The sequence below is a fragment of the Balaenoptera borealis genome, assembly GCF_965194805.1.
Source record: "Balaenoptera borealis genome assembly, chromosome: 5".
Taxonomy (NCBI): Eukaryota; Metazoa; Chordata; class Mammalia; order Artiodactyla; family Balaenopteridae; genus Balaenoptera; species Balaenoptera borealis.
Genome location: NC_138862.1, coordinates 136,696,416 through 136,960,243, shown reverse-complemented (window position 1 = coordinate 136,960,243; position 263,828 = coordinate 136,696,416). Strand labels below are relative to the sequence as shown.

Sequence of the window (263,828 nt, the reverse complement as noted above, 5' to 3'; positions counted from 1 at the left end):
AGTTCATTTTTATATATGGTGTAAAGTATGAATTATTATTTTTTAATTTGAATATCCAATTGTTCTAGCACCATTTGTTGAAAAGACCATCCTTTCTCCATTGCTTGCTTTTGTACCTTTGGGGGAAAAATCAGTGTCCACATATGTGTGAGTCTCTTTCTAGGCTCTCTGTTCCTTTTCATTGATCTCTTTTGTCAATACCTGATGTAAATGTTCAACAATCAGCCCTCAGGAAGGACCCTGCTTGTAGTTTATCAGTGGTGTAAATACTCTCATGGTGGCTGATTTCAAGCTTCTTTCTTTCCTCCTTCCTTCTCTCCTTCCTTCCTTCCTCTCTTTCCCCATCCCTCTTTCATTCCTTTTTCCCTCTCCCTTCTTTTAGTTTTTCGTCCCTCCCTTTTCTTATTCTCTGCCCCCTTCCTTCTCCAGAATTTGCATTCCATGACAGGAAGACCCAAATGTTTGTCTTAGTCATTGCTTAGAAGTGTCAGACACACAATAGATGCTCAGTAAATATTTGTTGAATGAATGAATGAATGACCCATTTTTAATGCTGTACTTCCAGCATTTAATAACTGTTCAAAGTAGATGGCATATTTTTTTAACTTTTAAAAGAATTGTTATACAATTTTTAAATGTTACTTTACATTTACAGTTATTACCAAATATTGGTTATATTTCCCGTGTTGTACAATACATCCTTAAGCTTATCTTACACCCAGTAGTTTGTACCTCCCACTCCCTGACCCCTATATTGCCCCTCCTCCCTCTCCTCATTGGTAACCACTAGTTTGTTCTCTATGAGTCTGCTTCTTTTTTGTTATATTCACTAGTCTGTTGTATTTTTTAGATTCCACATATAAGTGATGTTATACAGTATTTGTCTTTCTCTGTCTGATTTGTTTCACTTAGCATAATGCCCTCCAAGTCCATTCGTGTTGCTGCAAATGGCAAAATTTCATTCTCTTTTATGACTAATATTCCATTGCATATATATACCACATCTTCTTTATCCGTTTATCTGTCAATGGATATTTAGGTTGTTTCTATATCTTGGCTATTGTAAATAATGCTGCTATGAACATCAGTGTGCGAAAATGACATAGTTTTAAAATAACCAAATACTGTTTAGCACTTTCAAGTTTGCAAAGCACTACCTCACATGTCATCTCATACAACCTGGGCACCATCCTGAGAAGCAGCCAGACAAGGTGTTCCCCTCCCCACTTCACAGGTAAGGAAACAAAGACCCAGAAAGGTGGAGGTGCCCACCCCAGGTCACACCACAAATGACATAATCTGCAGGGTCTGACTCCAGGTTTGGGACTCTTCCCCAAGGCTGCCAGTGACCACCTGGCTCTGGGGGGATCTCAGCAGGGAAGGCTGGCGGCTTCAGGGAGAGTTGTCCCAAGGAATAGGAAGGCAACAGAGGGAGAGTGGGAAGGGGCAGCTGATACCAGGGGAAGGCCTACCTGGGCCACTACCAGGCTGTGACTCTCACCTCAGGGCCAACACAGTGGTGACATCAGACCCCCCACCCCATTCCTGTCGCTGGACGTTCACGGCCCCCTCCCCCAGACCCAGCTTCCCCCAGAGAGCAGGCTTACTCCTAGCATCCGCGTCTTCTTACATGTCTATAAAAATGAACAGCAGAGACTGAAAGCTGGAGACCCACAAGCTGAATTCAGTCCCCATGTATGACTTATTTAGTACCTGCAGGGTTTTAAAATGTGGGCCAATTTACAGAGCGGGAGACTCCACGTGGGTAGTTGATTTCTTTTGGCAAAGAGGGAAATCTGGCCACCCAGGCCCACAGTCCCTTCTGGATGCCCCCTGAGACCAGATAAGTGTTGTCCAGGTCACTACAGTCCCCACCATTTCCTAGCACTTCTCCAACCTCGAGGACAGCCATCACCTGCTGTTTACTTTCACCCTCACATTGTTTATTCTTATTGTTGAGAAACATACCTCGGAACCCATATTGCTAACAAAAGGAGGAACACAAAACATGTAGGACCTCATGATTTTATTACATCATGACAGGTAGTCATCTGAGTCTGAGCGCCTTGATTTACATCTGCTTTCAAATACACCCTCTCAACAATCCCACAAAGAAGGCTTGGAGAACCACCATTTAGGAGAGGATCCTGGGGTTCAGAGGTTGAGGGGCTTACCCAAGGCTTTATAACTAATTGGAAGCAGACATAAAACTTGAAGACAACATCTCACCCGGCACGGAAATCTGCATAAATTGCCTTTGCAGCCATACGCTGCCTTTGTGTCCACTGTAGGACAGTGGGTTCAACCTGATGGAACAGCCCTGTGTAATCTTCCGCGTGCCCATTAGGTGGCGCCCTAAGCCAACAAAGCTTTCCGGGACAATGCCTTTGTGTAAATTGGTTTTCTTCCATTATTACTGAATTTTAAGCCAGAATGGTTTTTCCACTTTCTCTAAGGAAAAAAAAAAAAAAGGTCTTTCAGCACAAAATAGAGCATGGCTTTCGTGCCAGGCGTAAAATGAAATTTGCTTTAATCCATCCCCTAGGGAGAAAGTGTTTATATGTCACAATTGACATCTGTTAAATTTTAAAATGAAGTAAGCAAGCAATAAGAAGGTCTGAAACACATTCTTTGTTCAAGAAGTTGTGCAGACACTGCTCAGCTGTTCTGTACAATTAGAAATAAAACAAGCACCTTTTCTTCTCCAGCATGCCCGGCTGAAAGCCCCAGTGAGGAAAAAGGCGGAGGGCGGATGGACCTGGGCTCTGAGAGAGGTTAGCACCTGCGTTCAGGCAAATCTGCCCGCACAGCAGGGATGACCTGCTTCTGCCCAGAAGGCCTCGCCTTCCTCACCTGCTCCTTTTTTTGCAAAGTGTAAGAAAGTGTGAGGAATTTCAGAGCAGCCAGGTCAGTTTTAACCATCAGCATATTTTATGGTGAAATCTATTCTTAAACCGATAGACATTTGTTCTTTTGTATTTCACACTAGCAAGGAATCTGGAACCAATCCCTCCAAAGTTAGCCCTTCCTATTATTCAAGCTTCATTATTAAAAGGAGAATGAGAGCAGACATAATTCCAATATGCAGCTTAAGTATCAGTCAACAATCTGGCCTTTTGAAGATGTCCTAAGACCATCAAATGAGAAAGTGAGGCCTTGCCTATAAAACCAAATATTACAGTTGTGGAATGGGATATTTGGGTATTGAAATTTTTTTGATAAATGTGGGAATAGGAAGCAAAGCCCCCTTCACTGACTGTATTGGACATGTAATAACTTTTTTGGTGTGTTAAGCCATTGAGATTTGGGCTTAATTTGTTTTTTCAGCATAACCTGTCCCATCCAAGAAGGTAGGACTGTGCCTTTGATCACTGGAGCCTTGAGCCCTCAGTAAGGAGTCGAGGGAAAGAAATGCTTGTTGAACACAACTCATTTGGACAGTCTTCCCTTAGATTATTTGAAATACTTCAGTATCCATGAATAAACTCTCCTTTCTGATCAGTTAGTTTGAATTGGGGCTTGCCATTTTCAACTAAGACGTCTGCTTAACATAAGCCATTTCTCTCTCCTGGAATCATTCTTCTTTTTTCTGATAAATAACTCTTCTTTTCGAATTTTTCTTCTCTTGTCTTATACGAATTGGTAAAAATGTACAAATGAAATACATGTAAGTATTTAATTTTTGTTTCTTTTATTCAGGAAAATGTCTTCAAGTTTAATAATGGCTTTCTTATTTCAAAAGCATGATGTACTTATTAAAGAATAATCAGAAACTACATCTGGGCCAAAGAGGGAAAAAAGTGCCTACAATCCCCATGCCCAGAGAAAAACGTGGTTCATATCTTACTGTGTGGCTATAAAGATAGTATGATTTTTACAAAATTGTATCACATTATATATATTTTTAAATCAGATTTTTTTCATTGAAGTACATCTTTTCATTTTGGTAAACATATTTCTATAACACTATTTCAATGGCTACACAGTAGTTCATTCTGTGACTATTTGATCATTTAAACATTTTTTTCTATACATGTTAAATATCATAAACATCTACCAGATCTTTGTCTGAATTGTATCCTTTGTTAATTTCTTTTAAAATATTTATTTGGCTGCTCCGGGTCTTCGTTGCGGCACACGGGATCTTCGTTGCCGCACGTGAGACCTTTCGTTGCGGCATGTGAGATCTAGTTCCCTGACCAGGGATCGAACCCGGGCCCCCTGCATTTGGAGCACGGAGTCTTAACTGCTGGACCACCAGGGAAGTCCCTCCTTTGTTATTTTCTTAAGATAAATCCCCAAACATGGAATTTCTGGGTCAATGAAAAGGCACATCTTAAAGACTTTTGATACATAGTGTCAAATTGCCTTCCAGAAAGTTTCTGCCAGATTAGAGAACATAAGTGCCCATTTCCCTGCCGAGTATTGTATCTTAAAATATTTCCAACTTGGTAAAACTCATTGTTTTACCAAATTACCATAATAATTTGTATTTTTAAATTACTAGTAAAGCTATTAGTAAAGCTTTTTCTCATATGTTTATTCTAATAATTTTTTGTTCATATGTTTGTTCTATTTTTCTGTTAAGGTATTACTGTTTTGTTTTTACTTGTAACAGCTTTTACATATTTTGGAGGTTAATTCCTTCTTATCATGTATATTGCAAATATTTCCCCAATTTTTCATTTGCTTTTTAATTTTTTATATACAGACATCTCTTAAATTTTATAACATCAAATGTACTTAGCAATCTTTTTTTTTTTTTTTTTTTTGTAATTTCTGCCCTGGAATCATGCTTAGCCAGGCCTTCCCCGTCCTAATATGACATAAATATATGCTCATATTTTCTCCTAGTTCTTTTGTGGTCTCATCTTTCCATTTGAACATTTAATCCCCTTGGAATTTATTTTGGTATATTAGTTTTTAACCAGTTGTTCACAGACTATGTAATTAGTCTATCTTTTCCCCACCTATTGCAATTGCCAATCTAATATATGATAAATTCTGATTTCTGGATTTCTGGTCCAGGAATCTATCTTTTCATTCCTACATTGGTAAGAAACTTCTTAAATTAGAGTATTTGGAAATATGTCTTACCATCTGGTAGAGCCTGTCCCCTTTAATTTTAAAATATTAGTTACTCACAAATATATTCTTCCAGTGGAATTTAAAAATCAATTTGTCAAGTTAGAAAAAGTAAAGTCGGCAGCCCTAGCCTTCTCATTCAGATGCATGGTGTTTCTCTGCACTATTCAACCTTCTTTCTGTCCAAGTTGTATATTTCTGCTGTATTTGGTCCTAAGTATAGGATCATTTTTGTTGCTTCTGTGAATGCGATATTTTTCTCATTCTATTTTCCAATTTTTATGACTGAACATTATTCCATTGTATGTGTGTACCACCATTTATTTATCCATTCGTTGTTGGTGGACATTTGGGCTGTTTCCACCTTTTGTGAATCGTGCTACTGTGAACATGTGCGTGCCTGTGCTCGTGTGACTCCCTGCCTTCAGTTCTTTTGGGTGTGTACCTGGGGAGTGGAATTGCAGGGTCATATGGTAATTCTGTGTTTACTTTTTGAGGAACTCCAAACTGTTTTCCACAGCAACTGAACCATTTTGCATTCCCACCAGCAATGTACAAGATCCAATTTGTCTACATCCTCACCAATGCTGGTTATTTTTTTTAAATTGCCATCTTAGTGGGTATTGAAGTGGTATCTCATTGTGGTTTTAACTTGCATTTCTTTAATGACTAATGATGCTGAGCATCTTTTCATGTGTTTATGGGCTATTCTATATCTCCTTTGGAGAAATGTCTGTTGAATTCCTTTGTCCATTTTTTAAGGAATTGTGTATCTTTTTGTTGTTGATTTCCTAACTTTTTGACAGGAAGAAACAGCTAATTGAAAGTTGCCATTTCATATAGAATACTTTCAAAAGCAAAAACTAGAGGCAATACAAAATGACTTAAATGATAAAACTTTTTTTAAATGTTTGAGTGGTTACTATATGCCAGGTATTGTTCTAGCATTTTCCACGTATTAATTTATTTAAATTTAACAACGCTACAGGGTAGGTACTCCAATCAGTATCTCCACTTCACAAATCAGAAACAAGAGGCACAGAGAAGTTCAAATTCACATAACTGGTAAAATTAGAATTTGAACCTGGGAACTATATTCAATATCCTGTGATAAACCATAGTGGAAAAGAATATGAAAAAGAATGTGTGTATATATATATATATATATATATATATATATATGTATAACTGAATCACTTTGCTATACAGAAGAAATTAACACAACATTGTAAATCAACTATACTTCAGTAAAATTTTAAAAAAAGAATTTGAACCTGGGATATCTGACTCTCTCATCACTGTGTGACTCAGTAAATAAGAAAGATTTATTTTCTTACCTAATAATAAGTACTTAGGGAGGCATTACCAGCATTGATTGGGTTAGGAGTGAAATATAATTCATGAATCAGGATTTTTCTATCTTCCTAACATGAAAAAGTTCATCCTAAGCATGCTGCCTTTGCCTCGAGATTGTTCCCTCATGGTCACAAAACGGCTACAACAGCTCTAAGCATCACATTCTTTCCCAGCAACATCCAAATGCCAGAAGCAGAAGGTCTCTTTGGTTTCTTCTTCTTAAAGAATGAGGAAAACTTTCCTAGAAGTCTTTCTGGCCTACTTCTCATTGGCCAGAATTGTGTCACATGCCCCACATTCAACCAGTCACTGACAAGGGGAGCAGAACTACAGTTTGGGACAGAGATGAATCAAGATTTGCACCCTGACACTCCAGCGGGGTCCACCTTCCCAGAACCACCTGCTGCTCGATTCCTGAACAGAATCGCTTTTCTGTTAACCAAGGACTAGGGCGTGGCTACTGGGTTGGTGAGGAACAGCTTCTGCCACATTGCCATTTGCCTCTGCAAAGCTCAAGGTCAGTGATGTTTCCTCCATGGGCTGGTGATTCCTCACCCTTGATTTCTCCTAAGTCCTCTCTCTGATTCCTTGTAGGCCACGGATGCAATGCATGCAGGAGAATTTGAAATTCTTTCGCACAACTATTTGCAAAACCCCGTTTGCCGACTTCTCTCCTGCCTCTGTTTCCCTCTGTGGACCACAGGGGCTCCCTTAGGCTGACCTTTGTGAGCTCACGCTGATTACAGATTTAAACTGTAAATACCAACACTCATAAAATCCTAGCTTCCCTATGTAAAAATTCCCCAAAGTAGTGCTTAATTTCACATGCTTGCCAAATCCTAAATCCAGAAGCAGAAGCTGATTTACCTTTGTGCTGAAACTAAAGCTAAACAAAGCTCTTGGCTTTGGGGACACACACAGGTGTCTTGGGCAACACCTCGTAGCAGGGATTTAAGTTAGGGGTCTCCCTGATATTTTAAGTGTCATTGAACTGCCCTGGCTAAAGAGAAATGGACAAAGCTTTCTTCCACATGTACAAGGGTCACAGGCTACCTCTCCAAACGACCAAAATGAAGTAATCCTGGGACAAATCATTTTACTCCATGTTCATACGGTGGATACACTGCCTGGAACATCTGTGAATTTACCTTTTCCTTTTATTTTTCTGCACCCTGCCCCAAGCCAAATTTAATGTATTTCTGATAATGAAAACAAAAACAAACACACTTAACCTTCAAAAAGGCAAATGAATGCCAGTCACTTCAGAATCTGAGACAAATATCTGTAAGCATCTGGTCGCTGAATCTACACGATGATCCTTCTGCAATTACTCTGGAGCTTCTGCAAGGTGGCTGTGATTTCACAAAAAGCCAACTCAAGTGGGAAAGCTTGTGGGAGTTCATTTCTTCTTAGAGAAAGGTAGGGAGTTTCCTATCACAGGAAGGATTCAAGCAGAGGGTAGTTGACCTTTTGTCCAGGATTCTTGAATTTGGAGAGGTTGAACATAAAGAATTTATTTAAGATCTCTTCCAAAGGATTCTAAGATGAGTCAGAAAAAACTCTATATTCATATGGTGCTTTACAAATCATAAAGCCCTTAGACACATGTTTTATCTCATTTAAGCTTCAAAACAACTCTGTCACGTGGGTGGGTTTATTACTTTCATTTTAGAGATGGAGAAATCAAGGTTCAAATAGAGGTTAAGCAATTTTTCCAGCCTCACACTTTTGGGAAGTGGATGGTCTTAGGACATCGGGGTCAGAGATATGGCCACTCTCAGGACAAGGGGTTGGCCTGAGGCCGGCCCGTCACTGAGGCATCGACTTTGGGCAGCCACACTGAGGCCCAGAGACATATCTGGTCTGGACCATCCCTTTCTCCTACGCCCTCAGGCTGGTCCTCGGCGAAGGACCTGTGTGTCCTCAGGGCCTCTTATAGACTCTGTCGGTTACTATAGTGTGGAACTTCCTGTCTCCTCAGAAGTGGAGTTTGTGAAGCCCATGGTTTAAACTTGCTCGGTGTTTCAGCCCATTCCTGGGGTATTTCCTCTTTAAAAACACCACGGGCAGAGTCACCCTAAGAAGGGGGCTGTCAGGGCGGCCCTCGGCATGGGAGGAGGGGGTATTTCTGCCCCATGGGGTCTTTCCAGCCGTGCCACCCTGGCCACTCCACCTAGCCCGGATTGTGAGAGCACAAAGGACAATGCCACTGCTTGGTGGGGAAAGAATGCCGGGGGAGGGGACAGGATATCCGCATCAGCCCCCCGCAGCCCCCAGGCCCCGGCTGATGGGAGGGCAAATCCCCTTGTGTGAGGGCCTGGGAACCGAGCTTTCTGCCACGCTGTTCTTCCTATCAGATTTTGCCCTATTCTGGTAATTCAATGGGAAATGAATCCACCCAGGAGTCTGGGCTGGCCCCCGAAAGGAAGGTAAACGTAACAAAGAGAAAGTCATTGCCAATTTTAGAGATCATGTGTTCACAGGAATAAACAGGAATACAGCAGACTGGGAAAGTGGGCGTTTCACCACACCTTGTATCTAAACAGGCAAGAGTCAAGCCACGCTTTGTATCTCTTTTCATTTGGGTTGGCCAGTGGGGATAAATGAGGGGGAATAAAGTATATACAGATTGCTTCAAATATAATAGCTCTGGGTTAAAAAATATATATATATCCAGTCTTGATACTCCTAATGCACCAGGAAGTAGTTCCATTTTCAATGAATCTGGAAAGAATTTTTTCCCTCTGACTAAATATCTTTGACCACGTGGTATGACGTTTGGGTCTGTTGGCAGTAGGTTTTCTGACTCTGAGGGCCTGGGGAAATTGATGTTCAGAGAGAGGTTAAGTGACTTGCCCAGGGCTGCACAGCTTGGAAATGTGAAGCCGCGACTCTCGCCCAGTCTCCTGACCCCTCAACAGGTGTCTTTCTGCGCACCTGGATAAGGCAGGGCATGAAGGGGGCCAGGCACCCCACTACAGAGCAGGATAAATACATCGATACTAACTTTTATGATTATTTCACCACAAGGGCATTCTCTCACTCAAAGTACAATGGAGGCACCTGCTGGCTCAGAGGAGGGATGCTCAGAAATAAAAGCAGAAGCAAATGTTTTCTGTCTTCCACACCAGGGCTTTAGAGACGCAAGAGCTTAAAACTCGGAGCTCTAAAGGGATTAAAGCCCTAAGTTTATGCCAGAAACTATAGAGAGCGGAGAAGAGAGAGGCTTAGGGACCAGGAGTGTCGGTGTTCACACACCTCACTGAGAAAGGGGGCGTGGCACATACATTTCACAGGCACCCAAGGGGGATGTGAGGATTGCATGCCTCACAGCAGGCTTGGAGATGGAGCAAGGGGACAGAAGGAGCGCTTTGTGGACCAGGGACGAAAGCCTAGAACAGCGAGGACACCTCAGGGGCACGGCAGACCGTTCAGTGACCAGGGACCAGGTGGCTCCCGCACATGACTGCCCTTCCCCGCACGCCCCGTCGCCACGTCAGCCCCTGAAGTGTAGGCACAGCCCTGGGAGCAATGGAGCGGAAATATTCTGGAACCATACACAGCTGCCAATTTTTACTTAGAAATGATCAAACCGCAGCCATTTCATACTGTTCAGCGTAATGTCATAGGAACCCCAGAACTGGCTGCAATTTAGTTTCTATCACCCAGCAGAACGGGAGTTTGAAATGGAAATCAAATTCAGTGGCAGTCAAACAGACACTTGGACTTCCTGCCCCCTGCTTGGGGGCCACACTGCTCACACACTGACACCAAGCAGTTCTTGGAATGCCCAGTGGTTCAGATCTCCTTCTCCAGGGGGCGCCTGGGACGTTTCCAAGACATTCGGCTCTAATTAGAATGGATTCTGCTCCACAACCTGCCATTTCAGACCTACACACCATTTCCTGTATTTTGATAGACGATGCACGAAGCAGGGAGAACTCGTTCTCTCCTTACAATTCAATCCAGTTTAAAGTCTTGCCTGTGTCGCATGTGAGTACAGGGTTAGAGAGATGTAGGTCATTTCAGAGTACAAGGGGGCGCCTACAAATCCTCACCGTGACTTTGTAAACGGGGTGAGTTTTGCTGTAGGCTTCTTACTGGGGTAAGGCAGGCCGGGTGGGGAAGCTTAGTCCCCGCTGGCTGAGGACTGGTAGCAAGGACATTTCTGGAAAACTCATCAGCACTCACGCCTCCTGGTGTGACACTTGTGTGAACACTTAGTGTGATACGTAATGTGGGGAGTCTTGGAAGAGCTGAGGAAGTGATTGCCAGAGAGGTCGGAAGGCGTTGCCCCTCCAGAAGAAGCCATATGTTGGTGTAGTGCAGTGACTCATGCAGCCGGGGGGACAAGGACAACTCTCTAGGGCAGTGGTTCTCAAACTGTGTGTCGAGGCACCCTGAGGGGCCTCACTGAACACATAGGAGCACTGCAGGATAGTTTAGATTTCTGAGGGAAATGCGTTAACTTCTCAGATACTGAATAAAACTACTAGCTCAAGATAGCTTATGTTTGAACATTAGGTCATGACGTCATGTCTTTGTGAAGCTGGGTTTCAGATGGTTGCTTTGATAAAAAGCATGCACTCTGCAAATATCAATGTGGAATAGGAAATAATGATGTTGGTATCCAATCTGAGTCCAAGTCATGCAGTGCCCAACACTATTATTAAGAAATTGTGGTATTAAAAATGAAATTAAAATATTATTGCTTATTTTGATCTATTTATATTTTTTTCACATAGGTACTAAGCCATTAAGACAGACATAATTATTAAATTATTTGAAACTAATTAATAAACAAATCTTTGGGGTATTTCTTTTGACCTATAGGTGCCATGAAAAATTCCTGAGATGCTAAGGGAGCCGTGAACCAAGAAAACTGGGGCATCTCTGCCCTAGGAGGTGGGCAAGCTAAAATGAACCTGGGCCCCTGGATGAACCACCCTGCATTGCCCACTACCCTAGATGGTCTTATGAGAGAGAAACAAACTCTATTTTGTTTGAGCCATTGTACTTGGGGGCTCTTTGTTACAGCAGCTTAGCTTGTTTCCTCACTGATACAGTAGTGCTCAGTAAATGTCTGTTGGTGAATAGACTTGGCATTGATTTCCTCTATAGTTTCTTATTTTGGATTTGCTTATGGAACAGTAATAAGAAGTGAGTTATGAAAAAATATATATATATGTATATATATAAAACAACATGGGAAGTATAAAGGAAAGAAGATTGGATACTCACTGGTCACTTGACCTGCGGTAAGTTCCTGGAATGTCAGGCTCCTCATCTGCAAAATGGGAATAATTTATCTACCTTGTATAACTTGTGGTAGTCGAAACTGGATAAGATAATAATCATGAAAATATTTTGAGGAGTATTATACAAATTCTATTTTAACTTCTATTTAACTTCAAATTCTAACTTCTATTATACAAATAGAAGTAGTCTTAATTATTGTAACATTTATGAAAATACTAATGACTCAAGGATTATCTTCAAAGGGGCGTGTCCATAAGAAGGAAAGCCTGAATTAGTGGAGAGTCTAAATAATCAAGTTTCTTCTTCTTTTTTTAAATCAAATTTTATTTGCTCAAAAGCAGTTAAGCGCTGCCATTTAGAGGCTAAGTTTTAACAGGTAAAGAATCATTTATCCCTTGAAAGTAAAATTCCAGCCCCAGTAGCTTACCTATTTATGTGGTATGACTACCGATAAATTCATCAGGGTCCCAAAACATTTAATTCTCTTAAGTAGTTAAGCAATCTTCTGTTTTATTGATACCTTCCATTTATTAAAAATCTTTCTTGTCTTTGTCAATGCCATTGTTAAACCCCACTCCACCCCCTGTATGAGTTCTTATAATATCAAATTAGTAGGACCTGATTTTATAACAGTTTGGGATAAATCAATCAGATCCAAGGAACCCAGGAAAGAACGATTTGAGAGGTGGCCCTGGAGGGGGGAGGGGTGCCATGTTGTCTGGCATCCACTCCCCTCTGTGACTGTCCCCTCTTGTCCCCTCTTGAGGGGTTTTCCATCGTGTGTGGCCTTAGAGGTAGGAATATAGTCAGGGGATAAGGCTTTGCCATTTGGGCTCAGCCTCCCTTCCAGGCTCTGAAAATCTGAAAACCATGGGGCAGTGGTGGTCCCGGTTCTTCGCAGGCTAAGGAGGGATGTGCAGGTCATTCCTGGGACGTGGTCCTTTTCACAACCCCCTTGGTTCTGGGATCCTAACCTACCGTCAAGTCAGTGAACCCCAAATGTCCTTCCAATTACACCCCGCTCTGTCCAAGAGAGCCAGAATCAGTTTTTTTCTTTGTAAATAAATACGGATAAATACAGATAGCCTAACCACTACAATGTCTTTTTCTGAACAGTTTTTCATCCGCAAACACTTTTTGAGCTGATTTAGGGTGTTATTGTTGCTAAGTGTTTAACAAGAAGGAAATCAGAGTGATTTTAGAAACAAGAGCACTCAATCCTGTTTTGATGGAGAATTCCTGAGTTGAAGATTTAATCTGGAAGAAGTCTATGTGCTCTTAAAACGTAGCCATGTTTCCATAATTGATATACCTTTTTCATATTCTTCATCTCTGTGTGGCTGCAAAAATTATAAAGAAAAGTTTATCTTCCCAAAGGAGAACTCCTCTATGGAAAACTGGTGTTTTTTTTTTAAAAGCCACAACCATACTTCTGAGAATGTTTATCTCACTTTACTAAAACCGCATGGGCACTCTTTATTCTGACACTTATGACTCTGAGTAAGAACACCATCCACCTTGGGAGAAAAAAACATAAAAAGAATGTTTCTTTCCAAATATGCTTACTGTTCAATTTAAAGTGTGTATATAGTGGAGAAGGGGGAGGATGGATTTTTCCTGAAACTTTTGAGAGGCTAGTTATTCAACATTGTCTATTTTAAATAACATTTATTATCTAAAATTATTAAGAATTTAGGTGTTTGGAGGTTGACTTTCTTGATGTTGGTGTTATATTCAAAGGAAATGGATATAACACCAATAGCTATGTTTTGACTGAGATATTTCCTCCGAAGAAGAGACTCTAATTAGGAATGCAAGTCTGCCTTTTTGTGTATGGAATTATTTACCTTACCTTCTTCATTTTTGATTCAGCTCTGTCTGTCCTGATCACCCAATTCAATCACTTCCCTCTTTATCTACTTCTCTCCAATACCACGGCCACCATCTTGGTCCAGGTTGCTGCCACCTTCCACCTACATTAACGCCTTTTATCTGCCTTCATTGCCTCTATTCTCACCTTCCACTTCCAATCCCCATTCCATTTTCAAGAGCTAGAGAAATCTGCTAAACACACAAATCTGGTCATTTTATCCTCTGTCAAATATCATTCAATGTCTCCTCATTGTTCTTAGGATGAAAAACAAAATCCTTAACAGACTGAGAAGGCCAACAGTATCACTGTATTTTTAGCATTAAAAAAAAAAAAAACCCTGAGGGCTTCCCTGGTGGTGCAGTGGTTAAGAATCCACCTGCCAATGCAGGGGACACAGGTTCAAGCCCTGGTCCGGGAAAATCCCACGTGCTGTGGAACAACTAAGCCTGTGCGCCACAAATACAGAGCCTGCGCTCGAGAGCCCGCGAGCCACAACTACTGAGCCCACGTGCCACAACTACTGAAGCCTGCACAACTAGAGCCCGTGCTCCAAAACAAGAGAAGCCACCTCAATGAGAAGCCCGTGCACTGCAACAAAAAGTAGCCCCTGCTCGCTGCAACTAGAGAAAACCTGCACGCCGCGACAAAGACCCAGTGCAGCCAAAAATAAATAAGTTAAAAAATAAATTAGGTCAAATGGCTGTGATTGGTCTGGGCAAGATGGCAGAAGAGTAAGACGCGGAGATCACCTTCCTTCCCACAGATACATTAGAAATACATCTACACGTGGAACTGCTCCTACAGAACACCCACTGAATGCTGGCAGAAGACGTCAGACCTCCCAAAAGGCAAGAAACTCCTCACATACTTGGGTAGGGCAAAAGAAAAAAGAAATAACAGAGACAAAAGAATAGGGATGGGACCTGCACCAGTGGGAGGGAGCTGTGAAGGAGGAAAGGTTTCCACGCACTAGGAAGCCCCTTCGCGGGCGGAGACTGCGGGTGGCGGAGGGGGGAAGCTTCGGAGCCACGGAGGAGAGCGCAGCCTCAGGGGTGCGGAGGGCAAAGCGGAGAGACTCCCGCACAGAGGCTCAGCGCCGAGCAGCACTCACCAGCCCGAGAGGCTTGTCTGCTCACCCGCGGGGGCGGGCGGGGGCTGGGAGCTGAGGCTCGGGCTTCGGAGGTCGGATCCCAAGGAGAGGACTGGGGTTGGCGGCGTGAACACAGCCTGAAGGGGCTAGTGCGCCTAGCCGGGAGGGAGTCTGGGAAAAAGTCTGCAGCTGCCGAAGAGGCAAGAGACTTTTTCTTCCCTCCTTGTTTCCTGGTGCGCGAGGAGAGGGGATTCAGAGCGCTGCTTAAAGGAGCTGCAGAGACGGGCACGAGCCGTGGCTATCAGCGCGGACCCCAGAGACGGGCATGAGACGCTAAGGCTGCTGCTGCCACCACCAAGAAGCCTGTGTGCGAGCACAGGTCACTCTCCACACCGCCCCTCCCGGGAGCCGGTGCAGCCCGCCACTGCCAGGGTCCTGTGATCCAGGGACAACTTCCCCGGGAGAACGCATGGCGCGCCTCACGCTGCTGCAACGTCACGCCGGCCTCTGACGCCGCAGGCTCGCCCCACATCCGTACCCCTCCCTCCCCCCGGCCTCAGTGAGCCAGAGCCCCCGAAGCAGCTGCTCCTTTAACCCTGTCCTGTGTGAGTGAAGAACAGACACCCTCAGGCGACCTACACACAGAGGCGGGTCCAAATCCAAAGCTGAACCCCGGGAGCTGTACAAACAAAGAAGAGAAAGGGAAATATCTCCCAGCAGCCTCAGAAGCAGCGGATTAAAGTTCCACAATTCACTTGATGTACTTGCATCTGTTGAATACCTGAATACACAACGAATCATCCCAAATTCAGGAGGTGGACTTTCAGATCAGGATATATTAATTTTTCCCCTTTTCCTTTTTTGTGTGAGTGTATATGTGTATGCTTCGGGGTGAGATTTTGTCTGTATAGCTTTGCTTTCACCATTTGTCCTAGGGTTCGGTCCATCCGTTTTATTTTGTTTGCTTTATTTTTAAACTTAAAAAATTTTTTCTTAATAAATGTTTTCTTAATAATTTTTTCCTTATTTTCTATTTTTAAAAATTAAAAAAAATTTTTTCTTAATAAGTTTTCCCATATTTTTTATTTTAAAAAATTGAAAAAATTTTTCTTATTTTTTATTATAAACATTAATAAATTTATTTTAAAAAAATAAAAAAAAATTTTTTTCTTAATAATTTTTTTCTTATTTTTTATTATAATAGCTTTATTTTATTTTATTTTATCCTCTTTCTTTCTTTCTATTTTTTCTCCCTTTTATTCTGAGCCGTGTGGATGAAAGGCTTTTGGTGCTCTGGCCAGGCATCAGGTCTGTGCCTCTCAGGTGGGAGAGCCAACTTCAGGACACTGGTCCACAAGAGACCTCCCAGCTCCACGTAATACCAAACGGTGAAAACCTCTCAGAGATCTCTATCTCAACATCAAGACCCAACTCCACTTAACGACCAGCAAGCTACAGTGCTGGACACCCTATGCCAAACAACTAGCAAGACAGGAACACATCCCCATCCATTAGCAGAGAGGCTGCCTAAAATCATAATAAGGCCACAGACACCCCAGAACACACCACCAGACGTGGACGTGCCCACCAGAAAGACAAGATCCAGCCTCATCCACCAGAACACAGGCACTAGTCCCCTCCACCAGGAAGCCTACACAACCCACTGAACCAACCTTAGCCACTGGGGACAGATACCAAAAACAATGGGAATTACGAACCTGCAGCCTGTGAAAAGGAGACCACAAACACAGTAAGATAAGCAAAATGAGAAGACAGAAAAACACACAGCAGACGAAGGAGCAGGGTCAAAACACACCAGACCTAACAAATGAAGAGGAAATAGGCAGTCTACCTGAAAAATAATTCAGAATAATGATAGTAAACATGATCCAAAATCTTGGAAATAGAATAGACAAAATGCAAGAAACATTTAACAAGGATGTAGAAGAACTAAAGAGGAACCAAGCAACGATGAAAAACACATTAAATGAAGTTAAAAATACTCTAGATGGGATCAATAGCAGAATAACTGAGGCAGAAGAACGGATAAGTGACCTGGAAGATAAAATAGTGGAAATAACTATTGCAGAGCAGGATAAAGAAAAAAGAATGAAAAGAACTGAGGACAGTCTCAGAGACCTCTGGGACAGCATTAAACACAACAACATTCGAATTATAGGGGTTCCAGAAGAAGAAGAGAAAAAGAAAGGGACTGAGAAAATATTTGAAGAGATTATAGTTGAAAACTTCCCTAATATGGGAAAGGAAATAGTTAATCAAGTCCTGGAAGCACAGAGAGTCCCATACAGGATAAATCCAAGGAGAAACACACCAAGACACATATTAATTAAACTATCAAAAATTAAATATAAAGAAAACATATTAAAAGCAGCAAGGGAAAAACAACAAATAACACACAAGGAAATCCCCATGAGGTTAACAGCTGATCTTTCAGCAAAAACTCTGCAAGCCAGAAGGGAGTGGCAGGATATACTTAAAGTGATGAAGGAGAAAAACCTACAACCAAGATTACTCTACCCAGCAAGGATCTCATTCAAATTTGATGGAGAAATTAAAACCTTTACAGACAAGCAAAAGCTGAGAGAGTTCAGCACCACCAAACCAGCTTTACAACAAATGCTAAAGGAACTTCTCTAGGCAGAAAACGCAAGAGAAGGAAAACACCTGCAATAACAAACCCAAAACATTGAAGAAAATGGGAATAGGAACATACATATTGATAATTACCTTAAATGTAAATGGATTAAATGCTCCCACCAAAAGACACAGACTGGCTGAATGGATACAAAAACAAGACCCGTATATACACTGTCTACAAGAGACCCACTTCAGACCTAGGGACACATACAGACTGAAAGTGAGGGGATGGAAAAAGATATTCCATGCAAATGGAAATCAAAAGAAAGCTGGAGTAGTAACTCTCATATCAGACAAAATAGACTTTAAAATAAAGACCATTACAGGAGACAAAGAAGGACACAACATAATGATCAAGGGATCGATCCAAGAAGAAGGTATAACAATTGTAAATATTTATGCACCCAACATAGGAGCACCTCAATACATAAGGCAAATACTAACAGCCATAAAAGGGGAAATCGACAGTAACACAATCAAAGTAGGGGACTTTAACACCCCACTTTCACCAATGGACAGATCATCCAAAATGAAAATAAATAAGGAAACACAAGCTTTAAATGATACATTAAACAAGATGGACTTAATTGATATTTATAGGACATTCCACCCAAAAACAACAGAATACACATTTTTCTCAAGTGCTCATGGAACATTCTCCAGGATATATCATATCTTGGGTCACAAATCAAGCCTTGGTCAATTTAAGAAAATTGAAATCGTATGAAGTATCTTTTCTGACCACAACGCTATGAGACTAGATATCAATTACAGGAAAAGATCTGTAAAAAATACAAACACATGGAGGCTACACAATACACTACTTAATAACGAAGTGATCACTGAAGAAATCAAAGGGGAAATCAAAAAATACCTAGAAACAAATGACAATGGAAACACGACGACCCAAAACCTATGGGATGCAGCAAAAGCAGTTCTAAGAGGGAAGTTTATAGCAATACAAGCCTACCTCAAGAAACAGGAAATATCTCGAATAAACAACCTAACCTTGCACCTAAAGCAATTAGAGGAAGAAGAACAAAAAAACCCCAAAGCCAGCAGAAGGAAAGAAATTATAAAGATCAGGTCAGAAATAAATGAAAAAGAAATGAAGGGAACAATAGCAAAAATGAATGAAACTAAAAGCTGGTTCTTTGAGAAGATAAACAAAATTGATAAACGATTAGCCAGACTCATCAAGAGAAAAAGGGAGAAGACTCGAATCAATAGAATTAGAAATGAAAAAGGAGAAGTAACCACTGACACTGCAGAAATACAAACAATCATGAGAGATTACTACAAGCAACTCTATGCCAATAAAATGGACAACCTGGAAGAAATGGACAGATTCTTAGAAATGCACAGCCTGCTGAGACTGAACCAGGAAGAAATAGAAAATATGAACAGACAAACCACAAGCACTGAAATTGAAACTGTGATTAAAAATCTTCCAACAAACAAAAGCCCAGGACCAGATGGCTTCACAGGTGAATTCTATCAAACATTTAGAGAAGAGCTAACACCTAGCCTTCTCAAACTCTTCCAAAATATTGCAGAGGGAGGAACACTCCCCAACTCATTCTACAAGGCCACCATCATCCTGATACCAAAACCAGACAAAGATGTCACAAAGAAAGAAAACTACAGGCCAATATCACTGATGAACATAGATGCAAAAATCCTCAACAAAATACTAGCAAACAGAATCCAACAGCACATTAAAAGGATCATACACCATGATCAAGTGGGGTTTATCCCAGGAATGCAAGGATTCTTCAATATACGCAAATCAATCAATGTGATACACCATATTAACAAATTGAAGGAGAAAAACCATATGATCATCTCAATAGATGCAGAGAAAGCTTTCGACAAAATTCAACACCCATTTATGATAAAAGCCCTGCAGAAAGTAGGCATAGAGGGAATTTTCCTCAACATAATAAAGGCCATATATGACAAACCCACAGCCAACATTGTCCTCAATGGTGAAAAACTGAAACCATTTCCACTAAGATCAGGAACAAGACAAGGTTGCCCACTCTCACCACTATTATTCAACATAGTTTTGGAAGTGTTAGCCACAGCAATCAGAGAAGACAAAGAAATAAAAGGAATCCAAATCGGAAAAGAAGAAGTAAAGCTGTCACTATTTGCAGATGACATGATACTATACATAGAGAATCCTAAAGATGCTACCAGAAAACTCCTAGAGCTAATCAATGAATTTGGTAAAGTAGCAGGATACAAAATTAATGCACAGAAATCTCTTGCATTCCTATACACTAATGATGAAAAATCTGAAAGTGAAATTAAGAAAACACTCCCGTTTACCATTGCAACAAAAAGAATAAAATATCTAGGAATAAACCTACCTAAGGAGACAAAAGACCTGTATGCAGAAAATTATAAGACACTGTGAAAGAAATTAAAGATGATACAAATAGATGGAGAGATATACCATGTTCTTGGATTGGAAGAATCAACATTGTGAAAATGACTCTACTACCCAAAGCCATCTACAGATTCAATGCAATCCCTATCAAACTACCACTGGCATTTTTCACAGAACTAGAACAAAAAGTCTCACAATTTGTATGGAAACTCAAAAGACCCCGAATAGCCAAAGCAATCTTGAGAACGAAACATGGAGCTGGAGGAATCAGGCTCCCTGACTTCAGACTATATTACAAAGCTACAGTAATCAAGACAGTTTGGTACTGGCACAAAAACAGAAACATAGATCAATGGAACAGGATAGAAAGCCCAGAGATAAACCCACGCACATATGGTCACCTTATCTTTCATAAAGGAGGCAAGCATATGCAGTAGAGAAAAGTCAGCCTCTTCAATAAGTGGTGCTGGGAAAACTGGACAGGTACATGTAAAAGTATGAAATTAGAACACTCCCTGACACCATACACAAAAATAAACTCAAAATGGATTAAAGACCTAAGTGTAAGGCCAGACACTATCAAACTCTTAGAGGAAAACATAGGCAGAACACTCTATGACATAAATCACAGCAAGATCCTTTTTGACCCAGCTCCTAGAGAAATGGAAATAAAAACACAAATAAACAAATGGGACCTAATGAAACTTAAAAGCTTTTGCACAGCAAAGGAAACCATAAACAAGATGAAAAGACAACCCTCAGAATGGGAGAAAATATTTGCAAATGAAGCAACTGACAAAGGATTAATCTCCAAGATTTACAAGCAGCTCATGCAGCTCAATATCAAAAAAACAAACAACCCAATCCAAAAATGGGCAGAAGACCTAAATAGACATTTCTCCAAAGAAGATATACAGATTGCCAACAGACGCATGAAAGAATGCTCAACATCATTAATCATTAGAGAAATGCAAATCAAAACTACAATGGGATATCATCTCACACCGGTCAGAATGGGCATCATCAAAAAATCTACAAACAATAAATGCTGGAGAGGGTGTGGAGAAAAGGGAACACTCTTGCACTGTTGGTGGGAATGTAAATTGATACAGCCACTATGTAGAACAGTATGGAGTTTCCTTAAAAAACTAAAAATAGAACGACCATACGACCCAGCAATCCCACTACTGGGCATATACCCTGAGAAAACCATAATTCAAAAAGAGTCATGTACCAAATTGTTCATTGCAGCTCTATTTACAATAGCCAGGACATGGAAGCAACCTAAGTGTCCATCATTGGATGAATGGATAAAGAAGATGTGGCACATATATACAATGGAATATTACTCAGCCATAAAAAGAAATGAAATGGAGGTATTTGTAGTGAGGTGGATGGAGTTAGAGTCTGTCATACAGAGTGAAGTAAGTCAGAAAGAGAAAAACAAATACAGTATGCTAACACATATATATGGAATCTAAGGGAAAAAAAAAAAAGGTCATGAAGAACCTAGTGGCAAGATGGGAATAAAGACACAGACCTACTAGAGAATCGACTTGAGGATATGGGGAGGGGGAGGGGTAAGATGTGACAGGGTGAGAGAGTGGCATGGACATATATACACGATCAAATGTAAAATAGATAGCTAGTGGGAAGCTGCCGCATAGCACAGGGAGATCAGCTCGGTGCTTTGTGATCACCTAGAGAGGTGGGATAGGGAGGGTGGGAGGGAGGGAGACGCAAGAGGGGAGAGATATGGGAACATATGTATATGTATAACTGATTCACTTTGTTATAAAGCAGAAACTAACACACCATTGTAAAGCAATTATACTCCAATAAAGATGTTTAAATAAATAAATAAATAAATAAATAAATAAATAAATAAATAAATAAATAAAACCCGGAAGATGAAAGGGTCTTATAGTTCATAATTTGCAAACAAATTCACCAGAGCTGGATTTTTAAAAATTCATAACTTGCAATGGTCTCATCTTTCAATAACCCTTTATCAGTAAACTAAATCTGTCAAATTTCATACTTTTGACAAGGAAAAAAAACCCTGAAATAGTGAAGCAACAGAAATGCCTGGTTCAATGAAAAGAAGATGTTGAAACTGAGCAAAAATGTTTAAGTTGGCAAAAATTAGAGCCAAGAAAAAGTGGAGAAAACAGGCGAGCCCATCCATCAGGCAGTGCCTGGGAAGTGCCCACATCCAGACTGGAACAGGCAATCCCAAAAGTTGAAAAATATGTGGACAAAACGCACCTTTGACCTAGTGTTACTTTTTTTTAAGGGAAATGTGTGTGTGTGTGTGTGTGTGTGTGTGTGTGTGTGTGTGTGTATCAGTGGAAAATAAAACAATATGATAAGATTTTACAATGAAATTGTTCAGGTTGCGACAACTTCCTCAGTGCGCATATATCATAAGAATGCGGGGAGCCAGAGGGAGCTATTTAATGCCAGAAAGGAACAGCTCTCATAGCCCCTGACTTCAGGTGAGTCGGTCATTGGGTGGCTTCCTCAATGGCAGCCCCAGCCTGCCTACGAGAAAGGACTCATGCAAAACTCTGGTTTTTATTCCCCTGGTGAGAAGTGATGGATCAACCTGCAGAGATCCACTGCTTGCTGTAGGTTGAGGTTTAGGAGATCTATAAAATGGCAGGGTTGGCCATGAAAAATCTTCCATCTGTGCTGGGGATACATTCTTTAGAAAGCCAATGACAACACCTTTATTTTCTGGAGGAAACGTTTGGAGACTATTACTTAATTAGGCACTTCCCATGAACCACACGATGGTCTGAATTTCATAATGTAGTTAAGGTTATTCCCACTTTAAAGATGGAGAGATAGAATCTTAGAAAGAGAATAGACACCTGCTGTTTCCTCCATGCTCAGTATCCTTCCCCTTTGTTTCTGGTTTTCTTTGAGGGACATGCCTCGCCCAGTCTTGGTGAGAGTTGAGGGGAGGCTACCACCCATGGTATCCTGCTCTCTTCTAGCCAATCTTATGCTCTTGCCAAAGAATCCCAGTCTTGGTAAAGTACCATGGATGGAAAATGGTTGGAGTTCTCCTAAAGTATCTGCTCCCATGGTCTCCCTTCTAGCCTTTCTAAAGCCTGGTTCTTCAACTTTTCCTCTATTACTTCCTTTCTGGCCTAAGTTGTCCAGAGTCGGTTTCTGTTGCTTGCAATCAGATAGTCTTGGCTGAAACAAGAGTCAGTAGCTTGCCTGCACACGTTCCCACTTCTTGTTGCCTCAGTCTTTCTGCTTCCTCTCCTTACTGCCTGTGGTTATGATTTCCGTGCACTGGGTGTGTGATGCATGTGGGCCTGACCCTCTCTTCCACACTAGGAGAGTGAAGGAGGCGGTGCGTACTCTGCTCCCTGGGCACAGCTGCCCCAGTTCAAGGCCGTGGGTTTGTGTTTCTCAGTACAGCTGCACTGTATACAAGCTGAGCTGCCATCTCAGTGTGATTTGAAGGTGACCAAATAGTCTGGTGGCCTCCATGTATCCATCCCCAAACTGCATCTGTGTCTGAAACTCCACCATGAGAACCACTGGCTGTGGGACTGTTTCTGAAAGTTCTCGTTGAATAGCATTAAGCTAGGGGTTTAACTCTTACATGATAGTAGGTGTGTATTCAGCATCTACTGATTACCTAATGCTTATATAATGCTTTTGAATGAAATATTATTCATCACAATATTGCATGTATACATCTGAATCATAGTGGTATAACCCTATGCAAGACACATAAGAGATTGAGTTCATAGACAGTAAAGCACGCAGGTGGATTTGGGGGTCTCCTTGCACAAACTGTGTGCCCCCATCCCCAAAAGCCTCATGTCCTGTAGGTGGGGAACCAGCCCAATAATCCCTGCAGTATTTGTTATCACATCAGAAGGATTCATTCATCAGAGAGCAGGGGTCACGGGGAACAGCACCCAGACAAAGTTGTGCTGGCATCGCCTTGCCAGACAGACCTGTAGAGGATATGGGTTCTGCAGGCACCTTTGAGAGGATGTTGGACTTGGCAGGGGGCAGAGGTGGCTTTAAAGACAATTTTTGCTGCTTTATGGTTTGTTTGGGTTTCTTTGAGCCAACTCTCTTTGAGAATGACTGGTGGAAATGTAGTAAGTACAAGTCCTGATTTTAGGAACACCAAATTTCTTGCTAAAATTGCCTTGTGCTTGAAAACCTGGGCCCACAGCTGGGGTTTGGCAACCATCCCCTGCGTGTTTTCCGGCTGAGTCTAAGGTGCTGTTGGTTGTATGAGGGATTTGTGTGGGCAGGGGTTATGGGAGGGTGGGGAGCCCAGTCTGCAAGGAGAAAAGGGATGTTTGTTTAATCTTGTTTGAGGATAGACCCTGTGGAATCGATTAAAGAAACCTCAGCTAAAGTTGGAGCCAGGCCCAGAGGGGGAGCTTTCACGCCCCACCATGCATCATCAATTACTCTGAACAGGAAGAGACTTAGGTCTAGGACTCCATCAGAAGGTACCTCTACTTACTATCCAGCAGGAAGAAAACTGCCCTCTGCCCAGGGCAGCCCAGCCAATCAGAGACTGTAGCAGCCCAACCAATGAGAAGCCTCCATGCTTTGGAACACTAGCTCCTTCAATGGACGTTTTTGGTTATCACAGCCCTGCCAACTCCCCCTTTTTTCTTTTTTAAATTAATTAATCAATTTTATTTTTGGCTGCACTGGGTCTTCATTGCTGCACGCGGGTTTTCTCTAGTTGCGGCGAGCAGGGGCTGCTCTTCGTTGCAGAGCACGGGCTCTAGGTGCATGGACTTCAGCAGTTGTGGCACGCGGGCTCAGTAGTTGCGGCACACAGACTTAGTTGCTCCCCGGCATGTGGGATCTTCCCGGACCAGGGCTTGAACCCGTGTCCGCTGCATTGGCAGGCGGATTCTTAAACCACTGCGCCACCAGGAAAGACCCCTCTTTTCTTCTATAAAGGCAAGTTCCGGGGCTTCCCTGGTGGTGCAGTGGTTATGATTCCGCCTGACAATGCAGGGGACATGGGTTCAAGCCCTGGTCTGGGAAGATCCCACATGCCGGGGAGCAACTAAGCCAGTGTGCCACAGCTACTGAAGCCCGCGCACCTAGAGCCCGTGCTCCGCAACAAGAGAAGCCACCACAATAAGAAGCCAGCACACCGCAACAAAGAGTAGCCCCCGCTCGCTGCAACTAGAGAAAGCCTGCGTGCAGCAACAAAGACCCAATGCAGCCAAAAATAAAAAAAAAATAAAAATAAAAAAAAGGCAAGTTCCCCTTCCTGGTTCTCTGGATTTGATGGTCCACCATTTTTCTCCATCCTGAATTGCAATTACTCTGGCTATTCCCAAATAAACTCGCTTTAGATGGTAACATAACCGGCTATTATAGTACTTAGGTTGACAACCACAAAATGGAAGAGAGGGAGACACGGAAAAAGAAATAATTAGGGTGTGACTCCAGCCCAGTCCCAGGGATTAATAATAAAAGCCAGCATTTATTGATTGCTTAGTCAGTGGCAGGCACAGTGTATCCCTCATTTAATCCTCACAAGGACTCTGTCGTGGAAACAATTACTATCATCTCATCTTAAAGAGAAGAAACTGAGATTTGGGATGTTAAGTAACTTTCTCAGAGTCCCATACCCAGGTCTGTTGCTCTTGGAGCCCTGGCTTCACTCCCACAGTGATTGGAAGCCTCTCCAGGGCTAACCTTTAAGGAAGGTGTGGCCTGTTCCCCGAATTTGTGGGCACACAGCCTGGCTCCAGTGAGTGAAACCCAAAGAGGACACTTTGCACCTCAATGTTATCAGCTCTGGGAGTCAGGGTATCAACCAACCTCAAGGGTGAGGCATTATTCTCAAGGAACCAGAGTGTACCCCAGCTATGTAAACTTGAGGCTCAGTCTCTTCATCTGTAAAATGGGGATGGCAATACCTCCTATTTCAGAATTAGCTTCAGTTAGAATGACAGAAAATACAGACTAGCAGTAGCTTAAACAAGAGAAGTGTATTTTTCTCTCACATAAACAAATTCTGGAGATGTACAGTCCAGAACTCATATGGTGGCTTCATGGTAATCAAATACCCAGGCTTTCTATATATTTGTTCTGCCATTCTCACTCCATTTCTTCCACTTCATAGTCCTAAATGGCTGCTCTAGCTCCAACCATCACATCTGTTTCCATTCATTGGGAAGGAGGAAGGGGCAAAGGAGAGCACTTCTCTTTAAGGTCATTCTCTTCCTGGAAGTTGCACATGCCCCTTCTGCTTACATCCCATTGGTCAGAACTCAGCAAATGCTAAATCTAGCTGCAAAGGAAGCTGTGAGGACACTTGTCTAGCTACAAATCAGGAGTTCCATTACTAAAAAAGAAGGAGGGGAATGGATATTGAGGTTGCTGGGAGGATGAAATTAGTTAAATGTAGGTAACTTATCCAGCAGAGGACCTTCCTGGCACTTAGGGTATACTAGAGAAACACTAGTTGTGAATCTTTCTTTCCTTCCTTTACAGGTTCCCTATAAAACATTCCTGCAAACCATTCCAGTTTGGTCATATCTGCTTTTAGATATAAACCAAACACCGATCAAACACTTGTCTTTTGGAGCTTTTATTCTTTTCCAATTTTGTTACAGGAAAGTTTTTTTTTTTTAATGCACCATTAATTTTTTAAGTTCCTTGCTGTTCTTGAAGATTTCTTAGTAAAGGAATGCTCTTTTTTTTTTTTTCTAATGCTGTAATCCTTGGCTCTCTACTTTCCCTTATTGTAATTAAGGCCCATCACAGAAGGCAAATAAAAATGATGTCAGTGTCATAATAAAGTGTGATAACTGAAAAAGTAAAGCACCATACTCATCTTTTCTTGGCCTTGAGATCATTATTGATATTCATGCCACTTTCCAAAAGACGAATAAGGTCTGCCACATATAAGCTCTTAGAACTTGGGCAAGTCAGTTCCTGCTCTAAGCCTCAGTTTGCTGATCTGGAAGACAAGACTGTGAGGATGAAATGGAAGGATTGATGGGAGAAAAACTCTCCACAGACACCTGGCACACTGTACACCCACCACAAAGGATAACTGTTACTTGCTTATTTTTCTATTTGAAAGACTATCAGGCTTAGTTGGAGATTTTTACTGAGGCTTCAAGTTCATGACATTTTAGCTTTTGTTATAATAAAAAGCAAGTACTTAACAAGATTGTTCATAGCAGATTTATTCACAATAGCCCCAAACTGGAAACAGCCCAGTGCATCAACATAAGAGCGGATAAACAAAGTTTGCCTGTTCTTACAAAGGCACACTGCTCAGCAAACAAAAGGAAAGAGCAACTCTCCAAAGCCACTGGATGAGTCTCAAACCATTGTGCTGCGTGAAAAGAAGCCAGCTCCAAAAAGTACCTAATATATGATTCCACATCTTTGTGGCAAAATTAATCTGCGGTGGAAATAAAAACAGAATAGTGGTTGCCTCTGGAGGGTGGCGGCTGGGAGTGACTGAGAAGGGATTTGAGGGAACATTCTGGAATGTTCCAGGGTCCTCCACTTGGGAGCGCTTCTTACAGTGGTTATTCTGCACATCTGGTGGAATTCTGTCCTCCTATCTGTGGGTCCCAGGAGGCAGGGACGAGGTTTGGCTCACCACCGTCTCCCCAGCCCCTAGCACAGTAGCTGGCTTAGGGCAGAGACACTTAGTGTTCATTGGAAGAAGGAGGAGAAGGAGGGGGTGGCGGCCATGAGGACCCACCCAGCTGACCTCCAGGCATGGGGAGCACAGGTCATCAGGGCCCTGTGACTGTGCTCAGAGGTGGAGGCCACACCACAACCAGGGACCAAACACAGCAGAACCCTGAGGCAGTCCTGTTCCTGGGAGACATGGGACCCCTGGATGGCCAGCTTTGGCTCGAGGCCTCTCTAACAGAACCGGCCAAACCTCACAACAGTCTAGAACGCTCCCACCCAATCCTCCTTCCCTCACTCCTCCACCCGGGCCAGACCTGCCTCCCCATGCGAAGAGTCTCCCAGTCCTTCCTCGCCCGTCTCCAGCAGGAATTTCCTCTGATGGAAGCCTTGCAAGGTGCATCCCGTCTTGGCATCTGCTTCTCAGAAGATCCAGACTCACAGAGAGGGAGGGAATGAAGGAGTGAGGAAGGGATCCAGCCCTGGCTCAGCCCCCAGTCACACCCTGAATGCTTCATGAAGACGGCACCTCCTAGCTGCTGACTTTTACGTCGCTCTGTGTTGCAGCTCGGAGTTTCCTCAGTGCCTTGCCTCCACCATTAGCTTCCTGAAGGGGAAAGGAATGGCCGGTGTGCTTCATGCAATTTCTGCCTTTTCCAGAACAGGAAAGCAGGCCCCAAGGCACCTTGTACACAGAGGAAGCAAAGTCCTAGGCACTCAACAAATAGCCATTCAAAGGATGAGAAGCACCATTTTCCAAATTGTAGCCTGTGACCCATTACTGGGTCAATTGAGTGAGTCTCAACCACCTTTAAAAAAAAAAAAAGGAAACTGAAACAGAGTAGAACAGAGCCAAGTGTAAGTATCAGGATCTGTCACAGAAAGAAGGGGCCAGTTTTGTGTCCTGAATGCTTTCAGTTTTTACAGATAGGTGGGTTTGTAACAGGTCGTGGGCTGAAATGTATTTCTTAATGGTGGTGAGTCATGGTCAAAAATGTTTAGAAAACGCTGATCTACTGGCATCGTCTAGTTCAGCATTGCTCCAGGACACATTTATCAACCCAAGTGATCCTTTCGAAAGGGATTTCCTAGGCAAATTGGTAGGACAACTGGGAGCAAACCGCTGACTCACAGAGAGAAAATCTGCTCAGGCGATCTCTGCCTGCTGGGAGGTTCACAGGAGTTAAGGATGTTAAAGACTGCGTCTGCATCATCTCTCCCTAGATGCGACCGTGGAGAGACACTGACCCAGCTCATGCCCTGCTCCATGGATTCCTCACCACGCTGTCCTTGTTAGTAGCACGGGGGACTGACCCTCACCCTTTGGCATCTGACCTCCCACTTGGATGATAATTTTGTATGCAGCTTCTTCATACACTCAGAGACCCACTCAGGGGTGGTGGACATCAAATGGCTTTTCCCATTATTCCCCATAGGCCCCCAGGATACATTTGCACTCTTCTGTGCCAAGTGCATGCATTTGCACGACAGTGGCCTGTCACTGGGGTAACCCCTGGGGCATGAAGAGAGGGAAGTTAGGCGGTCCACATGGGGACTGAGCTGTGACCTGAGCCTCATTCCCCATGCTTGGTGATACGGAGTTAAATAGTCAGGTGCTCTCCAACAAATGAAAGTAGGTTCTATCAGCCCACCGGCCCCCGCTGCTCTCCTATAATTGGCAAGGAGGTTAGTCTGACTTTGAGGACAGTCTGGGAGTCGGGAGGTCTCAGTTCTGGACTATGTCTTTGTTGTGGAGCCTAGGTAAGCCCCTGGGCCTTATGGGTAAAATCAGGTGTCGGTCTCAGTGATCGCATTGACACAGAACAGTAGAGGCAAAGTGGGCCTCAGAAGGCCTCAGTTCATGTTTTTGGGTGAACAGACGAAGAAACTGAAGCCCAGAGAGGCCAAGTAACGTTTACGAGGCCACACAGCACAGGTGGGAACTCAGATGTCTGACTCCTATTTCAGTCCATTCCCATCTGACCAGCCTGTCATCCTAAGGCCCCTTCCAAGTATTTTCCAATATATAAAGTAATCATAGTAGAGGGGCAGATGGCACACAGCTCATCTGAGAGATTTTTAAATGGCCTCTAAAAAAACCCCCAAGAAACAATTATAGAAACCGTCATTGTTTAACCGCAGTATTTGCATACTATGATATGTCTAAGTGCTTTTAAAAGTCTTCTAAGCTCAATATAAGTTCATGAAGCATTTCTCCCATTTCCCCTTGGCAAACTTCTTCCTTAATTACAAATAAATGACATTTACCTTATTGGGTGTGTTTGTCTAAGTTCTTGATTAATCAAGAATCTCAGGTACAGTGGACAGAAATTCAACTAAATCAGTTTGATAAAAAGACAGATTTATGGCTCACATAAGTGGAAGTCCACTCACAATGAAATTCAGAGACTTAAACAAGATTGTAGTTAGCTCTTTTTCCCTTGCTCTCACATGCATTCTAAATTCTGCACGTCCCTGTGTGGTTGTGGCCTCCTTTTCTCCTTCTAAAGACATGCTTTCTCCACGTGGGGAAGATGTTTGCCAGCAGCCCATTTCCAGTTCTACCACCAAAAATGATGATTTTTTTTTCTGTACCTCTAAATAAACAATCCTGGGGGATAAGTCTGACTGGTCCTGCTAGGGTCACATGACCACTTGTAGACCAATCACTGGGACCAAGTGGTTGGGTTATGATGAATGGCTGGGCTCAGGTCACGTGCCTACACACCTGTGGCCAGGACATCCTTATCCTTGGAACAACAGTCCCACTAGAATCTGATGATTAAGTCTAGGAGGTGCATTCCCCACACCAAGATACAGAGCCAAATACGAATGGTTAGTTGACTTAGAAAGCTGAGATCGTATACGAAAGACATATGGTCTGCCTAAATTCCAGGAATGAAGTCCTTGCCTGGGGCAAATATTTACTTGTCCACACCATGTTCACAGGTATGTATTTGTAAAAATTATGCAACACCATGGATCTGGCTGATCTAACTCCCATTCTCAACCCTTCAACTATAGCTACTTTTTAGCTGGAGGTGGCCAAATTATGTACTTCTGACCAATAAGACACAAGTTTGTGTTTTCTTTGTGGTTTTTGGAAAAGCAAACACTTCCCCCAAGTAGGTGCTCTTTCTTCCTTCTTCCTTTTTCTCATGGAAGGTGGGTGTGATACCTGGAGTTGCAGCAACCATCTTGCAAACATGAGGGAAAGGCCAAAAGAATCATAAGCTGCAAACCAGGGCCAGCAAGCTGTTGCCTTGAGACTTTTTGTTGTATAAGAAAAACAATCCCCTATTTGTTTAAATCACTCAAGTCAGTTTGTCAGATACTTGCAGCCAAAATATTCCTAACTGATAAAACGGATAAATGAGATTCCTTTGCAGCCATACATAAAATCTTAGAAGTTATAGAATCTTGTACAGGTCTATGTCTCTCTTTGTTTTACTCTGAGTTTTCAGTTTCAAACTTTGGGGAAGATGAAGAAGACACAGTCCTTTTACCCAGAGGAAGCTTACAATTAAATAGAGCTTAAAATTTAGGCCAGTGTTGAACAAAGAATTCCTTCTCATGTTTAATTCCCCAATGCTGCAATTAAGCCCATTTGATTTTTATTTCATCCTCAGTAGAGCTCAAGAATGGCTAGTTACCATATTTTTAAATAAGGAAGATGACTTAATTAAAAATACACTTCCATCTCTGTGATGTGCGTGTGTGCGCACGCATGCGCATGTGTGTGTTTCAGTTTGTTTTCCCTGGTTAATTAACAAGAATTTTTTTGACTTTCTTCATAGGTCTTATTTTTCAAACCTCTAATCTTTATATGAAATTTGATCAAACAAAATGTACAGTTAGAGTTTTTAAATATTTGTGTGGTCACTTAGGATCTCTGGATTATCTGGAGAATAAAATTGTAAAGACTTTTTGGCCCTGAACCCTACCTGTCTTCTGAGTGGGTCCCCAAATCCCATTTGGATTAGACACCTTGATGTGCCATGAATGCACCTCCCACTCAGCACGTTAGCATCTCCCATCCTAAGGATGGACCTCCTGGACTTACCTGAGACTCAGGTCCTTACCTGCTGGCCCCTATAGAAATTAGCCCCTGAATATGCCCTCAGAGGCCCTTGCACCTCACCCAGATTCCCAGTGGTTCTTCTACTGGCTGCTGCTAATGGCTCCCATGGCAATCCTTACCTGAGAAGTGCCCTTGGGAAACAGGAGTTGACTCTCTCTGACGTACCTGGGAGTTACAAACCCTCACCTGGGGCTTCTTTGAGCTAGTGGTTGACTAATGTCAGTGTACAAGAGCCCTACTTCTTTGCCTCAATGCAGGACAGATGCTACATAACAATATATGCTCCAGAGCTCCCCCCGAGATGGGGCTGAGGCTAGAGCTCAGTTGAAACCACATTTCACTTAGCGTCTCCTCCTTCCCTGTTCCTTCATAAGTGACTACACAAGAATCCCTATTTCAAGTTCTGCTTCTAGAGAACCTGACCTGTGGCAACTTGTAATTTCCAAAGATGGCGGCCACAATGTCTCTCACCCTACGTGCTCTTCTTACAACTCAACTTCTTTCATTGGAGGAGGGTGTCTATGTCCCTCCCCTCGAATCTGGGCGGATGTGACTGTTTTGAATAACAGAGTATGGTGAAAATGTTACTCTGTGATTCCCAGTTTAGGTCATAACAGGCGGTGGAGCATTGGTGTTTTGGTGTGATTTGTTGTTCAGTGACAGAGTCTGGAGCCCTAAGACATCATGAATCCTTAGCCTTTATGCAAGTGTGCATGATGGCCTCATCTTTCCTGGTCCTGTTTGGCAGCCCAGACAAGCCAAGTTCTGGAAACATCTGTTGGTAGTCCTCCTGGCAAACACGCCTGGAAAAGCTGTGGCTTTCCAGGATTCCACCATCTTGGAGACAATGCTGTCATTTGCCGGTTATCGTTGTCATTCCAACACCCAGGAGGGTTTATGTATCAGGAATAGATGATGCACTACTTGTTGTGTGGTCAGGCAGATGAGTCAGGGGCTGTACTTTCCCTCCTGAACACATTTTACTTGTAATATTAATAATGCTTTCTGGGAAATTCCCAGACGTCAAGGTTTGAAAATCTTAAAGCAGCAGTTCATTGTGTCTTGGTTTTGCTTAAGTAAAAATGCTAATGAAAGTTTCTTCTGAGTGTTAAAAGGAGAACCAAAAATAGGAACTCAAAGGTGAGGTAAACTTGGCATTCTCTGAAAGTAACAGGAATGCTTATTGTCATTGTGAGTCCTTGTGAGCCAAAGGGCTCTCTATCCAAATGATCTGAAGATTGGATGAGTCCACACAAGGTGTGCACGTATGTGTGTGTTTTGAAAAGCTTAGCAGAATTTTTCTTGCATATTCTAACCAGTGTTTTTAAATAGGAAAATGAGCATCTAAAAAATATAACCCCAAAGAAGATAGAGTCACAAAAACAAGTGCCTCCACAGATAAAACACCACCTGATATCTTTGGCTTAGGTTTGTTTTGTAGTAGGGATGAGGAGGAAAGGCATGGGGGCGATGAGGAGACTGTTGGGGGGTTTGCTTCAGGTTATTAGCTTTACACTTAAGAAAACAATCTGTATGCCACTGAAATTTCAAGGTTTCCATTCATTCATTGCTCATTTTCTCATATGTCTCTCTAACACCAGGAACTCAGCAATATAAAGTCTGGGGCAGGTGGAGGAAATCAATCTGGTGAGAGGGTCCTGCTTGAACAAACTGTTTCTGATCTTTTTCTTACACTCCTCTGTTCCTGACTGTTCTGGTTAGCTATTGCTGCATAACAAATAACCCCCAAACCTAGTGACTAAAACAACAGCCATTTAGTTTTTATCATGATTTTTGTCAGGATTTGTGGAAGTCAAGGCTAGGTGGTTCTGGCGGTGTGTCAGTGAGGGGCCGGAGTGGCCTGGGACTGACTGGGCATCTCTTCCTCATGTCACGTGCTCTCAGGTCCTCTCCATGTGGTCTCTGTGCAGGCTAGTTTGGGCTTCCCCACAACATGGCGACCTCAAAGCTGTTGGACTGCTTGCACAGTAGCTATCAATATGTTTCGTGAGTGAATTCCAGCTATCTAAGTGGAAGCTGCATTACCTTCTAGCTACAGAAGTCACACAGCTTCACTTATGCCACATTCTACTGGTTACAAGTGCATCACAAACTGCTCAGATTAGGGAGAGGGAAATTAGACACCCCCTCTTTTGATGGAGGAATGGCAAGGTTCTGGAAGAGAACACGGAGCAGTTGATATTGTTGCAGGCCATTTTTGGAAGATACAACTAGCTACACTGCCCAAGCCTGGTTCCTCAGTGTTCCCATTGATTTTGTGAGCTACCCAAAAGCTTTTTCTGATTTTCTTTACACTTTAAGGTAATCAGAGCCCAGGTCTCTGGTGTGCAACAAGAACCCTTCCTGGCACCCTGTCGATTATTTAAAATGAAGTTTACTTATAGATTCTTGGTTAGAACCTCTAACTGGCATTAGAGCAAAGACAGAGAGAGGTGGCTTTTGGAGCCAGAGTTTCCCTCCTTAAGATAATCAGATCAGTATAATGACCTTAAAAGGACAGGAGAGGTGAGAATAAGACCTTGCCTTGTGGTGTCTTGACCACCAAGGTCTTGTCCTGCATGACTTTACCAGCTGTCTTTTCAGGAACTGGTAACACTTGAAAAATATTGGTAATTCCTTAATAATAGCATTAGCAAAGAAGCTTATACTAATGCTTGGAGAAGAAGGCAGATGTTTGAAGCTGGCCTACTGTGGTCCAGCTGTTCCTTAGCAGAGGCTGCATGCCAAAACCAGGCCTTAGGCCTGTTAAAAAGTCTCTCATGCTCTTTCCCCAAGCTGCCAGGGCTGTCAGCCTGACTCTTGATACTTGGGCCTGGGAACACTAGAGCTGAGAGAAAAGGCCTCAGTGGTGACTAACGGAGAGCTCTATTCCAAAACTCCCATTTCAACTGAGTAGAGAGACAACAGACATTGGGAGGGAGGAAAGTGGGCCTGGAGCCACTGGCATTTAAACCCTCTAAATGTGTTTCACAAAGGGACAGGTAGAACAGAATTAGTTAGGAGGAGGGAAAGCGTGGGCTTTTCAAGAGACATTATTAATCCAACATATAAGCTCTGTATTAGCTCCTGGTATGAATGGTGCTATGGTCTTAATGTGTGCATCCCCTCAAAATTCATATTTGAAACACTAATCCCCAAGGTGATGGTAGTAGAAGGTAGGGCCTTAGGGAGGTGATTAGGTCATGATGGTGGAGCCTTCATGAATGGGATTAGTGCCCTTATAAAAGAGGCCCCAGGGACTTCTCTGGCAGTCCAGTGGTTAAGACATCACGCTTCCACTACAGGGGGCACGGGTTCGATCTCTGGTTGGGGAACTAAGATCTCACATGCGGTGCAGCCAAAAGGTAGAAAAGAAAAAGAGGACCCAGAGGCCCCTGGTCCTTTCCACCATGTGACGATATATCAAAAGATGGTTGGTTATCTAGGAAGTGGGCCCTCATCAGACAATGAATCTGGTGGGGGACAGGGAATGATTATGGACTTCTCAAGCTTCCTGAACTATAAGAAATCAATGTTTGTTGTTTGTAAGCTACCTGGTCTATGGTGTTTAATTATAGGAGCCTAGACTGTCTAAGACAAATGGTATTCACCTGTTTATCCTGTTTATTCACTTATTCATTCCTTTGTTTATTCATTCATTCATCATATGAGTTTATAAGCCAGAGCATCCCAGGAAATGGAGAAATGACTAGATCAGAACCATGAGATCCCTCCTGCAGCTGGGGAAATAGGAGAGGAGTAAATGGTTACATAGCAGGCAAGGCAGTTAAATCTCAGTTAACAAAACCTCTTGAAGGAAACCCCTTTTATAGGAAATCATTTTTGGAAAGGTTTTTTTAAAAAGCAGGTACCTTGAGAAGCTGTGCTCACAGTGTAGAGCCTGAGCCATATGCTAACTGTTAAGAGTTTCCTTCTATACGGCACGGGGAGGGGTGGGAGGAGGACCTTATGTTTGTTTGCTAATCGTCAATGTCATCCTTCAAGTGTCTAATCTCCCCTCTCATATCAGACAGACACTTATCTATTAGCATAGTAGGTCCTAAGATATACTAAGAATAAAACTTATGTTCCTATAACAACATTTCAGGGGAGCAGAGGTGGTGGAAACTAACTCCCTGTCAGTTTCAGGATTGGCCCCAGCTCCCCTAGACTTGCGCATAAGTTCTGGGGGGCTTGTATTGTACCAAACCCTTAGCAGGATTAGCAAAACCGATCGGTGTCATCTACATTCAGGATGGCTTCTGTTGGGACATCTTCGCATCCTCTGGTTGCCTATTGTTTTGTACTGCTCTCTGCTGTATTATCCCTAAGATTTGTCATAAGGCTCCTGTTGGTTCAGATCTCTCAGCTTCTTTCAGTACATGAGAGCATTTTTGCTGCTTTTGTGCCTTCACTCACTACAGGAATCTTTGTGGGACTATTTTATGACTTCCGTGCTTCCCTCAGGTCCTCAGGAGTCATTTTATTTCTTCCACAGTATGGTAGGGTCATGGTCTTCTTCAGATCCACCTGTCCAGACACACCATGCTGGGTACCACCCTGAGCTCTACTCGGGGAAGGAGCCATGAGTCCCTTCTGTACTTGGGTTCTTCCAAACACACCTCAGGTTTCTATTATACCACCCACCACTATTATTCACTTTTATTTCAAGTATTCAGTTTTAGAATTTCCATTTGGTTCCTTTTTTTGTAGTTTCTAGCTCTCTGCTGCAATTTCCTATCTGTTCCTTCATTACAAACATATTTTCCTTTATATCCCGAGTATAGTTACAACAGCTGCTTTAACATCCTAATCTTATTTCAACACCTGGCTCATCTTGAGGTTGGCTTCCATTAATTACTTTTTCTCTTGGATATGGGTTACATTTTCCTTTTTTAAAATGCCCAGTAATTTTGGATTGTATTGTGGACGTCTGTGAATGATATATTGTCAAGACTCTGGATTCTGCTATGTTACTCTCAAGAATATTATTTTTTAAAAATGTTAGCAGGCAGTTAACTTTGCTGAACTAAAATTCCAAACTTGGTCACCTTTGCAATGGGCACTGTTTGGAGTCTACTTCAGGGGTCAGCCAGTGGTTATACAGTCTGGTGCTTCCCATCTGTGGCTCTCTCATTTTGGGGATTCTGCCTCTCCTTCTCCAGCTGCTGTGATCACTCTGAACTCTGTCCTCTGATTCCTTAGCTGCTATGACTGTGGGTTTCTGTCAAAGTTTTGGCTGCCCTCTCAGGGACTAAAGGGGCCTGGCCTCAGGTGAAAAGCCATAAAAGAATGGAAAACCCACCCACGGATGTTTCCATTTTTCAAATGTGGACTCCCTTCCAGCTTATGCCTATTTTTAGTTGCTTTCCACTGCCTTCAGAGAGTTATTTTTTAGAGTTTGTCTAGAGTTTATCTGTAGGAGAGTTGGTTCAATACAAGCTACTGTACCATGTGGAGTGGAATTTGCTGCCCTTCCTTCTGGTTAAACTGTAGGGGCAGGATATTGTGTCTCCCCTTCTCAGGAACCTATAATGTCCATTCACTCCCACTCCTCCTGACATTTTTCTCCCTGCCTGCAGCCTAGGGTTATGTTATGCACTCTGAGAAGTTGGGGAGATTTTTTTTCTGCCTCTTTTTTTTTCTTTCTAAATTTTGAGTCCCCTTGGATATTTGAAACTCAAAAGTCCAAGCTTTCAAGACCTCAAAAGCTTTTCTTTGCCCTTTTGCTGAAACTACCATTCCTTGGGCTATAGATGCTATATGTATGTTTGGTTCCCAAATCAAAGAAAAGGGATAAGATAACAGGAAGTATTGGGATTGGAAAGCACATCAGTATTTAAAAAAAAATTATTCCTCCATATCAGGAATGACACCTATGTGGAGTGATTATTTGGCTGTGGTTTAGTACAAGTGAGACTGAGTGTATCTGATATTTAGATCAATAGTTGTAAGTATTTAAGCCTTCTTATTTCATTCATTTATTCATTCAAACATGCTTCACTCATTAAAAAGACATTTAGAGAGTGCCTGTTATTTGTTAGGCCTTGTGCTAGGTACTAATTATGGAATAAAAAGTTGTATTTGTGAAAGACATTTCAGGTATCAGCAAACATTAAGGGGAAAGGCATAAGGCAGCCTAGAATTAAGTCTCGCCGGCTCTATCGAGCAGACTTGAAGGAATACAGATGCTATTACTTTAAAGTCATTTGGGATAGTGAAGATAGCACAAAATTTGGATTCAAAAAACTGAAGTTTAAGTCCCAGTTTACCATTTAGTAATTGTATTACTTTGGGCCAATCTCTCAATTTCTCTGGGCCCTACATTCATTTTCAATCATTATTAACTGCTGAATGTTGCTAGACTGAAAGCTTTCTCCCAACAGTACCTGTTCCTCCCCCGCTGTATCTTAGCATAGTGTCGGCACATATTAGGTTCTCAATAAATACTTAAACATTAAATGAGCAAGTAAATAATAACTCTTATTGCTTTTTCGATATGGACATTTCTAGCTGGACATCTTGAGAACTACCAGGATTCCAGGTTAACATGGGAAATGCTCCTCTAATTGGGTCCCTCCTTTGTTCTTCCAGCTCCCAGATATGCTTGTGATGCCTTCCAGAACATGTGATGGATTGTAATAGGTAATAATCAATTAGGATACTGTGCTGCAGAAACAAACGACTTGTAGTCTCAGTGGCTTACAACAGGTCATTTCTTGTTCGTGTTCCGTGATCATTACGGGTTCGATGGAGGGCTCAGCTTCTCACAACCAATCATGGACCTAGACTGGGGATCAGCCACCATATGGAATGTTGCCAGTGGCCTTGCTAGAGGAAAGAGAGAGCTCTGGAAGGTCTTGTCCTAACAATTAATCAATTGCTGTGGAGTGACATACGTCACTTCTGCTCACAATTCATGGGCCAGAACTAGCCATAGAGCCTCTCCCAACCACAAGGAGCCAGGAAGAGCAATTCTACCATGGGACCAGAAGGAAAGGACCAGAAATATTGGAGGAACAGCATTGATGATCACCACAGTCCTGCCTTGCAAGGAAGATCCAGAGCTGGTCCACTCAGGCTCTTCTAAGGACAGGTCTGATGGGAAATAAGTGGGAGTATCTCTCATACTCCTGGGTCTTCTCACTTCCCTCAGGGTGGCAGGGCCCTACTCTCTGTCTCAGGTGCTTCACAGCACCCTAGGCTATCAAATGAGGATTGAACTCAAGGAATAAGAGTTAGTCTTTCTGCATGACCCACAGGTTGTGCTCTGGCTGCTACTGATGGGAGTTCATTTCCAAATGTCAAGCTCCAAGAGTTATTGTCTGGTTGTATACAAGGTTCCCAAGTTGTTATGGATGGATGGTTCTCATTTGAGTAGAGGGAGCTGGGATTCTGAATTCTGACTCTGATCAGTCCCTGAGTCCTGTGAATTGCACCCTATTGACACAGCCCCTCTGTCTCTCCCTCCTCCCCTTGCTCCAGTCTGGCAACTTCGACCTATTCCTGAAAGGTGTGTGTGCATGTGTGTGTATGGGATGGTGGTGGGTAGGAGAAGGAAAGGAGATATGACAGGGGACAATGCTTTTACTTGATTTCATATTTTTCCATATCTTTTTCATTTCATATTTGGACCTTGACTTTGGAAACCTCAAAACCAAGAATTTGGCTTTTTTTTTCCTGGTATTGTCATGGTAACTCTCCCTGGTGGCAAATGATGCCTTCTCTAGCTGTCTAAATTGGTGGGAAGAGGGTTGGTACAGTGTAACAAGAAATACAATGGGGCCCAATAGAATATTACTCAGCCATAAAAAAGAATGAAATAATACCATTTGCAGCAACATGGATGGACCTAGAGATTATCATACTAAGTGAAGTAAGTCAGACAGAGAAAGACAAATATCATATGTTATTGCTTATATGTGGAATCTAAAAAAATGATACAAATGAATTTATTTACAAACAGAAACAGATTCACAGACATAGAAAACAAACTTATGGTTACCAAAGGGGAAAGGGGGTGGGGGAGGGATAAATTAGGAGGTTGGAATTAACATATACACACTACTATATATAAAATAGATAAACAACAAGGACCTACTGAATAGCACAGGGAACTATACTCAACATCTTGTAATAATCTATAAGGGAAAAGAATCTGAAAAAGAATATGTATATAACTGAATCACTGTGCTGTACACCTGAAACTAACGTGACATTGTAAATCAACTATACGGCAATTAAAAAAAAAAGGTTAAGAAAAAAGAAATACAGAGGGGGAAGGGAAATCAGATCAGTTAATATATCAAAATATTATCCCATCATTTATTTAGTGAGTTATTTCCACAATCTCCTTTATTTTTTTACATCTGTGGAATACATAGGCTTCCTACATATTCTTTTATATATATATATATATATACATATTTTTTTTCTATCTCTGGTTATAAAGTTTGTTCACAAATGCGAGTTGATAGGTGTGTCCCATGAATGGAATAACCAGTGAAGGGGTATGGATGTGGACGGCTTTTGGTAAAGCCAGAGGCTTCCTCAAGCTGCCAGCAGCAGTGTGCTTCATACTATATTCCTGCAATTTAGTCTCTCGCGGCTCTTTGCTCCAGAGAGCAAATTCTATCTCAGCCACAGGAGGGCCCCTGCTCCCCTGAACTGCCTGTCAGACAGATTGGGAATTCAGAGGTAAAATGAAGAGTGGATTCAGGAGCAGAATAACAATCTTTTTTTTTTTTTTGTATTGGGGTGAATGGAACATTTGGCAATCATCCGAACATTTCCTCAAATTGGTGATGCCTGTGGGTGGCATATGCAAAGTATTAGTTTGACTACACTTTGGACAAAAGTCCCTGGCCTTGGCCCATCAATGCTAACATACAAAATATCCTGACAAGCTCCCTGCTCCACCCCAATTCACACTCCCACACGGCTGAGGGGGTCACAGGGCATGTTTGGACACTGGCATGAAGGTGCCCTGCTCCATTCTGGACTTGCCAGTGGCGTGTCTGTGAGGCTGTGACCGTCACAGTGCACGCAGGGCAGAGGGCTCCTCTGAAACCACTGGCTCTGGGGCACCTTATAGGAACTCTTACGGGAATGAATGTTACCCTACACGGGGCCAGCTTTCTGCAGCCGTTTATTACAGAGCAGCTGGCCAAACTGTGATCTCACTGTGGCTGCAAACCCACTTAAAATATTAACAGTGATGATAAAGATGAATAATTCCTGTACCTCCAGGGCATATATGTGTTTGCTTATCTCTCCTGTCAGCCCTGAAATGTTGCTGTTCAGCTGCCCGGGAGATGATCTGGTTTTCGTGGTCCTGCAAATGAACAATTAGGTCAGTAGCTCCTCAGGTTCTGTAGCTTTTGATGGGTTTGTTTTCTGCAGAAGTTGTTACTGCTCTCTGCAGAATAACAGGCACTGAGCGTTTCTGAGCTAAGTTGGGAGAGAGGGGTTGAGTGGGGTGGGGTGGTGGTGAGAGGGTGGGAAGGAGGTGGGCAGAACAGAAGGTTAGCTGGGGTTCTCCTTCTCTCCAAGCCTCAGCGAAGCTGGGATGCAGCACAACTGCCACGGCTGCTGGTACCCACGGCCTTAATCATCTCCAGGGTGGGGTGATGCTACAGAGGCCAAGGGAGAGAATTGCTCCAGCAGGGGGGCTCCTTTAACCCAGCTCCTATAAGAATTGTACAGTCTGGCCACGGCTGCTTCTTACACTTGCCTGGGCCGGCTTAACTGCTCTCCTTTCTACAGGGGCTGTGAGGAGAACCAGCTTCCCCATTAACTTGGGGCTTGCGTTTTGTTGATTGCGAACACTTGGGATCCCAGTTCTGGAGCCATCTGTGACCTGTTGTGCTGTAATAGCTTGGTTTTCCCCGTGTTCAGCTCCCTCCCCGAGTACTTAGTGTTAAATCATAGGGGGAGGAAGTGTGAGCAGAGGAAAAACAGCACTATTACATGACCCCCGATGAGACCGCTGTGATAGAATTAAAAGCTGCTGCCCTAGGACATTCTAACAGATGACATTGTGAGGTTGCCAAGGTAACCCACCAGGATACAGTTCCAGCATCTTTGGGGTTGATGCTGGGTAGGCGAGGTCAGTCAGAGGTGAGGCCCAGCTGCTCAGGGTGTGTCCCTTGGCTGGCCGGTCCATGGCAGTCAAGTGGAAAATCAAGGCTGACCTTTACACAACACGAATGAACCCAACCTTATCTCCTCATTGGCTATTCCAGGTGAAAGAGAATCAGAATACTCCAGGCAATTGTTCAATGTAGGTTACACAGAGCCGAAAAAGGTCCGGATATGAATGACTCACCCATTCATTCCATATATGTTGATTAAACACCTACTATGTACCAGATAGGAAGCGTCAGAATATCTAGGCAGAAAGGTTGGGAGTTCTAGAAAACCTAAGAAAATGCACGTCCAAGCAGGGAAAAAAGACATTTAAGACATTTACACACCATTACTACTCAGGAAAAGGTTGAGTGGACGAAAATAAAAACAATCAGAATAACTTATTAACCCCAAGGACCTGGTGTTAAAAAAAAATGTGCAAAAATTGTATAGAGCGGAAATTATTTGCTTAAAAGAAGTCAACCTCCTCCTCCAAACACACCAAGTTATGCTGCATTCCCCGCTTTTCCCTTTATCTTCTTTTAAATACTTCGTGTTTACTTTTGAACTACTGGTTAATACCTATAAATGTTATTTTCTTTCTCCCAGGTTAGGATCAGAAAGATTTCAGATGGGCCCTAGCTTTCGATAACTCAAGGCCTTGGGCATATAAATAACAAAGATCCTTCCTTTTGGCCTCATTAGGTGGGTGTTCAAAACCATCACTGGGGCCTTTCGACACTTGTCTCCACATAATACTGTTTGCATCTGGACTTGGGCTGTCACCTGATCTTGTTATTTTCTCCCAGATGGCAAGCCAAGCAGGGGAGAGAGTGGGGGAGATTGGAGGCGGTGGTGGTGAGTGATACCAGCAAGTGGCAGGGTGGAAAGGGAAAGGGGCAAAAAACAAAAACAAAAACAAAATGGTAGTGGGGGGAGGGGGGAGGAACACAGAACTGGGATGGCTACGGAACAAGCAAACAAGGAAGAAAATCTCTGAGAAACTGTGGTTACAGGAATTCCTGCAAACAAAACAGTGCCTCCTTACCCCCTGGGGGCAGTTATTAGTACCGGAAGGACATCATTAAAACACTGCTGGGGCCTACACCAGCCCTCCATTCTGTGGGCTCCAATGCTTAAGGTCCCCTCTTTGGCCAAGCAGAAAATGTAGATAATTAGATTATGTCAGTTGTCTTATTGCAGTCCCCTAATAATAATAGTAATGATAATAATAATATCAACAACAACAGGATAATAGCTAAGTTATAGAGTGCTTTCCTAAACACTTCACTTATAAAACCCACCAGAAAAAGTGCTACTTAACAGAGAAGGAAATAGGAACAGAACCGTTAAGTCACTTAACCAAATCACACAGAAGGTGGATATGGATGAGAGCCCAAGGCCCACCCTGATGATTTGGCTCTAGGGTTCCCGCTATTAACCCCTACACTGTGATTGTGCTTTGTTTAAAAAGCTCCAGGAAGAAAGACTTACAATGGGCTCACTGCCTCCCATTTTCCCGTCACTAACACAGCCCTGGCCTGGCTTTTCATTTATAGAATTGTCTCCTTGGCCGGCCTAAAGCTGCAGGCCAAGATGGTTCCCCAGATCTTCTCAAACCTTCTGGGCGCCTGAAGTAGGTGGGCTAGGGTGTGGCATGAGAACAGTGGCGTTATCACCCCTCCTTAAGCACTAACTCCCAAGCAATAACGTAGAGCCTGGGGATGGCCCCACCTGTGGAATGGGGAGGAGGAATGGTCCACTGTTAATGGTCCTCCCTGGAGGGAGGCGCCCCCTCCCTCCAGCACCCAAGCCCAAATTTTGAGGGTTCCGAGTCCCCCACGCGCGCTCCTGACGCACGCAACCTTGGTTACAAGGGGTCGAGAGGGTGGGCGGAGGAGCCACGGGCCTCTGCGCCGTGGAGCGGCGAGGGTCACTGGCTGGGGGGAAGCCGTGTGCAGCGGGCAGGTTGCTGGCCGCCTGGAGGCGGCGGCGCGGGGCGCGGGGCGCGGAGGGGGCGCGGGGCGGGCCAGCTGCTCCCGCTGCGGCTCCCGCGAAGACGCAGCGCAGCATATTTTGCACATGAGTTCAGAGGAAGAGGAAGTGTAGCCGGCGGACGCGCGGCGGCGACGGGGGCGCGTCGGGGCTGGAGCCGGAGCGCGCCGGGCTCAGGGCGCACGCAGCGAGCGGGAGCGCGGCGGCCGCGGGCTCCGCTGAGGGACAGACGCACGGATCGCAGGAGGGACGGACACACGAGCACGCCGCGCCGCCTGCCCCGTCCCCACCCCCTGGCGCCCACGCCTTCCCCGCGCCGCCTCCTGTATATGGCACAAACTTTCCTCCCGGGACGGAACACGCTGTCTCCGGGAGCCCGCGCCCGCGCCTTCTCCTCGGCTTAGTCCAGAACGGTAGGTGGGCGCCTGCAGGATTCGGGATGGAGGCGGGCGCAGGCGGGGCGGGAACCCGGCGGGCAGGGGGAGCCTGGCGGGGCGCCTCCCTGCAGGTTGCCGAGGCTGGGCGTGCTTCCCAGGCGCCGGGGCTGCCAGAGGGCCATCCCCGTCCCCTGCACCCCGGCCCGGATTGGATGGGGCCGGGGACAGGATCCATGGGACGCAGCGGTCTTGGGCCAACTTTTTTTGGGGGAAAAAAAAAAATCATCCCTGGCGAGCCATGGGGAGAGGCAGCCCAGAGCAGTCTGTTGAGGGTCGTGGGCTCCGCATGCTCGGGGCGCCTAGGAAGGAAGCAGAGGGGAAGCTTCGAGGCTACAGGTGGGTGTAGGACAGTGCTGCAAGGCGTCCTCGGCAAAGATCAGGCGGGAGCTGGCCCCGGAATCCAGGTTCAGGAGAGCGCGAGGCCGGGGTGGGCTGGGGTGGGGTGGGGTGGAGGCGGCTCCCGCTGCCCTTCTGCGTGCGCCCCGGGAGGTGCGTTTGTTCCCGGGGCAGCGGTGTGGACGGGCGGGAGCAGACGTGCCGCGCGTTCAGAGGAAGCGCCGCGGCCAAGGGAGACTCAGAGCCTCGGGGCGCGGGGAGTCCCCGGCACTGAAAACGGGCATCTCCCCTTCTGTAAAGGGGGCTTCTTCCCTCGTCCTCACCACTTTCCTAGGCCCAAGGGACACCAGGGTGGACCTGGGTGAGGGCGGGGTGGTGGCGGCGTTTATTTCAGGAAGCCCCGTTGTCAGGCATGCACACCCCCTCCTGCGCCAGGGCTCATGCCCTTCACCTAGACTGCCGCTGTCTTTGGCAGCGAGAACCTCGTGGAGGCCAAGGTGCAGTAACCCAGGCGTCCTGCCTCCCTGGTGCTTGCGCCTGGCTGCCCTGTGTCGTTGTGGGTGGTCCCCAGGGACGCTGGGTGGTGTCAGTGAGTTTGTTAGGGGGTTTAAGAACAAAAAAGTATTTAAAAAAAAAAAAAAAGTCTGGCACCAGTTCCTATGTTTGAGTGACTGCCCCGGTTTCCAGCAACCTGGTTTCCTTCTTGTAATTGGTACAGCTGTTTTCAGATGGTGGGCGCAGTCAGGCGAGGCGTCTTCCAGCCCCTGCCATCGTGTGTCATCTCAGGATAAGTGAGGCCCTGCCAGGAAGGAAGGCAGGCGTAATGTGAGCCACCTCTGGGCCCGTGCGTAGGGCGTGCTCTGCACCCCACGTGTCCCTGGCCACAGGGATTCCTAATTTGTACCTCTGAGCAGCTGAATTCCCTGCCAGGTTCAAGTGACCCCAGATGTCACCAAACCCCACAGAGGGGTTAAGCAACAAGCTGTTTGGGGCTCTTTGGTGCGTGTGTGTGCTAACCTCAGTGAAATCACTTTAACCTCAGAGGGAGCTCTGCATCCTCTTTTGCCTTAAGTGGGGTTTCTGGCCTGACAGCTGGGAGGACACCCCTCTGGCTGCATTTGTATAACAAGTCGCTGGGTCGGTTTTTCTTTGTTTGTCTTTTGGCTGCATGGACATGGGGCAAATGGAAGAGAGGTGTTGTGCCGTTAGCTAATAGATTTGGTGCAGGAACTGAAAGAGAATTAATTGGGAATACGAGTCAGTGAGTTCTTTTTCTCCCTCTTGAGCAGGAATTTTTGGCTTCCATTCAAATAATTGCTTTGTCTGTAGGGAAACAGGCAGAAAATCTTTGGCATGAGTGATGTGAGTTCCTGTAAAGCTACTTGTGTTCTTCCAGTCTTAACTTTTCAGCAGAATCGAAATTATGTGGGCCCATGGCTTGGTGGGCATGGGTGTCTTGCTAAATTTCTAAGTTGGTGGACTAGGGAGAGGGCCCTGTGACTCTTTCCCCCACCCACCTCCTTTTAAAAAATATAGAAAAGTTGCAAGAACGGTGACCACCCAAATACCCGTATCTAGAGTCTATAATTTTACGATATTGGCTTTATTACACATCCGTCCATCTAGTCATCCCTCTATCCATCCATCAGTTCAACTTATTGTTTTATGCATTTTAAATTAAATGGCAGACATTGGTACAGGTCACCTCTAAACGTTTCAGCACACATTTCATTATTTAGAGTTCAATATATGTTCATGATTTTCTTAAGGTAAAACTTATACATATGGTGAATTTATACATACATACATATCTCCATATAGTGAAATGCACAGACCTTGAGGGTAACATTTGCATAATGTTTCGACAGATGCCTACACCTGTGTAACCCTCATCTCTATCAAGTATGTTGCCGTCACCCCCAGAAAGTTCCTTCATCCCCATTCCCAGTCAGTCCCTGTCCTCACCCTTTGTTTCTCACTCAAAGTTAGTTTAGCCTGGTCTTGAACTTCATATAAGTGGAATTCCACAGTATTGTGTAAAGTTTCTTTCACTCAGCATGTTTTTTAGGTTCACCCATGTTTTATGTACCAGTAATTTGGTCTTTTTTATTGCTGAGTTAAAGTCCAGTATTTATTTATAACGCAGTTTTTTTATGTATTCCCCTGTTGATGGACACATGAGTTATTTCCAGGTTTGGGGGGGGGGTATTGTGAATGAAGCTGCTGTGAATATTTGTATACAAGTCTTCCTAGGGACATATGTTGTCATGTCTTGTGGGTAAATGGAGTGGAATTGCTGGGTCATAAAAGAGATGTATGTGAACCTTATAAGAGACTGCCAGACCTTCTCCCAACATGGTTATACCATTTTACACTCCCGCCAGCAAAGAATACAAATGTGAGAGTCCAGATACAACAACTCATTTTCCTAGCCCAAAGTCAAGAGCATGGTAGACCAGTGTTCTTCTGGGGCCTGAGTGAGCCAGAAATTGGAACATCTGAGACAGTCTGGACCATGTTGTTTTCATAGATGGAGGAGCTGAGAGAAATCTCTGACTCTGCCAGTAAATGGGTTTACTCTTAAATTATTGCAGACAGTCAGACAAATATTTTATTTTTAGAGATCTTCGGAGAAGGGAATTCCATAGGGGAACGTCCCCTTGGTTGTGAAAGAAGATCGACTGCTTTCTATATAAAGAAAAATAAACCCCAAACCCCAAAGAGTTCCACTAAACTTCTGCTTCGAAACTCCTGGGGGATTTCTGGCATATTGGTCTGGTTGCTCTGAATCTGGTGGAGATTCCCGTTGGATTTCACCGGCTGAGGCAGCTGGCTGTTGAAAGCGGTTGTGTTTGCTTTGTGAGTCAGGTCAGATTTGGCTTTTTGAAGGCTGCGCGAACAGCTTTCCTGTTAAAGTGATGTGGCCTGTCAGTGAGAAACATGGCCTGTCAACACCCCTCTTATTGTCCTGGCTGAGAAAATGGGCCGTTCACTCTCAGGTCCCCTTGCACCTTCGTCCCCGTCTGTGGGCCTGCAGCCAAACCTGGTCTTGGCTGATCCAGGAAGTAGGAGTGGAGCCTCCTGCTTATGTGAGACCCAGGATGAAGCTTGGTGTCTTCTCGCCGAGGTGTCTCATTGAGGTCAGCTGACAAGTGGTACAGAGTCTTAAGACATTGGACTATGTTTGGGGACTGTTCCCTTCATCCGCCTGCCACAGGGTAGAGGCTCAGAATAATTCTCATGGTACCCATCTGGGTGACTGCCTGTCTGGAGGTTGACAGGGATGGCCAAGATGTCAGGACCCCAAGACGTATTTTACTAGAGGCCACTTTACTATAGCCCGTGAAACAGGTTCAAAGTGTTAGGAAAACTTTGCCAACTGTAAACTTCCATTCTAGTAGCACCGTTTTTATTTTATTGCAGATTTTACTATTGCTGTTAACAAAATTATCATTATAGCTACCCCTTGCCAGGCGCCCATTCTTTGCCAGGCACGGTTAGGCTCTTTACATGCGTGCTCTGAATCTAATCCTCGTGAGAGGCAAATACTATTATTATCTGCACTTTGGCCTTGAGGAAACTGAAGCTTAGAGAGGTTAGGGAGCTTGCCCCAAGTTCACATTTTCATGTTTCCTGGACATTAAGGGAAGAGGCTGTGACCTTCTGGTTTCGCAAGTGCAGATTCCAGCTGCAAGCATAGATTTCCAAATACACAAAGCCGTCGTAGAAGAGAAATGTAAGCTGGATGGGGGATGGAAGTTGGAACAAATGACACACTGGAATCACTTTCTTAAGTCTTTTGCCTTTTTGTTTCAGGCTTTCTGATATTTGGGGCACCTGGAGCCTGGGTAGAGGTACTAATTTGGTGACAATTTAAGATATTATTGGTTGTGATGATTGTAATTTTATCGTAGGGAAAGAAAGACGTTGCCAGCTGTTTGGTTTGAGTGTCTGTTGCTGAGTCGTCCACTACAGTAGCCACTGGCTACATGTGGCTATTTACATTTAAATGTCAATGAATTAAAAGAAAATAAAATTTAAAATGCAGTTCCAGTCTCACCGGCCACCTTTCAAGAAGAGCCCTAGAGCCACACGTGGTTATTGGCGAGCGAATTGGACAGAGCAGATGTATTTTCATCCTCGTTGAAAGTTCTGTTTGATGGGGCTACTCTATACTAAGCATTTCTCTTTTGTCCTTCAGTTTAAGAACTGGCCACACTCTTGGCTAAAGCTTAGGCTGTTTTTCACTGACAAAGAGATAAATTTAGCCAGACATTTCTTTTATGTTTATAAAAAGGTTTGTGTGTGTGTGTGATCTTTCCTCCCACTCACATTCAGTTTTTGACGTAAATTTGAGTTTCCCTTTTCTCCTGGGCCCCCAAAGGGGCTCTCGTTATTATCGTTGTGTATTTTACCAAGATGCTTTCTCTGAAAAGATCGGTACAGCGGGCAAGCGATGGCCACTGCTTGAGGCCCTGTTAATTTCCTTGCTCTCCAAAGAATTCAGTTCAGCTTTTAAATATGCATTTGTGCGACTTACTCCCTACCTGGGCTGAATTCAGGAAGAAAAAGCGCTCTCAGCGGGGCCAGAACCAAAGAGCTAGAAAATCAGGTCACGTTCTATGTGTGGTGGCTACCTGCCAAGACTGAGGTGGAACAGACATCCTTTGGGGTAGCTGGGGGCTTCGTTAGGGGGTTTTTCTGGGTCGGGCCTGCCCCTGTGGTGTAGGGAGCAGTGGAGGGGCCACGGCATCGTGTCTGATGGTGCAGGATGGTGGCGGAGGGACGTCCCCTTTAGGGGGTGTCCGCTACTCAGGCTCGGTTCAAAGGAGAGGGACGCCAGCCCACAGGGGTCAGTGGGGAACCCAGAGCCCCCAGAGCTGGGAAGTCAACATCAGCTATGTTTGCTCAGCTTGTTTGATGCTCACCAACTCTCGTGCTACTTTATGAAGCTGTATTGGATGTTTCCACACTTTTTCAACCAGGAAGCCAGCTGCACTTCACTGACAACGTTCTTTGGCTTTTAAAACTAAACTGTCCCATTGTGCTGTTCCATAGGCAGACCCCCTGCATGGGCAGCATTTATTCTTTGCAAAGGATTATCAGCTTCCATTTGTGCGTGTGTGTTTGTGTTGTTTGTGTGTGTGTGTTTGTGTGTTGGAAGTCCCTAATGAGTATTTCACCCCGAGGAAACACTTCTGAGGATCCTTCAAGTTTTATGGAATAACTCCCAAATTACTCAGATTTGGAGAAATTTTTGTAATAGACCTTATCCATTAAAGTCGGATGAGAAGAGATTAGGTTAATCACAGACTCTGGTTGATGGAACGTGACCATATCGTGTATTATAAGATTTTGGAAATGCAGAGTACAAGAAATCAGACTGTTCATTTAAACACTTCTTTAATTTAGAGAGGTCTTTGGGGATTTTCCCAGTGTCTTGGGACACTTTATAAGCACCCTTTCAGTGTGGTGTAATTATAGCAGGTTAACAGGGATCTTTATCATCGATAACAAGTAGTACTAGTAATAGTACTAATAATGGTTAACATTTAGACAGCCATTTCTAGGTGCCTGAGCTCTTCCAAGCCCTGTTAAATTAACTTATTTAGTCCTCACCCTGCAAGTGGATTCTGCGGTCATCCCGATTTTATAGTTGAGAACCCTGAGTGAGGTTAAGTGGCTTCCTTGACGTCACTCGGCTAGGAAGTAGGGGCCCTGGAACTTTAACCAGGCGCTCTGGCTCCAGAACCTCACCAGCCCCTGTGCTGTGCTTTTAAAAAGGCGAACTTGAGAGCAACAGGCAAATATTCCAAAGGCCCTTTCCATCCTTTTCCAGATAATAGGCACCTTTCCTTCTCCGGAAGTCTGTTGACGGAGTAGGTGTTACTCTGCATCTCTTGGGGCAGGGCATTGGGGTAGTTGTTGTTGAGGATGAAGAGGTAACTGCCTTCGAGAAGTTTGCTGTCCCGTGGGAAGATGGGGTGGTACCCAAAGCTCCAGAGCTCTCTCCCTTGAGCTGTGGACTGGCCCATCGGGCTGTCCACCCCACCTCCCCTTGGATGGAGTTAACGCATCCAGAACAAACTCCGGTCTCCTCTGGCCCAACTGCTCCTTCCACGGCGTCCCTGTCTTGGGAGGTGGCCACTGCAGCTTTACAGGTGCTCAGGCCACAAACCTGAGAGGGGTCTTGCATGCCCTCTTTTTCTCATGCCCTGTCTCCAAACCACTAAGAAATCTCACTTCCTACCTTCAAAACGTATCCAGAATTTGACCTCTGCTCACACCTCATCACCACCTGGTCTCCCTGTTCCCAGGGTCAGAGTGATCGTGTCTCCCTCGGGGCTCGAAACCCTCCGAGGGCTCCCATCTCACTGGGGACAAAGCCAGCGTCCTGACCATGGCCGCCCAGGCTGCCCCACCTCCCCGGGCAGGTCCAGGACATCCCGGCCTGTTTGCACTTGTGGCCACCTGCTCCCTCATCCCAGTGCTCGCCCTGTCACCTTCCTCAGGACTCTGCTCGCCGTCACCTTCTGGGGGAGGTCTTCCCTGATCACGCTGTTTTTTTTTAAAATTGTGCCCTCCCCTGTACTTGCTAATGCTCCTCTCTGCCTTACTTGTCTTTATGGGACATACTTTTAAACTTGAACTTCATTCATTATTTTTATGTGTCTAGTGTCTGTCTCTCTGCTCCTGAAAGTAAGGTCCACGAGGGCGGGGTTGTTCTTGTCTTGTTTTGTTTTGGTCTTTGTCTCTGTTTCACTTCGGTATCCCTGGCACTTGGAACAGTGCCTTGCACCTACTAAGTGCTCAGTGAAGGAGGGCGTGATGGTTAATTTTATGTATCAAATTGGCTACTGCGGGGGTACCCAGTTTTTTGTCAAACAGCAGTCTAGGTGTTGCCATGGGGTATTTTTAAAGATGTGATTAACATTTGAATCACCCTCCATAATATGGGCGGGCCTCATCCAACTAGTCCGAGGCCTTAGAAGACTGAGGTCTCCCGAGGAGGAAGGAGTTCTGCCTCCAGATGGGCCTGGGGCTCAGCTCTGCACCATCACCTCTTCCCTGGGCCTTTGGCCTTCTGGCCTGTGCTATAGATTTTGGACTTGCCAACCTCCAAGTCCAAAGACAAGTCCTTTAAAACAAATCGGCCCCAACTTCTCTCTCTGTAGATATCTACATAAGGACACACATACACACAAGAAACCCAGGAGGAAGAACAGGCTTTTGGGGCAGGGTGTTGTGTTCTCTTTGGGGCATATTCATCTAGAAGTGCCAGGAAAGTTCCAGGTGAAGATGTCGGAACGGGTCTGTGGGCATGTCTGCTGGAGCTGGAGAGCAGTCAGGCTGGGAGGGGAATCTGACAGCTAAGGGGGAGATGATGCAGTTATGGAACTTTTTTGAGCCTACATGCCTCCCTGTATTGGAGGTTCCCAAACTCTGTACTAAGGCACCCCAAGGCACCGCAGCAAGTGGTACTTGCATGTTGGATGCCACCCTCACTACTAGCCCGAGGTAGTTCACAGGATCAACATCAAAGGCCACCACTTCCTTTTGATGATGTCATATCTTTGCAAAGCTGCATTTGGGGTGGTTGCTAAGAAGATCATTGTTGAACAGGAGATGAGGGTGGTGGTGTCCAGTGTGATTCTGAGGTTCGAGAAGTTTCCCAGTGCCAAATGGATGCACACATCCCAGTAGTAAGTAATTATGGTAATTTAAGGATGCAGGAAAAATTTTTTTTTCAGTTTGTGTATTCTGTTCTTTCAAAAGGCTGCTAAGTTGTTTATACATAATTATCAATTTGTTTGGACCTGACTACTTAATAAATCGAGCTGTGGGTATTGCTTTTAGCCTGGGGGTGCTGTGAAAAAACGTATAGGGACACTGGGGGTGCCATGACCTGGAAAGTGTCAGAACCTTTGCCCTGTATTGTTCTGGGTATTATATGTAGTGTGTACAGGATAAGGAGCAGGGACAGAAAGACGGGACAAAGGGACAGGAATGAGGGCTGCACCCCAAAAGTTGTATTTCTACAAAAACAAAAGATGTGAGCAAATAAAATATCAGCATTTGTTAAATCAGGGTAGTGGGTACAGAGATGTCTCATTTTTTTTATCCTTATCCATATGTTTGCGGTGGTTGGTAGTGAAAGTAATTTGAAGAGAGAGACAGAAGGAGGCTGGAGATAGAAATTTGGGGGTGCACTTGTGTTTGGGATGACAGCAGAGAGCCTGGGAAGGGAGGGTATGAGGTCCAGAGAGATTCAGGTGATGCAGGGGTGGAACCAAGGGGGTCAGCAAGACCATGTTCTTCTAGACTGTGGTCCTCAGCCCTGGCTAAACGGCCTAAGAGAGACCCTGGGCCCCTGCGTCCTGGGTGTTAGGAGATTGGAGAGGATCAGGAGTGGGAAAAGACAGGGTTTGCTCTGAGGGTGTTGATTCTCAATCCTGGATATCAGTTAGAATCACTTGGAGGGTGTCTTAAAAATGATGCTTGGGCCCCACCCCAAATGCCTGGGCATCTGGACATCAAAACAGCTGTCCAGGTGATTCCAGCTTGCAGCCAAGATTGAGAACCACCGCCATGGTCCAGGCTTTCTCAAGCTTTACTGTGATTCAGACTTTGATGAATCGTGTGTGTAAAAGTGGATTCTGGTTAAGCAGGCCTGGGTGGGCTGATCCCAGGAGTGCCATTGCTCCTGGTCTGAGGACCACACTTTGAGTAGTAAGTTCTTCTGAGGGGAGGCTGTTTTATTTAAGGGTGGTTGTGATGGAGGCTAGTGGGAGAGAAGAAAGGTGGTCTGGATCAGTCTCCACCGAGTGTTTTCCTTTGATAATGTAAATACCTCTCGTATGCCTTATCTCCTGCTGTGTAACATATCACCCACAAACTTGGCAAACGAAAATAGTAATGAATGTTTATTATCTCGCAGGGCTTCTGTGAGTTAGAAATCCAGAAGCAGCTGAGCTGGGTGGTTCTGACTCAGGGCCTCTCACGAGATTGTGGTCAAGATGCTGGCTGGGCTGAAGGCTGTTCTGGAGCTGAGGGATGCTCCCACTTGAGTGTTGAGTTCGTCGTGGCTGTTGGTTGGAGGCCTCAGTTCCCTGCCCTGGGGGCTTCTCCACGGGGTTAATAGAGTGTTCTTACAATGTGGCAGCAGGCTTCCCCCAGGGACATATCCTACTGACTACACAGGTCAGCCCTGTTCAGTAGAGGAGGGGACCACTGGTGAACGGGAGGATTATTGAGGGATATCTTGCAGGCTGGCCGTGATACATCTTGTTGTCTTCAACTAGGAAACGTAATGCACATGCAACACAGAAAACTTGAAAATATAGAAAACCATAAAGAGAATGCCTCCCATCACCTCGTGACCCAGAGGAAAGTTCTGTGAATATCTTTATTTAACCTGCCAGTTAAAAAAAATACGTGGATTTTCATATACAGATACACACATAGACACTTAAAAAAAGTAGCACCATAAAATAACCCCATTTCATACAGATTGTTCTTTTTCTTGGCATTGAATCAGGAATACTTTCAATGGCTCAGTTTTAGTTATCCTTGGGTTTCTGTCTTAGTTTGTAGGATATCAAGATTTGACACCATCCGTACAGCTGATTGGATTTTCAAGTTTTCATTTACATTTCTGGGTGGAGAGAGATGTTCTTATCATGTAAAAACTTCTTAATTTGGATCACCAGTTCCTACTTTGGGTGCCTGAATGATGTAATAAACACACTCGAGTCTTTAAATATAGGATTTGAGTGGAGAAATAAAGAATGAGTTTGCCAGCTGATCCAGCATCATTGCGTATAATTGCCCCATCTCTGGTTGCTTGTCATGAGCTGTTGGCAGTTGTGAAAATTAGCTTTACAGTCTGCCTCAGATTAGCAGCAAGTGTGGTAAATGAGGGCTCACTCTTAATGAAACTAATTTGTATTTGAAAATATAACTACATTTATTGCCCCCATTATTTAAATGTGTGCATGCTAGTTGATAGTAAAAATCAACCTTTAAACTGAGGGATTTTTTTAAACCCCAGCTGAAAAATAATTGTTTAAGGAGGTGATCCTTTTTGAAGTGGTTTTCCAGTGTTTTACCTGCATCTGGAGAAGTATTTCAAAACCCAATTAGAACTACTTTAAAATAAAAAATTCAAACATTTCAACATTTAAAATGACACAGAACATCGTGCCCCATGGCTGATGAGCTTTTTCTGGAACCAAGTCTATGGGGATGTGCCCTCTGTTTTATATCACAGCAGTTTTCTCCGAATGCCCTGCACCCCGCCCAGACTTCTAGAACAACCAGCCTCACTGTACCTCGTGTATTTCTTCATTGTCTTCCTTCTCCTTCACCTGTGATCGCCTTGAGGATAGGACCTGGTCTTTCCATTTTTGTATTTCCTAATTGAGGGCGTGACTCAAAAGAGGCCATAATAAATGTGCATTGGATGAATGAATGCATGAACTTGGAACATGAATTCTCTCCCTCATGGAGCTGACAGTTCCTGCATGAAACTGGGCCCACATATACCAAAGACGCACCTCCTTCTAGGCTTGATTCAGAAAGAATCGATTTTTCCAGAGTGTCACCAGTTGAGGGATCTTTGCTTCCAGGTCATTTGCAAATGGCCTCTCCTTGTAGTGGGTCTCAGAAACCCCCGGTGGTTTACCTTATTTTCTTCCACAGTTTGTCTCCAGTCCTAATAACGTTTAGCCAGTTTCTGCTGAAGAACTATAAGGATATTTTGGCTCTTTTCCCACTGTCTCACCATAGGAGCGGGGAAAGACCTCCTCTCTTTCTTCTACCTGTGAAGACCTCTTGGATGGTTTTTCTTGGTGCCTTGATGCTAGAGAGACCCATGCACGTGGGTGCAGGGATGTCTTTTGGGAAGATAAAGACGTAAAAAGAAGAAAAAACCCTCCTGTGTGACTGTCAAATAATCAAAGCTGATCCAACCATCAACTCACACATAAAACAAGTAACCTGGTTTCCATAGGTGTCAATGTGAAGTGACTATAGGAATTTGGAAGGGCAGAGCTATGGGGGTTGGATGGGCCATAGGAAAGTACTGGAAAAATGTCATCACAAACAGGTGATTTTTAGCAAGTGTCCTTTACAAAAGCAGACAATAGCGAAAGGAGAAATAGGCATGAATAGCACTGCTGGTCATGATTCCCTCCCAGTGAGCTGATGCCCCAGGGTGAGCAGGGGGTGGAGGGGCTAAATCCGTGGAATCTCAGAGGGTCTCACCTTCCACCGTGCCTCTCGTGGGTCAGCATCTGGCCACCCTGAGTGTGTTATTCATTAACAGGATCCTGTACTTACCGTGTAACCCAGCAATCCCACCCCTAGGTATTGCCCTAGAGAAATGAAAACTTATGTCCACATCAGAACTTCTACGTGAATGTTTACAGCCACTTTTTTTAGAATCGACCCAAACTGGAAACACCCCAGATGTCCTCCCAGCGTGAGTGGCTGAAGCAGGCCCCTGACTGCAGGCTTGGCCAAGGAGGCAGCTGGCTGTGGTTGTTTGGAGCAAACTTGGTGTAGAGGTTACCTATTGTATGATGAATCACGCCAAAACTTAGAGGCCTAAAACAGCAACAATGGTGTAGTTTGCTCAGGAATCTGCCGATGTGGCAGGTCTTGGTGGAAACAGCTCATTTCTGCTCCACGTGGTATCAGTGCCTTGACTGAGGCAGAGGCTTGTCTTCCAAGGCAGCTCCGTGGCACGATGGCTGGCAAGTTGGTGCTGGCTGTGGATTCCTCCGTACATGGGACTCTCTTCGGGGCTGCTTGAGCTTCCTCATGGCATGGTGGCTGGGTCCCAAGAGTCAGGCAGTGGATGCTCCCAGTTTCTTAAGGCTCAGGTCCAGAAGCTGGCACCGCATCATCTGGCACTTTCTATAGCAAGCAGTCACAGAGCCCAGATTCAGGGGAGGTGACATAGGCCCCACCTCTCGATGGCAGGAGTGTCAAAGGATTTGGGGGTCACATTAAAAAACCATCACACTCAGAGGGGGGAAGCTTCGGAGCCACGGAAGAGAGCGCAGCCACAGGGGTGCGGAGGGCAAAGCGGAGAGATTCCTGCACAGAGGCTCGGCAACGAGCAGCGCTCACCAGCCCGAAAAGCTTGTCTGCTCCCCCGCCGGGGCGGGCGGGGCTGGGAGCTGAGGCTTGGGCTTTGGTCGGATCGCAGGGAGAGGACTGGGGTTGTCGGCGTGAACACAGCCTGAAGGGGTTAGTGCACCACAGCTAGCCGGGAGGGAGTCCGGGAAAAAGTCTGCAGCTGCCGAAGAGGCAAGAGACTTTTTCTTCCCTCTTTGTTTCCTGGTGCGCGAGGATAGGGGATTCAGAGCGCCGCCTAAACGAACTCCAGAGACGGGCGCGAGCCGCGGCTAACAGCGCGGATCCCACAGCAACAGGGGCGCAGAGGGAAAAACGGAGAGACTCCCGCACAGAGGCTCGGCGCCGAGCAGCGCTCACCAGCCCGAGAGGCTTGTCTGCTCCCCCGCCGGGGCGGGCGGGGCTGGGAGCTGAGGCTCGGCTTCGGTCGGATCGCAGGGAGAGGACTGGGGCTGGCGGCGTGAACACAGCCTGAAGGGGTTAGCGCACCACAGCTGGCTGGTAGGGAGTCCGGGAAAAAGTCAGCAGCTGCCGAAGAGGCAAGAGACTTTTTCTTGCCTCTTTGTTTCACGGCGCGCAAGGAGAGGGGATTCAGAGCGCCGCCTAAACAAGCTCCACAGACGGGCGCGAGCCGCAGCGATCAGCGCGGACCCCAGAGACGGGCGTGAGACGCTGTGGCTGCTGCTGCCGCCTCCAAAAAGCCTGTGTGCAAGCACAGGTCACTCTCCACACCGCCCCTCCCGGGAGCCCGTGCAGCCCGCCACTGCCAGGGTCCCGTGATCCAGGGACAACTTCCCCGGGAGAACGCACCGCGCACCTCAGGCTGCTGCAACGTCACGCCGGCCTCTGACGCCGCAGGCTCGCCCCGCCTCCTCCGTACCCCTCCCTCCCCGCGGCCTGGGTGAGCCAGAGCCCCCGAAGCAGCTGCTCCTTTAACCCCGTCCTGTCTGGGCGGGGAACAGACGCCCTCAGGTGACCTACACGCAGAGGCGGGTCCAAATCCAAAGCTGATCCCCAGGAGCTGTGCGAACAGAGACGAGGAGGGGAAATCTCTCCCAGCAGCCTCAGAAGCAGCGGATTAAAACTCCACAAACAACTTGATGTGCCTGCATCTGTTGAATACCTGAATAGACAATGAATCATCCCAAATTCAGGAGGTGGACTTTCGGAGCAGGATATATTAATTTTTCCCCTTTTCCTTTTTTTTGTGAGTGTATATGTATACGCTTCTGGGTGAGATTTTGTCTGTATAGCTCTGCTTTATAATAGCTTTATTTTACTTCACTATATTATAGCCTCTTTCTTTCTTTCTTTCTATTTTTTCTCCCTTTTACTCTGAGCCGTGTGGACGAAAGGCTCTTGGTGCTCCAGCCAGGCATCAGGGCCGTGCCTCTGAGGTGGGAGAGCCAACTTCAGGACACTGGTCCACAAGAGACCTCCCAGCTCCACATAATACCAAACGGCGAAAATCTCTCAGAGATCTCCATCTCAACATCAAGACCCAGCTTCACTCAACGACCAGCAAGCTACAGTGCTGGACACCCTATGCCAAACAACTAGCAAGACAGGAACACAGCCCCATCCATTAGCAGAGAGGCTGCCTAAAATCATAATAAGGCCACAGACACCCCAAAATACACCACCAGACGTGGACGTGCCCACCAGAAAGACAAGATCCAGCCTCATCCACCAGAACTCAGGCACTAGTTCCCTCCACCAGGAAGCCTACACAACCCACTGAACCAACCTTAGCCACTGGGGACAGATACCAAAAACAACGGGAACTACGAACCTGCAGCCTGTGAAAAGGAGACCCCAAACACAGTAAGATAAGCAAAATGAGATGACAGAAAAACACACAGCAGATGAAGGAGCAGGGTCAAAAAACGCCAGATTTAACAAATGAAGAGGAAATAGGTAGTCTACCTGAAAAAGAATTCAGAATAATGATAGTAAGGATGATCCAAAATCTTGGAAATAGAATAGACAAAATGCAAGAAACATTTAACAAGGACGTAGAAGAACTAAAGAGGAACCAAGCAATGATGAAAAACATAATAAATGAAATTAAAAATACTCTAGATGGGATCAATAGCAGAATAACTGAGGCAGAAGAAAGGATAAGTGACCTGGAAGATAAAATGGTGGAAATAACTACTGCAGAGCAGGATAAAGAAAAAAGAATGAAAAGAACTGAGGACAGTCTCAGAGACCTCTGGGACAACATTAAACGCACCAACATTCGAATTATAGGGGTCCCAGAAGAAGAAGAGAAAAAGAAAGGGACTGAGAAAATATTTGAAGAGATTATAGTTGAAAACTTCCCTAATATGGGAAAGGAAATAGTTAATCAAGTCCTGGAAGCACAGAGAGTCCCATACAGGATAAACCCAAGGAGAAACACGCCAAGACACATATTAATCAAACTGTCAAAAATTAAATATAAGGAAAACATATTAAAGGCAGCAAGGGAAAGACAGCAAATAACACACAAGGGAATCCCCATAAGGTTAACATCTGATCTTTCAGCAGAAACTCTGCAAGCCAGAAGGGAGTGGCAGGATATACTTAAAGTGATGAAGGAGAAAAACCTACAACCAAGATTACTCTACCCAGCAAGGATCTCATTCAGATGTGATGGAGAAATTAAAACCTTTACAGACAAGCAAAAGCTGAGAGAGTTCAGCACCACCAAACCAGCTTTACAACAAATGCTAAGGGAACTTCTCTAGGCAAGAAACACAAGAGAAGGAAAACACCTACAATAACAAACCCAAAACATTTAAGAAAATGGGAATAGGAACATACATATCGATAATTACCTTGAATGTAAATGGATTAAATGCTCCCACCAAAAGACACAGGCTGGCTGAATGGATACTAAAACAAGACCTATATATATGCTGTCTACAAGAGACCCACTTCAGACCTAGAGACACATATAGACTGAAAGTGAGTGGATGGAAAAAGATATTCCATGCAAATGGAAATCAAAAGAAAGCTGGAGTAGCAATTCTCATATCAGACAAAATAGACTTTAAAATAAAGACTATTACAAGAGACAAAGAAGGACACTATATAATGATCAAGGGATCGATCCAAGAGGAAGGTATAACAATTGTAAATATCTATGCACCCAACATAGGAGCACCTCAATACATAAGGCAAATACTAACAGCCATAAAAGGGGAAATCGACAGCAACACAATCATAGTAGGGGACTTTAACACCCCACTTTCACCAATGGACAGATCATCCAAAGTGAAAATAAATAAGGAAACACAAGCTTTAAATGATACATTAAACAAGATGGACTTAATTGATATTTATAGGACATTCCACCCAAAAACAACAGAATACACATTTTTCTCAAGTGCTCATGGAACATTCTCCAGGATAGATCATATCTTGGGTCACAAATCAAGCCTTGGTAAATTTAAGAAAATTGAAATCGTATCAAGTATCTTTTCCGACCACAACGCTATGAGACTAGATATCAATTACAGGAAAAGATCTGTAAAAAATACAGACACATGGAGGCTACACAATACACTGCTTAATAACGAAGTGATCACTGAAGAAATCAAAGGGGAAATCAAAAAATACCTAGAAACAAATGACAATGGAGATACGACGACCCAAAACCTATGGGACGCAGCAAAAGCAGTGCTAAGAGGGAAGTTTATAGCAATACAAGCCTACCTCAAGAAACAGGAAATATCTCGAATAAACAACCTAACCTTGCACCTAAAGCAATTAGAGGAAGAAGAACAAAAAAACCCCAAAGCCAGCAGAAGGAAAGAAATTATAAAGATCAGGTCAGAAATAAATGAAAAAGAAATGAAGGGAACAATAGCAAAAATCAATGAAACTAAAAGCTGGTTCTTTGAGAAGATAAACAAAATTGATAAACCATTAGCCAGACTCATCAAGAGAAAAAGGGAGAAGACTCAAATCAATAGAATTAGAAATGAAAAAGGAGAAGTAACCACTGACACTGCAGAAATACAAAAGATCATGAGAGATTACTACAAGCAACTCTATGCCAATAAAATGGACAACCTGGAAGAAATGGACAGATTCTTAGAAAAGCACAACCTTCTGAGACTGAACCAAGAATAAATAGAAAATATGAACAGACCAATCACAAGCACTGAAATTGAAACAGTGATTAAAAACCTTCCAACAAACAAAAGCCCAGGACCAGATGGCTTCACAGGTGAATTCTATCAAACATTTAGAGAAGAGCTAACACCTAGCCTTCTCAAACTCTTCCAAAATATTGCAGAGGGAGGAACACTCCCCAACTCATTCTACAAGGCCACCATCATCCTGATACCAAAACCAGACAAAGATGTCACAAAGAAAGAAAACTACAGGCCAATATCACTGATGAACATAGATGCAAAAATCCTCAACAAAATACTAGCAAACAGAATCCAACAGCACATTAAAAGGATCATACACCATGATCAAGTGGGGTTTATCCCAGGAATGCAAGGATTCTTCAATATACGCAAATCAATCAATGTGATACACCATATTAACAAATTGAAGGAGAAAAAGCATATGATCATCTCAATAGATGCAGAGAAATCTTTCAACAAAATTCAACACCCATTTATGATAAAAGCCCTGCAGAAAGTAGGCATAGAGGGAACTTTCCTCAACATAATAAAGGCCATATATGACAAACCCACAGCCAACATTGTCCTCAATGGTGAAAAACTGAAACCATTTCCACTAAGATCAGGAACAAGACAAGGTTGCCCACTGTCACCACTATTATTCAACATAGTTTTGGAAGTGTTAGCCACAGCAATCAGAGAAGACAAAGAAATAAAAGGAATCCAAATCGGAAAAGAAGAAGTAAAGCTGTCACTATTTGCAGATGACATGATACTATACATAGAGAATCCTAAAGATGCTACCAGAAAACTCCTAGAGCTAATCAATGAATTTGGTAAAGTAGCAGGATACAAAATTAATGCACAGAAATCTCTTGCATTTCTATACACTAATGACGAAAAATCTGAAAGTGAAATTAAGAAAACACTCCCGTTTACCATTGCAACAAAAAGAATAAAATATCTAGGAATAAACCTACCTAAGGAGACAAAAGACCTGTATGCAGAAAATTATAAGACACTGATGAAAGAAATTAAAGATGATACAAATAGATGGAGAGATATACCATGTTCCTGGATTGGAAGAATCAACATTGTGAAAATGACTCTACTACCCAAAGCCATCTACAGATTCAATGCAATCCCTATCAAACTACCAATGGCATTTTTCACAGAACTAGAACAAAAAGTCTCAAAATTTGTATGGAAACACAAAAGACCCCGAATAGCCAAAGCAATCTTGAGAACGAAAAATGGAGCTGGGGGAATCAGGCTCCCTGACTTCAGACTATATTACAAAGCTACAGTAATCAAGACAGTTTGGTACTGGCACAAAAACAGAAATATAGATCAATGGAACAGGATAGAAAGCCCAGAGATAAACCCACACACATATGGTCACCTTATCTTTGATAAAGGAGGCAAGAATATACAGCGGAGAAAAGACAGCCTCTTCAATAAGTGGTGCTGGGAAAATTGGACAGATACATGTAAAAGTATGAAATTAGAACACTCCCTGACACCATGCACAAAAATAAACTCAAAATGGGTGAAAGACCTGAATGTAAGGCCAGACACTATCAAACTCTTAGAGGAAAACATAGGCAGAACACTCTATGACATACATCACAGCAAGATTCTTTTTGACCTAGCTCCCAGAGAAATGGAAATAAGAACACAAATAAACAAATGGGACCTAATGAAACTTAAAAGCTTTTGCACAGCAAAGGAAACCATAAACAAGACCAAAAGACAACCCTCAGAATGGGAGAAAATATTTGCAAATGAAGCAACTGACAAAGGATTAATCTCCAAGATTTACAAGCAGCTCATGCAGCTCAATAACAAAAAAACGAACAACCCAATCCAAAAATGGGCAGAAGACCTAAATAGACATTTCTCCAAAGAAGATATACAGATTGCCAACAGACACATGAAAGAATGCTCAACATCATTAATCATTAGAGAAATGCAAATCAAAACTACAATGAGATATCATCTCACACCAGTCAGAATGGCCATCATCAAAAAATCTAGAAACAATAAATGCTGGAGAGGGTGTGGAGGAAAGGGAACCCTCTTGCAGTGTTGGTGGGAATGTAAATTGATACAGCCACTATGGAGAACAGTATGGAGGTTCCTTAAAAAACTACAAATAGAACTACCATACGACCCAGCAATCCCACTACTGGGCATATACCCTGAGAAAACCATAGTTCAAAAAGAGTCATGTACCAAAATGTTCATTGCAGCTCTATTTACAATAGCCAGGACATGGAAGCAACCTAAATGTCCATCGACAGATGAATGGATAAAGAAGATGTGGCACATATATACAATGGAATATTACTCAGCCATAAAAAGAAATGAAATGGAGGTATTTGTAATGAGGTGGATGGAGTTAGAGTCTGTCATACAGAGTGAAGTAAGTCAGAAAGATAAAAACAAATACAGTATGCTAACACATATATATGGAATCTAAGGAAAAAAAAGAAAAAAAGCCATGAAGAACCTAGTGGCAAGACGGGAATAAAGACACAGACCTACTAGAGAATGGACTTGAGGATATGGGGAGGGGGTGGGGTGAGATGTGACAGGGTAAGAGAGTGTCATGGACATATATACACTACCAAATGTAAAATAGATAGCTAGTGGGAAGCAGCCACATAGCACAGGGAGATCAGCTCGGTGCTTTGTGACCACCTAGAGGGGTGGGGTGGGGAGGGTGGGAGGGAGGGAGATGCAAGAGGGAAGAGATATGGGAACGTATTGTATGTGTATAACTGATTCACTTTGTTATAAAGCAGAAGCTAACACACCATTGTAAGGCAATTATACTTCAATAAAGATGTTTAAAAAAAAAAAAAAAACCATCACACTTACCGTTTACCTTCTGCCCTACCTTGACCCCTGAGACCCTCCCTGATTGTCTGTGAGGGGGATGTGCAGCTACGCCAGCCCCATCTGCCGGCATCCGGTGAGGCTGTGCCCTTCACTCCTTCCTCCTCCTCCACCTCTCACTGCCCTCCAAGGCCCATAATCCAGCCTCTGCCCCAGCTTCTTGTGGGATTCTAATACAACCAGGGTTTGGGAACCTCGCATTGGAAACAGTGAAGTTTACAAAATGTAGATAATCATGTAAGGCACTCTTATATCTTAGTTTTCCTTCTTTTTGTAAGCTAGATTTTGTGACTTGTTTGAGCACAGTAGGGACGGGAAGAGACATTTTTGGAGTGATGTAAAAGTCTTTCCTATTTTGACAGGGGTGGGGTTGGTGGAAGAATGCAGGAAGGAACTAGGAGGAAAGCAAATGTGCCAGTAGCAAGCAAGGTAGGGCCCTAACACGAACGAGTAAGAGGAACAAATTCACACGAAGCTTTTGGTGGCTGGCAACGGCTTCACCATGATTCCCTTCCCAGAGAGAACTGTGCTTTAGAAGCAGTGGCTTAACCAGGGTTGCATGCCCTAAAATTTGAGACCTCAAGGATTCACTGATAGTACAGTTTTGCACCTGGCTGGTACAGTGTCTGATCACATAGATGATTTCCCAGGGTCTCGCTGTGTCCTGTGAGACAAGCACAGTGCCCTTTGGAGTGACCTTGGACCTCTGGTTTGGGATAGTCTGATTAAAACCTTAAATTCAAAGTTATGAATTGGGAGTTTTTCTGATACTTGCTGGCATGCCTCCCTGCAGCCCCAAATTTGTCTGGGACTATCTTACTCATCCTGATAATCCTCTCCTCCTTTTTTTATGCTGTGCGGGAACCTGTCCTTGAGAGAAGAAATTAAATCATACTAAAGTGTTAGTGGCTACCAGGAGCTTGGTTTGTTGCCCGTCCCAGGGAGATATTTGCGGTTTCAAAGGCGATGCTGAGGTAGGGTGTTCTCAAAGGAATGACTCTCTAATGCTAGAATTTAACTAATAGGATAGCAAGAATGGGAAGATTTTTGAGGAAGGGTTTTTTTTTCTTGGAGGTCCGCAAATGCTCAGTCCTTTGTAGGGAGGAAGACGAGTGAGTGACTGGTAAGCCTTTGGGTCATTTCCAGTTCTGTTCTGGCAGTGATAGTACTTATCTCACCAGGTTACCTGTTCCCCAGTACCTAGGGGCCTCCCTGTCTGCTTCTGCTTTGCCCCAGCGGATGCCAGGCGGCTTGCTTTTTAGCAGTTAAATATGCAGCCTCTGTGCCTATCAGCTATTATATCTGCAGAACTGCAGAGTATTTTACAAGTAATCAGTTCATGCAGATTGCACATAAATCATGTCTGCTCTGGCCCTTTGGACACTAATGTTCCCTTATTAAGGCATAAGTAAGCCTTCCTGTTCTCATCCATCCTTCCAGACTTCTTTTAATTACTGCAAATATAGCCTGGTTGTCACTTCATCAGCCTGTTCCCTCCCTCCCCGGCCTCGTTGCTTTTGTGCGGTTCATCTTGTTTTTTTGGAGCTGGCCAAGTTGCCGGAGGAAGCTGGGTACCTTGTGAATGGATTGAGCCAACGGAAATTCTTATCTCAAAAAGGAAGTGGCCACCACGTTTCTGTTTGTGATATTCTTGACCAGTTAATATATTTGTGAAATACGTTCTGATGGCAGCACCGGTGCCCCAGAGAGGAGGGAACTTAGCCAGGCTCAGTCACAAAAGGGAAAATATCTCCCGCTGAAGTCTGGGGAGTGGATAAAAAGTCGTTTCATGAATGTCATTCTGCCTAAATAAACAGAGAACATTCATTGTTTTTAATCCCCTGGAAGCTCAGCCGACCCTCCCTCGTATGCACATCGTATTAACATTTCTCCGTTTTCTTTCCAAACCGCAGCCACGGATCTTTGCTCCGATACACGTGGATTCTGCTTCCAATTTCTGCGGCCCTCTCTTAGTGTTCAGCCAGTTTTCATTTTGGTCTCAAATGACTCTGAGTCTGGAAGAATTGCTCTGTTCCTGTGGTTTGGTCTAAAAAAGGAATAAACAGGGACTTTTTAGACGAGGCCTGTAAAAGTACCAGCATCTACTTTGAGAGGTGTTTTTTTGAATGTAAAATCCTGTCTAAACAATTACTGTTGAGGGTAGAAAGGACTTTGGAAATCGTAACAACTTATTATCCCCTCTTAGAAACCACAGCGGAGCGACACCTCTCTTGTCTTTTTTTCAGATGGGCTGATACCATGATGCACTTGTATTGCTTTTTAGATCCCATTTTAAATCATGTATACAGAGTATAGTGGAACTGAGGCACTCTGAGGTGTTATTTTCCTCAGATGGGGAGAAAAATGATATAAAACAGTATTTTTTTTTAACATCTTTATTGGAGTATAATTGCTTTACAATGGTGTGTTAGTTTCTGCTTTATAACAGAGTGAATCAGCTAGACGTATACATATATCCCCATATACCCTTGCGTCTCCCTCCCTCCCACCCTCCCTATCCCACCCCTCTAGGTGGTCACAAAGCACCGAGCTGATCTCCCTGTGCTATGCGGCTGCTTCCCCCTAGCTATCATTTCACATTTGGTAGTGTATATATGTCCATGCCACTCTCTCACTTCGTCCCAGCTTACCCTTCCCCCTCCCCGTGTCCTCAAGTCCATTCTCTACATTCTCTACATCTGCGTCTTTATTCCTGTCCTACCCCTAGTTTCTTCAGAACCTTTTTTTTTTAGATTCCATATATATGTGTTAGCATACGGTATTTATTTTTCTCTTTCTGACTTACTTCACTCTGTATGACAGTCTCTAAGTCCATCCACCTCACTACAAATAACTCAATTTCGTTTCTTTTTATGGCTGAGTAGTATTCCATTGTATATATGTGCCACATCTTCTTTATCCGTTCATCTGTCGATGGACACTTAGGTTGCTCCCATGTCCTGGTTATTGTAAATAGTGCTGCAATGAACATTGTGGTGCATGACTCTTTTTGAATTATGGTTTTCTCAGGGTATATGCCCAGTAGCGGGATTGCTGGGTCATATAGTAATTCTATTTTTAGTTTTTTAAGGAACCTCCATACTGTTCTCCATAGTGGCTGTATCAATTTACATTCCCACCAACAGTGCAAGAGGGTTCCCTTTTCTCCACACCCTCTCCAGCATTTACTGTTTGTAGATATTTTGATGATGGCCATTCTGACTGATGTGAGGTGATACCTCATTGTAGTTTTGATGTGCGTTTCTCTAATGATTAGTGATACTGAGCATCCTTTCATGTGTTTGTTGGCAATCTGTATATCTTCTTTGGAGAAATGTCTGTTTAGGTCTTCTGCCCATTTTTGGATTAGGTTGTTTGTTTTTTTGATATTGAGCTGCATGAGCTGCTTGTATATTTTGGAGATTAATCCTTTGTCAGTTGCTTCATTTGCAAATATTTTCTCCCATTCGGAGGATTGTCTTTTCGTTCTGTAAAACAGTATGTTTTGGATGTCATTTCAGAATCACAGGCTGGCTGGTAATGGTATCTTATCAGCGAGAGAAGGCAGCCTGAGTGTAGAGCCTCCGGTGTTCATGGGTTGAACTGTGCTCTAGATTTCAGCCAGGCTGAGGTCCTGTATGTGTTCTTCAGGGAAATGATGGGGTCGTTTATACTACGGTGTGTAAAAACATCTCAGGAAGAAGAAAATCATCCCCCCGTTTTTCTCCTTTTGCTGGCAGCTGCTGAAATGGGTTGCGGATTGAACAAGTTAGAGAAACGCGATGACAAACGGCCTGGAAATATCTATTCGACGTTGAAGAGACCCCAGGTGGAAACCAAGATAGACGTGTCCTATGAGTACCGCTTTCTGGAGTTCACCACCCTGAGCGCCGGTGAGGACGGGGCTCAGCCCAACCCAGGGGTGGGGGGCTTGACAGGGCTTCGGCCCAATCAGCGCTGGAGGGGCTGCTCAGGACACGCTGGTGGGGGGGAACGGGGGCCGGGGGCCGGGGTGGGGGGCGTTGGGAGGCGAACTGCAAAGGGTGGGCCTGTTGAGAAGGGCCTGTGCTCAGAAATCCAGATTTTTAGGTGAAATCTTTCATTGTTTTGAAAGCTAGCAACTAATTTAAATTGTAACAAATTAAAACCGGGTGTGAGCCAAAGAGTACACGTGGGTGGGTTGCATTTGGCCCTGGGCCCGCTCCTTTGCAAACTGTTTTATGACAAGAAGCGCGGAAGAGGACAGTCGCCGTCTGTCCGCGTGGTCGTCTGCCCACCCACCCAGGTCTCCCCGCCCCTTGTCCGCTGGCGTCTTTCCAGACTGCTCGTCCAGCGGGCTTGGCCCTGCCTCACCCCGGTGTCCCAGTGGCCCCCGGGTGACTGACGAGTGAGGGTCAGTGTTTTCATCCCGAGCATTTGCTGAGCACCAACTGTATACAGAGAGTTGGGGTGGTGCTGTGGGAAAAGCACGCGGCCCGTCCTGGTTTCCAAGACTCATACACACTGAAAAACTCAGCAGGCTCTAACTGTAAGTCGGAAACATGTAAACTATGTTTTCGGAAGAGGAAGAGAACGTTCTTCCTTGTGGGGGACCCCTGGAAGCCATGAGCCCAAACCAGGAGCTTCCTAATAGAGACATGTTAAGACTAACTTTCTCCCCGGGCTTCTGTGAATATGTTAATCTTCTAGTAAGAGAAGAGAATTCATGGGAAAAGCCCTCCGAGTCGTGGATTTGAGCCCTGGCTCTGCTGTGGGGCAGCTGGGCCTGCAGTGTCCTCGTCTGTGAAGTGGGCACACACAGACCAGCTCACAGGGCAGCGCCGAGGATCAGGAGAGGTGACAGGTGTTCTGAAGCTCTTAGCACGTCCAGCTCCAGTTGGGTTGCTGGCATCACTACCCCAGCTCCCTCCTCCTCCACTGCTTCTGCCCGACCACCTTCGTGCTGAAGTTCCAGATGCTTCCTGAGCCCCGAGAGGGATGGGCAGCTGGGCGTCTCTGCAGGGGTGGGCCTGGGCACCCCTCACGTCCCCCAAACTGAACCTGGCCTCTTCCTCAGCAGACTGCTTCCTGCTGGCGCCATTGATGAATATAATGTCACCATTGTCCTAAACGGCCAGACTTGACACCTTAGTCATTGTGACCATCCCTCCCCCTCCCCCACAATTTCCATTCTGTCACCCAAGCCTCTTAAAACTACTTCCAGAAATGCTAATGATGTAGCTGATGTAACATGGACAAATCTGAACCTAGAAGCATTTGCAGTATTTCGTCATCCAGTATTTGCTCAATGAGTATTTGAGCGCTTTCAGTGTGCTGGGCCTTGTAGGATGGTCAAGGAGAAAACCAGAGCATGCGTAGGAAAAAAGATCCAAAGGAAGTATAACAAGATGGTCAATATTGATTGTTAGGGTGCTGAGATGGTGGGGGAATTCTTTTTCTCTTTTTCATATCTTTGTGCATCATGGTTACATTTCTTTTATTACTAAGAGGAGTGATTTGTGCCTTTTGCTTTTCTTAGTAATAATTTCCAGGAATATGTCCTGCCCCCTGCCCCCCACTGATTCATCGCTCATTCCCTGAGCTATTTCCCTGACCTCCTAGTGTGTTTCTCTGCTGCCTTGTGCTCTAGTCACAGCACCTACATGGCTTGTTTTCATTGAATTACCTTTTGTTTTCCGATTATAAAGTGGATATATGTTCATCATAAAAAGTTAGGAGGGACTTCCCTGGTGGTCCAGGGGTTAGGACTTCGCCCTCCAATGCCGGGGGTGCGGGTTCCATCCCTGGTCAGGGAGCTAAGATCCCACATGCCTCGCAGCCAAAAAACCAAAACATAAAAAAAAAAGCAATATTGTAACAAATTCAATAAAGACTTAAAAAAAAAAGTTAGGAAAACACTGGAAAAATTCTAGCTGGTCTCCCTGCTTCTCTCCCCTTGTTCCCACCACCCTCAGATCACGTCACTCCTCTGCTCAAAGCCCTGCCATGGCTCCCCGACCCTGAGATACCAGCTTCCCTCTGCCTCAATCTCCCACTGTCCTGCGTGTTCTGCCACTGCGGCCTTGCTGTTTCTCAAATCCCCCAGGCCTCCTCAGGGCCTTTGCACTGCCTGTTCCCTCTGCCTGGAAGTTTTCTCATATATACCCTGGGTTCAAACCCTTAACCCCCTTCTCTGGGAAACCTCTCTGACTGCCTATTTAAAATTTCACCTCCCCTGACACCCCATCCCTTTCCCCTCTTGATTTTCCTCATAGCATATCCTGCCGTCAACATGCTTTATATTTTGCTTGTTGTTATTCATTTCCTTGTTTGTTGTTTGCCTTCCTTCAGAAGGTGGAATTCCTTCTAATGGGAGCAGGATTGTGTCTATTTTATCCTTTGCTGTATTGTCGGTGCTTTAAAAAAAAGAAAAAAAAAGAACAGTGTCTGGCACATAATAGATAATCAATAATGTTTATTGAATGAATCCTCAATGTATATTTTTGTATCCTGCTTTCTTGCATCTTAACATTGTACCGTGAGGCACACACCTCGTGGTTCCATATGTTCTGAAAATATGATTTAATGGCCCCTATATGCTTGAATCACTCAGGGTGCCGTAATTTATTTAGGGTCCCCTTTTATTGGACATTTAAGTTATTTGGGGCTTCGGGCTATTATAAATAATGCTGTGATAAGCAACGTTGTACCTAAGTCTTTGCGTGTATTTCTGATTATTTCCTCAGGAATGACTGAGATGAAAGATATGGATGTCGGGACACTTGATAAATTGCCACACTGCCCCCTGGATGGGACCTGCTGGTGTAAAGCCCAAATCTGATCATGCTGAACCCTTTGGCTGGTTCCCCGGATAAATGATGGGAGGGTTGCAGCTAGCGCTCAGGAGGTCGTCTTCTCTGGAGGACCGTGGGCCTGGGCCCTTGGCCTTGCCAGCTGCCCCCAGCAGGACCCTCCCTTCCAGCCTCCCCGCTCTGGCGCAGTCAGACCACCTTCTGCACAGGGCCTGCCCCACCCTCCCTATTGCCAGAATCTCCCCTCCCTGAAATTGTTCCTTCTGGACATCCATCCCATCAGAATACTCTTTTCTGCACAGCTGTAGTTTGTCACTATCATCTTTCTGCACTTTTTTTTTTTTTAATTTATTTATTTATTTATTTTTGGCTGTGTTGGGTCTTCGTTTCTGTGCGAGGGCTTTCTCCAGTTGCGGCAAGTGGGGGCCACTCTTCATCGCGGTGCGCGGGCCTCTCACTATCGCGGCCTCTCTTGTTGCGGAGCACAGGCTCCAGACGCGTGGGTTCAGTAGTTGTGGCTCACGGGCCCAGTTGCTCCACGGCATGTGGGATCTTCCCAGACCAGGGCTCGAACCCGTGTCCCCTGCATTGGCAGGCAGATTCTCAACCACTGCGCCACCAGGGAAGCCCCTTTCTGCACTTTTATTCCATCATATGTTAAACTCATTTGTGTTTCCTTGAGGGCAGAGACCAAGCCTTTCCCATCTTTCTGTTCATCTTTCTTGTTTATGCTTTCTGGCCGAGAACAGCGTGTCCTAAATAGTTGGGTTCTAGTACATCTTCAAAGTCACTGTTACACCTGCTGATGCGGTTCCCTGGCAGCCTGTCAAGTTTCTTTTCCAGAAGTTCTAATGGGATCACTCATTATTGCTCTAGAGTGGAGCCAACATTTGTTAAGAGCCTACTGTGTGCCAGGTCCTGTGATGGGGCATTAGATCCCTGATCTCATTTTTTTTAAACTTTTCAACTTTGCCAAAGTATTATTTAAGCGTACCACACCGCACATCTTTAAAATGTTCAAACCCATGAAGCCGTCACCTCATCAAGATGTAGAACGTTTCCATTGCCCCCAAAGTGTCCTCATGCTCCTTTGGAGTCCCTCCTTTTTTCCAACCCTCTGTCCCCAGACAGCCAGTGATCTGCTTTCTATCACTGATTTTATTTTCTAGAATTTTCTATAAATGGAATCATGGTGTGTAGTCATTTGGTCTGGCTTCTTCCACTCAGCTTACTTATTTTGAGATTCATTTATGTTGTTTGGTGTGTCAGTGGCTCATTCCTATTTCGTCACTGAGTAATATTCTATAGTATGGATTTACCACAGTGTGTTTTTCCATTCACCTGCTGATGGACATTTGGGTCATTTCCAGTTTTGGGCTATTACAAATTAAGTTGCTATGACCATTCGTCTTTGTGTGGTTTCTTATGTCATCTTATTGCCACAGTAACCCAGTGAGGTGTATGGGGACACTCATTCCTTTTTTGCAGAAGAGGAAATGGACCCTCAGAGGGGTTAAGTAACTTTTCTAAAGATGCAGTGCTAGGAAGTGATTAGGGTGGAATTTGCATCTGGATCTCTTGGGCATCCGAGCTCTTGTGCCTTGTAAACTGCAAGGTGCCAGAGAAATAGGCATTGACACCAGTCAGAACATTCTTGCTAGAAAGCTTGTGTTATAGTGTAGAGACGCAAAGGAGTACTCCTCTTCTATAGGGTTTTGGCCATAGGAGATTTTTGAGGAGCACTTGACATGCTTATTTTTCATAGAGAAGGTGGTCATCTGACACTTTAATGAATTTCAAGTTGGGGAAAGGGTGTTGTCCACTTCCACCTGCTGGCTTAGGCAGGAAGGGGACCATGTGCACTTTAAAACAATCAAGGTCAGAGCCAACATTGTTCTATCTGTCCCTTGCTTAGAGCTCGGTGCTTTTGTGGATGATACGGGAACATGCAGCCTCGCTTGTAGGGCTGGCGGAGGCGAAAAGCAGCGGTAAACTCACAGTGAAGCATGTAAGCTGCCAAAAATCTCAATTCTGGGTGATTCGATTGGCTCTTAAATTTTCAATTAACTCTGGTCACCGAGGGATGAACCTGCCCTTTGATGGGTTTCATCGCAGACGGAGGCCCATAAAGCATCATAATTTCTGCAAAACGGTGCCTCATTATCCCTTTTATGTGTGTGTTTTGCCAGCTTCTCTGTGCCAGGCCACTCTGACACCACTCAGAAGCTACCTGTGTCAGCTCTGTGAGAATCCACTGTGTTTATAACATGCTTGGTGCGGGGACAGTTGGCAGTCAGCGACCTGTAGGATGAAGTTAGTGCCCGGGGCGTGATCCTTGCTTGAACTGTCTAGTCCTGCACTGTCTAGTACAGAAGCCACCAGCCACATGGTTACTGAAATATAATAATTGATTACCACTGAATAAAATTAAAAGTTCAGTTCCTCTGTCACCCTGGCCACACTTCAAGTGCTCAGCATCCACGTGTGGCTGGTGGCTACCATACTGGACATCGCAGATGGAGGGCACGCCTGCCATCGCAGAAGGGTCTGTTGGGCACTGCTGTTCTAGTTGGTTTTCAAGGGAGGACAACTCGCTTGCAGGTCTGACTCTGTATCCCTAATGCACATGAACGTACCATGTTATTATGAAAGTTTGCCCTTGGGTTCACCAGGGACTGTAGGATGACAACTCATTGATTTCACAGACATTTATTGAATGTTGACCGGAGGCAGATGTTGTGTCCTGAGCACCTAAGAGTGAACCAGACGGGAGGTGCTCCCTTGTCTTAGTCAGCTGGGCTGCTGTAACAAAATGCTCCAGACTGGGTGGCTTAAACCACAGATTTTTATTTTCTCATGGATCTGGAGGCTGAAAATCCAAGATCAGGGGGCCAGCAGGGTTGGATTCTGGTGAGAGCTCTCTTCTTGGCTTGCAGACGGCCGCCTTCTTGCTGCGTCTTCACGTCTGAGAGAGACAGAGAGTGTCCCTTCTCATGCCTCTTCTTATAAGGACATTAGTCTTATTGGAGTAGAGCTGCACCCTTATGACCTCATTTAACCTTAGTTGCTTCCTTACTCCAAATACAGTCACATTGGGGGTTGGGGCATCAACAGTTGAATACTGAAGGGACAATTCAGTCCATAGCACTGGTCTAGCCCACTGGTCTACGTGGCTTCAGCATCTTACAGATGAAGAACCAAGTGACTGTAGTACTTGAGGCTAGAGTGCTGGTGATAGAGGGGATGTGGTGGAAGGTTCCCTTGTTGGAAGATGTGTGTGTCAAGGAAGGTTTGAGATCCGCAGGTGGATTTGGAGTTAGCCAGGCAGGAGAATGAGGCTGGGAGCAGGCGATCTTTTCAGGCAAAGGGGACAACCTATGGGAGGGGCCAGAACATGGAGATAACATTGCATGTATGGGAAGCTGTAGGTGGTTCAAGTCGGTTGGAGTGTGGCCTTTCAGGGGCCAGATGACTAAAGGTCTTAGGTCTTGGACTGAGGAGTCTAGGCTCTCTCAAGAGCCCTGAAGGCTTTTAAGGTGGGGCGAGGGTAGGTGACGTGATCAAATTTATGTTCTGGAAAGCCCGCTCTGGGTTTAGAATGAAAAAGGATGGAAGGGATAAAACTGGGGGAGAGGAGAGCATTTGGAAACCATTGCAATCATCAGGCAAGGGGTGAAGGTGGCCTCAGCTGAAGGGGTGGCAGTAAGGACGAGGGAAGTGAGCAGGGGATGGTCAAGAGAGATCAGGAGGTGATCCCAGGGACTGACTGGCAGGTGACGGAGTGGGGAGTAGAGGAGGAGGTAGTTCACTGGGCACCTGGATGGCTGGCATGGGGGCCACACGGCTGGATGCTCTGATTCTGCTTTAAAGCAGTTTCTTTTTTTTTTTTTTTTTAATAAATTTATTTATTTATTTATTTTGGCTGTGTTGGGTCTTCATTGCTGCGCGTGGGCTTTCTCTAGTTGTGGCGAGCTGGGGCTACTCTTTGTTGCAGTGCACGGGCTTCTCACTGTGGTGGCTTCTCTTGCTGCGGAGCACGGGCTCTAGGTGCGTGGGCTTCAGTAGTTGTGGCGCGTGGGCTCAGTAGTTGTGGCTCGCAGGCTCTAGAGCGCAGGCTCAGTAGTTGTGGTGCATGGGCTTAGTCGCTCCACGGCATGTGGGATCTTCCCAGACCAGGGCTCAAACCTGTGTCCCCTGCATTGGCAGGCGGATTCTTAACCACTGCGCCACCAGGGAAGTCCAAAAAGCATTTTCAAATAATGATCTCACTCGATCATCCAAGTGGCCCTGAGAGCCAAAGCAAAGGCAATTTTTCTCTCTTTCTTTTTTCAGATGAGGAAATTGCCTTGATATGTAGTAAGTAGTAAGTGGGACCAGTATCTAGTGCTTGTACTCTCTTCATACAGCATTTTTCTACTGCACGTGAAGGAGAGCTCAGGCCTCCCGAATGGCATAGCAGTATAAAAAATAACTTTATTGGGGTATAACTTATGTACCATAAAATAGACCCATATGAAGTGTATGGCTTGATGAGTTTTGGTGAATGTAAACACCCGTGTAATTACCACCACACTCAAGATGTGGAACTTTTCCATCACCCTAGAAGATTCCCTGCCCCCAACGCCCGCCCCAGACAACTGCTGATTTGCCTTCTGTTCACTGTAGGTTCATCCTGCTTCTTCTCGAGTAACATAGCAATGTAATACTTTTGTGTCTGACTTCTTTAACCCAGCATAATGCTTTTGGGATTCATCCACGCCATTGTATATATCAAGAGCTCATTCCTTTGTGTTTCTGAGTAATATTCCACTGTTTGGATGTGCCACAATTTTTAAATCATTTTCCTGTTGAACGCTTGGTCTGTTTCCAGTTTGGGGCTATTATCGGAAAAGCTGCTGTGAACATTTGTAAACAAGTCTTGTGTGGACATATGTTTTCATTTCTGTTGGGTAAATACGTAAGAGTGGAATTTCTGGGTTGTTGGGTAAATGTATGTTTACCTTTATAAGAAACTGCCCAGCTGTTTTCCAAAGTGGTTGTACCATTTTACATTTCCAACAGCAGTATATGAGGGTTGGGAGCTTCATTTTTTTACATGTGATAATTACAGCTGCTATTTATTAAGCACCTAGTGTTGTGTTAATCAATTTTAAACAAACTAATGATAGTCTTATGAGGTGGGTGGTATAGAAGGATAGTTGAGATCTTGAGTTTGGAGAGGTCATACAAGTGACTTGCCCTAGGCCACCAAGCTGCTGGATGTTTGTAGCAAACTCCATCATTCTTACTGAACGGTAGAGCGTTCACTTTAGGCTGTCTTGATTCCTGAATCGCCTGCATGCTGTGGTGGGTTTCAACTAAACTGAAGGGCTTCAACATGAAAAAATTGAAAAGTACCTCATGGTCCATCGCATGTCTTCTTCAAGCTCGTCTTCTGCGTCTCCTCTTAAATTCTTGCTTGTAAAACATTCCCATGACACACATTAAAATATCTAGCATCAGTTCACACTGCCACATTTTTAAAATTCCCGTCTATGTGGTTTTCCTGTCTAAGAGGTCTTTGAGAGCCGACCTTTGGGATTTTTTTCTTCGCCATTATGCTGACCAGGCTCATACTTGGATTTTGGCTGCCAGCATTTTAGCCTTAAGCCCTGTATATAAATTTTGGGTGGTTATGAGAATAACACAGGGTGACATTCATTATTCAAAACATGTGTATTGTGCAATGAATCATTTAAAGGTCCAGTTTTTACTTCACTTCCAGTCTGGGTAACCTTATCCCTAAACACGACTGCAGAAGCAGCTGATAATCTTTGTCTCTTTAAATTGTCCTTTTAATCTCTCTTCCCAACTGGGAAAAAGACTCCTCTAAAAAGATGGATCACAATTTAAGGTCTAAAAACTAACAGGTTAAAGTGTTTTGGGGCTAAGAGCTTGGGTGCCTAATGGCTCATTATAAATCCTGGTACTGTTAGCCTGTCTGATTTCATGGATCGTCAAGGGAGGTGATAAGCAAATTCTGAAATACCATCCAAAATAATGTTAACCTCCAGAGAAAGACTGTAGGCCTTTAGAACTAATCCTTTCCTTAAAGTAGTGGTTCTCCAACTTGATGGTGGGTCAGAATCACCTGAAGAGCTCTTTGAAACCCAGAATCCTAAGCTCCAGAATTTCTGATTCATTAGGTCTGGGGCAAGGCCTGGGAATGCATTGGTAGCAAGTTCCCAGGTGACGCTAATACTGCTGGTCTGGGGACCACACTGAGAACCTTCCAGAACCAGATGGACTGCAGATTTCTTTGATCTGAGTGGAGATGGCAGAGAGAAATGGTACTGGTGTGATCTTTAAGTATAAAATAAATTCAATAAATACACACGTACATAATGACCACTCGGACTTTATTTCCTTGAAGTAGCTTGCAGTATGTTTAGAAGGACAGGCCATACTCCTAAAACAAAAATGCTAACAGTTGGACACAATGATTCTCAAACTTTTTGCTTAAAAGATTCCCATGGCCAGGCTGCACCCCAGACCAGTGAAGTCCATCTTGGGAAAGCGAGCCAGACCTCTGGGTTTTTTGAAACTTATAGTTGATGCCGTGTGCAGCTGTGGTGCACCCGTGGGCATTTGTGAAGGGCCAGGTGGTCAGTACAAGCCTGGGTACCCCAGCTGGTTACCCTCAGGTGGGTCACATGTACTGAGACTTTGTTTCCCTTCAGCCCTTGGAGCTGTTTGAATCTCCTGCAGGTCACTTCCAGTTCCCTGAAGCCTGGTTTCTTTCTCCAGAGCACTGAGCAAGCGTGTGACATGGTGTAGTTGGGAAGCCCAGGTACAAACAGTTGTTCTCAAACTGTAGCAACACCAGAATCACCTGGTGGGCTCGTTAGACCGGATTGCTGAGCCCCTACCTGTGGAATTTGTCGTCTGCATGTCTAGGGTGGGGCTCAAGATTTTGCACTTCTAGCAGGTTCCCAGGTGGTGCTGCTGTTTGCTGTTGCTCCTACAGGGGACCACATTGAAAACCAGTGGGCTAGACCGTGGGCAGGAGATTCCCACCAGCAGCCACAGTCATCCTCCTGACCTGAGTCCTCCACATCTCCGCTACAACTGAATCCCAGCTGTCCCCGGCGGATACCCTGCCTCCCCAGGGTACCCTAAAACCTTAAATGCTTGTCCGTCAGAAAAGCCAGCCCTTCTAAACTGGCTCCCTCTTCCCCGAGCAGTCACCCTGGGAACCTCCCCGCTGGTCCTGATGTGGGACCATACGGCCCTCCCATCTGCCCCTGTGTGAACCGCGTCCCATGTGGAGCGCCGCCTTCCCCCGCTACAGCCCCGAGGCTAACTGGGGTCCTCTCTCTTCTTCAAGGTCCTAGAAAAGCTTCACCTCCTCCAGGCTCTCTTCCCCGAGAGCCCAGGCCTTGGGGGTTACCAGCCGCTGTGGAGGGGGCCAGGAGCAGGATGGGTTTGGGGATGAGAGGCTGTGTAGTTGGAAATGAGTGTTTGCAGGGAGGGTGCTGGGCTCGGCTGAAGGAAGAGGAGTGAGAGGTGGGTTTAGGGAGCAGTTTCGTGCTGGCTAACAGGTGTGTTCCCAGTGGTCTGGGGTCTGCGGACAGCCCCTTCTTGGCCCAGGGGCCTTGACCACTGGGTGTCTGTATCCTTCCCTCTCGTCCAAGGTGGAGAAAGAGGTGTAGTCCACCTGGGGGACAGTCAGTGTACTGTGGTTTGACCAGCCCACGCTGGGCATATTAGGGGCCTTTTACACCTCCAACATCTGGATAGGCCTTTCTTTTCATTTACACGGCTCATCACGTCTAGCTCGAAACGCTGCACCTTAGAAGCAGGTCTGTAGGCTGCTCTTGGGCCCCAGTGGCCGCATGGTACAGCCTTCTCCTTGGCGCTTTTCTGGAAGGCTTTGCCTTGATTAGGTCTCTACCCCTTCTATTCCCTGCACCCCTTTTCTACTCCTTTGCTGCCCTTGCCTGTCTGACCAGGTCCCATAGAAATGACCTAGATCCTGGGCATATATCCAGAGACAACTATAATTCGAAAAGATACTTGCACCCCTGTGTTCATTGCAGCACTATTTACAATAGCCAAGACATGGAAACAACCTAAATGTCCATCGACAGAGGAATGGACAAAGAAGATGTGGTACATATATACAATGGAATACTACTCAACCATAAAAAAAGAACAAAATAATGCCATTTGCAGCAACATGGATGGACCTAGAGATTATCATACTAAGGTGAAGTAAGTCAGAGAAAGACAAATATCATATGATATCCCTCGTATGTGGAATCTTAAAAAAAGACACAAATGAACTTATTTACAAAACAGAAAGGGACTCCCAGATGTAGAAAACAAACTTACGGTTACCAAAGGGGAAAGAGCATGGGGGAGGGATAAATTGGTAATTTGGGATTAACATCTACACACTATTATATATAAAATGAATAACCAGTAAGGACCTACTTGTATAGCAGAGGGAACTATACTCAATATTTTGTAATAACCAATAAGGGAAAAGAATCTGAAAAAGGATATATGTACATATATATAACTGAATCACTGTGCTGTATACCTGAAACTAACATGACATTGTAAATCAACTATACCTCAATAAAAAAAAAAAAAAGAAATGACTTAGAGTTGACAACCTAGAACGAGTGTTGATGGACTGAGCTTGAGACTGCGAGGGATCAGGGCGTTGGCGAGGGAGGAGTGACACCTGGCTGCAGGTGCCTGCAGGTGTGAATCTCCCTTTTCGGGGAAGTCCTTGGTAGGAAGCTCTGGAAAGGAAGGAAGAGGATTGGGGGATGGGTGGTTATTTGCATTACAGGAAGAGTCTTGGTTTAAAGTGGGTTTCACCATGGGGTTCCTTTAGTGGAGCCTCGAGTGCCCTGAAGTGTTTGTTTTGCCATCCAGAATGAGGTATTTATTACCGCGCTAAATATGGTACCTGCAGCTTTAGAACATAACAAGTTCATCTGTAACATTTGCAGCTCTTCAGCAGAATCGAACATAAAGTCACTGATGTTGATGGCACATTTTTGCAGGGAAAACAAACAAACAAACCTTGAAGCAAAATGTCAGAAGCCAGGACGGAGGGGAGGTGGATGGATAGAAGGAAGGCCCAAGGCAGCCCTTGATGGTACAGCATAAAGCAGGGAGGGGTCCCCCGTCTGAGTTGGAGGGATGATTTTTTACACCCCCAAACATTAAGCTCATCCCTGAGGGAGGGTCCTCCCGCTGCAGCCCTTAATCTTAATGGCGGAAAGGCTTTCTGCTTCTGTGCCCTCTCTAGGTTTGCTGAGGATGCCTGCAGATGATGAGGTGTGCCAGGAGCCTCATAGGATGATGATGATGATGATATTATTATTATTGGTAACAGTAACAACGGTAATGACAGCTAATGAGCCGCGCACCATGCTTGGTGTAAGTTAATCCTCAGGGGATCCTGATTTTAGAGATGAGGAAATGAGGCCCAGAGAGGTTACCCAGCATGCCCACGGTCACACAGCAAATATGTGATGGGGCTAGAATCAGAACTCAGACTTGCCTTCTTCAAATCCTTTTCTTTTAAGCGGTGTTGGCTGTACCACAGGCCTCTCAGGTACAGCTTTGAGGCTCGGTAGGCTCCGATCCGTCATTCAAAGACCCCAGCTGCGATGGCCCTTCCTTTGACTGAGCCCTGCTCCAGGGAGAACTTACGCATATGGTTTGGTGACTCATAGCTGGTGGGGATGAAAATAGCAAGTGAGGGTGATGCTGTATTCGTTGCAGTACAGACAGGTTCGTCGACTTCGGCTCAAGTAACGCAGCCCTGGAGGTGACTTTCAGTCCTGTGTATAGACGGGGAGGCTCAGTCACAGGGCGGTCCTGTGCCAGAATGTTGGTCTCCCTGCTGCCCGGGACCCTCAGGATCTGGGGGTCAGAAACCACGTTAAGATCACGCTGCCCGTAACCTATTAGAATCACCACTGTTCTTATTTGCCACGATCGCGAATGCGGGGTAATAACCCACTGGAGTGGAGTGTTGCCGTCCATTTGTTGCTGGTTTTAAAATCGGGCTGTTTGACCTCTGGCTCAGATTTGGAGGCCAAGTAGCTGTGGATGGCTGCCACGCCGTCCTGGTTTTGTCAGCGTGCCGGGCTCGGAGCTTCTCCCGTGCTGAATATAGGCGCCTCCTTTGCTGAAAATAGTATGGGCAGTAGGTAGGGGAACATTTTTCTTTCCTAGAAAATCGCTGCCTGTGCCTCTAGGCTGCACTGACTTCTGTGAAACCGTCTGTTCCTTCCGATGTAATTTCCAGACTATTAGATCAAACAGTTTCTCCTGCCCCACATTCAGCTTCTGTTTCCTTTGGCTGTTCATTAATAAATTGTGTGGCAGAGTTTTCATGGACAGGGTGCCTGTATGTTTATTTAATTTCAGTTTGGGCAGTGGCAGTTGTTGGGCCCTGTGAATTTATTTAATTTCCTACCCGTGTTTCAGTTTTGTTTTTAGTTTCTGTAATTGCTAAGAGTTGGTTGCTTTTTTTCGTTTGTTTCTGAGACTCATGAAAGGAAGTCAGCTGCATGAGTTGGGAGTTGAGGTTCTGGTTGGGAGGTGCGCTAAAAACAGACCCTTATGTTTTTAAACAGAAGATACAAGGAGTGGTAAGGAAATCGGTTCCCATTAAACATGCCTTATCGCAGATAAGTACACTTTTACAGAGTCTGCGGGGTTTTTTAAAGATAAATGAGATAATATGTGTGACATGGCTTTAAGCTTTCCTGAGCAAAACTACCAAATTCGTCTTCCGTATTGTTGCTTTTGAGAACGCAGCCAAGTCTGCTATTAGTATTAATGTTATTGTTAAATATTCACTAATGGAGGTAATAAGATTAGATTTAAGAGGAAGGAAGGCATTCTTTGCATTCCTTCCTTAATGTAAAAACTCTTCGTGCTCTTTTCCCAGCGACTCCAAATCCAGACCAAGAAACAACACTCAGTCTTGGGTGAAAATGGGCTCAGAGGTGTGTGTGTGTGTGTGTGTGTGTGTGTGTGTGTGTGTGTGTGTGCAAGCAGTAAATTTCAGCAACTCAAGCCTTCCTTCAGTAAAATGAAGTTCCTTGGTGATGACTGTTATCTGTCAAAGCAAAACCAAATTCTTTTTCTGTAAGGATTCATAAAAGCAGCACTGTGGTTGTGGTAATAATTTTTATCTAATTTGGTTAAAACAGAACAGAAAACAAGTTAATGTTCTATGCACCCTACTAATTATGTTTATTAGTGATATTGCCTCAAAGAATTTTTATAAAGAGGCTTTAGCCAGTGTTTGGACTAGCTTTCACTGATGCTTCAGAAGAAAGGAGGCCTGTCGAATTTTTTCAATGAAATATTTTCAAATAGTGTAAAAAGGTAGGTGATTCTGCCTTCAGGTTGCTTGTCACTGTCATTAATTGTAGAGAGTCTTTTCCTCAGTTCTGCGTTTCAGACATGCCTTAAGCTTTTCTTTGTTTACGGGTCGGGTCGGATATCCTGGTAAATAAAAGTGAGCTAAACAGTCGGTACTTGCTGGAGTCATCAGCAGCTGAGATTTTTCCGCATTTTGTTGCATAAACATGCTTGTCAGGTGCATATATATATGATTCATTAGGAGGAGGATACATTCATTTGAACAGCCTTATTGGGCCCTCTTAAAAGAGGAAGGGGATTATTTCCGTTGGGCATCTTGGGTGTAAATTCAGAGTTGCTTGGTAAGCATGAACACAGTATGGCGCCATATGGAATGTGTGTTACTGTTGATGCGGGATTGGTAATATATTCCTAAGGGATCTGGCATGCTTGGTGGGTGGACTTTCTTTAATGCAGAAAGCAGTCCCTTCTGACAGGGTTATTCAACAACACCAATTCATTGGATATTTATTGATTACCTACCTGCTCTTTCTCCGGCTCCAGGCTGGGCATGCAAAGGTGAACAAGATGGCGAGACCTCTCAACATAGGAAGCAGTGTCTAAATCATCCCCATCCAATTCTGTGTTATTAATGTCCTAGCCCAGTGTCTGTTTTCCCAGATCTGGAAACCAGTCCAGCGTGGCCGTAGCCTTAACAGAGTCTGTGTGTTATCTTGGAAAAGCATTTTCCTTGACTTACCACGATTTATCTTTGACCTGGCAGGCCCTGCGTGGCTGGAGCTTTGTCTGCTGTTTGGTGGGCACAGGAAAGCCCTGGACATCTTAGACCAGGTCTGATCCCTGGACCCACCAACCTGAAGCTTGGAAAACCCCTGGGTCAGTGCCTCAATCAAACCAGCTTCCCAGGGCTGAGGGACTCGTCTGGGCTGCTCGTGCCTGCAGGCTGAGCTTTGGGAGACTTAACAGGTGCATCCAGGATGCCCTGGGTGCACGCTCCAGGCTTTCAGTCCGTCATGCTTTCTTGGTAAGAAATGGTATGTTGGTCTAGAGTGAGAGGAACCTTGGGAAAGAAAAATTACTGCTGCTTCTTCCAATAGCCTGGGCTGAGATAATGCCGGAAACATGACTAGACTCAGGGAGGGTTTTCTGGATGGCCTTGCTTTATCCCCCAGACGGGTGACCCAACTCTCCTTGTCTAACCACTGTTTCTTGCCCATCTGGAGACTGTAAATTCGAACAAAAACTTATTCTTCTTTCTACTGGCTGGTTTCTCACTGTGGACTTCATATAAATGGATTAGACCAAAATAGCTAAAATCTAAGACAACTTTTCTCCTAATACCCTTTACTTTCTTTGCTGTACATGAGAAGCCAGAGGTGGCTTAAAAGGCAGATGATGGGGGCTAGTGCCCCAGAGAGGTGAGCCAAACATGACTGTGTTCTCGAGCAGGGCAGAATCTTAGAGTCCTGGACAGAGTTTGGAGCTGGGAGGCAAGTTAACGGAGGTAAAAACAGCTTTAAACTCAACCTTTCTGATTACTGGTTGTGTGGTGTTGGGCAGCATGGTAGGTGCCCTCCAAGGTGGCCCCCAGTGACCCCTGCCTCCCGGCGTTCATGCCCTTGTATAACCCCCTTCCCTTGGGTGTGGGAGGACCGAGCGACTTGCTTCTAGTGAAAATGATGGGCTGGCACTTCCGAGATTGGGTTATAAAAAGATGGTGGCTTGCACCTTGGTCTCTCCTGCTCCCTTGCTCACTCCTTCTGAGGGAAGCCAGCTGCCATGTTGTACGTTGCCCAGTGCAGAGGCTTATGTGGTGGGGAACATAGGGAGGCCTCCTGCTAACAGCCAGCGAGAAACCTTGTCCAGCAGCCCTGGAGGACCTGAGTCCCACCAACAACCGTGCACATGACCTTGGGGGTTGGTCCCCCAACAGACCTCGAGGTCCCTTCCGCCTGAGCTGATGCCCTCATGCCACCTCATGAGAGTCCTTGAGCCAGAGGCACCCAGCTAAGCTGCACCTGGATTCCTGACTCATAGAAACTGAGGTAATAAATGTTTGTTGTTTTAGGCTGCTATGTTTTGGGGTAATTTGCTGCACGTCATTAAATACAGTTAAGTCCCCTACATACGAACGAGTTCCATTCTGAGAGTGTGTTCGTAAGTACAACAAAGTTAGCCTAGGTACCCAGCTAACACAATTGGCTATGTAGTACTGTACTGTAATAGGTTTATAATACTTTTCACACAAGTAATACATTAAAAAATGAAACATTTTTAATCTTACAGTATGGTACCTTGTAAAGTACAATAGTACAGTACGACAGCTGGCATACAGGGGCTGGCATCGAGCGAACAGGCAAGAAGAGTTGCTGGTTGGAGGAGGTGGGAGATGGTAGAGCTGAAGGATTGTCAGCAATAGGAGATGGAGGGCAAGCTGCAATGTCACTCATGCCTGACGTTGATGGCACAGGTTCTGGTTCCTTGCTGGATTCAATTCTATCCACCCTCTTGAAAAAACGATCCAGCGATGTCTGGGTAGTAGCTCTTTTTTTCTCGTCATAGATGACACGGTAGCACTGGATTGCATTCTGAGCAGCTGCTGCAACCTTCGTGTACCGTTCTACGTTCAGGTCCTGTGCCTCAAGAACTAACAGTTCCTCCTCAGATAAAGAAAATCCCCTGCCATTTCCTGCGTCGTGAATCTCTTCAGTTCTTCAGTTACTTCTTCTTCCTCTTGCCTCTCTTCGTCCTTTCTCTGGGCCCCCAGTTCCATCAGGTCTTCATTAGTAAGCTCCTCGTGTGGTACAGCAAGGAGTTCAGTGAAGTCGTCCTCTTGCAGATCTAGCTCCAGCTTCTTGCTTAGGGTCACTAAGTTGCTGGAGACCTCTTCGGAGTCCTCATCCACCTTCTCAAATCCACAAAAATCGTGAACAAACTGTGGGCCATGGTTCTTCCAAACCGCATTCACGGTGACGGCTGTAACCTCACGCCAAGCAAAGTCAGTGTTTTTTATGATCTTGTTCATGTTATATTCCTGCCAAAATTGTCGCAAGGCTGTTCCTGATTCGTCACTCGCCTTTACTGCCTGACGAAAAGTGTGATGTAAATAATATTTCTTGAAAGTCGCTCTAACTCCCTGGTCCATAGGTTGGATGAGCAACGTAGTATTCGGTGGCAGATGTACTACTTTGACGTTGGGATGAAAGTCGTCCATGAATGGGGGGTGGCCCGGAGCACTGTCGAGCAGCAAAAGAATGTTGAATGGGACGTCCTTCTACAAGCAATATTTCTTCACCTCCGGGGTAAAGCGGTGGAAAAACCAGTACTGGAAATGGCCTGTGTAACCCAGGCTTTGCGGTTACTCTTCCACACAACAGGAAGAAAGCCCTTGGCTGTGTTTTTAAGGGCTCTTGGGCTCTCTGAATGATAAACTAAGAGAGGCTTCACCTTCATATCGCCGGAAGCATTGCCACCAAACAACAGAGTTAGCCTATCCTTTGCTGCTTTATAGCCTGGTGAGCTTATGTTCGCATCTTTGAAAGCGTGCAACTTGGAGGTTCGTATGTAGGTGACTTACTGTTAACTAACACAGGAAGTTTATAAGTCTTGCTCCTGTATGAGAGGCAGCCTTGTGAGTGGTTGAGAGCACAGACTCTTGAGCCAGGCTTCAAATTCTGGTTCTGCCACTGATTAGCTGTGTGACTTTGGGAAAGTCACTTAACCCCTCTGTTATGGTTTCCTCATCGGAAAAGGGAAATGTAGTTTTTGTCTTCTAGCCTCTGTGTTCTAGGAAGACTAGCTTGAAGCGGGTGGATGAGTTTTAACTGACACAGTCCACACTTTCTGCCACAATGAGTAGAAAGAAGGGACCACTTTCATAGCTCCTGTGACTCTCTCAAGCCTCTTGGGTGGCTCCCATTGGGCTGAGGGCAGTTTTCCAGAGGAGGGGGCGGCCAACACACAGCACCGGGGGATGGGTGCACGGGTCCCTTAAATAATGGCCATCGGGAATTCCCTGGTGGTCCATCGGTTAAGACTCCGCACTCCCAGGGCAGGGGGCTCGGGTTCAATCCCTGGCCAGAGAACTAGATCCCACCTGCCACAACTAACAGCCCAGTGAAGCCAAGTAAATAAATAAATAAGTAAGTAAATAAATAAATATTAAAAGAATATAATGGCCATCAGCAGGAGTGATCCCCTACAGTGAGTGACCTGCTAGTCCGGAAGCAAAGGACCACTGTTCATTTTTCCGTCCTTGTCTTTTCTTTGATGCCATGAGCTGTGTCCGCAGCATCTCTAATTTCATGCTGTGGGACTTGTTGAGCAGAGTGCATCTCTTCTCAAGACTAAATTCTATGTTTAAGAAAAGCGTTCTGCTTTGCCCACAGTTATTCATCAGTCTAGATGTAAATCAGTCGTTAAGCCTGGCTTGCAGCTGTGAAAGTCAAGATTTGTGACAGTTGAGCCTATTGATGAAATGCAAATGCCCTGTGGTTACCCTTCAGGGCCCTAGCACTTAGAGAAATTAATGACTGAGAAGGAGTTGGAAGACACGGGTATCCAAAGCCATGAACTTGAGAATTGTTCCTCACTGCTGCTGGCATCTGGTCACCCTAGTGACCATGCCTACTGGTCAGTAGTAATGAGGTTCAGTCTTCCCAAAGGGCCCCAGTTCACTGTAGGCTGTTTACTTGTAGATACAACTGGATTTTTTCTCCCTTTTTTCTTTGTTTCTCTTTTCCTTCCTTCCTTCCTTCCTCTCTCCCTTCCTTCCTTCCCTCCTTCCTTCATCCCTACTCTAAAAATAAGCATCAATTTTTTGTCTAGGGAAAGACAAATATATATATAAATGAGACTAGCTCTCCTCAGGTTTTGAGTTTCTCGTGTCTTCCTTTTTTAAAATTTATTTATTTATTTTATTTTTGGCTGCGTTGGGTCTTCATTGCTGAGCACGGGCTTTCTTTAGTTGTGGCGAGCGGGGGCTACTCTTCGTTGCAGTGCGTGGGCTTCCCACTGTGGTGGTCTCTCCTGCTGTGGAGCACGGGCTCTAGGCGTGCAGGCTTCAGTAGTTGTGGCACGTGGGCTCAGTAGTTGTGGCTCATGGGCTCCAGAGCGCAGGCTCAGCAGTTGTGGCTCACGGGCTTAGTTGCTCCGCGGCATGTGGGTTCATCCCAGACCAGGGCTCGAACCCGTGTCCCCTGCATTGGCAGGCGGACTCTTAACCACTGCGCCACCAGGGAAGCCCCTCTCATGTTTTCTTGCTGTTTTCACTTTCTCTGCTCTCTAGCAGGAAAATAAAATTGCATTCGATTGACATGCTGTCCTGCTGGGAACCCAAGATCTATTACCCCATTTTTGTGTGCTCCTGGTTGTGATGAAACGGTGGAAAATCTCTGGCAACCTTAGACGAGATAGGCGCTGGCAGTTTATCCAATATCAGGAAGGAATATAATTTACTCATTATTTTCCCCATTAAAGAAACACTGCTTCAAAGAGTTGAAGCAGCTCGTGCCCTGGGAAGATGAGTGTGCTTTAATGGAGATGCCATTAATAATTTTCTTTTATAATGTAATAGTTGCCATTTTTGTGACCAGAAATTTATTTCAACCCCTGCTTTATGGATGAAAAGTAGGATCAATTAATATTGAGTGATGACAGCCTTCCTGCAGAGAGAAAATGGCAAATCTTGGTGTCGTCATCCACCTTGTGACTAAGAAATAGCTTTTCTTAATTGTACGGAACAGAGAAACCCAGGGGGATGTAATTCATTTCTCTGTAGCTTGCGATGTAAATTGAAAGTAAGGAAAAATAACCACACGCCGGAGTGGGGATGTAAACTCGGCCACTGAATAAGGTCCAACTTGTAGGGTTCGCTGGAGAAAAGAGGACAGCTTTCCCCGTGATGGACCATCTCCATCCACAGCTCCCATACCGCTGATGGCGTTCTGGAGCTTTCTGCCTCGGGGGCTGGCTCCCACATCTTCTTAGGGCTCATTCCTTCCCTCATCCAACTCTCTGCTAAATGCCACCTTCTCCGAGGGACCTTCTCTTACCGTCTTGCCTAAAACGGCCCTTCCCCTTGCCCCATTCACTTTCACCTGCTCCATCACCTGCTTTATCTCCTTTGAGGAACTTGTCACCATCTGAAGTCATACTCTTGTATTGTTTGTTGTTATTTATGGGGTCCCCCAACCCTAATGTAGGCTCCCCCAGCGGCATGGCATTGCCTTGTTCATTGCTAAGCCTCAGAGCTTTCCTGCTGAGGGCACTTGTTGAATGACTGAATGACTGAATGAATGATTAATGTAAAAATTCCAGGAATGCAGAATAATTTAAAAACTCTTGACTGTGCACAGCAGCCTTCCTTAAAGGTGTATTGACCCCAGGAAGATAACACAGTCTGAGGTGATCCTCTGAATGTGGTTTGGTGCCATTATTCTTGTATATCTCTGCCAATAGCCAGAAGTCCCAGAATGTAACCATGCCATCGACATCATTCCCAAGACCTTCTGGGACGTGCTCTCAGAGGAACCTGTACATCTTCATGGCAGTGATCACACTTCCTTATTTGTTCAGTGGCTTCTCCTTGCTGGGTTTTAAGCGCCTTGAGGATCGGGGCCATTTCCACCTCATTAACTGCTCTGTCTTCAGCACCTAACCACTGAGCTCCCTGAGGCTGCCGTGGGAAGTAGTGAGAGATGACACGGGACGGGGTGGGTGGGGAGGGGTTGGAACCAGCTGCCGCCTCCAGGTGAAGTGCTGCAAACAGAAGAGGGAGGTCCCTTCTCCCCTCGCCTGCCGTCCAGTCTCCATCTAGAGCCTGCACTGACGGACCCTGATAGGAAGTCGGCCGGCACAGGAGAAATGCTGTTTGCAGACTTGTAGTTCACAGCAAAGATCGGGGTCTAGAAGGGGGATGTGGACCGAGAGACAGCAACGAAATGACCAGCACCGTCCACCCGTTCGCCTTCTCGGCATCCGTGCATCCTTCTGCACATTTTTAACTCCACATAATGACACAACAACTCTATTTCTGTGTAACGAGATGCCACGGCTCTTCATACAAGTGATCTCCCTGTTTCATCATAAAGAGGAGACACAAAGCCCCAGGGGCACGGGGGGTGTCCTTCTCTGGGTGATGGGAATTATTTTTCTCGTTCAGTCTGCAGGGTACGGAATGTTCAGGTGGGACTAGTGGAACCTGAAAAGGAGTCAGCATTGCTCAGATATGGATACCGTGACTGTGGGGTCTTGGCTTTTGCCCTCAGCGAACACCTCACCTGGCTGGGGTTCATGGCCTGGTGGAATGATCTAGGAATCGACATCCTTACTGGTTATCCCCTCCCCACCCCCTCTCCCCCCCAGTTGCTTTAGTTTTCCATTAATATTTACTCTTGGACATGAAAGTACCAAGAGAAACTCCAGAGACTTCCCTGGGTTCCATTTTATGGCAACGTCCAATTTCCCCTTGGAAATCGGGATCACTCATCCCAGTCGGTGGAATAACTATCTCCTTAGCCTCTGGGTTCTGTGGCATTGGTCATCCAGAATGGCCTAGGGACGGTCTTTACTTCCAGCTCAGTGAAACCATTGCTGTGTTGTCTGGTGGCAGCTTTCCCTTGGGAACCAAGACCTCCAAACCAGCAGATCCAAAGCTGTGGGACCAGGAAGCAAAAGTTCTACATCCATTAGGTTTTCTTTTTTTTTTTTAAGATTTTTTTTTTTTTTTTTTGATGTGGACCATTTTTTTTAAAGTCTTTGTTGACTTTGTTACAATATTGCTTCTGTTTTATGTTTTGGTTTTTTTGGCCGCGATGCATGTGGGATCTCCCTGACCAGGGATCGAACCCGAACCCCCTGCATTGGAAGGCGAAGTCTCAACCACTGGGCCGCCAGGGAAGTCCCCATCTATTAGGTTTAAGAGGAGAGGAGCCATCCCTACTCCCAGCCTTGATTGCTGGAAGTCGAACTGATTCAATTTAGATTCCTCATCCTGCAGGAGTGAATTCCAACTTGTCTGGATGTCTCCCACCTGGCTCCACGGGGAATGTTGGACCAATACACGGTGGTTGTTTTTTAACGATGTACAGCATTTTGCAAACACAGTGGTGGCTGCGGCTCTTTGGATAGCACTGCATCGCATGGTGAATCAGTGGTTTAAAAATTGCACTGGATGGAAGCCTGTTTTTTTCCCTCCCCTCTCCTCGAGTGCTTTAAAGTGACCATCAGACGCTTATAGATGTGCAGTCCAGCATCACTCGTCACTGCAGGGCTGGCCGCCTTCCTGGGGGTGTGCTGGCATCTTTCTCATGGCCCCAGGATCAGCCTGTGTTTATCTTGGAGGAAGGGGGACAAGTAGCAGCAGCATTAACTAATTAATCAGACACTGTTTATCAGTCCGTCACCCTGCACGTTGGGGAATAGCGCTGGCGGAGTGATTAAAAGCGTGGGCTTTGGTGGAGCACAGATCTGAGCCTGACACTGCAGACCTAGTGGGAGAGCTGTCTCTCTCATTCGCTCTGTGCCCCGAGTGGGTTCCTTAAGCCCCTCAGGGTCTTACTTTCTTATCTGTAAAATGGTGATATATTCCCCGGGGCTGTTAGAATTGATTAGAGTCATCAGATAAAGCACTGGGTAGCCCCATAGATAAGGCTCAGGAAATGGCAGCCATTTTTTATCACATCAATGCAAAGAAGAGTCCATTAAGAATAGTGTCCGGGAGAACCTGACAGGATTTACTGCCCAAGACGGAAAGGATAAAATGATTTTGGGGGGCCTTCCTTCCCTTATCTGCAAAACGAGGTGGTCCTTGTTGATCCACCTTTAGGATGATGGCAGGTGGTGCTTCACCACCTCGGGTGGGAAACTGCAAGACAGAACAGGTTGGTTGTGGTGTAGCCTAGGCCACGAGGACCACGGGCTTCCGAGGAGAAGCTCCCCCTCTGAGGTAGAAGCCTCTGGGTGGGAGAAACTAGTGATGTTTGATATTAGTAGAGTGCTTGCAGGAATACAGAGTGCCTTTGTGGACCTTATCTTATTTAGTTGTTTGATAATTAGCAGCTGGAGTCTTACTGGGTTTATCAATAGGTGTGATAAGCAGATGATCAATTTTTAGAAATCTGGTGCCTTGCAACACCCCCACGTCGACCCAGTATCATGGCATCTTGCCCAGTTTGGGGAGCTGAGGTCTTTTACTCTGACCAGTGGTGTTGAACTAGCTTTGCTGAAGGAACAGACCGGGGGATTGCATCTGAAGTTATAACGTGTGTGCGCGTGTGTGTGCGTGTGTGCACACAGGTGATGGGAAATGGGTGTGATCGACGAGGACATTCATGGCCGACAGTGATTTCCCGGGAACGTTTAGGAGGGAGAGGAGCCTCCGAGGTCACCCCGCCCCAGGGTGACCCCTGTGCGGATAAGGAAACCGAGGCCATTGGTGGAGAGAGCTCGCCCACGGCCAGTCAAGCTGGTGGCGCCAGGCTTCTTGGCAGCTCCTAGTCTCACCACGGCCCACGCTGGCCACATTCCTCAGCTTTTGGTCACTGAACATTGTGTTCATTACTTTGGCTTCAGATGGCCCCTCCCGTGTAATTAGGAGAGCAGACCGTGGGCCTGCGAAGGTCATCATGTGTTGGGACAAAGCCCACCTCTGATTCAGACAGGAAGTCACATTCACCTGGAGTTGGACACGACACAATTTGCCTCTGCCTTGCCGAGCTTCCTCACCGAGTCGGGCCGGGTGTCGTTGCAAATCCAGAACGTTCCAGCCGAGTCTCATCCATGCCTCCCGCCATACCCTTGTCAGAAATTCCTGGAACCCTCTGGGCTTCTCCAAGTTCTCCCTCTCCTTTCTGGCCTCAGTGGTTTTGGGTCTTGTTCTGAGAGCTCTTTAAGGAGCTAATTTCTTCTCCTCACAAAATGAGGACGGCATGGAGGCTCTGGCTCTGGGTTGTTACCGCCCGCGTAGATGCTCCCCGCCACTTCCACATAATCAGTGTGTAATGAATTCTTGGGTTTCATCTCACAGGGAGGCGGAGGGCTATGTGGGGAAGGGTGTCGCCTCTCTCCTTGGCTCCCTGTCCCAACACCTGTTTGTTTTTTTTTTTTAAAGGCAAAATCCCAAGTTTCATGAAGAATTATAACACTTCTCATGTCAGGCAAAAAAAAAAAAAAAAAAAAAAGTGACTTTCCTTCCTCAACTCCTAGACAGTTGTTTTTTTACAGCTTAAACTTCTTCATGCTGTGCCAGCTGTTGGGAAAATGGGAAGGAAAAGAAAAACAGTGAGTGCAAGAACCATAAGCAAGGGGTGCTTGTTCTCCCCACACCAGAGTCTGCAATGAGATGCTTGAGAAAGATGCTGTCGGTGATCATGTGTGAGGCGAATTCTGAGGCTCCGTGTGGGCGCTGATGGAAATAATTGAAAAAAAAGGGCACTTATGAGCTACTATATATAAAATAGATAAGCAATAAGGTCCTACTGTATGGCACAGGGAACTCTACACAATATCCTGTAGTAAGCCATAATGGAAAAGAATATGAAAAAGAATATATATATGTATAACTGAGTCACTTTGCTGTACAGCAGAAACTAACACAACATTGTAAATCAACTATACTTCAATAAAAAATTTTTAAAAATTTAAAGAGGTCTTCCCTGGTGGCGCAGTGGTTAAGAGTCTGCCTGCCAATGCAGGGGACGCGGGTTCAAGCCCTGGTCCGGGGGATCCCACATGCCACGGAGCAGCTAAGCCCTTGGGCCACAACTGCTGAGTTTGCGCTCTAGAGCCCGCGAGCCACAACTACTGAAGCCCGCACTCCTAGAGCCCATGTGCTGCAATAAGAGAAGCCACCACAATGAGAAGCCCGTGCACCACAACAAAGAATAGCCCCTGCTCGCCTCAACTAGAGAAAGCCCGCACGCAACAACAAAGACCCAATGCAGCCAAAAATAAATAAATTAAATAAATAAATTTTAAAAAAATTTAAAGAAACAAATTTTTAAAGGCATTCATGTAAGTTTCCTAGGCTCATATCTTAAGACCTTTCAAATTCAAAGGAAGAAAAGAAAATGTTTAAAAGTCAAATATTCTACTTTTTAGATATAATTTTTGGATTGAACTTGTGACATGGCAGAGTCGTGCTTTTTATGTGTTTTGCACATTTTAGAATTCTGAAGGAACTTGGGATAACCAGTTTACTGTGCATTTGTGCCTGTCTGAAGAACTTTTATGAAGAAGTGATTTAAAATGGAAGCATGGATCCAGGTGCTACTCCCAGGTCTGTAATCTGCTCCTGGGCGATGCTGGTCAAGTCACCTCCCCTGTTTCACCTCCTGTTTATTGAGCACTTGACCCTGTGCCACGTAAGTCCCTGAATGTGAATGATCACACTAATTCTGTGAGGCAGGTACTCTTACGATCAACAGTTTCCACTAAAAAGAAATGATACAAATGAATTTATTTACAAAACAGAAACAGACTCACAGACTTACAGAACTAAGTTATGGTTACCAGGGGGGAAGGGTGGGGGGAAGGGATAGTTAGGGAGTTTGGGATCGACATGTACCCACTGCTGTATTTAAAATGGATAACCGAGAAGGACCTACTGTAGAGCACAGGGAACTCTGCTCAATATTATGTAACAACCTAAATGGGAAAATGCACAGCTGAATCACTTTGCTGTACACCTGCAACTATCACAACACTGTTAATCAACTATACTCCAACGTAAAATAAAAAGTTAAAACAAAACAAAAAAAACATTTTCCAGTTGGAAAGTGAGGTGCAAAGAGGCTACATAAGTCGTGGAGGGAGACACAGCTTTTATGTCATGAGGCTGACATTTGAGCCCAGGCTGTCTGACTTCTAAGCCGACAAAGGTAAACCACTATGCACACTGTCCCCGCCTTCTGCACAAAATAGGCTATGTATGACATGTGGCTCAGTTTTGCTTTTTAAAAGGATTTGTGGTGGTATATGGGCATTACAGGCTTTGATTTATAACACATTATTATTTGTCCTTGTGATTTATTTAAAAACAGAGTTTTGATCATAAATTCAGTCCTTGAGTATAACTTGTTCCTTGAAGAAAGGCTGTGCCTATTAAAATGGTTTGCTTTAATGTATGGTTTCTGGGAACAGATGTGAAAATTGGGGGCCACCTGAACTCGTAATGTTAGGTGTAGCATATGCGAAACTTTTCAAAGCTCTTTTTCTTGCCTGACTTTACTCTCAGCTGTGACGTAGGTTCAGCAAATATTGAGTGTATTTATAAAGCTGCTTTAAAATTCTTGTCCAACTTCCAGATCAGTATGGGATCAGTTTTCATTGATTGTCTTCTTTCTTGAGCATAAGCCACATACTCAATTGATTTTGAAGTAACTTTGGATTGTATCCTGGACACTGTAACTGTTATGTCATGGAGACACTAGATTCTGTTATATTCGTCTGATGAGTATTGATTTTTCTGTTTGTTTGTTTTAGCAGGCAGTTTACCTGATTGGACTTCAACTGTGAACTCTGTTTCTTGGGTGGTGGCTTCAAGTCTCAGTTTGTTCTTTCAGCCTTAATTGGGCTGGTTGGAGAGTACTTGATGTGTGCGTGGTCCAGGGGTCAGCCAGAGACATGGACACAGTTTATACTCAGAATTTGAGACTTCCTCTGTTTGGCTCTCTCTTTTCTGGAATTCCCCCTTCATATTCCAGCAGCAGAGGTACCCCTGGATTCTGTCTTCTGTTTCTCCAAGCCAGTAAGACTGTGGGTTCCTGAGTTTTAGTTGCCCCTGTGGTATAGACCAGAACTTGACCTTGGGCTAAGAACCGTAAATAACAAAAACTTGGTGCACTACCTTTCTTCCAAATACCGACTCCCCTTCAGTACCTACCTGCCTTGGCTCACTCTCCAGTGCCCTCAGATAGGGTTTTTTGGTTTTTGGGTTTTGTCCATTGCTTTTGGTTGTCATCTGCAGGAGAGTCGATCTGATAGGAGCTTCCTCAGTCAAACAGAAGAGGAGCTGAAAGGGCAAATGTCAACATCCCCATTTTAAGATGGACAGATGAAGGCACTGAGGGGTTCCATCTCCGAGCTTGTTAATAATGACTGAATACAAGTTCTTGGGTCTGTAGCCTGGTCCTCTTTCTTCTTTTCTGTCACTTCCCATCTACTTGTCTCCTCCTGAGGATTGGCTTAGCAGTTGTCCACTGAAGTTTTCTACTTCAGTGCCATTGGAAAGATACCGGCGGCCCTCCTGCTGATTCTGATAAACTGATCGTTCGTGGAGGGCAGGCACTGTGGTGTGTGGTGGACAAGGCGTGTTTTAGGGTCTCTGAGGGATCCAGGTTCCAATTTCGCTCTGCTGCTTGCTAGCCCCATGACCTTGAGCAGGTTAGCTCACCTCTCTGAGTGCACAGCAACATGGGTTCGCTGTCAGGGGGAAATGAGATGCCACATCTGGAGGGCCTGGTACAGAGTAGACCTTCAGGAAATGTCTCTGTGTCGGCAGAAAGAGTCCTTGGGGTGTATTTTCTGTGATTCATCGTCCCTTCTCCCCATGGGGCTGCCCTTGGCTCTGCAGTCCACGCATTGGTGATGTGAGAGGGGGGAAGAAGGAAAAGCTTCATGTTCAAGGTGAGCAAGCACCTGGCAGGCCCAAGGCCATCCTCCCTGGAAGTGTTGGCAGGGGTGGGGTTCCCAGACTCAGGGGTCTGCCCTGAGCTCCCCTCCATGGACCCTGATCCCCCACTCTCCCTGGAGGCAGGCTTCCATCCCTCAGTCCCTGGGCTGGGCTTGTGTTGAAGGCTGTAGATGTGCCTTTGCAGGGCCTCTCAGCGTTGGCTTGTTTCGCTATTCCTATGACCTGTGCCTGGTGTTTGTCCTGCTTGGATAAGTGTAACAGCCTTGCAACTGGCTGCTGCTGGCAACCCCTGCTATTGTGAAATGCTTAGTAATAATGATACTGTCGTGGAATACTTAACAACAACATCACAACAGTGACCGCCGGCTTCGATGGCATTTACTGCTTGCCAGGCACTGATTGAAACCCTTCACGTATATTAGCTCATTTAAGCCTCATAACACTCCATCAGCCTTGTACTATGGTTATACCCATTTTACAGATGAGAAAACTGCTAGGGAGTAGCACAGCTGGGATTTGAACTCAGGTACCCAGCTCCAGAAGCTGTGCCCTTGGCCGCTTTGCTAAACAGAGTTTTTTTTTTTTACATGTAGCCGGCGGGTACCTCGGGGGTAGGGACCCTACTAATCTTTTACTTACTTGGACCTGGAGTAGGCAAGGAACGCAAGGATTCTGAGCGGGCCTGTTGCCAAAGGAAACCCCCCCGCAGCGGCCTGCCGTCGGATGTGGTTCAGGCAGGCTGCGGGGTGGGAGGATGGGCCGGCCTCGCAGGTCAGCCACAGGAAAGGGAAGCTCGTGTACCCTTTTCTGGCTGCGTCTGATTATGTGGCATTTTCTGTCTCCGTTATAAAGATATAATTGCTCCATTGTACTGGGGCTTCGGGGCCTCTTCTAAGTCATCTTTTACGATTGGTGAAAATTGGCTCAGCTGGAATTGGCTTCAGCTAGTCGCAATTTCCTTACCATTTTGAATCTGAGATCTTATTTTAGCCTTATCTTTTTTGTGAGTCAAGTTTTGTTTTGTTTTTAAACCTCAAATGCTGGGTTGTACGTGAAGCAATGCTTCAGCCTTTTTCTCTGACCCATCACTCTACTTGGGCTGACTCTGGCATTGAGCATCTAATCGAAAGATAGTAAAGATACAAAAAACATCTGAAAAGGTTTCTGTGGATTGGAAAAGAAAACACTGTGACGGGGCGTGGGGAATACATTCAACAGCCATGGGGTGTAGACAGACAGCATCTAAAGGAGCCCTGCTTGTCTATGAGAACTCCATACATCAGAAATTAACACCAGCGAGGATTTGGAAAATCCTGAAGATAAGTTTCCAAATGAAAAAGATAAAAAGCTTGTCGCCTGAAAGGCAATGAGGTATGAGCCACATACATTCGGCTGACAGAATGTCTAGAAAGCGAAAAGTGTGCTGAGGCATCACCCAATGTGGCATAAAGTACATCTCACACCATTACCATTCTGGGGGCTGGAGTCTCCATATTGATGTTTCTGTGTTTCAAGTAAGCATTTCCTGAACGTTCCAGTCTCTAAGTCTGGCGGGTTTGATTTATGAAGAAATGATGACGATCATGAATGGAAAAGGTTTGCTGAGGAATTAATTGGGGGTTGGTAAGAGTGAGCCTGCTTCCCCCAGCCTCTTGCCCCGAAGTGCTGCTGACCTGCGGGCAGGGAGAGGACTGAGGGGCGAGATGCTTTACAGCCCTTTCCTGTGGGTCAGTCCCTGCTCTGATGGCTGTGAACAGCTCTCATCCTCCTGGGTTCTGAAGGTGGTTGGTGTTTTATTTGAAAATCGGGAACAGGCTTGAGGTCCAGCTCAGAAGGAGAGGAGGGGACGGCTGGTCCCCTAGAAACTGGCTTCTTGATGGTGATGATCAGTGAGCAGAAAGGAAGAATCCACTACATTCTTTCGTGGGCTTCCTGAACCACCAGTGGGGAAAATGAGAGTCGATGCTGTCAGAGGTCTCTACAGGCTTTGTGATTCAGTCATTTTGGCAGTACTTTTACTATCATAAGTAAATGACTATAGAGATTTTTATAGATAGTACATCTTGAAAATAGAGTGAAATACTCTAACTTTTTTCATGACAAATTCTGAAGTAAGAATGTGGTCCTCGAGTAGAGCTTTATTCCTTTGCTGGTTCGGATGGCGGGATGATGTGCTTTGAAGGGGTTCCTCACTGCAAGAGCAGAACAGACAAGGCAGAGAGGCTGGAAAGTAAGTTCGGGGAGAGACACAGGAGTGTGGAGCCCCGTGTATGCTCTGCCCAGGGGCTGGGGCTCCAGAACTGGGCGCAGGGGAGCCATTGAAGAATTCAGAGCATGAGCGTCACGGAATGCTGGGCTCACCCGTGGAAATGCGAGCTAAGTTCTGCCTTTGCCTTTCTATCTCCAGAACATTCTAAGCACTGGGAGAACCAACTTTGGGATCCTGTCAGGGTGGCCTTGAGGGCCCTTCCTTTCTCCCGACTCTGCTTTCCTCACCTCTTAGAGGAGTTCGTGTTTCTTTATAAGGACGTGATTCCATTACTTTTATATATTAATCTTTTTCCTCTCTTACACCTTACTTTACACTCTCCAGCCATAAGTGCATTTTTCCTGGGAAAATGGGGCTCTGTAGTTGGCAAGAGGCAGACATGCTCAGATCAGCCGCCTGCATAACATGCAGTGAAACAAAAAAGGCTAGCTGCCCCCAACAGGTATGTGCGTGTGTGCATATGTGTGTAGATGTGTGTATGTGTAGGTGTGTATGTGTGTGCATGTGTATGTATGCAGGTGTGTGTACGTGTAGGTGTGTATGTGTGTTGGGTAGGTGTGTGTGCGTGTAGGTGTGTGTGTGTATGTGTGTAGATGTGTGTATGTGTAGGTGTTTATGTGTATGTGTGTAGGTGTATGTATGTGTAGGTGTGTGTGTGTATGTATAGGGGTGTGTGTGTATGTGTACGTGTGTGTATGTGTACGTGTGTATATGTGTGTGAGATAATTTTGGCGATCCTATGATTCTGAAATTTTTAGCATCCATAATTGACATGGGGTGCTAAGTTGCACCACTCATTAGATTGTACAATTTTATTAAAAAGAAGCAAATTACCTTGTACTTGTATTAAGCAGAGCAGGGGAAAAGGAAGATGGCCTTTCTTTTAAGTCATTATTAAGTTTGGAACTGTATCAGATTTTTTTCTGTTTTGTTTAATCACGCACTGTGTGTGTGTGTGTGTATGTGTGTGTGTGTGTGTGTGTGTGTGTGTGTGTGTCCTTGTTCTTCTTAGTTGCCATCTTCTCTTGGGGACATTTTTCCCCCCGGCTCAGGGACTGTCTTGATGAAAGCTTTCAGCAATCAAATGGATAAAAATTGAACACATTCGTAAAGGATTCTTTTCATTGTTCTTCCTTATATGTTTATTTTGTGAACAACACAATAAAAAAGTCCTGTGAAATATTGACTTTCTTACCTCAGAGTGGCATCCTTGACTACTTGCCTTCTTTTATTTGTTTCAGCAGATTTCCAAGGTGACTGCTGAAATTCCCTGAATCTTCCAAAGATAAAAGCGCCCTTCATTGTGTTTGCTGGGACTCCTTCTTTTTCCATATTGGGTCTGTCTGGTTTAAAATCATCCCTCTCTCCTTCTTGTGTTAATCTTTAAAAATGATTATAATAAATCATTGTGATAGGAAGCAACTTAGAAAAATGGGGAGGCAGCTGGACTAAAAACCAGGGGATGGATGTATGCAATCTTCTCTTAAAGTTGACTGTTAAGTCACTAAACTGAGCCCCAGTTTCCTGGATCCATATAAAACAGGCTGGCAAACATTTTCTGGAAAGGAAAAGATACTAAATATTTTGTTTTTTGGGGGCAATATGGTCTCTCTCACAGCTGTTCAACTCTGCCCTTGTAGAGTTACAAATTGCAAAAGCAGCCCTACACAATATGTAGACGAATAGGTGTGGCAGTGTTCCAATAAAAATGCACAAAACCTGGCAATGGGCTGGACTTGGCCTGTGGGCCATAGTTTGCCAACCTCTGGTTTCAAAGATTAGAGGAATGAACGTTGCTCTATTTTTTCTTATAGGTTTACAAGGGGAAAATTAAATGTTGTAATGAAAACACTTTGAAAAATTTAAAGGAGAGATTTCTGTTTCTGGGTAAGATTGAGTAGTCTGAGGCAAACTAATGATCCCAAGAACAACAAGAAAAGCCATATAAAATGTATTTTAAAAAATCATTGTGTTTAAAGGGATCTGAGAGGTGTTGAAACAGTGAGGACCTGGTGGAGGTGGGGGAAGGGTGCTGCGTCTTGGTGCTGAGAAGATAAAGATTAGAGTTCAGGACCCGTTTGGGGAGGTTGGGAGGAGTGAGGGCACAGTGAACACACAAGACCCTCAGCTGAGAGCCATAGGGAGAGAGGTAAACCAGTCCCTCACTGGTTCAGGGGATCAGCCCCACCCCACCCCAGCTCCGTCTGCCTAGCAGAAGAAAGGGAGAGCCATCTCCTGAGGAAGATTCATCAGAAGGCTCTTTAATTTTTTTATATGTGATGTCTGATATTAATCAGAAGTTATTAGTCATGCCATTGTCACTGAAAAAGCCAAGAGAGAAACAGATAATAGAAACAGACTCATAGGTGATCCAGAATTAAAAAAAAAAAAATTTAAATAACTATGATTGATATGTTCAAGAAAAAAAATTTTGGGGACTTCCCTGGTGACGCAGTGGTTAAGAATCCACCTGCCAATACAGGGGACACGGGTTCGAGCTCTAGTGTGGGAAGATCCCACGTGCTGTGGAGCAACTAAGCCTGTGCGCCACAACTACTGAGCCTGTGCACCACAACTACTGAGGCTGCATGCCACAACTACTGAGCCCATGCACTGCAACTACTGAAGCCCACGCGCCTAGAGCCCGTGCTCTGCAACAAGAGAAGCCACCACAATGAGAAGCCCATGCACCGCAACGAAGAGTAGCCTGCGCTCACAGCAACTAGAGAAAGTCCGCACGCAGCAATGAAGACCCAATGCAGCCAGAAATCAATCAATCAATAAATAAATTTTTAAAAATAAAAAAATAAATAAAATTATATAAAAACCTTTTTAATGGAGAAAGCAGATGAAAAGATGGAAAATTTCATCAGAGAATTGGAATCAATAAAGAATCAAATGGAATCAAAGAATCAGTCAAATCTATAAAGAATCCATTCCTGGCAAAAATATCTGAACTTAAGAACAGAAGATCACATATGGTCGAAGACAAAGAGTAAATTGGAAGTTATTCAGACTGAAGTACAGAGAGTTAAAAGTGGAGCATACAGAAAAGAACTTGAGAGACAAGTGGGCCACAATGAAAAAAATCTAAGATATGTGTAATTGGAGTCTCAGAAGGAGAAGGCAAGTACAGAATGGGACAGAAGCAGTATTTGAAGAGCTCATGGCTAAGAATTTCCCTAAGCTTGTGAGAAATATCAACCCACAGATTCAAGAACCTGTGCAAACTCCAAGCATAATAAATATAAAGAAAAAATATAGAGTGCTGAATGGATAAAGATGTTATTAAAAACACACAACACCCTGGCATTTTAGGTTTCTGTTACTGGTGGGTGAGACCCATCACAGGATGAGACGCCAGCCTCAGGCTTATGTCTTTACCTCCCTGACCCCCTCCTCCTCCAACCGAACCCGTCTACTCACAGTCTCTTGCATTTTCCCGCTCTCTGCTTTTGTCCAGCTCAACCCGTGACACCAGCCCTTGGCACCTCCCACTTCCAGGCACCCTTACCTTTGGCCTTATCATTGTCACAGTTAATGTCCTCAAGGCACGTATGAGGTCAAGTGAGAGCTGTACCCATTAAGGTGGTGTATTAGGTTCCTAAGGCTGCTGTAACAAACTACCCCAAACATGGAGGCTGAAATCAACAGAAATTTATTCTCTCACAGTTCCAGAAGCCGGAAGTCTGAAATCAAGGTCGAGCAGGGCCATACTCCCTCTGGAGTCTCTGGGGGGGCATCTGTTTCATACTACTTTCAGCTTCTGGGGGCTGACGGCAACCCTTGGCTTGTAGCTGTACCTCTCTGGGCTCTGTCTTCACGTTGCCGTCTGCTCTGTGTGTCTGTGTCCTTTTCTGTGTGTCTGTCTTAAAACTCCCTCTGCCTCTTTTTCTAAGGTTGCACGTGATGGCATTTAGGGTCCACCTGGACCATCCAGGAAAAATAAACTCCTCCTCTCAGAATCCTTAACTTAATCACCTCTTTTTCCACCTAAGGTAATATTTACAGGTTCTGGGGACTAGGTGGTGGACATCTCTTTTTGGGGGCTACCACTGAGCCCATTAAAGGTGATGATGTTGTAATAATAATAGTAATTGCTTAAAAAGGTAGTATGTGTCTAGAACTGTACTAAGGGCATTACATGCATCATCTCATTTAGTTCTTGAACCATCTAAGATAGGGGCCATCATTACCACCTTTGTACAAGTGAAAACTCTCAAGCTCAGAGAGGTAAGTACTTGCTAAGGTCACCTTGCAGCTAGTAAGTGGTAGAGCCAGGATTTGAACCCACGCATTCAGGCTTTGGAACTCCTTCCCTAGCCTTCCCGGTAAGCTGGATTTCTGGTTAGACTGCTGGTGGCAGCTGGCTTTTAGAGCTTGGGCCCCGGGTGGTACTTTTTAGCTCTAAATTTCTATGATCCTATGAGTTTTTATCAGGAAAAACAAAAAACAAAAACAAAAAACTCCAAGCCTGGATTATTAAGAATATAACAAATTTTAATCTGCCAGGTACTGGAGAAGAATTTGCTTACACTGCTTACAAACGAAGCTGATGTGAATTTACTGTTTCACGTTTTGATATTTGCTGATGGTGGGGCCGTTCTGGAGTCACCGGCCAAATCTATACCATCTGAGTAAATTGAGGTAATTACTCAGATTATTTAGACCCTGCCTGCCAGATAATGGAGGGAAATGGGCTTATTAATTTGAAGTAGCTAGGCAATTGGGCCTGCCTCCTTTGATAATGTAAACATGGTCCTAGTGTGTAATTGCATAATTGGCTGAAAGGGCTCTATTCTTTCTCTTGAAGCGTCTGCTATTGTCTGTGGCCTGGCCCCTGGGTTACAGCGTGTTAGATTATTACAGACAAACCCCAGTATTTAGCTTGGCTTTCCTAATGAGAAATACATACATATATGTGTATGTGTTTATACACGTGTGTGCATGTATATGTATATTTTTAAATTAAAAATGAGAATATAGGGGGTATTTTGAAGTTTGACTATTGCTGATAATTCATGTAAGAATTTTAAAGAAATATTTGCTTCCAAGGCAAACCGCCTGAGTCTATGTGAGGAGATTGGCTCCTCTTTGTAAGAGGCTTTTTCTTTGACTCCCTACCAGAATGTCTGTATTTGAATGTAGCAGAGATTAGGCCTTGTCAAAGATGGTCAAAGGAAAATTAGGTTCGGTCCGTTAGCTGCTACCTAACCTTCGCCCAATGGGGTCTGTGTTGTGGTTTTGCTATTGGGTCACGACCTTTTTTCTCCATCCTTCCTATGCCTGGTGCTGGCCCCTGCTGTCACAGCAGCTGGGCTGCCGCGGGAGCCTCCGTGGGCCTTTATATATCTCCCTTTCCAAAATGACTGGTGTCTTCTGAGATGGTTCCATTTTATATTGGGGCTGAGCCTGCTTTGCCTATCATTTTGTTGAGGAAGTCTGGTCATTCAAGGGTAGGGGCTGCCTTAGGAAGGGTGAAATTCTTTGGCGGGATGGGGGGGGCTTGGAGGTGGGAGGGAGCGGGCCATGTCCCAGCCGCGGAGGCCACCTGTCTCAGATGTTCTGAAGTCATCTGGTTCTAGAAGATTCTTCCTGGTTTCAGACCTTCCATCCTGAATTTTGGCTTGGAAAATGAGGCTCACGTGATGTCTGTTCACGTCTCTCATTTGCATAACAGGCCTCTGATAGGATACTTCTACCTTAGTCAAAAAAAGGAGACAACTGGGAGGAAAATGTCAGTTAAAACGAAATATTCACCACCCAGCCTTTGACTGAAAGGTGCAGCTTGGGTCTTGGCCGATGGTGTGGGCGATTGACTCCATTGATCCGAGTGTTCCATTCCCTGCTTCACTTTGCTTGCCCAGATGTGGTCCAAAGAGTTAAGAGGGCTGTTCAGACAAAACTGGGCTCAGTACCTTCAGATGAAATGTCCACCTGGGCTTCCTGAGGTCTTCCCTGTGGGCTGTGAGTTTATTTATAACTTGATGGGCCTCGGGGGAAGGAGAAGGGGGGAGAGGAGGCGTCTCCTAAAATGAAAACCAAATATAGTTCCTATAAACCTCCCCACGTGCAACTCGCCACCAGCCTCCAATAAACGTACAAATATCAAAATAACACACAATAGAAAAAAATCACAATGCAAAAGAGAAATTGAGACAATTTCGGTGTTTTACAGGGCCAGAAAATTCCATGTAATTTACTTCTTCTGCAGTGTCTATTTTACATACTGTACTACATTATCTGATTGTATGTAATATTCATGTGGGTCTGGATCACCGCTAAAACTCAGAAATATTCAAACCAAACCTATGTCCACATACAATGTTGAAATCAGCCAATCATGTGGAAAATTCATGCTTTTAAAAACCTCTTGGTTTTAGTTATCTGAGAAGAAAACGTCACATTTAATTTTCTTAGTTTTCTGTTTTAGTCTGCAAATGTCAAATAGCTCAAAGTTATAGAAAGAAAAAGAGATGAACTGAATGTATATAAGTATTAGAGTTTACTTTTTTCTAGCATTTAAACAAATAATAGTGGTCAACATTTCTGTAATAATATGTTCTTTTTCATCTTTTTTCTATGTCAGGATACTGACTAGGTCATTATAGATAGAAGTGATAGCTAGTCAGGCAAGTGAATTCTAGAAAAACTAGAATTTTTAAGAAAATTTTGAGTGTAGATTTGAGTTTGAGTTTTCAGTCTTTTGACATATGGGAAATGAAAAATGGTCTTTCACTAGGGCAAAAGACTCTTCATGTAAGAGTTTAGATGTCTGAAATACTTTTTGGACATTACTTAGTCCTTTTTGGTTCTGTTAAGACTAATTTCATTCAGTAAAAATCGAGGTGTACTGGTTTGTACCTTTATAGAATCCATGAAGCCGAGCATCATATTTTCAATTTACTCTGCAGATTTTTGTACTTGCAATCCTCCAGAAAAAAAAAAGATGAACAAACTCTCTTTGTGTGTAAAATAAAAGTAACTATAGCCTGAGACACTCTTCAAAAGGGACTAAAGTTTATGGAAAGTTGCCATGGTTTTGAGAATTCTTTTGGCTTCTTTGTGCTTTGGGTTTGTTTTATATGCCTCTGAGTTTTTAGTTGCTGGAATTTGACATCTAAATAAAAGGCTGTTACTATGATATGTAAATAGAATGTATGGGTTGAGATACTTGTCATTATGAATGTTGAAAGGACAATTTACGATTTACAAAGATGGAAAAGCTCAATAAAGATCCGTATGGAAGAGCTGGTGCAATAGGAAAGCTGTAGATAGATGGGCTTCTTGCGAATGAACAGAATTAATGACAATTGAGAGGAAAAGTTGACTTCTCTGGTAGAAAGACGTTTTCCAAATGTCAGCAAGAACGGTACTCTCCGCTTTCCTCTGCCCTCGCCTGGGCTAAAGGCTCTACTACCTGAGGCCCCAGGACCCACCCTGAGCATAACTGGACCCTAATAGTACAGCAGACAGGTGCTCTGTGGATCTGTTTCCATCCCTGCCCACTAGACTGTGTAAGTCCCCATTGACCAGACACCTCGTCTGATTTCTTTTTATCTCCCTGGCACCTAGTACAAGCCTGGCACATAGCAGGTGCTCAGTAAATGTCTATTGAATTAATACGTCTTGATGGCAAAAAATCTTCTTCTTTTTGTAGGAATAATTTATGTATTCATCTTATTCCCTATCCTACGATGAGAGTCGTAGTTTAATTTTTGCTTCAGGTAGCATTTACCATTTTCAGTCAAAGGAACTGAAACAAAAAATGAGAATTTTATTAGTTCAAATTCATAGAATTCAGTAACTTCTTTGGTAAGTTTGTAATGCTTATACTTCTGAAGTTTGAGCTTAAAACTGCCTTGAGACTTTTGGGGTACCTTGTATATTGTCAAAGAAGGTTTACTAATAACTGGTATTTGGTGTGTACTTACTATGTCTCAGGTAGCTAACCCTTTTGATTTCTATAAAGATCTTGACACGTAAATACTGTTGCTGTCCCTTTTTATGCTTGGGGAAGCAAAGGCACCAAGAGATTAAATAACTCACCCAATGCCACCCAGCAAGTGGCCAAGCCAGGATTTGAACCCAGGACATCTCACTGTAGAGGCTACACTCCTAACCGCTAAGGGAACCTGCCTCTGGGGAGTGACTGGCCTGAATGTGGTATTTGTTGAAGGGACTTCATTTACCCAGGCAGGCCTGTCCCTTAGTGGAGACATTGCACAGCCTGTGTAGAAGTAGTAAGTCATCTGTACCAGCAGAGACCATAAAACAAATGTGCTGAGCTATAAAAGATTAAAGAGCCAGTTTTCTTGTCACAGAAAGTTGCACATTTACTTGTTGAAGTTCTCCTAGAGCTGGCATCTGTCATTCTGTAAACTTTTTATGGACGTGTTGGACACAAGGAGTCTTTAGATTTTACGACAGAAATGATTCTTGAAACAGTTGGCATCTCTGTGTCAGCCAGAGGCCAGCAGTTCTCAGAGTGTGGGCTGGAAACCCCTGGGAGTTCCTCAGGACAAAACTATTTTCAAAATAATAGTGAGATCTTTATTTGCCTTTTTTCACTCTTATTCTGTCACGTCACTTTTATTCTGTCACGAGTCCACGGTAGAATTTTCTAGAGGCTACATGAAATAATTAGCATCATCGCTAATTAACATGTGCTTGGATATTATTGTTTTAAAAATATCTGGGGGCTTCCCTGGTGGCGCAGTGGTTGAGAATCTGCCTGGCAATGCAGGAGACACGGGTTCGAGCCCTGGTCTGGGAGGATCCCACATGCCGCGGAGCAGCTGGGCCCGTGAGCCACAATTACTGAGCCTGCGCGTCTGGAGCCTGTGCTCCGCAACAAGAGACGCCGTGATGGTGAGAGGCCCGCGCACCGCGATGAAGGGTGGCCTCCGCTTGCCACAACTGGGGAGAGCCCTCGCACAGAAACGAAGACCCAACACAGCCATAAAAAAAAAAAAAAAAAAATCTTGGTTTAAAATTTTCTAATATAATAAATTTCACTAGATATAATCCACATAAACAAAAGCTCTTAGGGAGTTTCCCAGAATTTTTAAGACTGAAAGAAAGATTCTTTTTTTCTTAGAATTTGGTCAATAAATATAATTTATTTATTAATAAATTTATTCCAAATATACCTGAGTTTGCAATCCCTTTGCAATGTGTAAGCAGTTGGGCAAAATGAAATTTGCCTGAGAAAGACAAGCTATTCTTCTCTTTGAGCTACCTCACATCTTTTAGAATATCCTCAAAGCCCTGAGTAACTTATTTCCTGAAAGGAAGGGTATTCTTTCTATCTTCGTTCTCCAAAGATTGGGTCCTCGTTCTAACCTACAGAGCACACAGCCCTCGTTACTGTAATTGTTAATAAGGCAGCCTGCTGAGTGGCAGAACCCATTTTTCTGTGTGATGAAAACTAAGATGCATCCCTTCTTCCTGACCTTTGCTCCACTCCACTTTGAGGTTTTGAGAATTAGCTGTTCGTAGATTAAGTGCCCTTAATCAGTTCATCTTACATTACAATGTGAAGTTTCTCTCCTGTTCAGCAGAGAACTTGATTTTCCTTTGATATGTGCGATCACAGAATAGTAAGTGGATTCCCGGGAAATTTCATGAAGAGGAATGATAATGCAGAGACGGGGTGGAGATCGTGGGGATGTCGAGCTAATTGATTAGTTTAGAACCTTCTAATTTCCATGAGCAGTGGAGGAGCCCAATCTGTCTTTCTCCTTCTTGGCATGGTATTCTCACAGATTGTCTGATGTTTCATTATCATCTTGACAGAACAGCTGATGTCTAATTCTGTTGAGTAGGATATCCGTTGTGTTTTTGCCATGTGCATTTATTACTTCGTGATTAGATTATTTGGACTCTATTAGTTGATTATCTGAGAGCTGGGGGAGAGTGGACCTCTCTGGGTCCTGAATTTTCAGTGTCACTGGTCCTTTGAACATAGTGGACACCTTCTCCCCCAGTGCTAATAGATTGGGCTTTGGGGACCATAAATGCCTGGTGTGAATGTCCTCTCCTAATAAAACTTTTGGGCAGAATGTCCCTTCTTCAGAATTTTCCTCATCTTTACATACGGCCAGCTTCAGTTTCCTGCCTGTCATCACTGGCCCCTCGCCTGGTTCCAGGGTTAATTTGCGCGCTTGTCATCCTGAGGTTTTTATTTTCCCGCCCCTGACCTGTTTATGGAGCATCTTCTCTGTGGGTTTGAAAACGCCCAGTTTCTAGCGTGAGGATTTTCACACCCATACGCAAAGCTCAGGCAAACAAATTGTGTTCATTGGCCAAATAAGCCTCCTTGGTGTCCCCTGCCCCTTAAAAATAACATCATTCCTCCAAGTGACAGTTACAGAAAATCATCACAGAGCAAGTTTTTCTCACAACCACACACCACCTGAACAAACCGGGGTGGCTCTGCAAACGCTTCTGCAGCTGCTCCCTAACCCCATTGGTACCCGACCACCCGCCTGGAGTCTCCATCACTCGCCCAGACAAGGCCGGGTACCGGAGCGGGGACTTCGCTGGCTGCCAGCCCTCATTTGTCAGCCTGTCTTGCCACCTCTTTGTAGGACCAGGGATCTTGGGGGAGGTGACATGGTACAGAGGAAGAGGCAGTTTTACCCATTTGTCCTTCCCAGTAACTGACTCTGTATTCGTTCTCTCCTAGTTAGTTGTTTATTTGTTTGCTGAGTATTTATTAAATTCTGGCTATCAGCTAGGCAAAGAGGAGGCCAGTTGTGAGGAGACAAAATGGGCAAGACAAAGTCCCAGCCTCTCTGGGGGAGGCGCTTAGAAACTGTGAGAGCTCCGGGGATGTCTGGAGGAAGGCTGAGGGGTAGGCTGAGGAAGCTTCTTCTAGAAAGAGCCGTGAAAGATGATAGGGGTTCTCTAGGCAGACAGGGACAGACGGGGAGAGGAGAGAAGGTAGGCTGGGATCTCGTCTGTCTGCGTGGATTCCCACTTCTGCCACCACGCAGGCGTCACTGATCCACTGGGAACTATCTCCTGGCGAGCTCACCCTTTGCCCACAGTCTTTTCCAGAACATGGCTCCTGAAGCCTCTCGCACATTCCTTCTCAAACGTGAGGGAGCAAAGGAAGTAAATGGCCCTGGTTGTCCAGATGCACATCCGACTCAGTAGATCGGGAAAAGGCCCGGGAGTCTGCATTCGTAAGCAAGCCTCCTCCGCCCCGCCCCCAGGTGATCCTGATGCAGGTGTGCTCAGCAGCTGTGTTGAGAAGTAGGCCCTTGATCTCCCTGGGTTTACACAGGAGTACATGCCTAAAAGATTCAGTGTATAGTAAACCGTGCAAACTTATTTTTGTTGATAGGTAAAGCAAAGTGAAATTCCAGGCTTTGGTAATTAGAGCCAGGCTTTTCATCTACAAAGAATATCCAGTGGGATTTTCAAAAAATGTGTGGGAATCAGGACAGTTCTTAGTGGGGCTGCCCCGTGCACCGTAGCTGTCCAGCTTGCTTGGCCTTCAGCCAAAGCGGTGATGAGCTCCCCCCATTTCTAAAATATTCCTTAGGAGACAGCCATCCCCTGTGAGGACCACTGGACCAAATGTTGGGGCCATGGGGTTTTTGTGGGGGGAAGGCGTGCCCGCCTGTGTTTTTTTACCCAGATAGTTGGTGTAGACAGTGTATGGAGGGCAGCCTGGAGGCATCGTGGAGATCAGGAAGGCTGAGGCGGTGGCAATGCAGAGGAGGGGGCCTCATAAAGGAGAGTTCAAGAGAGGCTTGATAGGATGCAGCGGCCGATTGGATGTAGAGAAGAGCGAGAGGTAGATGGAGGCATCTGTGTTGCTTCAGATTTCGGTCTCTGTCACCCTCGGCTGTGATGCTGTAAACCAAATGAGAAAATGCAGGAGGCAGGGCAAGTGCTGGGAACATGGATGGGTTTTGTTTTGAACATGTTGAATTTTGATGCCTTGTGGGATTTGCCGATAGAGATTTTTCTGGACCAACTGCAGATGTGGGTCTGGAGCTCAGGAGACGGAGACTTAGGAGTGTGGACCACACGGAATCGTCAGGAAGGAAATAGTGGTTGGAGCCAAGGAGTGGATGAGGTGTGGTTCAGGTGTGTAATTGCTCCTGGCCAGTTAGGAAAGGGGGTCACGGGGACATGGGCAGCGATGGTCCTGCTGGTATTGGAGACCACGACTCTGTGTTATGACTCTCTCCAGCAGTCCCCAAATAGTGTGGGTCCATGGGTGAGAGTGGGGGAGAAGCCTCAGTTTCCCCTTTTGCAAAATGAGAGTCTTTTCCGACAGTGTGTGTGTTTTTTGAATTGTCGAGAAGAATATGTTACTAGGCATGAACACAAGGAATCTGCAATCTGAATTTGAATAGTATTGAGTGGGCGGAGAAGAAAGGTATCTCAGTAGCTTCAGAAGAAAGAGGGTCCTGGATATTTAACTCATTCTCTTGCGGGGCTGTTGGCCCTGCTCAAACTCTCTATTCCTGGACCTCAGTACGTGTGTACAGGACTGTTCTGGAGGCCAAGCACTGCCTAGCACCGTAGCAGAAACCCAGTTCCAGGCACTCATTTATCTTAGGGGTTAGTGGCATCACCTTTAACTATAAATGGGGTTTTAAGATGTTAACCCAATCCTTTCATTTAGAAAGGATGCTATGTAACCCAGAAGCCTTAAAGTTTTAAAAGTTTTGATCATGTACACTTTTAAAACTTTTATGTCAGGAAAAGACAAACAAAATTGCAATACAGGCACATCTCAGAGGTACTGCGGGCTCAGTTCCAGACGCTACAATAAAGTGAATATCACAATAAAGCAAGTCACAGAAATATTTTGTTTTCCCAGTGTATATAAAAGTTATGTTTATACTGTAGTCTGTTAAGTGTGCAAAAGCATTATATCTAGACACTGTGTACATCCCTTAATTAAAAAATACTTTATTGCTGGGAATTCCCTGGTGGTCCAGTGGTCCAAGTGGTTTTCACTGCCGTGGGCCTGGGTTCAATCCCTGGTTGGGGAACTAAGATCCCATAAGCTGCACGGTGTGGCAAAACAAAACAAAACAAAGCTTTATTGCCAAAAAAGTGTTAACCATCATCTAACCATGCGGGGTTGCCACAAACCTTCAATTTGTCAAAAATGTAGTATCTGTGAAGGACAATAAAATGAGGTATGCCCGTATGCATAACAGATAAAGGACTAGTACCCATCTTAGAGAAAAATCTTACTGCAAATCAGTAAGAAAAAGATAAGCCGGGTTATGGAAAAATGGGCAGCAGGAATCTTAACTGAAGAGTATGACATATATAATTATATATAAAAAGAGTCTCACCTCGTTACCAGTCATAGAAATTCAGAATAAAACAACAAAATCGTTTTTCACCTATTGGATTAGTAATGTGGGGAAATAGGCATCGATTGGACTGTTGAATTGGTCAGACCGTTTCATAGGGCATTTCGGGAATTCCTATCAAATCTTGAGCCTGTAAAGATATATGAACATGGGTTTTTAGAAAAGCATTAACAGTAATGACACGAGGAGAGCAGAGGTGAATGGGGAAACCTCGTTACAGTGCCCCCCCCCCCCGCCCCATACCAGGGGATGCTCAAACCAGGTATTGCTCAAACTCTTTGTAGAGGTCCGCCAAGGCACCTGGTGACCTCCTGGCCTTGACCTTTGTCCTCTGCCTGCCCCTCTGCACTGTGGGCAGGAGCCCAGGGACGTGGAGAAGATCAGCAACATGTTATTTGCATTTGCTCACCTGAATTACGTCAGTGCCCACTTTATAAATGTCTTTGAATGTCACTGTGAAAATTTAAATTTTAATATTGGATTTGCTTTTAAACAGTTGCTTTATTTTCGTGTGCCATACCCTGAAATGAAGCAAGTCTGGTTTCTGATGGTTACTTATCATCACTAGGTAGCCATTCTTATTCTTCTGGTTCCCGAATTGTAGATTTCCTGGCTGTGAACATGGTGCACATATCCATGCTGTACTTTTTTTTTTCCATCGTGATTACACTGCCAAATTCATTGAAGAAATAAACGCTGCATTTCAAAGAAAGGCTTTGTTGTGATCAGCCTTTCAAGGAAAACACGGATCCAAAGAGTTGACTCTTGATGGAACGGAAACAAAATGCAGAACCTTGGAAGGAGCACCATGGAGGCCACAGTTGTGCAGAAGGAAGGAGACGGTGCCCGTTGGTTTCTAGGAGTCCTTTTGTTCTGATCGTGCCGCACCCGTTACCGTTCTGCGGTACAGTGAAAAGAGCATGATGTGTAGTCCAGGGGTCTTTCAGAGTCCTGATTCTGCTGTTAGCTGTGTGTCTATGGCCAGTTGTTTAATCCCAGGGGACATCAAGTTATGATCTGTAAAATGAGGGGACTGACTGGCTTGGGCAATTAGGGAGACTTCATAGTGTCAAGGTTAAAGGCATAGGCTCTGAATGCCTGGGTTTGAATCTTAGGTCCACCACTTACCAGCTGTGCAACGTTGGGAAAGTTACTCAACCTCTCTGATCCAGAGTTTCCTCATTTTTAAAATGGAGATAATAATAATACATAGCTCCGGGGTGCTTTGATAATTAAATGAGGATGCATGTAAAGCAAATAAAACGATGTCTGGCATAAGATATATGTTCAGTGGAAGTTAGCTATCATTGTTATCACGGTTGTTAGTATTATTTCTGAAATACTTCTATCGTTGCCACAACCATCATCATCGTCATCATCGTCTTTAAGGGCTCTTTTAGCTATAAATTCCTTGGAAACCATGGTTCTCAGGAAAGCAGGTTAGAAAGCACTAAAGCACTAAGTGGAAAAGAATATGATGGCTGGGGAAGAACAGGCTGCAGGGTCGTCAGATGACAGTTGACTTGTCCCCAGCCTGACTTTAGCTACGTTTCTCCACTCACAGCTGTCTCTAAACCCCGGGATGGATGTTTCCTATTCCTTGTCTTACTGAAGGGCTTGGCAATGCTGGCCGCTCCCTCATTGTTACAGCTGAGACCAATATTGGTTAGTAAATCAAAAAAGTCGGTTTGTACAGAGAATCATTCATACATATATATATATATATATATATATATATATATATATATATATATATATTATATATATATAATATGCCTTAAACATTTAATTTAGCATCAAACACAAAAATGTACATTCATGTGCCTGTCTCTTAGTTGTGGGGATGTGGTCTTTGATCATGTTTCTGATTAAAGATCTACATTATCTTTTTGTGTAAACCCTCAATATACCATCTAAACTTTTCAATTAAATATTTTTTTTGACATAGGGGGAGACCTTCGATGCACACAAAGCAATCGGAGCATAACATTGTACACTTAAAAGTTACTTCTTCCTTCCTCTCTTATTATTTCCTCTCTCTCATCCACTTTGACAGCCATTTCTCTTAGCAGCTTTCTCTTATGGAATCCTAAGAAACAACTCCCGTTCACTCTATTTTGGTTTGTGTAATGATTGATTAAACTTCCCCTTTATAACCAGTATAAGTGGCATCGGCAGGCTTGGGACTGGGCCCAGCTGATGCAGCGGAAGGTCACAGGTGTATGGTACAGTCTGCCAGGCCGGGCGTCCTAGAAGGCAGGAGGGCTTTGGCTGACCCGGGGCCCTGGGTCAGAGGGGGGGTCGCTTATGATGCTTTCTCCTGCTTCTTCTTCTTCCCTCCTTCTTGGCTTCTCTCCCACGCTCTCCTGGTTTTCTCCCTACCTCTCTGGCTGCTCCTCTGCCTCCTTTGCAGATCTGGCCATCTTCGCTTGGCCACTGAATGTGGAGAGTTTGGCCATCTCGGCTGTAGGCCTGCTGTTCCCTCTGTGTGGTCTCTCGTCACAGGAGCTTATCTGAGCCCAGGCCCTCAGTGAGCATTTATGCTTAGTAGATGATTCTTGGACTTGTATCCCCAACTCAGAGTTCTCCTTCTTCTGAGCTGCAGACCTCATAGCCAGTGGCCTGCTTACCGTTTCCTTTCAGATGCCACAGAGCTCCTTGCAGCCACCGTGACCAACACCCAGCAGTGCCTATCACCGCCATCCATTCAGTCCCTGCAGACTGGAGCTCCAGGAGCTGTGTTAGCCATTTCGCTCTCCCTCATCTCCCAGCCATTTCTTTGGTTTTGTTTTCTTACGGGGAAAAAAAAAGAAGAAAGAAAGAGACTTGAAAATAGGGTCTCCTAAGAAGGGGAACAGATACTAGGTTAGTTTTTTTAGTGTTTGTTAATCCTGGTTTCAGAGTACCTGTCCGGTCTCAGGAGCAGTCAGAGACAGGTTGATGTCTACCTGGTGTTGTTTGATGAAACTAATTGCCTACGGAAGTCCCTGGATGCAGTACAGGTATGAGAGACATTCATACCTGACCAGGCTGCTGGCAGACTTCAGGTCATTCAGCTAGTGAGGGGTGGCACTGAGATTTCAACTCAGGTAACCCCTGAGCTATGTATTATTATTATCTCCATTTTAAAAATGAGGAACCTCTGGATCAGAGAGGTTCAGTAACTTTCCCAAGGTTGCACAGCTGGTAAGTGGTGGACCCAAGATTCAAACCCAGGCATTCAGAGCCTATGCCTTTAACCTCAACACTGTGAAGTCTCTCTCATTACCTAAGCCAGTACCCTCATTTTACAGATCATAACATGATGTCCCTAGGGATTAAACGACTGGCTATGGACACAGAGCTAGCAGCAGAATCAGGACTCTAAAAGACTCCTGGACCCCAACCCAGCGCTCTTTCCACTACACCACAGAAGTGCAACCTTGGTCGCTACACCACCCATCTCTGCCTTAGCCAGCTTTGAGACATCACCAACTTTCTACCCTATAATTCAATTCCAGGTTTCTGTTCTCTATTTGCATACATTGTTTAGAATTAAGACAGACTGAACTGCAATGGTAACAAAGTAATAATAATACTCACTTCTTACTAATATGTGGGAATTCAGAATATCATGAAGCCTTCATCCTACCCTCAAAGGAACCAGGCAGGGAAATCCAAGAAGGGAGACGGCTCTGTTAAGTAGAAACGTGACCACAGGGATGTTTATTAAGTGCGTGAGGGAGAATTTGCATTTCTGGAGTGTAACATAAATCATCCAAAAAATCCAGTCCAAAGCACTTCCAAGGACTTAAAATAGACTGGAAGGTCTATTGATATTTCTGATATGAATAACCTCAGCCATGATGCTGGCTGGCTGGTGGCCTCTGCAGCTGTTTGCGGTTTTGCCAGAGCAGTGATTTGCAGGTGAGATGCTCAGTTTGAGATTCCCCACGTGGGGGGGAGAGGTGAGATTCGGGAGGGTGTTTGGAGCTGCCGATGGAGTAGGGACAGAAAAAGGCTGCAAACCCACTTGCTCCAGAGAAGTGAACACTTTAGGAGCTGGTGTGATTGTGATACTAGGAAGTCTCCAAGAGCAGATATTCAAGGGCTCAGGGACCAAAACATCGAATGCGAAGATTGTAGGAAGTTTTGCTTTTTCCCTCCAGTTTGGAGTAGTGACAATGAGTAAGAAGAAAAGATTTAATGTGCTTGAAGGCAGGTGACTCACTGATCCCACACTGTCAATATTCTGGCAGCTTTGCCCCATTCCTTGGTGTTACAGGTTTATTTTGGGAAGAGAAGTGACCTTACTGATGGCTGTGGCTAACGGATGCTTAGTAAGGAGTTAAATTGGCAGTTTAATAAAAGTAGAGCAGGGATCATGTTTTTCGGACTGAAATAAGTTTAAAATAAATAAATAAATAAAATAATTAATTAATTTAAAACAAAGGGTTCTAGATGAAGCCTATCCAATTGAAATATAATGTGAGCCATAGATCTAATTTAAAATAAAATTAGAGAAGGGATCATGTTTTTTGGACTGAAATTAGTTTAAAATAAAAAATTTAAGTAAGTAACTAACTAAATAAATAAATTTAAAACAAGAGGTTCTAGAACAGATCTTGTCCAATAGAAATATAGCGTGAGGCATGAATCTAATTTAAAATGTTCTAGTAGCCACATTAAAAAAATTAAAATATGTAGATTAATTTTAACGATATATTTTATGTAACCCAGTACATTCAGAATACTATCATTTCAACATGTGATCAGTAAAACACTCTGAGATATTTCACATTCTTTTTTTTCCACGAAGTCTTTGAAATCTTGTGTGTTTTTCACACTTCCAGCATATCTCAGTTCACACTAACTGCATTTCAAGTGGAAGAGAGGAACTGTTTGAGAAAACTTAAGACGCCTTATGAGCACATAGATGCCTATCAGATCCTCACTGGCAATCTCCACGGCCAAGCTTCCGGGTGGTCCATTTCAGTATGTATCACTGGCCGAATCAGGGAAGTCCTTTTTCCTGCCTGGGTAATATCCATCTTTCCCTTCTTGTGCAAACTGTCATTGATAGATGGCATTTTTCTGGGTGTCAATACAAATTATTTTTTTTTACCACGTTTCTTCTCTGTTTTATTATTCTGAAGAATATCCGTTGCCCATTATTCTACTTAATCTCATTCTCAAGCTTTTCCGCTCTTTCACTGAACTACATGAGAAGGCAGCTGGGAGGGACTTATATGCATGCACAGACCCCGGATACCATCAGGGGCCCCCCTTTTAATAGCGGGAACCAAAATGCCTCTTAAAATCAGTCTCCCGAGGCATCACAGACCCCCCCATATCTTATATGGCAAAAAATAAACTGGAGAGTGCTGATGACAATTTTGCATGCAAATTGGTTAGCGGAGCCCGTGTGTACGATTTTCTATTTCCATGCACCAATTTGGGAGTTTGTGCGTGAACGTGGTAATTGTTCATGCAAAGCTGAAAATGCAGGTGCTCGAAACCTTTTTTAGAGCATGAGACCTGTCTGGTCCTGTCCTCATTTGAGTTCTGTTGAATCTTTTGTGATGTCATACACATAAGAATTTTATTTATTAAAACGCATTTGCAATATATGGAACTTCTGGTAAGTTTGTGAATGGTTTATTGACTGTGCCACAGAATACGTGGTGTGTCTCCACTACAGCAAGGAAAGGAGAATCCACTGATGTGCATTTGTTGATGTGTCTGAGGATCGTGCCTTTGAACCTACGGGTGGGCTTCCTTTGTGGGTAGAAGTTGTACTAAGCCTGGAGAGAGTGGGATTTATTCTGTCATAAGCACTTAAAACTAGTCTTGTGCATGGTGAATTTTTTTGCTTTCCAACAGTTTCCATAGTGTATTATTTTATCTTATTATACTCTGAAATAAAAAATACTCTCCTAAGTAAAGACTTTATTGACATACCAATGTAAAACTCTGTTATAGCATGGAGACCCTTATGATAATGACTCAGGATAAAAAGAAATAGTAATATTCTCTTGTGTCCTGTGTAAATGCCAAACTGAAGTGCACTTATGCCATTGGGGCACCAGACTTTTGGGGAAATTCCTTTTTTTTTTTCCATTTTATGCTGTTTGGGGTTAAGATGCATAATCTTTGTGCTGTCATTTGGGCGCCTCTGCAAAGTGAAATTTTTTACATTCTTCCTTCGCTTCTGTTGTCATATCAAATTTGAGTTTTTTCCAGTGGCAGATTTTCACATTTGGGAATTATTATGCCTCATAGCAGCTTCTTTTTTCTCCTTGCTGCTCTTGTATCTCCTGCTCATACCAGAGGGGAGAGAGGAAGGAAGGGTGGCACGGTGGAGGTGAGGTGTCCTTTCTCCTTGGGTGGCTGAGGTGAAGGGTTGGGTGGGAGGTGCAGGTGACACTGTTGGTTTAAAAGAAGGTTTCCTGGAGGTGCCTGGTGGTGATGGTTGCACAACAGTTTAAATGTACTTTAGGCCATTGAATTGTACACTTAAATATGGTTAAAATGGTACATTTTTATGTATATTTTACTATGATTAAGAAAAAAAGTTCATCACTGGGTGATGGTTTTCTAGGACTATTTATGGTTTCTTTCATCTTGGTATCGTGGCTAATTTACTTTGGAGCCCGGAGGGGGGACCTCAGAGTTAACTACCCCCCCGAGTAGCTGCAGGTGGCAGTTTTGCATTGGCCTTTCTTTGATGGAAAAAGTACTGGCGCGGTCATGACGTGTGGCCGTACCAATCAATGGAGAATTTCTTCATTTAACGATGATTGTTAATGAGCTTTCTCCAGGCACTCTGGGTTGGCCAGCTTGTTGGCGAATAAACCTGGCCTGGGCTCTGGCCTGGCAGAACTTATTTATTGGGAAGGACAGAAAAAAAATTAAATGAATAATTTGTATAATTAAAAATAGTGATAAATGTTACAACAAATGATTGGTAAGTAATCGTAAGAGCAGTGCTGTCTAGTGGAAATATATGTGAGCCCCATATGTAAGTTTAAATTTTCCTGTAGCCACATTTAAAACAGGTAGAAATTCATTTTAATATATTTTATTTAATCCTCAAATATCCCAAATATTGTCATTTCAGTGTGTTACCAATATAAAAAAAACTTCTTTACTTAGGTATTTTACATTCTTGTTTTCATGCTAAGTCTTTGAAATCTCATGGACATTTTACACGTATGGCACACTCAGTTTGGACTAGCCACATTTCCAGCGCTGAAGATTTTCAGTGCTGATTACTTTTATGCAAAGTCTTGAGACTTTATCATGGAAATCCATATAGGGTCACATTTACATTCTAAATAGTTTCATTTCCATATTGTTTGTACATAGTCATTAGTGGCTGGTCTTTGATGCAATCAGTTTATTGTATTCTCAAAATCAAAAGGGAACTTCAGGAGTGTCAGCTATACTGCTACCATGCTCAGTTAGGAAAATGGCATAAAATACGGATAACTAGCTTCCCTTCTGACTCAGGCCAAGCTCTTCTTGGATCTGGTGTGGATGAGTTTGGTTAGAAATTCTGAAGACTTGGTAATCCTTCATGTCCTCTCTTCTCTATAAAAAGTACTTTTAAGTGTGTGAAATATTTTATTAATACTCTGGGTTCAGTTGCTAGCTGGTTGCTTTTAATATTTGAATACTCCCACTGTGAGATCTAAGCAGCGCGGTGCCTGGTGTTTCTTGAAAAGCTTTCCTGATGAATCTTAGCCTGTGTCTTCTCTGACAAAATGGACTGGTGAGGTGAGATGAGCAATCATGCCATCTTCGGAGTTTGATCAATGGGTATCGTCAACAGGAATTATTCAGGCCCTCTCCTTACGAACACCTAGACATTGAATTTTTTATAGTACAATATTGTGTGTGTGTGTAATTCAATGACTGTGTGAGACTCTTTGGAATGACAAGCAAACCAATAACAACTTGACTCCCTGCTCCCCTTTATAGCCCCCCTTTTTGTCACAGAGTCTGATAGTCTGATGTTTAACAAGCATCTGTGGACCAGTGGCCTGCATCTTAGGAACTCATTTGATGAGCATCTGTTGCTTTGTCAATTACTGCCTGATTGGCCTGTAGAATCCTAGGTTTATGGAAGCTTAAAGAAGTGCTTTAGATTTCCCTCTTGAGTTTATCCATGATTTAGTTAAGGTGTTAAGAATTGTGTTTTATGAAAGCAGATTGGTGGTTGCCAGGGGCTGGGGGAGAGAGGAGTGGGGAATAACTGCTTAATGAATATGCAGTTTCCTCATTTTAGAACTAGACAAAGGTGATGGTTATATAGCGTTGCAAATGTATTAAATGCCACTGAATCGTTCACTTTTAAATGACTGATTTTTATGTTAAGTGAATTTCACTCCAATTAACAAAATATGAAAGAATAAATAGTGTTTTAATGGTGTGGTCTCCTGAGCCTGGATGTGTGTTTTTTTTTAAGTTTCAGAAACATGAGTTTATTTGATAAAAAGATGACGGAAGTCTGAATTTGAAAATCCTAAAATGAAAGGTTTATGCCACAGATTTAAAAATAACACAGAAGACACGGGCTGCAAACATTATTTAAAAAATCGAATTCCTGAGACTTCCCTGGCGGCCCAGTGGTTAAGACTCCGCGTTTCCACTGCAGGGGCCGCAGTTTCGATCCCTGATTGGGGAACTAAGATCCCGTATGCTGCGCGGTGTGGCCAAAAAAAAAAAAAAATTGAATTCCTATTTTTTACTTATACAGTGAAAAACCCCACATCGAAAAGTGATTGACTTTAGTTTTTTGCTAAATTGGATCTCCTGCAAAGTCCAGCCAGATTGACATTATAGAAATGGTGGCCTTCAAGGAAATTAGAGAAAAAAGGATTTGTTTGAACAGTGTCATTATCAGCTTCACCTGAGAAGGAAATGACCCGGGGGAGATGGTGTCTTTCTCTCCTGTTGGGCGCCCTGGTATTGACAGATCCATTAGTGGATGTAATTAGAAAAGCAAAGTTGGACTTTGAAAAATTAGGTTAAAGTCACAAATGATTGCTGGGCAAAATCATAGGAGCTGTTGCGGGTCAGCGTGTGTTGCCTGCTGTAGAGACTTGAGTGAGATGTGAGGTCATTGTGCACAGCGCTTTCTTTCTTGTGTTGGAAGCTGGTACCTTCCCTGTAATGAAGTTTGAAGTAGCAGAAACATCGCTTTGGCTCTTCTGCAGATGTCTGAAGGGCTTCGTTTCCAGGGAGTAAACAGGGCTGCAGAATGTTTCTGCTAAACAAACATAGTCATAGCAAAAACACAATCTCCTTTATCCCAGGAGTGTTAAGAAATATGTGGTTTTGTGGATTATGCTTTTTCCTCTGTTTTCCTTCCTTTCTTTTTCAACTCCTGGAATAATGGTTTATTTATTTATACGGAGTTATTTTCTGAAAGAAAAAAACCCCACTTATTTCAAAACAAAACCTTTGGACTCTCATGTTACCCACAATACCTTTCTAACAGTACTTTCTGTGTTTTGATTTTAAAAAAAGCCTCTTATTGGTAATTGAATGAGGGAAAAAAAGATTTTCAAGGGATTTGAAATATAGTTATGTGGTTCTAACCTCTTTGTTCATGTCTACATCAGTATAGAAAAGGGAGGGATTTGGGATTAACATATACACACTACTATCTATAAAATCGGTAACCAACAAGGACCTACTGTATGGCACAAGGAACTATACTTAATACTTTGTAATAACCTAAAAGGGAAAAGAATCTGAAAAAGAATATACATATATGTATGTATGTATAACTACATCACTTTGCTGTACACCTGAAACTAACACAACATTGTAAATCAACTGACTTCAGTTTTTAAAAAATGTGATATATACATACAATGGACTATTATTCAGCCTTAAAAAAGAAAGAAATCCTGACGCATGCTGCAACATAGACGAACTTTGAAGAAATTATGCTAAGTGAAATAAGCCAGTCACAAAAGGACAAATATATGATTTCCCTGGGATGAGGTACCTCCAGTAGTCAAATTCATGGAGACAGAAAGTAGAAAGGAAATAGAGGCATGTGTCAAATACCTGCGGACATGTCCTTGAAGACTTGGATAAGTCGTGATGATGTGGGAATGAGCACACTGGTAAGCTGGTCATTGCCTGACTGGCAGTCACACCATCCCTTGGCAGTGCCACCATCAGGGATGGCAAGGGCGTGGGGCATCCATCCTCCCACGTTTATCAAATGCCCCAGCCAGATACTGCGACCTACCAGGTCTTGGCTTTGGGCCATACGGGGTTGAAAATAAAATAGGACTTACTTGCCAAATCTAAAGATTAGGAGAGTTTCTATGAGGATCAAGATTTCTGACTTCTTGAAGGTAAGAATTAGACGTTCTGGCACCAATGGGCCCACGTGCCCATTGGCAGTAACCAGGCTAGAAGGACAAGATGCCACCCCCTTGGGGAGGTGGGCCCTCCGTGTTCACTGCTCATCCCCTGGCTCTGTCTCTTGCTTACTTTATCAGTCTGGGCCCTGGGGCCCCAGTTCCTGGCCTTGGGATCCATCCCAGACCTGCTACAGGTCATAGGATGAGACCCAGCCCCTGCCAGGCTGGAGAACCGGGCTTTGCACAGCAGCAGCATGAGTCCCCGTATGGGAAGAAGACAGCTCCCTGAGCGGGAGCACGGGGATGTCCAGCCTGGACCCCGGCTTGCAGGCTGATTGCTGTGAACCAAGTGTGTGGAACAAGACAGTTTAGAAAGTGGAGAGAAAAGTGTGACCTTCAAATGGGTGTTGGGCCCTAATGGTGACACTTCCTCAGACTGGAGGGTAACACTGGCCCATCAGTGCCCTCATCTTCAGTGCTGACTTTTATCCTGCTGCACCAGCAGCAGATTCTTTTCCTGCCTCTCTCTCCGTCTCTCTACCCACCCGAACATGTGGTTGTTCCTTATTCTCATTTTGGCTCTGGTTTGGGAGGACTCTTTCAGTTCACGTTGGAAACATTTATTGTATTCTCCAATGTCACTTTTTAGTTAGAAACTTGTACCTTAGTCTCCAAATTGAAATGATAACATCATTGCGTTTTAAAGTTGGAAGCTCCTTTTGGAATTGCCTGTCCGGGGTCTTCATTTTAAAAATGAGGGACCCAAGAGATGGGGTGGGAATTACGTGACTTGCCCAAGGTTATGTAATTTGTAAACGAAATCAGGCAAATATTGCAAAACAAAAATAGTGGAGAGGTCATTCTGATGGGTGGGGTGAGAAATAGACCAAGAGCCCACAATTGGTATGTTCATCCAAACAGATAAGTCATTCCCTTGTTTGTTTTCCTAGTAGTAATACTGGGGGATTGGTCGCTTTACAAGAACCTGGGTTTCTTTTTAAAGTTAAGGTTCAAAAAGAAACATGAAATTAGGCCTTTAATCACGTTTACAGTTGGCGCTGTTTTTTTTTTTTTTATTATAGGATAGTTGAGATTCATTTTTATTTGTTTTTTTAACCATGAAGCTCAACTTTTACAGCATGCATACCAAATATGAAAGCTATAAAGTTGCTGAGTTTTGACAGGAGATAACATTTTTAGATTTGAAGATAAAAATTTTAAAGGTATTATGTTTCATTCAGGAAGCATTTAGCTATAAAGTGGTTGATTGACTAATATTTTTAGGGCACTGATTTGGCGCGTGGAGGTGAAGGGCTGTGGATGGGGATGGGGAGGGTTTAATGTCCCAGCACCGAATTGTCATCAGCCGCTGCAGCGGGCCAGTCCATCGCCACTCCCAGCACCACTGAACTCCGTTGTTCGGAGCTCCATCGATTACGCATGCATCCTTACACATGTAAGGATCCCATGTGATCCTTACAACCACTCTCTGATGGAAGACAGGCCCACGTTGTCATCTCCGTTTTATACACGGAAACTGACTGTTCACAGGCCCGGGATGGACGCCAGTGTGGAGCATAGCTGGTCCTAGAATCCCAAGTCTTCTAAACATGTCAACTGCCTTTATTCATTTTTTAAATTATAGGATCATGCATAAGAGGAAAGAAACATACAAATTATAAAAATCTTGGCACAGGTTTATTTTACTGTAGCAGAAAGAGTCTGAAATACTCGAAACATTTACAAAATACCGACCTGTAGAGGCTGATTTTGAGGTCTCATGTTTGATGACTCACAGATGCTCTTTATGTACAGTTTTATGAAAGAAGAGGGGATCTTTGTGCCGTGTGGTATTTTTAGGTCTGATGGATATTATAAAATTACCCTCCAGAAGGGCTTACAATCCTACCAAAAGTCCATTCAGTTTTTTAAATAAAACAACCAGTGTCTGTGCCACACACGCTTCTGTTGCTTCGTCATCTCCTGACAGCGCAGGAGACCTGCCCCTGGTTCCCCTGGAACAACCTACATACAGGCCCACTCCTGTCATTCGCAGGGCCCCGGACAAGAGGGCAAGAGATGTTGGGCTGGGCCGGCACTAGGGTGAGGCAAGTGAGGCAACGTCTTTTTAAAAGAGGAGATCAGTAACGGGGCTGTGCCGAGCTTGAGGCGAAAGAAAAATCAATAATACGGATGCTGTCTTTAGTAAAATTTTTGATAGTTTGTTCATTATGGACTTTGGGCATTCATGTTCACTTTTTAACATATTGCATTTAATGTTGATTCGTCCTGGTTACTGAGTTTTTGGTGCTCCTTAAATGTTGCCCCCGCAGCAGTGTCTGCCCACTCGCCTCGCCCTAGTCTCTGTGCCGCCTGGGGCCTGGGGGTGCACACAGACTGGGGGAGAAGCCTGTGCAGACCCCCGCAGTGGGCCTGGGGCTGCCACAGTGGGGACAGCCAGGGTCCTGGCTGTGTGGAGTTGGGGTGCAGGTCACAAGTGGGTGTGTGCCCTTAGATCCAAAGGTTCCCTGCCCTTTGGAGGAGTGCCAAAGGGAAACCCTCTAGAAGGTAGTTCTCAGCCTCTTAATCTCCTCGAGGGCTTGTGAAGACATAGGTGGCTCCGATTCCGATTCAGTAGGTCTGGGGTGGCGCCCAAGGGTCTCCATTTCCAAGGATTTTGGGTGTTGCCTCTGCTGCTGGACGGTGGGGCAGGCTTGGAGAGGCCGCCCCTCTGGCCCGCCGGGTTGCTGTGCCTAGGAGTGTGGACGGGCTCAGCGTTCTTTCCAGACTTACCTTCAAGATTTTTTTCTACCTGGCGGCATATGTAGAATGTACTCTTCAAGGGAAAGACTGCATGCTTTCCAGCTTTCCCGGCCAGCCTTATCTTTGTCACTGTTATTCATGGCGATTTCTCCAGGATGCTGGACACTTGCTTTAGAATGAATCATTGCTGTAGATTTTTCTTCCTGTAAATTTCTTGCCTGATGTCTGGAAGTGAGGACTACAGTGGCTGATGTTAAGAGTGTTCTTAAGTACCCCTAGATTTTGTTTTTAAGTTTGTTTTAAAGTAACACAATATTTTTAAAAGTACATTAAAATTTTAAATATTTTTCACATGTAAAGAAGAAGATTAAAATGTCTCATAAACCCTCCACCCAGATGATTGCTGTATTGACGGTAATAGTATTGAAAGTACAAAATAAAGTAAAAACTACTTTCTCATCCTCACCTCCCTACTCCAGTCCCTCCAATATTGATGTTTTTGTTATTTCTTCCAGAAAAAAATTTTATTCATGTCTATCTATCCTTCTAATTTTTTTATACTAAAGTATCCTACGATAAACACTGTTAGACACCTTGTCTCTTAACTTAGTCATGGATCTTGGGCACATTTTCATCCACATGTAACACATATTAATGGTTCAGAGGATTCATAATTGGGGTGTCCCAGTGTTGAGCTAGCCCTTCAATGAAGAACTCCTTCGTTCTAGGTTTCTGCTGTTGTGATGACCCTGTAGTGAATATCTTTGTCCATATAGCTTGAGAAACATTTAGGAGTCCAGCCATAGGCATGATACTCAGTGGCGGGGTTGCTGGACAAAGTGCAAATGCACTTTTAGGATTGAGGGAAAATACCACACGGCCCTCCAGAAAGGTTCACCACTATCAACCGCCATGAGCATGACTGTTTCTCCAACATTCTTGCCCACGATGGAGATCACAGAAGTAAAAGGAGAAAAAAAATCAATTCAAATAGCAATAAAATATAAAATAACTAGGAATAAACTTCACAAGTGTGCAGTGTCTATGTGAAGAAAATTTTAATATGCACTCGAGGGACCCCAAAAGAGTCTTGAATAAGCGAAAATCATGCAATGTTCTTGGATGGAAACTTGTAGCGTGATGAAAATATCCATTCTCGGGAGGTTGATGTTGTTAACTTTCGGTAAAATATTGTTTGGCTTCAATTTCCAATTCCTGTGGATTAAAAATATAATCAAATAGTGTGAGGGGGAGCAATAAATTAAGAGTTTGGGATTAACATATCCACACTACTATATATAAAATAGATAACCAACAAGGACCTACTGTACAGCACAGGGAACTATATTCAATATCTTGTAATAACCTATAATGGAAAAGAATCTGAATAAAAATAGACATATATAGATATGTATAACTGAATCACTTTGCTGTACACTTGAAACTAACACAACATAGTAAATTAACTATACTTCAATTTAAAAAAAGGTTAAAAAGAAAAAAAATCCATTCTCTCTCAGTTCAGCTATAATTTGAACATGATTTGATAAAAGTATCAACAAGATTTTTTTTTTGAGGGACAGTTTGATGAGCTGATTTTAAAGACCATTTGGAAAAACAAATAATTGAGAAGAAACAGGAAGATTCAGAAAATAAACAGGAAGATAGGAAGATTCAGGAAATAGCCTGACCAGATTTTAAAGCATAATATGAAACTAAAATTGTTAGAATAGATTAATAGATCACAGTCATAGACTTAAATATACTTAAGAATATAACATACGATAAAGGTGACATCTCAAATCAATGCGGAAAAATGGATAAACTGGGGGTGGGTGGGAAAGGTTGAATTCATATTGCATAAATTCCAAATGGAGCAAAGATTTACATGCAAAAACTGAAATATTACTACAGGAAATCACAAGAGAATTGTTTTCTATTCCAGGTCTGTCTGCTATGACATAAAACTCAGAAGCCATTGAAGGCAAGATTGATAAATTCAACTTTATTAAAAAAAATTCTTCATGGCAAAACCCATGTCATGCAAAGTCAAAAGACAATAATTTGGGAAAGATATTTACAACTGTTATTACAAATAAGAACTGAATTTTCTAATATATAAAGAGTTCCTACAAATCAATAGAAAAAAGACCGATAACCCAGTAGAAAACTAGGCAAAGATTTTGAACAGTTAACAGAAAAGGCAACATAAATAGCATTTAAACATGAGATGTTTAATAAGAAAAAGTAGAAATTACATAATGAGAAATATAAATTACCACCTCACAGGGATCATTTTTTTCGCTGTGAGATTAGCCAGGGTGTGGGAAAAGAAATATCTTTGTACCTCACTGATAAACGTAAACCCTTACTGCACTGTGGAGGAGATTTGGCAGTCTCTAAAAAAATTACAATGCATTTATCTTGAGCCCAGCAATTCCACACCTAGGAATTAACTTTTTTAGGTATACTGTACATGAATGCATGTGAAATCATGTAGGAGTGATGTTTTTCATTGCAGTATAACTTATGAAAGCAAAAGTTTGAATAATCTGTGGTACCTCACACAATGGAGCACTTGTGCAGCTGTAAAAAGAATGAGGAAGAGCTCTGTGTGCTGCCATGGAATGATCTCCAAGAAAAGGATACTGTTAATTGATAAAAATGGATAAAAAGCTGGGTTGTAACATTTTCCTACCATTTGTGTAAAAAAAGTGAGATAGATATATAGACTTATTTGTGTACAGATTCAGTGGTTATCAACATATATACAAAAGAAAATGGATAATACTGATTGCCTCTAGGCAAAGAGCCTGAGGGGCGGGGGATTGGGCTGGAAGACTTGTCACTTGAATCTGTTGACTTCTGAAATCTTGTCTGCCCTTCTCAAAAAGGTTTTTTTAAACCCCAATTTTAAAATAATTCAATAGGGGGAAAACATTTATTTGTTTGGTTGTGCATAGTTCTAATGTTGAGTTAATTTGAGTGTCCTTTCAAGTATTGATTACCCTTTTATGCTTTTCAGGCAATTGCCTGTTTGTATATTTGGCCCATATTTCTTTTTTTTTTGTTTTTGTTCTTGTTTCTGTTTTTTGCCTGTTAAAGAAATTACCCTTTTGTCTTAAGTGGCACAGAAATGTTGTTCCGGTCTGTCTTTGGACTGTGTTTTGCTGCTGCTTTTTGCCACCCGGCAATTTTACGTTTGTGTGCAGCTGTCATCGTCTTGGGATCCTCCTCCTTCTTCATTTCTTTCTTTTTTATTTTCTGAGGGGGTGGAAGTGACTTTTCCAGTGTGATCTCTGAGAAACTGGCTCTAATTTTAAGCCATCCAATCATCAGTACTTAGGGATGAGTTGGAAATTAACCAGCTGTTTTGTCGGTTTCCTTGAAGACAGTGGTTAAGATGGGAACAAGACTCATGTAACTGAGAGGCGACCTGGAGATTTTCTGCTGAGCTGAGGGGAGAGGGATGTGGATGGGGTGGGGTGGCCGGTCTGGGTGGGTCTCTGATGAGCCTCCCCTCTCTCCACTCCCAGCCGAGCTCCCACGGGCCTCGGCCGTGAGGCTGGCCTCCCTTCGTGACCTGCCCGCCCAGCTGCTGGAGCTGTACCAGCAGGGCTTCTCGCTGGTGGCCCTGCACCCCTTCGTGCAGCCAACCCATGAGCGGGAGAAGACGCCCCTCGAGCACATCTTCAGGGCCATCCTGATCAAGAAAGCCGACAGGTAAGGCCTCTGAGGGTGGGCGGTTAGCTTAGCATCATGAGGTGCCTAATATGTGTTGAATGAAGAAGGGAGGGGAAAGGATTAGGGTTTGTGGGAGTGTGTGTGTGGAGTTTGCATCTGTTCCCAGGGCCTCTGCCCTCTGACAGGTAAGGCCAAACATTAGACAACCAAAGAGTTTCATAGCGTCTTGCAACTGTCCACACCAGACGGCATAAGTAGAGAATCCACGTTACATCCTTTCCTCCTTTAATTTGCTGGATTACACTCAGCTAGAAAACTGTCTCCTTGAGCTGTACTCCCAGAAGAGAGCAGCTAGTGAAAGTATACTACTATTAATCTGCAAAGCATGGCTGGAAGACACACTTTGGTTAGAGGCTGTCTACAAACTTCATATCTTCCCCCAAACTCCAGAAATACTTGAATATTTTGAACCCATCATACTTTCTGTCAATCACTTGGGAGGAAAAACAAAATTCACTTGAATCAAGTCCTGTAATTGATTTGGTCTTGATTTTGATTTTCAGGGCTTGGATGATGTTTTTCAATATGGCTTTCCCAAGAATGCTTACTCTTATATTTTTATTGGGTCTAATTAGGAAAAGAGAGGTAGAGATTGGTTTTTCAAAAAGAGCAATATTAATTTTAAATGCTTTTTAAAAAAACGATGAAGGGGCGCAGAGGGATAAACTAGGACCTTGGGATTAACATATACATACTACTATATATCAGTATAAAATGGATAACCAACAAGGACCTACTTACTGTGTAGCACAGGGAACTAAATATTTTGTAATAACCTATAAGGGAAAAGAATCTGTAAGAGAATATACATATATATGTATATAAGTCTGAATCACTTTGCTGTACACCTGAAACTAATACAACATTTTAAATCAACTATACTCCAATAAAAATAAATGAATGAATAAATAAATAAAAACAATGAAGGTGGGATAGAAAGCACATTATGTTTCTGCTGCTCTTGTAAAAATAAAAATGGAAAGCCTGGCAAAGGAAATCAGATCTGTCTTTTGGCCAGTTATCGTGGGAGAAATGACAACATGTGCTGTATTTCAAAAAGAGAGAGAGTAGAACAACTGCCCGTCTTCCTCGCTTGCTTTGCCCGCTGAACAGACGTTTGGCTGGTGATCTCAGGAGGGACAGCTGTGGGACGTGAGGCTGTGTGACGAAGACGGACCCCTCTCTCCTGGCCAGCAGAGTTCTTCACTTCTTCACGGCTGATCGAGCTCTGGGGCGCTCAGTCCATGTTAATTTACGTTAGAATTTGAAGTGAAAGGTGGCGTCCGCCTTTGGTAACGTCCAGAATTACCATAGTTTTTTGCAGAGTGAAACTTTTCTCAATGTCTGCCTTTTTTGCACATTGGTTTCTTTATGTTGAGTGGCAGTGGGTCAATGTCTGGTCAATCACAAGAGGAAATTGTTCTGGGAGCCCTAGTGGTTTTAGGTCCCACTGACACATGGGACGTATGACAATAGGTCTCATTTATTGAGCGCTCACTGTGTGCCAGGCTTTGTAAGTATCACAGCATCCTTATAATCAGCCTATGAGGTAGGTACTGCTTTTATTTCCATCTTAAAGACGAGGAAGCTGAGGCCCAGACACGGAGTTAGTTATCAAGGTGGCAGACATGGCAGCAAGCATCCTCCCCGGCAGGCTGAACTCCTGTACCTGCATCTGAGCCCTGATGTGAAGCACCTGATGTGTTCCTGCACCCATGATTCTGTGGATGACCACTTTATGAAAAGAAGTGGGAGAGTGCATATTTGATTTTTAGATAAGGTGGTAATTTCTGTACTCTACCTTTCCTCCATTTTACCACTTACCAGTCTTCAAATAAATCAGAATTTCAGAAAAGAGACAAAATAAGACCAACTTGCCATGTGCCTTCCTAGTTACCTAAGACATTCATTGGGCTCCAGTCTTTCTGTTCCGTAGGCCATTCCATTGGCCTTGGTATGTGGAGGGGACAAAAGTCCGCTCTGGTCAGGACACAGGAGTATCCCTCTGTATAATGCCACTGTAGGTGATGCTAACACAGGACTTGCCATGAAGTCAGCAGATCATAAATGAACTTGATTCTAAATGTGAAGGTGTCTTTTTTCCCCCTGCTCTGGAGCAGCACTTCTCAAACTTTGATGTGCCTTCTTTGAATCTCCTGGGGATATTGTTCAAATGCAGAGTCTGATTCAGAAGGTCTGGGGTGGGGCCTGGTACTCTACATTTCTAACACGTTCCCAGGTGATGCCGTTGCTGGTGGTCCGCGGACCACACTTAGAGTCGCAAGGGCATAAGGACCTGTCTGCTTCTGTCTGGCTCAGTGCCTGACACTCACCAACACCACTTGACTCCCAGGGAGAGTTTTGAGCACCAGGAGAGGGGAGAAAGCACATAGGGCGCCTGATTGGAGGGCCTGTGTTCTGTGCTGCACTTGACTCCTAGCAGGTGATGTCGTGTAAGGGGCACATCAGTAGATTTTTCTGGGCCTCCATTTTCTAGTTGGTACGATGTGGGATTTGTACTAAATGATTTGCAGGACCTGAGCCAACTCTATATTGTAGTCTGATTGGATGAAGTGGGCAAGAAAGCTTCTCTGCAGGAATAAGAAATAAACGATCCCATTTTAGGAATAGTTCATTACAAGCCAGCGGTGGAGCTGGGGCGTTCAGTAGGGGTTCTTTCCTCCCACTGAGGACAGGCCCTGAGCTAATGAACTTACTTTCCAGAAGAGAAAATGGGTCAAGCTATTAAGAAGAAGGAGGCATGGAGGGTTTTCAAGAAAGGGAAGATGACATTGTCCTTGAGTTTGAGTTCACTCTATCCAGAGTGTCTGGACCACCTGCCTGGATGATTTTAATGAACATTCCAGCTCCTTAATAAGCAGATACAGAGGAAGAATTGCTTGGATAACTTGGTGCCAGATCTTTGAAACTGGCCCCCACCCTTTTAAAGGAAGTTGCAAAAGCTTGGTAATTTGCCAAGTATGGTAATGAGAATGGTAATTTGCCATTCTCGTGACAAAAATGACCAAGAGAATTTCCCCCACTTCTGTTTAGTATTGCATTATACAATTTTAAAGTTCAGGCATTTTCTCCCCTAGCAAATGCAATAACTGTATGTTTTTGCATCATGAGGAAAAGACCCCATGCTATGAAAAATAAACAAACAAAACCCAGCAGAACATTTTCTGTATCAGTAGGGAGTTGTTTGGTTTTTTTTTTTAAGTATTGATTTTAATCTAATGTTCATAAGGCAGCCTTTAGAAGCTCACTACCTGGTCTTTTTTAAAAAAAATTATTTATTTAATTAATTTATTTTTGGCTGCGTTGGGTCTTCGTTGCTGTCCACAGGCTTGCTCTAGTTGCAGCGAGCGGGGACTACTCTCCGTTGTGGTGCGCGGGCTTCTCATTGCGGTGGCTTCTCTTTGTTGCGGAGCATGGGCTCTACGCGCCCGGGCTTCAGGAGTTGTGGCTCTAGAGCGCAGGCTCAGTAGTTGTGGCACGCAGCCTTAGTTGCTCCGCGGCATTTGGGATCTTCCCGGACCAGGGCTTGAACCCGTGTCCCCTGCATTGGCAGGTGAATTCTTAACCACTGCACCACCAGGGAAGTCCAGTAGGGAGTTTAAGTGGTAAAAAATGAAACAAAGGAAATCTTGTGTGATTAATTTTTAATATGGGCAGTTAATGGTATTTTTCACCAAGTCTGCCAAAGTTCTGACAGCTATAGATACTGGTAAATGAAATGATTAGCTCTCAAAGAGGAGGTAAATGCCTTGGTTAATATTGTCTAAGTAGACAGTATTGAAAGAGCTGTACATAAACTTTTTAGATTACTATCAGTTTAAATCAAGTTCATTAGCAAGAATCATCATGGAATGACTACTTGAAACTTGGATATCAACCTTAATGTGTTTGAAAGGTGAACATAAAGTTTGTAGCAAATAATTAGCCTTTGGGGTCTGCAGTAAGAGCAGGAAAAAAAAACCCCAGAACCATACAAGCTTGCATTCACTCACTCACTCATTGAGTCATTTGCAGACATTTAGCTTGTGCTCTTTGTAAGGTATCGTGCTAGGGACTCTACCTGGTGGAAAGGGAGAGGATGCAGGTGCAAGATTCAGCTGCCCGCGGAACCTGCCTTCCAGGTACCTGCAGTTTACCTGAGAAAATAAGACATCCCTCACGCCATGGGAGTTTGGAAAAAGAAGAAGTCACCTCCTGCTGGAAAGAAAAACTAGGGAAATGTTTCAGGAGGAAACATTTCTTTCGGGTAGGCGTAGGAGTAATATGTCTGAAGTGGGAAGAGTTTATTCAAGTCTCATAATGAAATGTTTTCTAGTGAATTTTGAGTAATTTGAGAGCATCATGGACAGTCTAACTGTATCATCAGTTATTCCCAAAGCACAGAGCAGCAATGTTCCTCTGAGGCCTCTGCCATTTTGATAAATGTCGCTTCAATCCATGAAAAATTGCCTGATCCTTTCTTCTGAAAATTTTGATAACTGCCATTCCATTTTAAGATGGCAGGCCAAACCACACATCTGACTCAGTTGTTCTTGATCCTAAGTGTGTTCAATTGAGTCAGTCAGTGGCTTTGAAAACTGACTCAAGAATGAATAGCCGAATATGAGATATTTGGTGAGTAAGTAAAAGGGCGATTGTACTTCCTTCTCTCAGGTCTTTCTTGGGAACACAGAGTGATTTGCAACAGACAATGTAGTTGCATTCACTCTGATTTCTAAGTACATTTAAGTTGTCCTTCATTTTCTTCGGGCAGTTTTCCTTAGAACGAGTTGCCAAAGATCTTAAAACATGATGGCTAAGAGAAGTCAGTTATTAAGATGTCACTCTGATGTTTCATGAGTGTGGGTTTAATTCTAGGTCGCTTTATGGCTGTAGACATAAGTACAGAAATGCATCGTGCCGCTCCATTTTTCAGCTGTTACAAACTGTCGTCGTTCACACACAGAGCTAGTTCAGGGTGTCATTGATGTGTTTTTTCATCACTAATGGGTTGAAGCCATTTGGGTCCAGGTCCCCTGGAATAATGCCTTATATGGTACAGGGAACCAGGACATTTGTGCCCTCTGTCGACATTCATCAGGTGCCTTTTGGCTTAGGGTCAGGGAGTGGGGCACACAGAGGAACTGCAGCTAATGCAGGGGGTGGGATTCCGAAACCCTGGTGGAGGGTGAAAAACGCATATAATCAAAGCTGCCCTTGAAAATCTCTTTAATTGCCCGTGAAATGTAATCCTGTAGCATCTCTCTACCCGATGATGCAGGCTTTCCTTCAGGACTAGATCAGATTGGTGTTTCCAACAATGAGCCCCGTGGGGAGTAAGTCGGTTTGGGTTTAGAGTGAGTGTTCATTAGAATCACACCTAGGGTGGTGAGATGCTTGCACCCAGAGAGGCGTCTGTGGGAACTAAGATAGAGAGAAGAGGATCTCCCCCCTCGCCCTGCCCCGCCCGCCGCTGTCTCACATCCATTCTGGAACACATCTGCCTGAGACTAGAATAACTAACACCCCTTTAAGTGGTAAACGTTTCCGCCCTTTCAGTTAGATTTTTCTAAGATAAATGAGCAAAGATCGCTCTAAAGAGCTCCCAGCTCTCAAGAAACTTATCTGCTAGGAAGATGTAAAGTCTATATGCAATTATGTGAATTATGCATATGTGAATTATGTGAATGCCCAGCTTAATCTATGGGTCTTGGTTTTTGTCTCTCACCTGGAATGTGTTAATGGGGGGGGGGGGCTTCAGAAAGAGAGGCTCCGTGACTCCCATGGGCTCTGGGTCTGGACTGATGGGTAGATTTGAACAGGGGCACCAGGGGTGGGAAGGGCCTCGCAGGCAGGGGGACTGGCCCAGGGGAGCATGGAGCCTGGAAAAGCAGACCACGGATGATGTGGGGTGACTGGAGCGTGAGGTCCAGAGGGAGACGGGGAGAAAAGGCGTGAGAAGGGTGAGGGCCTGGATCAGGAGGCCTCTGATGGCCGGGCTAAGGAGTTTGAACTTTATCCTGAAGTCAGTGGGGAACCACTGCAATATTTTTGTTTTGTTTTAGAGGAACAACCCTTGGAAGTGCTGAGTTTCCAAAAGCCTAAGAGGGGAGGAAAACGGAAGCTAAGAAAACATGGCACCTGTCATGGTGGGAGGTGATGGGTAGCTAAAGTCGGTTGTAGTGAGAAGGTGAGGGTATGTGTCCCATAGGAGGAAATATTGGATTTAATATTTAGCTAGAAAGGGACAGCATGGAGCAAGAGGGAGAATCGAAGTCTAAGTGAGCTTTTGACTCCGAGGGGCTGGGAGGGGTAACTGGAGGGGGCAGGGGTGGGGAGGGGAGGGGATGTGTCTGGGTGGGGTTTTCCCAGGAGCAGACCCCAGAAGAGGCTTCACATGCAAGTGATTATTAAGAAAGTGCTCCCAGGAGGAATCAGGAGCAGGGTCGTGGGGCAGGGAAGGGGAGGTAGCCAGCAAGGGTGGCTGGTCCTCTGGGGAGCCGTGAGTCCACCCTGAGGCTGGGGAGCTGGTTCTCACACTCCTGCATCCAGGAGCTGTTGGCCGTGACATTACCCGGACACTTCCAGGTCTGGGGCATATCCAGGTGAAGCAGCTCCAATAGCCAAAGATGACTGCAAATCGCGCAGAAGCTGGGGGGACACACAGAACCGGGAGGGGGGATGGGAGGGACCTGGGTGGAAAATGGAAAGCATCCACCGTAGGAGGAGATGAATGGCATCAGTTTGGTCGCATTGTGTTTTGGCTGTTGCTGATGGCACATGCCCCTGGGAGGTGTCCCCCGGGGAGCCGGGAGCCAGGAGAGAAGGCCGAGCTGGGGGAGGCTGTGGAAAGCCACGTGAGGCCGGGATGAGCCCACTTCTATGCTGCTGACCGAGCCCCAGCTGCTGTGGTCCTCATTTTCCGTACCAGATGTTTCCAGTGATTCTTAGAAGGGATGCAGTGGCTTGCTGAGAGCTGTGCTGACTTGCTCTCTTCCAAACTGACCATATGCTTGGAGCCTGAGAAGTGTTTCCTCTCCGACTGCACCAGCAAGCTGTTCTCACAAGTACTTACGAGCAGCACAGAGGCTTAACTGAGTCAACTCTGGCTGCTCAGTGTCAAGTGATGCAGAGAGAGACAATTCTGTTGACTTTTTGCTGTTTTATTTCTAGGAAAGCAAATCTCAGAGTGTTCAGCTTTCCCCCTTGTTTCCCTTCTTAGGGTAGGATTCTGAAATCTTGACGACTCTGCCTTTGTCCTAAGACGGGGGCTTACAACGCAGATGCCTACAGGGGCCAGGCTCCTTGAGTGAGGACTCTCGGGTATTGGAGAGCCCATTCCTATCTCTGCTCCGTTGTTGCCAAGTGTTGCCAGATCTTGTACTTTTTTAAAGAAAAGCCAGAAATCTGGATTTTTATGTGAAAACTTCTCTTTTTTAACCGTTGCCTCGCTTTTTCAAAATAACATTGTGTATCCCTGACCCACCCCACTGGCTGCCATCTTGTAACCTTTAAGATTTCTGTGTGGTGCTTGCTTTGGGGGAGTTCATCACCCACGCTTTGAGCTGCCTGTTCTCCTTTCACACACAGCAATCATCAGACTTCTGACTCTCTTGTTACTGTTTTTCGTACGTCTGTCCACCTCCCCTCCCCCTTGCTAAATCTTCTTTCGTCTTTGGATTCCCATTACTTACTTAGAGTGCCAGGTGCTGAGTAAGTGTGGGTCAATAGAATTTTCCTGAATTGAGTGGAATAAAACCGTGCCGTGGAATTTTGCTACCAGCTTTCACTAAACGACCATAAATCCATTGAAAGATGGATCTGTCTTTGGTTTACATATCTAACCAGTACCCAAAGTGCATCTTGTTAATGTAGCCACACAACAGCATGGACCCCAAGTAATGGAACACACACACACACACACAGACACACACAGAAGATCCTTTCATTGCCAAACAGCAGTGATTTGCCACAAGAGTCATGTACGTTATTTTTCACTCTTTTTTTTTTTTTTTTTTTCTTTTTAAAAACCATCCAAAGGATGGCCTTCAAAGGAAGGGAAATCTTTGTGGACCTTAAGTGGAGTACAAATGCATTACCTTGCTGTATGGTCAGGCCAGTAAAGATGGCTATTCTCTCGCTCTTTGTACATCCCCTGCTTGACCAGTACCTGCTTCACCTATACCTTACTCACAGGAGTGACCTTCTTAAGTACTTGCCCCAGACCCCAGCTCGTGGTGGTTCTTATCAAGGGACAGTAAGGGGGTGCCCCTCTGCTGGTTACCCTGGTAACTGATGAGGCAGCCTGATGTAATCCCCCCTATAACTGGTAACCTCCCCTCTCGCTGGGCATGAAGCCTGCCTTCAGGTTCTGCCTGCCTTTGGCCACACAAGGTGTGGTGTCCCTCCAAGACCTTGCTTCAGACGTGTAAGCTCCCCCATCCATGAAACCACTGATGTCTCTGTTGGTGACTCAGGGCTCTTTCTTCGGTCTTAAGGTCTTAAAGCCGGGCAAGTGCAGGCCTTGTAGGCCTGCGGGATGCAGCCCAACGATTGCCTTTTTTTTTTATAGCCCACAAGATAACATGAACCTTTTCTTTGGCATTTGAAAAGGGCAGAATTGGGAAAGTACAAAATTATATTGGAACTGAACAGAAAATTCTTTTAAAAATTATAGTCGAGAGTGTCCTCTTTAAGAGGCCTCGTGTCTCTTCATGTCTAATTTCTACCAATTACTTTGACTCTTGGGAGAATTATGGGGCTTCTAGAAAGAGGTTTCATAATTAAATGAAATACACAGGGGCTGGGGGCGCCTTCTGGGATGTGCCCTAGAAAACGCTCACACGTGAGGCTGGGCTTCAGCCTGGGGCATCTGATTGGTGGAATCACACGTGGGGAGGAAAAGTAACGCTGGGCCTAGTGGTGATGGACACGTGTTACTGTGGTGGAAAAACCGCAGCAGCTGGTTTATTCCCAGAGAGCAGAAACTGAGGAAGGGGGACTCAAAGTTCTTTTCTTAAATCAGGAGGGGAATAAAGGTGTTTGTTTAGCGTGGAGGTTGTTGTTTGGGGTTCGGATTTGGGAAGGGCCCCGCTCTTTGCCCACGGCTGCCCCTCGCTGCTGGCGTGGGAGCATCCTTCATCAGCTTTCTCAAGCTTCCCGAGGTGTCGGGAGAACTTGATTAGCTCTCCAGGGCTGCCGTCCGCCCCCTGAGGAGCTGTCCAGCCTCACTGAAGATTACCTTAATGTATCCCTCCTATTTTCCCGTCTCACTCCTGAGTGACACCCTTTTCTGGCGTGTTGAAGTTTCAGGATTCACTGTTAATTATTGTGTTTGCACTTTCCAATCTAATATGCCGGTGCAAAGCCACATTCTCTTGGGGAAAGAGAGTTTTTTTCCCATCCACACCCCTAAATGGCTTGCCTACCTATTCTTCTTCTGTCTCTCCAAGTGTCGGTCTTTATCCCAGCGGAGAGAACAGGAAAGCCGTGCGTGGTTCGTGTGCGACCTCATTTCCCTCCCCGGTTTGATCGCTGTCGTTGATTGCCTGTGTCTTTCCCCACGTTTTATATTTTATTTATTTTTTTGCCTCCTCTGAGAGAGAGAATTAGCATACTAGTGATTTCCAGTCTTTCTCAGAAGTCGTTTGGAATGGCAGAGAACAGCGAGCAGATATCCAAAACGCAGCAGCACAAACACTACATTTCTTTGAAATTTCCCGTTGATCTTAAAACCTGCGCGAATACTACGGTACCATGACATTCTGTATTTGTTTTAAAATAAGGTAAATAATAGCCCTCTCCTCCCACACTGTACACACAATCTTTAAATTAAAATGGACTCTAGGAAGGTTTATTATGTGACATTGCAGGTGGGTTATAGGGACACTTACTGTTATGAGGGCCATGTGCACACAATATAGGTCATTTGGTTGCATACAATTTTACTTGTGTTAGATTTTTGTATTTGCACACCTATTCCATATTAGTTTTAAGAACTCAGATTGTCTTCCTGGCAAAGTCTTTTTTGTCTTTACTCTTTGTCAATCAGAGGTAACTTAGATTGTGTCTGTTTCTCAAGCTAAGAAAGATGCAGTGGGCATTACCAGTGTTGGGGCCTGGAAAAGACTAGTACTCATTCAATTTTGCATTTTTAGCTATGAATGCAGCGGCAGGTGAGAAATAACTTCCAGATCCATATAAGTACATTGTTAGTGATTGCAGCATTCTTGAGATCTTGATGTAATGATTATCTCTATGATCTATCTAGCTGTTTTCTATAATTTTTTAAATGGTTGAAAGATGGAACCATTTTACAAAGAGGTAAATGCTGTAATGTGATTTAGTGGAATACATCATTTCATTTGCTTCCTATTCGGCGACCACAGGATGGAACTTAAAATGGCTACAAAGACTTTAAAAACCAAATTAGTAACTCGTATTCATACAACACCTGTTTCTGAGGGCCTGAGAGCACTTTTGCTTCATTCCTGTGTGTGTTAAGTGTTATAATTTTGTCTCACTATGTCCTCATGATGGTTGTTTTTTGTCGTTAATATTTGTTGAAAACATTATTACGCGTTCAGCCAAGGTTTTAGACTTCCTCTACTTTATAGCTAAAAGGTACTATTATCTTCTGTTATTCCTTGCTTCCATTTTATATCCTAAGAAAATTAGACTGAAGAAGTTACTAATGACTTCTCAGTACTGAAGTGTGGGGCAGGTGAGTGGGAGGGTGTGGTGGGGATGGAACTTATGTTCCATCTTGAGGCTCAGGCTCCAGAAATACACCATCTTTCAGCTCAGGGGCCCAGAGCTTATGGAAGGGTCCTCAGAGAATTCCCAGAATCCTCTGGGCTTCGCAGTATCAAGGGTCCCCATACCAAGGCTATGGGACCACAGGCCTGGTTACCCCCAAGCTGGTTTCAGGACATAGGGCTGCCACTGCAAACCAGCTGGAGCCCCCCAAATGGCTCCATTCAGCAGGCTAGCTGGGCCTTGTCAGTTTCTGCACTGAACTGTTGTATGCCAATGACGGTTCTAAGGCCATTAGTGCACTATTTCCCTCTGTTCCCTAAAAGCAAAAGCAAAATGTACTAGGTGTCTGTGTCTTCTAAGGTAGTGACCCTTGTAAGAAAGAATGAGGTGAGAACAATCTGTGCTCAGGGGGGATTTATAACAACTTGAAATTTTCATCCTCGACTTCTATAGTTTAGGTCCCCGAAATTGCTCTGTCAGGCAACCTGGATCTTAACAAAAAGGCAACAAAGAGCCCATTTTTCTTGTGAAGAACATTTATATGTTTGCAGGCACTTCTTTTTTTAAAAAAAATTATTTTGTTGAAGTATAGTTGATTTACAATATTTTATTAATTTCTGCTGTACAGCAAAGTGATTCAGTTATACATAGATATACATTCTTTTTTTCATGTTCTTTTCCATTATGGTTTATCACAGGATATTGAATATAGTTCCCTGTGCTATACCATGGGACCTTGTTGTCTATCCATTCTGTATATAATAGTTTGCATCTGCTAATCCCAAACTCCCACTCCATCCTTCCCCCACCCCCCTCCCCCTTGGCAACCACAAGTCTGTTCTCTATGTCTGTGAGTCTGCTCTGTTTTGTAGATAAGTTCATTAGTGTCATATTGACATTTTAGACTCACAGGCACTTCTTAATATGATTTACCATTTATGTTATCGGCCATCATAGCTACCATTTATTTGTTGCTGTGGCCAGAGTCCCTGCTCTTTGCTTCATGGTGTACCTTGTCTTTCCTCTTGAAAGCCAAGATGAAGAAAATGGTACTTTCTTAAGAGTCACCCTTCTGATGGCATGGAGGAGCCAGCTTTCTCATCAGGATCTTTCTTCTTCTAACACTGTTCCTCTTTAACTTTGTAATCATTAGGGTTAGGGTTTGGGTAGGATTTCTCAGCCTACGTAGTTTCTCAACTGTTGACACTTTGGGCCAGGGACCGTCCTGTGAGTTGTAGGATATTTGGCAGCATTCCTGGCCTCTGCCCACTTGATGCCAATAGCAAACACCCCCCACTTCCCGCCCTTGCAGTTATCACAATCAGAAATGTTTCCGGATGTTATGAAATGCCCCTGAACAGGTAAAACTGCTGCCCCTAGCTGAGAACCACTGGATTAGCGTTAGGGTGTGAGGTAAGGGGTCTAACTGTATTTTCTTCTACCTTTGTCAACAGCATTTATTGTATGAACCTAACTTGGTGAATGAAATGCCACCTTTATCATAGGTTGGATTTCTGCATACACCCTAATTTATTCCCGATTCTTTATTGTTCCTTTGATCTATTGATTGGTTTTTGTGCTAATCCCATGCTATTTTGATTACAATAAATTATAATAAATTTGTAGTGTATATTAATATCTAGCCAAGCACTATTTTTTTCAGGATCTTGGCAACTTTGTCATATTGATTTTTCCATATATAGTCTATAGTCTAAAGTTATTTTCTTCATTTCCCAGTAAACCCTGTTGAAATTGTAATTTCATTTACATACTAATCTGAGAAGAATTTCTACCAAGTGTTTTTAAGATCATAGAGTTCAATATTATTGTTGGAAGTACATTTTTTATTCTAGAGCTTTGTGATTATTCTGAAAATTCTATGCACTGTCTAGACCAGTGGTTACCAAAGGTGGTAGACATATCACATACCTATGTTGAAAGAGGATTGAAGCTTCTGTGTATGTTTATTTATACTGAAAAATTAGGAGAGAAATTATGCATTACCAATATTTAGCATTCAGGTTGAAGGTGATGCTCTGGCTGGATGTAGATGTCAGAGGGCCCCTGTCTGTACCAAGCAGGGTGTGACGGGGTGGATCCTGGAGAAGACTGGGGTCAGAGGAACATTTGCAGCTGAGAACCCAGGGAAGTGGATTTGTGGATTATTTTTTGTAGTTTTAACTAAGTTAGCCCTGATGAAATATACACATGGCTTAAAAAATTCCTGTAAATTCATTGTAGATTGAAGAGAACACAGAATACCAGTAATGTAAATGTGAAATTCTCCTCCCTTGCCCCTCCCTTATCTTGTTCTTTCTCCTTGGAGCACCACTCCTCTCTCCCTCTCTCTCTCTCTTTCTCTCTCTCTCTCTCTCACACACACACACACACAAACACACACAAATGGCCACATCGATCCTTCTTTCACTGTGTGTAAGAGCTTTCTTGGTGACATAAAAAAATCGATGCCTACCTATTCCAATCTGACAAAAGATGGCCAAAGAATTTTAGACTCATCAAGAAGACATTTTGCAATGTGGATTTACTTCCACTCTTGTTAACAGTGAATCTAATTTCAAGTGTATTATTATGCCTTGGAATATTAATTACTAATAATAGGAACCTATTGCGACTACACTTTTTAAATATTGCTTATTTCATCTGTTTCTCATCTTCTAAATGTTTTGTGTGTATTGTTTGCTAACATATGTAAGATGTTGGTACAGTAGTACTCAGGAGACTCTTACTTGAGGGTTTTACGATCAAAAGCTTTGGGACCACCCATTCACGAGGCTTCCAGGTCACACTCGTGGTTCCCGAAGCAGTTCCAGTCTTTACCTTGGTCTGTGCACCGGCAGCCTCAGCATCACCTGGCAGCCTCTTCGAAATGCAGATCCCAGGCCCCACCCACATCTGCGGACTCCGAATTTGCATTTTAACAGGATCCCAGGGGATCAATGTGCACATCAAAGTTTCAGAACGGAGCTAAGCTGGGCTTTTCTATTAGGGAGCCACTAGGCACATATTATCATTGAAAATTAATTAAAATTAAATAAAATTAAGCATTCATTCCCTCAGTGGCACTCGCCACATTTTTAGGTGCTCAGGAGAAACATCTGGGTAGTGGCTACTGTATTGGGCAGTGCAGAGATGGAACACGTCCATCGTCTAACTCAGCAGGTTGGAGGGTGCGGGTAGGAAGACCCAGAAAAGAAGGAAACGATGAGCAAACTTGAATTGGGATGTGTGCATTAACCATAAATAAAGAAGAGACTTCCTGTCACTCAGCTGGACGTGGCTGATGAGAGTCTTAGGAAGGGCATTCACGTGTGTAGCTACTGCTGTTATTTTTGTTTGCAGATAATGTGACTTTTCTGAACCAGTAAGTACCAGGCAGACCTGCCTTTATTCAGTGTTATCTTTGTGAAAAAATAATATTTATGCATCAGTACTACCAGTCGTCATTTCCACATGTTTCAGAGTCAGCGAGGAGCCTTGCAGGGTTCATGAGAAAGCAGGACCCTGCCCCAAGTCCGATCCCGTGTGGCGGTGGTCCTCTTTGCTGTAGTCTGGTGTGGTGGGGATTGAATTTCTCCCACAGCTACATTATACAGGGACCACTGGGGGTAAAACTTGTTTTTCTTGCCTTTTAAGGTTAAAGGTGAACTCCTTGTGTTGTGCAGTCACTGATGGCTTATCTACCAGAGAGCCGGCTCGAGCAGTAAAGAGTGAGGCAGGATGTGGCAAGATTTCTCTAGAATAAATAGCAGCCGTGGCTCGTTAGGGGCCCATGATGCCTTGCACCCGCTTGGCAGTGCACAGCTGCCTGGGAGAGTGTGTGGTTAGGGTATCATGTGCACATCTCCCCCGTCATCTCTGGAATGTTCCAGGGGATACCAAACCCTTTTCCACAGATGGGGTGCATGTCTGTTGGTGAAAAAAAACAAGGGAGAAGAAAGACCAGTGATCCATCTACGAGTTGTTTCCTTCTCTCTGCTTCCTACTTCAGCACTCCCCTGATAAACTCTGTAATTAGGTGCTTTATTGAAAGATTCACTAGGATTTGTTTACTTGGCTTTTTTCTTCTTCCAGCATTTCTCAAGCTTCACTGTTAGGGGAAACTTTTGACTCCAGCAGCCTCATTTTGTTTTTGTAGATTTGGTTCACTTTGCGAAGAGGAGGTCACAGAGATTATTGGAACCTTTTCCCCGTTGATCTGAGAGCATCTTTGGGGAGCAGAAGTTTATTCCCCTCCCCCAACCCAATCACCAGCACCTGCAGGGACAAGACACACCTGAACTCTCTCTCCCATCCATCCACTTCCTCTACAGAAATTTTAGCTCTCATTTCTGCTCTCCTAAAATGTTCTTCCAACTCTTCCTCCATCATACGCAATGCTGCTTGCTTAATCTTCCTAAAATCTGTACTTCTCTATCTTCTTTTATCTAAGACCATCCATGACTCCCCTTTACCTCAGAATGAAGGCCAGTCCCGTCCTGTAGCGACACACCCCTGTCCTTTCTTTCCAATCCCGTTTCTCACTTTCTGCTCCAGCCAGCACTGCAGGGCCCACATCACCGATCTATTTCAACAGCAAATTCACCCATACGTTCGCGAGGCTCGTGTTTACTGATCCAGCCGAATTAGCATAAACAAACCTCGCCTTCACGTATCTTTTACCAAACTGACCTATTTATTATTTCCAGCATGTAACTCATGCTTTTTTTTCCATCTATATCCTTCCTAATTTCTGTTCTCATTGCCTGGAATGTCATTTTATCCATTGTCCCATGACTAATTTTCACACAGCTTCGAAGACTCTGCTTACGTGCTCTTTGCTTTTTAAAACTCCCTGATCCCTGACTGTGGAAGCAACTGAACTTTCATAGCTCTTCTCTATGGTTAGAATAAATAGCAGTATTGGGTAGTTAGATGCCCATAGACTCTAAGTTTCTTTTTTTTTTTATTATTGAAGTGTAGTTGATTTACAAAATTATATGTTTCAGGTGTACAGCGTAGTGATTCACAATTTTTATTTAAAGGTTATGCTCCATTTATAGTTATTATAAAATATTGGCTATATTCCCTGTGTTGTACCATATTTCCTTGTAGCTTATTTTGTACCCAATAGTTTGTACCTCTGAAGCCCCTCTGCCTATGTCGCCCCTCCCCCTTTCCCTCTCCCCACTGGTAATCACTAGTTTGTTCTCCATATCTGGGAGTCTGTTTCTTTTTTGTTACATTCACCAATTTGTTTTATTTTTTAGAGTCCACGTTTAAGCGATAACATGCAGTATTTTTCTTTGACATTTCACTAAGCAAAATATGAGACTGTAAGTTTCTTGAGAGGATGTAACTCCAGCCCTTCCTGTGGTCAGTGGTCAAGCAAGTGATAAGCTCATGAAACTAGAAAAAGCCTTCTTTTCCTTTCGCGGATAGATCTTTCTCAGATGTGTAGTTCATTTTCCTGCCTACTACGCCTTTAAAACAACAAAAACAACAACACGGGCTTCCCTGGTGGCGCAGTGGTTGAGAGTCTGCCTGCCAATGCAGGGGACACGGGTTCGAGCCCTGGTCTGGGAAGATCCCACATGCCGTGGAGCAGCTGGGCCCGTGAGCCACAACTACTGAGCCTGCACGTCTGGAGCCTGTGCTCCGCAACAAGAGAGGCCGCGATAGTGAGAGGCCCGCGCACCGCGATGAAGAGCGGCCCCCGCTTGCCACAACTGGAGAAAGCCCTCGCGCAGAAACGAAGACCCAACACAGCTAAAGATAAATGAATAAATAAATAAATTAATTTAAAAAAAAAACAACAACACACCATTCTGATCATTCTACTTGAACCTGGCAATGCCTTGAGGGAAAAATCTGAAAATTCTGTCCTGTTTCCCAGAGATAGAGAATTTGCTTCTGTCAACTGACATTTAGTGATTTTTTTTTTTCTCTCGTTGGAGAAGTGCCTAGTAATCTAAGTTTGTGTTTGTCACCATTTCTTTCTGATTGTTCCTCAATGAAGCAAAAATAGCCCTACTGATGAACTGCACATTCTCTCTCGTTTCTTTTCATAACTCAATTTCAAACTGTGCTTTGTGTCCTGGGAAAAAGAAGATGTTGCTTCAACTCATGATCTTTGAAGCTATCTAAGGGATTAATTAGTTGAAGTGAGATCTGTTACATGTTTATTATTTAAAAGAAGTGTGTATGATAGTTTTTATTAACATGTTTATTGTTTAAAAGGATAGTTTATAGTAGACTATAAACAGGCATCTGCTTTTTAGTGGCCTGATTTCAGCTCTGTCCATGAGACCAAAATAGGTATTCAGCTTACTGCTTGACATTTCATCCGAATAATTTGAGGATTAACCCTTTATGACTGTAACTCATAAAGCGTTACAGTCTTTGCTTGCAAATATGTTTTTTTAATGGCTTAGAAAAGGGTTCTGTCCCAGCCCTTGGGAGATGAGGCAGGGTCAGTGTTGATGTCCTGACCACGGTCATGGGAGTGGGGAGGGGAAGAATCTGCCAGGTCATTACAATGGGTGAAATATCGGACTTGGGTTTAGGGTTAGTTATTCTGACAATGATACAGTTGGATAATCTGTTTGCTCTTATCTCTTGCCTGGCATCGAGCCTCCGTGACTCACATTGGAGCATTGTGTATGGAACCCAGAGGCCAGGGACTGATGGCCCAGAGGTCAGATTCAGTCCCAAAGATGTTGGATTACATAATAGTGATAAACATCGTTTGGAGCCAAAATTTGACATTTGTGGCCAGCAAAAAACATGATGTAATGACTCCTTTAAAAAAGTTAGAAGATTTGGCAACCCCCGCCTGGAGTTCCTAGTAATGGTTGGGATAGAAACTGCCCAGCTCACCATGATTTCCACTGCTCCCATCGGCTCCCCAGTACGGCGGTGACTCGGTCGTGCCACTTGACATCACCCGTGCACTGGGACTTTTCCCCTGGTGGGTCAAGTTTCTCTGTAGCCACGTCGCTCTCAGAAATGGGAATGTGGAAGGGAGTCAGACAGGACTCTGTGTTTGGAGAAAAATAGGAGAGAGCGTATTTCTTGGTGGACATGAAGACCATTTCTGTATCTTTTATATGAGAACAAAGTGATTGGGTTATGTCTTTTGGTCAAAAAATATCCTCTTTCACTCAGTGTTTGTGGACCTTTGAGTTTGCTTCCCTTGGTTTGACCTTCTGACTCTCCAGCTGCCTGGGGAATGACCACACAACCCTTGGCAGATGTGGCAGTGGTGACATGAGGAGTTTGTGCACAGTTTTTATGACAGCTGATGTTTGTGTCTGAGTAATGAGGGCGACGTGACACGGAATAGGTGGTGTTTTATTATGGTCTTAAACAGCTCTGATGTCTGGGGCCAATCGTGTTGACCTCTGAGGTGCTTCGGCATGTGGGCTCTTTGCTGCCCTGCCCTACGGTTAGGAAAGGTTTGTGCACAAATGCGCAGCGTCTGGATCTGCTCTCGTGTGTTTGTTTGAGAAGCGTTTATCTAAATTTTCCTACATGTTCATGTTCAGTTTTGGCCCAAGTCCCATTTATATGGTGTCAAAGGAGCAAGGACTGTTTGGGATGATGAAGAAGTTCCGGAAATGGTTGGTGGTGACGGTTGCACAACATTGTGAATGTACTTAATGACACTGAATGTATGCTTAGAAATGGCTAAAATGGTCAATGGTATGTTATGTGTATTTTAGCACAATAAAACATAAGAAGAGTGAGGAAAGCAAGAAGTGGGAAGTATTTTTGAGTTTCTCTAACTGAAAGAGGCACAGATAGAGTTGTCCATTCTTATATTTCCTTAAGGTCTGGTCCTTTTTCTGGGAGGTTTGTCTTCTTCTGAGGGGCTAGGAGTCTACATTGTTGGTCTCTACAAGTCCTTCTTTCTGTGTTTCCTCTTTTCCATGGACTTGCTCAGTTACGGCCAAGGAAAATCTCCAGGAGAGCAGCCACTGTAACACAGCCCACCTAGATCATCATTCTCCACTCTGGTTGCCCATTAGAATCACTGGGGAGTTTCTAGAGCCCCTTGGCCCAGGCCGTACCACAGACCAATTAAATCAAAATTTGTGGGAGCTCACCGAGTGATTCCAAGGTTGAATGCAGCCAGGGTGGAGAATGCCTGCCCGACGGGACACTCGGTCTGATGCACAGAGCCCAGGGTTTGCTTGCTGGCTTGGTCCAGTGCCTAAAGTTAGGGCACATCAACGGAGATTATTCTTTTGTCCCCCAAACCCAATTATTTCAGCCTTCATGTGACTTGAGGGGTCTCTTACATAAACAGTATAGTCAGGCTGGGGTGTTGGTGTAGTTTAGGACTAGAAACACTGACTGTGAGAATAAATATTACAGAATCAAAACAAACAAACATACACATCCCCCAGAGTGTCTGATGGCTTTCTTTCGTTTTTTTTTTTTCAATAACTTTTATTTGGGGATATTTTAGATTTAACAGAAAAGTCACAACCCTTAGGCCCTTCACCGAGTTTCCTCCATCATTAATATCTTACATTACTGTGGTACATTTGTCAAAACTAAGAAATTGACTTTGGTATATTACTAATAACTAAGTTGTGGATTTTATTTGGATTTCATCAATTTTTCTATTAATGTCCTTTTCCAGTTCTGGGACCCAGTCTAGGGTACCACAGCATTTTGTTGTCATGTTACGATGGTTTTTGAAGACTTCCCTGGACTGTGAGGTCTTAGCTGCTTCTCCAGTGTCTTAACTGGTCAGGAGTGCTCTGCTTATGTGCCTTGTTGATGTTGCTGTGCTCTGAGAATCTGAATTCATTTTGTCTTACTCATTCTTGGCTTTCAGGACCTTGCATATCTGCGCCAGGATATGCTTTCATTCCCTCTTCCTTTCAGAAACTCCCTTTGGAATGGCTGGAAATAAACCCCTCTCAACTCTCCAGTGTGTACAGGTGGGGACCCCAAGACATGAGATGGGTCAGAGCTCTTCTTAGTTAATGCTCCCTCCAGGCCATTTCTGAGAAATGACCCAGCAGCACGGAGATGGTTTTTTTTTCAAGGAGCCAAGCTACTCGGAACCCAAATCGGCAGACTGATTTGACAGTCAGCCCATGTAACAGGATAGTCATATATAATATTAAATGTGAACTGATTTCTTCGCACCTTTTTCTGTAGGGTGGATTAAATCCAGTTTCTCTCTTGGGATTTCAAGAGGATAAGTAAATTGAAGGGAAGATTGTAAATATGTTAATTGAAGCAATGGACAGAGTGGCTCCTACCCTCCCCTAGACGTGCTTCCTTGATTTGATCCAGGACTGCATGTTCCCTTGGTTTTCTCTCTTCCCCCATGGTTGCTCTTTCTTTGTCTCCTTGGCTGCTTTCTCCTCTTTTCTCCCCACCCTCTTCATGGTGGAGGGTCCCCAAGCTCAGTCCTTGACTCTTCTCTCTGTATATTAATTGAGATCTCATTCAGTCTCATGCTTTGAATACCATGTAGAAGCTGATGACTCCCAGATTCACATCTCCAGCCCTCTCTCCTGAAGTCCAGACTCGAATATGTATTCAGCTCTCTACCAGATATCTCTCCTTGGCCGTCTGCTGGATAATGTCAAATTCAGTACCTAGGAAGCCGAATTATTGATCTTCTCCCCAAGCCTGTGACCTCTCCCGCCCCAGCCTTCCCCATCATAGCTGTGGCAGCATCATCCACTCTCTCGGTGGCTGGAGCAAAAATCCTTGGAGCCATCCTCATCTGCTTTCTTCCTTTCACACCTCACAACCTATTCTGTTCATGAGGAAGTCTTGAAGGTTCTACCTTGAAAGTATATCCAGAATCCACCACTTCCCAGCACTGCCACCAGCCCCCTTGGGGTCACCATCACCTCCCGCCTGGACCACTGGGTTAGTCTCTTAGCTGCCCCCTACAGCCAGAAGGATCCTTTTCAAATAAACATGTACCCACTTCTATATATAAAACGGATAACCAACAAGGACCTACTGTAGAGCACAGGGAACTCTACACAATATTTTGTAGTAACCTATAAGGGAAAAGAATCTGAAAAAGTTATTTATATATATATATATAATATATAACTGAATCACTGTGCTGTACACCTGAAACTAACACGATATTGTAAATCAACTATACTATAAAAATAAAATAAATCAGATGGTGTCACTTCTCTGTTCAACAAGGACTTCCCCTGTCGTTCTGAGTAAAAGCCACTGTCTTCACCGTGGCCTGTAAGTTCTACACTCTCTGACTCCCCTTTGGCTCTCCGACCTCATCTCCTCTTCCTCTTCTGCCCCTGGTTCACTGAGCTCCAGCCACAGGGCTTTTTTGTACGAGCTCACCTTAGGGCCTTTGCACTGGCTGTTCCTCTGCCTGGAAGCTTCTTTCCTGGCTGTCAGCACGGTCACCTCCCATAGATCTTTATTCCAAGTGTCACCTTCTCATTGAGGCTGCCCTGACAACCCTCATAAAAACTGCAGCTTCCCACCGCTCGTGATTCTCTACACCTTGCTGTTTCTTTTTTCTTTAACGCTTACCACTGTTGAACATACTCTCTGTGCTCATGAGTATTTCTTGTTTGTTGCATGTCTCCCTCCATCAGGTTGTGAGCTCCGTGAGGGCAGAGATTTTGTCTCTTTTGTCTGTTGATGCTAAAGAAGAGTGTCTGGCACAAAGTAGTAGTGTGATCAATATTCGTTGAATGAATGAGTAATTAGGAACTATGAAAAGGGCTAGGAATGCACTTACAGATGACAGAAGTAGATCAGCAGCTGCTAATATTTGTTGAACCCGGACTTCTTGCCATACCCAATGCTAAGGGCTTTACATGCTTTTGTCTTATTTAATCCTTACAAGGATGCCAAGAGATAGCTACTCATAATATTCCCATTTGACAGTGAAAGAAACTGAGGCATAGAATGTTTAAATAAATTGTCCAAAGGCACACAGCTGGGAAATGATCCACCTCTAGTTAGCTTTAGGACCTGCAGCCTCTAACTAATAAATCTAGAGGAAATTATGGTGGGGAGGTATGCAGGGAGACAGGGAAGCATATTTCATTGTTAGCAATGCTCTTCTCAGAGTGTCTGCATTTAATCTCAGTGTATTTACTGCTAATTTTTAGATAAGGGAGGCTTTGGCAGGTAGTTAATCCTACACCTCCAGAAGTGCATTCTGTGTCCTTCTTTTTTTTTATTGTTTAGACCCAGATCTTTCTGTCCCTTCTGGAAGTGGAAGCCAGTGGGCTTCAGTCCAGGCGGACGTTTGGTGGTTTCCAGTATCCTTTTCCAGGACAACACAAGGACACGTCCTTTGGGGAAACATAAGTGGTGATTCCCCTCCCCCACAGGGGGGTGCAGATCCCTGCTCAGCCAGTGATGCATCTTAAGGATTCTTAGGAACTTGACTGACTGCAGGACATCTACTCCCCTGTGCTGTGGTCCCTCGGGGGCCAGGCCATGGTTCCTGGACTCACTTCTAGGGCATGTCTGCTTCTTGATGCCAGGGTGGTCCTTGCCCTCTGGGACATGAAACACTCATCACCTGTCAGAGGCTCTTCTCAGGTGTCTGGCTGGATCTTGGGGCCTGAGCCTAGACCCAGCCACCAGTAGGAAGCCTGGTCTGAGCATGAAGCTGCCGTGTCTTCCTGCTTGGCAACTGCATGAGTTTTCTACACTCTGTAATAAATTACCACAAGTTTAGTGGTTCCAACAACATACATTTATGATCTCAGTTTCTGTAGCTTTTCTGGGCTCTCTGCTTCAGGTCTCATCAGGCTGCAGTGGAAGTATTGGCTGGGGCTGCAGTCTCATCAGGGGCTTGACTGGGGAAAGGTCTGCTCCCAAGCTCCATTCGGTTGTGGGCAGAATTCATCTCCTAGGGCTGAGATCTCTTGATGGCTGTCATCCAGGGACTGCCCACACAGTGCCCTGGCAGCCAGCAAGGGCAGGGTCTAGCTCTCATCTGCTAAGGTGGAATCTTATGGCGTCATGTCATCATGAGAGGGATCTCCTATCCCTTTGCCTGGTTCTTTTGATTAGAAGCACATCACAGGCCCTGCCCCCACTCAGGGGGAGGGACTCTACAAAGGCATGAACACCAGAAAAGGAAGGTCATTGGGGGTCACCTTAGAGCAACCACGGTCACTGCCCTCCCTCCACCCAACCTCCCTCCCAGTGGTGAGGAGCCCAGATGCTCCCACTGGCAGCCCTGTAGGCAAGCTTCAAGCTTTTGTGGATTTGATACAGTTTTTCACAGGGCTTCTGGCAGGGAGGGGCTTTCTGTGTGACTGTGCCACCCACCCAGCTCTGGCCTCGCCCCTCACAGAGTGCTGACTTGAGGGCTTGGGCATCTGTCCTCGTAGTAGTCAGGGGTCCTTGCCACCCCTCTCCCCTGCAGCCACTCTTCAATGTTCCAACCCTTTCATTTTAAACTATGGAGGTAATTCCTGTAAGGCAGGGGAGACCTTTAGTTACTCACCTATTCCTCCAATATGCATGGCTTTGTTTTCAAGTGACCATAGGCCGAGATGTGAGTTTTCATGTTTCATCTAGAAAATTTATAATAATGCCTATTTTTGTCCACCTTTTGTGCTTCTTTCAGTTCAGATATAACTGAGTTAATTATCTGATGAAATGAACCAGAGCTGCTTTCCTCCTCAGAGTACTTCTTGTTCTAGAAGCAAAGCTGAGAGTTATTAGATCCTGTACTAACAATTATCCCTTGTGAGTCTAGTGAGTCGGGCCTGTGAGTTGTTTAAAGACAGACCCGTCTTCCCTCCATTCATTTTATGGGTGTTTTACAGAGTGGATACAGTGTTGACTTATTTTATTTTATTGTTTTGGTTTCTTATTGAAGGATTCTTTTTTTTAATTGAAGTACAGTTGATTTATAATGTTGTGTTGGTTTCAGGTGTACAGCAAAGTGATTCAGTCATATATATATATATTCAGTTTTATATATATATATATATATATATATTCTTTTTCAGATTCTTTTCCTTTATAGAAAATATAAGATATTGAGTATAGTTCCCTCTGCTATACAGTAGGTCCTTTGTTGTTTATCTATTTTATATATAGTAGTGTGTATATGTTAATCCCAAACTCCTAATTTATACCTCTCTCCCTTCCCCCTTTGGTAACCATAAGTTTGTTTTCTATGTCTATTCTGTTTTGTAAATAAGTTCCTTTGTATCATTTTTTAGATTCCACATATAAATGATATCATATGGTATTTGTCTTTGTCTAGCTTACCTCAGTTAGTATGATAATCTCTAGGTCCATCCATGTTGCTGCAAATGGCATTATTCATTCTTTTTAATGGCTGAGTAATATTCCATTGTATATATGTACCACATCCTCTTTATCTATTCATCTGTTGATGGACATTTATGTTGTTTCCATGCTTTGGCTATTGTGAACAGTGCTGCTGTGAACATAGGGGTGCATGTATCTTTTTGAATTATAGTTTTGTCTGGGTACATGCCCAGGAGTGGGATTGCTGGATCATATGGTAATTCTATTTTTAGTTTTCTGAGGAACCTCCATACTGTTTTCCTTAGCGACTGCACCAGTTTACATTCCCACCAACGTGTAGGAGGGTTCCCTTTTCTCCAAACCCTCTCTGGCATTTGTTATTTTTAGATTTTTTGATTATGGCCATTCCGACCAGTGTGAGGTAGTTTGATTTGCATTTCTCTAATAATTGGTAATGTTGAACATCTTTTCATGTGCCTGTTGGCCATCTGGATGTCTTCTTTGGAAAACTGTCTATTTGACTTATTTTCAATGTTTACTATTTTTCACCCTAGTCATTTAAAATGTTAGTGGGGGGACTTGCCTGGTGGTGCAGTGGTTAAGAATCTGCCTGCCAATACAGGGGACATGGGTTCGATCCCTGGTCTGTGAAGATCCCACGTGCCCCGGAGCAACTAAGCCCATGCGCCACAACTACTGAGCCTGCACTCTAGAGCCATCTAGAGCCAGCAAGCCACAACTACTGAGCCTGTGAGCCACAACTACTGAAGCCCGCATACCTAGAGCCCGCACACCGCAACGAAGAGTAGCCCCCGCTCACTGCAAATAGAGAAAGCCTGTGCGCAGCAACGAAGACCCAACACAGCCAAATATAAATAAATAAAAATAAATACATTTATAAAAAAACAAAACAAAAAAAATAAAATAAAATATCCGTGGGTATTTATAAATAACCTTGTACAGTCTGGTGTTAGTCCCTGTGTGACAGCAGCGGGGATTTCACATCCTATTTTCCTCCTCCTATTGCTGTCTTTGTTGTTTGAGATCCCACACGATGCATATGACAGTATCTTGACTAAGTCTTCGCTTTCAAAAGTCTGGAATCTTCTGCTTTAGTTCATCTTAGCATGTCTTTTGTTTAGGGTGGGGAGAGAGTAAGAACATGGGGGAAAAAGGGAGAACATGAGTCTAATCTCTGATGAAGTTTTTAGGCGAGAAGGCTGGGGTTCAGAATTGGTTGATTCTTTATTCCTGTCTTGCCCCTAGGTTCTTCATGACCTTTTTTTTTTTTTTTCCTTAGATTCCATATATATATGTGTTAGCATATGGTATTTGTTTTTCTCTTTCTGACTTACTTCACTCTGTATGACAGACTCTAGGTCCATCTACCTCACTACAAATAACTCCATTTCGTTTCTTTTTATGGCTGAGTAATATTCCATTGTATATATGTGCCACATCTTCTTTATCCATTCATCTTTGATGGACACTTAGGTTGCTTCCATGTCCTGGCTATTGTAAATAGAGCTGCAATGAACATTTTGGTACATGACTCTTTTTGAATTATGGTTTTCTCAGGGTATATTCCCAGTAGTGGGATTGCTGGGTACTAGAGAATGGACTTGAGGATATGGGGAGGGGGAAGGGTAAGCTGTGACAAAGTGAGAGAGTGGCATGGACATATATACACTACCAAATGTAAAATAGATAGCTAGTGGGAAGCAACCGCATAGCACAGGGAGATCAGCTCAGTGCTTTGTGACCACCTAGAGGGGTGAGATAGGGAGGGTGGGAGGGAGGGAGATGCAAAAGGGAGGAGATATGGGGACATATGTATATGTATAACTGATTCACTTTGTTATAAAGCAGAAACTAACACACCATTGTAAAGCAATTATACTCCAATAAAGATGTTAAAAAAAAAAGAATTGGTTGATTCTTTTGCAATTAGTTTATTCCAGTTTGGCCCGTTTGGAATCAGTTGATTCTTTTACATTTCAAAAGTATGCACCTCAGTCCCTACCCCTGAAAGGATATGTTAGAGAGAAAAATAAAATAAATTATTGACATTTGCTTACCCAATCACAGTTGCGCACCTGGGGAAAACCAAATCCTCTTTAATTTTTCCACTTTTGAATTTCGTGTGAATCATATTCAGATGGTTAATGTCAGCATAAATTGCTTTGAATGATATATAAGACTCCTAGAAATTCATCTTTAAAATATTATAGCAAATAGGCATTCAGAAACTGTTTATTTGGTGGGATATATGTGTCTCAGGAATTCAGTATGAAGACGCCCGTCCTGGCTACACCTGCTCTCACAGGGGCTGCAGGGGCCCCTCCTTGGTAGGGACCCTCCTAAGCCGGCTGGGAGGGACCTGCTCTGCCCTTGGCAGTAGAGAGTTGCTGTACACGTGGTGTGAGCCCTGGAGAGCCCGGCCCTGGTCTCCAAGTCCCCCTTCCCACGAGGAAAGGGCACGGTCTGCTGACCCTTGACTGATGTTCACTTCCTGTTGTCTGACGTCCGTCAGGGCCAGCCAGTCACCTTCAGTTTCTGACAACCATGTGGCTCCCAGGAGTCCCTCAGCCCCATAGTGTCACCCAGGGGTCCCTCAAAGGAGTGACACGGAGTGGTGGGATTTCCTTCTGGTGACCACTTGCTGCTGTTTGTCCCAAGTGCACCCAGCATTGGGTCACGTGCACATCTATATGAGGGGGATGGGGAAGCACCCCACCACCTGGTGGGGGGGGGCGGTGATGGGGGGCAGGGCACGCTGGACGCCTCCGTCTCGACCGCAAGGTGTTCGGTGTTTGCTTCAGACAGCCCTTCACGTCCTCTTTTGTCCCAGGATTTCTACTTCAGTTGCCTTATATTCTTTTCTTCATGCATCTTTAGTTTTGCTAGATTTTGCCGGATTGCCCTCTGTAGGGGTTGAACACTTTAAAAGTCTTTTAAAAATTAATTTTTAATTTTCTAAGTGATAGTGAATATATTCTCTTCCAAAAAAGTGAAAAAATTAGAGATACAGCCAAAGTCACTTTTGATCACTAGCACCATCCCTGCCCGATTCCCACACTGGCCCTCACCATCCCCCCAGAGGTCGCTGCTATTATTGGTTTGCCAAGGGGAAATATACATTACTGGAGTGTGTGTGTGTGTGTGTGTGTGTGTGTTGTTTAAGGTATAAACCATATTGTACTAAACCCACCATTCTATAATGATGTGTTTTCCTTGATGATATGTCTTGGAGGTCTTTCCATGAAGTATTAATAGGTCCCTCTATATTATTTGAGTTGTTAACCATAAATTATTTTTTCAGAACTACCTTTTTGACAGTTACTTTCAGGAAAGAAATTAGGATTTCATTCAACACCCAGTGATTCTTTTTTTTTTAATATATATATTGTGCAAAATCTTAACTTGTGCGTGTGTGTGTGTTTCTCTTTTCAGATCTCAGAACCCTGATCTTCACAACGAAGGCTACATCTTGGAATTAGATTGCTGTTCTTCCCTAGACCACCTGACAGACGAAAAAATCATCCCAGAGTTCATTAAGAAGGTGAGTGCTGCAGTCAGGGTGCAATTGAAAGGGCTGGCCGAGCGCTTGCCTGAGTGAATGGCTGGGGGTTGGCTGAGAGCAGGTGGGCTGCACTCCCCAGGCCTGTTCTGACCCGGGACTTTGGGTGGCCTCATGGGGGGCAGTCCACTCCCACTCAGGCTGGCCTTGGCTCTGGAACAAGGTGGCTTCCCCTCCTCCCAGGATGGCAGACCCTGTGTTTTTAGGGCTGGAGTGGCGTTAACAGCTGACAGGCCTGCCGGCCCACTGCCAGGACCCCCTTCAAATCCTCAGGGTGGTGTGAGCCCCCCAGATCCCACCTTCAATTCCCCCTGTGGGTCTTCATTGTCACGAGCCCCCTTTCTTTCCTAGAGCGGGAGCGTGCCACAGTCTGGTGACCACTGGCATGCGATCATTCCAGGGAAAATTGCCTCATTGCAGGGGGTTCATTTTCTGCCCTGAAATATGTCTGGTTTTGAACTTCTCTTTGAGCCATATGAGGTTTCCTGCCTAATTGCAGGGTGCGCTGAGTTTCAATACGCTGACGTTTACTGCAGGAGGAATGTCCTTGCCCAAACCGGGGCTAAGTTCATCGCTTCATGCTTGCCTTGTCCTCCCCTTCCCAGTCTCCCAAAATAATTGGCAGTTCCCCATCATGTAGAGGTGGTTGTGGTTTGTCTGAGATCCAGTCAATCAATTAGTGAATTCTTTAATAAATATCGTTGGCTGTTGTCAGGCCAGAAATAGTACTAGGTGCTGGCACGCAGAGAACAAAATAGCTGTGGTCCCTGCCCTCGTGTCCTCACAGTGAAGGCTCTTCTGAACCCGAGAGATGACCATGACCAGGAGGGAAGCAGCAGACAGACAGGGTGTGGTGTGGGAATCGGGGGTGGGGGGGGGGGGCGCGCCTCGGGCTGAGACAGTAGGATTAGGCCTGATGGGGCCGCAGTGGGCGGGTTGGGGTCCCTCCGAACAGAGGGAGCAGCGTGTGTGAGGGCCTGAGGGGAATGAAAAGAAGATCAGAGGACCTTTGGCAAGAAGGGGGCCATGAGGGGTGGAAGGAAGGGCCAGGACTCGGCTGTGAAAGCAACAGGAGGCCGTGGAGAGAAGTTCTGCAGAAAAGTGGAATAATTGGATGGTCCCTTTAAACAACCAGTGATTCTTTTGTTTTGGTTCACTCTCTGCCTCCCTCTCTTCAACGTTTGTGGAGTGTTCAGGCTCTACAAGGCCCTGGGAATAACCACTCGGGTATGATGGGAGCCGAGACTCGTAGCCCAGGAATCGGATGACCTCTTAGGTCAGACATTTGGGTAATTTTACTAGGACGATGGAGACTCTTTCTGCTATGGTAGAATTCAGATCATTTTTAAGAAGTGGGAGGAAAAGCAGTTTTAGTTCACGCATGCCTAAGCCTGAGAAAATGGGTGCTTTCATAACTCAGAGAGATGTCTGTATAAATAGGGCCATCTTCTTTGGATTGCTGCAAATAAAATGTTCTCATAAACTTGGTAGGGGCATTCTAGAGGTGGGATTTACCCCGTGATCTGAGCACTGGGGAAAAATAGTTGTAGAAATGGTTTTGTAATTAGACTCAGATGCTTGGAATATTTGAGGGGCGGGTTGGTAAGACGAGGGCATCGGCTCTGGCCATACTGTCCAACAGGCTCTTTTAAAAACATGTGATTTGGCGCTTTCGTCTTAACCAAACCAGATCACTGCGGGACTGACCCGTTGCCTTGTGGCCATCTCAGGTCGTAAACAGCCTGCTGAGTGGACGGACACTCAGATGCCGTGTGTTTGCAGTGCCTGTGGTGCAGGTGGGCGTCTGTCCCAAGAGGACAGAACCTCAGAGTTACGGTTTATATGCCCTGAAGGACATCAGCCACTTTTGTGTTAACTTTTACTTTTATCCCAACATTCTTTTCCCCCCACTGATTGTGTGTGTGTGTGTGTGTACACATGGCAGTATCTCATGATTTATTCAATAATTGGTTAAATCGATCATTGACACCTGCTCATGCTATGTTTGTATAAGAATTCTGTTTTTAACATTAAAAAAATTATTTTTTTATTGAAGTATAGTTGATTTACAATGTCGTGTTAGTTTCAGGTGTACAGCACAGCAATTCAGTTATAAATATGTATATGTATATATATACATGCATACATATATACGCACACATATATTCTTTTTCATATGCTTTTCCTTTATACATTATTACAAAATATTGAGTATCGTTCCCTGTGCTCTACAGTTGGTCCTTGTTGTTTATCTGTTTCATATATAGTAGTGTGTTTATGTTATTCCCAAACTCCTAATTTATCCCTCCCCCAACCTCTCTTTGCCTTTGGTAACCATAAGTTTGTTTTCTGTGTCTGTGGGTCTATTTCTGTTTTGGAAATAAGTTCACCCGTATCCTTTGGTTAGATTCCGCATATAAGTGACACATGATATTTATCTTTCTCTGTCTGGCTGACTTCACTTAGTATGATAATCTCCATGCGATTCTGTTTTTAACATTTTGAAGATGATACACTTTATTTACTTATTTATTTATTTATGGCTGTGTTGGGTCTTCATTTCCGCGCGAGGGCTTTCTCTAGTTGTGGCAAGCGGGGTCCACTCTTCATCGCGGTGCGCGGGCCTCTCACTGTCGCGGCCTCTCTTGTTGCGGAGCACAGACTCCAGACGCGCAGGCTCAGTAATTGTGGCTCACGGGCCCAGCCGCTCTGCGGCATGTGGGATCTTCCCAGACCAGGGCTCGAACCCGCGTCCCCTGAATTGGCAGGCAGACTCTCAACCACTGCGCCACCAGGGAAGCCCTGAAGATGATACACTTTAAAGCCCACTGTACCCTCCTGCCCCTGCCTTACCTGTACCCCTGGTTTTCAAATACAAATGACTGAGTTCAGGAAGACTAGACAACTTGCACACTCGGGTAGCACTGAGATTTCTGAGCCAGAATTGGTCTCCAGATGTGTATCTCAGAGTCTCTCACCTCTTTTTCTCTCGATAGAGACACAGTTCATGGTTGCGGTCAGCAAAGTGGAAGGGAAGTTCCCCACTCTGGAGAGCCCAGGTGTTGAGGTGGCCCAGCCATTTGGCCCTGCCCTGTCGGTCCGTGGCCGGGGGCTCCACCTGGGAGGATCTAGTGTTTCTGGCTGTCACTGCTGGCTGTGGCTCTAGTTCTAGGCCAGTGGCCATGACAACCAGGAGAAGAGGTACAAAATGTTGGGACTGGGCCCCCTTCCCTTTGCTCCCCTTTTCTGTTGTTGGACATGATTTCTGGAGAAAACCCCACCTCTGGTGCAAAGAGGAGAGGAATGGGGGCCTCTCTGCAAGGTCAACAGCTGTTGCAGCTGATGGCTGAATTGCACACGTGTGTACATTTTTCTGTCATCACACGGGTAGAAGACTGCAGGAGTTCCCTGGGAAGAAAGACAGTAAAAATTATTTTGTGTATTTTTAGTAAATATTTAATGAATAGCTTGGTCCCTATATATGTATACGTGTGTGTGTGTGTGTGTGTGTGTGTGTGTGTGTGTGTGTGTGTATAACAAGTGGTGACACTTGCTAATTGCCATTCACTTAGGCCAAGATGAAGCTGTGTCACTGGCAGCTACTGCCTACAGCCATTCCTTTTTTATCTGGGTCATTATTTTGTGTGAAATAATGGCTCCTGTCCCTATGACAAGTAGATCCATCTTACGATGAGAGGGTAATTAACTCATTTTGTCACTGTGCCATCATCCAGGATAAGCTCATATTCTTCTCTGCACAGTAGAATTAAACTCAGAGTGATTAGAATTTTTCTTTTCTTCAGAACAATGCCTCAGTGTTGTTTTTCCACCAAATGTTTTAAATTAGCAGAACCTTTGGATAGAGGACATGGATGGAGGGAGGGAAAGGAGATTTCATTATTTTCCACAATGAGGAAAAATAAAGTCATTTGTATCTGTGTCATGTAAAATTAGCTGAAGATGCCGTAATTCACAGCCCCCCTCCGTCACGATTTCACACGGAGGGTGAAGGGAGCTGTATAAGAAAGATGACTCTCTTCCTTTCCGTGTGGCCTAATGATGCTCTGAGCAATTTGCCTGATCAAATTAAGCCTGGGCTACTGCACTGTGTTTTTCCCTCTGGTACCCTGCTGTGCTCCATCCAACTGACCCTTTATGTAAATTATTTATTATGGCCCACAGAACATTTAAGATACAGTTTTATGGGCAGACTGGGAGAGAATACATTTTCCAAAGCCCTAGAACCGAACGCTCGAGAGACAGCTGCAAGGCTGGGAGAACTCCGGTGCTGCCTCTGTTCCTTTGAGACAAAGGTTCAGCCTGCCAGGGAACTCCCAGAGAGCCTGTTTCGTGTGGCTGGTGTGTTTGTGGGACCCTTTGGAATTTCTGTTCTCCAGAGTTCCCAGAGGATTGCAAAGAAGACAGGGTGATACGGAATGAAGAGTCTACACGTTCATCTTCGAATGACTTTGCATTCTTTGGAGCTTCTTGGGGAAGTGTCTGGATGTTTCGAAAGCACTTTAAAGTTTGCCGAGTCATGGCACACGTTTTCTGGTTGGTGCTGCACAGTATTTCTGTTCCGGGGGCCACGCTGGCAGTGATGTCTCCCTTCTAGACCGGAGGAGACAGCTCAGAGAGGACGGGGGCTTTGCCAGGGGCTGGGACTGCAGAGCGATGGGGCCTGGCCTGGCCTGCCATGGGGGGGGGGTGGCGCGGGTTGGACCCAGCGGGTGCCCGTGGAGCTGGGGAGGAGCAGGAGGGTCTGTGGCCGGGTGGCCTGGGAAGGCTGTGGAGACGTGAGCTAGAGGATGGGGGCTCTGAACAGCAAGTGATGGGTGCTGGCGGAGGTGGAGGGGCCTGGTGGACGTTGCTGTTCCTGGTGTGGACGGGAGCGTGGAGGAAAGGCTCAAGGCTGAGAAAGAGCCACGTCCTGATTGGCTGGAGTTTAGGAGGGACAATGGGAGGAGGAAGGCTGTTCTGGGCACCATTCTTTTGGTTACGTGAAAGGGAGCCCTGCTCAAGCCAGCTCAGGTGAATTGGGGGTGGGGAGAGAGGGTTCCTTCCTCTAAAGATGCAGGAAATGGCCTGGAGTCTCAGACTCCAGGAGCAAGAATTCCCCTGGGGCAGGAATACAAGGGAAAAAAAAAAAAAGATGAATTGGTCTCTCTGTCTGTATTATGTGCTGCTGGCTCCTATTTATGCATATATAGGTTAATTTGAATTTTAAATGGGATTTTACTGCACAGAGGGAATCCCCCTAGATGCCAGGCAGACCCTGTGCCGAAGGGCTGTTACAAGCACTATACGCTTAACCCTCATCTCTCCCTTCTGAAGCCTTATCCCCATTTTACAGGTGAAGAAACTGAGGCACAGAGAAGCTATGCAGTTTGCCCAAAGCTACACCTGGGAAAGGGAGGACTGGGGTTGGAACCCAGCCTGTCTGGTCCAGGGGCCACACTCCTGACCACTGGGCCCTGCCGCCGCTTCTGCGGAGCCCTCAGGACCTGGGAAGGAGCCATCCAAGCCAGAAGGCCGGGTTGGGCATGGGAGGCAGTTGGGTGTAACCGTGTCTGGTACGTGGAGACAGATTTCGGAGCAAGTGCAAGGCCTCCCCTGAGTGGAGTCTGGGGCTGCAGGCCTGGTTGCCCAGGGGAGAAAGCCACACCCCCTGCCATTGTCCGGGCAAGACTTCAGGGCCTCACCTTCAGACCCTCAGCGCTGGGCTCTCACTTTCTCAGATTAACTCCTTTTATGATGGACCTGAAGGACCTACTTAGAACTAGGTTTCGGTTTTCACTGGACCACGGAGCCTTTGGAATGAAGACATTGAGGGGAAACAAGGCAGACCCCTGCGAGGTTCTGTGTGGAGAAGCTCAGAAACTCGGTGGCCTGGATTAAACTACAGGCATTTGCCCTTCAGAAAACCAAACGATGCTGCTTACATCTTGTCCTAAAGAAGAGAACCCGACAGGTATTTCAAATCTCAATGGCTCCTTTTAATGAAACAGAATATCTCAAATCCCCAGGATTATGAAACTTTGCCTGTGGTATCTAAATGACTCATCGTTTATTCTGGCTAATTGTTGAGTATTCGGGGCTTCATTTCTACAAGTGCTGTGCAGGGTCTAATTTTAATTAGTGCGAGATGCCGACTCAGAGTGAAAGGGAAATTATATTAAAAAGGCTTCCCTTTCCTCACTGCGCCCTCATCTACTCTCAAACCAAGGGAATCGTGACATTTTTTAAAAGGCTGCCTTGGTAGGGCTGGGGAAGAGGTTAAGGGAAACTGGAGTGTGGTTCTAGCAGTGACCGTGCCCTTGGCGTGCAGGGAAGTGGCTCAGGGCTAGGGCTGGACAGAGGAGGGGCTGAGGCACTGCTGGGGGATGGGGTGTCCTGTTCCCTGTTGTGTCTCCAGAACTTAATACATATTTGTCGAGTGATTGAACAAATTAAAAGAGAAATGCAGAGGAAGAATCATTAAGACTTTGCGTCATAGAGGAGGGAGGGGAGCCTGACATGACACTCAGGGGACTGAAGTGTCAGGCGGGGTCATTTGCGAGGATGAGGAGGAACACACAGCCCGAGGAGCCATTTGGGGGCGAGAGGTAATGAGGCTGGTGGTGGGCGTGTTCGGGACCCTCTGGGAAACATTCCAGAAGGCAGGTATGGTTACACTGGAGCTTGGGAGGGGGCGGGGCATGAGGACGTAGTTGAGGGGCAGGTGAGACAGTGGGGAAGTGGCTCAGGGGGTTGTCTGGGGGGCTCATGCCCATCTCAAGGGGGCAGGCACCACATAGCCTCAGCCCATTGCTGCCTCGTGGAAGATACAGACCCAGGACCCTAAGGTCTTCTGTTGCTTGGCTGGCTCGTTGGTTGGCTTTGTTTTAGAGAAGTGGGTAATGTTTTTTATTTCCTTATTGGGAAGTCTTGGTTTCTCAATGTAAGCAGATAGATCCATCAAAGAACTGCAAGACCTAGACCAGATTCTCTGATTGATTCTCTGTGGTGAAGGACCAGGTTTTGTTTGTTTTGTTCTTTTCCAGTTCATTAAGGAGGGATGCTTTTGTAAAATACAGTGAAACATGGCGGCAATGTTGAAGAGCTAGAAAAGCATATAAATGCTTTCTCTTGCTTTGTGTACCTATCTTGTCACAAACTGGTACCAGAAAGTTGGGGGGCCAGCAGTGGGCCCAGGACCACATTTTGAGTAGCCCCCGGCTAAGATGGCAGAGACGTGGACGGGATGAACTCATGATGGGAGAGCTCCCTCATTCCTGCAGAGGGAGAGAGGAGAGAGCTCTGGGGAGGATCCGGAGAAGGAGAAAAAGAAATGGCTTTTAAATGAAGCAGGGGGAGAAAGGGAAGAGTATGCTGTTCCAGAATCTGCGGGAAGAGACCAGGGAATACCGTAACAGCAGCAAAGAGGTCCAGTTGGAACCCACTGCGGGTGGGAGGTCGCCCACTGGGTTTGACCACCGGAGGCCACTGATAAATCTCACAAGAGCAATTTTTAAGGGATGGGGCAGGCAGAGACCCCTCACTTTCTGGGTTTAAGAATATGTAAGTATAGAGAGAGGCTAAGACAGGGTACAGGTCGAAGGAATTCTTGTTAGCTGGTTTTGAATAGGAGAACTGAGCATCTTTAAAAGCTGAAAGGTAGAGAAGGAAAAGTTAATGGAAGTTAGAGGTGATAAAAAGCAGAGGCAGGTCCAGGGTGGGGTGATCGGCACACGTGGGATGGGACACCCTCTCCCTTGAGGCCGAGGTAGGAGGCAGGAGGGCCTCACAGGCTTAGATGCTCACAGTGGCGGGAACAATGCAGGAGCTGCTGCCTGGAGGCCTGTTTGCTTCTAAAGTTCCTTTTCTGCTCTTTTCACTGGCCTGCGAGCTCCCTGTTCTGTCCTGGGAGGTTAGCTGAAGTTAATTTGATCCTGAGGGGAGGGAGGGCGATGTGTGCGTGTCTTGATCACTCCCCCCAAAACGAGACAAAACTCTTATGCTTCACTTTTTGCCCTGTGCGTGAACCCAAGACCCAGTACCGGTGGCCAGGGTTCACCCATGTTTCTGTGACCAGACCTTTGAGGTGGTGTCTGGGGAGGCCTTAGCCAGTCCAGGTACCGTCCCTGGACACAGGAGGCTTACAGCCCAGCTGAGAGCAGGTAGTCACAGGGTGGAGGTCTCATCACAAAGGGTATGTGCTCTGGAGTAGAACATGGTGAGGGGCCCTGACCCAGGCAGGCGGTTGGAGGAGAGGGTGGTCCACTAAGAAGTGGGTTTGCACTGAGATCTGAGGGGTAAACAGGTGAGAGACAGTGGAGGTAGTGTGGAGTGGAAGGACTTGGAAAAAGGCCAGGAGGTGGGGAGAAGCATGTTTGGTCAGAGGAACAGGACGGAGGCAGTTTTGACTTGACCGCAGAGATTGGAGGGTGAGGCTGGAGAGTCAGGACTCACGTGTGCAGGGCCCACAGGCCAGCCGCAAGATTGGGTTTTTCTCCCAGATGCAGTGGAAAGCCACTGGGTGGGGCGGGCTTTTAGGAGGAGCTAGAGAATGATACCAGATTTACATTTTGGAAAGATCAGAACAGCTACGGGGTAGAGACTGGATGGGGGGCAGGGGTGGATGCGGTTAGGATCCTGTTGGAGTGTCTCTTTGTAGATGGTTAGGTTGTAGCTTAGCTTACAGTCAGAACAGCATCATGGTGGAGATGTGGATGGATTTGAGGACTGCGGAGCCTGGGAGATCACTAGGGCTGTTTACGGATCGAATAACGGCATGGTAGGGAAGGAAGGACCAGGCTGGTTTGGTCTGTGCAGCTGAAGGAATGGAGGCCTCTGCTGAGATAAGAAAGCCTGTGGGACAGGCCATCGTTTCTGTGGTCCAGGAGCTCAGGGCAGTGGTCTGGGCTGGAGATACCGGCTGGCAGATGGTGAATGATGCCATGGCCATGATGAAATCACTTAGGAAGGAAGGGAGGGTGTGAAGGAAGAGGGCCTCCATCGGAACCCGGGGTAATTCCAGCATTCACTGCTGGGCAGAGAAAAGAGGCAGAAAGTGAGTGGCTGGAGAGGTCCAGAGGAAACTCGGGGAGGGCGGGTGATGGGGACTGAGGGTGCTTCAGCAGGGGAGGGCTTGTCAACACTGTCGGTGCTTCTAAGACCAAAAATCAGAAATAGCCATTGGTGGGATGGCCATGAGGTCATTGGTGATCTCCATGGAAGCTATTGCTGTGGCCCCTCCCCTCCCGGTACATACTTTACAAGGCCTGATCCAAAAAGTCTTTGGGTCATAATTAAAAACCACTGCCCTATACCCTGTAGAACTCATGTGTGTTCCTGTGTTATTCCCAGGATGGTTCTGAGATTTTTGTTTTGTTTGCTTGTTTTACTTTTAAATTTAAGATGTTCTTTCTTTCTTTCCATGGGCTTGCTGAATTATCTTCATTGTTCTCCTTAATGTAAATTTTTATTAAGGAACTGAATTTTAATATCTGACTTGAGGATTAGAACTTGACCATGTAAAGCATTGCGATTTTATGTAATTTTTAGCATTTGGAGCACATATCACATAAAATAAAATAACAGAACTTGTAGTTAACTCACTGAATTTTAATATCTGACTTGAGGATTAGAACTTGACCATGTAAAGCATTGCGATTTTATGTAATTTTTAGCATTTGGAGCACATGTCACATAAAATAAAATAACAGAACTTGTAGTTAACTCAGGGGAAAAATCAACTTGGGATTTCTAAAAGTGGCATTTAGATGTGCACAGAACAGAGTGGCCTGTTGCTGAGTCTGTGGGCAGCCTATGGCCGTCAACCTGCCTTCCTTTGTGGTCTCTGCAGAGAAATTGCCCCAAATCCAAGGAATCAGAAACTCTTCTGCAGTCTGGTGGAGAATACAAAACACTGGAGGGGAAACAGAAAGTAAACCGGAGCGAGGTGGCAGGTCTGTGCCCAAGAACACTTTGTCCTAGAGAGAAATTAGGCCTGGGCATCAGGCTGTCCTCTCAGGATGCCTCCTGGGTTGCTTTTGGCACCTTGGGAAGGCTACTCTCTCCTCCATCCCCACTTGTTGGTGGGAGGTTGGAGGTGCCAGGGTTCACGTGACTTCACCTGAGGCCAGGTGTTTGGGTGGGCTGTAGGCCAGCCTGGGAGCTCCTGTAGGTGAGGGACAGATGTTTGCTTCTCCAGGACAGCACTGTGGCCTGGGGGCACCTGAGATGTACTTGGCTTTCATAGCTGCGGAAATAGGCGCCAGAGGGAGTCTGCGACAGACAATGTGGGATAACCAGCAGGTTGTGGCTCCCGTTGTCTCTGAACCGTGCTTACAGCAGACAGTTGTATTCCTTTTGGGCTGAGGGTGAAGCCAAAAGGGCTGAAGATCTGAGTGATTTCCTGCTAAGCCAGCACTTCTTGATGTGTGCTCTTCCTGCAATGTTCCTTGGAAAGAGAGGTTCTGGGGACTTGGTTAAGAAACCGCCCTCCAATGCAGGGGACATAGGTTCAATCCCTGGTCTGGGAAGGTCCCACATGCCGCGGAGCAACTAAGCCCGTGCGCCACAACTACTGAGCCTGCGCTCTAGAGCCCGCGAGCCACAACTACTGAGCCCACGTGCCACAACTACTGAAGCCCATGCGCCTAGAGCCTGTGCTCCGCAACAAGAGAAGCCACTGCAATGAGAAGCTCGTGCACTGCAACGAAGAGTAGCTGCCGCTCGCCACGACTAGAGAAAGCATGCGTGTAGCAATGAAGATGCAATGCAGCCATAAATAAATAAATAAACAAACAAATAAACAAACAAACAAATAAATAAAAATAGGTTCTGCAGTCCAGAATGTTTGGGAAACAGGCAGGGTGCAAGTTCTCTTGAGGGTCATGATGCTCCTTAGAAGAGTCAAGGCTCTGACAAGGTCTGCAGTAAGAAACCTGCTCAGTTAGCTTAACTCAGTGTTTCTCAAAGGTCATTTAAGAACTTTCCCCTTGTCTCTTCTCCTCCCCAAACACCTGTTTGTATCGTGGAGCATACTGGGGAAAATGCACCAAGTCAACGAGGAACTCATGGAACACTTACAAACCATGGACAATCACAGGTGGTCAGCAGGTGGCAGGGGCCGTCTTCTCTCTTTTTACAGTGGGTCCCTAATACTGATTGCCTCCCCACCACACAGAACTGCCATAAGCCCATATGAGTGGAGTACTTGATTGTATTTTCTTGGTTCCACTCAAGTCTTTCTGTCCAGACTCTTGGTGTAGCTGTGTTTCCTAATCCTCACCCAGACCTCCAATGGAGGGCGATTTGAAGCAGGGCAATTAAAACTCCCTCCTCGCTTTTGTCACCCCAGAAAGATACGTGCTTGGCGCCTCTGTCATCCCTCTGCTCCTTTAATAACAGACATAGCAATCTCCTAACACATCGTCAGCAAAAACTAGGTCCTTGGGTCTGGTGACAGCTGTGGAATCGTCGATAGCGTTTGCTCTGCTGTCTGGGTCAGTTCCAGCTTATCTGACCTCGGTCTCTTGGACTTTTTCTCCCCTTTTCTACTTTTCCCCACTCCCCCACCCAGGCCCTGGACTTCTTCTACCATAGTTGTTAATCAGACCTTCAAATATATTGGCTTTTCCAGCTTTGATTCTCATTCTTTTATCTCTTCCCTTTGGTCCCTGATCAAAAGTGGCGTTTTCAAACTATTATATATAGAATGGATACACAACAAGGTCCTACTGTAGAGCATAGGGAACTATGTTCAGTATCTTGTGATAAACCATAATGGAAAAGAACATAAAAAGAATGTATATGTGTATATAACTGAATCACTCTGCTATACAGCAGAAATTAACACAACATTGTAAATCAACTATCCTTCAATAAAATCTTTTAAAAAGTGGCGTTTTATTCCTTAGTTGCGCGGTCCAATAAAAATATAATTTGAGCCCCTGTGTCATTTCAAATTCTCTAGTAGCCCTGTTAAAAAAATAAAAACAAAGGTGAAATTAATTTTAGTAATGTATTTCGTTTCACCCGATGGATCCAAAATATTACGTTTTCAATGTGTAATGAGATATTTTATTTTTTTACCAACGAAATCTTGGAAATGCGGTATATATTTTATACTTGTATCACATCTCGATTTGGATGCTAAATTTTCAGTAAAGTGAAGTGGCCTACAAAATAAAGTTGTGTTTAACAGAAAAATAGTTTATGCAGCCTCGGTTTTTAAATTTAGTTTAAATTCATTAAAATTCAATGCAATTAAGAATTCAGCTCCTTAGTCGCACCACCCACATTGCCCATGCTTGATGGCCATCTGTGGCTGGTGGCTACTGTCTGAGACAGCATAGTTCTGCAGGATTCATTTACTTAAACAATTTTCAGTTCTCCGTGTTTTCTAAATTGACACAAAATATTTGTGATTATGAGTCTTGTCAGCCACAAGAAGCGTTTATTAGACAACTGAAGAAAATTTTCCTCATGGAAAGATCCAAAAAATACGTTGGGGTCAACTTTACTATATAACCTTTGAGGAATATATTTGAAATAATTACATTTCCTTTTAGAATATTAATTATTAATTTAGTTCTTCATGCATATTTTAAATTATCTAAAAACACATAAATTTGGAAATCGTGCTTTCCCCGCCCCATGTTTACATTTCGTGAAACAATTTTGTTCCAACCCTTTTCATGCATCTTTGCCCTCAGGGTCTCTGTCATCACCAGAGGGACTTCTGGGAGCTTCTAACACAGGTTTCAAGCTCATCGTGTTTACTTTCATCCATATTGTGTGGAATTCGGCACTTTTAAAATTCACGAATGATGCTATCACTGGAAACTCTATCCTGTCCTAAGTGCCCATTCATTTAACATTAGGATAGTTGTTTTTTCTTATCCAGCTCATACATGAATGAGAAATCACCATAATGCAACCACTTACTCTGCATAGCTCTTTGAAAAGTCTCTTTATTGGGCTTCCCTGGTGGCGCAGTGGTTGAGAATCTGCCTGCCAATGCAGGGGACACGGGTTCGAGCCCTGGTCTGGGAAGATCCCACATGCCACGGAGCAACTAGGCCCGTGAGCCACAATTACTGAGCCTGCGCGTCTGGAGCCTGTGCTCCGCAAAAAGAGAGGCCGCGATAGTGAGAGGCCCGCGCACCGCGATGAAGAGTGGCCCCCACTTGCCGCAACTAGAGAAAGCCCTTGCACAGAAACGAAGACCCAACACAGCCATAAAAAAAAAAAAAAAAAAAAAAGTCTCTTTATTATAAATACAGGAGAGTGCATAAATCGTTAAGTGTACCGCTCAGTGAGTTTGCACAAAATGTACTCACCTGGGTAACCAGCACCCGGGTCAAGAAACAGAACAGCTCAGGGAACCTCCAATGGCCACTGCCATCACCCCCCCCCTTCTTCTCCTCCCCAAAGGTAGCCTCCATCTAGCTTCTAACACCAAAGGTTAGCTTAGCCGGGTTTTGAACTTTATATGAGTGTAACCTTTATAAATGGCATCTTTTGCTCAACACTCTGTCTGTGACATTCATCCACGTCCCAGTAGTTCATTTGCATTCGTGTATAGAATTCCTTGCATTGTTTTGAAAAGCGATCTTTAAGAAGCATGCTTACTATAGCTCCCCCCAGATTTTGTTTCATGCTATAGGAATTATTTTAAGCTTTTGTTGAATGTATTTACCTCCTTTTAAAAAATCAAATCCATCGGATGACTTCAGTAAACGTCCCAAATCAGCTTTGACTAGTGTGCTTTCCCCAGTCAGTATTTGTTGTTCAAAATAAAGTGACAGAGAGTCCTTGTCTTGTGAGAGACTTTGCAAAAGTCTGTAAATGTGTGAACTAATTCCCTCTTTACTGAGAAATAACATTTGGGGGGTAAAACCCAGGGGATATCCAGGTTACATCCTGGAGATGCAGCGTGTGATTATGTATGGACTGTGTATTTCCCCCTTCACCTCACTGTGAATCGGGTCACCAAGTTGTGGTTATTGAATTAGGTCTAACTCTTGGCAGGGCACATCACTTTTATGAACCTTCTTCCCCCCGAGATACCTGCGTGGCCACTCCCTCCCTTCCTTCAAACCTTCGCTTGAGTTCACTTTCTCAGCACCCTGCCCATCATTTTATTTATTTATTATTGAAGTATAGTTGATTTACAGTATTGTGCTCGTTTCAGGTGTACAACAAAAGTGATTCAGTTATATATATGTGTAGATATATATATATTCTTTTTCAGATTCTTTTTCCCATATAGGTTATTACAAAATATGGAGTATAGTTCCCTGTGCTATTCAGTAGGTCCTTGTTGGTTATCTATTTTATATATAGCAGTGTGTATCTATTTTATATATAGCAGTGTGTATCTGTTTAAAGAGCACCTTAGAGAATTCCCTGGTGGTCCAGTGGTTAGGACTCAGTGCTTTCACTGCCGGAGCCCAGGTTCAATCCCTGGTCAGGGAACTAAGATCCCGGAAAAAAAAAAAAAGAGCACCTTAGCCCCTGCCCCTCCCCACCCTAGTGATTCCCTTCACTCTATCTCTCTTGTATCTGTACCTCTTTTGCCTCTGAAGATACTTTACTATTTTTACTTAATTATTATGTTTATTATTTCCCATCTCTTTTTTTCCGTGCCAGGAAGAGCAGGGGTCGTATAGTACAGGGGTCCCCAACCCCCCGGGGCAGCGGCCGGTTAGGAACCGGGCCGAACAGCAGGAAGTGAGCGCCTGCGCGAGTGAGCGAAGCCTCATCTGCCGCTCCCCACCGCCCCCCATCGCTCGCATTACCGCCTGAGCCATCCCTCCCCCCGCCCCCGCCATGAAACCTGCCCCTGGTGCCAGAAAGGTTGGGGACCGCTGATACAGTAGATGCGCAATGAATATTTATGGAATGACAGAGTGAGACCCCGTGGATTCCCGAGGCTTGAAAGGTGTCAGAACTGTACAGGGACAGAGGCTTTTGGAGGTGAGGCAGGGGACACCAAGGTGATGGACACTCACGTGTTTTCTCCTTCCTGTCACTTGCGGTCACTTTTGTCTGTGCTTGGGGGTGGTTGAAACTTGTTGAGTCAGCCCTCCCTGGAAGTGACTTGGGAGGGTTATAATGTCACCCGGTTCCCCTTCATTCTTCCCACCAGACGTGTTTACAAATATGGAATTTGCTGTTCTCACCAGGGAAGTTTCCAAAGTGGCATGTATGGCATGCAAAAAATATATATCTTTTATGGGAGGGGAACATGTTGTGAGTGCTAATTATGTGCTGTCAGTGAACACACGTGGTAGCTGACGGGTTTACAGCCCGGTTGAACTTTCCCATCTGGGTTGTTTGGAGGTGCTGAGAATCCCTGCTCAGTGAGACCTCCTGTCTGCCCATTTTTCTGGGATCCAGCACAGATAACGAGTGTGGGAATTTGGCCTAACCTCTTGGCATGTGGAGGGTGGAGTGTCTCGTCTGAGAGATGGAGTTTATCCTGGCGGGTGGCTCTTTCCCCCGAACTGGAAGGTTTCAATTTTATTGCTGGAGATTACGTGGAATCTTTTCGGAGGGTTTTGAGAGCCGGTGTGACAGGGTTACAACCCATGTAAGGTTTTCCCCTCTTCTGCTTTTGGGAGAATTCCCATTCAAAGAGCCGGATCCCATTAGGACCAGTCAGCGGTGTTGAGGATGGCTTGGGGAGGGGTTAGGGAGGGGCTGCATACCAAGTACTCAATTCCTGAAACCAACTTGCAGCTTCCAGGAGAAATCTGGAACTTTAAAAGCCCAGTTCCAGAATTGTCTCCTGATTCCACTAAAGGAAACCTACTGCTTAACGAATCATGGGCCGGCATTTAGGAGGGACACATCATTTTCTCAAATTCTTGGTTCTCTTATCTGTCAAATGAGTTTTTGCACATCAGTCATCTTGAATATTCTGTGATTGTGTGGTCAACCTGACTTTTAAATTATTTCTCCCTCATTATCAAAAAAAATTTATTGATTAATTCTGGTTTTTAATGGTGGCGTGCTGAATTTCAGTGCCACATGCCCTCATTTAGTGAATCTTGCTGGGCACATCTTAGTATTCCCTGTGCCCTTCATCTAGTAAATCAATGTTTGTTGACTGACAATGATTTTTGTCTTCCCCCTTAACTAATAACTGTGATTGGAGTTCAGTACAAGAGCCATTATTTTCTTTTTTTAAAGCTAAAAGTAAATATTGCCTTTTAACACTCCAATGGGGGAAAAAAAAATCTGTTGTAAGGAAAATCTAAATGATTCACTTATGACTTAAGTGTTTAAAAGACTGAAAAATAAGATAGATGACCATTTTGTGAGTGGTGCTGTAATCTGTAGAAGTATGTTTGGACAAATGGCCCACATATTCTAATAACAATTATAAAGCTAGCCTAAGCAATAAGAGAAAATAGGCTAAACCAAGGTTTCCCATCTAATTAATTACTTCCCAGTCTATGTCTCCATTCTGTTAGCCTTATAGCAGCATTCCTAGGTACTGAAAAGGTCGCTGTGGAGGACGGCTAGTAGGAATGTTATTGTTTGGGATAGCAGGGATGTTATTGGTGGGGTAGTAGAGAGCTTGCTTTCTTCCAGCTTTATTGAGGTATAATTGACAAATAACATTGCGTAAGTTTAAGGTGTACAACGTGATGATTTGAGATATTGTTAAATGACTACCACGTTAATCCAAAGTTACCATTTCCCATGTGTGCTGAAAATATTAACATCTACTCCCTTAGCAAATTTCAATTATACAACACATACAGTATTGTTAACTACAGTCATCATGGTGTCCATTACATCCTCAGAATGTGTTCATCTTATAACTGGAAGTTTGTACCCTTTGACCAACATGTCCCCATTTCCCCTACCCCCCTAGCTCCTGGTAACCACCATTCTACTCTACGTTTCTTTGAGTTTGACGTTTTTAGATTCTACATATGAGTGATATCATCCAGTATTTGCCTTTCTTTGTCTGACTTATTTCACTTAGCACGATGCCTTCCAGGTCCATCCATGTTGTTGCAAATGGCAGGATCGTCTTCTTTTTCATGGTTGAATAATGTTCCATTGTACACACATACCACCTTTCCTTTAAGTAGGGACGTTATCGTTGGCAGTGATTAGTAAGGATGCTATTGGTGGGGATAGTAAGGATATTATTGGTGGGGTGATAAGGATGTTATTGAGCGCAGTATACCTGAAGAGATGGAAAAACTTTAAAAGAAAGTGTTTAAATATATTCTTGGTAGAAATAAATTTAGCTTTTGATGGAACTCTTCATCGTTCAGTTGGGGTGGAAACTTTATTTCAAAGACTTCCCATTTTGAATGAGAGATGCAGTTGCCACTCTGACCTCTGAGACACTCCCCAGACGGCAAGGGAAGATTCTCTTTATGACACCTTAAGAATACAGACGGATTTTTTTCTGAAGCCTCAAGCACAGGGTTTCTCGGTGACTCTTTCTGAGTCTGATGGTGCCTGGGAATGTGGGCATCGTCCTGTGGCGTCCCTAAATAGTAAGACATCATCACTAATTCATGTGCTGCGCGTTTGTAACATGTGATAAACAAGAACCGAGCCTCCATGTACCTACAGTTTTGCTCAGCCAATTAATAATGTAAGGCTGCAGGGGCCGTACTTACCTCCGGGGGCCCGCCTGTGCCACCCATTCAGATACATCATCACAGACTGAGAGGCTAATTACAAATTACTCTTACCTCTTTATTAAAGCAGGTCCCTAGAGGCCCACTCCTTGGAAGGGTTCGTGTTATCCTTGTTTACATTTCCGCATGTTTGAGAGTGCTCCTAACAGCATTCTTTATAAAGAATGTGGATTTTACTTTAAGAAACTACTGCAGTCTGATCTCTTCCCATAGGTATGAATTAGGGAGGATTACTGTATTTTAAGAGAATGTCTATTGCTGTGTAACAAACCACCCCAAAACATAGTGGTTTACAGTGACACCATTCATTGATTTTGCTCACAAATGTGCAACTTGGGCAGGACTTGGCAAGGCAGCTAATCTTTGCTCCACATGGTATCCTCTGGTCAGTGGCTGGGGAATCCACTTTCAAGATGGTGCACCCACACCGCTGGCGAGTAGTTGCTGGCTACAGGCCTCTCCACAGACTGCTTGGGTTTCCTCAAAACATATGGCTGTGTTCTTCCCCCAAAACAAGGTGGAAGTTCGTGGTAATTTTATGGCCAGGCCTCAAAAGTTGCATAGTCTCCTTTTCACTTTACTCATTGGTCAAGGGCCATACTGGTCCAAGGAGACACATATAGATTCCACCTCTTGTCGGGGGAGTGACAAGGTTCCAGCCTGTCATGTGGGATGAGAGATATCTTTGGAAAATACAACCTGCCACAGACATGAATTCAGACATGCTATGTTCATTTACTAGGGGAGAACTTTGAGACCATTCGGGGCCCGTATGGAATACAGAAAAAATAAAAATGAAGGCAAGAAGTGGAAATAAGGAGTTGAGTATTGAATATAAGGGTTATTGGGCATTGGAAATCATCTTTAAGTGTAATTCTCAACAGTTGTAAATGGAAAGTCCTCTCCCCCCAAAAACAACCACCCTATTTGTTACGCAAAGAGATCACATATCTTCATGAGATCTGAAACTCTCAGATCATTTTCATCTTCTAGAAAAACCATCCAGGGTTCTCCAGGGTATTTACAAAAAGAACAATAAAACATTCATTTCTTCAGCACACTGTAATGGAAACCATCCCCAAGTACTTAGTTTCACTGCTTTGTTTACTGTGAGGGTTTCAAATGCCATTAGGACTGTGTTATATTTTTGCTGGTCTGGAGTCATGGGGACAGAAAAGGGTTTTTTTTTTAAATTAAGGGTTAAAACTAGGCCAGCATTGGTCCAACAGCGCCAGCCCAACATTTTGTTAAAGTGCCTTTCGTTAATGTTCTGGAGGCCTATGTAAATCAGGCAGTGGTGGGGAAAAAAAAAAGTCATGAATTCTGGATGTTAAAGCAGCAATGTGGTGTGAAGGGAAACATCTGCTCTTGGTTAAACTTCTTGAAACTCAGGTTCTTTTGCCTCAGTCACTTAACTGTGGTGCTGAGATTTGAGTTCCATGAAGACTCTCAAACACGTTTTCCAGAACATTCCCAGGAGTCTTAATAAGCCCTTGAGGTTCTTTGCCCCCAAGCTTATAATTCCAGGGTCACTGCTATTACCAAAGGATAAAATTGGGGCTGTCAGCATCTGCAGTTCCAGGATTCTAGATTCTAGCTGGTTCTTTTTCTCTTTTCTTTTCTTTTCTTTTCTTTTTTCTTTTCTTTTCCTTCCCTTCCCTCCCCTCCCCTCCCCTTCCCTCCCTTCCTCTCCCCTCCCTTCTCCTCCCCTTTTCTTTTCTTTCTTTTCTTTTCTTTTTCTTTTTTCTTTTCTTTTCTTTTCTTTCTTTTCTGGAAATGCACTGTCTTAGGCAGTGCCTTTTGAAAGAAGGCCCAGTGGAATGCCCAGTTATGAGGCATTTTTTTACTGTGATGACAAGTACTGATATTAACGAATTGTTTGTCTCTGCATATTTTCCTTCTCCTGAGGGGAAGATTGACCTGGTTTGTTAGGAGAGGAACTGGAAACCCAAGGACTGCCAAAAAGTTTAAGTGTTGCTTTCTGGAAATGTAGACCAGTACCTGCAGCCTCAGTTTTCTTCACTGTTAAAAATGATGCAAGTAGCGAACAATGTGCACATTTTCACAATCTCAAATGAGTGTATTTGTAAAACATTATTGGCCCCAGATGGATATTTCCTGAAATTGTAGACTCATAGAAGTTTCCATTTAGAAGTAACCTCAGATTCTGCAAATTTGATCTCCTGACTGTTCATTCCTTGCATAAACATTTACTGAGTACTTACCAGGGACCAGGAACTGTTTCAGACGCTGGGGACAAAGTGGGGGACAAAACAGACAACACTCCTGCCCTCACGGAGCTCTCATTCAACTGGGAAAGACAGACAATAGTTTTAAAATGTGGAAATAAGTGATACGATGAAAGTTAAACAAAGAGATGCGCTGAAGAGTGACCGGGTGACCATTTTTTAGGCTGGGATGTCAGTGAAGGCCATATGGGAAGAGGGTACCCTGGTGACAAGGAGAAACCAGTCGTGGGGAGGGGAGGGAAACAGCCTCCCAAGCAGAGGAAGCTGCAGATGCTGAGGCCTCGGATGGGAACGGACTTGGAGTGTAAAATAGCGAAGGTGGAGGAAGTGAAGGAGGCGTGGGGTAGGCCCCACGGGGAAAGACAGGACAGGAGAGCTGCCAGAGGTGGCGGAAGGACTGCAGGACAGCAGAGTCCACTGCCGGTCTAGGTGGAAGACCCTGAGCTGTTCTTTTTGTGACCGTGAGTGGACTAGAGAGACTTGACCTTTGTGGGAGGGGCCAGCCAGAGAAAGCCAAGGGTGTAAGGGCAGGAGGGATGGCTGGCGGAGGAAGCGGGTACCATGCTGGACAGGGAGGGGTGAGGAGAGCTGTCACCCGTGTGTTTGGTACTTTTTGAAAGCAGCTTTCTGGGTCCTCACTGCTGGTCGCGTGTAACGAAGTGACCCTGTGTCTGAGTAAGCTTGGACAGTCCTAGCTCATGCCTGTCGTCACAGACTAATTGTTAATAGCTTCACCTTTTGCTTTCAAAAGTGTCAAACTGTTTAAAAGTTTGCACGATAGTTTACCAATGGTTCAACACACCAGAGGCTCGTGGTGTATCACCTTTTAGTCCTGGACTGCCGTGTCTACTTTGGGTCTCCCGTCTACCTCGCCCATCCTTCCCCATGGCAAGTGTAAGCTCTTCTGGCCTCTCCTACGAGCCCTGCGGTGACTCCCGGGCCCCCAGCCACTCTCTTTGCCTCCCTCCTTTTACCCTCCTCCCCCATCCATACCACATCCTGTGGAAAGATTAATTTTGCTTGGGAAAGGCCTGATTATGTCACTGCTGCCAGAAACCATGATGGCATCTCTTTGCTTCCAGAAAAGAAGTCCAGACTCTAAAGATTCAGCACTCTCCAAGATCAAGCCCTGGTATTTCACAGTATAGCTTAGAGTGTAGGACATGCTATAGTAAACACACGCTGTGTAACAGGTGGGAATATGGACTCTGAAGCCAGGCTGACTAGGTTTGAATCCTACCTGCCGTTTGCTAGCTGTGTGCCCTTGGGCAAGCTGTGCAACCTCTCTGTGTCTCAGTTTTCTGATCTGTAACATGGGGATAAAAAAGAAAATCTACTGTTATTGTTACAAAAGGATGAAATGAGTTAATCCACGTAAAGCCCTTAGAACAGCTTTTGGCACATGGTAAGCTCTCGGTAGATGGAAACTGCTGTTATTATGGATTTTTGGTGCAGGACGTTTGTCCTTCTCTGCATAACTTAGGACACTTTCTTACCTCTTTGCCTTTGCTAGCCTTGTTCCTTCTTGGATTCTTTCCCCCAAACCATTCCGTATGCACATATTCTACCTGTGGGTCAGGTTATTTTACCAACCATGGATTTCAGCAGCCACAAAACTGACAAACCGTGAAGTCTGTTGCACATCCTTTGACTTTCCCATGCGACTCTGATGAAAGTCTCTTTAAATGCTTTGCTGACATAAGCTTTCGAGGTTGATTTCTCCATTTTCTTTGTGGGTGTGCACTGGCCTTAGCAGAAGCCTGGGGGCATCTTGTAGCCTTGGTGGGAGATGCAGATCCTTCTGAGGTCCTGTGACTTGAAGGTCCCTCAGTTTTCCTGCCTGGATGATGCCACGGTCTTTGCTTTTGCTCCAAAATCCTGGTCTGAGCACGTCCACGCAAAGTTCTGCTGATGGGCAGACATTGAGGGAGATTAGGGATTTGCAGGGATCATGCAAATCTGCCAGAGGTGACCCCCGTCTGCCCCAGCACATGACTCTCTGTTATGCCCTCATGATCTGGGTGCCTCTGCTCTGTGAAGGGGAAAGCTTGGGGGTTGAACATTGACTCCAGAAAATATTCCTAAGAAATAGTCTTCAATTCTACCTCAGTAAAGCTGAGAAAAGAAATCTTGAGCAGACCTGATGGAGATAAAAATAGCCCGAGAAAAGGAGAAGAATGCTGCATCTCTGCAGACAAAATAGCCTAGAGCACTGACACAGGTTCCACTTTGACCAAAACATATCAACACTGTTGTGATCGGTATGGCCTTACTTGCTCAGTTTTGTTCAGCTTAAGTATCGGTTGCCTTATATTCTCTTCTTCACATTAGTACACGTGGGTACTGAACAAATTTCAAATTTTATTTCCCATCAGATGATGTATCTACATGACAGATACTAAATATGTATTTTTTCTGCCCTGAAATTCCTTTTCTTCTGAAAGCTACTTTGTTCCCACAATCCAGCTATGTGAATTCCATCGGAGCTACCCTAACAATGGCCAGAGCTGATTGGCCCAGAAGTGGACCCCTGACCTAAGCTGAGCCAATCAGAGCCCTTCCCTGAGATCTTTTACTTGTGTGTAGCCAGGAAGTTTAGACATTCTATCTCCAGTGGCTAAGCTATGAGCAGAAAAACTCAAAAGTTGACAATGGCCATAGTTTCTGCCACATGGAGAAAATTGGTCCTGGAAGAGAAAGAAGAATGATGCTAACAAATAAAGAAAAGTAGGGACAAAACCTGGAGCAAGTTTCCTGACAGTGCTGGAGATGCTGGCCCCAGGTCTTCCTAAGATCCTGCTCTGGCCCTACCCTGCTGGCGCTTGCTCTTTGAGACACCATTGGATTGCTCCCCACAGATAGGTCTCTCCTTGTTCACCTCTCTTTTGCATCTCTGATTTAGACTTTTGACATTAGGTTGGGATCTTCTGGTGGGTTGGTTTTCACGGGGCTTTAAAAACTAGTTGAAGATCTTTGAGGGAGCTTAACAGCACACCCCCTCTCAGTTCTACTGATTTCCCATGGACTACATTTTCAGTGAACAGTGAAATTATAGGCACAATCTAAGTGAAAGAACCGAATCAGTTAACACAGGTAAGGAAGGCCAGTAAAACTCCTTTTGTCAGGAATACCTTCCCTGAACCACCAAAGGATGGATTTGTTCTCTGCTCCTACCCCAGTGTTGGACCCCATCTCTTCCTTTTGCTTTTAAGGGAGTTTACAGTTTTCCAAGTTCTTCCATCATTTCCCAAGCTTCCCACCAAATCACTCCTAATAGCAGAGGAGAATAAAATAGTACCTCTTCCTTCAACCTCAGCCTTGCCAGGGACTTAAGGGAGCAAGCAGTGGTCCCTCAAATTGAGCACAGGCAGTTTGAGAAGGAGAGATCACATGGACTCTTCAGAGTCTCTGAGTTGCCCCTTGAGTTAGATCAACACATATTAAACTCAAGAGGTCAGGGATAGTGCCTATTTGCCTCCCCAGCACCTAGTGCCCAGCACATGGTAAATATTGAGTAAGTAGTTAGTGAATGAATAAATGGGTATTATTATCCCCATTTTATAGATTAGGAAACTGAGGCTCAGATAAATCAACTGAGTTGACCAGTAACATAGCTAGTGAATGGCAGGGTTGAATCCAAAGATTTAGGTCTCAGACTCCTTGTCTAGGGCTCATTCTGAGACCTCTCAGTCACTGAAAGAGAAAACCACAACACCAGAGGTCTACCCGATCTTTGCTTGTGGCCTCATAACGGAGCTAAACACACAGCAGCACTTGGTCAAAGTTTCAATTCCTGAAGCGAAGTGTTAACACGTCAGAACTAAAGGCAGCTTCAGACTTGAGCTAAAACCCGTGTTATTTTTGAACCTCCATTTTCAGAAAGCTGGTACAAGAGTTTAGGCGACAGAAGATGAGAAGGGTTGTGTGTGTGTGTGATAAAATATTCACCGTAAAGACTCATGTGTAACCGTGCAACCCAGAACAGCATCTTTGCGCATGTTCTTGACATACGGTACATGCCTCTGTTTGTAGGTTCCCTATGTATGTCATGGATCCCCAAAGACTTTAAAATGTCAGCTGTCACGAAATGGTGGCCCGTGAGTTATGAGGAGGGTCACAGTGGGCATTGGTCTGGTCTAGGGTCCATTTGGGATGTTTGTGTGTGTGTCTTGGTCTTTACCCTATATTATATGCGTCTGCAGTCATTACTGAAAGCTCTGTTTCTATTGCTCAGTATTTCATATGGTTTATTGTGCCCCACAGCAGCACTGTCTATCCAGTAGAACTTTCTGTGACGATGGAAATGTTCTATATTTGCACCAAATGTTCTATATTTGCATCCAATACTGGAGTCACCAGCCACAGAGGCTACTGAATACTTGAAGTGTGGCTGGTGTGACTGAGGAATTGAATTTTTAATTTTATTTGAATTAATTTAAGTTTAAATAGTCACACTTGGCTAGTGGCTACCATGTTGGATAGTACAGCTCCATATTTTTAAGAGGTCAGTAAGTTTCTGATTCCTGGCACTAATTAGCTCATTAGTTATAGGGATTCCAGTAAGTTCATCCTAAAGTTAGAAACTGCTTATAACTTATAGAAATTAAATCTAACAGAGATTTAATTCTTTTACCTCAAAATATGGCGGGGTGGGCTTCCCTGGTGATGCAGTGGTTGAGAGTCTGCCTGCAAATGCAGGGGACGCTGGTTCGAGCCCTGGTCCGGGAGGATCCCACATGCCGCAGAGCAACTGGGCTCATGGGCCACAACTACTGAGCCTGCGTGTCTGGAGCTTGTGCTCCGCAACAGGAGAGGCCGCGACAGTGAGAGGCCCGCGCACCAGGATGAAGAGTGGCCCCCGCTCGCCACAACTAGGGGACGCCCTCGCACAGAGACGAGGACCCAACACCGCCAAAAATAAATAAATTAATTAATTTTTTAAAAAAATGGCAGGGAGATTTCATTCACCTGGGCAATGGTGACTGCTGTCCACCTTCTTGTACACTTCAGCTTCTCCCTGAGACCTTTAATCAACACCAGATTGAGTCCTTCTTTGTTCCTGTTTGGAGCACATTTCTCTCCCTGCCTTTTGGGAGCTCTTAGCCATGCCTTCCTTTCACACCCAGTCCGGTTGGAATTTGGAGACCTCTAGCAGCCTGCCCTGTGCGGTCTTCTTCCCCTCACTCCCTTCATCTGCTTTTCTCCAGTATGACATTTCTCCAGAGAAACAACTCATAGGGTTATCTATCTGTCTATCTGTCTGTCTATATCATGAGACTGGAATTGAGATTGATTTATTTTAAGGAATTGGCTCATGTGATTGTGAGAGCTGGCCAGTCCCAAATCTGCAGGGCCACTTGGCAGGCTAGAGGTTTGGGTGAGAGTGATGTTGCAGCCTTGAGTCTGAAGGTTGAAAACTCAGGCAGATCGTCTGGAGGCAGACGATCCACATTATAGAGGGTGATTTGCTTTACTTAGAGTCAATGGACTGTAGATGTTAATCACATCTAAAAATATCTTTACAGCCATTTCTAGGCCAGTGTTGACAACTGGTCACCGTAGTTTATCCAGGTTGACACATAAAATGAACCATGACACCTTCTTCATTAGAGTCAGACCAAATTGTCCTGGACTCCCTCTAACCCTTCACCTGTGCCATCTCATATGGCCTGTGGGTACTCCAGTTTCTACTGACCCGTCAGCAGTAGTCTTTTCTGCTCCCTTTCTTGTGTTACCTATGTCTTTCATTTTTCCCAAACTCAACCCATGTCCCATTTCTCCCTAACTGGTTTTACCCTAGTTGATAAATGTACTCTAAACAAATATGTGTATAAGACCAGACAAAGTATATATTTGCACTAAGACGCAGCAGCATGGAATTCATTTTGAAAGTAGAGTAACAGACAGTACATCCTAGAGTATCAGGGACTATCCCAATGTCATGATGTTATCTTTAATCAAAATGATTCTTGAAATATATAACCAAAGATGACATCATTTGCCAATGCATTGAGCCTTTATAGAAATAAATTTTTAAAAAAGAAAAAATAAATCTTTTTCACATCATGATCTCTGGTTTTAGGTTGGGAAAATATAGTTACCATTGAATTTGTTCTCACTCATCATAGAGCAGTTGAATGAAGTCTTGGGTCAGTTGAAAACGTTAATTTTTGATGCCTAAACCAGCAATTGTTACTCCTTTAAGTGTTAGGGGTGGGATGGTTTTTTAAATGCAACAGACATGAGAAAAAGGTGGATGAGGGTGTATTTCAGTTTAAACTCGTATCCGACTGGGCATCTTGGCACAGGTTGGATTGTGTAACGTGGAAGAGTGCTGTCCTGAAGGCGCACCAGTTTGCATTAAGACACTCAGAGTCAGATCTGGGCTTTGCCATGATCTAATCACAGATGTTAGAGAAACTCTTTGGGCATGCGTGTGACAGTCTGTGGGGAATTCCTTACCCAAAGTGGCTTGGATATTCAGGATTTGATCTTCTGTATGGATTTGATTCCACGATCTTGAAGACCTGGTGTAGCTTGAAGTCATGGTGGTGTCCAGCAGCTGATGAGCCCCTGAAAGTAAAGGCATCTGAGATGTCTGGAGAACGGGGGAGGGATTCCAGAAACATCGTGGGATAAATCTGGCAGGATGCGGTGAGCGGGTTACGCAGGGTTACAGAAAGGGAGGAACTGAAAAGATGCCTTTACTCCAGTTTGAGGGACAAGGTCCACAGTAGACCCATCAGCTGTGATCATTGGTCATGTAGGTCTGAGCCCCAGAGGAAAGTCAGGACTGGAGAGTCCAAATTTGGGAATTATTAACATATGACTAGTGGCTAAGTTCAGGTGAGTAGAGGAGGTTCCCATGGGGAGTTTGGGGTGAGGAGAGCTGGTGGCCAGGGATGAACCCTGATGAACACCATCTAGTGCCCACCTTTCTGATGTGCGTGAGACTTGCTTAATGAAGGTTAGGAATGAACAAATGAATACATGAGTGAATGAGAAACAAACAGGATTCAGTTTGACAAACACAGTCAAGGGACATTATGAAAAAGAGAAAAGAAAGTGCCCGTTCTAGGATAAGGTAGAAAACCAAAGGCGTCAGGGCCCCTAGGGTCTAGCCAAATATTGATCTTTATAAAACCTAAATGCGGGTCTTCTAGTTAAAAAAGACTACTCACCCTTTCTGGTAAACAATTTGGCAGCCTGTACCAAGCCTTTAAAAACCTGATATCCCTTGACCCATTAATTCCACTTCCAGGAATCCACCCCAAGGAAGTAAATAGAGCTGCAGACAAAGATTTGTGCATGAAGGTGTTTCATATTCTTGAGACACACTTTCCCTGGAAGGTTTGCAATGGGGAGGGGGGAGCATCTTTACCATTTAACTTGAGCATCTTTTTAAAGTTTTGATACTATGCAGTACTAGGTGCAGGATACCACATTTTCATTAATGTTTAAGATAAAAGATGAGCATTCAAAGAAATCTTGTACTTTGCCCTCAGACCCTCACCCCTCACCTCCTCTGTCTCAAGAGTTACTATGGTGCGAAAGTTAGGGACCTGTTGGTGTGGGGTGAAGTCAGAGCCTTTGTTGGCTTGGTATTCTGTGACATCGATGGTGTGGCCCTTGTAATTTCCAGTCCAGCCTCATTTCTGCGCACTCCTGGCTTCTCATGTCATGTTCCAGAAATGTTTCTAGAAATTTCTTCAATACTCAGGCTGTTACATACCATCAAGTCTTCGCCCATGATGATCCATCCATCTCTTTACCTGCACTGCCCTGTCCCTTTTTTCACCCATCTGGTGAACTCCTATTCATCCTTCAAAGCCTCCTGCAGATTGGGTCCCCAAATAGGATTTGTTTAGCACGATATTTTGGGGAAAAAATTGAATTTGAATGTTGTCGGTGAGGCATGCACATTCCAGCTCTGCCACACCCCTCACCTCTTCCAGTTGTATCGCAGTCTTACTCCATTTCGTTTATTACAGCCCTGACCTTCTGTGAGAAACATCTCAGTGTCTCCTTCAGGCAGAAATAATCTATACCTTTCTATACCTTTATATCCATTATTGCGCTTAGCACCCTCTATGAGAAATTTCTGTAATGTTTACTTTTTTCAATTATAAAGGTAATATGCATGCTTATTAGATAAATTTTGAAAAATTACACACAAATATTATACAGCTGTCATAATACTGTGTCTAAGAAGTTTAGAATCTTGATTTTTTTATATAACATTATAATATAAGCATTATTGTGCCATGTTAGTATAATATTTTTAAAGTCTGTTTACAATAATTGGCTGAATCTTTTGAGAGTCAGGACTCCTATTTTGTATCCCCCAGAACCTAAGTGTGACGTTGGTTTGAGCCAGTATAGGGACTTAATAAATGTTTGTTGGAGTCTAGGGCTGAAAAATCAATTGGTCTCCATCCCTACCTTCTAGGAGCTCATTCTGGGAGAGGAGACACATATCCACTCAGTATGTAATGTATTCATTCATTCATTCAACAGATACTTATTGATCACCTCCTATATGTCATAACGAATTACTAGCACGTTGTGCTTCTCTCTTCTTGACCAGGAGTCTTTCCTTATTTCGTTTGGGACTGTGAAATCCATTGCATTTCTCTTTTTGCTTGTGCTGCCAGGAAGCTCAGAGCTATGCTTTGTACACATTACCTTCCCTCAACCTAAGGCTCTTTGGTATAATTATCTCCTCAGTCTTCTTTTAAAACTTTTGTGACCTGTGTGTTGTTTTAGAAGCTTTCCAAAACAATTTCTAAGAGTAGATAGATATCACAGATTAATGGGTAAAAAATGAATTTTCAGGATGGAAAGGATGACTTTAAGTTTTTTTTTAAAGTTTTGAAGCATGAATTGAGCCAACCATGGGCGTTTGTGTGGGCACATACATATCCAAGAACTTGATGCTTTGACATGTATCCACTTGACCTTGTACTTAAGAGAATGAACTTGGGCCCAAGCCAGACCTGGCTTTGAACCTGGCTACCCACAGCTTGCTTTATGACTTTATTGTCTCTGGGCCTTAGTGTCCTCATCTGAAATGAAGATCATGATACCATGCAGGGTCATTCAAGGGTTAAGCAAAACAATTTACATAAAACGCACAGTGTAGGGCTTGACACACAGTAGGTCTGTGATAGATGGCAGTTAATACTGTTGTTATCATTACATCTAGCACAGGCTAGACCTTATAGAAAGACTGGGCTGTACATTCGTGTAGCTGCTCCAGGCCATTCTCTAGAATGGCCAGTGTTGACCTAAAATGACCTCTTGCTTTAAGTTAGGGTGGGTCATCCGGGGAAGGCTGCCAAGGCTTGCTTCTCCTTTAGAGAGTAGCTCTGTGCTGGTATTTCTTACTAATTCTCAAATGACAGGAGATGATCACTGCAGAAGCCTCGAGATTTTCTGAGGTCATCCACTTGTGGGTTGGTGACTAAGACTCACAGAGCTCTGAGGTCTCCACCTCCTGATTTATTTGTAAAGTGACTTGAGCATTCTTGCCCAGAAAGTCCCCTAAAGCCCATCTTCTGGTTTTGGCCAGCTCTTGCCTGATTTTATTCGGCTATTACTTTCAGTTTGTTTTTCACTTATGACTATTACATTCAATTGCCTGGGGTATTTTTTAGGGAGGGGAGCCTTCACGGGGCACAGAACTCAGTGTGGCCATCCGTCCCCCATCTTGAGGCTCAGGAGTTGAGAAGGTGCCACCTGTGACCTGGACTGGATGGTGGATGGAGAGTCATGGGTCAGCCCAAAGTGATGCCCGTGGGCTGGGTGTGTGGACTGATGTCCTCAGATGTCCCCTCTTGCGGGGCTGCGTGCTTCAGCTTTGGCGTGGTGGTGATTTTCCCCACCTCTGCCCTTCTCTGCCAAAACAATTGTTTCAGAGAGGAAGCTCTTTGGGTCATAAAATGTCATCTGGTAGTTAGTATATGGTTATATAGACGTATTGAGTTATATAGTAGCCTGATGAGCAGGAAGTAGGTGATTCATCAGAAAAAAAAAATAACAAGAAAATAAACTCTTACCAAAATGAACTTCCTCCTTCAGCCACTCTTTGTTCCAGCTCATTCTTTTAGAACCTTCTTCCAGCTTCTTAGAAAACAATTGCTAATCGGGACTAACACAGTGTTTCAAGGAGAGGCCGTCGCAGCCCTTCATAGCCAAATGCATTATTTTTCCATAGTTTAAAAAAAAATAAGCCCCACACTCTCTGTCCCCAGCTGGGCCAGGGTTGGGGTGTGGGCGCTGCCTTGAGGACCCGGAGCCTTTGCCAGCTCGAGAGACTTCACGTTCAAACAGAAACACCCTCCAAGGCCTCCCTGAGGTATTTCGTTCCCCCTTTGCTGGAACATCCCATTCACTTGTTTCCCTTCATTCTGTTTGCCTCACAGATCCAGGAGGCTGCGAGTCGGGGCCTGAAATTCGTCGGGGTCATACCTCAGTACCACTGCCCTGGGCACTCGGCAGGTGGCAGCCCCCCAGCGGATGCCCGGGATGCGACAAAGCCTGGCAGGTGTGCGGCTACGGAGAACCTGGGGGCTGCCGACGCTCCGGTGGGGACGGACGGAAGCCCAGAGCCCGGCCAGGGCCCGAGAGGGGAGGCGCCCACCGCCCAGCAGCCCGGCTCGCCCTCGGGAGCCGGGGTTGGCACAGAATCCCCTCCACGCGGGGTGAGCGAGACTCTGGATGGACCGGATGGGGACCCGCTGGAAGGGCATGGAGAGCCACTCTCGGGAAGTAAGTATGTCAGCGCTGGGACTCTGACCCGCTGGGAGAGAGGCTGCTAGCTTGTCAGTAATCCCCTTGGCATTTTAGGATAACGAATGGAACTAGAGTGTAGAGAGAGCAGTCCATCAAACAGGAGAAACTGTCAGGCAGTTTTCTGGGCCTCCTGACTGTTTCCTGCCTGAAGCTGTGACTTCCAGGGGTGCGGAGGGGAAGGGCGTGCGGGGCAGGGGGGCAGAACCACGTGACGTTGACTCGTAGTTGCTCCAAATTGTCACGTGTGAAGCAGATTCTAGAACGGGAGGTCGTTTCTCCCGCACGCTCTTGCACTGCCCCTGAATTACCCCGTGTGAACACAGGAAGTGTGAACTTTGCTGGGCACCAGTGCAGAAAGCAGCCTCCACTTTTGGACCCCTTGTTTTGAATATCTGCCTAAAGAAGGAAATCAAGAAAGCCAGCTGAGGACAACTTGTGCAGGAAGCTGGTGATTCAGCTCACGCAGCTGTAAACAGCCAGATTTCAGGGAGTTGTATAGTTGACAGATCAGCACCGTGGAAAGAACGCTGCCAAGGAGAGGCCACCAGTAAGCGACTCCTCTGAATCACATTGTAACGGCCGTCGGAGCATGCCCTTTAGGTTGGGGATTTCAAATAGCAACACAACAAGGATGATAATAGCCAACGTTTATTAATACTTCCTGTGAACCGGGCGCTGGGCCAGCAAGCTTTCCTATGACTACCTCTTCATTTTTCCTATGATGTGGGTGAGCTCTTGCATCATTGCCCATTTTACAGCTGAGTAAACTGAGGTTCAGAGAGTCCATCTGTTGCCCAGGCTGGAAATAGATCTGATGTGTGAGCCCAGGCCGGCTCTCTGCCTGGTCTTTCCTGTGTGACACTCAGACAGACGAACTGAGGCCTCTCAGGGCCTCTCTGAGGCCCTCAGTCTACAGGGAGCTAAGTTTCTCTTCATTTCCCCGTGATTCCCTTTCGTCTTCCTTCTCCAGGAAATCTAGCCTCGAGCCATTTCCTGAGAGCCAGGCCCTTGTATGAGCTGCGTGGCCTCTTCTAGCCTTTGGGAGGTGACAAGTGACAAGACTGACAGGAGGCGGCCACAGGTCTTACGAAGCCTTTCTCTTTAGGCCTTCCTGGATCATCTCCCTGGTTAATGTTACTATTTACGTACTAATTCTGGAAGTTAGCCTCTTAGAAATGACGAGGAACCATTTATACTTTGAGAATAGAAAAGAGGGTGAGGGGCTTCCCTGGCGGTCCAGTGGTTAAGATACGGCGCTTCCGCTCCAGGGGGTGCGGGTTCGATCCCTGGTCGGGGAACTGAGATCCCGCAGGCCGCATGGTGCGGCCAGAGAAGAAAAGAGGGTGAAATAGTTTTTCTCGTTATGTCAGTAGTTCCTGAAAAGAAAACTGTGAGCTGGTTAGTTCTGGGGCTTGTTTGCAAACTTGACCTTGGAGGGGGAGTTGGCAGCAGCCTCAGTTCTGGGAGAGATTGGGACCGTTTCATGAAAGTCTTGATATGTGCTGAAGTGGAGGCTCATTCGTGGGACTTCTGCTCCCACAGAGTAGCTGAGAGCACGTTTGGATCCCGTGGGTGCCTCCCAAGGAACATCCCAGTCTTATTTCAGAATCCCCCATTTCTACATGGCTGTTGGGCTGAATCCCGAGAAGGAGGACCGGCCTCCTCGGAGCCCCTCTGTACCATCTCAGGCCCTGGGAGGGTGAGGGATCAGGGCATCACAGGCCCCAGGAGAGAGGGCAGGGAGCACAGGGGTTAAGAACCAGACCTCTTGAGCAAGATATCCTCCTGTGCCTCAGCTCCTTACCCTGTAAAATAGGGATTAAAAAAAAATAGTTTCTTGTAGAAAGGTGAAAGGAGAGATGCATTTAAAGCACTCCTAAGCGGCGGTTCTTATGACTGGGGTACAGGCTCTGTCGTCCTGACCATGACCCCATCTCTGCGCAGAACCCTGCCTTGGAGAAAGGGGGCTCTTGATACTGAGGGTCCCGTCAGGAGTTTTCAGATATTCCTTGTTCCAGCATCCACTTTTCTCCAAGATTCCTTCCAGACTTCCTGCCTCCTGGGGTTGAGTTAACTGGGGAGACTTGTCCTGGGACCCTCCGCCCCAGGTCCCTCCTGCTGTCCTGTGACTGTTCCGTCCCTCACTCAGACACTCCCCCACCATCGCTGGGCACACAGAGACCACCCTTCCCCGACCCCATGATACCCCAAGTGTCTTGGCCTGCATCTCACTTGCTCAAGTCCCTGTTCTCTATGAGAAAATCAGTGCCTGCTGAGGAATAGCAGGTTAGGGTGTGTCTGGAAGTGGTCAGCCCAACAATGCATGAGAACTCCAGCTGTGAGGGGCTTATGGTACCACCCACCCCCCCAGTCTTGCTCGGTAGGCAGCTGTGTGTGTCTGTCGTCTGCTCGTGTGCCTGGCACTGATCTCTCTGCGCAGGAGGCCACAGGTCTCACTGTTACCCTTTATTTCTCTTTTGGTGGAATAAATGAATCTTTGGATCTTTTTCATCAGTCAGTGAACACACAGGGGTTACGTGTGCACAGGCGTGGCCTTGCAGGGGACGGACGGACAAGTCATCATGGTGACAGCCCTCTGAGTGAACTGTTCTGAGCTCTTCCTATGTGTCTTGACTGAGCTTCACAACAGCTTTGTGACAGAAGATGCTATTATTACACCCGTATCACAGATAAGGACAGTCGCCTGCGTGCCCTCATGGAGTTAAATGTTATCTCCCAGTCTGAGCATTAGTTGAGCATAGTTTCAGCCTCCCAGAAGGCCGGCCGGCTGTCCAGGGACCCTGTCCCCATTCACGGCCCTCACCTGACCCCAGCTTCTCTCCTAATCGTTTTCCGGGGAAGTCTTTCCTTTCCTTCCCTGGGAAGTCCATGCACCATCACCCACCCCGTCCCCAACGCCCCCTCCCCGCTGCTCACTCAGCTTTCACCTCCCTTTCTCTCAGGGCCCCCTAAGGAGGGTGAAGTGTTTTTACTCCTCTTTCTGCCAGGTGGGCTTAAATAGGCAATCACAGCAAGACAATTAAAGAAAAATCCAGAGGGAGCCTCCCTCCTTGCCCCTCCCTTTCCTCCTTTAATTTGTTTCCTTTATAGGAGCCTGGGGGAGCCGGTCAGGCAGAGGCTGCTCAGGGCTGCCAGGGAGCTCTCGTCTGGAAACAGGGCAGGCAGCCCCTCCTGCTCCCCGCGGGCGGCGGGGACCGCTCTGGTCCAGGGGTTCTGCTCCCCATGCCCACCCGGCTTTCTTCCTGCTCGTCCTGGGGAATTTCCTGTAGGTTTGATGTCAGGCCGTGCAGACACCACCTGAGCCTTGCTGCAGGCTGCTTCCCTTCTCACATCTAGCTTGCCCCGGCCTCCTGGTGAAACACAGAGCACCTGGGAAGAACGGGACCGCGTTCCCATGCCACGTTCTCCATGCATTTCTGTGCTGGGGGGGCAGCTTCCTTCATTCACCGCAAACAGGCCAGTGAGGAAGGCCAGTGCACGGCAAGGTTAGGGAGGTGTCGCAGGACGGACCCCTGGCACTTCTCTCCCGGCCTCCAGCATTCCCATCTTGTCTCTGTCGCTGAAACTTGAGCAGGAGAAACAAGGAGGCCACACAGGTTCACGCAAAGTCAACTTGTTCTCACTGGCACAGAAATAATAATGCAAAATCTTCCAAGAGTTACCCTTCCTCCCTGCACCTACTCACTTAAAATGCTTACAGATGCAGCCAGGAACCTGAGTCAGGAATTGCAGTGTCCTTTTCTGGAGGGGGATTCTATTCAGCAGGCCTCCTTGGCAGGCAGCTTCTTCTGGGGGGATACTCCATGGGCCTTGTCCTCCCCTCCCGGAGCCCCCAGAATAGTTCTACCCTGTGGTTCTGTCCCCCACCCCCAATCTGCCACCATCTTCCTGGCCTTTCACTCAGTCCATTAACAAATAGCTATTGAACACCTCCCTGGGCCACAAACACACACACACACGCACACACACACATTACACACACACACGCGCGCGCGCACACACACACACACACATCGTCATTGTCAGCTCCCGCTCTCCGTGTGCCAATGAAATTAGCCTCTTGTTAGATTTGGGAAACAGCCCAGCACTGGGGGTTTGGAAGAGTCTTGGCTTTGCCACTTACCAGCTTGTGATTCTGGGGGATCCACTTGAGGCTTCTGGGCATGGAAGGGACACCGTTCACCTGTGGAGGTTGGAGTCATGTGGGATGATGGCGGTGGTGATGGCCCTCGTTAATACATTCCCGTCCTGTGGGCCGCTGACATCCTTACAAGTGGGCCCCATGGATTGCTGTGCAGGCAGCGGGGCCCACACTTTGCCTGGCAAGCAGGCCTCCTCCCAGATGCAGGGATCTGGCTGGGCCTGAGGCCCTTCTGCCCTCTCTTCCTCCAGAGACAGCCACAGCCTCGCCTTCGCAATGACACCTTTCACCTTAGCTCCCCTGCCGTGACCTCAGCAGACCCGAGGTCCCACCCAGCCCGGCTCCCAGGCCAAGTCTGACACCCACTTGTCCCATCCAACCCAGCCAACTTGCCAGCCTCCTTCTCCCACTCTGGCCCTGGGAGCCCCATGCTTTCAGCCAGACTCTGAACCCTTTCTTTCCTGCAGCCTGGAGGTCCCCTGGGATGCCAGGACCCACCTGCTACCTGCAAGTTACCACCTCTCTGGGGCCGCAGCTTCAGACAGACTGCAGGCTTCCGTCCCGTGCCTAAGTCCCTACTGCCTGGCACCTGCCTCAGAACCGGGCATCTGCCTTCTTCCTCCTTGTTCCCGAGGAGCTTGGCAAGGCCTGAGTGGACCTGGCTGGCAGGCCATCAGCGCCCAGCTGGCCCCAGCTCCAGGCCCACGTCCCCTCCTCCCCCTCCCCACCTAGCTCCTTGCCCTTGTCTGGCTCAGGTCAATCCAGCAGACACAGGTATGGCACCTGCCATGTTTTCTGGACTACCACATTTTCTGGATACAAAGGATCTAAATAACACAAGACAGCACCCCCCCCCCGCCCACGTCAGGGGAACACAGCAAGACGAGACAGAAATAGAAGTGCAAGACAGAACAGTCTCGAAGCTCCTTGGGTGCCCTGCCAGGCCAGTCCTGCGGCCATTCTCAGAACATTCTCAGAAACAATGCCTTCCCCCTCCTTTGGGACTTTCTGTCCCATGTCTGGAAAAATCTTCCAGCTGGGGTCATGGCAGAGTCACAGAGCAGCTGAGAAAATGTAAACAAACTTGGTCTTCTTTTTGGAATCCCTGGTGACTGCTCCTGTGAGGATATGTATTGGAGAGTCAGAATATTAAAACATCAAAGGGCATCGTTTGGGGACAGTTTTTCTTGGCTGGTTTCCAGGTGAGTAGAAAGAGGATTGCGGCCAAGGAGGCAGCGGGACAGAGGAGTTTACTGAAGGCTTGGGCATCTGGAAGCAGGTTTCTTCCAATACTTCATCGCTGCTCATGCTCTGGAGGCTCTCGATTCCAACAGCCTTTCCTTTTCCTTCCTGAAAAATTTATTTCTGGCCCTGGCTTTGGCCCTCCTCCCTGTCAGCACCCCACCATCCACCTTCGTCTCCCCGCTCTGTCTCCCCCTGCCCTGCCCCCAAGCCTGCTCCTTCTCCTTCTGCCTTCCCTTTTTCTGTTTCATCACGCGTGTGGGAAAGTTGTGGTTTTGTCTTGCCATGTGACTGGAGATCCTCCTGTGTGATCAAGTGTTGTCATGTATTTTTGGACTTGGGCCACTTCTGAGTTCCCCACTCATCCTCCCGTGCAGAGGCTGTGATTTCTTTTTCTTTTTGTCGATAATTCGTATGCATTTGTGCTTGACCGTAGCAGACCATGGGGAGTGGTGCTCTGGCCCACCTTGGGGTCACCTGAGGACAGCTTTCCTAGCCTCTGCCTGCAGCTGTTCTCTGGAATGGGCAGATGTCCCAGGGAATTAATGCCTCAGGAGTGGCCTCCATCCCTGAGGACAAATGCCCGGCTTCCTGGCCCCTCATAGAGCAACGTGGGGTGTGCGTATATGGTGTCTCAGGTCCCCAGGTGCCGTGACAGTCCCGCTCATCAATGCAGCCTTCCTTAGCTTTCAGCTCTTCTCTGTTTCTCGTCCCTGCTCTCTCGTTCTGTTTCCTGGGATTACTTCCCAAATGAACGACTTGCACCCAAAAGCTTACAGGGTCTGCTTTTGAAGAAATTGAAATGAAGTCAAGGACTCACTAAAGCATGACTTACCCTCTTGCCTTTAGTAGCTGCAGGTCTTATTTGAACCACTGGCACCTTGGACTGGAAAACGCCCAATCACTTCCTGTCCCACCCCCCAGCTCTAATCCGTTGCTTGATTTCCCTCCTTTACAAACCTTCTGTGCTGTTTGCATGACTCCATTCCTAAAGTGTGTATCTGAAAGTCACGAAATAGTCTAGGGGTTGCTAGCTCCATATACCAAGACCTAATTTCTCCTGCGAAAGCACTTACTGGCTGGATTGTAGATGGCTTCCTGAGTCAGGTAAGCGGACCCAGAAAGGTAATTTGGGCTGGGGACGATGAACAGGCCAGCGATGGTTGTTGAAGACCCAGGTGGCCGTTTGTGAAGATGGGGACCCCTCCTTCCTAATTGGCTCTACCCCATGGATAGCTTGAAATGGCCTCCCTGTCGGCTTCATCATTGCTGACGACAAAGTCTGTGGCCCAGCATTGCTCCCGGGAGGTCTCTGCTGGTGCTTGCTCAGATGGGGCTGTGGAAAGCCTTCCTTTGTCCCAGAATACAGTCGCCCTGTGAGATAATTTGAGGTGCTACGTCGATGGACGTTTTTGGTGCGAACGTGCCTCATCATTCGCTCCTGTTTACAGCAAATGGTAGTGGTTTCCCTTATGGTCGTGAAGCAGAGTTTCCTGTTTAAGTGCACTTATTTAGATAAAGCAGAGTGAGTCCATTTTAAAAAGTAACGTATTCGGATACGGGAAGAATTGTGAAATACTGAAATATGGGATGCAGTGTCCCAGAATGTGAGTCTAGGCGAGGTACCTCCTGCAGGGAGCGTGGATGTCCTTTGTCCTTTTTGCTAATGTCAACCATTGTTTGTGACCTTTAAAATATTTCTGTGGAAGAAGGGTGGGGATTTTCTTATTATCCAATTAGATATTTTTGGAAACCAAAGCATATTCCTGACTAGCCCGTGTAAGCAAAGCTTTTTAAGCTGGGTGAACTCTGATTGCTTGACTAAATGAGTAACACCAAAATAGACCTCCAGACTTCGATTGAAATTCCAGGTATTTGCTTCCGGAAGCTGACACTGCTCACTCCCGGCCAGTAGCGTGTGTGGCAGGAGGGCGAGGGTCAGCTGCCGGGTGTAGTGAGTATTGATTTTTAAAGAACTGAGCTATAAATGAAGGCACGGGAAGCAGCGCCTCACTCTCAGGGCCTGCTTGGCTATTTGAGCGACCTACCACTCCAGGCAGGAACCTGCACTTACTGGAACATATTTATTTTTACATATCAATGATGTACTTTTGATGTACTTGATTAAGTGTTATGAGTCTGGCCCCAGGAAACACCACTGCAGTTTATAAATAGTCAGTTCAGGGATGAACAAGCTTCCAGGAATTACAGCAGTATTTTTGTCTTGATGTGCCTCTGTGCATTTACTTTTTTTTTTAAGACCAGCTCTCGCCCCAAAATATGTCTGCTTTTTCTTCTAAAACACACCTTTGTATGAATTTCTAGAACTGTCTACTATGTCCTTCTCTCAAACACCTAACCGTACAAATGAATCCCAGTTATTCATCATATGCCAGATTCAAAACCTAAGTCCTGTCGACTAAAAAATGCACAACGTGAGAGTTGCTAGTTAGTTTTATTTGGGGCAAAATGAGGACTCTAGCCTGGGAGACAGCGTCTCAGATAGCTCTGGAAACTGCTCCAGACAGGTGGGGAGAAGGGCAGTGTTACACATGATGTTAGTGAAGGGGGGACGTGCACCGGAGCACACATGTTGGCAGAGGCTGGCTGCTAGTCACGAGGAACAGGTGTCACTGTTAATGATTTCAGTGCTTCTCTAGATACAAGGAGATGCAAGAATTGGGCTCATAATGTCTTCTCCTGAAAATATCTGACTATCTAAGGGCTTGATCTGCCAGTTTTTCTCAGAGCACAGAGGACCTCCTTCCTGATCTCCACCCTGAACGCCTCTCAGGGTGCGTTGAGGTCGGTGGCTGCAGTGGCTAGTGACCTCATCCTTGTAGAGGCAGATGGCAAGTGCCACCTTTTTTGTTGGCAGTCACCTTAGGACTCAACCTTTGAGGTCCATGTCACTTGTAAGGCACCCTAACTTACTGCTTAGAATTGGTTTTTTTTTTTTTTTTTTAAATTAAAAGAAAATTTTTTTGGCCGCACCACGTGTCACGTGGGATCTTAGTTCCCCGGCCAGGGGTCAAACCCGCGCCCCCTGCAGTGGAAGCGCGGAGTCTTAACCACTGGACCACCAGGGAAGTCCCTGGATTCAGGTTTTATTATTAGGTAGCAGGGCCACCTAACAGAACTTTGGCCTTTGATAGCGTTTCTTCAGGCTCCTGAGAGATCCCGTCAGGCCCAGTGAGGCAGTATGTCACCGTTTGACCTCTTCTCTCCCTACTCTCTTTACAAATCCCAACAGAAATGGAGATTTTCGCCCTGTTCAACAAACCGAAGAGCCATCAGAAGTGCCGGCAATACTATCCTGTCACCATTCCCCTCCGGGTCTCCAGGAACGGCCAGACGGTGAGCAGTTTGGATGCCAACTGGCTGGAGCACATGAGCGACCACTTCCGGAAGGGCAGCGTCCTGGTCAACTCGGTCTTCTCCCTCGGCTTGGTCAACGGTAGGGAAGGCACAGCCCACCCCTCGGGGGGCCCTTCTGAACCCTGCTGCCTACTCTCGTCCTCTCAGCCCGTCTTCAGAGCCTGCCCTGTTCAGAAAGCTCTGCGGCGGATCAACATGCTGCGTGTGATTTCTGAGTAACACATCTGGAGGAATCTTCCGTAAAGCTCACCACCCATGTTCTCCCAACCCCTGCAGGACTCAGCCAGGTCTATTCTAACATGACAGAGAAGGGGGAGCAATTCTGTTTCATTGATGGTGGCCTCGATCTACGTTGCTTTTAAAAACTTTTAAAAAGATTTTCCCCAGGGTTTGTTAATTACCCCCTAGGATCATGCCACTCCAAAAGTGCAAATTGTTTGTAGACACCATTACAGTTTGAAGTAACAATAGCAGCACCTTGGAATTAACTGCAGAGAAGTGAATGGGTTTCTGTAAGCTCCCTGGGGATACACACTGCTCCTGGGTCTCTCGGCACCCAGTGACCCTGTCAGTAATGGGTTCTCTCTGGGGGGTTGCTGCATGGGTAGCACTATTAGTGTCAGCTTTTCTAAGGCAGAAAGTTTGCCCGAAGTGGGGACACGTGTCACAGGGAAAGAAAGGGTTTTCAAGTTAACACAAAGGCAAGTTGGGCTGCTAGGGGCGTCGAAACCGGGAGACAATGTGGGGAGTAGGGCCAACCTGCCAGCATGTGTGGACGCTGAGGGCTGCCAGTCAGCAAGATCCCGAAGTAAGTGAACCGTAAAGTAACACCAAATCCAATGATCCCAGCAAAACGTGGCAGGGGGCACTGACAGCCCTGTGTCTTGGTCGTTGAGCAGTTTTCTCTCTAAAAATTAGCAGAGTCAGGAACAGAGTTTGGATGCTATATGACTTGTGACCCTTGACATGCTAGCAAACATCCTTGGAAGAGACATCAGTCTTCATTCTGAATGTACATACATGAAATCATCCAAAACCTTAGAACATTGTACAGTACAAGTCCCTTGTCCCTATCTTAGTAGCGATATCTAATGTTAATATGTTCATATAGTAGCAGCAGGCATTGTACGGTATCGTGGGTCACGACTATTTGTGGATGGGTGAAGGACATAAGAAAGGTGACGGGCGGTCTGGTAGAACTCGCTGTGTCGATGGGGCTGTTCTGTATGTGTGCCGTCTAGTATGGTAGCCACCAGCCATCGGTGGCCACTGACCACTGGAGATGTGGTAAGTACGACTGAGGAGCTTAATTTTTATTTTATTTAATTTTCATTAATTTAAATATCAATAGCCACATGCGGCTCATAGCTAGTGTGTTGGACAGTGCAGTTCTAGAGTATATTTTCATTAATACAACTAAGGAAGAGTCAGTTCCATTCCCTGGCGTCAAGGTCAGTAAACTCCCCCTGCTCCAGGAGGCCTTCCCTGGGTGCCTGCAGAGTTCCTGGAAGCCAGGGGTCGTCCCGGACTATTGAAGATGCACCATCCAGCACCAGGGTGTGTGCTAGGGGCAGATGTTTACAGCCCTCGTCATTAGCATTAGGGGGGGGGCCAGGGAGGAACCCTTCGCCCCCTGCTTCCTGCAGGGACACCCCGTAGCCCATCTTTGGGTGTGGCAACAGCAGCTCCTTTTATCTCCTCTTGGGCCCAGAGGGGTTCCCTGTGACTGCATATCTCCCTGGGAAACTGATGTTAGTTGCACTAACATCTTAAAGACAGGTGGGGAGGTGCTGGACATGGCAGCCGCCGAGCCAGCCACGGGTCACGTCCCCACCTTGGGAGAACTGGGGTTTCAAAGGGGAAGCTTTCTCTCTTGCCTGCGCGTGTCAGAGGCAAGCTGAGCCCCAAGGGAGGACACCTTGAACTTGAAAGTTCACGCTGCCATTCGTTGTCTGTCTAGCCATTCTGCCTTTGGCCACCAAGGCTCCGTTACCACCTCCACTCCTCCCCCAACCCCGTTCTCCAACCTTGAGTCCAAAAACACAGATAATGTATACAGTCTTGCTTCAGATTTGACTAGAGTGTTGGAAATGCTGTTATAGCCTCCCTTGGCTTTAAGCTGCATGAAATCCAGCCTTCCTGCCTTGAAGACAGAACATGAAATTTTCCCTGGCAAGTGCAGCCGAGCAGCCTGCGCTGAGCCTGTGACGTCCCCGCAGCAGGGCTGCCCACACGTCGGGCTCTACCGTAGCTGCACATCCCTCCTGGTGACGGCTGCAAAATTCTCAGAACAAAATGCATCTAAACCCACTCAAAATTCAAACGCGGTTTCACCCTGACGTTTCTGATAGGAGGGAGAATGTGACCTGGGAGAAGGGCTTACTGGGTTAGCGCGTTTCTGCTCTAGGAAAGCCCAGGCTTTCCGTTGGCCAGGGAGGAAACATGCATATGTTCTTTTCCCAGAATTTAAAAAAAGAAAAAAAAAAAGCAAGCTAATCATCAGTATAAAAAGAACCTATTTCTAGTAGGATAATTAGTGTCCTTCCAAATAAACCTGGCAGAGCTAGGAGCACATCTTTAAACTGTTTGACATCTGGAAAAGCATCAGTCTTCTTAACTAGACATTTGTGCTTCTGAATATTTTCCACAGGGTCATAAAATGCATGAGAACTTTGTCGCATAAACAAGGTGATGTTTAGCCCGAAGAATCCAGTTAAGACTCCGTCTTATGTTTCCGAGTCTTTACCTCCCAGGACATGGAAAGGCTTGTACCATCCTCGAGGTGGGCTTCTGCTTGTGGCCTCCTGGGCTTCTTTCCTGAGAATGCCCAGGTGTCCTGGGCTGGGCAGGCTGTGGCCTTGGGGTCTGGTAAACTTCAGGCATAGGTGAAAGGGCAGCAGAGTGATGGTAGCACGCCCCTAGCGGCTCCTGTGCGCTGGTCCTCGGCCAAGCAGCTCACACAGCAACTCATCTGATCCCCAAGGCTGAGTGAGGTGGGTTCTGTCGTTACGTCTGTGGAGACCGAGACACAGAGCACTGAAGTCATTGCCACGGTGCCCAGCTGCTAAGTAGCAAGAAAGCGGGTGGAAGAAAGAAGGGTGTGCGTGGGGAAAAGGGACTCGAGGAGAGAAAAGAGGTGGCCTCCTGGCAAGAGGTTGAGGCCCCCGGCTGGGCCCCTGGGGAGGGGAGAGCTGAAAGTCACCCTTAGGGAAGTAGCAGGACCTGGTGGCAGCCAGCAGCGTGGACGAGCCCAGGGGATGCTCAGACAGCAGGACGGATGGACGCACGGAAACACTGCAGCCAGTGAGACAAAGGCCAGAACCTACGCTTCCCAAGGGTGGGAAAGGCCGGGCAGGGAGACCCTCTGCTGAGCTGGCTGCTGCTGAGCACTCGGGTGGGTGCCAGGAGTCTGGGGTAAGGGCGAGGCAGAGCTGGCTGCCCACCTTCTGAAGCTTGTTTTCCCACCAAGGGCTTCCAGGCCGGCAGGGTCCCTGCTGCCATCACTGGCCACCACCAGCTGTCCTTGCCCTGCTCTCACCCCACTTGTCCCCCTGGCCCCGTCCTTGCTCTGCATCCCTCTTGGTCTACCCTTTGCCCTCCCCTCCTTTCCCCACCTTGCTCTGCCCTTGGCCTTGCCCTTGGCTCTGTCCTAGCCCTCCCCCTCCCTCTCCCTGCCCCCTGGCCCTCACCCTCCCCTCGCCCCACCCTCACCCTCTCCTAGCCGGGCAGTCTTTCCGCCTCTGGCAGCATCATCTCTATTCAGCCCATGTTCACAGGTCTTCCATTGTTTCCGAAATGTCCTTTGCAGCAAGTAGTGCAAACCAGAATCCAGTCCAGCAACAGGCACTGCATACGGTGACCACGTCCTTACTGCTCCTTTACCTGGAAGAGTCGTTCTTCATGACCCTGACTGCTTGAAATAAACCTAGCCTCTTAGAATGCCCTGCATTCTGGATTTGTCCGGCCAGGGCCTCCTAATGTTATCTTATTTCTCCAGCCTCTGTTTCCTATAAACTGGAATTTAGTTCTAAGGCCTCGATAAATTAAGCCCTTCGGTCTAGGATACATTCCAGATGCTATTGTGTTTGACGAGCTGTGTCACATCAGGAGACACATTGTACCTAGAAGTCCCTCCTTTCCTACCTCTTTAAAGATTAGCTTTTCCTTAAGACTCTGTCTGATGCCCCAGCTTCACATCAATCCAAATAACATTTGGTATTTGGACCGCATTTTTGATGCCTGGCATAAACCAGATTACCTCGTATTTGCAAAATATTTAAGATTCATCCACATTTTTACACGTCACTGCAGGTCATTTTTTCTCACTGCTGTATGCTGTCCCTTGTGTTGATACATACAGCTTATCCATTTGCACACATATTTTTGTTCTTTCTTTGCCCCATGCAGGAAGGCATGGCCTCTGCACGGATTTGGCCCCAAACAGAAGCCGTAAGGCCATCTCACTGCAACCCCACTGAGATGCACCCAAAACACGAGGGCAGGGAGAGCAGCCTAGTGGTCAGAGCACGCCTGCTCCGTGAGGCTGGGCGCCTAGGCCGCTTATCCCCCGGCTGGAGCACGGCCCCTGGCACATGCTCGTGGTAGCAAAATAAAATATCTGTCACCTGTTGAAAGAGCATAGGCTTTGGAGTCACACAACTACATTTCAGACTGAGATAGGCCCTTGTATGCACTTGAATGTGGACACATGGTTTCACGCCTACAGCTTCCTTCCATCTTCTCACCACTTAGAGGGAATGATAACCTTGCAGAACTTGCGGCGGAGGGAGGGGTTCAATGAGAAGCCATGAACGTGCCTGGCAGAGGGCCTCATAGCCGGCAAGCACCGAATCAGGGCGTTTCCTCCCCATCTGGTCATCTGGTCAGATAAATGACACTGAAGTTGCAGGTTGCCCCTAACTGTAACTTATTCACCGCTTCAAACAGGGACTGCAGGAAGGCAGGCAGGCCAAGAGCAGAAGTGAGGGCTGCAGAAGCAAGAGAAGCAGCAGGCCTGCTCCACTCTTGATAATGTCAGCAGATTAGCTGTGGGGTGATGGGGGAGCTGCACACACCATTGTCCGATTGATTGAGTGCAGCTGCGCGTCCCTGTTACACGGGCGATTATGGCTATGCAGTTGGTACAGGCCACTCCTGGAACCAAGGTGGTGCCGTGAGTGCCATGCTGGTGGGGAAAAGGGGTTTCAAGGGGCCAAGGACATCTGTTATGCCAGTCACCCCAGTGTGGGCATTTAAACCATCCTAGCTTGTTAAAAGGAAAACAGTAACATTTTCTAGTAGACCACATGCATCGACCCCTTGCTATGGCGTGTGCATTTCACGCTGGACTTGGGAGAGGACCAGCACCTAGGGTGAGCCTGAAGGGTAGCTTGCTAGGTGGAGTCTTCGTGTCCCGGAGGCTGCAAGGGAAGAGCAGTTTTCTCATAGAATTTACCTCTTGGGATAATAGGGCAAATCTTCTTTTCTCACATCCTTCTTGTAAAGCATAAGCTTGGAAAGTTAAGGTGGCCTTTTGCCAAAAGACCAGCATCAAATGTTTATACAATGCCAGGGCAAATAGCTTTCTGTGCACAGTAGGGAAGCATCTTTACTTTAATAAAAAAATGCAGTGATAATGGAATGTTTTCCATAGATGGAGGACGATTTAACCTTTTTGCATGGAGAGCTGCACTCTGAGAGAGACCTATGTATACCAGCTCGGAGCACACTACAGCGAGGTTGAGCCAGGAAGGTGATGAAGAGACGGGTGGTGGATGAGGCCGTCAAAACAAGGGGCTCTTTAAAAGCCCAGCTGTCTGCTGTCTGTGGTTCATTGACTTTTTTTGCTGTTACAGATGACCACATTTTGACAGCCATTCTGAACTTGCTGTGTAGTTAAGTGGGTGAATCAGCACTCTGGATTCAGAAGAGCAGAGCAGCGGGCTGAGACGCTGCAGGCAGGACTGAATGAGGAAGGTGGTAAATAAGGACCTGGTTTGTTCCTGCTTCACGGCCCCAAGCCTGGGCCACACAGCCCTCCTCCCAGGCTTGTGACTTGGAGCGAAGGAGGGGATGCCAGGCAGGGGGTAGGAAAGAAATTCTGGATGGGCTGCGCCGTCTCCTTCCCCAGGTGGACCTCAACTCTGTCTATATCATGCTGAGTACTCTAATACTTAGAGCATGCGGTAGGCGCATTTAAAGGGCTTGGAGGCTTTCCAGTAAGGAGATGTGTAGGTAGAGACTTTGGAAATTGGGTATAACATATTTTTGTAGAAGCCTTGAAGAAATGTGTGCTGGGATCATATGCTACTGAAGGATCAGTGAGTATCTTCTGTGTCCCAAGCATCACCAGGTCAGGACTTGGGAAAGCTTTATTCAAAGGGTTTCCGTAGGGCATCCCTACTGTGGCAGGGGCTCCAGCTGGACCTGTGTTACCCAGAACTTGCTAAGTGAGCTGGACTATGGTCCGTGCTTGTCCTGGAGCCCAAAATATTTAAATGTGGTTCAGCCAAAGAGCAGTTCTGTCCTTCCTTGGTCACCTTAGTAAAATGTCTTTTAGGAGGACATTGAACAAACACTTGGGGGGAACTTTTTAGCAGAGCGGATGAGAGAGGCAAGCTTAGCACTTTTGCTAAGGCTGATTGGTAACAGACTCTCGGTATAGGAAACAAATACAAAAATGGAGCATAGTATTGATTAACCCACAGGGATCTTATTTGAAATGGAGTATTGTCTTGTCCAGTAGGAAGAATATTAGGATGAGGCTGCTGTACTCCAGGAATTCCACTCAGAGCTGTGGTTTGTTGAGTTGGTCAGGCCCCTCTATCATTCTGGAACAATCAGGAATATTCCCCAGGCTAAGTGAAGTACACTGGTCTCAGATTTCTTAAGTTTCAATTGGGCATTGTAACAGTCAGATATTGCCAGGATGGTGCTGTGTAACAAACCACTCCAGAGCTCACTGGCTTAAAACAGTAATAATTTATTCTCTCATATTTGTAGGTTGCCTGGAGCAGCTTCTTTGAGGCAGCTGGGCCCACTCTCAGGTCTGTGGATCAGCTGATCTAGGCTAAGCTCCACTGGGGCAGCTCTGTTCCAACAGGCTAGCTGGGGCATGTGCTCTCGAAGTGGTGGCACAGATGTGAGATCAAGTTCAACCACGCCAGTGCTTCGCAAGCCCCTGCTTGTGTCACCCCCACTAAGATCCCACTGGCCAAGCGAGTCACGTGGATAAGCCCCTGGTTGGCTTATCTCCCCACCATTGTCTTAGTCTTGAATTTCTTCTCATGATTCTGCTGCTTGTCTGGTCCTTGGTGGCCCCTCATTCACTCTGCATTTCTATTCAAGCTGTGTCCTCTACCTTGAACTCTCAAACCCCGCAGATCCATATGCCTGGCTTGCAGTTAGTTCATATCTCTACTCAAAGTGGGGGGACCTACCCTGAGCACTTCTTTCAGAAACAGCCGTGCCATTGCCTCTACCTCCATGCAACACCCCGCCCACCCCCACCCCAGCCCACTTTATATTCTCATAGCATTTATCCCCTGGGACATTATGTTTTCTCCCCCTGCAGGGCAGGGGAAGCTCCATGGGGGCGGGGTCTTCATTTGTCACCAGTGATCACGAGAGTACCTGGCACATAATGGGTGCTCAGAATGGACTGAAAACAGTAGGGTTTCTGAGTCAAAGAGGATGGACTTTTGTGTTTCAGTCTTTTGAGATGTTGTTAAGTTGTTCTCTGGAAAGGTTGTGCAGCTAAAATTCCCTTCAGCCCTGGAAGCTTTTTTTTAAAATTAATTAATTAATTAGTTAATTAATTAATTAATTTATGGCTATGTTGGGTCTTCGTTGCTGTGCATGGGCTTTCTCTAGTTGCGGTGAGCGGGGGCTACTCTTCGTTGTGGTGCGCGGACTTCTCATTGCGGTGGCTTCTCTTGCTGTGGAGCACGGGCTCTAGGCACGCGGGCTTCAGTAGTTGTGGCACGTGGGCTCAGTAGTTGTGGCTCTTGGGCTCTAGAGCACAGGCTCAGCAGTTGTGGCACACAGGCTTAGTTGCTCCGCGGCATGTGGGATCTTCCCAGACCAGGGCTCAAACCCGTGTCCCCTGCATTGGCAGGCGGATTCTTAACCACTGCGCCACCAGGGAAGTCCTGGAAACTTTTTACATACAATAAAGGGTGTTAAGCGTAGCCATTTATTTATTACTTATTTTTGTTGTTGCAAATAATTTTCTCATTCTGAGGGCTTTTTGACTGTGCTTGTGAGGTCTGTTGGAAGACAGAAGCTGAAGGTTGCTATATGTTTCCATCTGTCTGTCTTTTTGTGACTTCTGGAAAGTGCTGGCAGTTCCTGAACTCCAGTGTGACTCAGGGGGCTTTCTGTGTTTGTCTCCCTTCCCTTACTGATGAAGAAAAGATCACATTATTGTGTGAATTGTCCTTTACATCACTAAACATATTTTTATGTCTGTTGCCATAACAAAACACCACAGACTGGTTGGCTTGAACAATAGACATTTATTTTCTCATAGATCAGGAGGCTGGACGTCCATGATCAGGGAGTTGGCAAATTCGGTTTCTGGTGAGGCCTCCTTTCCTGACTTGCAGATGGCCACCTTCTCTGTGTCCTCCTATGGGCTTTCCTCTGTGCAAGGTTAGGGGGTTGGGGTGGGTGGTGCTCTGGTGTCTCTTCCTCTTCTTGTAAGGACATCAGTCCTGTTGGACTAGGGCCCACCCTTATGACCTCATTGAACCTTAATTACCCCCGGAAAGGATGTGTTTCCAAATGTACTCACTTTGGAGGATAGAGCTTCAACACATGAATCGGGGGTGGTGGGTGGGGACAGAGTTCAGTCCAGAACAGTGCGACTGAGCAGTGATTTGTAGGATACTGACCAGGAGGAATTCTCTGTCTACAACCCCCTTTCACAGACAAGAAACCAAACCCCTCAAAGGGTCAGATCCCTTTTCCGATAGAGCATGGGCCCAAACCACCTGCTTCTGAGTCCATTCCTCTGTTCCACAGTCCCTCATCTAAGTGAATCTAGGGTATTTAGGACCCATTAACTTAGAAAGTGCCTCATTGAAAGTCTTCTTCAGGGGCAAGGAGCCTGTTGTGTTTTTCTTGACATCCTCACGGCCTGAGACAGTTCTGAATCATGCTATGTTTGATGTAGGTTTGTTGAATTATACGGAACTCAGAACTTTACCATTAACTATAGCAGTGCCCAGGGAAACATTTTCAATGGTAAATCATTTTGAAAAATTCCCCCTTCCCCCAAATTTCACCTCCTGACAAGAGCTGCGTGAAGTGTCCCATGTACTGCACCCACGTCACACAAATGTCGAGGAATCAGCGCATCTGGACTGCGTCTGCAAGCCCAGAGCTGCTGCGTTGCATCTATCCCCACTTCAAAATAATTTCTCTCACCTCAATATAGTTTTCTTCTAAAAACTGTCTCTAAATGACTGCATTTCCCCCGAATAAGTTCTCCCCAGTGCATCCTGACGTTGGAGCATGAAAAGGAAGGTAAACGCGTGAAATCAAATGGTGATTGCTAACAATGAAATTTGGGCTCATAAAATCAAGGATATTATTCAAAACTGCGAGGTAAATTAGTCTCATTCATTCTGATGGGGCTAGACTCTATGGTTGTGTATGCCTTCTTTAATTAACATGCTGAAAAGATGTTCTGATTGGGATTATTAATGAATGCAGTGAAAATTTTTGCTGCTTGTAAGGCTTCTGCCACAGACGGTTTACAGCAACCTCCCTCCACCCCGCCCCGCCTTTTCTTTTTCCACAGATTCCTTACGCGGCTTGACAGATGGAGTATTCATCTTTGAAGCTGTTTCCACAGAAGATAGCAAAACCATGCAGGGCTACGATGCTATTGTAGTGGAACAATGGACGGTTCTGGACGTAAGTGTTGGGATTGGCAGTGGTGCTTTTCTTGTTTGGACAGTGATTGTTTTACCCGCTCGCTCCTCTGAGGGTGGCTGCTGCTGGATGTCGCTTTCCTCTGAGCGGCAGTTGGACCTCCATACACCCTGTGAGGACCCCTTTCGTCCTTTGGTGCCCCTCCTATGCCACCCCCAGTTGGGGGATGGGCCCCACTTTTCCCTTTCTGTAGAAAAAACACATTGTGTGAGCCGGGTAGAAAAGATTCTTCTTTCATTAATTTGAAAGCGCTAAGTGACATAAGTGAGGCAAACGCATAGTTTGCGGCCCCCATAATAATTAGAGCATCATCGTTACTGGAGCTAGACTCTATGGCCCCCTCTGACAGGGGGCCATGGAAATTTATATGCCAGAAGAAATTTATATGCACCTGCGCTCTTAACCTTCACAATAAGTCTGAGTACTGTGATTGCTCCCATTTTACAGATGAGGAAACTGAGGCACAGGGAGGTTAGAACCCTGGCCCATTAAGTGTAGAAGGCGGTCTTTGAGAAACGTTGACCCGCAAGGCCACCAGATTGCTGTGGGCAGAGGAATTCCTCAAGCTGTGTTCCGCTGGGATTTGGGAAGGGGAGAGCTGATTTCTTTCTGAGGTTTGCTGGTGTGTATTTTAAAGGCATTTCTGCAACTGTTGAAACATGGACTTTATAGACCAGTCTCTTGTCCACGCAGCATCTGGGATGTTTGAAGATAGGGGACTGATTTCTGAATGCTCTCAAGTTGGCCCTAGAAGGACACAGGGTTGGCGTCGCTCCGAGGGGCCCTGCCAGACAGGGGGGTCTCTGTGCCAGAGGAGGACAGATGAGGAAGCAGCTCTTGGTGCAGAGTGCGGGGCACTGGGACCCGCCACACCCTTGTGCCCTTTGGCACTGCAGCCTGTGGCCAGTCCCCCGCCTGGAGCTGGGGTGGAGCGCCCCACGGGCACCGTTGCTTAGCCTTTGAGCCTGCAGCCGTTCCGAGGAGGCCTGATGTGGGGAGCAGGGGTGCGGGGGGGCAGCCTGCATCTGAGTAGGGATGGGAAACAGCTGCTTGCAAATGTGACAGAACAGAGGCCACAGAAAAACTGTAATAATCAGAAACAGGAATTCCAAAATCACAGCATCCAGGGCCAGTTAGGTTGGAGGCCAGGGGTCCTGCAGGCATAAGTAGTGAGGAAGGTAAGGAGGTAGGTGATGACCTGCTTTGCCGTCAGGCTCCGCCAGTGACTTCCGCCCACCGTTGGTCCCAGTGAGCCTCCGTACCCCTAACTGGAAACGGGGTGCAGAGGAAGTGAGGCTCTGTCGAAAATGCAGAGTCCAGTGTGGGCACATCATGTCCCCCCTGGGGACCTTAAACTTCCACAACTGTAAGATGGGGCGGTCCGTTCACCCAGCCTGCCACGTGTGGTAGATGCAGGGTCTCAAGGACCCCGTCCGGACAAGCCCATGCTGGCTGCCCTGTACCCACGAGCTGCAGCACTCGGTTTGCTCTGTGACACAGGGCTGTATCAGCAAGCGATGCGTGGCTGCACCAGAAACACGTTGCGTGATTTTGCACGTGTGATCGGCCACAGGGCCATGGGGACGTGTATAAAATCCCTTGCTGTCTGCACATTAAAGTGGCTGTGAAAGGCAGGCTTTGTGGTTTCCTCAATAAAGATGGTTTGATGGCAGTGATCCAAAATTGCCTAGGAAAGTGGTTCTCAAAGTGTGGTCCCAGGACCAGTATCAGCAGCACCTGGAAGTTGTTAGACATGCAGATGCTTGGGCCCCACCCTGGACCTACTGAATGGGAAGCCCTGCGGGTGGGCCCAGCCATCTGGGTTTTAACAGGCTCTCTAGGTGGTTCTGAAGCTTCCTCAGTTTTAGGAACTAGTGTCTGAAAGAACGGTACAGATGCCACTTTGCCCAGATGTCTATGGTCGTGTGATATTTGATGAAAAGGGTGATAGGAAAAGCACCCCAATGATTCGTCTTTCTTCAGCCTTTGAAATATTGAAATTTTAACATGTGACCTTGATATGTAACTGGAGGGAACGCCTACTATCTAAAAAGTCTGTGGGAGGGAATTCCTGGGTAGTCCAGTGGCTAAGACTCTGCACTCCCAGTGCAGGGGGCCCGGGTTCCATCCCTGGTTGGGGAACTAGATCCCACATGCATGCCGCAACTAAAAAGATCCCGCGTGCTGCAACTAAGACCCGGCACAGCCAAACAAATAAATATTTTAAAAAATAAAATGTCTGCAGGAGGGAGATAATGGTTACAAACTCAAGTAAGGACACGGTTGTCATTTTTTGCCCCTGTCAATTTTTTAAATTGTTATTTTTTTAAAACTGAAGTATAGTTGATTTACAGTGTTGTGTTAGTTTCAGGTGTACATCAAAGTGATTCCGTTTTTTATGTATATATAAAGTATGTGGAATATATAAAGTATATATATATATATTCTACATACTTATATATTCTTTTTCATATTCTTCTCCCTTATAGGCTACTACAGAATACTGCGTATAGTTCCCTGTGCTACACATAGGTCCTTGTTGGTTACTTATTTTATATATAGTAGTGTGTATATGTTAATCCCAAACGACTAATTTATCCCTCCCCACCTTTCCCCTTTGATAACCATAAATTTGTTGTCTATGTCTGTGGGTCTATTTCTGTTTTATATTTAAAGTTAATTATATCTTTTTTTAGGATTCTACATGTAAGTGATATCATATGATATTTGTCTTTCTCTGTCTGTCTCACTTACTATGATGATCTCTCGGTCCATCCATGTTGCTGCAGATGGCATTACTTCATCCTTTTTTATGGCTGAGTAATATTCCATTGTGTATATACACCACGTCTTCTTTATCCATTCCTCTGTCGATGGATGTTCATCTTTGTTTCCCAAGGCATCCAGTAAATGCTTCCTGAATCGGGTTGAAAGCCTTTTGGTTCAGCCCAAGGGTAGACCAGTGTTTCTCAAAATTGAGCTTGTGTCTATCTGGAAAGCTTTTTAAAAGACACACGTCCAGGCTCTGCCCCCGAGTTTCCTATTCAGCCCACTGTGAGAATCAATCCCTGCCTTAGAGGAGCCACGTGTATGCAGCTGTTACCAGCACAGCCCAGCAGGGTCCAGTCTGGGGTGGGCTTGCCCCTGGCCCAGCAATTGGAAGAGCTCTGTCCGACCCACAGACAGCTGCTCCTCTGCACGTGCCTCTGGCTGTGCGGGGGGGCGGGGGGGGGAGTCCAGCTCCCTTACCTCTATCCTCGAGACCATCCCCTTCCTCTCCTCCCCACCCTTATGGCCTCTGGGGAAGGCCTTTCCTGTTCAAGCCCTGGGCAGGTCCCTCTTGGCTTGTGGTTGATCCTGCTTTTCTGGCAGCCACTCTCCTCCCGGAGCCTCCCAGGACTCTGACCACAAAGTATCTCTAACCAGCTTTTTCTCTTTTCTCACAGTTGGGACTGACGTGTCCCTTTCCTGCCCCTTTACTCCTCTGCCCGTTAATATCCTCAAGCTCCGTGTGCAGATGTGCCAGTCTAATTCGGCCACATCTTCCTGGCTTTCCTCTCCCCCGCACCCCAGACCACACACACACACAGACACACACACTTTCACAAGACAACCTACCTGGCTCTTTGCAGCTCTGCAGACAGTGCGGTATGTTGGAAAGAGAATGTGGATTCTCGAGTCTGGCCCGGGTAGGCTTCCTGCTCTCTTATTTCTTGCTGAGTGTATGAAAAGGAAACCACCCCCTCTTTGCTTTTCCATTTTTCAATTGTATAAATGGAGACACGGGTAACAACCTCTCGAAGTCGATGAGAATGAAAAGAGATAACGTATTTAAAAGTTGTGAATGTCGTACTTGGCATAGAGTAAGTAAATACTGTTTTCTTGTATCGGTCACCCGGGATCATCAATTAGAAAGATCGTCTGCCTATTGCATTGATCTTGTTCTAAAAGCACAGAGGAGGCTGGGCTAGGGAACATGTGGAGTCAAACGCAAATAATTGCATTTTTCTCAGTTGGAAAGCTATGGCCTAAAATTAAAGGCAGTTGTGAATGGGATGAAAGTCCATCCATAGGGCATTTATAACATGTATTTGGCTTATGCTCTATGAGTTTACAGTCTAGAGTGTGAGCAGAAACGGTGATTCTTTGAAAGGAAAGGGGGAAGCTACATAGACAAATAGGTGAAGAGGAAGAGAGAGGCAGAGAAAGGGACCATCGTCTTCTCTCTGTCTGCACATCCTTCAGCCTGACCGCCCAGTGGACGTGGAGGACCACCAGGAGCTGGTGAGCCATAGAGCCTCTCCGTCCTCATCCTGCTCCCTGGAGTGTCTTCTAGCTCACAAGTGCTTCTTGTGAAATTTGCCATCAGAACTGAACATAAGACAGTAGGGAAAGTGCTTTGAGTTGATGCGGTTGTCTTGGGAGCTGGTGGGTTAACTGAAAAAGTCACTGAAAAAGAACCAAAGAAAATCATATTCAGAGTGAAGGATTGGGAGTTTGGGATTAGCAGATGCAAACTTTTTTTTTTTTAATTTCAAATACATATATAATTTTTCCAAGTCTCCAAAGACTTTTTTTTGTTAGTTTCTCCTCTATAACAAAGTGAATCAGCTATACGTATATATATATATCCCCATATCTCCTCCCTCTTGCATCTCCCTCCCACCCTCCCTATCTCGCCCCTCTAGGTGGTCACAAAGCACCGAGCTGATCTCCCTGTGCTATGTGGCTGCTTCCCACTAGCTATCTATTTCACATTTGGTAGTGTATATTTGTCCATGCCACTCTCTCACTTCGTCCCAGCTTACCCTTCCCCCTCCCCGTGTCCTCAAGTCCATTCTCTACGTCTGCATCTTTATTCCTGTCCTGCCCCTAGGTTCTTCAGAAACTTTTTTTTTTTTTTTTTAGATTCCATATATATGTGTTAGCATACAGTATTTGTTTTTCTCTTTCTGACTTACTTCACTCTGTATGACAGTCTCTAAGTCCATCCACCTCACTACAAATAACTCAATTTCATTTCTTTTTATGGCTGCATAATATTCCATTGTATATATGTGCCACATCTTCTTTATCCATTCATCTGTCAATGGACACTTAGGTTGCTTCCATGTCCTGGCTATTGTAAATAGAGCTGCAATGAACATTGTGGTACATGACACTTTTTGAATTATGGTTTTCTCAGGGTATATGCCCAGTAGTGGGATTGCTGGGTCATATGGTAGTTCTATTTTTAGTTTTTTAAGGAACCTCCATACTGTTCTCCATAGTGGCTCTATCAATTTACATTCCCACCAACAGTGCAAGAGGGTTCCCTTTTCTCCACACCCTCTCCAGCATTTATTGTTTGTAGATTTTTTGATGATGGCCATTCTGACTGGTGTGAGATGATATCTCATTGTAGTTTTCATTTTCATTTCTCTAATGATTAGTGATGTTGAGCATCCTTTCATGTGTTTGTTGGCAATCTGTGTATCTCCTTTGGAGAAATGTCTATTTAGGTCTTCTGCCCATTTTTGGATTGGGTTGTTTGTTTTTTTGATATTGAACTGCATGAGCTGCTTGTAAATTTTGGAGATTAATCCTCTGTCAGTTGCTTCATTTGCAAATATTTTCTCCCATTTCAAGGGCTGTCTTTTCGTCTTGTTTCTGCCTTCCTTTGCTGTGCAAAAGCTTTTAAGTTTCATTAGGTCCCATTTGTTTATTTTTGTTTTTATTTCCATTTCTCTAGGAGGTGGGTCAAAAAGGATCTTGCTGTGATTTATGTCATAGAGTGTTCTGCCTATGTTTTCCTCTAAGAGTTTTATAGTGTCTGGCCTTACATTTAAGTCTTTAATCCATTTTGAGTTTATTTTTGTGTATGGTGTTAGGGGATGTTCTAATTTCATTCTTTTACATGTAGCTGTCCAGTTTTCCCAGCACCACTTATTGAAGAGACTGTCTTTTCTCCACTGTATATTCTTGCCTCCTTTATCAAAAATAAGGTGACCATATGTGCATGGGTTTATCTCTGGGCTTTCTATCCTGTTCCATTGATCTGTACTTCTGTTTTTGTGCCAGTACCATACTGTCTTGGTTACTGTAGCTTTGTAGTATAGTCTGAAGTCCAGGAGCCTGATTCCTCCAGCTCCGTTTTTCTTTCTCAAGATTGCTTTGGCTATTCGGGGTCTTTTGTGTTTCCATACAACTTGTGAAATTTTTTGGGGTATATGCCCAGTAGTGGGATTGCTGGGTCATATGTTTTTTTTTTTTTTTTCTAGTTCTGTGAAAAATGCCATTGGTAGTTTGATAGGGATTGCATTGAATCTGTAGATTGCTTTGGGTAGTATAGTCATTTTCATGATGTTGATTCTTCCAATCCAAGAACATGGTACATCTCTCCATCTGTTTGTGTCATCTTTAATTTCTTTCATCAGTGTCTTACAGTTTTCTGCATACAGGTCTTTTGTCTCCTTCAGTAGCTTTATTCCTAGGTATCTTATTCTTTTTGTTTCAGTGGTAAATGGGAGTGTTTCCTTAATTTCTCTTTCAGATTTTTCATCATTAGTGTATAGGAATGCAAGAGATTTCTGTGCATTCATTTTGTATCCTGCTACTTTACCAAATTCATTGATTAGCTCTAGTAGTTTTCTGGTAGCATCTTTAGGATTCTCTATGTATAATATCATGTCATCTGCAAACAGTGACAGTTTTACTTCTTCTTTTCTGATTTGGATTCCTTTTATTTCTTTTTCTTCTCTGATTATTGTGGCTAAAACTTCCAAAACTATGTTGAATAATAGTGGTGAGAGTGCACAACCTTGTCTTGTTCCTGATCTTAGAGGAAATGGTTTCAGTTTTTCACCATTGAGAACGATGTTGGCTGTGGGTTTGTCATATATGGCCTTTATTATGTTGAGGAAAGTTCCCTCTATGCCTACTTTCTGCTGAGTTTTTATCATAAATGGGTGTTGAGTTTTGTCAAAAGCTTTTTCTGCATCTATTGAGATGACCATATAGTTTTTCTCCTTCAGTTTGTTAATATGGTTTATCACATTGATTCATCTGCATATATTGAAGAATCCTTGCATTCCTGGGATAAACCCCACTTGATCATGGTGTATGATCCTTTTAATGTGCTGTTGGATTCTGTTTGCTAGTATTTTTGCATCTATGTTCATCAGCGATATTGGCCTGTAGTTTTCTTTTTTTATGACATCTTTGTCTGGTTTTGGTGGCCTCCTAGAATGATTTTGGGAGTGTTCCTCCCTCTGCTATATTTTGGAAGAGTTTAAGAAGGAAAGGTGTTAGCTCTTCTCTAAATGTCTTATAGAATTCGCCTGTGAAGCCATCTGATCCTGGGCTTTTGTTTGTTGGAAGATTTTTAATCACAGTTTCAATTTTAGTGCTTGTGATTGGTCTGTTTATGTTTTCTATTTCTTCAAGGTTCAGTCTTGGAAGGTTGTGCTTTTCTAAGAATTTGTCCATTTCTTCCAGGTTGTCTATTTTATTGGCATATAATTGTTTGTAGTAATCTCTCATGATACTTTGTATTTCTGCAGTGTCAGTTGTTACTTCTCCTTTTTCATTTCTAATTCTATTGATTTGAGTCTCCTCTTTCTTTTTCTTGATGTGTCTGGCTAATGGATTATCAATTTTGTTTATCTTCTCAAAGAACCAGGTTTTAGTTTTATTAATCTTGGCTTTTGTTTCCTTCATTTCTTTTTCATTGATTTCCGATCTAAACTTTATGATTTCTTTCCTTCTGCTAACTTCGGGGTTTTTTTTGTTCTCCTCTCTCTAATTGCTTTAGGTGTAAGGTTAGGTTGTTTATTTGAGATATTTCTTGTTTCTTGAGATAGGATTGTATTGCTATGAACTTCCCTCTTAGAACTGCTTTTGCTGCATCCCATAGGTTTTGGGTCATCATGTTTTCATTGTCATTTGTTTCTAGGCATTTTTTGATTTCTTTAGTGATCTCTTGGTTATTAAGTAGTGTATTGTTTAGCCTCCATGTTTTTGTATTTTTTACAGATTTTTTCCTGTAATTGATATCTAGTCTCATAGCGTTGTGGTCAGAAAAGATACTTGATACGATTTCAGTTTTCTTAAATTTACCAAGGCTTGATTTGTGACCCAAGATATGATATATCCTGGAGAATGTTCCATGAGCACTGGAGAAGAAAGTGTATTCTGTTGTTTTTGGATGGAATGTCCTATAAATATCATTTAAGTCCATCTTGTTTAAAGTATCATTTAAAGCTTGTGTTTCCTTATTTATTTCATTTTGGATGATCTGTTCTTTGGTGAAAGTGGGATGTTAAAGTCCCCTACTATGATTGTGTTACTGTCGATTTCCCCTTTTATGGCTGTTAGCATTTGCCTTATGTATTGAGGTGCTCCTATGTTGCATGCATAAATATTTACAATTGTTAAATCTTCTTCTTGGATTGATCCCTTGATCATTATGTAGTGTCCTTCTTTGTCTCTTGTAATAGTCTTTAGTTTAAAGTCTATTTTGTCTAATATGAGAATTGCTCCTCCAGCTTTCTTTTGATTTCCATTTGCATGGAATATCTTTTTCCATCCCCTCACTTTCAGTCTGTATGTGTCCCTAGGTCTGAAGTGGGTCTCTTGTAGACAGCAAATATATGGGTCTTGTTTTTGTATCCATTCAGCCAGTCTATGTCTTTTGATTGGAGCATTTAATCCATTTACATTTAAGGTAGTTATGGATATGTATGTTCCTATTCCCATTTTCTTAATTGTTTTGGGTTTGTTATTGTAGGTCTTTTCCTTCTCTTGTGTTTCCTGCCTAGAGACGTTCCTGTAACATTTGTTGTAAAGCTGGTTTGGTGGTGCTGAATTCTCTTAACTTTTGCTTGTCTGTAAAGGTTTTAATTTGTCCGTAGAATCTGAATGAGATCTTTGCTGGGTAGAGTAATCTTGGTTGTAGGTTTTTCCCTTTCATCACTTTAAATATGTCCTGCCACTCCCTTCTGGCTTGCAGATTTTCTGCTGAAAGATCAGCTGTTAACCTTATGGGGATTCCCTTGTATGTTATTTGTTGTTTTTCCCTTGCTGCTTTTAATATTTTTTCTTTGTATTTAATTTTTGATAGTTTGATCAATATGTGTCTTGGCGTGTTTCTAACTGGATTTATGCTGTATGGGATTCTCTGCGCCTCCTGGACTTGACTATTTCCTTTCCCATATTAGGGAAGTTTTCAACTATAATCTCTTCAAATATTTTCTCAGTCCCTTTCTTTTTCTCTTCCTCTTCTGGGACCCCTATAATTCGAATGTTGGTGTGTTTAATGTTGTCCCAGAGGTCACTGAGACTGTCCTCAATTCTTTTCATTCTTTTTTCTTTATTCTGCTCTGTGGTAGTTATTTCCACTATTTTATCTTCCAGGTCACTTATCTGTTCTTCTGCCTCAGTTATTCTGCTATTTATTCTTTCTAGAGAATTTTTAATTTCCTTTATGGTGTTGTTCATCATTGTTTGTTTGCTCTTTAGTTCTTCTCTGTCCTTGTTACACATTTCTTGTATTTTCTCCATTCTGTTTCCAAGATTTTGGATCATGTTTATTATCATTACTCTGAATTCTTTTTCAGGTAGACTGCCTATTTCCTCTTCATTTGTTTGGCCTGGTGGGTTTTTACCCTGTTCCTTCGTCTGCTGTGTGTTTCTCTGTCTTCTCATTTTGCTTAACTTACTGTGTTTGGCGTCTCCTTTTCGCAGGCTGCAGGTTCGTAGTTTCCGTTGTTTTTGGTGCCTGCCCAGTGGCTAAGGTTGGTTCAGTGGGTTTTGTAGGCTTCCTGGTGGAGGGAACTGGTGCCTGTGTTCTGGTGGATGAGGCTGGGTCTTGTCTTTCTGGTGGGAAGGACTGCATCCGGTGGTGTGTTTTGGGGTGTCTGTGACCTTATTATGATTTTAGGCAGCCTCTCTGCTAATGGGTGGGGTTGTGTTCCTGTCTTGTTGGTTGTTTGGCATAGGGTATCCAGCACTGTAGCTTGCTGGTCGTTGAGTGGAGCTGGGTCATAGCATTGAGATGGAGATCTCTGGGAGAGCTTTCACCGTTTGATATTACGTGGAGCTGGGAGGTCTCTGGTGGACCAATGTCCTGAACTCGGCTCTCCCACCTCAGAGGCACAGGCCTGACACCCAGCCAGAGCACCAAGACCCTGTCAGCCACATGGCTCAGAAGAAAAGGGAGAAAAAAAGAAAGAAAGAAAGAAAATAAATAAAATAAAGTTATTAAAATAAAAAATAAAGAAATTATTAAAAATAAAAAATTGAAAAGTGATAATAAAAAGAAAGACGAGAGCAACCAAACCAAAAAACAAATCCACCAATGATAACAAGCACTAAAAACTATACTAAAAAAAAAAAAAAAAAAAAAAAAAGGACAGACAGAACCCTAAGACAAATGGTAAAAGCAAAGCTATACAGACAAAATCACACAAAGAAGCATACACATACACACTCACAAAAAGAGAAAAAGGAAAAAAATATATATATCTTTTGGGAAGTCTGAGGTCTTCTGCCAGCGTTCAGTAGGTGTTCTGCAGGAGTTGTTCCACATGTAGATGTATTTGTGGGGAGGAAGGTGATCTCCATGTCTCACTCCTCCACCATCTTGAAAGTCTCCCTCACCACAAGTTCAGATGCAAACTATTATATATAGGATGGATAAACAACAAGGTCCTACTGTATAGCACAGGGAACTATGTTCAATATCCTGTGATAAACCATAATGGAAAACAATATATATATGTATAACTGAGTCACTTTGCTATACAGCAGAAATTAACACAACATTGTACATCAACTATACTTCAATTAAATTTTTTTAAAAGAGAAAAAAGCATATTCACATCTTACACATTTTAATATATAATATGTAAGTACATATCCGTGTGCCAATCTTTTTGAGTTTGGAGTCTGTTGATTAGAATCCCACTTCATTCTTCTTTTATAAACCAAAGTGTGCAGTCACTGATGGCCAGCGTTAGTGTCTTTAAAGTGTAGCAAAGGGATTTGACTGCAGAATCCTTCTGTTTTCAAGATTTTTTTTCCTGGTCTTTTCCAGCCCGCTCCGCCCCGCCAGACAGTGGCCACAGTTGTTATTTTTAAGCAACTGTCCTTTGTCAGGTCTCTTCAAAGCATTCTATCTAGTTTTCCTAGAAACAACTTCTTTGCACTTCCTATCCGTTTTAAATAATTTAAATTAAGACACGTAGCTGTGATCATGGGTCTAACTGACCTGAACAGGTGTGGGAGCATGGAAGACTTACCCTGGAAGTGTTCACCTGCACAGCATCCTGGGATCCAAAGGGCATCGTGAAGGGCAGCCCACTACCTGCAAGAACCTGGTCTCGCTACAGCTGGACCTGGGCTTCTGCTAGTGCAGCTGGAGATTGAATGGACTTTGGGGGCACCTGTTACAGCCTGTGAACACCCACAGTTCTCATCCCGTGAGGCGCTGTTGTCAGGTTTTGTCTTCATCCTCCATCTGTGTGTTCAGTCTGCTGTTGAATCGCCTCCCATTGGTTTCTGCCCATTTTTACAGCCTGCTGAGACATTTGTGATCATGACAGTATCATCTTGCGTCTGGGGGATCGTCCCAGCCCTGGCTTCTCTGAGCATTTCCTACGTAGGGTTACTCCTGTCTGATCCAGTGTCCAACAGGTGGATGGAGGACACGGTCCTTTGGCATGCTGTGGGAATCTCTCCCCCAGGCCCTAATGTGGCCCCAGCCCCATCTGCAGAGGTTTCAGATGGCCCTGTCATTCCACCCAGCGGTCACCATCTTGTCCCTGAAGGACTCATGAGAGGCTTGATAAGACGCATCTGTGTAATTGGAACCCACTCTGAGGTACACTCCACCCCACCTGTCCCACAACCCTATCCAACAACTCATACGTCCCCCTTTTTCTGCATGGACATCCGCAGCCTTCTGGGCATCAATCTTCTGTTTCCAAGGGCTCCCGACCATCCACGTAACGGTCCACACTGTGATTTGCCAGGGAGTAACGTCAGTGTCTGCAGTGTCTAGAATTCACCACCTTCTGCTCCTACAAGGGAGTCAATATTTGTTCCTTTTAAACCATCTGGCATTTTTTTTCATTGCCACAATTTCTCCAAGATAATTATTTTGGTTCTGAGATCATAGCCTTTAGTGCCAAAGATAGCAGGTCTCTGCCTTGTTTCTGTGGTACAGAAGATTTTCCCGTGGATGGTCACTGCCGTGAAAGGACCAGGCCCGCCCTCCCAGGTGGTAACCCCACTCCTTCCGACCCAGAGCAAACCGCAGCTCAGATGAGTCTGCCAGTGGCTGGGACAACAGAACGTCTATTCTCCCAGCTTTCACTTTGATCAAGTTCCTTGCATCTACCTTTGATAGTGACATGCCAGTGTGCTGAGCACCTTTTCCTTAAAATGGAATTCTTCTCGGCTTGATGAATTTTAAATTCGTCATTTAAAAAATTGAGGTTTGCTTGGGAGGGCAGGTTGCCAACCTCTATGAAAAATTTTCAATGCCCACCCCTACCCACCCCTACGCAAGTCCACACCTCACATCCATCTCTTTTGGAGAAACAGAGGCATTTGTTCACAAGAATGCTGATACCAGGACATGGTTTCAGCATTATTAGTAACAGGAAAAAGGAAACAAGGTGCACGTCCATCAGTAGGGGAAGGGTTAAATAGTGGATGGTGCACCCTTACTATGCATGCAGTCATTCTGTACAGACTGACACGGAAGGAACTCCAGGAAATGTTGTCCAGTGGGGAAACAAGTTGCAGAAGAACCGTGATGGTTAATTTTATGGGACAACCTGGCCAGGCTGTGGTACCCAGTTGTTTGGTCAAACACCAGTCTAGATGTTGCAGTGAAGGTGTTTTTTTAGATGCGATTAACATTCAAATCAATAGACTTTGAGCAAAGCAGATGACTAACCCTCCATAATGCGAGTGGGCCTCATCCAGTCAGCTGAGACATCAAGAGAGGGCCAGCCCTGCAGGCTTTGAACTTGTCAGCACCCCAATCACATGAGCCAATTCCTCCAAATCAATCTATCAATCTCTCTCTGTCTCTGTCTCTTTGTCGCTATCTATCTGTCTAAAAGTCTGTCTCTCTGTTCTCTATCCATTCTGTTGGTTCTGTCTCTCAGGAGAACCCTGACCAGTACAGAGATACCCTCACCAGTGTGATGCCATTAATGGGGAAAAACACTTCACAGAATAATATGATGTATATTGTGTGGGAATATGTAAATGCAGAAAAAGGCCAGGACGAGCGGCCACCAAGCTGATGATGGTGGCTACATGTGACTTGGCATGGAAGGGTGGAAGGCAGCTTTATCTGGAATATTTTCATTTTTATGTAGAGAAATATTCCTTTTACTTGGGTAAGTAAAAGTTAGTTTTTAGATGATAGCTAGTTCTGTCTCTCCATAGCCTTTCTTCTCTTAGGTTTTAGGTGTGCTTATTTTCTCCTTGTGGAAAAGAAAGTAAAATAGGAGTTGAGTAATTCCACTTTCTGTTGTCTTCCACATATTTTTTTTTCTTGTACAACTTCTTGTTTTGAACATAATTTGTTATTGAAGTATAGTTAATTTACAATGTTTCAGGTGTACAGCAAAGTGATTCAGTTATATATATTTTCTTTTTCAGAGTCTTTTCCATTATAGGTCATTACAAGATATTGAATGTAGTTCCCTGTGCTGTACGGTAGGCCCTTGATGTTTATCCATTTTATATATAGTAGTGTGTATCTGCTAATCCCAAACTCCTAATTTATCCCTTCCCCACTTTCCCCTTTGGTAACCATAAGTTTGTTTTCTACGTCTGTGGGTCTATTTCTGTTTTGTAAATAAGTTCATTTGAATCGTTTTTTTAGATTCCACATATAAGTGATGTCATATGTGGTGGTCATGGGTATCAATCAGGATGCTTTCCACTGTCAAGGCAGAGTATCCACCTGGCAGTGGCTTGAACAGTAGGGATTTGTCATCGCATCTCACCAGGCAGCAAGTCTGGAGGAAGGTGGGGGGTTGCAGCGTCATCTTTTTCAGCAGCTTGAGGACATCATCAGGGACCCGGGGACTGTCACCTTCTGCATCCCGGTCCTCAGCTTGTCTGCTAGGTCTCCCCTTAGGACCCTAATCCCAAGGTGGCTGCAGCAGTTCCCAAGCATCTCATGGGAACATGATGACAGTTGGAAAGAAGAGGGCATTTCCTGCCATGTGCCCTTTTTTATTAGCAAGTAAGACCTTTCCCAGGAACTCCCAAGCAGAGTTTCCCTTCTGTCCCATTGGCTGGGTCACAGACACACGTCACTGTCAAGATCATGGTGAGCTGGGCTGGAGAGGGTGTCAGCCAGGAAGGCGGACCTGGACTATTGGCCTTGGCAACCAACAGTTTGCCACTGAGTGGGACAGAAGGCAGGGATGCTCCTAGAAGTATTTTAAAGAAGACTAAACTTGGACTTGGTGACAGCTTGGAGAGTGGGATGACAAAGGAAGAATTTGACTTTTACTCTCTATCTGCACTCTTTTTCTTCCATAAACTCAATGGTCCTGTTTTCTCAGATTCCCATATTTCACTTCCTATGCAAAATTTAGTCATATAAGTAAGTTAGGCCTTTTAAAAATTGATTCAACACAAATAAATATTGAGTTCCTACTGTGTGTCAGCCACTGTGAAAATGTGATGAATGGATTCAATCCAGGCAGGAAGGATTGATTCCTTTAACTGGGGGGAAGAAGTGCAGTCATTAAAAATGAATGCTCACCCCCTGGTCTTTCCACACCCATAAATAACTTCTCTTCCTTGTCAGGCTTCCTGAGGGGTGGTGAGAGGCCCTAAATCACCGGGAACCTTTTAAGGCTGATGAGAGGGGAGAGGCAAGTGTGTGGTCTGGTGAAGACCATGGGGCAAAGCGAATTTAGAACCTGGCTGCAGAGAAAGAGAGAGTGAAGGAAATCATCACGTTTTCAGAATCATGGGACAAATGCATTTTTTAAACAGTAGTATGCTTTAAAACATCCAGTGCATGACAAAAAAGAGGCAACCCTCAATGTGATAAGAAGGGCTTTATCTTTAGGTTTTCCCAATGTGTTTGGGATTAGAAGGGTGGCAGATGATTCTATAAGAGTTTTAAACACACACACACAATTTATTGTCTTACAGTTTCTGAAGGTCAGAAGTCAGGGTGAGCTCAACTGGGTCCTCTCCTTTGGGTCTCATAAGGCTGAAATCAGGGCTTGGCAGGGCTGTGTTCCTTATTGGAGGCTCTGGGGGAAGAATCTGCTCCCAAGCTCATCCAGGTTGTTGACCAAATCCAGCTCCTCATGGTTGTAGGACTGAGGTCCTTGCTTCCTTGCTGGCTGCCAGCCAAGGGCTGGTCTTTGCTCCTGAGAACTGCCTGCATTCCTTCTCATGACCCCTATAATAATTTTTTAAATGCATAGACAGCCTCGGAGCCACAGGTGAGGACAGGGCAAATGGTTCTGCAAGAACTTAGTATATTAAATTAATGAGTATAGAGGGTTGGAGGGTGTTCTTGTAATTAAGTGATCATTCATCACCCTTCCTTGGAATTTGTCCTTTTTAAATTCACTTGGCAAGAATTTTAGTAAAATGAAATACAAAGGAAGGGCCTGCTTCCTTTGGAACTGCTTAAGGGGCTACACTCAGTATGAACATCTTTAATTGGATGGGGGTCTTTCTTCGTGGGCCCTATGATGCCATCCTGTGCCTTGTCCTGTTTCACGTCATTTTCAGTGCCTTGTGTAGAGACCGAGGTGATGGGGGAACCTGTGGGAGGCTGTGGAGTATACTGGATGGCTGTCAAGAGCCAAAGAACAGGAATGCCCTTGGTCTCCACAAGAACATTTCAGTTGGGCACGGAGTGGGTGGGGGAGGGAAGAATTGAGGGAATCGTTGAGAGCGGGGAGTGGGGAAGATTCTGGACAACCCACCCATGTCAGTGGGAACCAGAGCTGCTTTTTCTGAATCTATCTGCTTTTACATATGGGGCTTCTAAATTAGATTACCTTGATGTTTGTGGAAAGCCTCCCACTACTTTTTAAAAAACGGAAAAGAAACAAAACAAGAAACCTTGAAAATTACTTATCTAATCCAGCTTCTTTTTTGAGTAGGTTTCCCTGATTTCTTAAACTCCTTCCAATCTCATTATCTACTAGTTTATCAATGTTAGGTCAAAACCATCCCAATAAAATGTAATGGGATACATTTAAGTATAAAAAAATCAATTGTATTTAAGTGCAAAAAAATCAATAACACAGCATGGAGAATACCTGATTTGAAAGCAATTGTAATGAATAAGTTTAATTCAGGTGAACAGTGTACCCACTACTCCTCTCCAAATACTCCAGACACTCTGAGCTGTGACCGAGTGGGGTTTTCCAGATCACACCCTGGTTACTTGTCCCTCCAATTGTGTTCTCTCCTGCCCTCTGCTGAGTCCCCCCTCGACGTCTGAGGTCCTTGCCCTTCCTGGCCCAACTCTTTGTGACATCATCTTTGATGCTGTCGGCTGGATTTGCGCTCCCTTCCTTTCAGCACTTTTGGCACCATGTTCCACCTTCCTTAGAGCTATTTAATTTTTTGTTTTAATTTATTTTATTGAAGTATAATTGATTTACAATGTTGTGTGGTTTTCTACTGTACAGCAAAGTGATTCAGTTATGCATATATATGTCTACTCTTTTTCATATTCTTTTCCATTATGGTTTATCACAGGATACTGAATATAGTTCCCTGTGCTATACAGTAGGACCTTGTTGTCTATCCATTCTATATATAATAGTTTGCATCTGCTAACCCCAAACTCCCAATCCATCCCTCCTTTCCCACCCCCTCCCGCTTGGCAACCGCAAGTCTGTTGTTCTCTATGTCTGTGAGTCTATTTCTGTATCATAGATAAGTTCATTTGTTTCATAATTTAGATTCTTGTCTTTCTATGTCTGGCCCACTGCACTTAGTATGATAATCTCTAGGTCCATCCATGGTGCTGCAAATGACATTATTTCATTCTTTTTTATGGCTGAGTAATATTCCATTGTGTGTGTGTGTGTGTGTGTGTGTGTGTGTGTATATCTATATATATCTCACTTCTTCTTTATCCATTAATCTGTCAGTGGACATTTAGGTTGCTTCCATGTCTTGGCAATTATTGTAAATAGTGCTGCTATGAACGGTGGGGTGCCTATATCTTTTCAAATTATAGTTTTGTCTGGATGTATGCCCAGCAGTGGCATTGCTGGATCATATGGCATAGAGTTATTTAATTTTTTAATTGCTCTGTGAACTCCTCAAGTCAGGGACTAGCTGTTTCTAATGTTCATGTTCCCTGGATCCAAATTAATTCCTTTCGTGTTACAAGTTTCATCAAACACTGGTTGGGTGGATATGAAACAACATGAGATTATTGCTATGGGTAAAAGATAACTGGCCATATTATGAAATGCACACAGGAGGTGCTTATCTTCTGTTTTCCAGTGTGATACCGGTTGACTGGGAGTCTTATGCCTACCACACTGCTGTATTTGACGAGAAACACAGACGGGTTGGGGGGTGGTCAGCGATGGAGGACATGCCTGGAAATGGTTGAAAACAAGTGGGTGTGTTTATTTTGGAGGAGGAACAAACAAGGGCAGTCAGGAAGCTGGTTCCACATCTTCGAAGGGCAAACCTCTGATAAAGGGGATAGACTCTGTTTTCCTTAGTTGCAAGGGGAAAACCAGGATCCTTTGGAGAGTTTTGTGGAACCATCTGGCAGTGGAAGTAGGTGGCACATGAGGCTGTCAACCCCCAGGTATCAGGGTGATTCACATGTTCAGTTTACCATCTCTCAGGGGTGATGGAGGTGGCCTTCCTGTTCTGGGCAGGAAGCACTAGAAAAGTGCTTCCCAAACCTTGTTGATCCTCAGAATCACCTGGGGATTTGATACGAATACACATTCCCCAGCACCAGCCCTGGCAGTCAGTAGGTCTGTGGGTGGAGATTAGAGATCCGCATGTTAAAAATCCAACCAGGAGCCACTGAACGGAGAAACACCCTGATTGCTTCCAGCTTTAATAAGCTGGGATGCATGGGTCAACTATTGCTTTTAAGTCAGTGGCCTCTTTGAGGCAAAATTATTAAACATCCTCTTCAACTATGGTGGAAGGGGGGATTCACTTGGCAAATTAGACAAGAAGGCTCAGAAGCTAGTCTAATGAGGCCAAGACATCTGTTCTTAAATTTTTATAACTTTTTTTTCTTATTGCAAAAGTGATGCATGGACAGTTCCTCAAAATGTTAAGCATAGTTACCATATGACCAACCCAGTAATTCTACTCTAAGGCACATATCCAAGGGAAATAATAGCAGCATTATTCATAATATCCAAAAAGTAGAGACAATCCGAATGCCCATCAAGTGATGAATAAATAAAATATGTACAATGGAATATTATTCAGCAATAAAAGGAGTGGAGTACTAATACATGCTACAACACAGATGAACCTTGAAAACATTATGTTAAAATGAAAGAAGCCAGGTACAAAAGGCAACATATTGAATGATTCCATTTATATGAAATATCCAGATTAGGCACATCTATAGAAAGTAGATTGGTGGTTGCCTAGGGGTGAGGGTGGGGGGAGAAAGAGTGACTGCTAATGGGGACAAGAATTTGGGGGGAGGTGATGAAAACGTTCTAAATTTGTACTGTGGTGATGGTTGCATAACTCTGTGAATATATTAAAAACCATTGAATTGTGTACTATAAACAGGTGAATTTTTAGATATGTCAATTATATCTTAAGGTGTTTTTAAAAATTGATACATGTAATTGAAGACAGTTTAGAAAATACAAATAAGGAAAAGAAAGCAAAAACCATCCCACTTTCATCATAACTGAGAAGATAGTCACATATTGGTGTGTATTCTAGTATATATTCTGTCTACATTTGCATATATTTTTAAAAAATGGGATGATTTTGTTCACACTCTTTCTATCTCATCATTTTAAATGGCTGTAGAATATTGGTATATGAGCCATCGTATTTTAATTTATTTAATTAGTTTTCTATTGGTAGATTTTAGATGGTTTCCATTTTTTGCTCTTGTACATCATGAATATTCTCTAGCTTTATCATTGTGCTTCATATCACATTTTGGCTTAAAGGTGCATACTTTTTAAAGCTAGCTATTTTGTATCCCATGGAGACAAGTTTTACTTTTGATTTCCCCTTAAAAATGCTTGATGCTGTCCAGAAAGGGACATGGGTCAAGAATGTGAGGGGCGGGATCATCACAAAGACATCACCCTATTTAAAACCGATTTAGGCTCCAAAATTGTGCAGTCACCCTCCCATATGAAGACAAAGTCACACTGAAAGAAGCAGGTAGACTTGTCTCTATTAAATGATAGATGTTTTGTTTTCCAGTCTGTATTAGTTAGTTCTTGCTGTGTAACAAACCATTCCAAACTTCACAGCTTCAAATAACTGTTTATTGAGCTCATGATTCTTTGGGTCAGCTGAGCAGTTCTTCTGCTCTGAAGCAGTTTAGCTGACCTCTCCCAGGCTCTCTCATACATCAGGTGATGGCCAGAGGATCCAGGGTGGTCTCACTCATGTGTCTGACAGTTGGCTGGCTGTTGGCTGGGGCCAGATGGCCCTGTGTATCTTAACATCTAGTAGGCTCGCCCAGACTTCTTCACAGGAGGGAAGTCACAGGGTCCCTGAGAGCCCCAGTGTGCTAGCTTACTTATTTCATGCTTCGGTTTGCATCATATTTGTTAATATCCTATTGATTTGTTGTACGAATCACAAAAGTCACAAACCAAGCTCAGATTCAAGAGGTGGTGAGATAGATATTATCTCCTGGTAGAACCATCTGCATTACAGTGCAGGGGCACAGATGCAGGAAGGGGATGGATTTGTGTGTGGCCAGTTTAATAATTTTACCAATCTTTGCTAAAAGCACCCAGTGGCCTTAGTGGTTGGTGACCAATGTGGTTCTGCATTTAATTTTCATACATGAATATACTTCCACCTTCCACATACAGAAAGGTCAGAAGGATGGTACCACAACAGATTAACTCCCATTTTTAATGGTAAACTCACATCTCATTAGTGTTGGATGTGATTTACAGCAATTTTAATAAGATTTTGAGCATACAAGACAGCGGTGGCAGAACCTACCCCAGAAATGCTAGGGAAGGTGCATTCATTCATTCACTCATTTTGTGCCAGACACTTCCCTAGTTGTTTGGGATTCATTGAGAGTAAGACAAACCCCTTGCTTTGTGGAGAATGCATTCCAGTGAAGGAGATAGTAGTAAATAGATAAGCTAATCGGTGTTAAGAAGTGATCAATATGATGAAGTGATAGTGCAGGGGACAGAGGGTAATGGGGGGGTGTTCTTCAGGACCCCACGTAGAGTTGGTTGATCTCTCTGAGGCCATTTTCCTTTTCTTGACCTTGGTTTTCTGTTCATCAGCTCCTCCTTTGGTGGGTCACAACCCCGATGCTCTTGGAAACCCAACAGTGCGTCTGTGACAGGCTCTGGTGCGTGTATCTCCAGGCTGTAGTGGAGCAGGAAACCAGAGAGAATGGAAGAACTCTGGTGACAGGGGAGCTGACAGTCAGGGGTCTGACGTGTCCTGAAGGCTGGATATTCCCGCTAGTGGTTCCCAGCACCTCGGAAGCCCTAGTAGAAGTCCCCTTACCAGGAGCAGGGTCCTCAGAGGACACGCTGGGGACTTGTGCAACGTAATTTGGCTTGAGGGAGAGGGACTATGAGGAGACAGGGTCCAGTTAGCATACTGGTAACCATGGCAACAAGAGGCTAACAATTGGGTCACCATCGAGAGAATATTGACCAGAGAGAATACTGACCGAATGCTGAAGTAGGAACGTGGCCCCTTGAATTTACCAGATGGAGAAAGTCAGGGAGGGAAAATGTGCTGTGTTGAATGTTCTACAACGTTACTGTCTTTTCAGAGTGACCGTGCTTTGTGGCTCCGACTGCTGCTGGCCTGCCCAGCGACAGTGGAATAACCCTTAAGTTCCATTGCCACCTCTGCTAGGATTTTGAAGCAGCCTTTGTTCAGGGACATCATCTGGGCTAACGCTTTATGATTATTGGTAAGCAGTCAGGAATCCACTGTAGTTGAAGGTGATAACTTTGATGTAGTTTTAAGTTCAAGAGTTTTTGCTGACACACGTCCCCACCCCCTCCCCACTCCAGAATAAATCCCTTTTAATTATATACTGTGGGAAAGCTCTTTTTAAATCCTCTTTTTTCTAGGTCGTAGATATGGTGAAAAAATAAGAAAGAAAGGCTAAAACTATGATCCCTCATTCACCTCATGTTGTCTAAAGATAAAGTGACAGATTCCATTTATTCCCTAATTTCCTCTCTCTCTTCAAAGCAAGTGGAAGGGACTTGGCAAGTCCCTGGATGGAGAAAGTGTTTCTTGTTTGTTATCAGACTAAGCTGTTTCCAAGCCCGCCTGCCGGAGAGGATGCACGCAGCCCGATGCATTCAGTGTGTGTGCGAAATGTCAGCTTCTGGAGGATGCAAGGCTCGCGCTGTCCCAGTATGAGGTTCCGCAGAGCAGCCCACAGGATGTAACGGCTTTGAGTCACTTAACTGTTTGCGCTCAGAACGGCAGCAGCATCTTCTCCTACTAATGGTCAGAGTCTGCCCCAGCTGTGCCCCCTTAACCTTGACACGTCCAGCATCTTTGCCTGCAGCGTAATCTGGGAGCCCTTTGCTGTCACTCACCTGGCGTGGTTCTGTGTCGAGCAGGCGCGTGTCAGCAAGCAGCTCTGATGCGTGCATGCATCTCCTGTCCCTCCGCCCCATACCCCTAACCCCTCTCCCGAACCTGCACATCCCAGGACCAAATCACCTGCCCGGCCTAGAATCTAGAAGAGTGTTATCTTGCACTGCAGGTTTGGTTTTCCTGCCAGCTGGGCATGCGTGGTACTCTGGGAGAAGCCCAGACAGCATCTCGAGCTAGCACGCTCTCCCCCTGCGTGGGTTTTTATCTCTCCCTCCCAGGGTACGCTGGTGGCAGTGCTGGGCCTCGCGGTAGCTTGTCATAAATGAGACTTCATGGCTGTGATGTCATGCCAGGTCACAATGTGTCTGGCATGTAGGAGATGAGGGCGTGGTGTGCCAGCTCTGAGAGTGGTGAGAAATGAGCAACCCCGAGCTCCATTCAGTAGTAGCTATTACATTCTATTTCTCTCTAATCAGATAAGGTGACTTTCACTCCGATTTTCCTCCTAGAGATTTGCTGGGTTATTTGTCTCTCCCTAGAATAATCATAATCTATCAGCTTCTGCTGTGGAATAAGGTACCCCGAAGCTTAGTGAATTGAAATAACCAGCCTTTATGGTTGTAGTGAGTGCACAGGTCAGCTGGGTGATTCTGCTGATCTGGGCTAAGCTCCTCTAACCTCACTCTGCTTCTGTGTCACTGGCTGGTTGACTGGCGTCTCGCTGATCCAAGATGGCGTCTCTCATGTCTGCTAGTTGCTTGGGCCACATGACTCTCATCATCCAACAGGCCAGCCTGGGCTTGTCCTTGGTTCCCTGAGAGCAGGTAGAAGCAGCAAGGTCACTAGCGGCCTAGGCTTAGAACAACTATGATGTCACATCTACCATATCTGTTGGTCAGAGCAAGTCACAAGCCCAGCCCGAACTCAAGGGGTGGAGAAGGGGGACTCTGCCTCTTTATGGGAGGAGCTGCAGAATGCCGTAAAGAGGCCTAGAGGCAGGGAAGTAATCATTGAGGCCATTTTTTTGCAAACAGTGTATCTCAAATAATAATAACAGTCATTATTATTATTTTGTTGGGCTCTCAAAGGGCTGCAGAGTTTGTTGCTTTTCTTGCATGGGAGAGAAAATCAGGCAAAGATGTGGATTAACCAGCAGGGGTGGGTAAAGAGTCCTGGAAAGGAAGCTTTCCACGCACTGCATGTATTTTCCTCTGCCCCCTTTTCTACATCTGAGAGCTAAGCTTTTTTTTTTTTTAACGTATTCTCTTTGAACGTTATGAAAGCCGAAGTTGTCTAAAATGAGACGGACGGCTTTCTTAGGCTCTATTATGTTGGCCTAATTACATATCAGCAAAATGTTTTTCTGGGGCATTGTGTGTAAAACAAAGAGGAAAACAACATCTCCAGCCGGCCCCAGCATCCTTGCCCCTCCCTCGGCTGGCAGAGGCAGTGGTCCTGCAGGAGGCCTTGGGGGGATGGGGGCCAGGAAGGCAGGGCCGCTGCAGCTGCCACTGGCCTCAGATGGATTTGCCCTTTCCCCAGAGAGAACGAGTGGCACAGCCTTCCTTCCTCTCTCCTTCCCTCCAGCACACCTCATGGTGGCTTGCATCTGGGGTGGGACTGTACGTTTGCTCTCCGCACCCCCTGGACCGGGATCTCCTACAGCAGGAGAAGAGGCTCACACATCTTCGCTTCCCAGATGCGTGGCACAGAACCAGGTTGACTGAATGTGGAGATTCATAAGTGAATAGTGGCACCTGGTATAGCCGTGCCCTTGGTGATACTGAAGGACTCACGGAGTTTTCTGCAAGACCGCCGCAGTGTTACAGCCCCTACTTTCCAGTTGATAGACGAAGATGAAATGTTCCTTCTTTCCAGCTTGGCATTCCCCTCTCCTGCCCTGCCCTTGCATCTCTACTTTCTATCACCTGAGGGCATGACTTTTATCTTCCCTGTGTGCCATCATGGCCAGGGTCTCTGCTGGCCGTGGCAAAGTCAAGGCAGACCCCAGATTTCCTGAGAACATGTTTACATACCAGCCACTTCCCTCCTGAACCATCCTGGCTGTGGTCTCCTGAGACCTCAAGGTCTATACAGAGATGGTTTTTCAGGCTCCATGTTGTTTGCCCTCTCAAGACATTAGATGATGTGGCTCTTTCTTCTTAAACGTGTTTCCTACCCTGGGCTGCCCTCCGGCCAGTTCCTCCCAGTTCAGTGCTTTTTATCATCTTCTGCTCTCCCCTCCCCAGGAGACCCAGGCCTCAGCCAGCCTCACCCCTCCTTGAGTTGTTCTCCGCCCATATCGGCCAATGCCTCCAAGTCTTCGTTTTCATCTAACCTTTCCCTGGCTTTAGACTGTGTATGAGTGCCCTATTGCTGCTGTAACAAATTACTACAAACTTAGTGACTGAAAACAGCACAAATTTATTCTCTTAACAGTTCTGGAGGCCAAAAATCCAAAATGGGTTGTAAGGGATTATAATCAAGGGGTTGGCAGAGTTGCATTCTTTCTGGGAGAATCTGTTCCTTGCTTTCAACTTCTAGAGGCCAACCTGCTGGTGGCCAAGCACCCTGCCCTCTGCTCCCATCCTCACGTCTCCTTACCTGACTCTGACCCACCTCCTGCCTCCCATCTAAGGACCCTTTTGATCACATTGAACCCACCTGGTTAATCTCCCCATCACATGATCCTGAACTTCATCAATCCGCCAGATCCCTTTTACCATAGAAGGCAACCTCTTCCCAGGCCCCAGGATTTAGGACGTAGACATATTTGGGGGGAGTGAGTGGGCATTATTCTTCCTACCATAGGAATCATTCCCTCTCATTGTGGTCCTTGACCCATATGCCTTGGTTCAGTACATGAGCAGCCATTACTCATTATGTTGTTATACAGCATTATTTATTTAACAAGCCCAACATTGATTGACACAGGTGGTGTCCAGTGTTTTGCTACTGTGAACAGTTCTCCAGTGAATAACTCTGTACATTTGTCATTTTTTAATATACAGGATCCATTCCCAGAAGTGCGGTTGTTGGGCAGAGGGTAAATGTATTTGTAATTTTGAGAGATACTGTCAAATTGTTCTCCCTGAGGTTGAATCTGTCCTCCTGCCAGCCATGTATGAGAATACTTGCCTCCCCACAGCCTTGTCAGCTAAGTAGTTCTCAAACTTTGGGGTTTTTCCAATATGAGAGGTGAAACTATGATATCACAAGGTAGTTTTGATTTGCACTTCTCTTGTTGTGAGATTTGGTATATTTTCCTCTGGTTTACGGCCATTAGAATTTCCTTTTCTGTGACTCTCTTCCTAGCCTCATCCCATCTTAAAATTTGGATTACTGGATTTCTTTTCTTATCAATTTTTAGGAGCTATTTTTTTGACTGTAATTTGAGTACAAATAGTTTCCCATCTTGTCATTTGTCTCTTGCCTTTGCATAGCTTGTCATTTGTCACGCAGTAGGAGTTTTATGACACCAAATTTATTATTTTTTCTTTATGCTTTCTGGATTCTAAGATGTTTAGAAATGGCTTCCAGTAGACCCTTTAAAAATTAATAAAATTGTGTTAAATGTGGGGAGTTGGACATAGGTAGCTATTTCTTCTCTCTTCTGAAAAATCCCAGTGAACTGATACTAAAAGAATGATGGATTTATTTGTAAATTTATTTGTAATCCCCAGATTGGTACTCTTGATGCTTTCACAGTCACTTGCAGATGTATGCCTAGTGGCAAAAAAAAAATTATGTTGCTGACATGCATGTTCCCAGCTAAGCTTTCTCATTTCAGCTGTCATGCTGTAAACAAGTGTCCTGTTCGCAGTTCACTTAGTGCCACATTTTTCACATGCTTGTGCTTTTTGTTGGTGATTTCACTGTATAAAGTTGCCCCCAAGCATAGTGGTGCAGTGCTGTCCTGTGTTCCTAAGAACAGGAGGGCTGAGATGTGCCTTATGGGGCAAATACGTGTGTTAGGTAAGCTTTGTTCAGGCGTGAGTTACAAATCTGACCAGAGGCTAACAGGAAGCTAACCCTGTATTTCCCCAGGAACAGTGGTTCAGTATCTGCTAATTCAGTGTTTGTGGCGACATTATAGAACAGAACTCCCACAAATAATGAAAAATGACTTTAGATGATAGACAGATAGATGGATAGAGACATAGGTAGGTAGGTAAGTAGGTAGGTGGATGGATGGATGGATAGGAAGATAGTTGATAGATAGATAGAGACATGGATAGAGACATAGGTAGGTAGATGGATGGATAGATAAATAGATATGTAGATAGATGGATAGATAGAGACAGATAGGTATGTAGGTAGGTGGATGGATGGATGGATAGATAGGAAGATAATAGATAGATAGATAGATAGATAGATAGATAGATAGATAGATAGATAGATAGACATATACAGGTAGGTAGATGGATGGATGGATGGATGGATAGATACCCACAAGAACAAAAAGACTGGAAGAAGAGAAAGTGGAAAATGTGTGATTTCAACAGATTTTTAGAAGATGGAAGGTGCATGGAGGAAGGCGGATTAATTCAGCAAAGTAGAGGAAGCCGCACCTGGATGTAGAAGGGATCCTGAGGAAAGCTCTGGTCTTCAAAGCCTAAATCACTGCAGGATGGTGGGATGTGAACTGCAGAGCTGAAACTGGGGCATTGGGGTGAAGTCCTTACACAGTGTGGTAAGATCCCTGGCTCCCACCTCTGTCTTGTGCAACCTGGTGACTGCGGAGATAATTCAAGGATCAGACGCAACGACTTATAGAGATAGAACATATGTATCTGTGAAACAAAACTAAGATGCTATAAAAAAGAAATGATCAAAAGAGAAGAAAGAGCTTTGGGGTCTGAAAATAGGGCAGCAGAACATTTTAAAACATACAGAAAGACTGGAAAACAAAATAAAGGACATCTTTCAGAAGGTAAAATTTTTAAAAAGTAAGAAAACAGGGGGAGAGAAAGGTAATAAAATTAAAATATCAGTCCTACGTTTCGACTAATAGGAAGTCCAGAAAGAAAGAAGACAGAAATGGAAGAGAGAAAAATGATCAAAACAAACAAAAAAAAAAACCAAAACACTTTTCAGAGCCAAAGGCCAAGAATCCTTTGAGGGCAAAACCACTGAGTGTACAGCCCTTTAACACACACACACACACACACACACACACACACACACACACACGAAGACATGTTGTGAAATTCTGGAACTTCATGGGGAAAAATATCCTAAAATCTTCCAAAGCAGCACAACAGGTTACACTCAAAGTATTAGTAATCCAAATAGATATCACAATAGCAATACTGACATCTAGAAGCTAGTGGAGCAATACTTCTAAAGTGTTAAAGGAAAAGCAGATTTCAGCCTAGACCTCTGTACCCAAACTGTTAGTTAAAAGTGAAGACAACGACATTTTTAGGAGTGCAGGGATGCAAATAACTTCCAGGGCATTGTTTCCTAGGGAGCCACTAGAGGATGTGCTCCAGCAAAATGAGGAGGAAATCAAAAAAGAGAAGACACCAGCCATAGACAGTAGTGGAGGGAGAACACAGTCCTGGGAAGTATCCACACCAGATTGAAGCAAGGGTACAGAAAGTTCCAGAAGTTATGTCTCCGAGTGGAAAAAAGTAGAACTAGTATATTTAGGTACATGGGATAGTTATTGATGGGCAGGAAGAAGAAGTGTTGGAACATGTGGAATGAATTAGTGATGGGTTCATGTACAACCACACAGATGAAAGAAATTGAGGCCACAGTTAACTCCAGGAAAAATAAAGGACTATATTAAAAAAAAAAAAAAAGAAGGTGTGGTCACAGTACATTACTTGACCCAGCAATATTTGCAATAACACAAACACAGACTTTTGATTTAATTAAAATTATAACCATTTGGGACATCAGGAAAGAGAAAGTAAGAAATGGGAATGGGAGCTCTAAGCCTTCATTTCCCATGGTAGGAAATCAAAAGATACCTAAAATTGATAAGTAAGGAAACAGTATATAAACATGCCCTACCAATTTGTGTTAGACATTAGTGCTTCGGTAGCAATTTTACAAAAGACTCTTGCATGCCTCTTGCTTCACATGCCCTCTCAGGGAAGGGAAGGGAAGAGAAGGACCCAGCTGGTGGCTCTCTCCAATCATTGTTTCAGGTGTGGAGACCAGCCCAGAAGTCCTGCATACTTTTCAGACATGGAAATTGAATTCCTCTCTTCATTCACAGTCATGAATAAGGAACAAAGTATCACCTTTTAAGCTGCTTTTCTCCCAGATTCTTCCAGAATGGAAACAAGGAGAAGAAAAGAAGAGCACACTGACATCAGGATACAAACTTTCTCACTGGACCGATGTGTTACTTCCTAATATTCCCCTGCACAAAGGATCTTTGAAAGGATCAAAAGACACATGCATTTCTTAGTAAACTCTACATCATGTTGTTCTGTTTTTGGAGGGTAAAGAAAAGTTGTGTTGGATGCCTGTTTCTTTAGTGGATTTGCAACCACGGAGAAATTACAGGGAACAAAGGAAAAAGAGCCATAAATACAAATGAATCCCTTTTATACAAGTCAAAGAACCACAGGACATGCTTCATTTTTTTTTAACACTCCAGGTGTGATCGGAGATTACATATCCACACAGGAGACTGGAGAGTTAATTAAAATTTTTGCACCTGTTCCCAGAAAGAAATGTCTTTTCGTTCGATAAGAGGGCTGGCTTTGGAGTGCTGTTTGTGCTTTTCTCTCCTCACTGGAGTGTCACAGAAAAGGAGATCAAAGAGAGCCTTCCATCCGATGCGTTTCCGACCACCTTTCCTAGCTAATGGACTTGAAAGCCTCTTCCACTGACTGCACGGAGCTCATGTCATATTTTAGAAATGTCGTCTTCTGACTCTGTTGATAATACGCAAACCGGCTTTGATAGGTGCTTGTGGAAAACCACATTAACCGTTAATTAAATCAAGACCAGCCCAGAGAGTTGGAGTGGGAGAGTCTGGCAGAATGAAATACCTCACCCCCTACCATTTGTATTTTACTTTTCAACCCGTCCTGTGACAGCCGGCTGGGAACACTTGTGATTGAACTCTCAGCTCTCTCAAGCAGGGTCATGTTTTGCTGTGGTTTCGCTTTTTCCTTTTAGTCTTTATGATTCTGTACCCTCTGGCTGACATCCCCTACCTTGAGGGGAAAAGCTGTTGGGGAGAAATCCTGCCATCTTTCTCTTTAAGATGGTGAATGAGGGAAATAAAATAGAGCAAAGCAGAAGCAGCCCTGCGAGGCCTGTCTGGGCAGGCGGGTCAGGCTGCCTCGGGGGTGCCCATTGTCCTGCAGCGCTGGGTGCCCGAGGAGAAAACCCGGCCGGGGCACAGGCACAAATAAAAGGACTCCATCCTGCCACTCAAGGCTTTGTGAGCACCACGCTTGTCCTGGTTGCCATGGCGACTGCCTGATTGTGGCTGGTTTGTCAGAGTGCTTGATAAAATGGGAAGGTTATTTTTGATAGACCCAAGTAATCTTAACCTTGCAGAGCTTGAGTGTGGATGTACCATTTTCTCTCTCTTCTCTTTAAATCAGGAATGCAGGGATGGGGGCACGGGCTCTCAGGATAAAGCTGCCACAGCAGGTGGTGAGGGCCCTGCCCAGCACGAGGGACACTGGCCGTGACTGGTCTGGAAGGGAGGTCCCGTGTGTCCAGGGGGCCAGCAGAGACAGGGGTGGCTGGGTCATCCGCTGCCGCCTCTGGCCTGAATGGGGGCTTCAGGGACGAGGCCAGAGTGGGGTTGCCTCCTAACCCTCTCGCGTCAGTTGGTTGTATTTGTACCTGTCTCTCCTCTCTTCTTTCCGTCTCTTCCTGCTCCCCCTCCTTCATTAACTCCCCTTCCTTTCCTCCTTCTCTTGCCCCTTCCCCACCCCCCTTCTTTTGTCCCCCACCTTCTCCCCTTCCCCCCTCCATTGCTTTCTGCTGCACCAGTATTAGTAACAGAGCTGAGCCTTTCAAAGTCCCCCGACTTCTCCTCTCGTGGAGGATGAAAGGAAAGGTAACAGCTTTCCTTTCGAGGAAATTCGAAAGTAACAGCTGATCGTTTCTGGCCACAAAATTGTAGACTCTTTTCTGTCATCTGAAGAAACCTAACTGATTATCTAGGCAGTACTTTTCAGACTTAGCTGCATCTCAACTACTGGAAGCACTCTTTAAAAAAATAGAGCTACCATATTATCGGGCAGTTCCACTCCTGGGTATGTATCCGAAGAAAAGAAAACACTAATTAGAAAAGATACATGCACCCCAGTGTTCATAGCAGCATTATTTATAATTGCTAAGATACAGAAGAAACCCAAGTGTCCATCAATAGATGAATGGATAAAGAAGATGTGGTACCTATATACAATGGAATACTATGCAGCCATGAAAAAGAACGAAATAATGCCATTTGCAGCAACATGGATGGACCTGGGGGGTATTATGCTTATTAGTGAAATAAGTCAGACAGAGAAAGACAGATACTTTATGTTTCCACTTACATGTGAAATCTAAAAAATAAAATGAATGAATATAACAAATCAGAAACAGACTCACAGATATAGAGAACAAACTAGTGGTTACCAGTGGGGAGAAAGAAGGGGGGAGGAGCAAGATAGGTAAAGGGGATTAAGAGGTACAAACTACTATGTATAAAATAGATAAGATACAAGGATGTAATGTACAGCACAGGGAATATATATTTTATAATAACTTTATATGGAGTATAATCTATAAAAATATTGAATCACTATGGGGTACACCTGAAACTAATATAATATTGTAACTCAACAGCACTTCAATTAAGAAAACAAAAAAAACAGAGCCCTGGGTCCCACCCCCAGAGTTTCTGATTGTGCAGGTTGGGGGGGGGTCCCAAGACCCTAACAAGTTCCCAGGTGATGCTGCCGGCTCGGGGACCACACTTTGAGAACCACTGACACAGGCCAAGACTTACTTTATATAGTTGAGGCTCCCCGAGGGTACGTTGGTTGCCCGGGACGCTGGTATGGTTGCCCAGTGATAGGAGTTTTAAAAGCCATTGGGAGAGGCAGGGCTGGTTGTTCCCTCATCTCTCTTCTGGCCCCGGGTTCTGTCCCCAAAAGGCCTCCAGCAGGACAGCCCCTCGCCGTGGGTGGTCCCCTCTGAGCAGCGCCGCTCCCCGGGTGAGCCTCTTCTCAGTGCTCCAGGCCCCTCGCGGTCTGGCATTTGTCTGTGCTGGGGCCCCCCCCGAAGGCCTCTTCCCCAGCTCCGCCTGCCCATCTCCACCCAGCCCCTGAGCCCCAGGAAGCCCTCCCTGAGCACGATCGCACCGCCCCCTTCTGCTAACAGTACAGCCTCGTGGCCCTGCCAGCGGGCTGTTTTGTATTTCGGTCACCTGCGTGTTTGTGCCGTGGCCTCTGCTAGACTGAACTCCAGCAGCAGGACTGTGCCTTCGTTCATCTCCGACCCACCTCGGCTCCGAGGTACTTGCTGAATGAGTCCTGCGGCGGCCTCCGCTGGAAGGACTCTACACACGTGTCAGCAGTGTTTGAAGCCACGACCAGGAGCTGACCGAGCAGAGAGTGGGCGCAGAGTCTACGCAGGGAGGGGTGGGGCTGGAGTCGGAAGTTAGCCTGCCTCTCGAGAAAGCAGGGTGTGAGGCCCGGGCTGGCGGCCTCACAGTGGGATTGTCTCCCTGTGGGAGCAGGACTGGGGTTTTAAATGGAAAGGCAAGCGTCAGTCCCCTCCCGCCGCTCCTCCCTGATTTCAAATGAAACAGCTTTCATCGACTCCTTGACGGCAGGATGTGTAACACAGGTGGAGCTCCCTGTTTGTGTGCACGTGCAGGGTGTGTGTGTGTGTATGTGTGTGTGTGTGTTGCCGCTGTGGCTGGATGCAGATGACTTGATCGTTTGTCAAGTGTAATTTAACTCCCCACAAGACGCTCTGAAACCATCCGAGCAGCGGGTGTTGTCATGGGCTTAGCTACGTCTTGGAGGAGAAGTGATGGTGTTTTCTTCAGTGAAACTCACAGGAGGCTATTTGTCCAGACAAGAATAAAACAAAATGAATGGATCAACCCTTTGGCTCTATCTCTTTGCCGACTGCACAGACTGAGTCGGGGCTGGAAAGAAATCCCATGTTGGCAGTTGGGCTCCAAGCTCTCGAAGCATCTTCGGAGCTGGGGTAGGGCCCCAGGCTACAGGGCTTTCCGCCCCTTTCTGCTTTGTTGGGTTGGCGGATTGGACGGTCCCCTCTCCGTCCCTCAGACGTCATTGGCTTGAGGCAGCTGCAGCCCTGACTGTGGCCTTTCTCCCCAGGGTGTCGAGGTGCAGACAGACTACGTGCCCCTGCTGAACTCGCTGGCCGCCTACGGCTGGCAACTCACCTGTGTGCTGCCAACTCCTGTCGTCAAGACAACAAGGTAACAATAACCATCATTACTGTTACTGAACACTTGCACTGTTCCCCATAAGCTCTTCTGTGCGTAACTTATTGAATCCCTGTGAGTCTGGTGCTGTTACATCAGTTCTCCACCTGGGAAACGGCAGGGCCAGGATTTCAGAGTCTTAACTACCCCCCTACCCGGAGCACCCCTCTTCCCACGTGGGGAGCCTCGGCCAGTGAGCCATTGCTGCCTAGCCTGTCACCTGGGCTGAGGGGACCCAGGGCTCTCAGATGCAAAAGAAACTCAGCATCTGCTGTGTGCCCCGTGCTGGGCTAGGCAGGCACGTTGCATGCAAAGTCTCATCTAGTCCTCAAAAAATCCTGTGAGGTGAGGTGGGATTTTTTTGGTTGTATTTAATCGATTTTAGAGCTGAGAAAAGTGTGGCCGGGGAGGTTGAAGCGCTAGCCCAAGGTCATGGCGCTGGTCAGTAGCCCCACCAAGGGGACGTGAGGCCCTGGAGTCTCACCCCTGGCTGTGGCCCTCCCTACGATTTCAAGTTCATGGTCGTTTGTCCACCCTCAGCTCTGCCTGCCATCCCTTGAGCCCGTGGGCTTATCCTAGTCTTACCAACCCTAAAAGCCCTTCCATCTGTCATTTGGGTTTGCTATCAAGCTGGTCCTTCTAACTACCTGTGGGGTGGTAAGCATAGATATGGTTCCCATTTTACAGATGAAGAAACAGGCTCAGAGAGGCTCCATCACATACCCAAGGCCACACAGCCAGGAAGTGGCAGAACCCGTGATTAGACCCTCAGTCTACAACGGGCCACCTCTTTGCTGACCTCTGGGGGTGCCCCCTCCCGTGGCCCTCAGCCCCGCGCTCCCTGAGTCCTGCTGCGTGCTTACGCCCGCAGGTGATGGATGGCCTGAGGCAAGGCTAGTGACCTGGGGGACGGCAGGCGGTGCAGCCCCAGAGCACAGACGGAGGCGGGAGCGTGGGCGCCCATCACTGCCTCTCCTGGGCCCTCACCGCGTCGCCCACCCCCGGGGTCTGTGCAGCTGCAGGAGCCAGTCTGCAGCCGCCCTTGGGCCCTGGGCCACCGGGAGATTTCCGTATTGCTTCTTGGCCAAGATTTCTGTGGGCACAGGGTGGTGTCATGGAGGGGAAGGAACCCCGGATTTGTGACCCAGAGCTTGAACCCAAGTCCCGAGTCGGCCAATTGCTGTCTACCTTGGTCAAGTCCACGCAGCTGCTTTGAGCCAGTTTCCTAGTCCGTGCAACTAAGAATGCTGCCTGCCTTCTGTTCCAGAGGACGAGAGCCGCCCTGAGAATGTATCTGAACGTGAAGCCCCCGCTGGCTCTGCGCTCGCAGCCCGGAGGGCGGGGACGGTCTCTCTGTCTCAAGCAGGCCCACCTTCTAAATAAGCCTCCGTGATCCTCCACCTTCCTGGCCTTAAGTGACCCTTGCGGTGCAGTGGAGAGTGCGTGGGCCGGGGCACAGTCCCCGCTGTGTGACCCCCGGCCTGCTCCTTGACCAAGCTGGGCTGTCCTGTCCTGTCCCGTTGGTGAAAGTAGGGGTCCCATTGTTGGGAGGGCCGGGTGCAATCGCCCAGCCCGGCCCGGGCACAAAACAGAAAATGCTAGTCCCCTCCCTCCTTTTCCTCCAACACCCCATGTAGTGACACATCACCTCAGCAGAGAAGACATTTGCCAAATGGAGGTTTAAGAAAGTGATCCGAAGGCGCGGGGTTCGGGGTGGCCAGAAAACAATGATCTCCGTCACAATATTTCTAGCATCTTTTTAAAGGCAGCTCCTTGAGGTCCTGCCTTCCTGGGAGGAAGGCGCACCCCCTGTGCCATAAAAATGAATAGTGCCCCCAGCCCGTTCGTTAATGCCAGTTCCGGCTGCTCACAAGGGTGACTCGGGTGACTCGGGTGGTGGCCGGAACCCGTGCACAGCCAGGCCCTCTGCCCATGCTCCTGTGACCGCTCAGGTCCTCACTGGCTGCCCATCCCAGGCCAATCAGGTCCCTCCTCGGCCTCATCCCCAAAGACAGACTTGGAAGAGGCCTCCACCCTCTGATAGTCACTGAGGCCACTTTGTCATCATTTGGCCAAGATGGCAGCTGTCATTTCACATCACGGGAAAAGGGGTTTTCAGCCAGGAAGCTGCCTTTCAAGGGTGCACACAAAGCTTTAGTTGGGCCCCCGAGATAGCAAGCAAGGGTGGGTGGCCTGGGGGTGGGAAGGTGGGGGGCTTCTTGACCTCCGACCTCTCACTCTTCGGCGGCCACCTTCCTTCCCACGGGCAGCCGGCCTGGATGAAGTTCAGGACGGCGGCCTCCGTGTGAGGTGCGGGGCTCCTCCGGGTATAAAGGACTCATTCTCAGCTCTGCTTGTGTTACAGGGAGGGGAACGTATCGACCAAGCAGGTTGTCTTTCTTCAGAGACCGTGTCTACCTCAGAAAATCAAGAAGAAGGAATCAAAGGTGAGTGACCTTGGCTGCCCTCCTGGGTTTTGCTCACCAGAGCCCGGGGACACCTGAGCCGCTCGGCAACGTGAGTCACATCCGGGCAGGTGAGGGCACCAGAGGGCCTTGTTTCCTTCCGCGAGGCCGCCGGCGTTCACGAGGCTGAAGGGGGAGTGGGAAGGCAGCTGCAGTCTGACTCCGGCTGGGACGGCTGAGCTCACGCCCAGCTTCTCTGTATCACTTAATCTCCTTACGAGCTGGTTGACGCCCTGCCCTGCCCGTGGGTCCCTTGGGACATCAGAAGTTTGGGGATCTTGGCAGAGAGAACCTGCCGGACCACCTTCCCCCCAGGCCCCGCCCTGCAGGTCTGAGTGGCAACGGCTGGTACAGACAGAGGGCATCTCCCCTGTGGAGTGAGTCCTCAGGCCAGCTGTCCTGGGATGGCCAGGGGCCTTTCCCCTCTCCCTGGACGTCACGTGAACTGTCCCAGAACACAGTGGCACTGAGAGACGTGGCCGTTCCCAGAGTTTTTCCCGTGTTTCCTGAGATTGAGGCCAAGTCCTGCCCTTGTGTGACATGATTCCGAGGCTTCACACCCCCATGCTTTGCCCCCTTGGGTCCTCCTCCCGTGGGTGTTCACGGTCACTCGGAAAGAGAGTCGAGGGAACCTGCCAAGTCCCTGGAGCCCGCTGGCTCCCCCTGTGACGGACAAGGCCACACTGTGGGGCAGAGCCCACCGGACCCGCCCATCCCCTCGCCTGGCACCATCCCCGAGCTCCCCACCCGCGGTTCCTCGTGTTCTTGGGACACGGAGCCCGGACAGGAGCACCAAGCGAGTGAACAGATTGGAGCAGCCCCTCTGCAGCCAACAAATCCAAGGGGGGACCGCTGGTGGGAGGAACTCCAAGGAAGTAGCCCCAGAGGCAGCTGGGGTGGGGTGCAGAGGAAGAGCTCTCCAAGCTCGGAGACGCCCGTGTGACAGGTGACAGCAGCAGGGGACCAGAGGGCAGCCACCGAAGCCACCATCACCCACCAGGAGCAGTCAGCCACCAGCTGGAAGACGGATGGCCCCGGGCTGCCACCAGCCACAGCTTGGCCTGGGCTGCGGAGCCGCGTGCATTCACGCGGTGACATTCTAGCAGCACCGCCGAGGTCTCCCGCCAGACGCCAGGCAAAGCCCAGCGTTTGCCCTGATGAGGAGGACGTGGTGCTGCCTTTTCCTGCCAGCGCGTCCTGGTTGTGATGCCAGCAGATCCCAAAGGACAGACAGGTGGCTTGATCCTGCGCATCTCACCGAGGGGACAAGCCAGTGGAAACCCGAGGGCAGGGAGATGTTAGGGGTAGAGCTTTAAGGCTGCTGTAAGAAAGTAGAACAGCGTACCTCAGGGAAGATCCAGGGAGGTGGGAGTCAGCCTTTTCTGGTCAGTAGAGACGTCCACCCCCAGTGAGCTGCACGAACCCGGGCAGACTTTCTCATGAAAGGGCTTATTATTCATCCCTGCTCATTCCAGGGCTTGGGGTGACAAGCACTGTTCTCCGTGTGACCTGGGGAGGCCACCTCACTGTCAGAGCCCCAGATGGGGGGACTGTACCATCCCATCACCCCCGTCATCCACTCCTCACTCAGCTGACAGGTCATCGTCCTGCTCCCAGGAGACCGTGCCCCCCGCCCCGTGGCCATGGCTCCATCCTCACCGTGCCCTAGCCCCCCGCGTCACTGACACTGTTCGTGCCCTCCATCCCTCAAAGCACCGTTTTCTCTCGGCTGTCCCACCACTCTCGCCTGGTTTCCCACCTAGTTCCTCATTTCTAGCCCCGTTTCTCCCCATTTTCTCTCACCTCTTCCTTAGAAAATCTCATCCACCCCCAGCGTGAGAAAATCTCACTCACCACCTCTGTGTCAACGAGTCTTACCTCTGCATGTTCAGCCCTGGCTTCTCCCCTGGGAGCCCAGCTCCACCTGCCCTGCGGCTACTCGTGACCTTGCCCTTTCCCGCACCGGCCGTCACCCCACCCCCTGACCTTAGAGGAACAGCGCTTCCATGGCCCAGAGGCTCCCACCCACCTAGAGGTTGCCCTTGGTGCTTCCATCTCCTTCCCACCATATTCAGTCTGTCCTTAAGGCACATCTGTTTTAGGTCCTAGACACTCTGAAACCCCCTCTTCTCTCCATCACCACCTGCCTGGACTACTCCAATCTCCTGATGACAGGTTTCCCCTGCAGATTTGTTCTCCACTCAGAGCCAAAGTGAACTTTCAAAAAAAGTAAATTGAATCGTGTCACCCCACTGCTTAAAATGGTTCTAAAGCTTTGGGTTTTTCTTAAGATAAAGATGGAAGCCTGTACGGTGGTCCACACGGCCCTGTGGGATCTGGCCCCCATCTTCTGCATTCCAGCCACTCTGGCCTTCATGCGCGTCCATGCCCCTCGCTGCCACAGGGCCTTTGCTTGGGCAGTTCCTCTGCCCCAGATGTTCTCTTCCTTTGTATTTTTTGGGGGATGGTGTTCTCTCCTTTTAGACCAAGCCAGGCTCCTCTGTGATTCACTGGGAAGAACCACGTTCCTCTCCTCTCCGTTTCTAATTATTTGTGATCACTCCTCCACCAGTAGAATCAGATGTTCATTCCGTGAGAGCAGACCCTTTTTGTCCTCACTGTTGTATGCCCAGTGCCTGGCTTTTAGTTAGTACTCAACAAATACTTGCTGGATCAATGAGTGAATAATCAAACTTCTGAGCCTGGGACATGCACAGTATTGTCTAGCACTGAAATTTCAGACAAGAGATTTCAAGATTCAAACATCAAGGATGCAGCATATGTAGTCCTCTTTAATCAGCCAAGCGGACAAACTCCTCCAGTCAAGACTTTTCAGCGTTTGAAAGAAACCTCTCTGTGTACCTCTGAGTGTGGCTTTCAAAGTAAATATTAACCTCCTTGGAAGGTAACAGGTGATTTCTACGACACGGGAGAAGTCTGCCTTCCCACTAAATTACTTGAAGTAGGGGCAGATACGGACAGTTTCTTAATGTGTGAATTAAATCACCAGCCCTGCTGACGTGGAGCTCTGGACACACACGCTGCTGTAAAGCGGAGAATGTTTCCTCTTCTGCACTTACTTCTGGCATGGACAGCTAGTCGGGGTTTTTCTCAGTTTAGGTACCGGCAGTACACTCACGTGCCACACACACCCGGCTCAGGAAGGCCCATCCACCCTGTTCAACTTGCAGCTGCTGGTTGGGTTCAGAGACTCGCCCTGGAACTGCTCAGAATGTGATGCACCCTTCAGGCTGTGGATGCTGCAGTTCTCCCCTCAGAGCCCGCGCACGGAAAGCTCTACCGCCTCGGATCTGAAATACGGTCGACCTCTGAACAACGTGGAGGTTAATCCGAGTGTAATTTGTAGTGGGCCCTCCGTATCCAAGGTTCCCCGAACCGAGGATGCCACCGACCACTGACCGAGCAGCACTGCAGTTTTTACTCTTGCCAACCATCCGCGTGTAAGTGGACCTGCATCGTCCAAGGGCCACCTGTAGTTTCGGTTGTTCCGTGAAGACTGTGACTGTCCGCAGCAAAGGAGGAAGGGACGCCTGCTGGTGAAGGGAAGCGGGCGCGATGGTGGAGGAGGCCCTCCCAGGGACGCAGGGCTGGGGCTGTGCGAGGACCGGGGACCCTGTTCCACACGGTGAAGCCCTGCCCAGGTGTTGTTCTTACCTGACTGGTTCTCACATTGTGGCCCGTGAACCAGCAGTACCAGCATCGCCCAGGAGCTGGTTAAAAATGCCAGTCTCCCTCTCCTCCCCAGGCCCCCTGAGACAGGGTGGGGGACCCGTGTCTGAAGGAGCCCTCCAGGTGATTCTGATGCCCGCTCGAGTCTGAGAGCCAGTGTCTGAGTTGAATCGTTTAGGGCCCCTTCCAGGCTCACTCTGTGGATCTTCATTCAAATTTTATTATTATTGATCTTTAAAAAATGGGCCTGTCAGGGAGCCTTCAGTGTAGATACTTGTTTTTAGTAAGACAAACCAAAGCGTCTTTCATGGCAGTTATAGCTGGACTTCCATTAGCTGACCACTTGGCTTCATGAGTCAAGCACCTGACCTAGCAGATGAATCCTAACACCATGAAGTCTGAAAGCTGAGGCACTTAGGGGACGGGCTGAGCTATTCCGAAGGTGTGTGCCCTCTCCCCCTGGCTCCTTCTCCTCCCTTCCTTCCAGAACATGAGCCGAAAGCCTTTTCACCCACCAAGAAGGAGCAGATGGAAGATTAGTGTGGAGCCAGAGAACCTGTGTTTGAATTTCAGCTCTGCTGTTTTCTAGCTGTGTGACCTTGGGCAAGTTACTTAACCCCTCTGACCCTCTACATGCTCATCATAATAATGGTGCTAACAATGCCTAATGAGAGTACCGCTTTGGGGATTCAGGGAAATGGGAAAGCTTGTCACCGTGTGAGACACTCAGAACATTTAGCTTTTAGATTATATAGACCCTGAGTTTTGGCCACTGCTACTTCCCTGCTTCATGAGAATGCCCCCTTCAAAAGGAGAGAAGGAAAGGAGAAGAGTCCAGCCAGAGCCTCCGGGTGACCTGGCTGCAGCACGGGGACAGCTGTGGTGGCTTGGGGACCCCGGGCAGCTTGGGGAGTCAGTGACATCACCACTCCCCATCTGAGGACACAGAAAACGGTGCAGTGCTCGAAGACATTTGGCCTGGCAGATTTTTCTGGGATGACTCCGAAGGACAGAAAAACATTGGCTGGAGAAGTTCCCATCCAGCTCGGCCTGGACAGTCCCAAATCTTTCTCTTCCCAGCAGCCCAGGCAGGGTCCTGGAGAAAGTGGCTGGTGTGCCCGCCACAGGCCCTTTCCAGTCTGTGTCCTTCTGTCGTATTATATCAGGAGATCAATGCAGTGTGATCCTCTACAGGAAACTGGATATGGCCAGGCACCCGAGGAACCATGAGTCTGTTGTTTATTTACAGCAAGAGCAGCCTCTGAGAGGACATCGGGTTTGCATTAGAAAATAGCCAGGGTCCAGGATGGAGTCTGGCACAGGTAGAATGGGCACAGCTATACATCGCCCACCCGCAGAGGGTGCTGTGCCCATCCACTATGGTGTGAGTTGGCCCCCGGGGTGTGCACCCAGACCTGGGGGCAGGGGCAGCTCTTTTGGAGATTGATAACTTGCCCAAAGACAGACAGCTAACGAATGCCAGAACTGGGGGTTTGAACTGGGGTTTTAGCCACCACACTACGTGTAATGCTTTGGTGTCTTCGCATTTAGGGTCTTTCAGCTGGAGCAATCTCCCCAGTTTTTTGGCAAAAGTAAAACTTCCTCCAGCTTCTCTGAGAGTTGACTGCCTCTCAGATCGCTGTATATAGGCCAGTTTGACTGGCCTTTTTCTAAGAACATGCAAAATGCAGAGGGTCTGTTTGGAGACATCCATTAAAAAAAAAAAAAAAGGGCTCTTCCATTTGGGCTGGAATTAAAATGCAGCAGCTTCTGCACACGACGAGGCAGCAGTTATGAACCATGATTGTGTGGTACCCAAGAGCCATGCAGGGCTGGCGCTGCAGTCTGCAGCATCTGTGCTGAGGTCAGAGGTCCTGGTCCTGCACTGGTGGTTAGGGGGCCCCAAGATGCCTGCTTCGCAGTGTCTACTGAAGTGAGTGCCTTTGGGGGGGGGGTCTGAGGCACCACTTCACCTGCAGACGGGGTCCATTGTTGGAAACTCATGACTTGGGTGGAAGAAGCTCAAACTACCCCCAGAGGGAAGTCCATCAGCCATCGTACAAGAGAACCCCCAAAAAGGAGTGCCCTGGGGAAACCCAGCCAACATTGTAGGTGAACTCATTTGGGATTTGCGGGGAGGGCGGGTGGAGGAAGACAGGATAAATGTTAAATCCTAACCTCAGCACGCACTTCACTCCTTTTCCTCTTCTTTGATGGAATATTCAAATTTACCAGTCTTGTCCAAAAGGGGCTCAACATACGAACCCCAGGATGCGTTCAGTCTCGGAGCCCTGAGTGTGTTTCGGCAGATGTCTTATTTGAGGAAGTAGACTTCTACCACCGAAAGCGCCACAAAGTTGGCAGATTTTTAAGAATTTACATAGCACATTTTTGCTTCTTCCTAGCAAAGTACTCAGATTTATCTATGCATGGTAAAGCCTTAGGAAATGGTTCTCCACTGATGGTGCAACTGCCCTCCTGGGCTCTCCTCTCTAGCCTCGCCAGAAGTCATTTGAGCGGATGGCTCCCTTTATTTTTCTTTCAGTCATAGAATGGCTTAGATTTAAGTCCATATTTGGTGAAACCAGTGTGCTGTGACTCAAGTGGAAAGAAATGAAACGAAAGAAAGAAGTGGAACTTCAAGCACAACCGCGTGACCCTGGGGCCCGGAGCTGCACCTGCGGGGTGGCCGAGGCCCTTGCCCGGGGACCAGGCCCCCGATTCTCTTCCCAGCGAGACCCGTCTCTCCCCGGGGCCTCCTGACTCCAGTCCTCCCGCACCCAGCGCTCTCCTCTCGGGGCTTCGCTCTTATTCTCCGTGCCTCTCACAGCTGGGCCTGGCACGTCCCCAGGACCCTGTGGCTGGCGTCACCCCAGGTGTGCAGCACGCAGCTCCCGGCCTCTGACTCTGAGCACAGGGGACCTGGGCCCCAGGATGGCAGGGCTCAGAGGGGCCTTTGCTCAGGAAGACTGGGGGACCCCTTATGTTTGGAGAGGGGAAGAAGGCCACAGTCCTCGCTGCGTTGTTACCCAGGAGCATATCCCTCTTTTGTAAACACAGGGACCCATTTCTCCGAGTCTTCCTTTATCACCCTTCACGTTTCTGTGTCTGCTCCAGCTCGTTCTCCCGGATTTATTCCAAGCACACAGGCTCCCAAACTGTCTTCCTCCAGAGCAGCTCCTGCTGTCAGCAGACTCAGCAGGACTTTTTGAATTTTTCCTCCTCTTTTCTTCCTCAAATTAATTTCTCTTTCTGGAGATCAGCCAGACCTGATGTGTGGATGCACCAGTAACTCCTCACTAAGCCCCAAGCTGTGTTTTGACTCTTAAAATTTCAGGACCGGCTCCCCTGAAACAGGGAGCTTGGCTAGCTTGGCCGGGCTCCGCCGTCCTTCCATTCATCCATCTCACAAAAGGTTTTGAGCACCTTCTGTGTGCCAGGCTCTGTGCTGTATCCCAGGGAGGCAGGAGCGCAGAGGACAGATGGCATCCCTGACCTTCTGAACACATCTTTTGTCAGTAGTGGTAACAGCAGACACACCTGGTATATTGTGTGCTGGGCACAGTGCTAAGCCTGCTATGTGGATATGGCGTCACTGTATCGAAATAAATACCCTCTAAGGCAGAGTTTGGCAAACTACGGCTCTCAGGCCAAATCCGGCCCACTGCCTGTTTTTGTAGATAAAGCTTTATTGGAACACAGTCATGCGCGTTTGCTCACGCGTTACCCATGACTGCTTTTGTGCTATGGCAGAGTTGAATGGCTGCAACAGAGAACATAAGGCCTGCAAAGCCTAAAATAGTTATTACCTGCCTCTGTACAGAAAAAGTTATCGACCCTGATTTAGGTTAGAGTTACTCCCCCCATTGTATAGATGAGAACACAGGCCAGTGGGGGGGGGGGGAGTGGACTCTTCACGTGCGAGGTCTCCCTCCATGGCTTCGATGTGACCCCGTCCTTGCCCAGCTCTGTTACTGACCGTGTGCTTGGTCCTCTCTGAGCTCCGTAGACTTCCCTGTCCCACAGGGAAATGCAGGTGGGGCTCCCTGGGAAGCGGCATCTGAGATGGATTTGGATGTGGTTTTAGGGGGAGCGCCCTTGGGAATAACACCTGTTGGGGAAGGAGGGCGCAGGAGTGGGCAGAGGGAGATGTTGGGCTGTGATGGTAGCTCTGGAGCAGGGATGGCCTTTTAGAGTTGCCCAGAGTTGGAAACAGGAGGATGGGCCGTTGTCCGTGCCTGGACCAGTCATTGGTCGTAGCTTGCCCCCGGAAGGCAGTGAGACCTTTGGAGAGGTGGCCAGACTCAGAGAGGGGCTCGGCTGGGGGCTGTCAGCCTGCCCGTCCTGCAGGGGGACCTGAGCACCCGGGTTCTGTGCCCTTCTGACTGGGGTGATCTGATGAGGGGGTGGCCAGTGCGGGGTACCTACAGCTGCTCAGAGTGGAAGGGAGTGGCCGGAGCCCTGGCACTTAGGAAGAACAGGCCCGTGTCCCCTCACCCATCCTGGTCCTCCAAACGATAGTATTTCAGCATCTTCTTTCCCAGGCCTTTGGTATGGGGCCGGTTGAAAGAAATGCCCCTCGCCCCCCACAAAACCCTGAAATCCACATCTAAAATACACGCCATGGCAGGATCGACAGGCTCTTGGTGGGTGTGACGTTTGGGCTGTGATTCGGTTTAGTGCCAGGAATGCCCTGCTCCGGGAATACCGGGCATTGCATCTTGCTGCCAGAAGTGACGTGGGCGTGAATGCAAACAAACGTCCAGGGGAAGCTCTAGATTCACAGAGGCTGCACGTATTTATCCCCATCTTCTCTGATTTCTAGTTTCAGTGGCGATTCTCCCGAGACGAAATACACAGCAAGCAGATGAGGAAATCCAGAGGTAAACTCGGTGCCAGAGGAAAGCAGCAAGCAGAGGAAAACGAGAGGAATCTAGAAGACCAGTTTCCCAAAGCCGGAGACGTGGAAAACCGTGTGCCGGGGCTGCAGCAGGAGGACTGGGCCTCCGCGGAGGTGAAGGTCCCCGCGCAGGCGGAGGTTCCGGGAGAAAAGCTGCGTCCTGACGGCCGGCTCTGGGTGGAGGCTGGGGCCGTGCAGAATGGTCCCTTCGGCCACAGCCCCGCCCCGGCGGGGGGCTGCGTTGGGCACCCCGGTCCTGATCCTAGAGGGGATGCCGAGGAGGCGGCTGTACAGCCCGCAGCAGCAGAGGACAACTGAGGCTCGGCAGGTGGCGCTGAGGCGTGAAGAGCTGGCAGACCTGGGGCACAGTGCCGGCTGGGCTGGGGGCTGATGTGCCCTGGTGTCACGTGTTACCCTTCGGCTTGGCTTGACCTCTCCTTGTGAGCTTACCTGAGCCCTCCTCGGAGGGCTGGGTCCCTGACAGTGTTGGTTTCTGCACATCCATTTGAAATGTGCCGTAAGGCCCTGGTGTTAGAACACAAGAGGGCAGGTTGCTTCCAGACGTGGGGGCTGGAGGCCCAGCCCCGGCTCCACACCACTCCTCCAGGGAGGGGCTGGCCCATCCAGTGCCTGTGCCCACCCCCACCCAGAGCCTCCAGGGGGCCTTCGGGCCCAATCCCCAGGCCTCCCTGCCTACAAGTCAAGGCTGAGTTGTTCATCCCCACACCCCGAGATGGCTGTGTCCAGCCCGTGCTGTCTGCTGCAGCTACTTGGTGATTGTAACAACCCCTGGTGCCCAGTCGGCTGCCTTTCTCCATCTAACCGCCCCCCCCACCCCCGGACCCCGCTGCTTTGGCAAAGAAAATAACATTGGGAGGGGAGGTGCCCCACCTCCTGGCTTTTCTCCAAGTGTTCCCATAGATACTGGTAATCTGAAAATGAAGAGGTAATTCTGTGTGTGTACCCACTCCTGCAGAATGTCCAAGAAAGTATTCTGTGTTAGTATTAATGCCAAAAATTTTTTTAAAGATTTTGTATTCAGCACATCATATGAACACACGTTCTTTCTGTCATTTCAAGGCAAACCGACTGGCGGCGAGCCCTTGTTACGTGCTATTTTAATCATGTCATTAGCCAAGTCACTTCCCATGTATGCTATGATGTGTTTATATCGTCCAGAATGTGGCTTTAAGTAGATGCAGCTGGCAAACCTTGGAGAGAGTGTCAACCGTTTTGACCAACATCCTGTCTCTTCTCTTTCTTGTTTAGTTACTTAAAGCAATAAATCATCTATGAGTTTAGTGCACTGTGAGTATTGAGTATTTATCATGTTGCAGCGACAAGTCCTATAGCCTTGTGTCCCCCATGCACGCTTCCTAAGTTTCTAACTCCTGGCAGCAGCTGGATGACTTTGGAGGAGAGATCGAAGCTTCTGTGGAAGCAGCGGAGCCAGCTGAGCATGCTCTGTTTTCTCGTCATTTGTAGAAAGAAGACAGTGGGATTCAGGTGCCACCAGGTAAGTCAGGGCACGGCCACCTCCCATCACCCCGGGGTGGTGGAGACAAGTACCTTTTTAAAACAAACAAGAAGCCCCACGTCAATTTCTAAACATGTCTCCAAGCTTTTAAGGAAATTATTTAATGAGGTAAGTCTTTTCCCTGCTTGCAAATTTGCTAAAATAAAACACATTTTAATATATTTTTATAGGGCAGAATTGAAAACCCTTACACAGCCACATTGTACAGTTGTTTTCCTTTGGATTTTTGAGCAAACGTCACACCCAAGCCCCCGAGCTTACAGAAAGGCTGAAGGCTCTGTTCGAAGAGAAGATAGTTTTTTTTTTTCCAGCTATACATGTATATGTATTTTTCAGATTCTTTTTCCTTATATATTATTACAAAATATTGAGTAGTTCCCTGTACTATACAGTAGGACCTCGTTGGTTATCTATTTTATACATAGTAGTGTGTATATGTTAATCCCAAACTCCTAATTGATCCCTCCCTTCCTCCTTCCCCTTCAGTAGCCCTAAGTTTGTTTTCTACGTGGGTCTACTTCTGCTTTGTATATAAGTTTATTTGTATCATTTTTAAAAAGATTCCACATATAAGCGGTATCATATGATATTTGTATTTCTCTATCTGACCTACCTCATTTAGTATGATAATCTCTAGGTCCATCCATGTTGCTGCAAATGGCATTATTTTATTCTTTTTTATGGTTGAGCAGTATTCCATTGTATATATGTACCATATCTTCTTGATCCGTTCATCTGTCAGTGGACATTTAGGTTGCTTCCATGTCCTGGCTATTGTAAATAGTGCTGCAATGAACATTGGGGTGCATGTATCCTTTCGTATTATGGTTTTCCCCAGATATATGCCAGGAGTGGGATTGCAGGATCATATGGTAGCCTTATTTTTAGTTTTTTAAGGGACCTCCATACTGTTCCTCATAGTGGCTGTACCAATTTACTTTCCCATGAACAGTGTAGGAGGGTTCCTTTTTCTCCACACCCGCTCCAGAATTTATTTGTAGACTTTTTGATGATGGCCATTCTGACCGATGTGAGGTGATACCTCATTGTAGTTTGGGTTTGGATTTCTCTAATAATTAGCGACATTGAGCATCTTTTCATGTGCGTTTGGCCATCTGTATGTCTTCTTTGGAGAACTGTCTATTTAGGTCTGCTCATTTTTTTAGTTGGGTTGTTTGGTTTTTGTTTTTTCTTTTTTGATATTGAGCTGTATGAGCTGTTTATTTTGGAAATGAATCCCTTGTCAGTAGCATAGTCTGCAAATATTTTCTCCCATTCTGTAGGTTGTCTTTTCGTTTTGTTTATGGTTTCCTTTGCTGTGTAAAAGCTTTTAAGTTTAATTAGGTCCCATTTGTTTATTTTTGTTTTTATTTCCATTACTCTAGGAGACGGATCCAAAAAGATATTCCTGCGATTTATGTCAAAGGGGGTCTTGCCTATGTTTTCCGCTAGGAGTTTTATAGTATCTGGTCTTATTTAGGTCTTTAATCCATTTTGAGTTTATTTTTGTGCATGGTGTTAGAGAATGTTCTAATTTCATTCTTTTACATGTAGCTGTCCAGTTTTCCCAGCACCACTGATCGAAGAGACTGTCTTTTCTCCATTGTATATTCTTGCCTCCTTTGTGGTAGATTACTTGACCATAGGTGAATGGGTTTATTTTAGTCCTGTTCCATTGATCTATATTTGTTTTTGTGCCAGTACCACACTGTTTTGATGACTGTAGCTTTGTAGTATAGTCTGAAGTCAGAAAGCCTGGTTCCTCCAGCTCTGCTTTTCTTTCTCAAGATTGCTTTGAGAAGGTAAAAGAATATGTATATATGTTTTCATACAAATTAAAAAAATTTTTTGTTCCAGTTCTGTAATTTGATAGGGATTGCATCGAATCTGTAGATTGGCTTGGGTAGTATGGTTATTTTGACAATATTGATTCTTCCAACCCAAGAACATGGTATATCTTTCCATCTGTTTGTGTCATTTTTAGTTTCTTTCATTAGCATCTTATAGTTTTCCAAGTACAGGTCTTTTGCCTCCTTAGGCAGGTTTATTTCTAGGTATTTTAAGACAGTTTTTTTTAAAAATAAAGATAGTTTTAAAGAAGATGGTTTTTTTTAAAGTTATTTTAAAATGACATTTTCCACAATTATACTCAGAAACATCTATATAGCGTTTTGATTTAATACAAATATTACCTCTTAGCCCACTTAAAGGATCACGACTCTTGAAAAATAGGCTCCATATATGGCAGCAGGCTGGGACAAAAACCACGCCCACCTCTCAACTCTGAAAAGCAAAGAATCCCAGCTGCACCCTTCAGGTGGATACCTTGCATCACCCAGAGTTGGATATACTTTTCAATAAGCAGAGACTGTGGGTGGTTGCCCTAGGGAGTGGCCTAGGCCTCGGGATTTGTAAAACACCCCAGAATTCTACAGTGCAGCCAAGGGTGAGACCCACGGCCACACGACAGCCATGAGTCGAATCACAGCTTGTTCCGTGTGAAATCAAATGCTTGTTAACGAAAAATAAATAAGCCCCTAAATCCCAGTTCCTACATCCTGCATGTCCCTCTTAAGTGTGGGGATTCCTGAAGGAAATTTTACTTTGCCGTGGTTGCTGACAGGGAAAAAGGCTATCGTTGGCACTGACAAGGCCCCAGTGACCAAAGTTGTGAGGACTTGCAGGGTTTGGCGTGAGGCTTGTGCATGTGGTCATTAGTCTCTGGGACTGCAGCTGTCACAGTGGGTCTGGAAGGAATGGGGCGTTTTCAGGGGTGATCAGGTTACGGAGGTGGGGATCCAAGCAGCTGCCATAGGCACTGTGGCCACCACTGTGCAGCCCGATGGGCTGTTACAAAGTATAGCGGACCCCATCCTAACAGAAACATTGTAATAACATTTAGAGTCTTAAAGTTAGTGGCCTATAAGTAACAAAACACTGACCATCAGTCCAATCCTTGTCTGAATTTTTTCAGACTTCTAACTGGATCATACTTTAGAGTTATGCTTGATGGGACCAGCTTCAAGAAAACATTAGAAGGAGACATTCTAATTCATTTCTTATGAAGCATGGTTTTTTTTTTTTGTTTTGATTTTTATTTATTTATTTATTTTATTTATGGCTGTGTTGGGTCTTCGTTTCTGTGCAAGGGCTTTCTCTAGTTGCGGCAAGTGGGGGCCGCTCTTCATCGCGGTGCGCGGGCCTCTCATCATTGCGGCCTCTCTCGTTGCGGAGCACAGGCTCCAGACGCGCAGGCTCAGCAATTGTGGCTCACGGGCCCAGCTGCTCTGCGGCATGTGGGATCTTCCCAGACCAGGGCCCGAGCCCGTGTCCCCTGCATTGGCAGGCAGACTCCCAACCACTGCGCCACCAGGGAAGCCCTGAAGCATGTTTTATCTGTAATCTAAACATATTAATCACGGCCCATTCTAAACCACAAATCATCCTAGTTCAGGACGAGCTCTCAAAGCAATCAGTGGGCTATTATTAGTAGTAGGAATACGCTGACGCAAAGCTCACCACCCACACACAGTGCAGGGCCGTGCTGGCCCTGGGAACTGTCCTGCTGGGCTCCCCTGAGCAGGTCGAGAGCAGCAGATGGGATTAAAGATGACATGAGAGGGCTGGTGAGGAGACGGGCTGGAGGCAGCTGGGCATGACCCCTACTTCCCGCGGCCCTGCTGGAGGTGCTGGCACCACGTGGGCAGCACGGGACAGCCTCCCAGGGGAGTCCGGGTTTCCCGTACCTGCCCCAGAGTGACAGCATCCCGTCAGATCCAAGGTCAGGACCCAACGAACCTTCGACTGGGTTTCTGAGGTGGCTGTCCCCAGAAGAGGAAGTAAGGCAGCGTTCCCCACAGGTTCCTGTTGCCAGGCATCGCTTCTGCGGCCAGACCAAAGCTAACGGGCCATAGGCCGCTGGCCCCTGCACCCGGCAGGTGCTGGCTTCCCCAGCCCCTGTGCGTTCACGTGGGCACGAGGGGTCCGATCTCTCACTCCCCAGACCTGCGGCTTTAACTCCTATCCACTGTGCCAGGTGCTGGGGAGACGGAGCCAATCCCGGCTCCCTTGGAGCTCACAGCAGACACCCAGCAATTGCACAGGAGTGGTAACTGCACTAACATGGGCCGTGGAGAAGCTCAGGGGGCCGTGAAGGCGGGCGTGGGACGGGGGGGGGGGGTGCAGCCGGCTGGGAAGGCTTTGCGGAAGAGGTCAGCGTTGAGGCTGAGACCTGAAGGCCAAGGTCGGGGGAGCTGTCCCCAGGGAGGCAGCGTGACTGGTGGCTAAGGGCATGGATGCTGGGGCCACGCTGCTGGCTAGAAGTCTGACCCCAGTCCCGGGCATGAAGCCTCGGGCAAGTTACTTACCCCTGTGTAATATGCGGATGATAGCTGTGAGAATCAAATGAATGCATGCCAAGTGCTTAGAGACTGGCTGGCACACAGTAGGTGCTACATAAATGTTAGTGAGAAGGAGGAGCAAGAATTGAGGAGGAGGAGGAGGAAGCTGAGGGCGGGCTCTGAAGATTTTGCAATTGACTGGGGAATGAAGAGGTGCTGAAACTACCAGTCACGCCGGAAACAAGCAAGTATTGTCCTTGTCAAAGGCATTTCCTCAGAATAATGAACACTCCGGTGATCCTGCCCTGTCCTGTTTAGGACCTTCCTAGAACCTCTCTCATGGATTCATTTTCAGGATTTGAACCACTAATTTCAACATTATTCTACAAAGTCATTGAAATGTAAATCTTGATCCTTTCCTTAAGACCCAGAGAACACATCTTTAATTTGGGGAGAGAGGAGTTGCTGGGAACCAGAAGCAGCTGGCTGGGGAGACATCACAGGTGAGGGGTGTGTAACGGGAACTATTTATCCTGGGTCTGGGGGCAGAGCCTAAGTTCTGCCTGGAAACGATTCTAATGGTGATGCTGGCAATTACAGCCATGGCTGGCAACTGTGTCTTAGAAACGGGGTAAAGGGATTCATTCAATCCAAAGATGGTTTAAAAACGCAGACCCCATGTTGGCTGACTGGTGAAAGAAGAAAAGTATTCCACCCTCTAACTAATGCTGTAAAATCTACACTTCCGCAGTTAAATGTGTTGCTCGCTAGTCATCAAACCCAATATGGCTTTGGATTTTTCTGCTGCCTCTAAATAACATAAAGGCTCAATGACGGTAAGAAATAGACTTCACTTTTCAGAGTGAGTATTAAAATGCTTCTTGTAATGGACCTCTGTGTCTGTGAACCTTCAGTGCTAGGTACCATCTATCTTGTTGATTTTTCAATGAAAATAACAAGAAACTCATCTTGGAAGGAAGGACAACCAGCAAGCTTGCCAGTTTCTGGATCCACAAAATGCCTAAGTTGCTAACTGTCTAAAACTTCCCTTTCTTGAAGCTAGGGAACTATCAATTCACCCCCTGTCTCAGTCCAGCCCACTGGAGCCCCAATAGGCCAATGTTGTCAGTTTTCTTTCTTATTAATGGTGATTCCACCATTTCTCTTGAGCCCCAACTCCAGAATTTAATCACCAGTAGAGTGCAAAAGTCCTCTACATCAAACCAAACTTTTCCCTTGCTTCAGTCCAAGGCAATTTCTTCTTCTTCTGTCAACACTGGAGATGCAAACAATAGTCATTGCAACAATTAATCAAATATCTGAAGACAGTTAAGACACTCCTTGCTCATTGCTCATCACAACGGCCAACCTCAACCGCCCCTTGATCCCTAAGGCCCGTTTTTCCATCATGAAATTGTAGATGGTAAAGCTGAAAGGGACTTAAGCTGCACATTCCCACCTATTTGACAGACGAGAGCAGGTTACGGAGAAAGGTGGGGTGAGTCACGCAGGAAGCAAGGTCTCTGGATGCCGGGCACCATGTTCTTTCCATCAGACCACACAGCCAACCACACTCTCATTCTGTGTTTCTTCTCTCTAGGCTCCTTACAACAGAGAGGCGTAGTGGGATTTAAAAAGCTCACCAATTGGAATGCTCTGGTGATGGGGTATTCTGGTTAATTGAGTCTCTCTCAAAAGATGGAGGAGAGCCCACCCTTTAGCGGCAGGGAGGATTTGGGAACAAACCCAAGGCGGAGTCTGTGGAGAGGAAAGTCCTCCAAGAGTAGAGGAAGGAGGCTGAGTCCCACACGTCTGGCTTTGTACACTCCCAGTGTACATGGGCAAGCCATCTAACCACTCTCCCTCACTTCCCCTGTAGGTAAATGGGACAGCATTGTTCACACTGCCTACTCCACAGAAATGTTGTAAGTTACTGAGACAAAACAAACTACTTGTCAAATGCCAAGTACTTCTGTAGTGTTCAGTTGACACTGGAGCGCCCACCAAAATCCAGACCACCATAGAATTCAGGTTAACCCCAGAGTTTCTATTCCCCGTCACTTCCCCTTTATAACTTTACCTGTGAAACTGAAGTTATATTGCTATGGATAAGACCTATTTGTGTTTAAATAACCTGAAGATGAAAAAGATGTGGTAAAGAAATGACAGAATATACTAAAAACTTGAGTAATGAAAACAGTGTGATTTCAGAGCAGGAACAAATAAGTAGACTTAGGAAACAGTAGTAAGGGGACTCAGTATGTGATAAAGGAGGCATTTCAAATCATGGGGAAAAGTGTGATAAATGGTGCTGAGCAACTGGAGAGCCATATGGAAAAAGTCAGACCCCTATCCCTCATCCAGCACAAAATTAATTCCCAGTGGATTAAAGACCTGCAAAAGTATCAGAAGAAATTATATCCATAAAAACCAAGGAAAAAGACTGACTGAAAATATATTTGATTATATATAAATTTAAAATTCTGGTATACATTATAAAAAACAGAATTCAGGGACAATTAATAGACTGGGAAAAATATCTGCAATACATGTAACAAAGGATTAACATTCATTCTATAAGGAGTTACAAATCAGATATCAAGATGGACAGAAAACGTGAACACACCATTCTCCAAAGAAGAAAGAGAAGTAGCTAAAACACTCAAGGAAAAAAAAAAATGTTAGAGAGCAATCAGGAAATAAGCTTAAAAAAAAAAAAAAAAAACCAACTTTCACCCAACTGACTAGGAAAAACAGTTGAAAGACTTAGAATATCTAGTATTAGCCAGAAGGTAGGGGAATGGGTACTTTCATACTCCATTAAACTATAAATCGATCAGGCATTTTATAAAGCAGTTTGACAATACCAGTCAATTTTTGATCCAGAAATGACAATTCTAGCAATTGTACAGGATTATGTGCACAAAAACCAAATGAACAAGTTTGTTCACTGCAAATTGTAACAGCCCCAAACTGGGAACAATCTAGATGTCATTCATAGAGATACGGTAAAGTACATTCTGATATATATTCATAATTTGGAGTGTGTTAAAAGAATGAAATCCACAAGCACACATATTTCATATGTATTCCATGTTAACGCACTGTAAACTGTCTAAAAGAATACCCAGCAAGATTTTTACACAGAAGTTCGTTCTAGGTGAGGGAGTGGCATGGGGTGGTGGTGGTGGGGACTTCAGCTTTTTATTTTACATGCTTTTGTATTATTTGATTTTTCACAATCATATTGATTAAAAAGAAATGGACAGAATCTTGGTACACGCGAGCACAGCAAAATGGGACACGGGGATGAGACGGAAGAGACCAGCTTAGGCTAACGGGCCCCTGCAGGGTTTGTAAGAGCTCAGATTGGATCAAGATAGCTGCTCAACATCCAGGACAGTCTGGGTTCCTAAGCACAAAGCATTTTAAAATGCACGCCTTGATTTGATGGTGGGTTAGGAGGTATCTTTAAATGTCATCTCCATGCTTGCTGAATATGTGCATATTAGGAATGAGTAATATTAAAGACAAGACATCTCACTACTTCTCTAAGATGAGAGCAGTATACTTGAGTTTCACTTAAAATAAAATGAAATAACAGCTCTCAGGTTGAATTATCAGGACATGATCGTCTACAATACCCAGGAATGAAGGAAATTGCTGTTTTCCATTCAGAAAGTTAAAAACAAAATCTCAGGCGGAGGCACATGACACTGGATGCTGTTTGACAATCAGTGCTTGTGCCCACACACTGGTACCTGCACACGCGCATGTACCCACTTGCAGCTCTGCATCCCGTAGTAAAAATTCTCCGGAGCACTGTTGCCAGAATGGGTACAACCTTCCCCACTGCCCCCTCCCACCTCCTCATCACTTCAATGATTCATCCAGTCAGCCACATTCTACACCTCTCTTTCAAGCAGAGTTGCAAAAAAACATTTTTCCCCAAAGCATTTCCACTTTCAATCATAAAAAAAGTTTCCCGAAGTATTAAACTTGCTCCTCAAGATAAACTTTGTCTTATACTTTCTTATCTTGAATTTCTATAGACAGTGACTGCACATAGTAGGTGCTCAGAAAATAACAGTTAACTAATTTAGCATCCTCTAGAAAAAGCCACCTGGACTCCCACTAAATGATTCTTTCAGAGTTTGGTTTAGTTAATAGTACTGTACCAATTTAACTGTGCTGTTGATTCCTTAGTTTTGATAAACATACCATGTATATGTAAGATGCAGCCACTCGGGGAAGCTGGGTAAAGGTTGTATGGGAACCCTGTACTATCTTTGTAACTCTTCTATAAATCTAAACTTATTTCAAAATAAAGTTTAAAAAACAAACATTAAAAAATGAGTAAATGTTCTTGGATTAGAAGAATCAATATTGTTAAAATGGCCATACTACCCAAAGCAATCTACAGATTTAATGCGATCCCTATCAAATTACCCATGACATTTTTCACAAAACTAGGACAAATAATCCTAAAATTTGTATGGAACCATTAAAGACCAGAACTGACAAAGCAATCCTGAAGAAAAAGAACAAATCAGGAGGCACAACCTGATTTCAGACAACGCTATAAAGCTACAGTAATCAAAACGGCATGGTACTGGCACAAAAACAGACATATGGATCAATGGAACAGAACAGAGAGCCCAGAAATAAACTCACACACCTACGGTTAATTAATCTTCGACAAAGGAGGCAAGAATATACAATGGGAAAAAGTCCCTTTAGCAAGTGGTGTTGGGAAAGTAGGACAGCCGCATGTAAATCAATGAAGTTAGAATACACCTTCACACCATACACAAAAACTCAAAATGGCTTAGACTTAAATATAAGACATGACACCATAAAACTCCTAGAAGAGAATATAAGCAAAACATTCTCTGACATAAATCGTACCAATGTTTTCTTAGGTCAGTCTCCCAAGGCAATAGAAATAAAAGCAAAAATAAACAAACGGGACCTAATTAAAATTAAAGGCTTTTGCACAGCAAAGGAAACCATAAACAGAACGAAAAGACAACCTACAGACTGGGAGAAAAGATTTGCAAACGATGCTACCAACAAGTGATTAATTTCCAAAATATACAAACAGCTCATACAATTCAATAACAAAAAAACAAACAATCCAATTGAAAAATGGGCAGAAGACATAGACATTTCTCCAAAGAAGACATACAGATGGCAAATAGACACATGAAAAGGCACTTGTCATTGCTAATCAAAACTACAATGAGGTACCATGTCACATTGGTCAGAATGGCCATCATTAAAAAGTCTACAAATAAAAAATGCTGGAGAGGGTGTGGAGAAAAGGGAACCCTCTTATACTGTTGGTGGGAATGTAAATTGGTGCAGCCACTATGAAGAACAGTATGGAGGTTCTTCAAAAAACTAAAAACAGTTACCATATGATCCAGCAATCCCAGTCCTGGTAATATATCTGGAGAAAACCATAATTCAAAAAGATACATGCACCCCTATATTCATAGCAGCACTATTCACAATAGCCAAGACATGGAAACAACCTAAGTGTCCATCGACAGAGGAATGGATAAAGAAGATGTGGTACATATATACAATGGAATACTACTCAGCCATAAAAAAGAATGTTGTTTGCAGCAACACGGATGGACCTAGAGATTATTATACTAAGTGAAGTTGACAGGAAAAGACAAATACCATATGATATCACTTATATGTGGAATCTAAAATACTACACAAATGAACATGTCTATGAAACAGAAACACTCACAGACATAGAGAACAGACCTGTGGTTGCCAAGGGGGGGTGTGGGGGAGGGATGGATTGGGAGTTTGGGGTTAGCAGGTGCAAACTATTATATATAGGATGGATCCACAATGAGGTCCTACTGTACAGCACGGGGAACTATATTCAATATCCTATGATAAGCCATAATGGAAAAGAATGTGAAAAAGAATACATATATGTATAACTGAATCACTTTGCTGTACAGCAGAAATTAATACAACATTGTAAATCAACTATACTTCAATAAAAATTTTTTTTAAATGAGTTAAAAAAAATGGAGTTCTCTTGACCCCATTTCCCTTTCCAGTTACCATCCCATCTTTTCCCTTCCCTTTACAATAACATTCTTTGAAACAACGATTTATACTCATCACAATTTCTTTCCTCCCAGTTGTGCCCACACCCACTCCAATGTTTCACTCTTAACATCCCTCTTATCAAGATCACTGGTGACCTTCCAGTTGCTACATCAATGGCTGCTCATGAGAACGTCTCTCCTATTGCATGAAGAATGACCCAGTCTATCCTGCTTGAAACACTTTCTTCATGTGGGTTTCTGACAGCACACTCATCTCCTTTTCCTCTTTTCTGTTTATTCAAGCACTTTTTGCAACTCTAATAGCCCCAAACCTCATCAACACCCCACGACTTAGTGGGGGCCCCTAACACAGCCGGGGCATCCCCAAACAAGCCAAGCATCGAAAACTTTGAACACAATGGATGCCAACAATCAAATGTACAAAAAGCCAAAGAGTTCATAATGATACTTAAAAAAAATAATCTCACTGGTCATCTTTGATCTTCGGAGGTTGCTCAGACACCAACTCTTAATAGGCTAATTGATGAATAAAGGGAATCAAGCACTGATCCTGTCTTTCCAATTCAGACTCATTTTAGGGCAAAGTCAATGAGGGAAAGTTCTTTTTAGAGAGTCATGGGTAATAAATGCAGGAAAAATGATAGAGATGGGCAATTAATCCTTAATGAAATAGTAGGTATAGACAATGATCAACAGCTACTAAGATAATTAGGTGAAAGGCTGATAGAGAACTTTTTATTGGGGGGATCAGGCTGACAAAAGCTGAACCCACTGATCAATCTTAAAAACACTATTAGTGGGACAGACATTAGGTGCCTCCTTGGGATGCAATAGAAATACATAACACCACTTACGATGTAGTCCTGCAAAAGAAAAAAAAATCTTGAATCTGAATCTAAATGAGCTCTAGATCTATTTACCAGTTTATGTGACATACAGAGGATACAGGGTGATGTTCAGTGACACCTTGAGGATACAGTAGGCTGGGTTTACAATGTGGGAAAGTCTATAGGACCAATGCGCCAGTTTCTTCAATGAAGTGTCTATGGATATGTGTGTGGGGTGGGGAGAGGGGACCATGGGTTGAAAGAAGCTCAAAGGACCTATCAACCGAATTGCAACAGGCGGACTTTGAGGCAGTGAGGAGAAAACAATGCAGGAAGGTTGTTTTGATGATGATATTAAGGAATCATTGTTACTTGTGCTGAGTATGATGATGGCATGGTGGTCACATTGAGGTGATATGGCTGTTATACGCTGAAGAATTTACAGGTGACATGATATGATTTCTAGGATTTACTTCAGAATACTCCGGAAACATCAAAACACAATGAAGCTGAGGGCAGACAAAAATAAACAGCAGAATGTTGGTAATCAGTGAAGCTGGGTGATGGATGTATAAGAGTTAATTCTACTGTCTTCTCTACTTTGGTGTATCTTTGAACATTTTCATAATAAGACCTTTTTTTTTTTTTCTTTCAGAGTAGGGGCTACTGACCAGAAACAGGGTCCCAGGGAACATCCTTATCTAAGAGCTCCACGTCCACCTACAGACACCCTGTGGATGAGGAAGTGCCCCGTGCCTCAGAGAAAGCCCCTTCAACGGCAGACTATTTGGGAAAGGCCAGGTATTTGATCCATTTTCTGGTGAGCATTAGCGTTCATTCTAACACAAAATTTGAGGAAGACTCACACATCAGCTTAACCTATCTTCTGAGTAGGCTCTGAAAGGGTCTCATGTCCCAAGAAGAAACATCCTTTCACAAACTCATAATAAGGCCAGAAGGATCCTTAAGAATGCCTTTAAAACAGCCCATCAGCTCTGGGCAGGTCCTCTCACCCATGTAAGAAGTATCTACTAAGTACTTACCATGTGCCAAAGTGAGCGCTGAACAAGACAGAGCCCTACCCGTGTGCAGGTTACAGGCAGGTGAACTAAACCTGTGCCCTCCAGCCTCTTACATCCTTCCTGAATAGGATGAGGAAAAGCAAAGTAATAACACATTCACACTCATGCACTGCTCTACCGAGCACTTCGTATGTTTCATCACCTTTAATCCCCATAACAGCCCTACGAGGGAGGGGGTATTATTACCTGTTTCACACGCAGGGGCACGTATGTGCCCACGTGTGTGTAATTACAAACTGAGGCATCACGCAGGTCAGTGACGTGCTCCAGGTCATCTACCCGGTACGTGGCAGAGCTGAGATCTGAACCCAAGCAGCCTGGCTCACAGGCTCTCTCCAGTGGACATTCTCAGCCACCATGCTATAAATTCCAAGTCACCGTGGCTGGACTTAATTTGAGGACCAAAGAGATTCTCACTGGCCCAGCAAGCAAGGGCAAAAGGACATCCTTGGCCAGTGGACCAGAAATACTGTTCAGCGCTCAGCACCAGAAAACACAGAGCTGGAAGGAGCTACAGTCTAAGCAAAGGTCTGACCTGGCCCCTCAGCAATTTACAGATGGCGACAGTGTCCGGCAGGGTGGCGGGCAGAGCTGGGATCTCCAGGACGGGTGGCCCTTGCTCTATGACACAACAGCGGGCACACAGGCCCCTGTCCCATGCTGCACTGAAGCTACTCCCCCTGCACCTCCACTCCCAACACAGAAAGGCCTGGGGCGGACTCCCTCTTGGTACCGGGGCGTCTCCTCCCTACCAGCTGCCCTGGCCAGTGGGCAGAAGAGCCCTTCGGGGCTCCCGCACCCTTGAATCTCATCACGCTCTGCTCCTCTGAGCACTCCGCCCTCAAGGCCAGCCCTTGGCCCGGACACCTTGGGGCCAAAGGGTGACTCAGGGCTCCTTAGGGAGGCCAGAGCTCATGTTCCCCTCACCTCTGAAATGGTGACGATCATTGCCCTGAACGGACTCTGATATTCCTGTCGGGTTAAGGGTCCCCCTCTCCTCTTACGGAATTCAAATCTGGGATTGAAATAGTTGACAAATGATCCCTGCTTAAAACTTAACAAAATTCAAAACAGGGCAGAGGCTAGAATGGTGATGCTAGCCGTCACCAGACCCCATAAATCAGTGATGTGTTTAAGCCTTGGAGTCCCCGTGAGACCCGCAACCCCAGAGAGGAGAAAGGGTCTCCTGCCCTCTCTCATCAGCTGGAGAACAGAATCCTCTCCACGGACCCCTGCACCTCCAGCTCTGGTCTGCCCTTCTTCCCGGACCCCCCTTATCTCATGGGGTTCTCCAGGAAAGTGGCCATCGTCCGAGACTGCCTGTCACAGAAAGGAGGGCCTGGCCTGAGCCTGGGGACTTCTTTCAGATTTTTAAAACTCTAAACAAAGATAAGAAGTCAAGTCTGCTATCTAGCAGTTCCACCAGAGCAGCCTTGGGACGATGCTCTCCACTCTCTCCATGCATCCTGAGGACCACCTCCCAACCCCAGGCTTAGCAAGGGGTTAAATGGTAGTTGCTTTCTTTTAGTCACTCAACAGGTATGTGAGACGCTGCTGTGCCAGGAACAACCCTGGCAAAAGAATGAAATAAAAGGCAGAGGAACAGGGTTTGGAATTGGCTCTGTATCCCCTAATCAATCCTAAGCACATTTCTACAGCCAGCCAGCCGAGCCACTAAAAGCAGATTCAACAGGGAACATGGCAGTCATCCTTGCCTTTGTCCCAAACAAGAAGCCGCCTCCCACATGT

General features: G+C 45.3%; 2 protein-coding genes across 7 annotated transcripts; one reads left to right on the top strand and one right to left on the bottom strand.

The window, feature by feature from the left end:
- Positions 1-43,700: 43,700 nt before the first annotated feature.
- Positions 43,701-249,493, top strand: RFTN1 (raftlin, lipid raft linker 1). Of its 2 annotated transcripts, none has more exons than XM_082392724.1 (10): positions 43,701-44,013; positions 67,283-67,435; positions 127,660-127,846; positions 155,348-155,456; positions 185,814-186,159; positions 194,841-195,044; positions 204,771-204,886; positions 237,028-237,131; positions 239,503-239,584; positions 248,118-249,493. In XM_082392724.1, exons 2-10 carry the CDS (start codon positions 67,291-67,293, stop codon positions 248,508-248,510), a joined length of 1,686 nt encoding a protein of 561 aa, XP_082248850.1. In that variant the 5' UTR covers positions 43,701-44,013; positions 67,283-67,290; the 3' UTR covers positions 248,511-249,493. The 2 variants fall into 2 exon arrangements, with proteins under 2 accessions (XP_082248850.1, XP_082248849.1); XM_082392723.1 differs by lacking the exon at positions 43,701-44,013 and adding an exon at positions 44,256-44,373.
- Positions 166,264-191,541, bottom strand: LOC309629092 (uncharacterized protein). Of its 5 annotated transcripts, none has more exons than XR_014244832.1 (6): positions 190,844-191,541; positions 190,328-190,387; positions 181,852-181,962; positions 176,630-177,297; positions 175,366-175,451; positions 166,264-172,986 (listed from the first exon to the last, which is right to left on the bottom strand). XR_014244832.1 is itself a non-coding variant. In XM_082392819.1 (6 exons), exons 2-6 carry the CDS (start codon positions 182,016-182,018, stop codon positions 173,722-173,724), a joined length of 681 nt encoding a protein of 226 aa, XP_082248945.1. In that variant the 5' UTR covers positions 182,019-182,677; positions 190,328-191,541; the 3' UTR covers positions 166,264-173,721. The 5 variants fall into 5 exon arrangements, 3 of the variants coding, with proteins under 3 accessions (XP_082248945.1, XP_082248946.1, XP_082248947.1); XM_082392819.1 differs by having other exon boundaries at positions 166,264-173,800; positions 176,630-176,695; positions 177,015-177,297; positions 181,852-182,677; positions 190,328-191,541; XM_082392820.1 differs by having other exon boundaries at positions 176,630-176,695; positions 177,015-177,297; positions 181,852-182,677; positions 190,328-191,541.
- Positions 249,494-263,828: the final 14,335 nt, after the last annotated feature.

What these genes read in the sequence shown, in the direction of transcription:
- LOC309629092 (XM_082392819.1), bottom strand. Translation starts at nt 182,018, where the DNA reads ATGTTTCTGGAATCCCTCCCCCGTTCTCCAGACATCTCAGATGCCTTT. An exon ending in GAATATCCAAGCCACTTTGG is followed by an intron (nt 177,298 to 181,851) that starts GTAAGGAATTCC and finishes TCTGCCCATCAG; the next exon opens with CAGAACTTTGCGTGGACGTG. An exon ending in ACACAGCTAGCAAACGGCAG is followed by an intron (nt 175,452 to 176,629) that starts GTAGGATTCAAA and finishes TGTCTTTCCCAG; the next exon opens with TTGAATGAGAGCTCCGTGAG.
- RFTN1 (XM_082392724.1), top strand. Translation starts at nt 67,291, where the DNA reads ATGGGTTGCGGATTGAACAAGTTAGAGAAACGCGATGACAAACGGCCT. An exon ending in TCCCAGAGTTCATTAAGAAG is followed by an intron (nt 155,457 to 185,813) that starts GTGAGTGCTGCA and finishes TTTGCCTCACAG; the next exon opens with ATCCAGGAGGCTGCGAGTCG. An exon ending in TCAAGAAGAAGGAATCAAAG is followed by an intron (nt 239,585 to 248,117) that starts GTGAGTGACCTT and finishes TCTGATTTCTAG; the next exon opens with TTTCAGTGGCGATTCTCCCG.